This window comes from Mustela lutreola, chromosome 18, assembly GCF_030435805.1.
Source record: "Mustela lutreola isolate mMusLut2 chromosome 18, mMusLut2.pri, whole genome shotgun sequence".
NCBI classification, from domain to species: Eukaryota; Metazoa; Chordata; class Mammalia; order Carnivora; family Mustelidae; genus Mustela; species Mustela lutreola.
In genome coordinates, this window is record NC_081307.1 from 8,070,055 (window position 1) to 8,311,935 (window position 241,881).

At 41.8% G+C, this 241,881-nt stretch overlaps 5 protein-coding genes and 1 long non-coding RNA gene across 27 annotated transcripts; 3 read left to right on the plus strand and 3 right to left on the minus strand.

The window, feature by feature from the left end:
• The first annotated feature begins 3,584 nt into the window (after positions 1-3,584).
• On the plus strand, positions 3,585-49,963 carry FGFR1 (fibroblast growth factor receptor 1). Of its 10 annotated transcripts, none has more exons than XM_059156341.1 (18): positions 3,585-3,713; positions 11,244-11,422; positions 34,445-34,711; positions 36,099-36,188; positions 36,459-36,631; positions 38,710-38,833; positions 39,788-39,978; positions 41,920-42,064; positions 43,987-44,189; positions 45,251-45,396; positions 45,592-45,713; positions 46,128-46,238; positions 46,741-46,931; positions 47,628-47,750; positions 48,008-48,078; positions 48,392-48,529; positions 48,658-48,763; positions 48,872-49,963. In XM_059156341.1, the coding sequence occupies exons 2-18, from the start codon at positions 11,332-11,334 to the stop codon at positions 49,046-49,048; spliced, it is 2,469 nt and encodes an 822-aa protein (XP_059012324.1). In that variant the 5' UTR covers positions 3,585-3,713; positions 11,244-11,331; the 3' UTR covers positions 49,049-49,963. The 10 variants fall into 10 exon arrangements, with proteins under 10 accessions (XP_059012324.1, XP_059012325.1, XP_059012326.1 ...); XM_059156342.1 differs by having other exon boundaries at positions 43,987-44,183; XM_059156343.1 differs by having other exon boundaries at positions 36,099-36,182.
• A 2,813-nt stretch (positions 49,964-52,776) lies between these two features.
• On the minus strand, positions 52,777-72,976 carry LETM2 (leucine zipper and EF-hand containing transmembrane protein 2). 7 transcript variants are annotated; one of them, XM_059156353.1, is made up of 12 exons: positions 72,436-72,976; positions 71,963-72,141; positions 71,058-71,138; positions 69,328-69,778; positions 68,551-68,694; positions 63,376-63,513; positions 62,530-62,730; positions 61,333-61,452; positions 57,450-57,563; positions 55,420-55,512; positions 54,834-54,935; positions 52,777-54,089 (listed from the first exon to the last, which is right to left on the minus strand). In XM_059156353.1, exons 3-12 carry the CDS (start codon positions 71,102-71,104, stop codon positions 54,027-54,029), a joined length of 1,473 nt encoding a protein of 490 aa, XP_059012336.1. In that variant the 5' UTR covers positions 71,105-71,138; positions 71,963-72,141; positions 72,436-72,976; the 3' UTR covers positions 52,777-54,026. The 7 variants fall into 7 exon arrangements, with proteins under 7 accessions (XP_059012336.1, XP_059012335.1, XP_059012338.1 ...); XM_059156352.1 differs by having other exon boundaries at positions 71,963-72,182; XM_059156355.1 differs by having other exon boundaries at positions 72,883-72,965.
• A 5,119-nt stretch (positions 72,977-78,095) lies between these two features.
• Positions 78,096-203,976, plus strand: NSD3 (nuclear receptor binding SET domain protein 3). 4 transcript variants are annotated; one of them, XM_059155982.1, is made up of 24 exons: positions 78,096-78,236; positions 127,806-128,524; positions 136,048-136,119; positions 136,941-137,103; positions 145,405-145,559; positions 147,322-147,837; positions 150,676-150,802; positions 154,698-154,798; positions 156,920-156,965; positions 159,871-160,001; positions 160,380-160,508; positions 161,409-161,535; positions 170,131-170,328; positions 170,799-170,972; positions 175,202-175,348; positions 178,768-178,924; positions 185,011-185,213; positions 185,934-186,046; positions 186,633-186,902; positions 194,067-194,183; positions 195,652-195,793; positions 196,822-196,928; positions 197,342-197,546; positions 197,975-203,976. In XM_059155982.1, the coding sequence occupies exons 2-24, from the start codon at positions 127,850-127,852 to the stop codon at positions 198,214-198,216; spliced, it is 4,317 nt and encodes a 1,438-aa protein (XP_059011965.1). In that variant the 5' UTR covers positions 78,096-78,236; positions 127,806-127,849; the 3' UTR covers positions 198,217-203,976. The 4 variants fall into 4 exon arrangements, with proteins under 4 accessions (XP_059011965.1, XP_059011966.1, XP_059011967.1 ...); XM_059155983.1 differs by having other exon boundaries at positions 194,067-194,150; XM_059155984.1 differs by lacking the exon at positions 175,202-175,348.
• On the minus strand, positions 194,889-203,982 carry LOC131820410 (uncharacterized). Of its 4 annotated transcripts, none has more exons than XR_009349626.1 (3): positions 201,900-203,982; positions 199,743-199,866; positions 194,889-198,516 (listed from the first exon to the last, which is right to left on the minus strand). It is a non-coding gene; the product is annotated as an uncharacterized LOC131820410 (long non-coding RNA). The 4 variants fall into 4 exon arrangements; XR_009349624.1 differs by having other exon boundaries at positions 200,680-203,982; XR_009349625.1 differs by having other exon boundaries at positions 194,889-199,866.
• Positions 203,983-204,524: 542 nt separating this feature from the next.
• PLPP5 (phospholipid phosphatase 5) lies at positions 204,525-210,634 on the plus strand. The gene is made up of 7 exons (XM_059155987.1): positions 204,525-204,653; positions 204,860-204,968; positions 205,460-205,550; positions 206,381-206,444; positions 206,935-207,059; positions 207,717-207,887; positions 209,535-210,634. The coding sequence occupies exons 1-7, from the start codon at positions 204,589-204,591 to the stop codon at positions 209,693-209,695; spliced, it is 786 nt and encodes a 261-aa protein (XP_059011970.1). The 5' UTR covers positions 204,525-204,588; the 3' UTR covers positions 209,696-210,634.
• A 336-nt stretch (positions 210,635-210,970) lies between these two features.
• On the minus strand, positions 210,971-234,994 carry DDHD2 (DDHD domain containing 2). The gene is made up of 18 exons (XM_059155986.1): positions 234,775-234,994; positions 233,083-233,310; positions 232,164-232,354; positions 231,488-231,577; positions 230,826-230,946; positions 229,062-229,151; positions 227,784-227,919; positions 224,739-224,947; positions 224,398-224,465; positions 223,209-223,331; positions 221,762-221,857; positions 220,611-220,739; positions 220,349-220,504; positions 219,977-220,079; positions 219,668-219,838; positions 218,847-219,009; positions 213,622-213,729; positions 210,971-213,163 (listed from the first exon to the last, which is right to left on the minus strand). The coding sequence occupies exons 2-17, from the start codon at positions 233,300-233,302 to the stop codon at positions 213,648-213,650; spliced, it is 2,148 nt and encodes a 715-aa protein (XP_059011969.1). The 5' UTR covers positions 233,303-233,310; positions 234,775-234,994; the 3' UTR covers positions 210,971-213,163; positions 213,622-213,647.
• Positions 234,995-241,881: the final 6,887 nt, after the last annotated feature.

The following is a 241,881-nucleotide window of genomic DNA, read 5'->3' on the forward strand; positions in this document are numbered from 1 at the left end:
GTCTTCAGAGCAGGACAGAGGCAGGCAGAGCTGCCGGCTGGCTGCCCCCCCCCCCCCCCCCCCCCCCCCGTTGCCTAGAGCCGCTCAGGGCTGCCCTGGGGATGCTCTCCCTCCAATGGCCCGGGGCCTGTCCTGATGTGGAGGGTCTGCTTTTCAGAAAGAGGAGGGGGGAAGAGCGGCACGGAAGGGGAGTTGGGCTGGAAGGATGAAAGCGACCAGCTCTCCGTTTTTCTGGAGCCATGTCTTTGGTCTGGATGGCCCAACCTTCTCCATTCTGCTGTCTTTAGCTGTTTCCTTGAGAAAGGAAGGAGAGCTATCAAGTTGGCTGCTGGCTTTCATTTTGGTGTCTTGCTAAATCTACAGAGAAATTTGTTCAGCAGCAGACAGGCATTTAGATCATTCTCTTTCTGTTTCCATCAAGGACACATCCTCTTTTGGGTTCAAGACACTTCTAAAATGGTTCCAAATCTAAAGAATAAAAGGGCTAGATTGAAAACCCCCTGTTTTACTCAGAGAAAGGAAAGGGATAGATTCCCTTTCAGTAATAGAGTGGGAAAATTAGTCATTAGATATTAACATAAACACTGGATTCTCCATGGCTTGACTTCCCAATTCTGTTCCCTTCAGTCAGATTTCCTCCTCTGCTAATCTGGATTTGCTACTCTCATCAAATCCAAATACATATGGAACACCTCCTGAAGAGTGTCCTCAGCTAGGCAGATATAGAGATGAGTTCCTTGCCTTGGTACAGTCTGGAAACTAGTTAGAAAGAGAGAGTTTAAAAAAAAAAAAAAAAAGGCTAGCAAAGTTAAGTATCAGATCAATGGGTTAGACCAGAAAGTCAGGAGAGTTGCAGGGACTGTCAGGGCTGGGAGAGCCAGGAAAGGCCTCTATAAGGGGGAAGCACAGGAGTTTCACCTTCTTTATGAGTCTTTAAATGAGCCTTTAAAATGAGGAAGGCCTGGGTGCCTTGGTGGCTTGATTGGTTAAGCATCAGACTTGATCTCAGCTCAGGTCTTAATCTCAGGGTTGTGAGGTCAAGCCCCCCCCCCCCAAGCCATACCCCCTCATTGAGCTCCACACTGGCAGTGGAACCTACTTTAAAGAAAAATGAGGAAAGGGGCCCCTGGGCAGCTCAGTGGGTTAAGCCTCTGCCTTCAGCTCAGGTCATGATCTCAGGGGCCTGGGATCGAGCCCCGCATCATGCTCTCTGTTCAGCAGGGAGCCTGCTTCCCCCTCTCTCTCTCTGCCTACTTGTGATCTTCTTCTCTGTCAAATAAATAAATAAAATTTAAAAAAAAAAAGAAAAATGAGAAAGGCCCAATGGGTGAGCAACTTATATGGGAGGATAAACATATCCTGATCAGGAGCTATAAGGCTTAAAAATTAGGGGAATAGGCTTGCAGGGAGAATAACCCTATAAGCCTGCTGAAGTTCCTTGATTCTACAAATATATGACTTCCTGCTCTTTCTTTAGTTTTTATTTACTCAACCATTCAACAAATATTTATTAAATATTTACTCCAGTCAGTCAATAAATAGCTATTGAACTCCTACTATGTGAATGACACTGTGATGGTCACTATTCTTTTGCTTGCTGGTCAAATAAATAACTTAGACCATTGCCTTAAATTTGAGGGGCAGAAGATTATCTCATTCAATATTCCAGCTTCTATCAGTTTGAGGGGTTGGTGGGGTGGCAATGAGGTAGAGGCCCTAAGTTCACTTACATAGTGACTTTTTAAAAAAACATTTATTTATTTATTTATTTGGGAGAGACAGAGAGCACAAGTGGGGGTTTGCAGAGGGAGATGGAGAGAATCCCAAGCAGACTCACCACTGACCACAGAGCCTGTTGTGGGACTTGAACACAGGACCCTGAAATCATGACCCTGAGCCGGAAGTCAGATGCTTAACCAACTAAGCCACCCAGGGGCCCCTCTAGAGTGACTTCTATTTGTGCAATACTTCAGTGCACTGATATCCATTATTTTATTTGATTCTCTGGATAACCTTTTGAGGGAGTCTCAGCCCACTGGTGTGTGTGTGTATGGGGGGTGTGCGGGAATAGGTGAACAAGTCTTATTTTTTTTTTCAGATGTAGGACTTGTCCAAAATCAAACAGTTCATAAGCAGGAGACTGGAATGGAGGTGTCTTTCATACCCTACCAATGGCTCCAACCTGGCACCCTGGGAACCTCAGAGAAAATACAGACTCTTGGCTCCTTCCTGGCACAGCCTGATTCCTTAGGTCTGAGCAGGTTCAAGAATTTGTATTTTTTTACAAGTTTCCCAGAGGACTCATTAGGGAGCCACTAGATTATAGTGGAAGGACCCAGAGAAAAGGGCATTTTAGCCACTTTTCCTCGGGTTCTTCAGAACCTTTTCCTAGGGTTCTGATTAAGTTCCAGACCAACAGCATGCCCAACTCCCACCATTCACTCTTTGCTTCTAAAATTCACTGCAGGCTGAAGACTTCTGGAGGCCCAGAATGGTGCTGCAGAATTCACAGGGTCCTGCTTCCCATAGATCACGAAACCTGAACTCTGTGGCTGGGGAACCGTGGGGTGGAAGAGTCTGAAGAGGGGGTAAACCTTCTCATGAATAAAAACAGCTTGTATTCATTGAGTGTTAACTATGTGGCAGGCCCTCCCTCCATCCTCAACTCTATATGAAAAGCACTATTATCCTCTTTTTCATAGACGAGCAAACTGAGATCTAGAGCGAAAAGAATCATTTCTCCAAGGCACAGTCAGTGCGACCCAAGGCCGGTGCTAGCACGTACAGCCTCGGGACCACAGCGTCACTCCACCTCACCCCCCAAATGGCTTGGGTGTCTACGGCCTGAAATTCGGGCGCCCTCCTGGCAGGGGCACGCGCTCGCAGGGAGACCAGGCTGCAGGAAAGGAGCGCCAGAGCACCGCGCCGCTCAGCCGGCTCCCCCTTCTCGGGGGCCGCGGCCGGGAACTACAAGGCCCAGCAGGCAGCAGCAGGGGGAGGAGGAGGGGGGTGGGACTAGCGCGGGTGGGAGTGAGAGAGCGAGCCCTCGCGCCTCGCCGGCGCACAGCGCTCGGAGCGCTCCTGCGGGCAGTGGTGCGGCGGCCTGGGCAGCGGGCGGCGGCGAGCGGGAGCCCGAACTGGTCCAGCCGCAGCGCGCGGAGGAACCCGGGCTGTGCCTGGAGCTGGGCGGCAACGTCCCGACTGGACCGAGACTCCGCTTAGCGCATTGCGGCGACCTCGCCTTCCCCGGCCGCGAGCGCGCGCCACCGCTGGAAAAGCCGCGGAGACCGAGGACTTTTGGCTGGTCCGAGGGGCGCCCACCAGGGCGCACCGTCCTAGTGCTGCAGTCGGGCACGCTACGGTGCCGGGGCCCCCGCAGGGCGATGGAGCCGGGTCTGCGAGAAGCGTGAGGCGCCGCCGCCCGGTTCCGGAGAGGGGAGCCACAGGGTCTGGAGACCCCGGGCGGCGGACGGGAGCCCTCCCCCCGCCCCGCCTCCGGGGCACCAGCTTCGGCTCCATTGTTCCCGCCCGGGCTGGAGGCGCTGAGCACCGAGCGCCACCGGGAGTCGAGCGCCGGCTGCGGGGCTCTCGCGGCCCCGCCAGGACCCGAGCGGAGCCCGGGCGCGGCGGGCCGGAGCTGGGGACGCGGGCGCTCGCCCGCCCGCACGAGCCACGGCGGACTGTCCAGAAGCGGAACCGCAGCGTCGAGTGAGGTAAGAGCCGCGGCGCCCGCAGATCCGGGGCGGGCTTGGCGTCCCGAGCGGCCCCCGGCGCCGGAGCCTCCCGGCTGCGTGCTTCCCCGCCGCAGCCCAGTCGGGTCCGGCGCCTCCCTCCACTCGTTACCCGCCCCCCTCCACCTCCCAATTCCTTCCCCAGCGCTTTGCGCCCCCCTTTTGTCTCCCCTCCCAGCTCCCCGCTCGCGTCGCCTTCTGCGCCCCCTCCCCGCGCTCGTCCCGCCGCTCCTCCTGCAGCCCAACTTTTCCGCCAACTCGCGCCGGGGAGCTGGCGAGGCGGCGGCGGCTCCGCGGTGAGTCCTGGGAGGGACAGGGCCGGGGCGAAGGCGGCGGCGGTCCTCGGTGTCCTCGGGCTGGGGAGGCTGGGCGGGAGTGGGCAGCGAGGTGGGGTGTGTGTGTGTGTGTGTGTGTGTGTTGCATTCCAGTCCATCTCTTTTTAGTCCACTACTGGGGACTCGCCCCAGTTCAGCAGGTAGCTTTGAGGACCCGGGGTATTTCTAAGTCCTTTCCACCTCGGGGAAAGTCTGGGGGCGAGATTGGGGGTGGGTGGATAGGGGCTTGAAGAGGGAAGGAAGTGGAGGGATAGGTTAGCTTCTCCTGGAATAGGTTTTAAGGAGGTGTCGTCACCAAATGGCCGAATCTGCTGTAGCGGAGAGCGAGAAAGGAATTCCCTTTTCCAGAGGGGGTTATCTTCTCCTTAGTCCATCTCCGAAAGGGTCGGAAGTTTGTGGAAGGGAGGGCGCCCAGCGGGTGATGTTAAGCCCCATTATGGGGTCGGGGGGAGGGGAACGTTCAGTTCCAATCCGGTTCTCGGAGATGGGGGAAGGGATGAGGCTTTTGCCCGGTGCCGTTCACTCGGCAGCGCTGGATGTTGCTTCTCTGGCTCAGACCGTCTGCCCACCCGCTCCCGCCTCCCGTTATGTTTGGGGCTGGGAAGAGAGGAACGAACCGTCGTGTGTAGAGGAATTCCTTGACGTTGTGGATGGAGTTCATTTAACACGTATCCTAAGAAGGCAGCCAGACAGCTTCGGGCGGGGGCGGGGGCGGGGGGTGGCGGTGGTGAGTCTTGCTTCTCCTTTCTGGGCCCAGAAGCTGTTGGCCCACCAAAAAAAAATGACTGCGGTGTCTTTCTCCCCCAACACTTTTTTTTCCCCCCATTTTCCAGATGTAGCAGCCGCATCTGGTTCCGTTTCACCCCACACCGCAGCCACATTAACATCCCATTCCCTCCCTTCCCCCTCACCCAAATTAAAACTGGGATTCTTCACCTTCCTCTCTAACATTTTCTGAGACTTGGAGATGAGGCATTGGGATTTGGGGAGAAAAGAAACTTACCCTGGATCCCAAGTTATTTAGGATCTGATGGTGGCGGTGCTTTCTAGATTGTGCCAGAAAAAGGCGTCGTAGGAGATGGGGCCAACCGTTTTTTTTTGGGGGGGGGGTGGCACTTGCGAAGGAGTCATCTGCTGGAGATGGCCTCTTTGGCCATGGGTTTGGCCCGGAACTGGCCCTGACGGGAAGTTTCTGGAACGAAAGCATTGCTTTCTCCATCCTTTCAGTGGTAGCTGGAGCAGCCGGAGCGTCTGACCCCGTCCCGGAGCCCGCCGTCGGGTGTCTGGCCGCCCGGTGGTGGCGTCACGCGTCCGTTTTCCACCCTCCCATGAGCGAGCCCCGGGAGCAGCTGCGGGGGGCATGTGAGGGGGACGGATGCTGTTGCTGCCAGGGGCTCTCCCTGTGCGTTTTAAAGGAGTTACGTGGGCTGCAGCCCTTGGAAACTAAAGTGGGACATTTTACCTCTTAGCGGCTATAGGTTTGAAAGCGGGTGTTGGATTGTTGAGGGTTTGGTGGGTTTGGGGTGTTTGTGTGTGTGTGTGTGTGTGTGTGTGTTGTTTTGTTTCTGGTAATGTTCTTTGAAGTAGGCAAGCACCCTATGGTCCAAAGTTGCAAGAGGGTGGGAGAGTCAGTTGCTCTCACCCTCTCTTTTCCAGTCTCTTTCAAATTGAAAACACTTCTCTGGTTTCCTCCTTTGGGCGGTAGTTTTGGAGGCTGAAATGAAATCGCACTTTCTCTAGACATGGTAATTAAGGTGACTGTTTCCTCCGCAGATGTGCCCTGCCCTTTGCACCTCCGGACCAGTGCTTTTTTTGGAATCCCGTCTAAACTGTAGAACCTTAGCCTTGAGACTGTTTAGCAGAAAGTGGCCATTTTCCCTGTTGGCCCAGGCTCCCGGTTTCCTCTCTGAGGCTTTAAAAGCTAAGTAGCAGGGCCCCGTGGGATGTGTCTCGGTCTGCCTAATTACCCCCAAGCCTGGGTCATCTCCCTTCCTTTCAGTGACCAAGGGAGAGCCATTGCCGACTGTCTGTCCTGACGGCCTGCCTCTCTGCTGACTTGTTTACATATTTCCCCCCAGTCTGTTGGGTGGGGCTCCAGGGCTGCCGCTGACCCCTAGAGGAGCCCAGGGTGTTTGGGGACAGGGAGGTTGCTGGGGCCTGGCTCCAGCTGCAATGGTTATGGACTGCATCAGTGACGAGCTCCTTGAAATATCTCTTGCGTTCAGTCTTAGTCATCACCAAGTGTCAGCTTTTTAATGAGGGCCATCCGGGTGGAGAGCATCTTGGACATGTGTTTCCACTGCGTGCTTTTACTACACCGGTCCAAATACCCATTTTGTAGGCATTTTCGCGAGTGGGATTTAGGCCAGAGTGGGCATCACTAATTTTGGTTCCAAAGTTAACAGTCTTGGGTGCTTCTTTTCCTTTGGCCTCTGGCCACGAAGGATGTTAGAAAGTTCAATAAAATAACAAATGAAGCAAAAGCACAGGAGGAAATGGAGTTAGGAGCATGGCAGATGCTGTTATTGTCCCACCTGTCCTGGAGATTAGAATCCATCCAGGCCTCCCTACGCCTCAGCTAGCTTTGGCCCTGTTGGACTCCAGATGGCAGGAAGAGCACGCTGACCATTGAGAGGCAGTCTTCAGCCATGGAGACCCAAGGAAAACCCACGGGTTTTTACAGTTGTGTGCTTTGTGTTTGGGGTGTTGCCCTGAAAAAAAAAAAAAAAAAGGCTCCTAAAACAGATTTGCTCCTGTTAGCATCCAGCTTCTCCGAACACACTCCTCTTTGCCTCCATTTTTAAATCTCTTTCATCAAAATGGCTGTTAGGGTAGAGCTTCCTGGAAAAGTTTGAGCCTGTTGCTGCTGGAGGCAAAGGAGGTAGAATTGATTCAAATGTCTTGTTCTGAAAAGGCCTCATCCCTTGAGATGAGTTTAATTTCCTCTTGGGAAATTTGTCTTGCATTTGCTTTCCCAAGAGCTTTGTCCAAGGGCTGAATGCACCAGGGGCTGGTGGGAGTCCAGATGTGGAGCTTTAGAGAAGATTCTGATGTTTCCAGAGAGGATTTAGTACCAGACTTGGGCTAGGATATTTGCTTTCCCCTCTAAGGTTGAGTCTGTCTGAAGCAGAGATTTCTCTCCTCACCACCACTCCTTCTTGCAATTAAAGAAGATATATTTGGTCCTCCCCACCCCGCCACCCAAGTAAATAGCTGTCGCCTGGGTGAACAACTCTGTGAAGAGGGTGATGGTCTACCAGTCCATTTTGTCTTCAAAAGCAGTTTTCCCAGAGTATGGTGGAGCAGTTAGTGTTTCACTTACTATTATTCATCTTTGGTACACCTCACCCCAGGACATTTGGACACCCCTTCCTTTTTTTTTTTTTTTTTTAACAAAGACTTAGAATTTAAACATTAGTCTTATTCCTGTCCAAAGAAATGAATGTGTTGGTATTGACTTCCTCAGTTCTGAAGAATCAAAATGTTTAGAAAATGTCTCATTTGCAAGAGTATCTGTATCAGTTTCTATTGAATCAGCCTTTCTTTCATTCACTTGTCCACCCAGTTAACAAATGTGTCAGCATCTGCTGTGTACGGCATGGGTGCTAAGTGTATTAGCAAAAGTTAGGCACCATCCCCACTTCTTAAGGAGCTTGTGATCCCATGGTGCTTTGGAAATTCAGAGGAATGAGATCCTCAGCAAGAAGGCTCAGACTTGTAGAAGAGATAGCTTTTTTTAAATTAAATGAAATGTATTTACTTACTTATTTGGCGTGGGATTTAGAGACTAAGAGAGTTTGGCCCACTGAGGATGAAGGAAAGACAAAGAAGAGGGCAGAACATGGAGATTGCCTAAAGTCATGCTGTCCCATAGAAATCGAACACGAGTCACATGTAATCTTAGATTTTATAGTAGCCACGTTTGGAATTAAGTAAAAAGCAGGTGGAATTCAGTTTTATTAATCGGTTGATATTTTACTTATTTTTTTATTTTTGAGATTTTATTTATTTATTTGACAGAGATCACAAGTAGTCAGAGAGGCAGGCAGAGAGAGGGGGGGGGGGCTCGAGCCCAGGACCCTGGGATCATGACCTGAGCCAAAGGCAGAGGCTTTAACCCACTGAGCCACCCAGGCCCCCCAGTCGGTTGATATTTTAATGATCTGTTTGATTTAGCCGCATATATCTGAAATGCTATCCCTTGAACATGTAACCAATATAAAAAATTATTGATGAGCTGCTTTACCTTCTTTGTTTCCACACCAAGTTTTCAAAGCCTGCAGTGTTATGTCCCATGTCTATCCCAGCCTGCTTTACATTAGCCACAATCTAGAGGCTCAGAATGGCTAGTGGCTACTGCCTGGGACCTCTAGAGTATAGGGTTTGAAGATGGGTAGTGAGAAATAACTTTGTAAAGATAGGAAGTTCGTGTCCTCCTGCCGCCCGTTACCAAAGCCTTCTGAGAGTGCTGTCAAGGAGTGACTCAAAGCACAATGTTTATAATTCTTACATGGATTAGCACTCAGAGAGGAGAGGGCAGGCACTTTCACCAGATGCTGCCCATTTGATCCTCATAACCACCTGTGTTGGTTCAGCAGCCATCCGCCTCCAACAAGGGGGAGAGCAGAGAGGTTGTGTGTCTGCACCAGCCCCCTCCCCCCCATCCTGAGGACCTCTGTACCCAGGTGGAGTGGGGCTTCAAGGCCCCAGAGACCTGCTGGGTATGGGAGAGGCTGAGCATGAAGCCAGCTGCTTGGTCTCAGAGGAAGCTTCTGTCCAGCAGTGAAGGAAGGAGACTGTCCCTCTGGGATTTTAAGAGTTTATTAATTAGTAGGAGGAGAAGAAGGTGTAGTGAAGGAGAGGGTGGCAGTTCCAAGGGTCCCAGATAGAATGTGGTTTGGTGTCACTGTTTTCTCTCTGCTTGTGGAGTGGGGCATCTGCCCACAGACCTTCTCTTCCAGGAGCCAGTGCTGGGAGGTTGGGCTTTCTTGAGATCCTTTGTTTTACAGATGCCAGCCTTGAGGCCCAGAGGGAAGGTGGGAAAGGGACTTCTGCACCCTTTTGGGGGGGTGGGATGGGAAATGAGCTGCAGAGAAGCAGTCCTGTTAGTTTGAAGTACAGTGCTCCAGAGCCCAGAGAGTTCTGCAGCCAGCCCACAGCTGTAAGGAAGTGGGAAGGCTTTTCTGGGGACAGAGTGGCTGAGTGGTGGTAGGGGGCTGTTGGGCTGCTACAGTGAAAGCAAGCTTCATCACCTCGGGATGCTACACCTTTTCCCACTGGATACAGAAGATTTGTTCATTACCCTGGTGGTTCCTGTGGGACTGGGGTTCTTAGCTAGGTGCACCTTTCTGGTGCATCTTTGTTCTGGTGTATTTGGGGGACATGGTGAGATGTGGAATGTGTCTTAGGGCTGTCCTCTATCAAGCATGGTGTCTATCCCAGGCCAGGGATCGTGCCGGCTCCTATGTCCTAGCTGGCACATCTGTGATTGACCTCCAAGAGTCTTCTCTCAACCAGAGGAGTGAGGGTGCTCCCATCTCAGAGTGATCTTGGATCTGCCTGTGTCTCCTTGGTTTCTTTGTGGCACAGGGATGTTCTTTGGAGAAAAGAGCTTGTACTGGACAGAGCTGGATCCCATCACCTCCATTTGCTTCCTGGTGCCCTGCCCTTCAATGCCGAAAAGGCGTGATGGGACTCCTGGTGCTTTTGCCTACCCGCTGCATGGCCTTGAGCAAAGTGTTTGACCTCTGGCAGTCTCAGTTTCTCCACTGCCTAAAGGGGAATAATTATTCCTATGCCCACAAGGCTAGAGCAAGGAAGAAATGAAATTTTATAGGTATAAATTTTACGAGTACCTGCTTGACGCATAGTAGGTATTCAGTAAATGCTCTGTCTCTTCGAGTCCTTCCCTAAATTTAGAAAATCGACAGAGAAATGCTTATTTCTCCTGTGATTTGAAATCATTAAAAAATGTTAGTAGAGCCTTGGGATGGAGCCCACGGGGCCACATGTGTACTCCTGCTGGCAAGTGCATATGAATGAAGCCAAGAATCTGGGGGGTTTTCTGCCAACCGGGGCTGACTCACTCTTGGGGACTGACCCACGAGGGGCCCTGTCTGGCTCCAGGAAGGCAGGGCCAAAGCACCACATTAGGGCATGTTCCGGGGAGGCAGAGTCTCTAAATATCGTGGACGGTTCCCTGGAGCATTTAGGACAAAAACCACCTGGAAGGAAGATGGAGATGTCACCCTACATAGCCCAAACAGGGCCCCAAAAGCTTTACCACTTAGTGCATAGCAGCAACGGTGTTGTTCCTTAAGACCCTTGGGGGTTATTTTAAATGTTCTTCCCACCCCAAACCTGAGAAGGGTAAAGGGCTGAAGTGGGTGCTTTTTTGGGTGGGCCCTGGCAAGGACCTTTGATTTTTCAGTATGACCTTTTTGGCCCTACTTCTAGATCCATTCCTGCTGGACATTAGCTGTCACCTTTCAGCGTTGGAGAGGAGGGCTGCGTCCATTTCATGGATGCATGTACCCTAAGGTCCTTTATAAGTTGGGGAGAGTTGTGTTCTGTCTGCATGGGAAGTTGATAGGACCAGAGGTCCCCATGATGCGTGTAGTTTTAGAGACCAAAAGAGAGAACCCAAGAGACCACTTACTTCAGCTTCCTGGCTGCATAGGTCTGGAGAGGGTCAGTCAGCAGGCTGCCTGGCTCCTGTTTCCCAGTCCTTGGTTTATTCCAGAATTCTTCACCTTCTCTACCTACCTCACTTGCTCTAGAGGAAGTGCAGTCTGTCCTGGGAGAGACACCAGCCCACTCAGGCCTCCTGCAGCACCCCCATGCTCTGGAGCACTTGCCCAGCGCACACACGATTGCAGGGCTTTTGCCTTGGAGGACTTCGTGATACTTTTCCCACCAAGGCTTGCTTGTTGCCCATGCTCAGGTAGTCGTTTTAGAGCTGAAGCACTGTTTTGTCTAATGAAGGCCTATAACCCCGAATACAGGATTGGGGCAGGACCACAGTTCTCTTCGTGGTGCCTTAAGAAGTAAGTTACTGCTTCGAGCGCCCTTCTGGACAAGGTGACTATGTGACATGCCTTCCTTCACTTCTTTTTCTCCTTGCCTTCCCACCTCCCATGGGAACCTTCCTAACCTGTTGGTGGTTTCTTTTCCCCAGAGTCAGCTTGAAAAGGAGGATCAAGCTCAAGACGGTGTCTCCATGGAGATGTGGAGCCTGGTCACCAACCTCTAACAGCAGCACTGGGATGTGGAGCTGGAAGTGCCTCCTCTTCTGGGCTGTGCTGGTCACAGCCACACTCTGCACTGCCAGGCCGGCCCCGACCTTGCCTGAACAAGGTAAGGCATGGGTGGAGGGGTCCCTCTGGACTCCGGGCCTCAGAAACACAGCCGGCTAGGACAGAGGTGATGTGTTGACGGGGGAGATTCCGGCCCAGGTAGAGCAAAGGGCTCCTTTTTGTAGGAGAGACTTCCACAGTTCCTGCCTAGAAACATACCCAGCTCCAGCAGGGGTTGGGGTCACAACGGCTAGTGACAGCCACTTGCCAGAGGTGACATGCTTAGGATGGGTTTATGCTTTTCTCTTCCTGAAAAAGAACTGATGGGGACCCAAGAGCTGGCTCTCTCAACTTGATGATCTATAAAATGGGGCACAAGGGACCTATGAGTTTGTTTAGAACCTGAATCAGAGGATATTGAAGGATGTGGGAGCTTGGTAAACACCTGTGGCTTCTAGAAAATTGTTCCAAAGATCCATCTTCTGTGAGGGCAGGCAGTCATGGCCGAGGGCCTGCCATTTTTCCTTCCTGGACCATATCCGACCACGTCTGTTTGGAGGCCTGTGGGGCAGTTTGCTTTGGAGATGCACCACTGGAGGGATGTTGAAGAGATGGTGAGCCAAGGAGCATTATGGTGCATGGACGCTGCTGGAGAGCCATGGCTTGTTGGAAATTCAGAGATGATTACTAATGGGAAGGACCTGCCTATGGGATTTACTGGAGTTGTGAAAATACTTCATGGAAATTACAGGTGCAACACACTTTCAGGGGTCTGTGAGAATGCTCTGTGAGAACTGACTGCTGCCAGAGGGTCTGTAGCTTGTGACTCAGCGGCTGATCACATCAGTCTAGAAGGTTGGCAGGCAGCGGGTGAGAGACAGGTGTGCACGTGATGTAGTCGCTGAGCTGAAAAGGCCATCGGTCTCAGCTGTCAGGGCCCGCTGGAGTAATAAATCATGAGTGAGCATATTTGTCCCCTCACAGAGTGGGTAGGGAGGGCACACGGGACTTTCTGGAAGGTGCACTTGACTGGAGCAAGCAGATTGCTAGTGCATTCAATAACAGAACTGAACGTTAGACCTGAGCTAGAACATGCCGGAGACCCAAAGTGGGAGAGATCATCTCTGCCCACAGGGAGTCTGTTGTCAGGGAGACAGATGCAGAGGGAACCAAGTGCAAGGTAGACCCTGTTTAAGCCTCACAGTGGAGTCGTAACACAATGGGAACACAGAGGAAAAGGTGATAACCGCTGACATGCGTCAAGAGGGGTAGGTGGGGGTTTGTTTGGAAGCAGGGAATGAAGTGCATTCCAAGTGGACTGACATGCATAAGGGGACTGAGGCTGCATGTATCAGGTGTGTACAGAACCGACTTGCCTGGTGAGCAGGTGGTGGTGGGAAGTAACACCTAGAGAAACTGGGCTTTTCGAGTATGGAGGGCCTTGACACCCTACTGAGGAAACTGCACTGGAATCTCAGAAGGTTCTGCGCAAGTAATGATGTGATCAAGCTTTCAGAGAATTAACCTGGCAGTTGAACTTGGATGAATGGGAGGAAGGCATCTGTGTTTGAATCCTGCTCAGCCATTTCATATCTGCATTACTTGCTTTGATGCATGACTCAAGCGCCTTGAGCCTTCACTTGCTCAGCTTTAAAATGGGTACAATAATAAAGCATGAAATGAGGTCATTCAGATAAAGCAGCTGCAGGTGAAGTTTAGGTAGTGAGGACGGCTGCTCCCACAGCTGCTGGATAGACTTTTTGTTTTGTTTTGTTTTTATTTGTTTGTTTTAAAGATTTTATTTACTTATTTGACATAGAAAGAGATCACAAGTAGGCAGAGAGGCAGTCAGAGAGAGAGGGGGAAGCAGGCTCCCCGCTGAGCAGAGAGCCCGATGCGGGACTCGATCCCAGGATTATGGGATCATGACCTGAGCCAAAGGCAGAGGCTTTAACCCACTGAGCCACCCAGGTGCCCCTCGACGTTTGTTTTGAATGTCCAGCTACTGGGGAGAACCAGGGCGTGTGGCGTGAGTTTGTGAAGGAAGGAAAAACTAGCAGACTCTATAGAAATAGAATCTATGCATTTCCGTAGGTTGGCTTTCAACTCCAGGAGACTCTAGCGACAGAATAACATGAGAGTCAAAGGGCAGGAGGTTTGTGAGGAATAGAGATTTGGATCAGCCACAGTGTAGAGGGTAACAAGGGAGTCCAGGAAGCCAGGAGGGCTTGGATGAAGTTTGAGAATATGAATTTCCAATGGGCTCTTCAAGTTGTTTTTTTTTTTTTTTTTTTTTTTAAACACTTTCTCTAAAAGGCCCTTTTGCGCCTGAGACCTGGAGGGTGGAGAAAGTGAATGGTGCGGGTCTCAGGCCTGGGCACCTGTACTCAGGAAGGGGATGGCCAGGGGTACAAGCATAGGAATTTTAGGGTGGGGTGAGTGAGGGTCCCAGAAGTTGCTGGTTGTGGATCCAGACTTAGAAAGGAAGGCCAGGCAGTGATGGAAGGTGGAACCAGGGGGCTGAAGGTCTTGAGGCGGAGGAGGCACAGGCCAGGAAGGGCAGGGAGGGGGCAGGGGAGGTGGAGGGGGCTGTTAGGAGGCTCTGCTGCAGTGAAGACTAAAGTTAGACCACTGTTTTTTTTTTTTTAAATCAACTTAACTGAGGTATAATTTACATTACAATTTTTAAGGGTACGGTTCAGTGTGTTCTGATGTCCTGTCAGTACTACCCCAGTCAAGACAGCGAACATTTTTGTCACCCCCCCACCCCCAGCACTTGACCGTGTCGAACGCGGTCTACTTTTGGTCACTATAGACCAGGTTTGCCTCTTCTAGAATTTCATATGATGGCATTACATGGCGAATGTGTAGCCATTCCCCTGTGGATGGCCATTTGGGTTAATGGTTTTGATTATTATTAATAAAACTCCTGTGAACATCTGTGTGTAAGTCTGGTGTGGGCCTAAGGTTTGCTTGATTGCCTTGGTTTTGATTTTGCCACCATTTCTCACTGTTGACTTGGGAAGGTTCCTCTGTGTAGAACATACACAAAATGACAGTAATGAGCTCTGCCCCCAGGATCCTTGTGACTGTCAAGTAAGAGTGTATGCAAGGCTCTTAGAACAGTGGCCGGCCCGTGGGCTGTGAGCAGTAAAGGGTGGTTGTGGGTCCTTTGTCCTGGGACCACACAGAAGACACCACATGGTGAGGGCCTTGCTGTTCCTGGGTGGCATGGGATGTCTTAGGACGCAGATGTGGAAATCTGCACAGTCCCCATCTTGGTGCCGGGCGGCCCTTCACGGGGTTTATCCCTCTGGAGCTTTGTGATGGCAAAACCCATGCCCCACAGTCTTCAGAGAACTGCTGGGAAGTCAGAAGGGAAAAATCTGCCTCCGTGCTTTATAAACCATAAGGTACCTTACAGATGTAAATTCTCACCATATAGTCTTGGCCCTGCTGATTATTAAATAATAATGCTGCTGCTGTCCTTAGAAAAGACTGTAATCTGTGTCTAAGGGGTATGTTCAAAAGTTTAAACCCAAAACTCGGCTCCCACAGAGAGCTTTTCCCCCTTTAGAAAGGCCTTGCTGTGGGAGAGAGAGAGAGAGAGAGAGAGTGTGTGTGTGTGTGTGTGTGTGTGTGTGTGTGTAGGGAGCCCCTCCCCCCAGTCTGCAAATGCTCCTGAGGGAGTGGGGAGGGCCTGGAGTTTCTGGCTGTCCTTGGAAAGTTGATTTAATAAGGGTTCCAGGAAAACCAGCCTCCTCTGTCCCGCCCTCTCCTTTCCTTTCTCTAGTTTGGGATCTTAAAGAGGCGAAGCTTGTTTCAGATCAAGTCTCCAGGGGAAGGGGAGGGAGTTGTATGGATGGACAGAACCTGGGTCACGGGTGGAGGGGCAGAAGATAAGCACTGGCTTGGAAGACCTTTTCCACTTGAGGAGGGTTGTGTCTGTATCTTTCTCTCCTTTAGAATAAGACTGGGAAAAGCGAGTGGGTGAGTCCAAAACTGGCTGTTAGGCTGCCTCTTGCAGTTGGGGGTGGGAGTCCTGAAACATGGGTTAAACACCGCAAACCCCCTTGGTCAAGGGGGGCAGTATGAGACTTGCAGTCTCAAAATACTTGCCTACATACTCGGAAACCTGCAACTAATAAGCGATTTAATGGGCTGGGGTTTTTACAGCTCCTCCCACCTACCCAGATTTGAAGGAGTCTGGTGGCTAGGCGAAGGGGGAGAGGTTAGACTTAATGGAAAAGCCGCACGTTTCCATTTCTGGCTGCAAGCCCCCTCGATGTTGATGCCGGGAGCCACAAAGCAAGGCTTTGTCTGTGTTCCACAGAGACCTGCGCCTGTGGGGGAGAAGCACTGCCAGAGACGTGGCCCTGGCTTCAGGTGGTAGGGCCCCGGCTGCCCCAGGCCACCCCCCATTGGGTCCCACAGCGGTGTTGGGCCCCAAGGGGTATGCATTTCAGCCTGGGTGCAGGGGCTACAAGTAGGCAGCAGAGGGTATCCCAGTACTGGCCTCAGGCTGCAGCGACCCATGTGGCCGGTGGCTGCCCCAGGACCCACATCCAGGGGCGTTCCTCCACGCCATCTGCCCCCAACATAATTTCTTCTTGTGAAAAGAACCTGTTTACGTCGAATGCACACTGGATGTTCAAGAGGAGTTTCTACGCGAGTGATGTCCAGTGACCCACTTGGGGAACTAGGGTGGAGGGTTGTAGGTCAGAGGAAGGCACCTTACCCACCAGGTCTCCCCAGAGGATCCGCTCTGCCCCACATTCTCTTCCCCAAGACTGGAGGCTAGAGTGCTTTTGGAAGGATGCGCTTGCCAGTGTTCCCAGAGCTGAGCTGAGCTGGGGTGGGGGTAGGGCGGACTCAGTGTTCCTGGGCTTATGGGAGAACTCGAAGGAGGAGTGCTCATGTGTCCCACTTGACCACGCTGGGCAAGTGCAGAGAAGCCACTCCAGGGCTGTGTTCTTGGCTCTGGCTTCGGCATTGCTACACTATTAGCTTCACTGATTTTCCACTCTGACTTTGCCAGCCAGCTCCCCTAAGTCAGGGAGGAGGAATTTCTCAGGGAAGAACAAATGGCTGTCCAGAGCCCTGCTGTGGGTGGGGGAGGGGAGGGAGCCCAGACAAAGAACCAGGCCCAGATTTTGTCACCTGGTTTCTGGGACTACCTGGAGGCCATGGGCAGGAACCGCAGAGAGAGTACTAGGGATTCCTCTGGAGTCTGTGGCCCCAGCCTGTGGGTGGGTCAGCAGGGCTCGGCCAGGGTGCTGGCTCCCAGGCAGGCAGAAGCAGTGAGTGATGGCTTGTGTCTGGGGCGGTGATGGATGGCCTCATGAGAAGTGAGTTCTGGGGAGTCATTATCCGGGAGGGTGAGGTCCAGGGTCAGAGAGCCTGACCAGCAGCTGCGCCCTGTTTTCACAGTGCCTTATTCCTCCGGGACCGCTGGGGGCTCCCAGCTCACCCTGTGGACACCACCTTTGCCTCTTGCTTCCTTCCCCAAAGCCTGGAAGTGAGACGGCTGTGTCCCTGCTGACTGGGGAAAGTCCAGCTGCTCTGGCGCTCCCGGTCTCCTGAGTTCAGCTGCCCAAGCCTCACTATTCACTCTGGAAAGATGGCTCATTTACAACTTACTGCAGACATTCTCCTCCCTCTGGCCACCCTGCCCCCCTACCTTAGGCCCCAAGTGGTTTAGCTGTAAGCTAAGTGCTCTACCTGGACTCTTAAGGGCCTGGAGTAAATCCCAAACTGTGTTTCCTCTCAGGAGAAGCCTTCTGGAGTCTGGGCTGCTCCTGAACTTGGAGGTTTGCTCTGATTTTCCAGCTGGCAGCAGCCAAGTAGGGGAGACCATTGCTGGAAGGTCCCCATGGTAGGCTTGTTTCCTCTTCATGGTAGCGCCTATCCTCAGAGCGCCCCTTCCTAGTTCTCGCTCTTCTTGGACTGTCGCCTTTCCCCTCGTCAAACGAAGTGCCCACCAGATGTGTGTTCCTTGCATAGTGTGCACAGTTGGGGTGAGACATCTGTCCAGTTAGTTCCAAGTCCTGAGAAGGATTGGCTCTGGCAGAGCTTGAAACTCACTGCTCCTTGCTTATCCCGCGTACTGTGCTGCAGCTCGAGCCTCCTGGGATGGGTTGTGTAAAAGGAAGTGAATGTTGGGGCAGCCGGCAGCGCCATTTGAGTGACTGTGGCTCTAATTTCCTGGCCTTGGAGGTGTAGGCACGCGGAGCCTCCAATGGGTGAGAGGGTCAAGAAGTTCCCTGAAGGTGGGCCTCGGGGGCTACAAGCTTGGACAGGGGGAGAGGTTAAAATCCACCAACACTGAACTTCCAGCTGTCTAATCAACGAAGGAAGTTGAGTTTAGAGCTTAGCCTTTCCCAGATTTTCTATAGGGTTGAAAATCAGCCTCTGGCTAATGGTCCCTTCAGTATTTGTTCACAGACTTCACAGATTTAACTCACCTTCTCCTCCTCCCCAGTCCCCTTCCCTTCCTTCCTTCTTCCTTCCTTCCTTCCTTCTCTCTTCTCTCCATCCATCCATCTGGCCAAACAAGACTCTTCTTTTTTCCATGTTTTATACAATGTATTCATTCATACCTAACCCTTGTTTATCTGGGTTGCTTCGTAGGAACTGTTCGTCACTATCTTTTTCTCCTCCTTTTTTGTAATTCCTACTCTTAGCTGAGGGTTTAGCTTAGATTTAGCCTAAGGCATAGCTTGAAGCCTTTTTTTGGCTCCAGATTAATGACTTTTTTTTTTTCCTGCCCCTTTCTCTGTAACTTTAACCTAGTACTTGGCTTTACATTATATGGAATTTTTAACACTTTGTTTTTTCCTCCCAGAGAGGAAAGTTCTGGGCATTCAGAAAGAATATTTTCATTGCTCTTTTATGATTTTTTTTTTAAAGATTTTATTTATTTATTTGACAGACAGAGATCACAAGTAGGCAGAGGCACAGAGAGGGGGAAGCAGGCTCCCCGCTCTGATGTGGGGCTTGATCCCAGGACCCTGGGATCATGACCTGAGCCGAAGGCAGAGGCTTTAACCCACTGAGCCACCCAGACGCCCCTGACTTTTTTTTTTTTTTTTTTTAAGATTTTATTGGCTTATTTGACAACAGAGATCACAAGTAGGCGGAGAGACAGGCAGAGAGAGAGAGGAGGAAGCAGGCTCCCTGCTGAGCAGAGAGCCCGATGCGGGACTCGATTCCAGGACCCTGAGATCATGACCTGAGCTGAAGGCAGAGGCTTTAACCCACTGAGCCACCCAGGTGCCCCTTCATTGCTCTTTTAAAACATGGATATTTAGGGTGCCTAGGTGGCTCAGTTGGCTTAAGCGTCTGCCTTCAGCTCAGGTCATGATCCCAGTGCCGAGACAGAGACCTGGCTGCTTCTCCCTCTTCCTTCTGCTCCGCCCCTCCCCCCTTGTGTACATGCTCTTCCTCTCAAATAAAATCTTCAAAAAAAAAAAAAAAAAAAAAAAACCTGATACTTGATATGTCATTGAGGTTCATCGTAGGAAATTTAGAAAATACAGACATAAGAAAAGAAAAAAAAACCTTAACACTCACATTACCTAAAAATAATCACTCTTGGGGCACATGGGTGGCTCAGTCAGGTAAGCATCTGACTCTTGATGTCAGCTTAGATCATGATCTCAGGGTTGTGAGATTGACCCCTTTGTGTGGGGCTTCGTGCTCAGCACAGAGTCTGCTTGGGATTCTCTCCTCCTCCCTTTGCCCCTCCGCCTGTTTGCAAACATACACCTCTGTACTCTGTCTCTGATAAACAAGTCCATAAATAAATAAAAATAATTATTGCTAACTGTGAATATATTTCTTTAGACTATTTTTTCTTGCATTTATACAAACATGACTTCTCAAAAATGGGATTTATATGGAATATGTGGTTTTTAACTTAAGCATATAGTAGGATTATTTATTTATTTATTTTTAAGTAAGCTCTGTGCCCAATGTAGGGCTTGAACTCATGACCCCGAGATCAAGAGTTTCATGTTCTACCAGCTGAGCCAGCCAGGTGCCCCAAGCATGTAGAATTTATTGTTCTGCAAAGAAAGTTTTTTCACTATGCTTAATAACTATATAGAATTCCATTGTATGGGTGTGCAAAATTTATTTATTTACCCAGTCCTCCACTGTTGAACATTTAGGTTATTTTCAGTAGTTTCCACTTAAATGAGCATACTTGACAAATAAAATTTGTCCATGTAGTCAAAGATATTTAAATTCTAGAAGTTTGAACACATACTGCCAGATTGCCCCAGAAAGGTTATGCCAGTAAAGATCTTTTAAAAATAATAATAAATACTATTTATTGTACCTTCACACTCTGCATGCTGTACATTTTTACATCTTTACTCCACTATCATGACTATAGGTTTTATTCCCATAATCAGATGAAGAAACTGGGATCCAGGGAGTTAATAAGTAAGTTGTCTGAGGTCATAGTTGGTGAGAAATGGAACTGGGATTCAGACTGAAGTCGATCTGACTTCAGTATTTTTTTCCATTATAGTAAACTGTGTCCCTGTGTCAAATCGGGTTTCCCTTCCAAAATTCAAGCTGACCAGCATTTGAATTTAAACATTTGAATTTGCTTGGTCAGCCCTTCTTTATCTCACAGGAATCAGGCTCTACCTCCCACGTTCCCTTGCTCCATTCCATCCTTCCTTCCATTCTTTTAAGATTTATTTGAGAGAGAGAGAAAAGGAGCATGAGCAGGGGGGAGGGGCAGAGAGAGAAGCAGACTCCCTGCTGAGCAGGGAGTCAGACTCTCTCCCAGGACCCTGATCATGACCTGAGCCAAAAGCAGATGCTCAACCAACTGAGCCACCCAAGCGCCCCTCTACCTCCCTTCCTGGCGTGGTATGAACATATGTGTGATTGGGCTAAGGGCAGCTGGACATGCTTGCCTTATGCCATTTCTTATGTGACATTCTGCTTTCTCCTCAGAGGTTATGTGTGGGTCATAGGTCTGTGAACTGCCCTAATGCAAGGGGTTCCCTAGCCTAGAATAATCAGTAGAACAAAAACCCCATTGAAGCTGCATTTTCCACTGCAGCCCAACCCTCCTGCTTGGAGGAGGTCTAGGATCAGAGGTTCTCAAAGTGTCAGATGCCACATGGGAATTTTCTTTGTAGGTCACACTTACTCTGGAATGTAATGGGGTTGTGCAGACACATAAACCACCTAGATTGCTTCCCAAGTGCTTGTGGTCCAACAATGTCTGATGGGTGGAAATAAACATGTCAGGCCAGAGTGCTGACATTGTTTTGAGGCTACCAGTATATATAACTGTAAGACATGAGGAAATACAGAGAGGAGGGAGAATCTTGAAAATTTTGGTTATCTTAGTGTTTACCTTCAACACATTAATGTTTTTTTAAAAGATTTTATTTATTTATTTGACAGACAGAATCACAAGTAGGCGGAGAGGGGGGTGTTGGGAGAAGCAGGCTCCCCGCTGAGCAGGAGCCAGCTGTGGGGCTCCATCCCAGGATCCTGAGATCATGACCTGAGCCCAAGGCAGAGGCTTAACCCACTGAGCCACCCAGGTGCCCCAACACATTAATGTTTTAAACAAAAATATATATTGTAATGTAGATGAACTCGTCACAAAATAATTTTAAAAATATTAATTTGTGGTCTGTTGTCTGAAGTATGCCTCCAGGAAAAGGGCATAGATTTATTAAAAGTTGTATGGTAAATATTTTCTTCCAGTTCTGTTGGTAACTCTGTGTAACCTTTTGGGGAAAAAGACACTGGAAGTCTTGGAAGGGCCTGTTATATGGGAGGCTGAATGCCTTTCCTGCCCCTAGCTTCACCGTGGGTGAGGCCCAGCCCTGACCAGTATTATTCTTACCAGACATTTGCAGACACAGTAAATGACCCATCTAAGAAATGTCATCAAAAGACTGTGTCAAGGGGTGCCTGGGTGGCTCAGTGGGTTGAAGCCTCTGCCTTTGGCTCAGGTCATGATCCCAGGGTCCTGGGATCGAGCCCCACATTGGGCTCTCTGCTCTGCGGGGAGCCTGCTTCCTCCTCTCTCTCTGCCTACTTGTGATCTCTGCCAAATAAATAAATAAAATATTTAAAAAAAAAAAAAAAGACTGTGTCAAGTAAAGACATAAAACCCAGGTTATGAGGACATTTGAAACCAGAGGACAGGGCCTTTCCCTAAAGCGAAGGGACAGATTGACCATCATTTGTGGGCGTGTATGTACATCACTAAGGCAGAGGCTTAATTTTGCCTTTTGTTCACATCAGCATCTTAGAACATCTCATTTACACATTAAGTGTACAATTAATACTTTCTGAACAATGAATCCATGCATGAACACGGGGAACCATCCATTTTTTTAAAAAGATACCTAAAATTTCTCTTTTTTTAAAAAAAAAGCATTTATTTGATAGACACAGCGAGAGAGGGAACACAAGCAGAGGAAGTAGGAGAGGGAGAAGCAGGCGCCCCACCAAACAGGGAGCCCCATGTGGAGCTTGATCCCAGGGCGCTGGCATCATGACCTGAACCGAAGGCAGATGCTTAACGACTGAGCCACCCAGCGCCGAAAGATCCCTAATATTTCTAGTTTGCAAAAGGAGATGGTGGGAATAAAACCCTTGTCAGTAGAAAGATAAGGAAAATACCGTGAGGAAGAGCTATTGCTGCCACATAGGGAGCACTTTATTTCAGCCTTTGGAGTGGTTCTTGGGTGTGTGAGGCTTGGCATCACCTGGCTGGCGTGTTTAAACCCAGAGCTCCTGGTTGTGAAGCTAGCTCTCACATGTTCCCTGCAGGTCCAGGAACCACACACTTTGAGAATCACTGGGGTCCGGTAATCTCCCAAAAAAGTCTATAAGGTGGGGGCGCCTGGGTGGCTCAGAGGGTTAAGCCTCTGGCTTCGGCTCAGGTCATGGTCTCAGGGTCTTGGGATTGAGTCCCGCATCGGGGGTCTCTTCTCAGCAGGGACTCTGCTTCCCCCCTCTCTCTGTCTGTCTCTTTGCCTACTTGTGATCTCTGTCAAATAAATAAATAAAATCTTAAAAAAAAAAAAAAAACAAGTCTGTAAGGTGGTGGTTGTTTCCATTTCACTGTTTAGGCATCTGACTCAGAGGTCAAACAAAAAGTTGCAGAGATTAAACGGTCCGGAAGTGGTGGGGTTGAGACTTGAGTCTTGGCTGGTACAGTGCCTACAGCCCTAACCCCTGGACTAGAAGGTGGGCTATCAGGGAGGCTGGACAGAGAAAGATTAAGATTGGCAAGGAGGCAGATGGGAGAGGGGAAAGGCCCTGAGTCAATGTGTGAGGGGGGGTACTGGGGGGGGGGAGTAGGTTGGTCTGAAAGCTTTCCTCCTGGGGAAGGAGGTTCTCTTCTCTCCTCCTCTGATGTGTGGGGCTTTAAGTCAATTATCACCGCCTTTGGAATGCTGATCTGCTCTCTAGCCCCCTAGAAGGGTCCTTTTGCATTCAGAAATCTCTGCTCCTTTATTGTCAGACTTTAGAATATAACCTTGGGAATTAAGGTTTATTTTCCTTTGGTTTTAGGAATTAGCTCTTGAACCTTAAAGGAGTCGGGTTCCTTAACTAACTACTGAATGAAGTTCTTCCTGTGGCATTCCAAACCTTTATCGATGTCATTTGAGCAGTCAGGACTGTATAAATGCCTGACGGGTACATCTGGAAGTGGCATTTCTTTTAGGATGTTAGCCCTTCTCCACTACCCTCTGGCTCCTGCTCCATTTTTAAAAAATTTATTTGCCTAGCTAGTTTTCCTGGGATAATATGTCATGAATCAAAAAAGTAAAATAAATTATTCTAGAAAACCTGGGCTTCCAATTTTTTTCTTTGCCAGTCACAGTTTCTTGGCAATTCTCTGTCTTCTATTCTAAGGCTTTTTCTGGTAACAACACGAGTCCCAGAGAAGACATGAAGAGAAGGTGCCAGTGGCTGGAGCTCTGGGACCAAAACCCAAGTCCCTTTTCTTAAGGCAAGTTATCTTGAGGTCTCTTGCTTTCCCTCACACCGGAGGAAGCTGTGTGCTCAGGGAGGCACCAGGGGGCGGCAGTGAGTGATGCCCACCTCCTAAGGCCCAGCTGAAAAGTAGAATGTTGGTTAGAGCCAGAGGGGGTTCAGATAGTCTCAGGTCAGTCAGCCTTCCCATTTCACAGGTGAAGAAGTGGAGGCCCAAGGCCAGGGTGGGGAGGGGGTTAGAGATGACTCCACCATCGGAGTCACGCCATAAGGGGTAGGGCTAGTCGTCTTTGTGATTTTCACTCAGGTATTCTTTCCGCTGTACTCAGCCATTACACCCATGGTTCAGGAAGAGTTGGGGACTGTGGTTTTACAAGGATTTCAGATCCGGGATGTTGACATTGCCCAGAGTAGTTCTCTTTCCCCCACAGGGTTCTGGTTGTTTAAGAGCCCCCAGATTGTCTGAGCAGAAGAGTCCTCAGTGTGGATATTGGTCCCTACCATCCCCCAAGCCTTTGGTCCTGTTTTTTTTTGACCGGCTCTCTACCCACATAGTATCTCTGGTAGAAAAATCCCTGGACCATGTTCTTTCAGTTTCTTTTTTTTTTTTTAAGATTTTATTTATTTATTTGACAGAGAGATATCACAAGCAGATGGAGAGGCAGGCAGAGAGAGAGAGAGAGAGGGAGGGAAGCAGGCTCCCTGCTCAGCAGAGAGCCCGATATGGGACTCGATCCCAGGACCCTGAGATCATGACCTGAGCCGAAGGCAGCGGCTTAACCCACTGAGCCACCCAGGCGCCCGTTCTTTCAGCTTCTTAAAGAGAACTAAATGCTCACCTTTCAGGGTGTGTGAGGGAGAGAGAGGAAAATGAAGATATGGTCCGTCCATGTGTCCCTCTGGGTCCTCACTGTCCTGGAGATCTGAAACAGACCAGTGGCCCCAGATTTTTAGATTTCATGGGTCAGTACAATCCTCCCCCCGCCCCCACCCCACCGACCCAGGTTTTGGGAACCTGCATAAGGGTAACAACATGTTTTACCATGTAAGAACATTTTTTTAAAATCCAGCACTGTTCACTGCTATTACTCTTGTTTTTTTCTTGTGATAAAAATATACATAACATAAAGTGGATCATTTTCACCAATTTTGAGCGTACGGTTCTATGGCATTAAGTACATTCATGTTGTCATGCCACTTTCACCACGATACGTCTCCAGAACTTTCTCACACCTTCTCCAGTTGAACCTCTTGTTCCCATTAGACATGAACTCCCCATTCTCCCCTCCCCCAGCTCCTGGCAACCACCTTTCTGCACCATTTCATTTTAAAAGGATGTTTATCACCTTTATTTTTATATTGTAAGATAAGAGGCATTTTTTTTTAAGATTTTATTTGAGAGAGAGAGAGCATGAGCGGCGTGGGGATGGGCAGAGGGAGAGGGAGAAGCAGACTCCCCACGGAGCAGGGAGTGGGGCTTGATTCCAGGACCCTGGGATCATGACCAGAGCCCAGCGCAGGTGCTTAACCGACTGAGCCACCCAGGCGCCCCAAAAGGCGTTTCTTTAACATCAAGAAAAAGTAACCTTATGAAGAGTCAATTCTTTGCCCCCCTGCAGCCGGTGGTGACCCCGGGATGCTGTATGACTCAGACCCTCCATGCCACGATCAGATTGGACTGGGAGGGAAGATCGCAGGTACCCTGGAGTGCTGAGAGCCTTGGTGAAGTGTGCTTTCAGTCATCCATTGAGGTTGGGGGTGCAGTGAAAAGACAAATTCTGGAACAGCTGAGTCTTCCACTAATTCATCAGCAAGTTTAGGGAGCTGCAACTTTTTCCTGCCCAGCTGCTGGTGCTTCCTTCCCCAAAGAAGCTCTGCTGAGCATGGGGGAGGGGAAGCCCTCCGAGGGGCCCTAGTAGGGGGCGGGGTGGGGGGGCGAGGGCAGTACATTCTTTAAGGAACCTGACCTGACTTTAAGGTCAGAGCCTAGCAGAGTGGGAGCTGCAGGGTTACCTCTTCCCTGTTGATTCATCTCACTCTCCTCCTCCCCCACCCTTAATGATCTTTCCATTACAGAGCCCAGACCAGGAAGTGCATGACAGGTCGCAGCTGCAGACACATGGCTGGGAGGCCTGGGCTTCGGGCCAGTGGTGGGAGGCTCTGAGCTCCCCTTCCAGCAGGGGGACTCTGCTTACGCATGCAAAGGCACAATCACACACACACACCAGCAAGTTCAGTGGAAGGTGTTCTGTGTTATAACCGTTAGTGCTGGTTGTACTTTTGCTTTGAGTTCAGGATGTGATTTTTTTTTAATGGATTTTATTTATTTATGTATTTGATACAGAGAGAGATCACAAGTAGGCAGAGGGGGGAAGCAGGCTCCCCACCAAGCAGAGAGCCCGATGTGGGGCTCAATCCCAGGACCCTGCTATCATGACCTGAGCCGAAGGTAGAGGCTTAACCCTCTGAGCCACCCAGGCACGCCCCAGGATGTGATTTTTAATAAAGGCAGGAGTAGATTTCCTCCTCTGTGTCCAGATCGCCTGGGCTTACAGCCCACATGAGTGGTCCTTACTGGGTTTGGGGTTCTTTGGGGGGGAGTTTTCCATCATTACACAGAGGCTCTTGAGCACCTATTCCTAAAATAGGACCCATGTAACATGGCTTTAGAAGCTTCCTGGGTGTTTAGGGGAGTTAGTAGGCACAGTTTTAATACCTCCGAAATGATCTGTTGTCCTCTGTGAGTCTATCAAAACGCAAGGTTCAGAACCTCCTTTGAGGGAAGGTGTAGTTGCGAGATCGCGAGCTTTGCAAACACGGCCTGGCTTCAAATCACAGCGAGTGAACAGAGCCCCCTTCATCTGACCGTCTTCATGGGGGATGGCTCCTTCCACTTACAAGTTTGCTCAGGAAATGTTAATTTATCCTAAACTGTGTCCTAGGGGGGCAGTTGTCACACAGGAGTTTCTGTCTCCACCGCCAGCTGTGTTGTTGGCTTTCTTCCCTGAATCTGCCAAGGCCGGATTCCTCTGGTGCCAAATGTGAAATGGTGACACAAATTTCTAGGAACTGGGAGCATAGACTGCCCTTCCCCACCGCTGCAGGGCGTCTCCCTTTGCTGGGGGGTGGGGGTGAATGGGTTCTAGGCTTCCTAGCACGACTTTGGTGAACTTTCCTCTTTCCTGAGCAACTCTTTTCTTCCTGGTAAGGTAGGCGGGAGGGAAGCAAAGCGTACCGAGAATTGCTTTGGGAAATGGATATAGGAAGAGATTTCTCCCCAGCTCCATCCGGAGCCTGTCAGTAAACACTTGGCATGAGAGCTTTAGCTGGGAGAGAGGAAGAAGGGAAATTTCTTTTAAAACAACTCTTTGGGCACATTCCTTTGTTAATCACTTAATTACAGTCCTTCTCCCCAACGGGAGAGCACCCTGCCTGTGGTGGGAGGTAGGGGGACATGGGGGATGCTGGTGCTGAGAGGGGCACATCCCCAGGAGGGAGGAAACCACAGGTAGGAGGAGGTATGGGATAGAAGCCTGCACACGGGGTCCAGCCCTGGGCTCCATCCTGATGCCGCTCACAACATCTGTCTGAAAGTTTGCATAGACCTCTCTGAGCCCAGGGCATTTTCGACCTGGGTCTCCCAAGTGGGGTTCTGTGTGCCTGGGCCTCCTCTGGCCCAGCTACTGGGGAGCTGTTTTGGGGGGTCTGTTTTGGGCGGGCGCAGGGCCCTGGCTGAGGCTTTGGCCAGTGCAGGCGGCTCTGCACTAAATTACAGTGATGAGGTGGGACACACAAAAGACCGAAATCTTTTTTTAATAAAAACAAAACAAAACTCCGGCCCCAAGCCCCTGGGCTGCTGAATGGCGATGGCTTCCTGTCAGGATTAGCCGGGCTGCCTGGGCTTGTGTGCACTGCCTTTCTCCTCAGGAAATACCTTTAGTAAGCCCCGGTGGGGTCCCCATGGCAACGCGCGAGGGGACCTGCTGACAGAGGCCATTCAGCCCGCCATTGTTCCTCGGCCCCTTTGTCGGGAGCTGTATTGCTGCCCCTCTGGCAAACACAGCAGTTTGCACCGTTTTGTCAGACTGAATGTGGAGTTTTTACATTTTAATGGGTTCTTCTGGCAGTGGTCCATTTGCATGCAAAATGTTCCCTCTTACTTCTTTCCCTTTTCCTATTTAAGGGGGAAAAAAAAAACTTACACTCCAAATCCCCTGGGTTGGGGGACTGGGGAGTGCTGCCCCATGAGGGTGTGGAACCCTGCTAATTGATTTGGTGTGTTCTTTCTCCTCTATCACACATGCCTCTGCTCCCCCATTTCTGCAGCTTTCCCCAGATGTTGGGAACATCGTGAGTTCAGGGAATCCCCGGTTTTTAGGGCTTCCTCTCTGCCCCAGCTCTTGTGGGAGGATAGTTGTTCCCCGGGATTTCGGTGAGATCCGTGCTCCGGCCCGGCTTTGCCAGAGGAAAGTAAGTTTTCAGTTCCATTTCAAAGCCAAAATAACGTAATAAAAAACCTCTGCAGAGGGTTCCCGGAGCCCTGCCGCGCTGTTCTGTGTTCCTTTTAAGTTGCCTTCAAAGCCACCCCGAGTTCCTCCCCCACCCACAATTGCCCCCTCATTTATCTCTGGGGAGTTTGTGCCAAGACTGTAAACATTGCTGGACCACCAGTTCCCCCCACGTTCCTGAAGAGAATGGCCATTCTCCCCTAATTTTCTTGACCCAGAAATCCAAAATCAAAAGGGTTTCATAGGGATGACAGAAAATGTGACCCCGAGACAACAAGCCCCGGCTTTGGTGGGGCGGGTTTTCCTCTGGAGTGCAGGATGTGGGTGACAGCACAGAGGCTAGAGAAGATGCGCATTTATGGACCAGCCCACAGCCAAGCAGCGTGAATAAGTGCAAGATAAAGGCCGGAGAATCTGTATGTCTTGGGAGGGCACATTAAGAATAGGGTTGGAGACTGCAGTTCGGGGAGTGAATTTTCACAACTGGAGGAGTGAGGGAGAGAGCAGAGGGAAAGGCACTTTAGGAGGAAGCAAAAGAAGAGGGGCAGGGTGGGCATTGGCTTGGCTGAGAGATTGGACTTCAGAGCTTGGGTGGGGGGTGGCTCCAGATTCTGGAGGAGGAAGAAATGCACCGAGGGCCTAGGAGGTGTGAGGGTATGGAATGCGGGTGCCTGTGCAGACAAGTCAGGGTTTGAGCGCTGCACCGTTCTGATGTATGAGCAGGAGAGCTGGCCCAAGGAGAGGGTTGGGGAGCCCCCTTTGCCTGATGTTCTTAATTTTCTCAGCGAGACAGGCAGGGGTCATCAGAGGTCATCAGCTCGGCTGTAAACTATTCAGCGGTGAGGGTCTCAGGAGCCAGAGAAGGTGTCTGGTGACTGATCCAGAATGGAGCCAGGGACACGGGGAGGGGAGGACGGTGCTGTCTACCTGTGGTGAAAGCCTCATGAAGTACCTCGAGTGGGTCACCTGTCGCTCTACCCGGTGCTGGGTGAAAATTGAGACACTGGAGGGGCCCAGGCTGGGCAGACCCAGCATCGAGAGCCAGTGCTGACCCCTGTTGTGTGACTTTGAGAGAAATCCCTGAATCTCCATTTTTCATACTTAAATGGATAAATGAATAAACGTGCCTCTTTTTTTAAAAGATTTATTTATTAATTAGAACGAGCAGTGGGGAGGGGCAGAGAGCAGGGAGCCTGATGGGGGGGTGCGGGTGGGTGGGGGAGGGGGGAATGCGGGGCTCCGTCCCAGGACTTGGAGACCATGATCTGAGCCGAAGGCAGATGCTTAACCAACTGAGCCACTGGGGAGCCCTAAACCTGCCTTTTGAAGTATCAAGTGCCATACCAAAGTCCCGAGCCTGTCACTATCATAGGAACTGTCTCCTAAGAATGACAATGTTCATGTATGGGTTTGGGCCTCAGCACAGGCCCCATTCCCCTACCTGGCACCATGCCCACGGCTGGCAGAAGACTCCATGATTTCGAATCCAGCACTTGGCTCTGATGGGATGTACCCAGGGCAGAACTGCCTGCTAGGGAACAGAGGTAAATTTCTGGCCAGTCGCGCCTTAGAAAATGCTACCTCCTGTTGGCTTGTTGGGGACCACAAAGCCCTGGTATTTTGGAGGAATATAGGAAGGGAAGAGGGACTCAGTCAGGCTCCATTAACAACATTCATCTTGTTCCTCTACTTGAGAGCTCGTGGGAAACACTGCCCCTCCCCCCTCCTCTTTTTCTGGCTGGTTCCCTGAGGATTACTAAAGTGTGGGTCCCTGATCTGCTCTTGGTTTTTCTTGGGGGATAGAGAGGCTCTGTTAGAGAAACAAGATGGGACTGGTGATTGGTCTTAGGAATCCCTTTTCCTCTTGTTAAAGGGGGTTCTGGATCCCGCCTACACAGCCTTCCACAGTGGTCTCATTCATGCAGCGAAGCAGGAGTTTTTGTTCACTCCCCGTTTCTGGAGAATTGACCAAGGTGTCAGCAGTCTTAACCTCTAGGGATATTCAGGTCCATCTCTAACCCTAACCCCAACTTTCCCATGCCCGGTGATGAGAACAGGGACCCTCCTTGAGCATCAGAATGCAGAGCATCTTTTTCCACAATGTACTTTGAACACATGCACCTCAAACCTATAAGAGTGAATGTTGTGCGCTGACTCCTGGCCCAACACTTCCAGCCTCAGGCAAGGTCATCACCGAATCCAGATACCAAATGTCCTCCAGCCTCTTGTTTCCCACCTCATCTCTTGGGAAACAAGATGCTAAAGCAAGTAAGTGTTCTGGGTTGCTGCTTTCCTTATAGCAACGCCATTCCAGCTAATCAGGTTCTCCAAGATTGGAAGAACCAGGGCTTCAAGGGGCCAAGCGATAAACTGGCTTCCTTTCCTTCATCCATGACCAGCACAATAAAGTTGTCCACTCCTCTCTTGCTATCAGAAACCTAACAAGTGTAACCTTGGCCCATTGCTCTTGACCAGAGAAAGGCCAGCTCAGAGGAACTGGGGCCACAGATACAAGGGCCTTTCCCAGTGGGGACATAAATGGGGGACACTAGAAAGACCAAAAGGAGAATGGAGGGTAGGGACTGAATTGTTAGAGGCTTCCGGTGAGCAAGGACATCCTTGCATCAGCCACCATAAATAGGACTTCCCCAGGTCAAGACTGTTATTTGGCAGCGCTGCAGACAACCAGCAATTGCTTGGTTACCTTTCCATCGCCTCCTAGAAGAAAGTGGCATTGCCCCTGCTTTGTAAATAGAGATGTTGACACACAATCAAGAGCACTCCTAGCCATGAAAAGAATAATCCAGGAGCTGTGGGCTGATTTTTGGTTCCTCTTAAAATTAGCTTTTCCCAGGTGCTAAATTCAGTTGAAGATCTCATTGGGTGTTTTCTGTCTTTGGCATTGTTAGGCACTGTGGGAAAATGACAACAGGCACTTCTGCTCTGAGTTGGTTGCTGTTTCTTAGGAGAGGAAGACATGGGCACTTGGGACTGTTTAGAAAACAGTAGACCCAGATGTCCATCAACTGATACACAGGTTCATAAAATGTAGAACATCCATACAGTGGAATATTAGTTGGCCATGAAAAGGAGTGAAGTAGTGAGACGTGCCACAACATGGAAGAACCTTGAAAGTGTTATGCTAAACGAAAGAAGACGCTGGCAAAAGATCATCAGTGTGTGATTCCATTGATGCGAAATACCCAGGCCAGGCAGATATCTCAGGAACAAAGCAGCAGTGGCTGGCTGTGGGTGGGGGGTTTCTTTTGGAGGGTGATTAGAAAATGTTCTACAGTTAGATTGTGGTGATGGTTGCATAACTCTGTGACTAATAAAAATTGAACTTGTGTGCTCTAAATAGGTGACTTTTATAGTATGTGAATATATCTCAACAAAGATGTTTTTAAAAGAAACGATACAAGAGGGCGCCTGGGTGGCTCAGTGGGTTAAGCCGCTGCCTTCGGCTCAGGTCATGATCTCAGGATTCTGGGATCGAGTCCCGCATCGGGATCTCTGCTCAGCAGGGATCCTGTTTCCCTCTCTCTCTCTCTCTGTCTATTGTGAACTCTCTCTGTCAAATAAATAAATAAAATCTTTAAAAAAAAAAAGAAAAAAAAAAAGAAACGATACAAGATGGTATGTGATTGAGTGTGAATTTGTGTGGTTTGTGTAGAAATTGTGTTACAGTTAGGGTAGCAACACTGGGGCCAACAGCAGGCTTCCTGCCGGCTTTGATGGTGCACTTTGAGCCATGTCGGGCAGGGTGGAGTAGGGGAAGGACTAGAGCATCACAGAGCTGAAGGTCTTGAGCCAAAGTCAGTTTTGTTGTGAGGAGAGAGTGCAGTTGGTCTGGAGAACAGCCAGCCTTGAAGTGGAAGGTAGGGAGAAGAAGACTCTGTGGGGGAGAAGAGCCTTGAATGCCAAGCAGGGGCTTTGATTTTATGGTGCAGGATCTTGATCAGGAGAATTAAGGGGCAGAGCACACCAAGGCTTAGAGCCTCCGAGGGAGTTGGAACTCCAGTGGCAGGGAAAAGAAAGCTGGTCCTTGAGACTTTTCATACATCCCCGTAAGTTGTGTTGGGGATCCAAGCTAGAATCAGCCAGAGCTGGTCTCAGCCAGGCCAGTGTCCCTTTGCTGCTTTCTCTCAGGGAAGTGCCCATGTTGTCCTTACCACTTCTTTGTCCCCTGGGCCTGCCAAAAGAGGCTGTGATGCCAGAGGCTAAGAATTTGAGTTTACTGAGTTGACTGTTTGACCAACGGCTTGTACAGATTAGGAGCTGCAAAATATTTAATCAGTGAGGTCATTGGAGGGAGTGGAGATTTGATCAATAGGAGTGTCTCCTGTTTTCCTTAAGGGTCAAGTCTGAACTGCTTTTTTTCTCCCTTCTTTTGGCAAAACCACAAACCGTTAAAAATGGAAAGAATAACTTTTTTTTTAAGACCCACAAAAGCTTATTTTTAATCACTTATGTGGTCTGCTCACCTTTGTGGTGTTCCTCTTGACCTGATTCACAATAATATAAATGACTGTTAGCCTAGTGGCTTCCAAACCCTTTTGAAGCAGCGCCCCCACTTTTGATGACTCACATATACCCAGTATTTAAGACAGCCCTTGGGTTGAAGAGGGTCAGGGCCCACTGCCTTGGCCCCTCTGAGGAAAGCAGCTGTTAGTCCCTGGTGTTGGCTGACGCCGGAGGGGTTCATTTCCTTCATTTGTAAGGTTTCTGGCAAAAACCTGGATAAACTCCAGAGTTGGCTACAGTGAGAATTGGAGAAGGAGAAAAGAAGGTTTAGGAAGGAAGAGGAGGAGACAGTACCTGTGTCCTTTTATGCATTGTTCACAAGCATTTATTAAGCAACTCTTTGAGTGCCAGGCACTGTACTGGGTGTCATCCCCATCCTGGGGACTTTCCTTCAGTGTGCAGTGCAGTGGGAGAGCACCTGACCCAGACTGGGATCTAGAAGAGGCTTTGAGGCAGAATCCCCAGCCAGGCAGAGACCTGGAGGGCAGCTGAGAGCTGGCAGGACATGGGCCTCCAAGGGGTGTGGGGATGGGAGAAAGTGTGTGTTTCAGGGGCTCCTACTTGGGGGACCTGCAAGGAGTCCTGACCGGAGCCCGCTGGTGGTTACCTGGGGTGTGGGGGGCTGAGAATGAAAGAAGGCTCCCTGGAGACATAAGTCAGGTGGTGGATAGGAGCCAAAACAAGTGCACTTTTTTTTTTTTTTTTTTAATCTGACTGAGATCACAAGTAGGCAGAGAGGCAGGCAGAGAGAGAGGAGGAAGCAGGCTTCCCGCTGAGCAGAGAGCCGGATTCGGGGCTCCATCCCAGGACTCTGGGATCATGACTTGAGCGGAAGTCAGAGGCTTTAACACACTGAGCCACCCAGGCGCCCCCAGGTGCACTTTTTTTGTGGTCAGAGGGCTTCAGTGGGCAGGGATGTGGGGAGGGAGCGCGCCTGAGCATCCTGAATGGAAATAGAAGCCGCATTTTCCCCTGGCTAGTAAAGAGGGGGTGCCCAGGAGCAGGGGGTAACGGTGCGGGACAGTGGCCTCCAGGGTGTGCCTGGCCGCAGGCCTTCTTTGTCAGTGCCCAGTGCCCAGTTGCTGGTCGTGAGAGGGATGGATGGGTGGCTGAGTCGCATCAGATCTGTGAGCCGTGGAGCACCCGGCATCCAGGGCAGGAGAGGTGAGGGGGAGCGAATGTGTGTGACAGTGTGTTGGGGGCGGGGAAGGCGGGGGCTTGAGGGGGGAGCCCAGCAGTGGGACGAGGAGAAAGGAGCTTTGTGTGCAAGGGCTGCTGTAGCCAGAGCAAGTGTGGGCTTGGTGGCAGCTGCAGGCGTCCGCTCCTAATAGACTCAAAAGCTCTGAATCCTCTGGCCTGACACCTGTTAGCCAGAGGTTCCCCTGAGCTGACCTCTCCTTGGGCTGGCTCTTCCACTTTCGCGTCTTACACATCGGACTCACTGAGGGCCCAGACCCCTCCCTGCCAGATCATTGGACCCGAGAACCCCTGTTGACAAATTACCTTCTCTCTCCTTTAGGTGGGGGCTGCTGGATTTTTGAGGGACTGGGTTTGCTCAGCTGTTACTAGGGAAAGCGCTGAGGCTGGCCTAGCCCAAAGGAATGGGGTGTTCTCCTGGGAAGTGACCACTCTTGGCAAAGAACCGAGTGTGCAGGGAGGGGCATTCTGGACACAAAGAAGCCCTGGTGTGGGGAGGTTGCAGCGGCGGGTGTGGGGGGGGTGCAGACTGGCCTTCCTCCCCTTCCCCACCCCCCCTTGAATGGAGGGAAATGAAAGTCAACTGCTTAATGCTGCTGTGGCTGCTTCCTGGCTTTGCCTCTTTCTTCTTTTGCCCTTTGTGGGGGAATCGGGTAGAGAAGAAGAGGTGGGGTTCCAGGGGCCAGCTGTCCCCCACTGACCCCTACCCCCCCGTTCCCTCCTCCAAGCTCTGTAGCCCCCAGGATGTCGCAGCTCCATGCGGCTCGCCTAGCCTAACTCCCTTTGTCTCTCTCCCTCTTCCCTCTCCCCCTCTTCCTGCCCCATCCTCGGTTCCTCTTCCCGGCCCCCGTGGGTGGCTGCAGCCCAGCCCTGGGGAGCCCCCGTGGAAGTGGAGTCCTTCCTGGTCCACCCTGGTGACCCGCTGCAGCTTCGCTGTCGGCTGCGGGACGATGTCCAGAGCATCAACTGGCTGCGGGACGGGGTGCAGCTGGTGGAAAGCAACCGTACCCGCATCACAGGGGAGGAGGTGGAGGTGCGGGACTCCGTGCCTGCCGACTCCGGCCTCTACGCTTGTGTGACCAGCAGCCCCTCGGGCAGTGACACCACCTACTTCTCCGTCAATGTCTCAGGTTGGTAGCAAAGCCTGCCCTCCGCCTCTCCCCAGATCCATCCCTCCCACCCTCTCTGCTGGTTTCAGGGGGAGGCCAACCTCCGCCCCTTCAAGATCTGCCCCCACTCTGCTTCAGAAACTGCTGCCCACTAACACTGCTCCCTGCCCGCCGCGTGGCTTAGCTCTCAGGGGTGACCGGCTGGTGTAGGCCTCAGGTCAGCAATCTGGCCTTCCAGGATCCGCCTTAGAAGTGACTGCTGATACACTTGGGTCAATAAGACACTGATTTTTTTCCACCATCGCTTGCCCAGATCTCCAGGTGCTACCTGGGACTCGGCCAGCTTCCATTCTGTCATTCCCTTGCCATTTGGACTTGGTACTTGGCTCAGGGGTTAGAGCCCCGGACTGTGTGGTGAGGTGGGTCCCTACTGTGATGGGAAGGATCCAGGTGCACCACCATACTCCCAGGCTTCATGGAAAACATCTGTCCTCCAGCTTCTGGAGCTGTATTAAGGGCAGCCAGGGAACCCCAGAGCTCTGTGACTTTGGGAATCTGCCACTTCTAGAACACGACTTTGATACAACTCTAGGGTTAAACAAAGAAGAGCTTGAATTTTTCTTTACACCATGTGTGCAAATCCAGGGTGAGGGCTGGGCATCACCTCTCCTCCAGGCATCATTTAGAACCTGCCCCCAGTTGAAGGACTTGCCTCCTTTATTTCCCTCCAGACCCCCAAAAGCATTAGGAGGGACTGGAAAAAGATCTGGCATGAACGCTATTTGGTGACCACACGTGTGTCAAGCCTTTTAAAAGGAGTGGATCCTTGCGGAGAAGTGTTGGCAGCTGCGAACTGTGGTGGGCTCCCTCTCTGCTCTGGTTATGAAGGGCAGCCCCAAACATTAGCACACGTGTGGTGGAAAGATCCCAACTAGAAATTATTTGGGCCGTGGCTGTAGAAATGGCTTCTGACCGTGGCGTGCCTAGACCTGTCTGGGTTTCTCAAGAAGGAGACACATAGTTTCCCTGGCTGCTCGTCCTGAGACCCAGCACATGTGGGTGGTGCTGAGTTTCGAGAACCTCTGAATGCTGGTTGGGATGGAATTCGAGAGGACCGGCTGCCCCTGATGGAACTGGCCAGTCTCGAGACTTCTGGACAGAGGGGCACTGTGCTGGGATGGGGAAGGTGGGGGACAGGCATAGAGCTTGCAGTTCTATGACGTTTCCATCCTGCAGAGCCACTGTCACTGAGGCAGGATGGGACTGGGGTCCATTATGGGGACGGGCACCTGCAATCGTCTGTAACCGGACTGGCCTTCATGTCCATGGCCGGCTGTTGATATGGATGGAAACCTAGTGAGGCCTTTTCCTTCGAAGGGACCTCAGTGCCCCCTTCTGCTTCCCGTAGATGCTCTCCCCTCCTCGGAGGATGACGACGATGATGATGACTCCTCTTCAGAGGAGAAAGAGACAGATAACACCAAACCAAACCGTATGCGTGAGACACTGTTTCCTACCTTACTGCCCTTTGGGCCGGGCGTTGGGTTTGAGTAGGAAGGGTGAGGCTTGGATGATTGTTGGGAGAATGGGAGGAGAGGACACATGGGGTCATGATGCTTCGCCCTGGGGTCCCTGGGGTGCCCTGGTTAGAGCAGGCACTGTTCACAAGTGTTGGGCAGATAGGCAGGACACCTCCGGGTCCTGACCAAGGCTCCTGCTCCTGAGCCTGACTGGCCCCTGCCTGTCTCTCTTGGCTTCTCCTGGGCAGCCGTGGCTCCATACTGGACATCCCCAGAAAAGATGGAAAAGAAATTGCATGCGGTGCCGGCTGCCAAGACTGTGAAGTTCAAATGCCCTTCCAGTGGGACTCCCAACCCCACACTGCGCTGGTTGAAAAATGGCAAAGAATTCAAACCTGACCACAGGATTGGAGGCTACAAGGTACGTGTGTATATATGAAAGTTGGTGTTAAGAGGAACAGGAGAAGCTCCTTGGAAAATCCCTATTATATGTCATTAATTGTTTAATGATTTCTAACTATAAAAGCAGGGCACTTTAGAAAAATTTCAGGTACAAGAAACTGCAAATGAAGCTTTAAAATCTTTTCAGTCTTGGAGCACCTGGGTAGCTCAGTGTTAACCGTCCAACTCTGCTCAGCTCATGATCTCAGAGTTGTGAGATCAAGCCCCTCATTGGGCTCTACACTAGGCGTGGAGCCTGCTCGAGATTCTCTCTCCCTCTGCCCTGCCCCCACCTTGTGTGCTTGCTCTCACAAAACAAAAACCTTTTCAGTCTTTTTTTCTATGTATATGGTTTTTATATAATCACACTGTGTATATAATTTCTTGCCGCTTGTTAACATTATAACATGAGTCTTTCACCATGTGGTTGAGAGATAACTTTTCATGGCTGCATAATATTTCATTATTAAAATGTCTCATAATATAACGACCTGTTTTGTGGTATTTGTCATTTTCTGGTTTTTCACTAATGTAAATCACATTATGGTAAATATCTTTGTACATAAATCTTCGTGTTTTTAAAGATTGCTTAGGAGTGAAGTTACTAGACCAAGTATAAGAGTTTTTTTTGAGCCCTTCATGCATATTTTGCATCACCTTTTTCTCCTCCAGTAATTAGGTAATTTTACTCATTCATTTATTTCATTTTACATGAACATTTCCTGAACACATGTCTTTCCAGAGAGTGTACTGGGCAGTAGAGTTCCAAGTACTTCAGGAAGATTTGATATTTTATTTATTGTGATATTTGCTTTAATGGAGGATGATGTAATGAGCAGGAATGTAATTTTATTTTTAAATTTTATTTTATTATGGTAAGAATTACTTTCCCAAAAGAAAAAATTAGTTCAATGGGAATGGCAAGTTCCCCATACCTGAACCAACAACTTTGATGAGAAAAGTACTTCACTCTTCTCTTATGTATTGTTCTGCTTGTTAGCAGACTTAAGATTTTCATGTATTAATGAGCGATTTTTGTTTCCTGCTGTGTGAATGGTCTGTCTGCATCCTTTGCCCATCTACGTCTCTAGGAAGAACTTCTTCTTCCTTAATCACTTCTTTAGACTCTGATCATCCTTCTGCCCCATCTCACCTCGCTGCTTTTTTGCCATTAATCTTGTACAAGGAAAGCAGATTGGCTCAGTTGGTGGTGTGCGATTCCTGATCCCAGGGTTGTAAGTTCGAGCCCCACGTTGGGTGTAGAAGTTGCTTTATTTATTTATTTAAGATTTTTATTTATTTATTTGACAGATCACAAGTAGGCAAAGAGGAAGGGAAGGAGCCTCCCTGCTGAGCAGAGAGTCCAGTGCGGGGTTGGATCCCAGGCCCCTGGCATCATCCCCTGAGCCGAAGGCAGAGGCTTTAACCCAATGAGCCACCCAGGCACCCTGGGATTGCTTTTTAAAAAAAAAAAAAAAAAACTTCAAAAAGAAAAGGAAAGCAGAGATCAGGAAAAATAGGGAAACATTTTAAAGTAATTTATGCAACACTTGCTGTGTGCAAGGCAGTGTTCCTGACCACAGAGAATTTCTAGTCTTAACAGGAGGGCATGCATCCTTGAACACTTGTCACAAAAAGTGGGCTGTGATCAGGGGCCCAGAGGGATAGTGAGAACCATTCTGACCCAAGGTTGGGCAGGAGGAGAGGGTTCTTGGAAGAAGAGGGCAGAGGCATACTGGGCTGAACTCCGGGAGGGGCAGAGTGGGAGGAGCCTGGGGCATTTGGGAGAAGGCAGGAAACACGTAGGTCAGAGGGCAGGTGGCCCTGGCTGTTGCAGGCGGATGTCCAGAGTTCCTTATACCCGCCTGCCCATGCACCTGATGGGTTCTTTCAGTACACGTGGACCAGGGGCGGGGTAGAGGGGCAGTCTCTGCCCTGTCCTGGCCCACATGCCGCAGGGGGCCCCAGGCTGGGACTGGAGGGTAAGTGCCACCAGGCGCTTCTGCCTCCGTTCTCCTCCAGACCCGCAGTGGAGCGCTCTGGCATGTCTCCCCTCAGGTCCGTTACGCCACCTGGAGCATCATAATGGACTCCGTGGTGCCTTCGGATAAGGGCAACTACACGTGCATCGTGGAGAATGAATACGGCAGCATTAACCACACCTACCAGCTCGACGTCGTGGGTAAGAAGGCCCCGGCAACAGGGTGAAAGGAGCTGCGAGGAAACCGAGCAGGGCTTGGAGAGCATGGCCGGAGTGTCCAGGCTGGCACAGACATCGGTCAGCTCTGTCACCAGAAGCCGGTTTTGTGCCTGGTTTGTGCATTTAGTTGAGAGGCTTGGATGCTGCTCTGGCTCCTGAAAGGTGAAAGGTGTTGTGGCTGGTGTCCCGTGAGGGGTGACCAGAGTGGGGGTCACACGGCATTCCGGTGGCTGCTGCTTCGTGGACAGTCTGCTGAAGGGTGGGGGCTTGGGCCCTGGCAGTTCTCACGGGCCCTGCGAGGTCGGCATGATGCTTCCTGCTCCACAGAAGAGCAGACGGAGGCTCCGTAGTGCCGGACCCCAGCCCCGTGCCGACTGTGGGGTGTTGCAGGAAACTCGAGGAGGCCCAGCACGGCTCTCGGTGGTCTGCTGTGGCAGACCCTCATTCTCTAGAGATCTTAGGGTAAAGAGCTGCCCCACCAGCATTCTGTCTTGGCTTTGAGGATATGGCATGAAGAGAATCTTCTGGTCCAGCCGGAAAGGACCAGAGATTCGGCACTGCTGGTGAACTCTGAGTGCTGCTAGTGTGCTGTTCTTGGGCCACACTTGCAGGAGCAAGTCTAAACTCCTCTCTGTAATTTTTGTTAGGGAGGACTGGGGGTGTGACCAAAGTGATAGGGTCTCCATTTAAGGCAGGAGAGACTTCTGGTGTCTGTGAAAATGGATGCATGGCTGTGCGGAGGAAGAGCTTCTTCCCTCTCCCGGCTCAGAGTTATGGGGCTAAGGCTTGACAGAGACTGGAAACGCTCTGCTCACTGGAAAAGCCAAGGGGAGCTCACTTCTCTTTGGCGGTCTTGAGGACGCCCTCTGTCAGCATCCCAGCCAGAAGCGGGCCAAGGCAGGGCCTTATGAGTCTCTCCTGTCTCTTCCTCCACAGAGCGGTCCCCTCACCGGCCCATCCTGCAGGCAGGGTTGCCTGCCAACAAGACGGTGGCCCTGGGCAGCAATGTGGAGTTCATGTGTAAGGTGTACAGTGACCCACAGCCCCATATCCAGTGGCTAAAGCACATCGAGGTGAATGGGAGTAAGATTGGTCCAGACAACCTGCCTTATGTCCAGATCTTGAAGGTAATCTAGACCCCGGTCCCTGTGGGCTGGGTGCTGGGAAGGAGACCTGTATCTCCCTGGTCCCCAGTGGCTATGGTTAGTCTTAGTACCAGTGACTGGGATGCATCACTTACCCTTCAGGCACATGCTCCGTTTTAAATAGGGACCTAGCCACATTCCCCAGAGCTAGTGACAGGTCACAGAGTGGCCGTGCAGTGGGAACTGAGGGATGGGGAGGCCACTGCTGGTTTCTGGGGAGCCATGAGAGTGACTTTGCTCAGGCTTTTGGCTCAGCTATTTTCAGGGAAGGCATTGGGATTCCTGATCTTCCATTGCCCAGGACCAAAGCCTTTCCAGCAAGCGTTTCCCAGCTTCCACCCTATCGCCCAAGTCACATCCTTTCTGGCGAGTGCGTGAACGATAAGGGCACGACTCTTAAGTAGTGTTGGAAAAGCAAGGGCTGCAGGTAGATTATAAACAGCATCAGGAGTAATGGCCTTCTCTTCCTTTTCCTCACTCCCAGACTGTCATTGTCCCCGAATGCTCCTCTAATCCAGGGAAGGTAATTGCCTAATTCCCCCAGTGGATCTCGCAACAAGACGTAACCGGGGGCTGGCTAACTCTGGTCCTAGAGTTAGACCTCCTCCTCCCCCGGCTCGGCCCTCCCCGAGTTTTACGGCCATCCCTTCTCTTCACTACCGGTGCTGAAACCGCTGTGTCAGAGAACAAGGCCGTGGCCTTGGCCCTTGGCTTTTGGCTCCCTTCAGAGTCCCTGCCCTAGACCCGGACAAGTGGGCCTGACACAGATACAACGTGAGACTAGGGGCAGCCATTTTCTTTTTAAGTTTATTTTTTCAGTCAGATGCTTTGGGCCTTCGAAGTCCAGTTTTGTCCTACTGAGAAGGGAAAGATGGTAAATCTCACTACCGTCTCCCTTGCCTCAGCTCCCTGGGCCTGCCTTAACCTTACATGGGAGCGAAGTCTGGCCACGTCTCAGTGTGTGTCCCACTGACTGGCTTGTCGTTGGTTTGTTCTAGCATTCGGGGATTAATAGCTCGGATGCGGAGGTGCTGACCCTGTTCAATGTGACAGAGGCCCAGAGCGGGGAGTATGTGTGTAAGGTTTCCAATTATATTGGTGAAGCTAGCCAGTCTGCGTGGCTCACTGTCACCAGACCTGTGGCAAAAGGTAATGGGGAGCTGGATGGGGCCCTGTGCTGGGAGTGTGGTTCAGGCCCCACGCTGCTGGGGCAGATGGGGAAGCCAGCACCCGACTCTCCCTGTCACCCTGCTGTACTTCTAGAGCCCAGAGCCATGGAAAAATACTCGGCCTGGGAGGCTGCTTTGGTTCGGTCCTGTGTTGGTGTCTGTTCCCTCTGTGCCTTGTGTGTGCTCCTCAGCTGTGTGTGCATTTGTGGGCTCAGTCTGGCCGTGTGCTGAACAGCAGTGCAGACAGAGGTTTGAGTGGTGGAGAAGAGAAGGGGCTGGGCGTCCCCTTGCAAACCAGCAGGCTGCTGTGCTTGCGTTTGCGTGTGTGTGTGCACGCGCGCGTGTGTGTGCGCATGTGTGACCGCAGCACCCATCCATCCCTCCTGTGTGTGCCTTCTGACTTTCTCTACCTGAAACCAAACAGCCCCCGCCGCCGGGCCCCATTTCTCCATGCTGCCCGCCGCCCGCCCGCATGCTTGGACGGGCCAGGGGCTGCCAGCATCTGGTGAAGGGTCGTAACCAGCCAGCGGCGTCTCAAGTCTGCGGAGCACCCCCCTCAGGGTCTCACTGTCTTCCTCTAACAGGTCTCGCTGCCTGGTGGTTTTTGTTTGTTCCTTGTTGCAAAGGAGACGCTGGGGAGCATTTCTTCCTCCGGTTTCCCCCCCGCCTTCTCTTCCTCCCTCCCTTTCTCTGTGTGTCTCTGAGAGGTCTCATGTCCTGTGCTTGTCCATTTTGCTTCCGTTGTCTCTTCTAGACTGCCGGAGTTAATACCACCGACAAAGAGATGGAAGTGCTCCACTTAAGGAATGTCTCCTTTGAGGACGCGGGGGAGTATACGTGCTTGGCGGGTAACTCTATCGGACTGTCCCATCACTCTGCATGGTTGACCGTTCTGGAAGGTATACACTGTACTTCTCCTCTCGATGTCCTGCCCTCGCCATGGGCACGGGGGGAGCATGCATTGTGGGGCTGGGGGAGACACAGAGCCGGGAGAGGTAGAGGGGTGGGCTCCTGGGGCCAGCAGGTGGCCCTGGCAATTTGTCTGAAAGCTTGAGGGTCGAATCCCCTCGGCTCTCCCAGGAGCTGTCCTCGTTTTGCAGGAACACAGAGGCCTCCCACCTGCATACCCGCATCTGGCTCTCCCCCTTGGCCAATGCAATGCATGCGTGGACTCTGGAGCTAACCTGGGCTCTCATGCAGGGTAGGCTCCTTCCCTCCTTGGGCCCAGCAGCCTTCCCTAACTAGTCTGATCCTTTTTTGCTGGCTCCAGAGGTCTCAAGAGAGGCCTGGGCCTCCTCCTCTAACCAGATGTAGGCATTCTGAAAGAGAGGCTTGTTGCTTATCAGGAAGAGGGCCAGCACCCCCGCCGTCCTCTGATCTCGGGAGGAGAGGCTCCATCCACCCAGATGCGGGAAGTGGAGCTTTAAGTGAGGCCTGACTCTGGAGGCCATAGGGGACTCGGTGCTGCCCATGTATCCTCTTGGGCTCCCGGAAGGGAGGTGTGTGTGCTGGGCTGGGAAGGAAGGAGCCTACAGCCTGCTCAGGTGGTGGGGCTGGTGATCACTGCCTCCAGAGTGTCCTGCACGTGGGTCTGGGCACAGTGCTGACACTTCCTCCTCTCCGTCCCTCTCTCTTCCTCTGCCCTGCCTGGCCAGCAGGGTCTGACCCCTGCTTGAGGCAGAGAAGTGTTCTGTTTTTATCCCGTCGCTGTCTTTGTCCCGTATGTGCTCCCACTTGGTTGTCTTCGTTTGTCCATACTGGGGAGAGAGAAAAACAGAAACACTTCCTCCTATTACCAGCTCTGCTGCCTCCTTGTTGGGCTTCCGGGGTTCCTTCGGGCTCCATCTGGGGTCACACTGGTGCCTCTCTGGGGAGGTTCCTGGAGTGCCTGCCTCTGTGGCTGGCTGGTTTCTTTAGAAGAAAGCCATGCAAGGAAGAGAGGATTCAAGCTGGTGGGGGAGGGGTGTCCGGGAAGCCTCCTTGTCCCCCGTGCACAAGGAAACAGCGGTTTCAGCTGGATGGGCTTTTGTGGGAGCAGGCTGAATTCTAAATGGAAGGTGGGAGAAGAGAAGAAAACAGTGCCTCCTCTCCAATTTCCTGCTTCAGTTTTAGGAGTTGGGGCCTGAGTAGAATCCTTAAGCACAGCAAAGTGGACATGCTCATCTCCAGCAGTCCAGACATGGTGGGAAATGAAGTTAGTTTTGCCTGTGTTTTAGCTAGGTACAAATATTTATGTGTCTGACCTGACCCAGGAGGCACAGGCAGAAGACAAGGACCCAGGACACAGACTGGATCCCTCCCTCTTCTCTCTCCTTGAACTCACAATGTGTTGCTGTATGTCAGGTGCTGTGGCACATGGAAATGGAGAAGATGCCCCTGGGCTGTCAGGGACAACAGACTCCTAAGTGGTTCCTCTGTCCCATGTACCAGGGGTTACACGTAGTGCTGGGGCCCTGCGGAGAAGGACCGGGTTTCCAGGAAGAGACTGAGAGAGTCCTTGTGGGGTCCCTGGTCCCCGGCAATCTCAGCAGTCCAGCTGAGCAAGGCGGGCTCCTGAATGAATGAGGATGGGCCTTAAGTGGCAAGATAGTTCTAGTCCATCCCCCTTGGGGGATTCAAGCAGGATCAGGAAGACTCAGAGATCACAAGCTGATTGATCTGCTCAGTGCCAGACCTCAGTCCTAGCTGGGACCTGGCTTGGTTCTTTTCTGCCCTGAAAATTCTCAGACGAAAGGAGGTGGGGGTGGTCTTTCTTACGAAGCTGGGACCCTGGTGATCCGGGCCTCCAGAGCCTGCTAATACCCTGTTCACACTGACTCAGCCCTGGAAGAGAGGCCCGCGGTGATGACCTCGCCCTTATACCTGGAGATCATCATCTACTGCACAGGGGCCTTCCTCATCTCCTGCATGGTGGGCTCTGTCATCATCTACAAGATGAAAAGTGGCACCAAGAAGAGCGACTTCCACAGCCAGATGGCCGTGCACAAGCTGGCCAAGAGCATCCCTCTGCGCAGACAGGTAACAGAAAGTAGATAGGGGATTTGCACACTCTGCATCACCTTCTATTCTTTCGCGCCCCAGGAGCTCCTCCAGGACCTTCGGATGCCCTGCCCTCTCTTCTATCCTCAACCTGCCACTTCTAGCTTTGCTTCCTAGCTTCTGGACCAGGGGCAGGGGACTGTCCCAAGTGCTCCAGGGTTGGGTTCCAAGCAGCTCTAGCCCATGAATTCGGGGCCCACCATACCCCAGCTGCAAGCCCACTGCTCACCTGACACATGGATGGGGAGAAGGTCCTACCTGGGCTGAATGTGCAACTCTGGTTGCACTTCTCAAGGGTCCCTAAGGGCCAGTTAGAGGTACAGAGATAGAGAGGACAGGACCTGAGGCAGGTGCCTGGATGCCACCTTCCTCTTGTCCAAGGAAATGGAACAGAGAGGGTAAAGGCGTGTGAAAGGAGGGAACATTCCTTTGGAGCTGGGCTGATTCTGGAGGGTACTTTGGGAGTTAGGAATCCATAGTCTTGGATAACTGGGTGGCTCAGTAGGTTAGGTATCTGCCTTCTGCTCAGGTCCTGATCCCAGGGTCCTAGGATCAAGCTCCATATTGGGCTCCTGCTCAGTAGGGAGCCTGCTTCTCTCTATGCCTCTGCCCGCGCTCCCTGCTGCTCCTGCTCTCTTTTGCTGTCTCTCTCTGAAATAAATAAGTAAAATCTTTAGAAATGGGGGAAGGATGCATCATCTGAGGTGGGGCTTTCACAAAGAATGGGGTCAAGAGTAGAGTTGTGATTGCAATGATAGGTTACAAAATGTCAGTCTGGAAGAGATAGATTTGGTCTGCTCCTGTTAGAGGTGAGTGGAAAGGGTAGCTGGTGGCAAAAATAAATCTGTTTTTGAACTTAGATCTTCAGAACTCTTGTGGTCTTTCTGCCACTCTGTGTTGGAGAAAGAATATCAAATAACAGACACATACTCCTGCCACTGATGGAAAGCCCTGACGGGGAGTTGTGGAAATCGGCTGCAGCTCAATACCCCCACTCCCCTCCCACCCCATTCTCGCTAGAAGGGTGACCCCACGCTTCTCTGTAGGTGTCTGCGGATTCCAGTGCATCCATGAACTCTGGGGTTCTGCTGGTTCGGCCTTCACGGCTCTCCTCTAGTGGAACCCCCATGCTGGCCGGGGTCTCTGAATACGAGCTTCCCGAAGACCCTCGCTGGGAGCTGCCACGAGATAGGTAATACTTTAACTCTCAGCTTCAGAGGAAGCACCCCCCAGCTCAGAGTGAAGATGTACCAGATGCATCCAGAAAGAGTAGTTGACGCTTTCTGCTCTCAGTTGGGTGGAATTTGGAGATTTGGAGATGGGATGTCCCTCCAAGGCAGAAATTTTATCAGCCCCATCTCACATCACCCTTTGTTTGTTCCAAAAGGCTGGTTTTAGGCAAACCCCTGGGAGAGGGCTGCTTTGGGCAGGTGGTGTTGGCGGAGGCCATTGGACTGGACAAGGACAAACCCAACCGTGTGACCAAAGTGGCTGTGAAGATGTTGAAGGGTAAGTGATGTCTCTGTCCTTGCAAAAACAAGCCCTTCCTTGTCCAGGCAAACTGTGGGCCTTGGGCCACCATTCTGTGCAGCGCCCTGTCACGGTCCACACCTGCCACATGGCCACATTCTCACTTTGTTCTGGACGTCAGTCTGGGCTGCGGTCAGGGGTTTCTTCTAGATACCATAGGTAGCTGGTTTTTCTTACCCGTCCTCCGCCCCACACCCTAGCACGTGTTGCCAACAGCTCTCGTAAGAGAGAAGGGAAAATCGATTGGGGTGTGAAATGGGGAGGAAAAAGAAGCAAGTCCCTGAGATCAGGGCCTCCTCAGGCATCCACCCCGTACCCCCGCCCTTCGCTTTTCTCCTCTTGTCCTCCCTTCCAAATAACTGAGTCTCGTGCCCTCCTGGTTTGTGTGTAAAGCCGATGCAACAGAGAAAGACCTGTCAGACCTAATCTCGGAAATGGAGATGATGAAGATGATCGGGAAGCACAAGAACATCATCAACCTGCTGGGTGCCTGCACGCAAGACGGTAGGTGCCAAGCTAGCCCCAGTCAGCGCAGGGGCTCTGCTGAGAACCTGGGCCTCCCCGTCGAATAACAGCGTGTTTCGGGGAGATCATAATCAGTGACCAGGCATTTCAGCGAAGCTTAGGGAAGGGGGTTAAGAGGGGAGACCAGTTCAGCGGTCGCTGGAGTTACCGCTCAGGGTCTGGGCTGATGCCCTCTGGCATTCGTCTGAGAAGTCAGGTATCTAGACTCATACACATGGTGTGTGGGCAGAACCAGGTGAGTCACTATGGCTTAAATTAGCCCCAGCCCCACTCCCAGCTTTGCTCAGGAGCTTCCTGGAGTACACTGGGAAGAATCATTTCCCTAGCTTTCTTGGGGTAGTGGAATGAATTTCCCAGGCTCCCTAAAGGTGCAGGGAACAAACATGTGGTATGCAATTGACGGTGGGGCTTCCTAGGGGTGAACCTGAGCCCAAGCACCTGCCTGCCCTCCCTGATGGCAAGTCCTTGCCTGCGCTCCCAGGTCCTTTGTACGTCATCGTGGAGTATGCCTCCAAAGGCAACCTACGAGAGTACCTGCAGGCCCGGAGGCCCCCCGGGCTGGAGTACTGTTACAACCCCAGCCACAACCCAGAGGAGCAGCTCTCCTCCAAGGACCTGGTATCCTGCGCCTATCAGGTGGCCCGAGGCATGGAGTATCTCGCCTCCAAGAAGGTATGGCATCTGAGGGTTCCCCTGGGTGAGGCAGGAGTGGGAACAGAGCCTTCCACGTACTCCAGTTTATGACTTTGCGTCCTCTGGTGGGGTTGGAGGTGTCTGGAATCGTGCCTGCCAGTGCTCTCTTAGGCTCTCAGGGACGTCAGGTTCTGGAGAGCCAGTGTAGGGCATGGCATTCGGGTCAGACTGGATATGGTTCAGATCTGTGTGTTGCCACTGGTATAGGCCCAGGCAGCTACTTCTAGATCTCCAAACACAAAGAAAGAATGATGTATGCCGTTTGCTGTGGGATGGAGTCTTGTGTGATGGTGTGAAGCACAGTGTGGGTACTCAGTAAACGGAGGCTTTGTCTGAGCCCCAGCACAGTGCAGATGTCCTGCCCCTGGGGGCCAGGGCTCGAGAGCACACTCCTACGCTGGCTGGCCCGAAGCATCCAGGTTCAGCCTTCCTGGTTGCGAATCCAGAGCTATGAGTTGGGAGGAGTGGCAGGAGAGCCCCATAGAGGGCTTGCTCCAGTAATTCAGGGTCCTGGAGCTGGAGGTGCTCGATGGCTTCCTTTAAAGTGGAAGCGAGGGACCTCCCAACTGCGGCCTAGAAAGATCCAGGGGTCGTGGTGTGGCGAGAGGAGGAGGCCCCCAGGCAGGCTGGCGGCTGGCGGCCCCTCACCCACACCCCGGCCTCTGCTCCCCACAGTGCATACACCGAGACCTGGCTGCCAGGAATGTGCTGGTGACCGAGGACAACGTGATGAAGATCGCAGACTTCGGCCTCGCGCGGGACATCCACCACATCGACTACTATAAAAAGACAACCAACGTAAGTGCTGAGGACAGAATGGCCATGGGTCCTCTGCCCAGGACTCCATTGGGCTTTCTCCTACTTCATCTCTGGGCTGGGGCCCAGCACAGGTGGCCTTACTTGAGAGGCGGTGGGGTGGGACGAACCAAGCACATGTCCTCCTTCCCACATCTGGTCCCGTGTGTGCGCCCCCCAACCACACCCCCCTGCCGACCCCGCTTGTCCCCGCATCACCGGGGCTTGGGCTACCCGCAGTCTCCCTATGTCACTTACAGGGCCGGCTGCCTGTGAAGTGGATGGCCCCCGAGGCTTTGTTTGACCGGATCTACACCCACCAGAGTGACGTGTGAGTTTCAAAGTGGCAGTTGCCAGGGATACATGGATAGAACATTGCAGCATAGTAAAGTCCTGGGTGTCCCTCTGGATTGACAGGGGTCTGCTTCCCCCCGGAGAGAGCAAAACAAAACACTGGATATGTCCACCTACCTTGTTCTCTTGGTAGAGGTTGGAAGGCCGGTGTGAGCTCCAGCGCTGGCCCTCGCGTTCCCCGTAAGCGTCTGTGCTCGGGGAGGGTGGGGTCAGGGTGACGCGCCACCAGGAAGACTGGGCTGGCCTCGTCCTGTGCCCCTAAGACATGCTGGCTCTGTGTTCCTCCACAGCTGGTCTTTTGGGGTGCTCCTGTGGGAGATCTTCACTCTGGGAGGCTCCCCGTATCCTGGCGTGCCTGTGGAGGAGCTTTTCAAGCTGCTGAAGGAGGGTCATCGGATGGACAAGCCCAGTAACTGCACCAATGAGCTGTAAGCGTGGAAGGATGCCTGAGGTCCTGGGCCAGGCCCTGGGGGAAGAACAGAGGGAGAGAGGGGCCTAGCTAGATAAAGCGGCCCTGCCTGGGTCCTCCCTTCCTGACTCGACAGTCCTCTCCTAGGTACATGATGATGCGGGATTGCTGGCATGCGGTACCCTCTCAGAGACCTACCTTCAAGCAGCTGGTGGAAGACCTGGACCGCATTGTGGCCTTGACCTCCAACCAGGTGAGGCTGTCCTATCCTAGCTTCGGCCACCGTCCCCCAGGTACGCCTCTGTGAGTGCGCACTGCCGTGGGGAGGAGAGTGCCAGATCTTCTGTCTCTCCTTGCACAGGAGTACCTGGACCTGTCTGTGCCCCTGGACCAGTACTCTCCCAGCTTTCCCGACACCCGAAGCTCTACCTGCTCCTCAGGGGAGGATTCTGTCTTCTCTCATGAGCCGTTGCCGGAGGAACCCTGTCTGCCCCGACACCCAGCCCAGCTTGCCAATGGTGGACTCAAACGACGCTGACTAGCACCCCCATCCCCCCTGCCCAGACTCCATCGGCCGCTGTAACCCTCACCTCCTGACCCCTCCCTGTGGGACTCACTGCCTTCCCCTTTGCCCCTTTCCTGCTGGCAGGAGCCAGCTGCCTACTGGAGGCCTTCACCCCCCCCCCACCCCCCAGAGTTGGCCTCTCTTCCTCCTCCTCCTCCTCCTCACAACCTGCTTGTGAGAGAGAGGAGCAGAGCGGCAGGGCCTTGTTCCCGGCCAGTTCGTGCCCTCCCACATGTTGGACCAAGACCCCTCCCCGCCACCTTGGTGCAGTGCCTGGAGGCTGGGGAGTGGGAGGTGAGCAGACATGCCAGCAAGAGCGGACCAAGCTTTCCTGTGTTGGTTTTGTCTGCTTCCTGTGACCTGTAAGCTTGAGTTCTGGTGGCGGGGGCCTGGTCCTCAGGGCTACAGCAGTAGCAAGGGGAGGTCAGGCGCTCCAGGCCTCGGCTGAAGGTGGCCTCTGCTCCAGAGAGATGGTGCCAGGGGCTTATTAATTCTAATACTAGTTTGCTTTGCTGACCAAATACCTGGTACCAGAGGATGGGGAGGCGAAGGCTGGGAGCAGAGTCGTGGCCCTGGGGCCCAGCCCCACGCTTGGGGGCTTTGTATATAGCTATGAAGAAAACACAAAGTGTATAAATCTGAGTATATATTTACATGTCTTTTTAAAAGGGTCGTTACCAGAGATTTGCCCTTTGGGTAAGATGCTCCTGGTGGCTGGGAGGCATCAGTTGCTATATATTAAAAAACGAAAAAGAAAAAAAAAAGGAAAATGTTTTTAAAAAGGTCATATATTTTTTGCTACTTTTGCTGTTTTATTTTTTTAAATTATGTTCTAAACCTATTTTCAGTTTAGGTCCCTCAATAAAAATTGCTGCTGCTTCATTTTTATATGGGCTGTGTGACAAGGGAGAGGATGTCAGCTGGAAAGAAGCGAACCTCCTGGGCCCTGGGGCTGTGTCTGTGCCAAGGGCACCCAAGCTCCCTGCAGTGCGTCCTCACCACTTCCCCTCAGGTCCTGCACCAAGACCTCCGGGACAAACCTCCTACCTCTCCAATGCTTTTCGGAAAGGCAGGAAGAGACGACGTCGTCTGTGTAGTGGGCAGGAACCTCAGGGCACCCGAGGCGCTGGGCCCTGAGCCAAGGCCCTACTGCCGCCCTCAACCACAGATTGTTTCCTTAAAGGAAACTGGTGGGGTTGGGTGGGGTTGGAGGTCAGAAGGGGAGCTGGGGACCTACCTGGGAATAGCCAAGGGGTGGAGCTAGAGGGATTTAGCAGGAAAGCTACGGATGACAGGACATAGGGCCTGCAGAAACTCAAACCCAGATATGCGTCTCCCCCTTTATGTGGGTGTGGCTTTGTCTGTACTTATGTGTGAGGGAAAACTTGTCACCTAAGATCAGTTTGACATTCGAATCCCTTGTTTTCATGTCTCCCAGCTTCCTCTGGCTATGCTTCTCTCACCCGCGCCACCCCCCCCAATTCTTCCTGTGTCTATGACTAGACTTGTGTGTTGAAACTATCGCAGATTTTGGCTTCCTATAGTTCTTCCTGTATAAACTCCACCCCATCCCCCAGGAAAGGGGAAAAATTCTCTGAATGTTTGGTGTTTGGCTGCTTGGAAATTTTCTTTCTCTGCCACCTGCTGGTGATTGCTGCACTCAGCATGTGGGTCGCTGCTCCTCACAACCTCAGCCCGGAACCTGCAGGCACTCCGCCCCCACCCCCCCACCCCCCAGGCTTACTCTCTGCGCAATTACCACGAAATACAGAAGAAAGTTCAATTCGCTTTCATTTCTGCAGGGCAAACGGGATTGCTGCTTTAAGTTTGCTTTCTGAGAGCTAGCTCGTTAGGGGGCAGCTGAGGTGTTGGCCACTGTTGTAAAGTTCTCTCCTACCCTCATGTCTCTGTAAATACGCGTCTTGTCAACATATTACAGTTTGTGTTTGTGTTTAAAGAAGGCGTAATTTGGTGAACAGAGCCAGGAAATGAATTTCTGCTCTTAAAATCATTTGCTTGGAGACCTTAGAGTGGTGTCTTTCCTTCTAAAATACTGACGATCATCTCGCCTCAGCCCTCCCTTGAAGCAGTGTTGTGTGAGTGGATGGAGGATTTCCATGCCTTAGGGAAGGTGCTGGAGAACATACAGCGCTGTTACTAAGACCGTAGCGTCCTTGCTGTTACCACTCCAATCACCCACAAATTCCCCCAGAGACGGAGCTGGCTGTCTAAAATAAAAGATAGTAAAATCGACCTGAGAGAAAATGAAATGGCCATTTTACTTAGATAACCAGACGGGGTCTCCTGAGGAAAGGAGTCCAGTCTATCTAATGAAGACGTCGTGCCGTCAGAGGCACTGAACCTGTCTGGTTTCCATAGGGTTCAAAGATTAGGGCCTGGGATCATCATGCCATTAATCAATACTGCCTTTCCACCATTTATAATTGCCGTAGACTGGAGAGCGTCAGTCCCTAGGCACCACTAATGTACTCTATTGATCCTCAAGTGAGAAAGATTGACCTTCAGATGAAGCAAGAAATCTGTTTCCATGACCGTGAAGCCGCCATGCCCGGCAGTCTCCACTGGGAGGAGCCAGCAGGCCAAGATCTCAGTCAACGTAGCGGGGGGCTGTGCCACTCAGCTTCCAAGTTCCCTAGGTCTGACCTGACCTCCAGGGAGCTAACTGGTAGTGACTGGGAAATCTTCAGCCTAGGTTTGACAGCACGACAGTGTATTTGATGTCACCATTGTGACTGGTGCTGTAACAACTGAAGGACAGAATTACATGTGGCACAGGTGTGGGTCTGTAAATGTCAGGTGCCACCAACACCTCCGTGTTGGGGCAAAATGCTCTCTGAATGGGATGCCGACCAAATCGGACAGCACCACTGAGGTCTGGTCTTATAAACTGCCTGCAGTCCCACCCAGTGGGATGATTCGCAGATGGCACAGCAAAGCCTAGGCATCTGCAGGGAAGGAGCAAGCTTTGTAGCATGCTGGCATAGCCTCCCACCCCTCTCTCTCAGCTGAGGAGAGCCAAGGGGATGGAAGATCAGCAAGAACCCAGCTGTTGAGGAAGATTCAGCCTGGGGCAAGGTCCCTCCAGGTTGGCACCTAAAACCCTTCAGGGCCACATACAGGACACTGCCTCCCAGATGCTTGTGTTGGAGCAGAGAAGTGACCCATTTAATGACTGTGCTGGTGCTAATGGGGCACCCCTCTTCCTGACTCCCTCAGTGACCTCTCGATGGCAGCCTGAAGGCAAATGCTATAAGCCAGGACTGTGCCCCAACCAGAGTTGGTTGGTAACTATTTACCAGAACTGCTAGTTCGGTTTCAGCAGGGGCTAGATGTAAAAATCCCATACAGCCCAACAGCCAAGGGCTCTAGGTGATGAGACCAAAGAAACATCCTGACTTCTTTGACCTATGATCCAAAGAATGGGAAGAGGAGTGTGTTCAGTGTCTCAGTGCCTCTATGTAGAAAAAGGGTGAAGGCCAGCCAGCTGGAGCCAGAACTGACCAGGGGCCCCTTGCCGTAACCATTCCCACTCTGCCTTGTAGGAAAAGCCAGAAAGAACTGCACAACAGCCTAGCAGTCCTTATAAATCATTCAGCTAAGACAGGATTGAACAAGTTAAGTAACTAATCCCTTCTCCACATTCAACACTTGAAATGTGAGCTAATTAAAATAAACACCCATGGTTTTAAAAATGGGAGAATTTATTGTGAATCACCTTGCGAGGCCAATGGGGAGACCCAGCGAATGCTGTGTAGTAGGGATTCATCATTCTTGAGGAACTGGAGTGCATTAGCAGGCCAGGGTGGGGCTTTCCCTCTGGTGGAGAGGAGCTTAGAAAGCATTGTAAAGTACAGATCTTTGCTGGGAAGCACTGATGACAGTCCTCACGTAGGTGATCCCAGACAGGAAGATTGGAGTTGCACTTGGTTTCAATGACTCCCATCTAACCGCTTTCAGTTTCACCGAGAGTGAAGAAAACCAATCTCATCCCCCACAAACCGAAAACACCTCTTTCTTTCTAAGCACTCCCCAAGGGAAGAAAGCTCTTGGGTCAGCTGCACGGCAAGGTATTGAGTTTTATCAGAACTGACCATCCCGAAAACCCCAAACATAAGTATCTGAACATAATACTCGTTACTGGGTAGCTCAGGGATTGTGTCAGACTCTTAACCACCCCGATGACTAACAAATGGTCTTGTTTGTGAAAGACACACACACCAGAAAAGCATACACCCAGCACAGACAAATGGTTACGTCTTAAACCCGTAATTATGTTTCCTGGCAAAATGGTGGCTAATGAAAGCCACGTGTGCTGGAATAGTGGCGGCCTCCCAGATTCCTGCAGGCTCCGAGGGCCCCAGAGGGGGAGCCTCTGAGCAGCCGAGCAGCAGCCAGGCCTTGTGGATCGCCAGTCTGTTGAACTCCTGTTTTCTTCTCCAGAAAGCTTTTTCTTCTTCATATCCGGAAAGGCCTTACTGGGGAATAAGCCCATTCCATCCCATTAAGGTGCTTTGTTTCCAGGGCACTATTTTTACTGATGGATCCCTGGTTTTGGAGTTTCCAAGTTCTTACTTGAATCTAAGGTGCCAAGCTGATTCCATTATGCAAAAAAAGTCCTCCCTTAAAGGACATGCACACGAATATGAAGCTGTTCAAAAATAACACGGGGAGGGGGCTTCACATAGTTTAGTGGGATGACGTCATGGTACAGAGGAAGGTGGCTTTGAGATTATATTTCTAAATGGTCTGAAGTTGGTCTCACTGCTGGCGTCATCTGGAAGGGTTACAAGGCCTCAAAGGACTGCCCCAAGGACGACACGGCTGATCTCTGCTTAAACCAGACACAGCATCTGTCTGAGCTGGATGGTCCTGCATGGATGCCACCGCTGCGGGCAGGAAGCTGACGACTGAGCTTCATCTCCCATGGTCCTTATGCACCTTTAGAACTTGCCTTGCTGTTCTGCGTTGCCTTTTGTGATTCGGCCTGGAGGGTCTAGGTACAAAACATAAGGACTTTAGGCACTGCTCACAGCGAGATGTGGAAGTTCCTCAAGAGCCCCTTTTCTGTTTTCTTAATCAAATGACAGAGCACAAAGTCAACTCCAAGTTTGCAACTTACCTTAATTATAAAATTTAAAAAGACTTGCAAGCAAGGACCCAGGGTGTCCGGCCCTGGGTGTCTATGTGTTGGCTGGCTCTCTTCTTTGGCCTTTGGGGGCCAGTTGAGCCAGTCAACCTCTCCCAGGACGCCCCTGCCACATCCTTGTGTCAGGCTTTTGCCCTGTCGCAGATTCTTTGACCCAAAGGGGAAAAGTGGATAAATAAGTAATTTCTTATTTACATACATTTCTCCTAGGATTTAAATTGCTTTCCTGCTAGTATTTCCTGACATTTAAAGCCTGTGCAAAATACACAACATATGGGAACTATTTCCATCTGGCACAAAAGAAAATAAGAGTCTGCCTATATTATAATGAGCTTCTAGACTTAATGTGTTGAGGCCTCATCCATGACTGCACTGGTTGGTAAGCTGGGGTTTTTGGGGGGGTTTTTGGGGGGGCTTTTTGATAACTGAATTTTAAAAACGTAGTGGTTACGACACGATGAAAGTTCAGCCTACAACTTCCTGTTTGGATGACAGGAAGAAGCATGTGGTGTTTTGCAATAGTAACAATTCTAGATCCTCACTGCCCTTAAAAATAACTAGACCAAAGGTGTTCTTTTTTCAGATACTCACAGCTTCTTTAGCAGAAGTGATGGGTCCCTCAGGTAACGGGATAGGTGTCGATGGTGTTATGGGGGATGACGGAACCGGCGGCAGCTGTATAAATTCTTCATCCTTTAAGAGCAGAACTGAGAGTTGGGTTACTGATTTAAAACAGAATGGGTCTTAGATCTATAGTCACACTGCTGAGACCCCCAGGAACGTGTAACTACCACCTCTTCCACGACAGGATTCAAAAGGCTAAATTTGGAACCTAATTACATAGAGCCAAATGTTGACCTAATAGTACAATAGTACAATAAATAGTCCTGATTAAAGAACACCATGGTATTGAAATTCAGTTTCACTGAGAGTTAAAAATGGATAAATTGGGGCACCTGGGTGGCTCAGTGGGTTAAAGCCTCTGCCTTCAGCTCAGGTCACGTTCCCAGGGTCCTGGGATCGAGCCCCACATCGGGCTTTCCGCTCAGCAAGGAGCCTGCTCCCCTCCCCCAGGTCTGTCAAATAAATAAATAAAATCTTAAAATTTAAAAAAAGGATAAATTAACTTATTTTCATGTTGAAACCTAATTAATCAAATGAAAAGTAATAGTCTAACCTTAGTTCCCTTCAGTGGAGGTGCTAAATCCACCAGTGTCTCCTTAGATCCAAGAGAAGTAGGTGATTCCACAAGAATATCTGTTTTGGAAGACTAGGAAGAGAAGTATTTTATACGAACATCAGCTTTCTGCTCTTCCTACAACTCAACTTTTACAGTAGTTAATGCTTTCTAGCGCAACTTGCTTTCCACTCACTGAATCCCTAACTTCTTCAACTCTGCCCTTTAGGAGAATGTAGGAAGCAGGCCCCTGAAGCAGCAACTTAGTATCACTGAGTGGTGTACATGCAAAGTGGCCCTTGAATGAGATTCTAGAATTAAAACTCCTTGGTCGGGGTGATTGGCTGGCTCTGTCAGTGAAGCATGCAACTCTTGGTCTCAGGGTTGTGAGTTTGAGCCCCATGTTGGGTGTAGAGATTACTTAAAAAATAAATTAAAAAAAAAAAAAGTCTGCGGTCATTAAGCTACTGATTTGCCAATTCTGGTCCGGTTTTCAGTCTGGCAAAAAAAAAGTTGCCTTTTCTCAGTTACTCATCAGTTTCTAATAGTATTAATACAACTTAGTCAAAATTATTATCTTTATCATTTTTGGTGTCTAATAATGGTAAGTTTGTCCGATTTATTATTAAAATGGTAGGTGCTGCTTAACAGAAGCTCCTGCAACATGAGGAAAATGGAAGACATGGTATTTTGAGAACAGCTAGCTAACCTATCTTCAAGAATTACAATTAGATTTGAAAAGTAAATATGTCACTGCTCTTTGGAAATATGTAATTGTTTTGTGTACTTGGGAGGGAAAAGAGCTACATATATCCTAAATTATAGTATATTTAACTTGATGTCCCTAAATTCTGTATAGAACCTAGCATGCTACTTATTCTCATTCTGTATATATGGAAAACAAGTTTAAAAGCATGGATTAAAAAAAGAAAAGAGCAACAAATAAAATGCCTAGGAACTTGTCATTTTGTCCTTAATTTCTAGGTCTTTCTCAAACATTCCAGAAAGTGGCATCTGGCTAAAGTGTTTATGCCCCACTAGAATAATTCTGAGAACATAGATTAAGCTCTGAGATATTGTACTATCCCAAGATTTCCTTGCACCTGAGAGCAGTCTAAGAATGACAAATTTGGTCAGTCTTAAAGACCAAATACAGAGTAAGAACCAGGTAGGCTGCCTTTTAAAAGATGGTATAGGTTCCAGAATTGCTCCCATTCTCCCTAGAATCCTTCCTGAACAAAGCCCAAATCTGATTAGTCTCTGGAAATATGGAAAGGCAAAGCAAGAGGGTGTTCCCCAAAGTGTAATTTTCATGCTGGACTTCATATCATTTCCCTTGGCTTGTCCAAGGAGTCACTAGCATAACTAAATTAAAACGGATGGGTCCCCACTCCAGAGAACTTGGATTCATCTGCTACACCACACATGCAGCATGTTCCACAATGGTCTCTCTTTCTCACTTGTGCAGATTCTGACTTAGACATGAAGCCACAAAGCAGAGAAGTGAGAGGCCCCTTCTGACCAGAGCAAGATGCTCTAGTGATCGGGCCAATCCTGGGTTTTACAGTAAAACGCTGGGGGTGGTGAGGGGGTGGCGGGGAGCTACTGAATTAAAGGCAACAAAAAATGACTAAGAAAATGAGTGGAAGGAAGACAAAAAGTTTACATTCTAGACTGGCCTTTCGTCACTTCAAAATTAATAGGAATCTCGACAAATGAAATGGACATGAAAGACGAGGAACCATTCAGTCTCAGAAGAGCAAGAGGCCACTAACGAAGACTCTAGATGGTTCAGGAGAAGGAATAAACTGGATTCCTAAATCAAGCTGAGACAAAGACAGTAAGAGCCCTATAGCTAGAGTTAGCTTTAGCAATTTTAATTTTCTTAAGGAATTTAAAAAAAGATTTTAAAGCCCACTGGACCAAGTGCCAAAAGACACTCAAAAAGAAATGTCCTCCCTAACTGCAAGAGGAAATAAGACATTTGTAGAGAGGCCCCAGTTACGGAAATCCACATCCTGGGTACTCACCTCCCCACTTAGAGGTATCTCGATTGGCTTTGGCTTCACATCGATCAGGTAGAAGGTTCGTGACAGAAGCAACAGAGAAGGAGGGACATTCTCCTTCAGGTGGAGGTCCTGCCACTGGAAATGGGAAGAGAATAACACAGGACAGAATTCCAGCATGTTCAAACTGGGCGTGACTCACCATCACCAACCGCTTCCCTAGTTTCATCAGCTTCCCCAGGCACATGCTGGGGAGCAGTGGCAGGACAAGGGTGAGAACACTAGTCTCCTGGCTTCGGCACCAGTGGCTGGAGTCTGTTACCCGCCTCGCAACAGTGGGAGCCTCTCTTAGAGAGGGAGCGTTCCAGTCACCTCTCAAATCCACTGCGGATTGAAGGAGCGGGGGATCTTCTCTTAGACACAGAGCAAGTGAGGGGAAAGAATAAATAAGCCTCACTCATAACCAAAGAAATTAAAATGAGAATGAGATGTGATTTTCAAGTACCAAATGGCCAACCTTTAAAAAAAAATAGACACATAGCTATATACATATATACTTAGGTAGATAATACATGTACGAGACAAAACTCAGAAAGCAAATAAAATATGATCAATACCAATAAACCTGCCTTCTACTCCCATCCTTTAACCACCCTGTTTCCCTCCCTAGAAGCAACCACTGTCACCAGGTCCTTACGTACTCTCCCAAAGTATCCTGTGGATAAACAAACACACATTTGTACACTTTTCATCTCCACAAAAAAGGCAATATATACACATTGTTCTATCCTTTGCTTTTTTTCACTGAAATATCTTGGAGATCGATCCATATGCGTGGCTGTGGAGATGCCTCCTTTTTAACCATCCGTAAAGGATCCCACTGTTGCATGAAAAGGCCATAATTTGATTATTCTCCTATTTATGAACTTGAGCCTATTTCCAGTCTTTTGTTATTATATATGGTGTTGCAGTGGATAATTTTATAGATATGTCATACTGCACAAGTGAAATTTCTAGGTCAAAGTGAATGCATTTTTAAATTTTGAAAGATTCCGTGGAGGTTTTCAGTAGCAATGCATGAGTGCCCCTCTCCCTAACCCTCAACAACACGGTGTGTTATCAAACTGATCTATGCCAACTTAACAGGTGAATGTGGTATCTGTTTTATCTTCTTATGAAGTTAAGGTGTTTCATATGATTATCATCTTAGAGTTTCCCTTCTGTGAAATGCCTGCCTGTATCCTAACACAAGAATTTCTGAGTAATACAGTGTTGACTATCATACGTTGTTGGATCGGTATCCTCACTCCTTTGTGGGAAAAATGTACACTTTCAAGAAAGCTATTTGACAGTATGAATCCATTTAATACTCTATGTTCAAGAAATAAATGATTTTAGGGCACCTGGGTGGCTCAGTGAGTTGAGCCTCTGCCATTGGCTCAGATCACAGCCTCGGAGTCCTGGGACCAAGCTCTGCATCCGGCTCTCTGCTCAGAGGGGAGCCTGCTTCCCCCTGTCTCTCTGCCTGCCTCTTTGACTACTTATGATCTCTCTCTCTGTCAAATAAATAAATAAAATCTTTAAAAAATTATTAAAAAAAAGAAATAAGTTATTTTAAGAAACTTTCCCTACAATATGTTCATCTTCCAGCCAGAGCAGGTCCAACATGTAAAAGGAAATAGCTACCTGACGTGGTTTCAAAGTCACAACAATTGCTCCTATTCCAAAATAATTTGTGTATGCTTTATAGCATTTATTATAGTTACAAGAATGAGAGTTCCATTTTTTAAACTTACTTTTATTTTCTTAAAAAAGATTTTATTTATTTATGACAGAGAGAGATAGTGAGAGAGGGAACACAAGCAAGGGAGGAGCTGGAGAGCGAGATGCAGGCTCCCCTACCGATATGGGGCTCCATTCCAGGACCCCAGGATCATGACCTCAGCCAAAGGCAGATGCTTAACTAACTGAGCCACCCAGGGGCCCCAAGAATGAGAATATTAATAGGAGTTACTGCTTTGATTAAAAACATTGATGCTCTGGGATACCTATGCTCAGTCGGTAAAGCATCTGACTCTTGGTTTTGGCTCAGGTCATGATCTCATGGGTCATGGGATCAAACCCCACCTTAGCCCCACATCTAGCTCCGTGGTCAGCGGGGACTCAAGCATGCTTAAGATTCTCTCCCTCTGTCCCTCCCCCAACTCATGTGTGCAGGTGTTCTCACTCTAAAATAAATAAGTCATAAAACAAAAAAACACTGATGCTCTTAGTTAAAATATGTTGTCAGTGGGAAAATATTAAACATCTGTTGCCAAAGCTAACACTTTATATTGGCTTGGGGTACTAACTGGAAAGTAGTCCCAGGTAAAGCCCTCAGGCAAGGCTTAGACCTCCAGATGGATTCACACACAACAGGCCCTGGATTCAAGAATTTTGCCCAGGCCCTTAAAATACCCTGAGTATGTAAAATTCTAAGGTGGCCCCAAGATTCCTAGTCCCTAGTGTACCCACACCTTCTCCCAGTTATTCAAACATGAATCTAGGTGCTGCTGTGAGGGGTTTTGCAGAAATAATTAGGACCCCAAGTCAGCAGAACTGAAAGCAGGAAGTTATTTGAGGAGGTCTCACCTAATCACGTGAGGCCTTTAAATCTGGAGCTAGAGTTCAAAAAGGGGAAGTCTGAGATGTGAGGCCTATGGGGGGCTAGAGTGTGAGAAGCTCTCCTTTCCTGGCTTTGCAGAGGGATGGGACCTAGAGGTAAGGAATGCAGGGGGCCTGCAGGGCTGAGGAGCCTGGGGCTGACAGCCAGTGAGGAAATGGGACCTCAGTCCTCCAGCTGCAAAAGACTAAATTCAGCCAACACACTGAATGAGCCTGGAAGTGGAATCTTCCCCCAGAGCCTCCAGAAAAAACACAGCCTGCACTTCTGATAGAACTTGTAAGCTGGGGTGCCTGGGTGACTCAGTCGTTTATCAGTTGCCCTCAGCTCAGGTCGTGATCCTGGGGTCCTGGGATCAAGCCCCGCATCAGGCTCCCTGCTCAGCAGGAAGCCTGCTTCTCCCTCTCTAACCCTCCCTGCTTGCGCTCCCTCTCTTGCTGTGTCTCTGTCAAATAAATAAATAAAATCTTAAAAAAAAAAAAAAAAGAACTTGTAAGCTAATAAATGGGGTGCTGTTTTCAGCCACTAAGTTTGTGATTGTTGTTTATGCAGCAACAGATCCAAAGGCATATGTCACCTGATGTTTATAGCGGCGTTATCAACAATAGCCAAGTCATGGGAAGAGCCCAGTGTCCATGGACTGATGATTAGATAAAGAAGGAATAGAATACTACTTAGCTGTCAAAAGGAATGCAATCTTGCCATTTGCAATGACACGGATGGAGCTAGAGTGTATTAAGCTACGTGAAATAAGTCAGAGAAAGACAAATACCTTATGATCTCACTCATATGCGCAATTTAACAAAGAAAACAGATGAACGTATGGGGAAGGGGGGAAGGAGAGGGGGAAACAAACCGGAGGAGACTCTTAAGGATAGAGAACAAACTGAGAGTTGATGGAGGGAGGGGGGACGGGGGATGGGCTCGATGGGTGATGGGTATGAGGAGGGCACTTGTTGTGCCAAGCACTGGGTATTGTACGTGAATGGTGACTCACTGAATTCTACTCCAGAAACCAATATTGCAGTGTATGTCAATTAAGTGAAACTTAAAAAAAAGAAAGAAAACTGACAGAGTACCCTGTCTCCATCAAAAATAAATCTAGCTTCTTCAGCGTCCCACTGCTCAATTAAAGAAGGCACATTAGGTGGGACGGCTCGCCTGAAAAACAGAAATCAGAGTGAGGTCTACAAAGCGCAGGGGACAGAGTTCTAGTGGAAAGGGCCCCGGAGAGCTGCGACTTGCCTCTGTGAGCTGCTGTCTCAGTTGTTCCTCAGTGAGACCCAGGGATCTCATCCCCCGGGCCCTGCAGGCTGCTTGTAGTTCCGACACGCTCAGAGCGCTCACCCCTTCTTTGGCAATTACCTGAAAGTAACATAAAGAATGGTACTGGCCCTTTTGGTTCCAGTTTTACCGAATCCCAAATTCCAACAAATCAGGGGCCACACCTGTCCTCTCGCTGGCTAAAGGTGCAGCAGCTGAAAATGAAGGGAATTCTGCAAACTGGTATTAACACTATCAGAAATAGTCCCAGGACTCCTCTCCAACACTTTTTCACCAAAGTAATCCTCTCCCCTCTCGATGTGCGTTTCCCCTTCATGGCAGCTTTAGGATTCATTAGAAAATATTCCGCGTGACAAGCTCTCAGTGCACCATTTGCTGGTGTCCCAGTGTCGCCCTTCCCCTTACCATCCTCCTACCTCCATCCGGGAACGGCCGTAACTCGGGTCCACAAAACTCGCTCGATACACAATACGGTTTCTGCTTGGTGTGACCCAAAACTAGGGTACTTCTGGGACCAGTACTGTTTATTCCAAAATTCTGAAAGCAACAGCTGAAATCTAAATGAGGCCACCGGGATCATGCTTTCTCAGTTCTGGGAATCTTGCTCCCTCAGGCAGAATGCTTGAAAGCAGCTGATTCTGATTCAAAAAACATTCTTTCCATTTTTTAAGAGTCTAATTAGCAGTTAACGATGCCTTTCCCCCATCAGATGTCTAAGCTGGGCTCTCCCTCCCTGCGTTATGCCTTGCCACTCCTTCTTATCAGACTAACTCACCCAGCAGAATATTTACGTCGGTGCCAGCTCTGAGGAAGGGGAGCTGAGGTGTGAGGGCAGAGCCCTGTCCTTAGTAATGGAAGACTCAGGAGCCTCCTGGGCTGCTGTTCCTTCTAGCGGGTCCTAACTGATGTAGATTACTAAATCACTAACTGCTTATGAGGGCATTCTCCAGAAAAGTGCGTCAGAGTATGACAAACAACTCCTGAAGTGAGTAATGAGGGTTCAGATTGTCATGGTAATGATTGTTTAAACTGCTCAGTGGTTTGCCAGAACCCGTCCAGGGGCAGATCTAAGAGAAGATACAGCTCTTTATCACGAAGTCACCCTAAAGGATCTCCCAAGCCGGGCTAATCCCCTGACAACTACAGTTCAGCTCTTACTTCATCATCTGCTTTTATAGACTTTAGTTTCATCAGAAGTTGAAAGCGGAGCAAATTGTTGGTTCCAAAGGCCTGCAACTCTAGAAGCTTGCAGAGGGCAATCAGCTGAGGTCGATCTAGGCTCTCCAGGGTGAGCTGATCTTCAAACAGTTTGGAAAATCGAACTATCTCCTTTGTGCTGGGCTTGTGGCCTGTCTGGACCTAGGCAGTGGGACAAAGAGGTTCATTAAAATGTGTTTTGTAGGGCTCCTGCGTGGTTCAGTCGGTTGAGCATTAGGCTCAGGTCATGATCTCATGGGCCATGGAATGGAGCACCATGTTAGGCTCTGAGCTCAGACGGGAGTCTGCTTGAGATCATTTCTCTCCCTCTGCCCCTCCCCCCACTCATGTACACTCTCCCTCTCTAAAATAAGTGAATAAATCTTTTTTTAAAAATTATCAACTATAAAATGTATTTCTTAATTTAACCTTCTCTGCATACTATTTGAAATACACACCAAAGCACATTCATAGACTCTGTCTTACATCTGGAAATGGGCCCTGTGGGACCAAGAAGCATAAGGAAGTCTCCAAGTCAGCCTAAGTCAGCTGAAAAATCAGGAGTAGTTCAGAAGTTTAACTCTACATCTACGGTTCTTTCCAATACATGACTGCTGTAAGGTAGGTTTTGTACACTCTACTGTAAATGTTTGCAATATTGTATGTGTATAACTTAGATATTTGCCAGAGACTGTGAACAATCTGGACAATCCACAATGACATGAAACTTTCATATAACCGCCAGCCTAGAAGTTGCTTCCACAACCTCGGTGTGTACCTAGAAGTGTAACCACAAGAGACTGACACCTGTTTGACATAGGAGGAGAACTGAATGGAGTCCTCTCCCAGCTTGGCCCTGTTCCTCCTGGCCATTTCTGTAATCGTTTCTTGAAGAAATTTTGCTAGTTCCAACTTCGCAGCCATTTTCTTTTTCTGTTTTTCCTCCTTAATAACGGAAGAGGAGAAAGTTAATCGATCCTTCAGGTTTACAAGTTCTTAGATAAAGATGAGAGGAAAAGAATTGTTACCCTTGTTATCATTCATCCCTCTTTTGCAACTTAAAACGATTTTCAAACCTAGTTAAATGGGTTTTGTGAGAACCAAAAAAAAGTAGTCTCTATCTGCAACTTGCCACCTTAATCTTACCCTTTATCTCTTACTAATACGATGGCCATAAATATTTGATAGATCCAAAATATCCCCTCAATGGAAGGCTTTGTCATTATTTAGAATGAGATATTAGGGGCACCTGGGTGGCTCAGTGGGTTAAAGCCTCTGCCTTCGGCTCAGGTCATGATCCCATAATCCTGGGATCGAGCCCTGCATTGGGCTCTCTGGTCGGCGGGGAGCCTGCTTCCCCCTCTCTCTCTGCCTGCCTCTATGCCTACTTGTGATCTCTGTGTGTCAAATAAATAAATAAAAACTTAAAAAAAAAAAAAAAAAGCTTTAGAATGAGATATTATCTCTTAGTCTGGTATAAACCATCCTGGCTGCTAGCTGAGCCAGCCCCCGATCCCAGAGTGGGCCCAGATTTTGTGTGGGCCACAAACAAAGAAAACTAGGAAATTAACTCTATGCTAGAGTATCATATAACTTCAGTACAAAACAGATACAATTAGGGCGCCTGGGTGGCTCAGTGGGTTAAGCCGCTGCTTTTGGCTCAGGTCATGATCTTAGGGTCCTGGGATAGAGTCCCGCATCGGGCTCTCTGCTCAACGGGGAGCCTGCTTCCCTCTCTCTCTGCCTGCCTCTCTGTCTACTTGTGATCTCTCTCTGTCAAATAAATAAATAAAATCTTTAAAAAAAAAAAGATACAATTAATTATAATACACTGACTTAAGTGTTATGACAGATATAAACAAAGTACTACACAAAAGAGAATTAAATGTACATTCCTTTTATTATTATTGTTTTTAAAGCAATCTCTACTCCACAGGTGGGGCTTGAACTCACAGCCCTGAGATCAGGAGTTGTATGTTCTACTGACTGAGTCAGCCAGGTGCCCCTAAATGTATACTCTTAAGACATGATGTTAATGCGTACTTCTAAAACCTCATTTATTATCAGAAATGCAGTGTGGTAGCATTGTTGAAATAACCATAGTCAGGGGCATCTGGGTTGCACAGTCAGTTAAGCATCCAACTCTTGGTCTTGGCTTGGGTTCGTGATCTCATGGTCATGAGACTGAGCCTTGCGTCAGGCTCCATGCTCAGCGCAGAGTCTGCTTGGGATTCTCTCTTCCCTTTCCCATTGCCACTCCCACTCATGTGCTTGCTCATTCTCTCTCTAAACTAGATAAACAAATCTTTAAAAAAAATAATAACCATGGTCAGGACTCGGGGATGGAGAGGAATAAGATTTTCTATGTTTGTTTTTTTTTTTGAAGTTGCCCAAGAGATTCTAATGATTAACCAATCATAGCAATCATGAATTTTTAGAAAAATCTTAAAAGACTCAACCAAGGGGTGCCTGGGTGGCTCAGTGGGTTAAAGCCTCTGGCTCTGGCTCAGGTCATGATCCCAGAGTCCTGGGATTGAGCCCTGAATTGGGCTCTCTGCTCAGCAGGGAGCCTGCTTCCTCCTCTCTCTCTCTGCCTGTTTCTCTGCCTACTTGTGATCTCTGTCTGTTAAAAAAAAAAAAAAAAAGACTCAACCAAAAAAAAAAAAATCACACAACGCCAGTGGCAATGCCATCATTAGAACCCATTTAGTTATCCATTTCCTATATCCATATCCAACCACCTATTCATTTATTTATTGAGCATCTACCTTGCACTAGGTACTGGGGATAAATTGAGCAAAAACAGATAAGAATTCCTGCCCTCATGGGACTTTAGTCTAATGGGAAAGACAAACATTAGTGACTAATGATCATCCAGTAATTCTACAAATTAAAGTATAATAAATAAGTACTACGGGGGCGCCTGGGTGGCTCAGTGGGTTGAGCCGCTGCCTTCGGCTCAGGTCATGATCTCAGAGTCCTGGGATCGAGTCCCGCATCGGGCTCTCTGCTCAGCAGGGAGCCTGCTTCCTTCTCTCTCTCTGCCTGCCTCTCCGTCTACTTGTGATTTCTCTCTGTCAAATAAATAAATAAAAAAAAAATCTTAAAAAAAAAATTAAAAATAAATAAATAAATAAATAAGTACTACGAAAGAGAAATGCATGGGTTCTCTGATCTGACATAAATAGAAAGTTTTGCTTCTTCCCATCGCCCACCCCCACAACTTCCTCCCCCCACCACACCACCTCTCTCTCTCATTTTCTCATTTGCTTTAGTCCATGGAAAGAAAAGAAAGAGAACGTATCTTCTAAAACTGTAGCCATGGGGTGTATGGATGTGTATCTGGGGAATGAGCAGCATTGAGGAATGAGGAATCTAGATAAATCACTTCCTTTCTCCCCCACCTTCCTGAATTCATGAACACATTCCCTGGAATCCCACAGTATTTATTCTAGGTCCTGATTATCTTAAAGGTAAGTAAACTAAACCATAGCCAGTCAAATATGCCAATTTGATTCTACCCCTTACGTGTACCTCTAACGTATCTTCAAGTTTTTCTTTTTTTTTTAAAGATTTTATTTATTTATTTGACAGACAGAGATCACAAGTAGGCTGAGAGGCAGGCAGAGAGAGAGAGAGAGAGAGGAGGAAGCAGGCTCTCTGCTGAACAGAGAGCCCAATGTGGGACTCAATCCTGGGACGCCGAGATCATGACCTGAGCCGAAGGCAGCAGCTTAACCCACTGAACCACCCAGGCGCCCCTTCAAGTTTTTATTCTTAATGCCACTTTCATAATTTAATCTCTCCTGCGCTACTGTAATAGCATGCCAGCCGGAAATCGGGAAATCCCTCCTTTGGCCCTGCCCTCTTCCATCCTTTTAGCCAGCAAAATCGTTTTTTCTAAAATACAGATCTAACTGTGTTACCCACCCTCTGCTTAAATTTACCTTCCATTATTCACCATGGTCAAAAGCAAAGTCTACATCTCTTAGGGTGGTAGACGCTTTCCAACCTGACCCCAACACATCACTCTGTCTCTTCCCTGCTCCACCCACAAAGCAGCACTCAGTGTCTCAGATTATGTCCAATTCTTTCACACAAGTAAGCCATTTTAGGTGCTACTCTTTCTATCCAGAAAGCCTTTCAAATGTTGCGGCAAAATTCTACCATCCTTCTAGTCTAGGTTGCATAGTTATCTCTTCTAGAAAACATTTCCTGATCCGATTTAAAAGTTGTCCTGTTCATCCTCTCATCATGTGGTTGTGCCTTCAGAGCTTGGTCCAGTAGAGTGGCACAGAAGGGAAAGAACAAAGGGGCTCCCTAGTTTTCCTAGTCTGTCACCATCACAGTGACCATCCAACGAGGACCCATCTTCTCTAGGACTATTCTCAAGAAAGAAAGGGTCTGCCTGGCTAAATCATGCCCACTGTTCAACTAGTCACTGCAATAACAGCTGATTTTTGTTCCCTTTATTTTTTTAATGGTGAAAAACAAGATAAATTCAATGGAAAGGGAATCATTTTTTTTAAACAAATGATGCTAGAAAAACCTGGTATCCACACATAAATAAGAAAATAATGAATCTTAATCCTGATGTTCCACCTCTTACCAAAATTAACTCAAAATGGATCAGAGACTTAAATGTAAAACTCAGAACTTTAAAACTTTTAGAAGAAAATGTAGGAGGGACGCCTGGCTGGCTCAGTCAGTAGAGCATGGGACTCTTGACCTCAGGGTCATGAGTTCAAGCCTCACATTGGGTATGGAGCCTACTTAAAATTAAAAAAAGAAAAAGAAAATGTAGGAGAAAACCTAAGTGACCTTGAATTTGGCAATGAGTTTTTAGATATAACACCAAAAGCATGATCTGGAAAAAAAAAAATACTGATAACTTATATTTAATTACAAAACCAAAAACATTAGCTCTGTGAAAGACAGTTAAGAAAATGGACAAGCCACAAGCTGGGAGAAAATATCTGCAAGATATCTGTTAAAGGACTTGTATCCAAATGTATTAAGAACTCCTAAAAGACAACAATTAGAAAATGAATACCTCCATTAAAAAGTGGGCAAAAGACAGATACATCCCCAAAGAAGACATACAGATGGCAAACAAGCATATGAAAAGATGCCCAGTATCATATGTCATCAGAGAATTGCAAACTAAAATAACAATGAGAAGTCACTTCACATCTATTAGAATGGCTGATATTCAAAGCACTGACAACATTGAAGGCTGATGAAGATACAGAGCTATGGGCACTCTCATTGCTGGTGGGAATGAAAAATGATACAGGGACTTCAGAAGACAGTTATTTTTTTTTAATGAAACTAAACATAGTCTTACCATACAATCCAGTAATTGCTTTCCTGTGTATTTAGGAATCCAAATGAGTTGAAAGCTTATGATCATAAAAAACAAACAAACCCCTGCACACAGATATTTATAGCAGCTTTATTCATAATTGCCAAAAACTGGAATCAAACACAATACCCTTCAACAGGTCAACAGAGAAACACCCCCTGGCACATCCATACAGTGAAATATTATGCAGTGATAGAAAGAAATGATCCATGACAGGACTATATACTGTATGATTCCAATTCTATGACATTCCGGAAAAGGCAAATCTACGGAGACAGTGCTTGCCATTGGTTGGGGGAGGTAGGAGGAACAACAGATGATGCACAGAGCATTTTTAGGGCAGTGGGTGATGGTAGATACCATGACATCATGCATTTTTCAAAACCCATAGAACAGTACAACACAAAGAGTGAAGCCAATGTAAAGTAGGATATTTAATATTATCTAGATATTGGTTCTTCAATTGTAACAAACAGATCACACAAATGCAAGACATTAACAACCAGGGAAATGGGGGGAGTATCCAAGATCCTCTGTACTTTCTACTCAATTTTTCTGTAAACTTAAAACTAAAGAATAGAGTCCATTTTTTTTTTAAGTTAAAAAGTCCTACATACCTTTTTGGATTCACTTTCAAAAGTTGATGGCAACATCTCTGGGAAGAATTTTAGAAATGCTGGTAATAAGAATTCCATGAAGGGTACAATTATGAAAACCATAAATGGAACCAGGCGGAAGAAATCAGCACAAGTCCTCAAGAGCTAAAGAATTAAATGCATACGCAATATTCATTATTTTAGGACATGCCCCAAACAAATATACAAAACCAAAAAAGCCTGCGTTGGTCCTTGAAGTGTTAAAAACCCTAGACAGATTTTCTGCAGCTGTGTATAAAATGGACCAGTAGGGTTTTCCTTTTTACTACTGCTCTGAAGTAACATCTATGAGATACCTTCAAGGAAATCTATGACAATCAAAACATATTGCTGGCATCATCTATTGTTAGCTTTCATCTATGTTAGCAGTCTGTACTTTAATAGTACAGTATCTGTCAAAAACTGATTTTTCAAAAGCATATACTTAATATATTAACACTACTTCCTATTTCAGGTGCACAGATCAAACCTGAAGCTTCTCAACCCCTTGGGGGAGATCAGAACGCCATTATAACCACTTTGTAGGCAAATATGCACAAATCTCAAGAATCTTGCCTAAGGTTGTACAGTATTTGTACAGACAAATAAGAAACTCCGGAAGAAACTGTGGTTCTCACTATCAGTTACTATTCCTACTTTGGGATTTTTGGGATCAGTTCTCAAGTGAGTTTAAAACTTGGTTCCCGAATCATTCAATTTAACTTTACATTTTCTGTCTCAAATATGATTCGTGCCTACCCTTCGTCTCTCTCGTCTGGTCAGCACCTGTCCGTGCAACAACCTCCAAACCATTCTGGCAGCAACTTTGGTGTCAATCCACAGCAAGTAGAATCCATTGTAATAATATTTAAGTTCATCCATAATTCTTTGTCTATAAGATCGCTTTTCTTCCTTAATCTTCGTGCCAGTTCCTTCTGCGGGCTGAGGGCTTGTCGCCTGAGGCTTTTTTGGGGTTTGCTGCAGTTGAGGTTTACCAGGGACCTCTTGTAACCAGCATGTTGATGTGTGCAGCTTCTGTATTATTCTAGCTCGTAGGTGAAGTACTTTATTGCCTGACTGATTAGGATAGGAGTACTTCTTGCTTACACAGTTTTTGATGTATGTTCTATTTAAATGGGAATCTGGCAAGTGAAGAAATGCAAATGATGGGGAATAAGAGCTGGTAGGATGGACAAAATAGCTAGGGAATCTGGAATAAAGAGCGACATCCTCTGAGTTGAGCACATACTGTTACCAACTTACAAACTAAAGAAATCAATATTTATATGGTTAAAATAAAGCAGCGGCTTTTAAGCCATATTTTAAAAGCAGATGATATTCACAAATGAAGGAAATATAACTTTTTACCCCAGTTGAAGAACAGTGTCACTTTATGTTTGAGTGATAGACTCTATGAGAAATATTAATAAGTTAATTCCTAAAAATAATTGCTATGTTACAAGTTAGAAACTCTGGAATTATTCCTGTGCCAGGGGCCATGCTAATCTCTGAACTGTTCCAATTTTAGTATATGCAGTGCTGACATGAGCGCAAAACTCTGCAACTATTAATTTAAAAATCTAACAGCAAACATTTTTCCACCAGGGGTTGTGTTTAAAGGTGTCGTCTTTATCTACTATCATAAAACAGGTGGAACACTTGCATCTTTGGTTACTCCGCTGACAATAGGAATATTGCTTGAACAAAACACTTCACAGCCTCTGTGGAAATTAACCAAACACATAATACTGGTTTGTCTGTGTGGTGCCTGTGGACTCCCTCAAATGAGAGGCATTTGTGTCCCAAATGCCCTTCACCTACAATTCCTTAAGAATGTTAGGAATAAGAACTAAAATTGGGCACCCCAGCTGGGGATCTCTATATTCTAGTTTTGCAACAGCTCACAATCTTCAGTTAAATTAGCACATCAGATTGTTTGAAAATAAAAATAAGACCCATCTAGGCAAAGAAAGTTCCTGGCAAAGACATTTCTTCTGGCAAAGAGATGGTTTTCCCATTCTTTCAGACTGTTTTTGAAGCATGCCAAGATAAAACACTTTTTGAAGGGCCAAAAGGGAAAATGTACAATGTATCTGGCACATAGTAAGTTCTCAGTGAATATTCTTTAGAATAAATAAGTGATAACAGGCCTACGAGCGCAGGTATATGCCCAGGCCTGGCTTGTTTGACAGCCATTTTGCTCATTTTTCTATCTAAGGGCCCATGCAACATTCATCAGTTACAGAGGTGTCACTCTAAAACCATTACATCTTCTCTCTTCCCTGTGCCATACATCTAAAGATTACTCAGCCCGAGTTCTAAGGCACATAGAAAAGCTAGGGTAAGTTTAAATACAATAAAATATCAGCTTCCTAAAAAGCAGTAGAGTTAAAGTCAACAAAGCTTTCATTTGTTGTGGAACAAGCCTATCTTTTTACATATATCTTTCTGGTCTAGAAAAAAGTTTATATAAATATTCCATGGCTTACCTTGTCCGGGCAATAGCTAAGACTGTTTTATAATTGTAGAAGGCCATACTTATATTTGTCTCAACTAGTCAACATAGGAACCTAGACAGAAGGATTAAGTAAACAATTCAGTATTTTAAGAACACATCAATTATAAAGATACCAGGATTTCAGTGTTTACTACTACAGAAATATAACTTTTTAGAAAATTTCCATATTCCGTTCAAGGTGTAAAATCTCTTCTCAAGATCATTTCCAACAATCATGAATGTTTTCTCAGCTTGGATTTGAGAATTGTACTTTTGATTTCCCAACAAATAGACATGATCTCTAACATCATGGTGCTCATGATGGTGATATGGTCTTTAAAGACTTTTTAATTTCTGGTCAATAACACCCAGTAACCTACTTGAATGGTTGCCAGGTATTTTTTTTTTTTTAAGATTTTTATTTGTTTATTTGACAGAGATCACGAGTAGGCAGAGAGGCAGGCAGAGAGAGAGAGAGAGAGAGGGAAGTAGGCTCCCCGCTGAGCAAAGAGCCCGATGTGGGGCTCTATCCCAGGACCCTGAGACCATGACCCTAGCCAAAGGCAGAGGCTTAACCCACTGAGCCTCCAAGGTGCCCCCGCTGCCAGGTATTTAAGAAGTTAAGCAATACACACTTATTTGTAGCCTAAAAATACAGGTAGGATAAAATATCCTGGATTTGTTTCAGTTAGCTTTTTCCCATACTTGGCCAAGTTGCCCCAAACTTTTAAAGATGAAAAGCAGGGGTGCCTGGCTGGCTAAGTTGGTAGAGCAGGCAAGTCTTGATCTCAGGGTCATGAGTTCAAGCCCCATGTTGGGCACAGAGCCTACTAAACAAACAAAAAATTATTCACTGACCACATTTATGTAGCAGTGAAGATAATACATGGTACCTACTAATCGTTCAAGTGGAGGTAAATTGGTTTCCTGTACTGATGATTCTCCAAAGAGTCCAAACTGAGCTATCCTTAAACAAGCTTTTTCAAAACCTTTCTCCATCCTGTAGTCCTTTTCAGCCAAGGGCAGCAAGGTGTTTTTTGGTAGTATCTCTTAGCGTCAACTTTGCTTTCCTCCAGCTGGAAAAGGCGCAGACCAGGGTGCTCTCCTGGATGGAAACCTCAACCACAGAGCTGACATTTTTAACGGGAGTTCAGAGAATACTTCGGACCGTCTAAACCCAAGCTAAGGGAGGGTGGTCTCCTGCTGGAGGCAAGCCACACCCGATCAGGCGGTTAACCTGCTCTCCGGCCCCTGGGCACTCCCGCCCGGAGCGGTGGGTAACCACTTCCTAGGCGGGGCCGGCCAGGAGCCCCGCCTGCGCCTTCGCACCGCCCACGCCCACACGCGGGGCCCCAGGCTCCCCGGGTTACCTTGCTTCTGGCCCTTGACGACACAGGGGGCAAAACGCGCCGTCGGCTTTTGTGCACGTAGTGTGTTGGTGGACTGTGTCTGCTGCGGCGGGGTGGGGGTGGGGGAGCGGTTCTTTGTGTTTGGGTGCGGGGATGGTGCAGGCACGGGGAGGACAACCTTGTTGGCGATCCAGGTTTATGGAAGGAGAAGCCCGGCGCCGGGTACGGAAGAGAGAGGACGAAGCGAAGCACGGAAGGAGGGGAAATGGAGGTTGAGCTCCAAAGCTGGGGGGCGGGCAGGGGCACGAGGTCATGGGCTTGAGGCGAGTGCGGTGGGGAACTGGAAGCTATCGGGAAACCTGGGCCCTGATGGGAAGAGCAGGATGCGGAGGGAGCGGGCTCCGGAGTAAAAAAGGCAGGCGAGGTCCACCAAGTAACAGCCTAAGGACTTGGCCAGCCCACCCCTACCTCCTCGGGCCGGCTCCCCGGAACGGCTGCCTCAGTCCTCCAGCCCCTTCCCAAACCTCCCTCGCCCAGGTCCCCAGCTAGAGGGGCCCCAGAAGTCTCTATGGCTCCACCTCTTTCCTATCCCGTTACGTCATTCTGAGTGACGACACCACCCACCAATGAGCTCTCAGATTATGGGGCGGGAGGGCGTCCTTCGGTGCGGCAGCCCTGGAAGTAGCCAAGGTCCAGTTCCCACCGGCAAAATGAATTCTCTGTTGGGTTTAGTTTAAGCAGAGTCTGTCCTGCGGCAGGGGGCAAGACTGACGCTTTTCCGCCTGTCTCTACTCTCTGGCGTGTAGGCTAACGTCCCCGAAAATGCTCGTTGAAGGCTAGATTAAAGAACCTCTCACCCTACCGATAGCGTAATATGCCTGATAGTCGCCATGGTAACCATCTTAAAGTCACGAATTACATCACTTAGATGTACTCTCCCCACCCCCAACCCCTACAAATCAACAACTGCCGCGGTTGGGATGGCGCGGAGAGCTCTACGGAGAGGCAGTGGCAGAAAGGGCGGGAATGGTTAGGAAAACCTCGCTTTCCCTTCTCCGGGGCCTAAGAGTGGAATGCTGTGAAATCCTCATATGGAAATCTGAATTCCACTAATTTGCTTTATAAATGCTCGCTTAGGGGCGCCTGGGTGGCTCAGTGGGTTACGCCGCTGCCTTCGGCTCAGGTCATGATCTCAGGGTTCTGGAATCGAGTTCCGCATCGGGCTCTCTGCTCAGCAGGGAGCCTGCTTCCCTTCCTCTCTCTCTGCCTGCCTCTCTGCCTACTTGTGATCTCTCTCTGTTAAATAAATAAAATCTTAAAAAAACAAATGCTCGCTTAAGAGGTATGATTTGTGATCAGTAGTTTGTGGAGAAATCTCAAATAACATTTAAGATATATATTCTAGTAACTGTGCAGTGACATAGGTACTGCAGGTTGGGGCACTTCAGTTCCTAGGTTGGGTAACTGAGCCGTCTTGGAAAAGTGATAGATATAGAAATGCTCTCGCTCTCCTGTTATCTCTACCCGTCCGTTTCATCTGGCTCTAGAAGGAAAACAAAATGTTTAGTGGATCCGCTTGGACTACCAGACAACAAGGAATCGTTTTCACAGGGAGAGTACTTAACACGTGAGCTGACCACAGAACTCACTCATCTGGGCTGCACATTTGTAAGAATGAAAGATGGCGGGTATTCAATTTCAGGTTTTGTGTTGTTGTTGTTTATGTAGACAGCTTTTAATCTACAAAGCATTTTTCGGCTTAAAACCAAATGGATCAACCGTGTTAAATAGGCAGAATTTTTCAGTTTGGCCACTAGAGGGCCCTTTGGGCATGTTGGATGCCCGAGTTTCCACATAAAGGTTTCACTTCACGTTCTATGTTTACTAGAATTAACAAAATCTACAAAGCCTTGGTCTCTCTCCCTTTCCTTTCCTGAAAATTTCCGAAGGGAAATTTTGAGCTTTAAGAGTCTAGATGGTTATAATTTTCACATTAATTCCACAGATTAATCACCGCACAAACATGAACATGTACTTTTCTGGAAAAGATCATAAAGATGCAAAAATATGCCTTTCAGTTCCCTGGGAGACATTTTATACCAGGAAATATTCTTATTCATGCATTGTATTCATTTACAAACAGGCACAGTAAAATCATTAAGTATTCATAAACCAGATGAATGATTCCAAGTTCAGTATTGGAAAAATGAGCTAGATTTTCTACTACGGTCACGTGTCAGCAGCAATCCTAATATAAAAAGGAAAGGGTTAAGAACCTTCCTGTTGAGGGACGCCTGGGTGGCTCAGTTGGTTAAGCGGCTGCCTTCGGCTCAGGTCATGATCCCGGCGTCCTGGGATCGAGTCCCGCATCGGGCTCCTTGCTCCGCAGAGAGCCTGCTTCTCCCTCTCCCTCTGACTCTGCCTTCCACTCTGTCTGCCTGTGCTCGGCCTCGCTCTCTCTCTGACAAATAAATAAATAAAATCTTAAAAAAAAAAAAAAAACCTTCCTGTTGAAATCTATTCGTTCAAAGCAATGTTTGCTTTCTGCTATCAGGTATGGCAATTTTTTGACTTTTAAGATTAAGTGATTTATCATGTAAGGAGTTTTTAGATATAATCTTTGGAAGAGAAACAAAAAATTCCTTTCTCTTTAACTCTGGCTCTGGGAATTGTGTTAGATTGTTGTCTTAATTGTTTGCTCATTTTGTATGTAGAAGACAAAGTGTGATCTGAACCTCAGAAGATGTTAGATGCTAAAAACGTACATTATTAATTTTAATGGTCATTTCCCTAAATATAGTTCAAGATCAAATGTTATTAACAGTATATTTTCTTATGTTTCACAGGAAGAGATTATATATCTACCTCCCAGAACTTTAATTTTAAACTCTTGTCAGTATAGAAACAGATTAAAATAAAATGCCTGCGGACAACTTACCAAATTCTCCTCAAGAAAAAGTCCAGATATCTGGTCAAGGTAACAATTTATCAACAAAACAAGGGATATACAGGAAGATGGAGAGGCAGGATGAAGGTGGAAAAGATCATTAAAAAAAAAAAAAAGATCAATTTAACCTGTCTTTCCAGGAGACACAATCAAACTGAAATAAGCTCAGGGGGCCCCCTTTAAGAGATATGTGTTCCAGGAACACTTGGATGGTTCAGTCCTTAAGCATTTGCTTTTCGCTTAGGTCATGATCCTGGGGTCCTGGGATGGAGCCCTGCATCAGGCTTCCTGCTGGATGGGAAGCCTGCTTCTCCCTCTCCCACTCCTCCTGCTTGTGTTCCCTCTCTTCCTGTGTCTCATCAAATAAACCAATACAATTTTAAAAGAGGTCTGTTTCTAAAAAGACATTTAAAACAAACAAAAATGTGCTTTTTACTGATTCCTTTAACTCCTGGTACTGCACAAAACAGGTACTACATAAGCATACATTTAAAAATAGTTAATGAATAGGGCACCTGGGTGGCTTAGTTGGTTAAGCATCTGCCTTCAGCTCAGGTCATGATCCCATGATCCCAGGATCCCATGATCCTCAGGACATGATCCCAGGATCAGCAAGAGGCCTGCTTCTCTTGCTCCCTCTGCCTCTCCTCTTGCTTCTGCACCCTTTCTCTGTCAAATAAATACATAAATCTTTAGGGGAAAAAAGGAAATATTTAATGATTAACAGTAATGGGAATGCTTAATTCTCAATATCATCTATAGTATAATTAAAAGGTTTATGTTTTTAAAAACCTGAAACCTAAGTAGTAGTCATTAAAATAATTGATCTGTAGGAATCTTTAAATTTGTTGTTTAAATGATATTTAAAGACAAAGATACCAGAAATTTCTTGCGGTCGTGCCAAACAGATCCAGAACTACAATGTCAGTGCAGAGTATAACATCTAGTAGTGACATAGCTTTATTATTCTCAGAACAGAGCACAGAGGATAGGTTTCCTCATCTGATTGCTGTTGCCTGTATTTCCTTCTTACGTTTAAGTCTCTGTGCCACAACGTTTTTCTTTTTTTAAGTTTTTTTTTTTTTTTTTTTTTTTGTTTTTATTCCTTTGACAGAGATCACAAGTAGATGGAGAGGCAGGCAGAGGGAGAGGGGGGGAAGCAGACTCCCTGCTGAGCAGAGAGACGGAACCCCGGGGACTTCATCCCAGGACTCTGAGATCATGACCTGAGCCACCCAGGCGGCCCTCTGTGCCGTAACGTTCTAAGTCATCACCACCAGGCCCCAGGAAATATCACAAAATTTTGCACACTCCCGACAAGGCAGTATACTTTACTGTGTCACACACCTTCTATTGTTTAACATAAATTTCCTAGGATGGGGAGATCTCAGAGGGTTACAGAGAATTTTGACTCTTGTTTCCTCCGCTCATTCTTGCGTGAGCTCTCTCGAGGGCAAATGCCTTCCCATCCCTCGAAGGGAAGGCCTGGCAGTGAGCAGCAGACGGCCCCGGCACGTGACGGGCACGGAGCCCTCTCGGTCCCTAGGGGTCCGGGCTGCAGTCGGCGCTGACGTTCTCCTCCTTACCCACAAGCCTCCGGGCCCGCAGCGCGAGCAGGAAGAAGGCGTGTGGGGCCCGGTGCCCGCCAGGGAGGTCAGCGCTTCCTCACAGCGACTGAGATGCCGCCACGGCTTGCGATTGTGGGGCGGGACGGGGGTGGGGGCGTATCCGGGACACACACCCGAGGCTGAGAGAGACGCTGTCTCCCACGGCTTGGGTCTGAAATTGCTGCCACGGTTTCAGACCCAGACCCATGTGAGATAGGAAGCTCTGACTCTTGACAGCTGTCGGACAGAAGGCAGCCGAGGAGACATACAAAGTGTTCTTCTCTTTCCCGGTCATCTTAGCCCGGCCCTCGTTTGTAGGCTTTTTCTGACGTCTAGGGAGTGTGCAGCAGGGTTACTGTGAGGAGGACCATATGGTGTTTAATATATGTTGTTAACTGAATAAGTCTCAACACGCACGGACGCAGTTTTGCCTCACAGGCCCAACCTTTAACCTGTCTTTTGGTTGTGTGTGTGTGTGTGTGTGTGTGTGTGTGTGTGTGTGTGTGTGAACTTTCCTTCGTATCATTTCTTCCTGCCTCTGCCTTTATTGCCTGCGGTCTCACTTCTTGTCTAGACTCTCTCGGGCCCCTCCTCTCCGCCCGGCTGACTACCCTCTTCCTCCTTTCGCTCCCCCAACCCCGCCCGCGCCGCAAACCCAGGACTGCATTTCCCAGCAGGCGCCGCGGCTAGCGGCCAATGAGGGACTGAGGATTTGGCGGCGGCGGCGACGGCGGTGGCGGCGGCACTCCGAGAGCCGGGTGGGGGGGCTTTGTGCGCGGCGGCGGCGACGGCGGCGGGAGCGGGCGGCGGCGGCAGCAGCGGCGGTAGCGGCGGTCAGGACGGAGGCGGAGGCCGAAGGGGACTGTCCGCTGGTTGCTGCGGAGAGGCGTGCGAAGGCCAAGTCGAGCCCCGAGGACCTTGCTGCCCCAGCCCGGCCGCCAGCCACAGCCTTCTCTCTAGCGACAGAAGCTGCGCGGCGACCCCCCATCCTTCCACCGCCCCTGACCACCCCACCTCCCGCAGCCTTCCTCCTCTCAGCTTCACGCCCGGCCCGGCCCGGCCGCGGCCCTTCTCGGTGCCGGCAGCCATGGCAGAGGCGTCCGGCGCGAGGGAAATCTAGCCCGGGGATTTCATGCGGCCTAGCTCGGTTCCGTGTCCTCCCCCCGCGGCCCCGGCGGCTGCCCGCACCTCAGCCCCACTCAGGGCCTCCGTGTCTCTCCTGTGATCGTACTGACACGGCCGGGGGGTTAGAATGGAACAAACTGAAGGTAAAGTGAGTGAGTGAGTGTGTGTGTGTGTGTGTGTGTGTGTGTGTTGGAAGGAAGAGCTGAGGAGGGAACGACGAGGAGGGGGCGACCTAGGGATGGGTCCCGGGTAGAGAGACCCCAACAGGGATGGGAGGACCAGCGGGTGGTCGGAAAGGCTTCAGGGGGAGCCTAGGAGGTAAAGCAGAGGGCCAGGTAGGGGTTGTGGAGGAGATAGGGAGGTGGGGCTGGGAAGGTAGGATTGGGGTAAGAGATGGAGTGGCGCTGAGCTGGGAATTGGGAGTAGAGGTGGGATGGGGGCGGGGATAGAGATGGAACGGGGGAGGGGCAGGGGAAGAGAAAAAGAGTTAGGTTTGGAGAAGATTAGAGACCTGGGTGGACTGAGAAATAGGTTTGGGGGTGCACTGTGGCAATTAGAAGAGTCTGGGGGAAGGGGGTAGAATTTGATGGAGAAATGGGGCATCAAGAGATAAACGAGGGAATGGAAGTGGAGGAAAAGGTGGATTTGGAAAAGGGATAAGAAATTGTTGAGACAGGATGCATAGGAAGATCGGAAATGGACTCAGGAAACTGGAAGACCTAGGTTTGGTATAGGGAAGGAAATTAGCTGAATGTTGAGAAGGATGAGAACTATCCACCAGGCATCACAGAGTGGGTGGAAAAGAAGGGGAAGGGGGTTGTTAAAGGAAGAGAAAGCCTTTTGTTCCAGTATTTCTGTGTATTCTGGGCCTTTTCTTTCAAGGCTAGTGAATATAGAAGCTAGTGGTTATGGTGTTGTGATTGTTGTGAAATGGGGAGGTGTGGGTTTTACTGCTTTGAGGGAGGAGGAGATGTGTTAGTGTTATGGTAGCAAGACAGTAGAGACATGGCCATAATTTGCTGGTTTTGCTAAGGGAGTGAAGACTGTTCAGATTTAAAGGGGGTAGGGGCAGCCATGTTTGCTGCCAGGCACTGCAGTGTAAATAAATTCCTTCTTTCCGACATCAGTGTGAATCTGGAAGGGGCCAGTTCATATTGTTAACCCCCTTTCTTTCTATTCATGAAACCCTACCCATACATCTTGTGGTAATTTAATATTATTCATAACCACCAAAGGAGGTAGTGATGTTTTCCATCTTGTGTGTTTTGCTGCTCCCCCCACCCCCTTTCCCTTTTCCTCTGGTTGCAAACAAGGCATGCTAATGAGCTGCGGTGTAATATTAACCCTTTTTATAAAGTGGAAACTATATTTTTACTAGCTGAAGGAATCATTACCAACATATTTCAAATGTGATAATGAAAAGCCTTAACTATTGAAAATTCATTTGTTTTAGAAGCTTCAGAAGCAGTCAACATGTTTTCTGAAATTCTTTACATAAACAAGGAAATTGCATTGGTTATTTTTCTTGGGCTTGTGCTCTTGGCAAAGCATCGTGTGGGGGTGAGAAGGGGTAGAAAGATCTGCTCGTGGTAGATTATGTGCTTGCTGTATTTTGAATGTTGGAAAATCAGAAATATATGTATTTTAAAATACTGTTTTTGGTAGTTCACGCTTATAGGTGATGGGTGTGTTAAGAAGTGTTTTCTTTTTTTATGCACTCTCTGTCCTCCATCCCTTCTTTTGCTTTCATGTGTCTAGCTCTCAGTACAGTCTCCAAATGCTAGTTCAGCACAGTGGAGTGATCTATGAAGTAGGCATGCAGTTCTTAGAGCCTCAGTGAGGTGCCAGTTTTTGGTTTTTTGGTTTCTTTGTTTTTGGTGGGAACTTCAGGTTACTCTGAGGAAAGCTACAGTAACTCTTTAATGTATCAAAATGTAACTCTTAGGTAATTTGAAATGGTTACTGTTCTAAAGGCTTAAATCCTGACAAACTTAACAGTAGATAAATTAAGTGTAGCCTATTTTCTTTTCATATTGAAAGAGATTAAATGTGTGTGTGTGTGTGTGTGTGACCTTTTGTTTTTGTTTTATACTTGTAATTGGGGTGATCCAAACTTTAACCCGTCATGTTGATTTTGAAACTGTTGTCTAATACCAGAAAGTCCTGTTAAAATTGTGCTATGATGGACTCAAACCAGTTGTACTACATATTGATTTAACCTGTCCCTGTAACATCCTTTCAGTTGTTATAAAGAAGTTTAGGATGTGTTCTTGGTGTGTTAGAAAAATGAAATTGAATATTGTTAGAGTAGTACTTTGTGAGGGTATTTGCTAATTTGAAGGCTAGGTTTACAACTTGGAGTATTTTGGTTTGATGATACTCAGTCTGCATCTTTAAGAATTTGGTGAGGAGAAGTTTCACTCAAAAATGCCTTTCAATATGCTTTTTGGCATTTATAGAGATTTTTCATGTTTATGTCTTCCACTCAATTGACATGTTATTTATAATTAATTGGCAAATTGTGTGCATGAACTATCAGTGCCATAAATTTTTAGGAAAATAAGAAATTATGGTATATTAAAATAAGAAAAAGCTCATGTTGGAAGCTTCAATTACTTAAGAAAAAAAGTGTATTCCTGTGTAATCAGTGGTCAAGATCAGGGTCTCCTGCCTTGCTATAACTATTCTGGCTCCTTGAATGGGTATCTATATAATGAAGAAGGCTATTCTAGTTAGATGATAATTATTAAAACCCAGACTTTGCTCCTATTACTGTGTCCATCAGCACACCTGCTACCTGCGATAGCTTTAAAAAAAAATTTTTTTTTAATAAATACGCTCTCTCTTATTGTAATCAGATTGATTGAATTTTGGGTAAAGGAAATTGGTTGCCTTTGAGATTGGTCATCATCGAGTGGAATGTCAAGTCTATTCTGTTTCTGGAGTTTATAGTATTTATAATAATCATAGCAAAGCTGCTAATAGTCATCTTCTTACAGTGTGCTATGCTGAGTGTTTCACGTGTATGATTTCCTTTTTATCCTTCCATTGTAGTTGTATGAGGTTACTACTATTAACTCCCTTTATAGGTGGAGAAATTGAGGTTGAGTAACTCAACACTACACAGATGGTAACTAGCCAAGTCAGTATTTGAACCCAGGTCTTTCTATTTATAGAACCTGGCTCTGCAGAACTTTTCATTTCTTTAAAAAAAATGTGTGAAGATAATATATGTTCATTATTTAATTTTTTTTCAAATATTATAAAAGGCTAAGAGGTAGAGGGGAAAATAGTTAACATCCTGTTTCCCCCTGATAACCATTTTGAAGTTTCTTCTGAGTTTTCCTAAAAAATATCTATACATACATATGCAGATCTGTCTTCAAATGCATACAAATTGGGTCATACAGTCTGCATATTGCTTTTGTGATTTAAAGGCTACCTGGGACAGCCTTTTAAATGAGCACATATTGATCTACAACATTTTTTTTTAAAGAGTCATATAGTGTTCCTTTGTTTGGAATATTGATTAACATCAGGATGTTAACAGATTTTTTGCTGTTTTGATTAATATAGCGGGTCTTGAATTAAGTCTCTAACAGCCCATTTAAATGGAGGAGATACCGTCCAACTACTTGATTTTATAAGAGAGAAAACAGAGGCCTAAGGAAGTTAAGTTGTTTAAGGCTTTGGTAACAGACCTGTTACCTGGGTCTTTATAACACATTACATTATTTCATCATTATGAAGGTATTTGAGCTTTCTGTAGAAGCTCAAGGTGAGGGAGAATATTCAAGGTTAGGCACGTTTAGCATAATGAGTGCAAGGGGATTAAGTTTCAGTGAGGCACAGGATCTTGTTTGGCGTTTTTCATACTTGTTCACCATATTGTACATATAGTATATGCGCAGAATATTTTTGCATACGTAAATGAACCTTATACAAGTATCTTATACAAGTATTTATACAAGTATAAAGTTTGTGCTTTGGATAATGAAATGGTTTTGGCAGAATTTTTTTCTGTTTTAATAAAATTATCAATGAAATAAGGTAACAATGAAATGAAAAAAATAAGAGGTCCATCATGGTCGTGGAAAGAAACTTGGAAAGAAAATTGAGGCACTGTTAAGTTTTTTAAAATGAGCTAAAAAATAGCTCATTGAAAGCAAGTTTTAAAAGATCTTAGCAGGCACCACCGATTATTTTTAATTATTTTTGTCTATCAGGAAGAAAACAAGTTACCATGGATACTTATTCATTGGGTTCTTTTGAAACAAAGTCTGTTTTAGACACTTAAAAAATTAAAGTCATAAAAGCCTTAAGAAGATTTAGAATTTGGTATCTATAAAATCTGTTTCCTGGTGCAGTGGTGTTTTTAGTTTTACTTAAAAAAAAAAAGAGTCTGTTATTTTTTGAAAGAACAACTGAAATGATTTATTGCTTTGTTAATAAACATGCCCAGCTTTTGAGTTTTTAAATGAATGGTGACCTTCTTTCTGAAGACTAATGTTTTTATAAATGTTAATAAAGGTAAATTTAGGAAATTGATTATACTACAACTACCTATACTACAACTACCTAACACATTTTTAAAAAGCTTACAGGGTTTTCATTTTGGTTTTTATTGTTGACTTTACTGAGTACTTAATAAGTACTTTCAAACACTTCTGTATTATGTTGTACCTGCACGGTGTGGCATAAAAAGTAAAAGGCATATTTAAAATTTTGTGAATTTAGAGAATGTTCAGTTTTTACTAGATGGATATGTGTTGTTACTCCTAAAGTACATCAGCCCATCGATGAGATTTGAATTTGAAAAGCTCTTTGAAAAATGATTCTTGGCTGTTAAATTTTTTAAGATGTGGATCTGTGTCATCATTGACTGATCTACAATGATAGCTCTTATTTCTTACCAGGTTCCCTTTTTTCCATGTAGATTTAGAGCTATATTGAGAAAGTGAATAGGACAATGAAAACTTTTTATATAAGAATATGAATTCTGTATAGATGATATATAAATATAAATAAATAGATACATTTATCTAATAATACCTTGCACTTACTACATTTTCTGAGATGTTTGATTGCATTCTTACACAGTAACTTGACTTTGTTTTAAAATGTGAAATTGGAAAGCACAAGAATTATTTAACCCAAATTTAAAGATGGAGAAATTGAGATTTCAGGAAATCCTCAGGCCAAATAGATTGACATGTTAAGTAGAATAAGGTTTTCAGATTTTTGTCTGATTACTTAAAAAAAACTTTTTCAGGGGTGCCTGGCAGGTGGTCAGTAGAGCACGTGACTCTTAATCTTGGGGTTGTGAGTTCAAACCCCACATTAAGGTTGGAGCTTATTTAAAAACTTTTTTTTTAGAAATATGTATGTTTTTTTACTTTTTTTTCCATAGCCTGCATTATCCTTCTTTTAATAAACATTAAATAACAATAAAGTATTTTTCTACCATAGAGCATACTTTTTAAATTTTGGTATAATGTGTGAACATCTTAAAATATAGAAGTAGATATTTTAAATTTAAGAAATATGTACCCTTCTGATTTTGTAAGTAAAACTAAACTTAGTTTATTAAATTAATTTGAAGTTAAGAAGTCTTATATGGAGGCTTGCTTTTACTTAATGGCATTTTAGCTGTGGTAAAGATAGTATTGTATCTGTTGAGTCTTGTATTACTAGTACCTCTTAACTGTAGAGTCTTAAGAATAACTGCATTTAAAAACACACCCAAAACACCTTAAAAAAGAAACATTTTGAAACTTTTAAGTTGTGAAATATTCCATATAAAGAAAAAAAAGCATAAAACTAAGTGTACAGTATAAGCAAATAATTAGAAAGTAAACAGGGGCGCCTGGGTCACTCAGTGGGTTAAATCCTCTGCCTTCAGCTCCTGGGATCAAGCCCTGAGTCTCAGGCTCTCTGCTCCACAGGGAGCCTGCTTCCTCCCCCCTCTCTCTCTGCCTGCCTCTCTGCCTACTTGTGATCTCTCTCTCTCTTTCAAATAAATAAAATCTTTAAAAAAAAAAAATTAGGAAGTAAACATCATATAGTCACCGCCTAGGTAATAAATCCTTTAAGGAAAGCTACAGAAACCACCTCATTGCTTTAGCTGGTATTACCTTGGTGGTAGTCAGGGTTTCAGGGTACCAATATGCTGAAAGTAACCTGAAAAATTAACCCATGAGGGGTCAGGAAATGTAAAAACTGAATCATCAGTTTTTGTTATTATCAAAAGTGTTATCTAGATAATTTAAAAAACTGTTTCCTAGCAGTGTAGTCATTTAGTGATTTGAAATCTTAGTGCTATATTAATGAATGTGAAACAAAAAATAACACTAAATTCTGTAAGAATCATTCCATTTTATACAAAGTGTTGTTTTTTCAGAGTTCATCTCTGTTGCAGTTTTTGGTAGAATTTAATGACTAGTTTTAGATTGACACGCAGATTCTAGCAATGACTTTTGCCTAGAAAATATCCAATTTGCCTATATATTAATATTCAAACTTAAGTTATCTTATTTTATAAAAACTGCTTTGACTCTCTTGCTTTCACATTAATGTAACCATTCAAGAAGTATTAACCTGAGAAGTAATCAGTAGTGACAATCTATTTTGACACTTCATCCTTGATGCCTCTTGCTTCTTACCCTTTCTGTATTTTGTCTAGGTGAATCAAGTTTTTTTTTTTTAACTGGAGAAACTTAACTTTATTTTGCTTCCGTCTTACTAGACTGTTTTCTTATATGTTCAGTAGGGTTAAATGTTCGTTTTTGAGGAATTTGATAGCAGAAAAATTTGAATTTTTTTCCTTTCTACCTGACAAATACAGTCTATTTGCATAACATTCTGCAGTGTGGTTTTGAAAAAGACATTTTTACAACTCATTTATGTACATAAATTAAAGCCTTTATTTGGTTATTGTAATCTTGTCACTTTAAGCTCTTTGTTTCTTTTATGATTTCTGCAGGATCCAAATACATTGGAACATAGTATTTCATATTGATTGTAATGAGAAACTCCTTTTTTTTTTTTTTAAAGATTTTATTTATTTATTGGAGAGACAGAGATCACAACTAGGCAGAGAGAGAGGAGGAAGCAGGCTCCCTGCTGAGCAGAGAGCTCAGATTCGATCCTAGGATCCTGGGATCATGACCTCAGCCAAAGGCAAAGGCTTTAACCCACTGAGCCACCCAGGCGCCCTGATGGGAAACTTCTCGCTTTGCTTTACCATGCCCTTGAATTCCTTTCTATAATGCAGTAGAATGTTGTTCTTTTTTATTCTAGCTCATTTTTCCCCTAGCAAAGATGAAAAATATTTTAGATTTTGAAATGAACATACATGTTGCATTTTCCTAGAGGTGGAAGCAAACATGATTTAAAATACTTTTTTTTTAAAAAAGATTTTATTTATTTATTTGACAGACAGAGATCACAAATAGGCAGAGAGGCAGGCAGAGAGAGAGAGAGAGGAAGAAGCAGGCTCCCTGCGGAGCAGAGAACCTCATGTGGGGCTCCATCCCAGGACCCTGGGATCATGACCTGAGCTTCCGAAGGCAGAGGCTTTAACCCACTGAGCCACCCAGGTGCCCCTTAAAATACTTTTTTAAACCTAACTTAGGTAATTTGGCTTTGTGTATGAAGTAGAATTGATATGCTTTTGGCCAACTCATGGTTTTTGTGTTATCATCTGTAAAATTAAACATGGATCATTAGGGGTGCCTGGGTGGCTCAGTCGTTAAGCATCTGCCTTTGGCTCAGGTCATGATCCCGGGGTCCTGGGATCGAGCCCCGCATTGGGCTCTCTGCTCCTCGGGAAGCCTGCTTCTCCCTCTCCTACTCTCCCTGCTTGTGTTCTCTCTGTCGCTGTGTCTCTCTCTGTCAAATAAATAAACTCTTAAAAAAAAAAATGGATCATTAGAATTTGTTTATTGGGGATAGAAGTAGATACAGTTTTAAGGTATTGAGGTTAATGTATTAATTAAAGCATTGCGCACATATACATACATGCACACACACATAATATTCCTAAGAAATGCTGATGGCCCTTTTAGTTTTTACTTTTTAATGGAAAATTTGTACTTTTCAAAGTGGCTACTAGTTTAAAAATAACATTTATTGTGCTTAATTTATGAAAGGATTGTTTATTATAGAGAAATTGAAAACCAGTAAATAGAGAAAAGATTAAGATCACTTGAAAGCCTGCCAACTGGAAGTAGGTATTAAGATTTCTATATGTTTCCAGTGTTTTTTTCTTACACATCTATGTATTTTTTAACAAACTGGAATTATACATTAATATTATTTTGTAACATTCTTTATTGTGAAAGTAATTTTTTTGAGAACGTGACTTTTTAAAAAGATTTATTTATTTGATAGAGACACAGAAAGGTAACACAGCAGGGGGAGTGGGCAAGGGAGAAGCAGGCTTCCTACTGAGCAGGGAGCCGGGTGTGAGGCTTGATCCCAGGACCCTGGGCTCATGACCTGGCTGAAAGCAGACACTTAATGAATGAGCCACCCAGGCACCCTCTAACTAAGAATGTGTTTTTTAAAAAATTCACATATAATTTTGTTGTATGGGTGTGCCATATCTGTTTACCATTTTTCTGTTGATGGTATTTTAGGCACTTAGCAAGTTTTGGATATTATGATTTGATGAACATCCTTATACATTAAAAAAATAAAAAACTGTATGACTATCATTATTTCATTACAATAAATTCCTAGAAGTAGAATTACATAACAGATACGAACGTTTCAGAGGTTCTTAAAAAAATTTATTTTGAGAGAGAAAGCACGCATGTTTGTGAACACACACCTGTGGGTGAGAACGGGGGGAGGGGCAGAGGGAGAGAGTTTCAACTAGACTGTGAGCACAGAGCCCATGTGAGCTTGCTCTGACAACCCTGAGATTATGATCTGAACCCAAACCAAGAGTCTTTGACGCTTAACTGCCTGAGCCACCCAGGTATTTTTTAAAATATATATATATATATATATATATATATATTTAACATTTATTTATTTAATTTTTATCTATTTATTTTTATTAACATATAATGTATCATTTGTTTCAGGGGTACGGGTCTGTGATTCATCATCAGTCTTACACAATTCATAGCACTCACCATAGCACATACCCTCCCCAATGTCCATAACCCAGCCCCCCATCCCTACCCCTGCACTCCCCAGCAACCTTCAGTTTGTTTCCTGAGATTAAGAATCTCTTATGGTTTGTCTCCCTCCCCAGTCCAATCTTTTTTTTTTTTTTTTAAAGATTTTTTATTTATTATTTATTTGACAGAGAGAGAGAAATCACAAGTAGGCGGAGAGTCAGGCAGAGAGAGAGAGAAGCAGGCTCCCGCTGAGCAAAGAGCCCGATGTGGGGCTCAATCCCAGGACACTGAGATCATGACCTGAGCCGAAGGCAGTGGCTTAATCCACTGAGCCACCCAGGCGCCCCACCCCAGTCCAATCTTATTTCATTTTTTCCCTCCCTACCCCACCACGATCCCCCACATATGATAATTGTGTTTCTCTGATTGACTTATTTTGCTTAGCATAACAACCTCTAGTTCCATCCACGACATTGCAAATGGCAAGTTTTTTTTTTTTAATGGTTGCATTGTATATTCCATTGTATATCTATATCACATCTTCTTTATCCATTCATCTGTCCATGGACATCTAGGGTCTTTCCATAGTTGAGCTATTGTGGACATTGCTGCTATAAACATTTGGGTGCACGTTCCTCTTCGGATTACTACATTTGTATCTTTAGGGTAAATACCCAGTAGTGTGATTGCTGGGTCATAGGGTAGGTCTATTTTCAACTTTTTGAGGAGTTTCCATACTGTTTTACAGAGTGGCTGCACCAGCTTGCATTCCTACCAACAGTGTAGGAGGGTTCCCCTTTCTCTGCATCCTCACCATCATTTGTCATTTCCTGACTTGTTAATTTTAGGCATTCTGACTGTTGTGAGGTGGTATCTCACTGTGGTTTTGATTTGTATTTCCCTGATGCCGAGTGATGTTGAGCACTTTTTCTGTGTCTGTTGGCCATTTGGATGTCTTTGCAGAAGTGTCTGTTCATGTCTTCTGCCCATTTCTTGATTGGATTATTTGTTCTTTGGGTGTTGAGTTTGATAAGTTCTTTATAGATTTTGGATATTAGCCCTTTATCTCATATGTCATTTGCAAATATCTTCTCCCATTCTGTTGGTTGTCTTTTGGTTTTGTTGACTGTGCAAAAGCTTTTGATCTTGATCAAGTCCCAATAGTTCACTTTTGCCCTTACTTCCCTTGTCTTTGGCAATGTTTCTAGGAAGAAGTTGCTGTGGCTGAGGTCGAAGAGGTTGCTGTCTGTGTTTTCCTCGAGGATTTTGATGGATTCCTGTCTCACATTGAGGTCTTTCATCCAATTAGAGTCTATTTTTGTGTGTGGTGTAAGGAGATAGTCCAGTTCCATTCTTCTGCACGTGGCTGTCCAATTTTCCCAACACCATTTGTTGAAGAGACTGTCTTTTTTCCATTGGACATTCTTTCCTGCTTTGTCAAAGATTAGTTAACCATAGAGTGGAGGGTCCATTTCTTAGTTCCCTATTCTGTGTCATTGACCTGTGTATCTGTTTTTCTGCCAGTACCGTACTATCTTTTTTATTACAGCTTTGTAATAGAGCTTGAAGTCTGGAATTGTGATGCTGCCAACTGTGGTTTTCTTTTTCAACATTCCTCTGGCTATTCAGGGTCTTTTCTGGTTCCATATAAATTTTAGGATTATTTGTTCCACTTCTTTAAAAAATATTGATGGTATTTTGATAGGGATTGTGTTAAAAGTGTAGATTGCTTTAGGTAGCATAGACATTTTCATATTCTTCCAATCCATGAGCATGGAATATTTTTCCATTTCTTTGTGTCTTCCTCAATTTCTTTCATGAGTACTTTATAGTTTTCTGAGTACAGATTCTTTGCCTCTTTGGTTAGGTTTATTCCTAGGTATTGTATGGTTTTGGGTGCAATTATAAATGGGATTGACTCCTTAATTTCTCTTTCTTTTGTCTTGTTGTTGGTATATAGAAATGCAACTGATTTGTGTGCATTGATTTTATATCCTGATACTTTACTGAATTCCTGGACAAGTTCTAGCAGTTTTGGAGTGGAGTCTTTCGGGTTTTCCACAAAAGTATCATATCATCTGCAAAGAGTGAGAGTGACTTCTGTGCTGATTCAGATGCTTTTGTTTCTTTTTGGTATCTGATTGCTGAGGTGAAGACCAAGTGGCATTTGTTACTGGGCTGCAAGGTTGGTTCAACATCCACAAATCAATCAGTGTGATACAATATATTAATAAAAGAAAGAACAAGAACCATAGGATACTTTCAATAGATACTAAAAAAAAAAAAGCATTTGACCAGTACAACATTTCTTGATCAAAACTCTTCACAGTGGGCCGCCTGGGTGGCTCAGTGGATTAAGCTGCTGCCTTCAGCTCAGGTCATGATCTCAGTGTCCTGGGATCGAGCCCCACATCGGGCTCTTTGCTCAGTGGGGACCCTGCTTCTCTCTCTCTCTCTCTGCCCGACTCTCTGCCTACTTGTGATTTTTCTCTGTCAAATAAATAAATAAAATCGTAAAAAAAAATAAAACTCTTCACAGCGTAGGGATAGAGGATATATACTTCAGTATCATAAAAGCCATATATGAAAAACCCACAGCAAATATCATTTTTAGTAGGGAAAAACTGAGAGCTTTTCCCCTAAGGTCAGGAACACAGCAGGGCTGTTCACTATCACCACTGCTATTCAACATAGTACTAAAATAAGTTTTGTTTAGAAATAATTCACATACCATGTAATTCACCCATTTAAAGTATACAGTGTACTGTTTTTTAGTATATTGGTAGAATTGTACAACCATCACCACAGTTAAAATTAAATTTTTTTTTTTTTTAAAGATTTATTTGAGAGGGAGAGAATCAGGGGAGGAGCAGAGGGAGAGAATCTCCAAGCAGACTCCCTGCTGAGCGCAGAGCCCCACACAGGGCTTGATCTCATGACTGTGATTATCATGACCTTAGCCAAAACCTAGAGTTCAGACACTCAGTGGACTGAGCTACCCAGACGCCCCTTACCACAATTAATTTTAGAATATTTCCAGAAAATTTTGAGTCAACTTAAACACGCAGCAGTGTCAGAAAACTTTGTTAAATATTTGATTTTTAAAGTGTAGTACAAATATACAATAACTCAGTTGCTTGTGTGATACAGTTTTTCTTTGTAATCATTAGCATTTATTTTTTAAATTTTATTTCCAGCTTTATTGAGATATAATTGAAATATGCTCCACATCCATTTATGAGTGAGTTTAGAAAGTCACTGATGAAAAGAAGATGCTCATATTTCCTTTGTTAAGAAAACCTGACATTGGGGCGCCTGGGTGGCTCAGTGGGTTAAGCCTCTGCCTTCGGCTCAGGTCATCGTCTCAGGGTCCTGGGATCAAGTTCCACATTGGGCTCTCTGCTCGGTGGGGAGCCTGCTTCTCCCTCTCTCTTTGCCTGCCTCTCTGCCTACTTGTGATCTCTGTTTGTCAAATAAATAAAATCTTAAAAAGAAAAAAAACCTGACATGCAAAGTTTCTTCATGTTTAAGAAACTAAGTATGTGGCAGATTTTTTTAAATTATAAAATCATTCTCCTGTCCAGTCAAGATGGCTTTATTGAAAGAGGTTTTATGTACTTTAAAATGTTTCTTTTCATTTATATTTTATTTAGAAGCATTTTATCTTTGAAAATGTCTATAGAAAGTGTGTTCTATACCTATGTATTTAATGGTAACAAACTTGTTATCTTATAGGAACTATTTTTTTCTTATTGAGAGGTTTGCTTTGCACTGACCTTCACCCTGAAAGTTGTTCTGTCATTCTGTTTGCTTTAAGCCATTTAACAAAACATCTTTTTTTTTTTTTTTTCCTCCCAGCTCAGTGGGCAGTGGAGTGTAGGGCAAGAATCAAGGAGACCTATTCCCATCCTAACAACAAAGGCTCAGTGTTATCATCTCTGGAGATGAAAATGACTGCTTTTTGGAATTACAGGGATGCAAAGCAGAATTGTTAGAATGTACCTGGAACTGTACTAGCATATAGGTGATAACTAATGACTTTTTTTAATATAAGAAAAATATTTGCAAAATGAACTAGCTGTTAGTCACATGTTTAATGGATGAAGACATTAACTTAGTTGGCCTACGTTTTTCTTTCACAGAAGTTAACAGTTGAATGGTGACTAATATTTGAACAGAATCTTTTCATGGGTTATATGAGTGTTTCCCAGTTGTAAGAATTCGTGCTGGTGCAAGTATGAACATGAAGTTAACTTTCCAGTCCAAATTTACTTACACTATTGTTATTACAACAGCATAATGGCTATAGCTTCACCAACGCTTAGTGTTCTGATTAAGCAAATAGGTGATAGTATAAAATTTGAGTGTATTCTATGAAGTGACTTATGTTCTTTTATTGCTTATTTTCAAGATGAAATGTTGAATACAGTTGGTCATTAGGTATTAAAGTGATAATCCTGATGAACCAAAAACTTGTCTTTAGAGGAAAGATAAACTTAGTAAATTCTGATTTTAGATATTACAATAAATCACTTAGAATTTTAAAAACTATGTATCATTTCTGTGATACATTCTTTTTTTGCCTTGCTGTGGGAAATGGAGAATACAGGGGTGCATGGTTGGCTCAGTGGGTTAAGCCACTGCCTTCGGCTCAGGTCATGATCCCAGGGTCCTGGGATCGAGTCCCACATCAGGCTCTCTGCTCAGCGGGGAGCCTGCTTCCTCCTCTCTCTCTCTGCCTGCCTCTGTGCCTACTTGTGATCTCTCTCTCTGTCAAATAAATAAATAAATTCTTAAAAAAAAAAAAAAGAAATGGAGAATACAAGGTAAAAGAAAGTAAAGTTTGAACATTTGCACAATTTTAAGAACTAACCTCAAGAAACTACTGTACCATAACTTAGAAGTTTGTTGGTGAAAGAGGTAGGAAGATACATGGATCAGCTTGTTAGTTTACTAGATTTCATGGTGAATGGAACAAAATGATTGATAGGAGTTAATTAGTTTGAGTAATTTTCACTGTGAGCCAGTACCCTTGATGTAAGGTATAGAAAAATAATTTAAATTTTCTTCAAGTGGTAATTACCGTGTCTGTTTTTGCGGGGTGTGGTCAAGAACAAAGTGAAGACAGTTGAGGTTAAACCAAGTAGATAAGGGAAACAGGGTATATTACTAGTAAGTTTTGTATTGATACAAGGCAGTTCAGTAGTACTGTGGTTTAGTCAGGAAAAAATAAGAACTACAAAGCAACCTAAAACATCCTATAATAAATCATAGTCAAATGAAATTTGTATAGTTGTATTTAGTGATACACTGTCTAGTTCACTGAAATATAGGGTTGTGTGATTTGTTTGTATTTCATTCATTGTGTTCATTTCATGCAGGTCACTTCCTAATACAGGATATTTTAATATCCTTAACTGTCATCCACACAGTTTTCATGGAAAAAATTTTTTTTAAAAGATTTTATTATTTATTTGTCAGAGAGAGAGAGAGAGAGAGCGCGCGCGCGCACAAGCAGGCTCCCTGCTGAGCAAGGAGCGCAATATGGGCCTCAATCCCAGGACTCTGGGATCAGACCTGAGCCGAAGGCAGCAGCTTAACCAACTGAGCCACTCAGGCGTCCCTTTCATGGAAAATTTTTAAGTGAAAATTTCAAAAATATTTGGGGCAACACTAGAGTTAAACAGATTGTGAGGTAGTACAGTTATGCTTTTAAAAACAGTGTTGCTCTTTTATTAGTAGTATAGACTCAGAAATTTTATTTTTTTTATTATTTTTTTATTTGACAGACAGAGATCACAAGTAGGCAGAGAGGCAGGTAGAGAGAGAGAGAGGGAAGCAGGTTCCCTGCTGAGCAGAGAGCCCGATGCGGGGCTTGATCCTAGGACCTTGGGATCATGATCTGAGCCAAAGGCAGAGGCTTTAACCCACTGAGTCACCCAGGCGCCCCAGACTCAGAAAAATTAAAAAATAAAAGTGTGCCACTTGTCTAACACACCTTGATTACTTAGAGGATTTTGTAGAAGGAAATAGAGTGGTGCTGGTCTTACCCTCTACAATTTTATTTGTTTATGTAAATAAATATTGGTTGTGAATTTCATATAATTGTTTGCTCTTTCAGATAACATCTAGGGGTGCTCAGTTGGAAGAGCATGTGACTCTTGATCTCGGGTTGTGAGTTTGAGCCCCACATTGGGTGTAGAGATTATTTAAAAATTATTTAAATATAAATTATAAATTATAATTTATAATTTATAATATTTATAAATTATTTAAAAATAAAATCTACTTTAAAAAAGAAGATGGGAGAATGCAGGGTGGATCAGTCAGTTAACCATCTGACTCTTGGTCTCAGCTCAGGTCTTAGTCTCCGCGTTGTGAGTTCAAGCCCTGTGTTGCGTTCTGTGCTAGATGTGGAACCTACTTACAACAATAAAACAAAACAAATAACATCTTTATGTAATATTAATATGGTATATAAGACCTTAAAGTTAAGTTTTTTAAACCATATATATTTTTGTCAGAATGAAAATCCTAAACATACATCTATTTATTGATAAGTAGGAGGAATCACAGCCCAGTTTCCCATTGTTAAGGATCATGTCAGTTATCCAAATCACCTGATTTAACCTCTATTAATGAGCTATACACAGAAGTCTAAAGATGTTGTATATCCTTTCAGAGTTCAGCAGCTAAGTTAAAGGTAGAATCAGAACTAAAATTCAAGTCTCATTACTGAAAGACCAATGGAAGAATACATTTTTGTTCATCCCCAGATTTATCTGAGTCTTATTCTGGTATATAAATCTGATTACTAAACCTCCTGTGACTTCTTTCTGGCTTCACAGTACTATACACCCATTCCTTTAAAAAGTTTATGGTGAACCTTATTTTTTATAAGCTCTTTTGGAATGGTACTGTTTAGTTCAAATTTGAAAAATAATTTACATCAGCACTGCCCAATAGAATTTTTTGCAGTGATAAAAATGCTGTATCTGTGTGTTTAATATGGCAGCCACTAGCACATATTGAATTGGATACTTGGAATGTGGCTAGTGTATCTGAGCATAAAATTTTTAATTTTATTTAATTTTTACTTATTTAAAATTAAGTAGTCACATTTGGCCAGCACAGATTTAGATATATATTTTTAAGATTTATTTTTTTGTTTTAGAGACAGAGAGAGAGTGAGGGTAGAGGAGAGAATCTCAAGTAGACTCCCAGCTGAGCTCAGAGCCCAACACGGAGCCAGATCTCATGACCCTGAGATCATGACCTGAGCTGAAATCAAGAGTCTATGCTTGACTGAGTGAGCCACCCAACCATCCCGAGATTTGACTTTCTTTTCTTTTTTTTTTTTTTTTGAGCGGGCATGAGCTGGGAGTGGGGACGGTGTGCAGAGGGAGAGGGACAAACAAACTCCCTGCTGAGGGGAGCCCAATGTAGGGCTTGATCCAGGACCCTGAGAACATGACCTGAGCTGAATGAAGTCAGACACTTAATCAGCTAAGCCACCTAGGTGCCCCATTCCTAGGCAGTCCTAATAAAGGAAAGAATTAAGTAGATTTTTCACATTCTTATGATTACTGTATTTCTGTGTTTTTGTGGGGTTGGGTTTTAAAATCTCATTTTTCCAAAATACGGTCTTAGTGAAGAAATCCAGTCAGAGAAAACAACTTAGTAATAGCTATTTGAAAGCTATTTCGAAAAATTCAGAACCGAATAATTTCATTTCAGTAGTATTTTGGAATATTAAAGTTTAATAATATTTAAAGCTTAAACTTTTCATGTTACATGGAATACTTGACTAAACTATTATTTAAATCTTTTTACTATAGCCATAGCTCAGAAGCCTCTGAAACAAACAGAAATTGAAAGGAAATAAAAGATATACCTAATGATCACCTCTTTACTTACCCTCTTCAAATCTTTATATATGACTAATTCCCGGATTTGAATCTGTGAATCCTATTTATACCATCTAGCCCCCCAGTCATTGCATCCTATTACCCTACTTTATTACTTATATAGCTTATCACTATGTGAAATTTTCTTGCTTATTTAAGCTCCATGAGACCAGAATCTTACTTCCTTTGATTTCCCAGGACCTGGAACAGGGTCTGGCATATATTTGGTGTTCAGTAATGAACCATGTCACAAAAAGGATTCTGTGCAGAATGAGATATATATCTGGAATAACATGCCACGTGAAATGTGGAAATCAGCAAGGTGAGCCTTAGCTTTTGATTACCTTAGCGACATTGGTGTGGATAATTAAAGTGATTAGTTTAGAATGATTTTGTATAGAAATGTTTCTCTGGGGACTCTTATTTTAAAGCCAAACTTTAGTCCAGACATACATATATGTACTAAATAAATCCCATCCACATAAAGCATCAGAGGGTTGACAAAGTAGAGGGGAAAAGAGAAAAATTTCCATAGTCAGTTTTTGAATGTCGAGAATCATTTCCTAACCTTTTAGAGATTAAGGGGTTTACTGAAAGTCATTTGTATACCATTGGTTTGGAATGGTAGGAAAACCATTCCAGCAGAACCGCCTATTTCTGATTTTCCTATGTGTTGTTTTGACTTAGGGTCTATGAACAAACATTGCTGTGTAGCAGACATAGGCACTTTAACTGATGTAAACAGTATTTGGCTGATTACGATTTATCTGCAAGTAGTTGGAGCACCTGGGTGGCTCAGTTGGTTAAGTGTCAGCTTTCAACTTGGGTCATGATCCCGGGGTCCTGAGATGGAGCCCCTCATTAGGCTCCCTGTTCACTGCGGGGTATGCTTTTCCCTCTGCCTCTGCCATTCCCCCTGCTTGTGTTCTCTCTCTTGCTTACTCTCTCTCTCAAATAAATAAAATCTTAAAAAAAAAAGTAGTTGGAAATCAAATATTCTTTTATAATAACTTAGGTGATTTAATTTCTGATTTTTTTTTTAATTTTATTTATTTTATTTGACAGAGAGAGAGATCACAAGTAGGCAGAGAGGCAAGCAGAGACAGAGGGGGAAGCAGGCTCCCTGCTGAGCAGAAAGCCCGATGCGGGGCTCGATCCCAGGACCCTGAGATCATGACCTGAGCCGAAGGCAGCAGCTTAATCCACTGAGCCACCCAGGCGCCCCTAATTTCTGATTTTTAAATGCCAACATGGGAAGTGTGGGAAGGATTTTATTTTTACTTATATCTGTACATTTTCTTAAATAGTTAAACAGCATTTTAAGATGTAAATGAAAGCCTTTTTATTTAGGGAACTTATTGTTACTTGTCTTTACAAGATACATTTCCACCTAGAGGTTATTCATTAGAAAAATACTGGTGTAATACAGTTTTTTTGAACAGCTATGTGAGGCTTTTCTTTTTTAATTGGCTATCCTGTGTTTAAATTGAAAGATTTTTTAAAAATAGCTCTTACCATAGTGCTGTCTTTACTACTGCAAATTTTCTCCACGCCCCCCCCCCCCAATAGTTTTGTGAAAATTGTTCGCAATATCCAGTATGGTCCAGTGATTTTAGTTATCAGAAATTGCAAATCTTAAACACAGCATTTTAGGGGTATCTGAGTGGCTCAGTTAAGTGTCTGCCTTTGGTCCAGATCATAATCTCCGGGTCCTGGGATAGAGCCCCATGTGAGCGGGTTCCCTGCTCAGTGGGGAGTCTGCTTCTCCTTTTCTCTCTGCCACCCTCTTTCCCCCACTTGTATGCACTTACTCAAGAGCTCTCTGAAATAAATAAAATCTTTTATAAAATATATTTTAGTAATAAAAGGACTCATAATGTGTCATGTATGGAAATGGCTTTATGAATGAAATAAATAAAATCTTTTATAAAATATATTTTAGTAATAAAAGGACTCATAACATTGTGTCATGTATGGAAATGGCTTTATTGCCCTTTCATTATTTGCATCACATCTATGACTAGAATGAAAGTTAACTCAAGAGCATAGAAAGCAGCAGTGACTGTGCCTTCAGAATGGGAAGAAATAATTTCCTTTTCTTCTGCATATGTAAAAGGTAGCAACTAATGGCTTTTTCTGGCTGTGCAGGGACAAATTTTAGGTGACATTAGTATATTTATATCCATAGGTAGGAGTATTTATGTTGTGATAGGTAAGACTTTTTAAACTGATATTTGTTTCAGGTTCCCCAAATCTTAGGCTAATGAATCTATGGTAATTTCCCTTCTCCCTTTTATATGCTTTTTAGGGATGTTAGTGGAAGTAAGGACAACAAAGTGAGTGTTTGGAAATGCTTTCTGTAAAAACTCTAATATGTTGCCTCTGTAACAAATGATGTCAAACTTAGTGGCTTAAACACAACAAAATTTAAAACAACAGATTTACTGTCTCGGAGTTCTGGATGTCAGAAGTCTCACGGGGCTAAAATCAAGATAGGGTAGGGTTGCATTCCTTCTGGAGGCTCTAGGGAAGAATCTGTTTTCATGCCTTTTCCAGCTTCTAGAGGCTGCCTACATTCCTTGGGTTATGATCCCCCTCCTCTGTTTTCAAAGCCAGAAGTACAGTGTCTTCAGATGTCTGAATCTTCTCTCTCCCCTTTTCACTTATGAGGATCTTTGTGATTACATTGGTCCCACCTAGATTACCTAGGATATTCTCTCCATTGTAAGATCTTTAATTACATTTGCACATAAGGTAACATATTCACAGGTTCCAGGGGTTAGTGTGTGGGCATGTGGTAGGGGGACATTATTCTATCACAGCCTCTATCCAAGTTGAAGATCTTGTCTTTGTTAATTACAGTAATAAGGGATGTTTTCTGAAGCAATAAGCATTGCCTTTCTGAACTAATTTAGACATGAGAGAAAAGTGGCTTAATGGTCAGTTACAGTACAGCATGTGATAAAGAGTGCAGGTCATGAAGTAAGACTGTCTTAGTTTGACTCCTGGCTTTATCACTTAATATCTGTGTGACCTTGGACAAGCCACCTAACCTGTTTTTCAATTTCCTCTTCTGTAAAATGGAGATGCTAATATTCACTTTACAGAGTTTTTCTGAGGGCTTAATGTTGTAATTCTTATAAAGCACTTGGAACAAGACATAAGTGCTCAGTAAATGACACTGTTCTGCTTAAAGCATCTTTAAAGTATTCTTCATTTGAAGCTTCAAGAGAGTCTTCCTTTTTTTTTTTTTTTTAATAAAGATTCTGTGTATTTATTTGACACAGAGAAAGATCGATCACAAGTAGTCAGAGAGGCAGGCAGAGAGAGAGGGAGAAGCAGGCTCCCTGCTAAGCGGAGAGCCCAATGTGGGGCTTGATCCCGGACCCTGAGATCTTGACCTAAGCCGAAAGCAGAGGCTTAACCCACTGAGCCACCCAGGCGCCCCTCAAGAGATTCTTATATAGATAAAAATCTGGGTCTATTGAATTGCAGTTTTTTGTTTAACATTTTGATACTTATATCCAGATACTCCAAATACTTCATATTTGGAAAAACATCTGTGCCCATTAGTCTTTAAAAATTGGGTACAAGCTGAATAAATATGAATATTTTCTTGGTTTATAATTAGTGGATGGTATTTTTTCTTTTGAAAAATATATTAAAATTTTTATATGCTCATTATAGAATCTAGAGAGAAGCAAAAGGTAAAGCAAAAAAAGAAAAAAAACTCATCCAGAATTCCTTTCAGAGATAATAAGCATTTACATTTTAGGAAAGTGGTTCTCAATCCTGGGGGGATTTTGCCCCCCAAGGGAACATTTGGCAAGGTCTGGAGACATTTTTGGTTCTTAATACTGGCAGGTGGTACTACTGTCATCTAGTGGGTTGAGGTCAGGTTGTTACTATACATCTTACAATTCACATGACAGCCCCTCCACAATAAGTTATCTGGCCCAAAATGTTAGTAGTGCTCAGATTGGAAAAACCCCCTTTTAGAGTGTAAACTTGCTGGTAAATGTATTGCCTTCTTAGTCATGTATTTAAATTTTGGATCACTTCTTGATCAGTGAGTTACGTAAAGTCTAGATACAAAAGACCAAATTTGATTTGGTAAGTCATATTTGACTCTTGAGAAATGTTAGTAATTTTAGAGGTTAGCATAACACAGCAGTTCGATGAGGTTTCCAAAGAAGGTTACATACTGGAATTATCTGCATAATTTTAGATTATGAAGTTGAAGTCCTCTTATAGCAAACCACTAGTGCTATGATTTTGGGCTATGCTTTTGGCTCTATTTGATAGCCAAATGTATTTTCTTCTGCCTTCATTACTTGGTTGGAAATGAGTATTTAATAAAACAGCAGTTGTAATTTCCTTTGTTGTTTCACGCCATCTCTGTATTCATTTAGCAGCCTTCCTCATTCCCTTACTGTACCAGGGGATAGGGCACAGCAATGAACAAAACATCGTAAGTTCCTTGTACGTTTTCTAGAATTGAAGTACGGTTGACCGTTGACTGCTATGATTTGAACTGTGCAGGTTCACTTACATACAGATTTTTTTTAAATAAATACAGTACTGTAAGTGTATTTTTCTCTTCCTTGTGGTTTTCTTAATATTTTCTCTAGCTTACTTTATTGTAAGAATACAGTATGTAATATGTGTAACATGGAACATGTACTAAATGACTGTTTATGTTATCAGTAAGGTCAACAGTAGGCTATTAGTAATTAAATTTTGGGGAAGTCAGAAGTTATCTGCAGGTTTTTGACTGCACTTGGCGTTAGCCCCGAACCTCCGTGTTGTTCAGGGGTCAACTTAGATTGGTCTTAATGGTTGATTTTTCCATGATTAAAGATGGCACTGCTACCCTTTGCCTTGAAAATTAAAGATAAACATGAATTTCAGGTACCTGAACACATTTGGCAGTTCTCTGGATGCTAAAGTTACTCAAAGACACCTCAAATATAGCTTGTCATTCTCATATAAATTGATCTTGTGTTTAGTACAGGTTTTGTATTTGTCTATAAATAATTTGAAAAAAGGAAAGTCATTTTATTAGAGGTTCAGATTCTTATCATGTATTATGCTCAGTGGTGATGTGTTATGCTCGGTGGTGACAGTTTCTCTTGATATCATTAGTAGTGATTGCAGGGGTTTTGTTTTTGTTTTTGTTTTTGTTTTTTTTTTTTTAATTTTTTTTTTTTTATAAAGATTTTATTTATTTATTTGTCAGAGAGAGAGCGAGCGAGAGCAAGCACAGGCAGACAGAGTGGCAGGCAGAGTCAGAGGGAGAAGCAGGCTCCCCGCAGAGCAAGGAGCCAGATGTGGGACTCGATCCCAGGACGCTGGGATCATGACCTGAGCCGAAGGCAGCTGCCCAACCAACTGAGCCACCCAGGCGTCCCTTGTTTTTGTTTTTAAGATTTAGTTATTTATTTTAGAGAGAGAGCAAGCCAGGGGAGGGGCAGAGGGAGAAAGAGAGAGAGACAGAAAATCTCAAGCCAACTACAGAGTGAGCGTGGAGCACCACACAGAGCTTGACCTGACCACTCCAAGATCATGACCTGAGCCCAAACCAGGAGTCAGTCGGGCTCTCAATGGAATGAGCCACCCAGGTGTCCTGTGACTGCAATTTTTATACACTAAAACAAAAGACAGAAAAGATTCATTTTATTTTATATCTATTGTTTTAATAAACGTGGACCCTAATATGTTAATATTTTATATATGCCCATAGAATTATTTGATTCATGGTAGTGAGCTTTGTATTTAATGTGGTTATGTAAATGTTTAGTTTCCTGAGAGAAAAATCTCTTGTCTGTCAATGACTATCTTGTGTGATGTGTTTATACTCTGTGCTTCCAGCACGTAATAAAGTATCTTCTACTCTAGGGGAGCCTAGATGGCTTAGTCAAACATGCAGCACTTGGTTTCGGCTCAGGTTGTGATCTTGGAGTTCTGGGATTGAGCCCCGCATCAGGCTCCATGCTCAGCATGGAGTCTGCTTGTCTCTCTCCCTCTGTTCCTTCCCCTTCTCTCCCTCAAATAAATAGATAAAAATCTAAAAAAAAAAAACAAAAAAAAACCAACTATCTTCTCCAATTTCTAATGGAAGGACTACTTGATAATAATAAGTTTACATAATAACTTTTGAAAAAATTTAAAAATAATTGGGGCAAAAATTTTTTGTTGTGGTTTTCCTCTTAGCGACCTGAATTACCTACTGCTAGTTTGGTTTTGCGTTGGACATATTATCATAGTGTAGATACTTACTAGCTTTATTCATAACCTTTCTTAAGAATGGAAGAAGCAAATCTGTACAGTCAGTTCTAAATGCCTGCTGCTCATAAAGTGGCATTTCAGTAAAACTAGTTAATGGTTATAATTCATATTGAAATATTTGTATTGTTAAGCCAATCCTATGGGCCCTTATTGTGATGCCCCCTTTGGTTTATAATTGATTTGTTTATTGATAATGTGTCAGGCACAGTAGTTGGTCTAGGGATTCAAAGATGAAGTAGTCCCACATCCTTAACATAGAGTTCCAGTCTTTTCATATTGTCTGGTGTCTGGGTCATTTTTATTTACATGAATTATGTAGTGTGCTTTCATTAAATGCTTATGATTTAGTTTTGCAGCATATCAAGAAAGACCCTTCTAATAATCTAGATATTTGGAAATTGTGATATTAACAAGCCAAAGAAGTTCTTTTCTCTTTCTTTCTTTCTTTTTTTTTTTCTTGAAGATTTTATTTATTTGAGAGAGGGAGAGAGAGAGAACACACACAGGCATAGGGGGCAGAGGAAGAGGGAGAAACAGATTCCCTGCTGAACAGGGATTTCCGCTGTGGGGCTCCATTCCAGGACCCTGGAATTGTGACCTAAGCCAAAGGCAGATGCTTAACTGACTGAGCCACCCAGGTGCCCTGTATGTTGTTGTTGTTTTAAGTAAGCTGTATGCCCAGTGTTAGGTTTGAACTCACAACCCCAAGATCAAGAGTCCCATGCTCCACCAGCTGAACCAGCCAGGTACCCCAAGAAACCAATAAAGTTCTTAGCTGAAACCCTTTTAGGTAATTGTTAATGTAGGTTTTTGGAAAGGCACCTTCCTCCCTTTCCACAGGTTAAAACTTTTGTTTTCCGAAGTCTGGAAATGTCTGAGGTCCCCAGTATCCTCTCTCACCACATCCCACAGCTTCTTAACCCTGGATGTTTTCTCTTGCCATGCAGGCGTTTGTCCCTTTCTGTCACCAGGGACTCTGTTTTGCTCATCTTTTATCTCTAATACTCAAGACTAAACATAATACAATACTCGATATGAAATGAATAAATGAATCTTAACCAGGAGCAATTTCTGAGCCTCAGCTCTAGCAATTGCCTTTTACTGCTTTTCTCTCTTCAGTAATAATGTAACTGTATAATTTCAGGAGCCATGTCTGAAATTTCTTCCCTTTAACTTTAGTGCTTAGCCTAGTGTCTAGTAAATAGTAGATGGTCAGTAAATAATTGTGGGTTTTTTTGGTGGTTGTTGGTTTTTATTAGAAAAGCCTATATAGGTTGGGGTGGGGACAACCTGGCTGTAACTTTTGTTCTCCTTCCCACTGCAGTAGCACCAGAATGGAAAGAAGGAGGAGCTGGCAGGAACCTTGGCCCAACATTGTTTCAGCCCACAGAGGACAAGTAACAGCAGCTGGTATCCAGAGTTTCACAGATGCAGGCGTGCATGCACACACACTTCCTGTAGGTTAAGCTAGTTCCTTACAGTGTATTAAGTGCTGTGGTAAAGCATAGGTAGGATGTTGTGCCAGCAGAAGAGGGTACTCGACCTGGCTTCAGAGTGTGTATAATGTGTGAGAGGTGGTCTGGAAAAGCTTCTTGGAGTATTTCAGTACATCTGAATAGAATCTTAAAGCCATTGATGAGAGAGGAGGAGATGCCAGAAAGGTGGAGGGCAAGGTGGGAAAGCTGTAGCCCCAGAAGATGAGGCTGGACAGTAGGCAAATCAAGGAAGGTCTTCTGCTTTTTGGATTTTATCCTAAAGCCTGGAGAGCCATAAGAGATTATTAAAGGGCTTTTTTGCCTTTGTTTTGCCATACTGTCAGTGCTATAGGAGCAGAATTGGGGGTGGACAGCAAGGGAAGCAGGAAGAACAATTTGGAAATTGATGCTGTAATCCAGACGATAAATGATAAGCAGAGGCAGTGAACGTAGCAAGACTTAGAATTGGAAGAAAGTTTGAGGGTAGAATCCAGCTTCGCTTTATGCATTGAGATGATCTTCTTCCAGTCTGGGGGCTTGTTTTTTCACTTGTGTTGTAACTTTGGCATTTTTTTTTTTAAATTAAGATTGCTGATTTTATTAATCACATTTATACTCTATCATTTAAGAAGTCCTTCCACCTTACATTCATAAGGATCTTCTGTACTTTTGTTTTTTCATAAAAGTTTTTAAGTTTTACTTTTTATATTTGATCTTTATCCTACCTGGAGTTGGTATACTATATGGTGAGGATCTAATTTTTTTCCTACATGGATGAGCAGTTATCCATACCATTCTTTGAATCTTCTTTCCTTTCCTCATTAATCTGTAGTGCTGCTTCTCTTATATGCCAGATTCCCATATAGGCTTGGATCTGTGTCTAGGATCTTACTGTTTCATTGTCTGTTCCTTTGCCAGTACTTCACCTTTTAATTACTGTAGCTTAATAAGTGTAAAGCTTTTTATTTTAAGCACATTTAACATGTGTATGAATCAGTTATTCTTTGAATGGATATTATAGACTTTATTGTTCGGAAACATACACAGATGCTTTCTTGATTGCTTTCACAGCATTTTTTTCAAGATATTATTTACATACCATACAATTCTCCCTTTTAAAGTATACATTTCTGTGGTTTTTAGTATATCCGCAAGGTTGTGCAACCATCATCACTAATTCCAGAACATTATTATCACCTCAGAAAGAAATCCCATACCCATTAGCAGTCAGCCTCTGTTTTCTCCCTTCTTCCAGTCCCTCATCTGTCACTATGAATTTGCCTATTTTGGACATTTCATACAAATGGAATCATGCAATATGTAGCCTTTCATGACAGCTTTCTATTTAAATTGAGTACAATTGATAGATTAGCAGGGCATTCTCTAGGAATAATATTGTCTAAGAAAGTAGGACAAAAATACTGTACCGTGGGGGCCTGGGTGGCTCAGTGGGTTAAGCCGCTGCCTTCGGCTCGGGTCATGATCTCAGGGTCCTGGGATCGAGTCCCGCGTCGGGCTCTCTGCTCGGCGGGGAGCCTGCTTCCTCCTCTCTCTCTCTCTCTCTCTCTCTGCCTGAGTCTCTGCCTACTTGTGATCTCTCTCTGTCAAATAAATAAATAAAATCTTTAAAAAGATTTATTAAAAAAAAAAATACTGTACCGTAGTGGAGAGAAAGAAGAAATTTTACCAGTATTTGTTTGTTTTGTTTTTATTGTTTAAGCATTACATTCATATTTTATTTCTCCATTATTGAAGAATGTGGCTTATCTTATGCTTTTGCTTAGTTGGTAATGAATAAATGTCATGTAGCAAATTCTACAAGGATTTTGGTCTTTTGATATATCTTGAGTTTATTCAATTAGATGGAGTGAGACTATTTTGATTTGGCTATTGTCTGTAATTGTATACAAATGACACAATTTGCTTTATATCTTTGTGGATAAGTGAGTAAAATCCCATGAACGTATAAAGGGAATACATTCTCTCCTGAATTGTTTATTTTCTTTTTCTTTTTTTTTTAAAGATTTTATTTATTTATTTGACAGAGAGAAATCACAAGTAGATGGAGAGGCAGGCAGAAGAGAGAGAGGGAAGCAGGCTCCCTGCCGAGCAGAGAGCCCGATGGGGGACTCGATCCCAGGACCCTGAGATCATGACCTGAGCCGAAGGCAGTGGCTTAACCCACTGAGCCACCCAGGCTCCCCGTGAATTGTTTATTTTCTAACACAAGCAGATTTTCCACTTTAACCCAGAAATTAGTCAGCAGCTGAGAGTTCTTTTTAAAAGGCTACTGTGGAAAGTACCTTTTAAATCAAGATACCTAGATAAGGTTTACTAATATAGAACATTTATTTAACATCCTAAAATGTTGTAAGCCTTTTGTGTCATTTGGAGAATTGATGCTTTATTAGTATAATGACTGAAGAATAGTTCAGAAAAGAAGATGTTTTCCCCTGAGTCATAGCATTAAACTTTTCAGAGTTAGCCTCAACCAGAATGGTAGTAAATGTCTTTAAATGCTTCAGAAGTTTGACCAGCAGTCTTTCCAAACCTCATAATTTTGATATCCTCAAATTTTCATTAAAAATGTCATAGGGGCGCCTGGGTGGCTCAGTGGGTTAAAGCCTCTGCCTTTGGCTCAGGTCATGTATCAGGCCCTCCATCAGGCTCTCTACTCAGCTGGGAGCCTGCTTCCTCCTCTCTCTCTCTGCCTGCCTCTCTGCCTACTTGTGATCGCTCAAATAAATAAATAAAAAATCTTAAAAAAAAAAAAAGTCATAGGGAAACTAAAAATTTGTGAAGTATCTGAAGAGTTAGTATCATTATATATGGCCTCAAAGTCTCTGAAGTCCAACCATTTGCATTACTGTGGGAATTTAACAAATTGTTTGAGAGAAAATGCCCAAATTCCCATAGAAAATAGTGTGCTGCTATACCACTGTGGTTACAGCTGTGGTTGGCTGTGCCCAACAACTGTTTAACACTTAGGTACTAATAAAAGTGCTTTATATTGTTTGTAGATAACAGAGTAAATCTTACAATCTGATACAGTTTTTGTACCCTTAAAGGATAAGATCGTCTAAAGACAAACAGAACAACCACTTCCATTTGTAATTTTATTTGTATTTCCTTGCTAGGAATTTTCAAGCAGGATCCATTTTGTTTGAAAGATTGACATTGACTTCTGTAGTTACTGTACCAGATTTGGTTATTGTTTTTTTTTGTCTATAACAGAGCTAGATTAGATGTTATCAAGTCTGGCTGCTTTTAGTGAATAAAAGGTAAACATTGTTGTTCACTTCCTTTTTGGTGCTACAGAGGCGTGGTCAAGTTCTTAGAACCAAAAGGGTGATTTTGTTTTTGTTTTTGTTTTTGTTTTTTTGCCATAACTTCCACCCTCACCCTTGACCTTTTTTTTTTTTTTTTTTTTTTTTTAAGGATTTTATTTATTTGAGACAGAGACAGCAAGAGAGAGAGCACAAGAGGGGAGAAGACAGAGACAAGCAGGCTTCCCACTGAGCAGGGAGCCAGACCTGGCTTGATCCTAGAGTCCTGGGATCATGATCTGAGCCAAATGCAGACACTTAACTGAGCCACCCAGGTGCTCCTGATTTTTTTTTTTTTTTTTTTTTTAAGTTGAAATGTAGGAAGGCTTGTGAAGGAAGAATACTGATTTTTAGTGTAATTTGTATTCTATTCTTACTTAATAGTAGGAGTTTGTGTTTGCTGATTTTTAAAGGTGTGTGTTTGGCCTCCTAAAAATAATCTCCTACTTACTTCCAAAAAGGTCATATGGCTTATAGTTTTTTTTGGTGTGGTTGGTTTATTTTTCTTTAATTTATTTGAGAGAGCCCGAGAGATGGAGATTTCTAGAGAGAGCACGTGCAGGTGTGCGTGTGGGAGGGAGTAGAGGGAGAGACAGACTCATGCTTCTGCAGGGCTCACTCAGGCTCATTCCCAGGACTCTGGGATCGTGACCAGAGCCGAAGGCAGAGTCTTATAACCAACTGGGCCACCCAGGTACCTCTGAATAGCTTATCATCTTTTTTTTTTTTTTTTTTTAAAGATTTTATTTATTTATTTGACAGACAGAGATCACAAGTAGGCAGAGAGGCAGGCAGAGAGAGAGAGAGAGAGAGAGAGGGAAGCAGGCTTCCTGCGGAGCAGAGAGCCCGATGCGGGGCTCGATCCCAGGACCCTGAGATCATGACCTGAGCCGAAGGCAGCAGCCCAAACCACTGAGCCACCCAGGCGCCCCGGAATAGCTTATCATCTTAAAATAGACATAATAAAGCAAAATAACATACCTTTGTTGTTTTTTTTTAAAAATATTTTATTTATTTATTTGACAGACAGAGATCACAACTAGGCAGAGAGAGGAGGAAGCAGGCTCCCTGCTGAGCAGAGAGCCTGATGCTGCAGGGCTGGATCCCAGGGCTCTGGGATCCTGACCTGAGACAAAGTCAGAGGCTTTAATCCATTGAGCCACCCAGGAGCCCCACCTCTGTTGTTTTTAACAGTACACCTTCGTTATTACATTACTAACAAATAATTTTTATATTATGAAAACCAAAACGGGCAATGCAGGATTTAACTTCTAGTCAAAGGATCACTCTGATCATATCATTAAATTAAATTCTGACTAGAACACAGAACTAAAAAGAATGGCATCTCTTTTAAAACCTTGCATTAATGGATTTGGGCTCTTTTCTTAAAGATTAATAAGCATGTTTTTCAAGTTTTTAAAAAAGTATCAGGTTTCACCCATGCAAACCTATCTACAGAAAATTAATGTACCATATTTTTAAAAAATGAACTACCCTTTCCCATTTTTTTTTCTTTTGGTGTGAATTTGAGATTAAAAAGTGTGTAATGAGGGGCGCCTGGGTGGCTCAGTGGGTTAAGGCCTCTGCCTTCGGCTCAGGTCATGATCTCAGGGTCCTGGGATCGAGCCCCACATCGGGCTCTCTGCTCTGCGGGGAGCCTGCTTCCTCCTCTCTCTCTGCCTGCCTCTCTGCCTACTTGTGGTCTCTCTCTGTCAAATAAATAAATAAAATCTTAAAAAAAAAAAAAAGAGTGTAATGAAAATCTCCCTTGATGCTGTCATCTGGAAATCTTGCCCTATGAATCATAGTTGAAAGTTTTTTGGGGGGCAGAAATGGGTGTATGTATATGTATTAAATTGATTTCAGATACAAGGTCTGACTGTCAAACATGAGTGATTATTCAGTTAGAAATCAATATATGAGTGTAATTGGTAGCTTTCTCTTATTATACCTCAAAGAGTGTCTATTTAAGCTTGCCTTTATGTACTGCATTTCAAGTTTTTGCCCTAAGACAAAATTACCCTCTAATTTTTTAACATGTGTTTAAAATTTTTTTTTCTTAATAATGTTTTACTGCAGAAATCACCAAGCAATAAAAATGCCGGGTTTTCAAGAACCAGCAGAGCTGGTTCATTACTGTAGAGACTGCGTGCACTCCATTCCTGTTACTATAGAAACACCCATAAACTGTGGATTTATCATAAACCTTGAGAAATGTTCCTTGCAGCACTTCACATAAAAAAAAAAATCTGGGGCGCCTGGGTGGCTCAGTGGGTTAAGCCGCTGCCTTCGGCTCAGGTCATGATATCAGGGTCCTGGGATCGAGTCCCGCATCGGACTCTCTGCTCGGCAGGGAGCCTGCTTCCCTCTCTCTCTCTCTGCCTTCCTCTCCATCTACTTGTGATTTCTCTCTGTCAGATAAATAAATAAAATCTTAAAAAAAAAAAAAAATCTGGATCCCTTATTTACCTGGGGTAAAGGAAGACCATTCTCTTCCTCAGTGTTCTGGAAACCACATTTATTATATTCCACTGTTTTTCTTTAGCCCTAAAATTTCTAATGTTGATATATCAAGTAGACTTTGTATTCTACTATGATTGATAATTACTGGAATAGGTTTGGAAAATTAAGATTGATGTTCATGTCAATTCAGTTAACTATAACTGTGAAAATTGTTTTTTGAGAGCTTCTACATTCTGAATTTCAGTTTTGATAACTCTAGGGTTTTAAGTAGATATGCTTATTTGAAGTTTTTGATATCTTTTGGTCTTTTTTCAGTTAATAGACTCCAGAAATTCATTTCATTTCATGCCAGTCCCTTGGGGCTTTAAGCCTTGCAGGGAAGGTTAGCCCAGAAGTGAAATCTCAATAGTGGCTAGGTAAGCAATTATCAGTCAGATTTTGCCAAGGATGTTACCTGAAAAGGCTATAACTGCATTTATGTTCTCTTGTATTCTGCATGGAAAGATCCTCAACAACTGTTTAAAACATTTCATTTATATGTAATAACCCTCTTAAATTTACAGATTTCAGTTTAAAAGACTCATTAAGCCCCACCTCTTAGCCTTCACTTTGGGCTCTAGGAGCATATGGATGAATAAAATTACTTCCTACTTTGAGAAAATCACATAAACTGATTGTTTCCTGATTACTAAGAGGTATGCATAGTACTATCTAAGGAACATAGAGGAGAGTTACACAGACTAGCCTAGAGCTTAAGTGACTACTTCTTGAAAATTACTTTCTGAGCTCAGAAGATGGTTAAAAGTCAAGCAAAAAAGGGTATATAAAAGGGCATATTAGGTATTAAAGATCATTGTTAAAGGCACAGTGGTATGAAATAGTGTATACAGTAATTCCTAGTATTTTTTTTTTTTTTAAGATTTTACTTATTTGACAGAGAGAGATAGTGAGAGAGGGAACACAGCAGGGGAAGTGGGAGAGGGAGAAGCAGGGAGCCCATCAGGGTTCAATCCCAGGTCCCTGGGACCACAACCTGAAAGGAAGGCAGACCCTCCAACCAACTGAGCCATTCAGGCGCCCCTAATTCCCAGTAGTTTAACATTATTAGCATACCAAAATGACTAGAAGTTGGAGACCTAGGTAGAGACCTTGCTTTGAGGGCTTCGTGTGCTTCATTGGCCAGAGTGGTTGGACTTTTTCTAGGAATCATTGAAGGATTTTAATCAGGTAAATGATATGCTTAGATTTACAAATTAACTGACCCAGGAATGTATTTAAGGGGTAGTTGAATCTGAAAACAGATACAGGCGATATGATAACATCTTAGAACCACTTCTTTTTTTTAATAGATTTTATTTATTTGACAAAGAGTTACAAGGACTGGGAGCAGTAGAGGGAGTGGGAGGAGCAGGCTCCCCACTGAGCTGGAAGCTGATGTTGGGGTTCAGTCCAAGGACCCCGGGATCATGACCTGAGCCGAAGGCAAATGCTTAACCAACCAAGGTATCCAGGTGCCCGTTAGAACCACTTTTGCTTCCAAAAAGCTTGAATAATAATATCGCCATAAGGAGTTTTGACATACAATAAAATATAGTTGATTTTTGAGTAATATGTCTTTATACTACATGGGTTTTAGCAAACTAATTTCTAATACCTAAGTATATAAGGTAAGCAGCAACAACAACAGCAAAAATACTCGTGTCTGCAGGCTTCACTTACATGTAGATTTTTCTTGATAAGTACAGTGTGGTACTGTATATCTTCTGATTTTCTTAACATTATCTTTTATTTAGTTTATGGTGGAAAGTAACTTCAACTGTACATTAAACGCATCATGACAGATCATATAAATCTTTGACTTTTTACATTTAACACATCATGAATATTTAGTTGATGTTCCTAGCTTCATCCTGTTCATCTGAAACACATGGCACACTTCTTTTTTTAAGCTTTTATCTAAGATTTGACTTAAGGAGTCTGTAAACTTTTTATTATTCCTGTCCTGAATATGTTGGTAAATAAATACATAAGAGCTCTAAAGCTTTAGTTGACAATTTTCAACACTTTTCCTTTTAAAACTGTCAACAGCTTCAACCAAATTAAGAAAAAGGTATTCATTGACTGACTTATGTCATCTTAAAAAAATGGGTCAGAGGAAGAATTTATCATAAATTGTTTGCCTGTGGTGGTTTCATTTACTTGGAAGTACATATTAATGTGGGTAGAAGACTAGTACCATTATTTAGTCTCTCACCAAACTGTTAATTAACTCTGGGGAGTGGAATTGGGGAAGTGTGAAGTGTAAGATGTAAGCATTTCTGTTGTTGTTGCTACTTACTTTATATACTTAGGGAGTTTGAGAAATTAGTTTACATATTAAGAGTCATTGCTATGGAGGTGCCTGGGCGGCCCAGTCGTTGAGCATCTGCCTTTGGCTCAGGTTGTGATCCCAAGGTCCTGGGATCAAGTGCCGCATCGGGCTTCCTGCTCCTTGGGAAGCTTGCTTCTCCCTCTCCCACTCCCCCTGCTTGTGTTTCCTCTCTCACTGTCTCTCTCTGTCAAATAAATAAATAAAATCCTGTGTAAAAAAATTTTTTTAAAAGAGTCGTTGCTATGAAACAGCGTGGATTTATAGGATGTCTGATTATGAGCAAGTTACTTAATCATGCTGGTCTTCATATTTCATTTGTAAATTAAGCATTGTATTTCCTCAGAGGTTTGTTTTGAGGAATAAAAAAATAAACATGAAGCAGTTAGAATGGTTTGACATATAGTAAGCTCTCAAATGCTAGCTGTTATTATTATTATTTTAGTAATAAAAAAATTAAAACATACCATCTTTATCAGGGATTTATTAGGGACAAAGGTGTGAGAATTTTTGATGGCCTCTACTGAGGGTTTTTGAAATTAGAGGGTGTGAAACACCTAACTTCCAAATCCTCCCTGTCTTTCGCCTAAATGCCTTGTTTCCCAGTTAACAGGATCTCAGATGTCTATCATATTGTGATGGTAATACAGTTTAATTCTTAGTCACCTTCTGATTCGCATTGCTCCCATTATTTACTACTGTTTTATGACTCTTACCCATTAAATCTCATCTAGTATGCTAAAGACATTGTAAATGCCTTTAGGTTGGAGATCAAGTGTTTCACAATTTCTGTGTACCCAGCATCACACTCACTGATAATAGCCAAGTATTGAGTTCTAACTATACTCCAGGCAGTGTCCAAAGTACTGCTCACAGATTAACTATTCTTACAATTCTGTACAAAGTAGACTATTATAAATATCCGGTTTCTGGATAAGGATACTGAGATTTAGGGAGATTAAGTTGCCAAAGTCATGAAGCTAACAGCCTTAAATTTGGGTTTTGAACCTAGGAGTTTGATTCTGAGCCTATATTTTCAACCACAGTGCCCACTGGAGAGCCATCTAATTCTTTAAGGTCTTAAATATTTAGATCCATGTGTCTGCTGTTTACTCCCTAGCTGTCAGACTCCAGTACATGCAAAAATCACTATGTAGAGGAATTTAGTTATAGTCCTAAAATGTCTTTCTTTTAAAAATTACCAAAACTGCTTTCCTGACTGCATTGTGGTATCACTTGGATAATATCAAAAAAGCATGGCTCTATTTTCACACTTTGACTTTCTAGAAAAGATAATAATGTGGAATATTTGGCGTAGTTGGTCAGAATTTTGTGTCAAGTTTGTTTTGTTTTGTCTTGTTTTTAAGTAAACTCTGTGCGCAGTGCGGGGCTTGAACTCACAACCTAGAGACCAAGAGTTACATGCTCTACCAACTGAGCCAGCCAGGTGCCCCAGTGCCAAGTTTTAATTGAGGTTTTTACTACCTTAAGTAGTGGTAGCTTTTTCTTTTCAAAATTTCTTCCAAACCTTAGCCAAGTTATTTTGTTTTTTTCCCAGCTTTTCACTTTTAAGGTTTAGGGAAGTTAAAAGAATATTAGTCAACACCTAGATTAGCCAGTGGTTAACATTTTGCCTCCTTTTATATGTCATTTTTTAATCCCAGGACATTTGAAAGTGTGATCCCATGGCAATTTAAATATTTCAGCAATGGTTTTTCTAAGAACATGACATTCTTTTATATAAACCAAACACTTTTATCATACCCTGGAAAGTTAATAGCTCCATTTATTAAAGGCCAGTCCAAAAATATTTTTTAAAACCTATGTGTGTGTATTTAAATTTGTGATTTCGTCAAAGTTCATGCATTACATTGGTGGTTAAATCTTTTAAAATCTAGAAGAATCTGGGCACCTGGGTGTCTCAGTTGATTAAGGGTCTGCCTTTGGCTCAGGTCATGACCTAGGGTCCTAGGATTGAGCCCTACATCAGGCTCTCTGCTCAGTAGGGAGTCTGCTTATCCCTCTCACCCTCCCTCTGTGCCCCCCCAATAAATAAAATCTTTTTAAAAAATCTAGAAGAGGGGCACCTGGGTGGCTCAGTGGATTAAGCCTCTGCCTTCAGCTCAGGTCATGATCTCAGGGTCCTGGGATCGAGCCCCACATCGGGCTCTCTGCTCAGCAGGGAGCCTGCTTTCCCTCTCTCTCTGCCTCCCTGCCTACTTGTGGTCTCTGTCAAATAAATAAATAAAATAAAATAAAAATAAAAAATCTAGAATCTTTCCATTTTTTGTTTGTTTAAAACATTAGCTTTTTTGAAGAGCCTAGGCCAGTTGTCTGAGAGAATGTTCCACATTTTGTATTTGTTTCATTGTTTCCTCATTGTGAGATTCAATTTAAGCATTGGGAAGAATACTTAGGAGATGATGATGTGTTAATGAGGCCCATAATGCCAGGTTTTTCAGCTTTTGGTAAAGCCATGTTTAATCACTTGGTTAAAATGATGCCTGCCAGGTCTATTGTATCTATTTATGTTTGGAATTAATATGTAATCTATGGAGTAACAAATATTTAAACTATCATTCACTTTCCCCATTTTTGCCTGGGAAACCCTTTCCCCATTTTTACCCTGGGAAACCCTTAGTGGGTCTTTGCATTTTCCAGAATGTCAGAATAAAGGATGTTGTTTGTAAGATATGTGCCTTGTAAATATTTTCTCCCTGCCTATACTGTACCTTTTTGTTTTGTCTCTGTAATATTTTTTGGTTTTTCTATTTTTAAGATTTCATTTATTTATTTGAGAGAGAGAGAGACAGAGCATGAGCAGGGGAGAGGAGGCAGTGGGAGAGGGAGAAGCAGACTCCCTACTGAGCAGAGAGCCCATTGCAGGGTTGGATCACAGGTCCCCTGAGATCATGACCTGAGCCGAAGGCAGATGCTTAACCAACTGAGCTACCCAGGCACTCCTGTAAGTTTTTTTAAATTGAAATATAGTTGACATAAAATATTAGTTTCAGGTGTACAACATAGTGATTCAACAGTTATTTACATTACAAAATGCTCTTCACAGTGAGTATAGTTACCACTTGTCACCACACAAATTTATTACAATATTATTGACTATATTTCCTATGTTGTACTTTTTATCCCTATGACTTATTTTACAACTGGGATTTTGTACCTCTTAATCTTCTTCACCTATTTTGCCTATAATCCCACCCTCTTCCTCTCTGGTAACCAGCAGTTTGTGTATTTATGGGCAGTTTCTGTGTGTTTGTTTGCTTGGTTTTGGTTTGGTTTTGTTTGCTCTTTTTTTTTTTTTTTTTTTTTTTGTTCTTTGTTTTTTTAAATACAACATAGTGGAATCATATAGTATTTGTCTTTGACTTATTTCAACCTTAGCGTAATACCCTATCCAAATGGCAAGATTTCATTATTTTTTAGGGCTAATATCCTACTGTGTGTATATGTCACATCTTTCTTCATGTTATCAGTAGATAGTTAGGTTGCTTTCATATCCTGGCTGTTGTAAATAATATATAAATTTATGTATTGTATATACATATAATTTATGTATATATGTATATATTAATATATATGTTGTATATACACATATATATACTATATATATATATTGTAAATAGTATGCTGCAGTATACGTAGTGCTTATATCTTTTCAAGGTAGTATTTTTATTTTCTTTGGTCTAGAGTGGTGTTACTGGATTGTATTGTCTTTCTGTTTTTAATTTTTTGAACCTCCATACTGTTTTCCATAGTGATTGCGCGAATTTATATTCTCACCAACCAGTGCACATGTGTTTCCTTTTCTCTACATCATGGATAATTCTTTCTTTTTTCTTTCTTTCTTTACTTTTTTTAAGATTTTATTTATTTATTTGACAGAGATCACAAGTAGGCAGAAAGGCAGGCTGAGAGAGACAGAGAAGCAGGCTCCCTGCTGAGCAGAGAGCCCGATGTGGGACTTGATCCCAGGACCCTGGGATCATGACCTGAGCCAAAGGCAGAGGCTTTAACCCACTGAGCCATCCAGGCGCCCCAACTTTTTTTCTTTTTTTAAGATTTTTGAGAGAGTGCACTGAAAGCATGAGTGGGGAGAGGCAGAGAGATAGGGAAAGGGAGAGGTAGATTCTTTTTTTTTTTAAGATTTTATGTATTTATTTGACAGAGATAGATCACAAGTAGGCAGAGCGGCAGGCAGAGAGGGCGGGGGGGTGGGGTGGGTGGGCGGGGAAGCAGGCTCCCTGCTGAGCAGAGAGCCCGATGTAGGGCTTGATCCCAGGACCCTGGGGTCATGACCTGAGCTGAAGTTTCAGGCAGAGGCTTAACCCACTGAGCCACCCAGGTGCCCTGAGAAGCAGATTCTGTGTGGAGCAGGGAGCCCAACTCGAGCTTTGTCGCAGGACATTGGGGTCATGACCTGAGCCGAAGTCAGATGCCTAACAGACTAAGGCACCCAGACACTCAGGCACACTTACTGTTTCTTATCTTTCCATTCTGACTGGTGTGAGATGATATCTCATTGTAGTTTTGATTTGCATTTTCCTGATGATTAGAGTGATGTTGAGCATCTTTTCATATGTCTGTTGCCCATTTGTATGTCTGCTTTGGAAAAATGTCTATTTAGGTCCCCCCACCCATTTTAATCAGATTTTATGGGGTTTTTTGGCATTGATTGTATGAATTCTTTATATATTTTGGATATTAACCCATTATCAGATATATCATTTGCACATATCTTCTCCCACTTAGTAGGTTGCCTTTTTGTTGTGTTGATCGTTTCCTTTGCAGTGCAAAAGCTTTTTGGTTTAATATAATTCCAATTATCGGGGCACCTGGGTGGCTCAGTGGATTGAGCCTCTGCTGCCTTTTTGTTGTGTTGATCGTTTCCTTTGCAGTGCAAAAGCTTTTTGGTTTAATATAATTCCAATTATCGGGGCACCTGGGTGGCTCAGTGGATTGAGCCTCTGCCTTCAGCTCGGGCCATGATCTCAGGGTCCTGGGATTGAGCCCCACATCGGGCTCTCTGCTCAGCAGGGAGCCCGCTTCCTCCTCTCTATTTCTCTCTGCCTGCCTCTCTGCCTACTTGTGATCTCTGTCAAATAAATAAATAAAATCTTTTAAAAAATTTAAAAAAATATATAATTCCAATTATTTATTTTTTGCTTTGGTCCTTTGCCTAGGAGACAGATCTGGAAAAATATTCCTAAGACAGATGTATGAGTTTAGTGCCTATGTTGTCTTTTAGGAGTTCTTTGGCTTTAGGTCTTATATTTAAGTCTAATTCATTTTGAGTTTATTTTTTTGTATGGCATAAGAAAGTGACCCAGCTTCATTATTTTGTGTTAAACAGTCCAGTTTCCCCAACATCATTTGCTGGAAAGACCGTCTTTTCTCTCTTGTATATTCTTGCCTCCTTTGTCATAGATTAATTGACCATACACGTGTGGGTTTATTTCTGGGTTCTTTATTTTGTTCCATTGACCTATGTATCTCTTTTTGTGCCAGTACTATACTGTTTTAATTACTGTAGCTTTGTAATATAGTTTGAAATCGGGGATTGTGATAACAAGGATTATGATATGATGATTGTGTTCTTTCTCAAGATTGTCTTTACTTTGAAGTATGTGCTCTTGATACCCACTTTGAGAGTTTTTATCATGAATGAATGTCAAATTCTTTTCTGTACCTATTGAGAAGTTCATATGATTGTTATCCTTCATTTTGTTAATGTGGTGTATCCTTTTGATTGATTTGCTGATATTGAACCATCCTTGCAACCATGGAACAAATCCCACTTCATTGTGGTGCTTGATGCCCCCCCCCCCTTTTTAAGGTTTTATTCATTTATTCATCAGAAAGCACAAGCAGGGGGAGCAGTAGGCAGAGGGAGAAGCAGGCTCCTTGTTGAGCAAGGAGCCTAATGTGAAACTCGATCCCAGGACCCTGGGATCATGGCCTGAGCCAAAGGCAAATGCTTAACCAACTGAGCCACCCAGGTATCCCATGAATGATCCTTTTAATGAATTGTTGAATTTGATTTGCTAATGTTTTGTTGAGGATTTTGCATTTGTGATCATCAGGGATATTGTTCTGTCATTTTCTTCTTTTTCTTTTATAGTGTCTTTGTCTAGTTTTGATCTCAGGATAATACTGGCCTCATAGAATGAATTTGTAAGCATTCCTTCTTCTTCTTCTTTTAAAGATTTTATTTATTTATTTGACAGAGAAATCACAAGTAGGCAGAGAAGCAGGCAGAGAGAGAGGGGGAAGCAGGCTCCCTGCTGAGCAGAGAGCCCGATGCGGGCCTCGATCCTAGGACCCTGGAATCATGACCTGAGCCGAAGGCAGAGGCTTTAACCCACTGAGCCACCCAGGTGCCCCTCTTTTATTTTTTTTTTTGAAAGTTTGAGAACGATAGGTATTAACTCTTTTTTTAAATGTTTGGTGGAATTCACCTGTGAAGCCATCTCATCATGGACTTTTGTTGGAAGTTTTTAGATTACCAGCTCAATTTCATTACTTGTAATTGGTCTGTTCAGATTTTCTTTTCTTTCTGATTCAGTTTTAGAAGATTGTGTGTTCCTAGAAATTTATCCATTTCTTCTAGGTTACCCGATCTGTTGCCATATTTTTCTAGTAGTCTTTTATGATCCTTTGTGTTTCTTTGGTGTTGGTTATCTTTTCCTCTCTCATTTTTTATTTTATTTATTTGAGTTCTCTCTCTTCTGGGTGAAGGCTTATGAATCTGTTTATCTTTTCAAAGAACCAGATTTTAGTTTCATTGACCTTTTCTATTTTTTTTTTATTTCATTTATTTCTGCTCTGGTCTTTATTGTTTCTTTTTTTCTACTGAGTTTGACCCCCCCACCCCACCTCTTTTTCTAGTTCTATTAGGTGTAAGTTTAGATTATTTATTTGAGATTTTTGATTCTTCTGGTAAGCCTATCTTGCTGTAAATTTCCCTCTTTTTGAACCAGTGTAGTTCTTTTTTTTTTTTTTTTTTTTAAAGATTTTATTTATTTATTTGACAGAGCACAAGCAGAGGGAGTGGCAGGCAGAGGGAGAGTAAGAAGCAGGCTCCTGCTGAGCAGGGAACCTGATGCAGTACTCCATCCTGGAACCCTTGGATCATGACCTGAGCTGAAGTCAGACACTTAACTGACTGAGGCACCCACGCACTCTGCAACCTTTTGTATTTCCATTTTAATTTGTCTCCAGACATTTTTTATTTCCTCTTTGATTTCTTTTTGACCCATTGGTTGTTTAGTAGTATGTTGTTTAGCCCCTGTGTGTTTGTGTTTTTTGCAGTTGTTTTCTTGTAATTGATTTCTAGTTCTATACTGTTGTGGTCAGAAAAGATGTTTGATATAATTTCGGTCTTCTTAAATTTATTGAGACTGCTTTGTGACCTAACATGTTATCTCTCCTGGAGACTGTTCTGTGTACCCTTGAAAAGATGTGTATTCTGACATTTTTGGGTGTGATGTTCGGTGTGTATCTGTTAAGTCCATCTGGTTTGTTGTGTCACTCAAAGACACTGTTTCCTTATTGATTTTCTGTCTGGATGATATATCATTGATGTAAGTGGGGATGTTAAGGTCCCCTACTATTGTGTTACTGTCAAATTTCTCCTTTTATGTCTGTTAATATTTGCTTTATATATTTAGGTGCTTTTATGTTTAATACATTGAGTTTTTACAATTGTTATATCCTCTTCTTGGATTGACACCTTTATCATTATGTAATGCCATTCTTTGTCTCTTATTATAGTATTTGTTTTAAGGTTCCTTTTGTCTGATGGAAGTATTACTACTCCAGCTTTTTCTTTTTTTCCATTTGCATGGAATATCTTTTTCCATTTCTTCACTTTCACTCTGTATGTGTCTTTGGGTCTTAAGTGAGCCTCTTGTAGACAGCATATAGCTAGGTCTTCTTTTTTATCCATTCAGTCACCCTGTGTCATTTGGAGCATTTAGTCCGTTTGCATTTAAAGTAATTATTGACAGGTATGAACTTATTGCCATTTAGTTAATCATTTTCCAGTTGTTTTTGTAGTTCTCTGTTCCTTTCCTTTCTCCTCTTGCTTTTTTTCCCCATGTGATTTGATGACCTTCTTTAGTGTTTTGCTTGGATTTCTTTTTCTTTATTTTTTGTGTATTACAGGTTTTTGGTATGTGGCTACCATGAGTTTCATAAATAACATCCTATGTGTATGGTTGCTTAAGTTCAAACATATTCTGAGAGCACTCCATTTTTACTCTCTCTCCCATGTTGAATGTATAGGACATGATATTTTGCATCTTTTTATTTTGTGTATCCCTTAACTAATTTTTGTAGATATAGTTGACTTTACTACTTTTGTCTTTTAATCTGCATACTAGCTTTATAAATGATTGATTTACTACCTTTACTTATGTATTACTTTTATTAGTGAAGTTTTTTTTCCTTTCATAATTTTCTTCTCATTATACCTTTATTTTCTGCTGAAGGACGTCCCTTTAAAATCTCTTCCCCACTCCTAACCCCCTTTAACATTTCATGTAAGGCCAGTTTAGTGGTGATGAACTCCTTTAACTTTTGTTTCTCTGTGAAACTCTGTGTCTTCTTCAATTCTGAATGATAACCTTTCTAGGGAGAGTATTCTTAGATGTAGGTTTTTTCCTTTTAGCACTTTAAATACATCATGCCACTCTCTTCTGGCCTCTAAGGTTTCTGCTGAAAAATCAGTTGATAGCATTGTGGTGTTTTCTTGTCCATAACTATATCCTTTTCTCTTGCTTTTAAGATTCTCTATTTTTAACTTTTGGTTTTTAATAATAATGTGTGTTGGTGTGGATCTCTTTGGGTCCAGCTTCTTTGGGGCTCTCTCTGCTTCCTGGACCTGGATGTCTGTTTCATTCTACAGGTTAGGCGAGTTTTCAGGTATTATTTCTCAGATAAATTTTCTGCCCCTTTTTCTCTCCTTTCTTCTTAAGGGATCCCTCTAATGCAGATGTTAGTATGCTTGATGTTGATATATTGGTCCCATAACTGTCTTGTTTTTTTTTTTTTTTTAAACTTTATTTATTTAAGTAATCTCTACACCCAACATGGGGCTTGATCTTACAACCCCCAAATCAAGAGTTGCACACTTCCAACTGAGCTAGCCAGGTGCCCCGCCCATCCTCGTTTTAAAAAAATGCTTTTTTCTTTTTGCCGTTCAGTTTGGGTGCTGTCCAGTACCCTGTCTTCCAGATCTCTGATCCATTCTTCTGCTTCTTCTAATCTGTTGTTGATTCCCTCTAGAAGTTTTCATTTCAGTTAGTCTTCATATTCTCTTGGCTCTTTTTTAATATTTTCTATCTCTGTTGAAGTTCTCCTAGAATTCGTCCACTTTTCTCTCAAGTCTGGTTCGCATCTTTATGACCATTACTTTGAACTCTTTATCAGATAGACTGCTTATCTGTATTTTGTTTAGTTCATTTTTGGAGATTTTGTTTTATTCTTCCTTTTAGAATAGATTTCTGTCTTTTTGTTTTGTCTGGCTCTCTCTATTTGTTTCTGTGTATTAAGTAGGTCAGCTATATCTCCTGGTCTTAAAAGTAGTTGCCTTACCTGGAAGACATTCTGTAGTGCAGTCCCCCTTGTCACCAGAACCTGGTGCTCAGAGTTGTCCCCTGTGTGGGCTGCATTTGTCCTCCTATTGTGACTGGGCCCTGATTGCTGTGAGTGTGCTGCTGGTGGGTGGGGCTGTCCCTTAGCCCAGCTCTCAGCAGTAACCAGCCACAACTATTGCAGGTGTACTGGTGGGCAGGGCTGTCCCCCAAGTCTTCTTGGCTGCAGTGTATTCAGTCCCAGCACAGCTGACTGAGAAGTTTGACTGTAGCTGCTCAGGGCATGTGAGAGGTTGAGCTAGTCCCCTGCAAAGCTGGCTGAGAGACCTGACCACAACTGCAGTGGGCCTGCTGGTGGGCAAAGCTGGCTCTCCCCCTTCCCTCAGGCAGAAGTCACTTTGAAGGGGTGCTGGTCTGTAGGGTGTGGTGGGTGGTAGTCATTTTGGGAAGTATTACTCCTGATGGAGGTTGTCTGCTGGGTGTGGTGGGGTAAGAGCTGCTTTGGAGGGACCCTTGCTAGGATGGGTGGATTGGATGGGGCAGGTTCACAAGGGAAACTGCAGAGCCGGCAAGTGGAGTCAGCGGGGTAGATGGAGAGTTTCAGGCCTGGCTCCTGCAAGTGTCTAGCCGGCTAGGCTGAAAGAGGGCAAGAAAAATGACTCACCAGCAGTTCCATTCCCAGAGAAAGCTGTTACAGATCCCTGCCCCTCTGGCATTTGTCCTAAATGTCAATAAATCTCCTTCACTATAACCTAGGCACTTTTCAAACTGTTGCTTCTGCTGGGTCTCAGACCAGGTGACATAGTGCTGTCCCTTTAAGAGCAATGTCTTGACTTTCTGTAGCCCTCTGGATCTCCCAGAGTTAAGCTCAGGATTTTCTAGCCAGACATTATGGGGGTTTGTCTTCCTGGTGCAGGGACTTGGTCGCCTCCTCAAGGAGCATCTCTGTGCCTGTGATATCTCTGCCACTTGAAGGTTACTGCACCAGGGGTATTTTTGGTTTCTGACCAGTTGTCTGCCCCTCCTACCCTTCACATTGGGTCTTCTCTTTATGTCTTTAGCTGTGAATGATCTGCTCTGGTAATCAGCTTGTTTTCAGAGTGAGTTGCATGACATGTAGTTGTCATCCTGGTATGTCTGTGGGAGAAGGGGAACTTATGATCCTCCTACTCCCCCATCTTCCCCTGTTCTCATGGCTACCATTTTTATTTATTTATTAATTTATTTATTTAAAAGATTTTATTTATTTATTTGTCAGAGAGCACAAGCAGGGGGAGCAGCAGTCAGAGCAGGCAGAGGGAGAAGCAGGGTCCCTGCTGAGCAGGGAGCTCGATGTGGGACTCCATCCCAGGACCCTGGGATCATGACCCGAGCTGAAGGCAGACACTCAACCGACTGAGCCACTGAGGCATCCCTCATGGCTACCATTTTTAAATCACCTTTTTCTTTTTTTAACTGTGTCCTTTGAAAAACAAAAGTTTTAAATTTTTAAAGTCCACTTTGTCAGTCTTTTTCATTAATGGTATTTGTTTAAGAAAATCTTTGCCTAACCCAGTGGTATATTTTGTCCCATGTTTTTATTCTAGAAGTTTTATCATTCTGACTTTACTTTTAGGTTTACGAGCTAATTTTAGTTCTTTTCAGGTATAATGTAAAGTAAGGGTTAAGGGTCAGTTTTCCCATACTGATATCCAGTCAGTTGTTCTAGCTCCATTTATTGAAAGTACTCTCCTCTCCCTTTGAATAACCTTGACAACTTCGTGGTAGATTAGTTGACTGTGTAACTATGGGTATCAATATTTTAAATATGTATTTATTTATTTATTATTTTTTATAATGAGCATAACATATTTTACCAAGCAAGGAATTAGTGGGTGAGTAAAGTTATACTGTAGGGTGATATCTCCAGAAATCTGGCAGGTAAATGAGAATATACTAATTATAAGTCCTCAGAAGATAGGGACTGTTTCTGTCATTTATTAATTGAGCAACAATGAACAAGACATACATGGTCTCTTCCCATGTCTGCCTTTTTAGAGCATGCAGTTGAGTAAGGGAGACAGACAATAAGAAGGTAAACACAGGTTTGTATAACATAGATCATGGTAAATGCTATAAAGGAGAAAAATAGGCTTAGTCAGTAGAATGAGTGGGGGATCTCAGAAGGCCTCTCAGAGGGATTATGTGTGTTCAGGTAGCTGGAGTAGATTATGTGAAGATCCTGATTGCAAAGGTGAAGTTTGTGTATTTGAGAAACTGAACAGAAGCCCATGTGGCTGGAGTGCAGTCCTTACAGCACAGAGTATTGGTGAATGACTTTGGAAATGTGAACTGTGGTCTGACCATGCAGGGGCTTGCTGGCTGTGATAAATAGCCTCGATTTTATTTGAGTGCATTGGGAAGCCCCTAAAGGTTTGTTCTTTTGTTTTTGCTTAAGACTATGTAGCTACTATCTAGATCAATACGTTAAGTATAACTAGCAGCTCAGAAACCTCCCTTTTGGTCTTATCCAGTGTTTATAGCCCACTCTCTCTACCTCCCAGTAAGCAAGTACTATTTTGACAGATATCTCCATAGAGTTAGTCTATTTATTTATTTACTTGTTTGTTTGTTTGTTTATGAGAGAGAAAGAGTGAACTCGTACGAGTTGGGTGAGGGGCAGAAGGAGAGAGCAAATCCTCAGGCAAACTCCCCACCTAGCAGAGAGCCTGATGCATGGCTTGATCCCAGGACCCCGAGATCATGACCTGAGCCGAAGTCAGATGCTTATCTGACTGAGCCACCCAGGTGCCCTCCATAGAGTTAGTCTTAACTTTATCCTGTTTTGAACCTTATATAAATGAAATCACATTGTATACTATATCAATGGAATCACTGTGTCTGGCTTCTTTGACTCAAAATGACATTGTGAGAGTCATCCATGTTGTTGAGTATAGCAGTAGTTCCATTTTCTTGCTATATTTTGAGAGGTAGTCAAATGATTGGGTTCGTTTTTGAAAGGAGACTGGCTGTTATATGGAAGAATAGATCATAGGCAGGAGAAGAAGCATGAAGACTGAAAAAATAGCTATGGAATAGACTAAGTAAGGAGATTGGACTAGCGTGAAGAAGAAAATATATGGAATGAAATAGGCAGTTATGAGATGTATACTTTGAAGATGAAACTCCAGGAGTTTACTGATACATTGGGGAAGAGTAGAAGTGAGGGTATGGGATGTATTGCAGTCCCAGATATCTGGCTTGGGCAACTGATATGGAGGTTTCTTTTTTTCTCATAGGAAGACACATGGAAGTAGAATAAAAACTAAGTTGGTTATTGGGAATTTTAAGATACTTGTGAGATACAAGGGAAGCTGTCAGACATATATTTGGATGGCGGCTATAGAACTTATTGGAAAGAAGTGCAAAGTATGAATAATTTGTAGATGAGGTGGCGGCTGCCCTAGAGAGTACGGTATTGAATTAGAAGATTTGAGTTTCACCATTTTCTTTCAGCTTCTGTTGGATGTGTTATTAAGGACAAATCACTTGGTCTTTTTGAGTGCCCTTTCTTCACATCTATAAAATGGGAATAATATTTTGCTTCATAAGATTAAATAAAGTGTAATATGTGAGGAAGGCCACATTTTGTAGTTACTTGGGCCTGAGAATGCTCAGAAAAGTTTATTCATGCCTATACAGTTTGAGTTGGTAGGAAAGTCAGATTATGGAAGACCTTGAGAGGTATGGAAGGGACTTGGTATAATATGGGGCTTTAGAGTTTCTTAGAAAGGGAATAGACTTAAAGTTTGGTTTAAGGACACATCTTCTAACTGTTGTGCAGGGAGGAATTAAAGATGAGAAATATCTAGAAAATCAGTTGTCATAGTTCAGGATTAAGGTGCTGAGGGCTTGGCCTGACATGGATCAAAGAACAAATCAGAGATTTCAGTGGAAGAAACTACAAGATTTGTTCAGTGCCTCATTTTGTGGCTTCACTGAGAGGGGAGAATCAGCCACCCACATGACTAAGGCTTCTAGCCTGGGAAGCTAGAGAAATAGTGGAAGCAATGACAAATCTGGGGTAGTCTGAAAGGAAAAATGAATTAGGGAAAGGACAGTTCATTCAGTTTTGAACATCTGACTCCTATAGTGTGGTTGTCTTTGGGTAGCTGGATATTCTCTGGCAGTTAGATATTATGGTAAAGAGGGCAAGAGATTGATTCTTTTTCAGGTTTAATCACTAATGAGCTTTGTGATCTTGGAAAACTTAGCATCTCAAATATTAAATGTAGTCATCTAAAAAATGAAGCTAACACTTGTCCTGTCAGCTTTACAGGATTGTTTTGAGGATCAAATAAGAATGCATGTGAAAATACTGTGTAATGGTAAACTCCTATATAATTTTAAGATGGTAATGTTATTTCCTTTCTTAGTTCAAATTAAAATGAAATATTTGGTTCTATGGCTAGAGAAGAAAAGGGGGAAAATACCAAACTTCTTAAAAGTTTGTGTTTGGAACTAAATCAGAAACATTAGAAACCTTAGTTCTCTGAATACATATGCCTGAAAACCTCTGTAGATTATAATTTGGGAGACTAATCTGGAAGCTGATCTTGTTATGACAGTTATGAGAACCAAAAACACAGGTTGCATCTTGTCAAATGTCAGTATTTAATTTGCCTTCAAGTTGGAAGTTCAAAGAACTTCTGAATTCCACCTGTACAGTTGCCCCCTGTGGTTATAGAATTTTAGAACATACCATTCTTTGTCTCTGAACTACACATTTTTGCCAAGGGTCAGATTAGAGTAATGTTTCAATTCTTCAGCTATGCATAAAGAAGTGATTCCTAACATTTATCAGCGTTACCAGTATGTTACCACTGGTTAGCATTACTGATTCTGAAACCAAACTGCCTAGATGTAATACCAGCCCTGTCAATGAAAGACTAGCCTTGTGCACTTGAACAAGTCATTTAACCTCAGTATGCCTATATTTCCCAGTCTGTAATGAGAACTAAGGTTAACATCTACCTGAAGGTTGTTGGGAGGATTGCATGTACTATAAGTAAAGCACGGAGATTGGTTCCTGGTACATACTGAGCGCCATTTAAGAGTTAGTGGCAGTGATTGGGAATAAAGAACATGAATAGAAGAATCAGATCCTCTCAGAAGTTATGGCTGAGTGAAGTAGAAGTGATAGCACGGTAAAAATCATAGGGCTTAGTGTCAGATACACTTAGATACAAATAGTAATTCTGTCCTTTTTGCTTTATAGTTTAAAGCAAGGCACCTAACTACTCTCTGAAGCTCAGTTTCTTTTCCATATGAACCAAGAGTCACCATACCTATCCTACAGATTTGTTATGAGGATTAAATTAGAAAATGTACAAACTGCTTGGCCCAGAGTAGATGCTAAAAAATGAGAGTGCTGTCTAATACCCCCCTGCACCCCATTCCACTGTAGAGTGATAAGGGCAGTTTGATTTCCTGTATGCTCTTGTATTCATTTGTTTGCAATTTTAGAGCTTCTAAAATTCTTTCCATTTTAGCAGTGTAAACAGCAGCTGTTTAATTGGATCCGCCTTGAAAAGTGTATTGTCAGCTTTTCTTTGCTGTTTTGGGTTACGCGCTTTATCATTCTGGTAAATTCTACAACAATCAAGATAGTAGACATTATTAATTGGTCATAGAATCAAACTGGACTGTAACCTCACTGTCCTTCACAGTATTCCATGCAGCTAAAATCAGTTCATCAGACTCAATACAGTAGAGAATCCTCTCGGCCTTTAGGGCTTTCTAGAAGAAATGTTCATGAGATAATCAAAATAATACCTGAACTGTCCATTAATCCTGTCTCAAGATGTGGACTTGTCACTTTATGACTACACAGAGTGGTTTTAAAACATTTCCTAATAGATGCTTATCTGTATTACAACATTGTTACATAACGTTAACATCTTTAGGCACCTTCTAGAGGAGGTGCAATAATTATAAGAGTATAATGCAATAACTACAATGCAAAGATTGTAATGCAGTGACCCAACTAAGAGGGTGCATCAGAATCAGCTGGAATGTGATCTTAAAATATTCATACTCTAGGCCTCACCCCCAGATGTATCAGATTCATCAGTAGATAGATGTTGATTGACATGTACATTTTGTAACACTACCCCAGATGATCAGAGTTATGCCACTGGTTAAAAACAACTAATACTGTTAAGAGTATAGCAAATCAGGCACCCTCATACTGGTATGATGGTATACTGATACAGCAGAACCATTCTATAGGCTGTGCTGTATCTATTAAAATTTCAAATTTGTCTAATAAGAATACATACCTGCCCAAAGATGTAGTTTCAAGAAAGTTTCCTGTAGACCAGTTCATAATTTCAAACAATTGTGAGCAGCTAAATGATCGTCAGTACACAAATGGTTAAGTACATCGTGGTATAGATAGCACAGTTGTTTATTGTGTTACTATTTAATAAAGTATATATGAAAATTATACATGCTGACGTAGAAATATATCTAAGATATATTAAGTTGAACAAGAAAATCACAGAATCAAGTTTATTTTTAAAATTTTATGTGTAACTATATAAAAATTTGGAAGAATACTCATCAAAGTATTTACAGTGGTTATCCATGACAGAAGAATGGGAATGATCAAGAGGGAGGAATAGGCCTTTTTATGTTTGTATTTAAAATATTTGCAATAAGATTTTGTTATTTTTTGTAATAACAGAGAGAACCACTGGACAAAACACGAGTGATTTAAAGGAAGCTTGTATGGAACCTAATTTATATGTGTCAGAACACTGCTTACTTTGCAAATACCAGTTTTACCCTGAGACTTGTCGTTTCTAACTTTGGAAACAGAAAGGAATGCAAAACTATTTTGAACGTTTGCTAAGAGGATAATATTTTGTTACTAAAATTTTAGAAGTAATTGAGGGTTTCAAATAGATAAGTATTTAAGGTAAAAAGCATTTGACTTGTATCAGAATTATATTGGCTACCTGTTTTAAAAATATTTAGTGTTTGTGTATATCTGGATATGAAAACTAGGTACAGGATATTTTAGTGAATTCTTTTTCAGTTGAAAAGCCTCTAACCTGTGAGAATATTAACATTTTTTAATCTCCTCTTTTAAAACTTTAGGCCCGATGAGAGAAAGGGAAAGTTAAGGATGCTGGAGCAGAACAATGGATTTCTCTTTCTCTTTCATGCAAGGGATCATGGGAAACACAATTCAGCAACCACCTCAACTCATTGACTCCGCCAACATCCGTCAGGAGGATGCCTTTGATAACAACAGTGACATTGTTGAAGATGGTGGCCAGACACCATATGAAGCTACCTTGCAGCAAGGCTTTCAGTATCCACCCACAACAGAGGATCTTCCTCCACTCACAAATGGCTATCCCCCATCAATCAGCATGTATGAAACTCAAACCAAATACCAGTCATATAATCAGTATCCCAATGGGTCAGCCAATGGCTTTGGTGCAGTTAGAAACTTTAGCCCCACTGACTATTACCATTCAGAAATTCCAAACACAAGACCACATGAAATTCTGGAAAAACCTTCTCCTCCACAGCCACCACCTCCTCCTTCGGTACCACAAACTGTGATTCCAAAGAAGACTGGCTCACCTGAAATTAAACTAAAAATAACCAAAACTATCCAGAATGGCAGGGAATTGTTTGAGTCTTCCCTTTGTGGAGACCTTTTAAATGAAGTACAGGCAAGTGAGCACACAAAATCAAAGCATGAAAGCAGAAAAGAAAAGAGGAAAAAAAGCAACAAGCATGACTCATCCAGATCTGAAGAGCGCAAGTCACACAAAATCCCCAAATTAGAACCAGAGGAACAAAATGTAAGTTGAAACATATTTTTAAAAATTTTGTAATAATTCAGATTTACTGGAAGTCCAAGAGATATTTTCCCATTTTTATCCCTTCAAATTTAAATATTTCTGATAACTTTCTTTCTCCTAATCCGAAGCAAGGAGCTTGAGATAATCTAATGGGTGCTGAGTAAAATTTTTTGACTAAATGAATGTACATCATTAGAGTGAAGAAATATTTTTAAAACATGGGATACTAATAAGGCTGCTTATGTTTCTTTGTCTAATAGTTTCACTTATTTTTATTTGTTTATAATGAACTCCTGGTTTCTAAAGATGAAGAGGAAAGGCAAAGAGAAGATGGTTAATTATATTGTTTGTTTGTTTGTTTTTATTTAGGCCAACTTTTCCCAGTGTTAATGACTTAATACTCATTACTAGTGTGTTTGCTACAAAATAAACTGAAGTGGGGCACCTGGGTGGTTCAGTGGGTTAAAGCCTCTGCCTTCAGCTCAGATCATGATCCCAGGATCCTGGGATCGAGCCCCATATCAGGCTCTCTGCTCAGCAGGAGCCTGCTCCCTCCTCTCTCTCTCTGCCTGCCTCTCTGCCAACTTGTGATCGCTGTCTGTCAAATAAATTAAAATCTTTTAAAAAATAAATAAATAAACTGAAGTAATAGAGGGACTCTTTTTTTATTAAAACCACTTAGTATTCTATATATTAAAACTTCAGGTGGAATTCTTATGAGTCATCCTTCATAGGTATGATGCATGCTGCCAAATTTTTTTTAGTATATCTGCGGTTTAGTATGAATTTCCTTATTAACAGGTATGTAACAAAGCAAGTCTAGCTTGAGTGAAGTTTTTAGTTAGTATTCTAATACATGGTGTGCATTGAAGACATTTCCCAGACATTGATGAGGAAGAAATAAGTATTTTGGCAACATTAGTTTGCTTTTATATCTGGTATGCCTGAATAAGTTAATTTGGTATCTTCTGTTTAAAGAAGTGCTTATTTCATACCAACTCACCTTTTCCTTGGTAGCTGGGTTCAGGTACTTCATACAGCTCAAATGTAATCATTTTCTGGAGCAAAAGGCTATACTGATTCTAGACTCTCCCAAGTCTCAGTGTAATATTTCAAACATATTTCAAAATATTTTTCTCATTTTTCTATAGTTTTATTTATTCATTTATTCATTCGTTTATCAATTATTGATTAAGTACGTACTCTGTGCTAGACTCTTTGCTAAGAATAGGAATAAATGAAATTAAAAGTGTCTACTTTCAGTTTGCTTATATTCTAGTAAGAGGAACAAGATAATACACATTATGTACCAATGTATGAACAAAGTTGAGTTTTGGGGAAAAATCCAGGGTTTTTTGTATTGTTTTGTCTCTCTCCCCTTTGTTTCTCTCCCTCCCCCCGTAGCTTTTTCACCTTGCCCCCTTTCTCCCTCTCCCATCCTTCTTTCCCTTTTTCTCTTTGTTACTTTCTCCCTTCCCTCCTCTCTTTTTTTCCAAAGAGAAAAAAAGAGTTCTTGTTAATTGAATTCTGATTAATTAAAATCTATCACACATGGGGGATAGTTACAAATTTAAGCAATGAATCCTGTAACAGTTGTACTCCATTCTGATCCTGGAACTTTAAAGCTAGGGCCTCCAGCTTGTTGTTAGTACCATCCTTCAGTACTGTACTGTACTGTACAGAGGACCAGTGATGTTCACAAACTAATTGGTTTTGTAACCTTATGTTTTTTGTTGTTGTTTTAATTAGGTTTCTTCAACTTGAACAACATTTATTTTGTTTCCCTTAGGACAGTTTCTTGTAAGTGTTCAATTTTTGATACCCTTGTGCCTCCTGCTTGTTACTAAGGGTCCAAGCCCTTACTTGGTGTTAAGCATTGTAGAGGGCTTAGAAATGAAAGAGGAGCTCAAGTGAGAGTCTGCTGATGCCACTGGACAGCTCCCGCCCCAGATGCTTAAAGAAGCATAATGAGAACTGAATGCTTGGAGAAAAAGTTTGAAACATTTGTCCTTAAGCTGGATTTGCTTTTATATATAATTTTGTTCCTTCAAAGCCCACTCATAGGTTCTTTTTTGAACAAACAATCTCGTTCAAGGTAATAGTTTGTGATTTCTCACTACTTCTTTCTTTCCTTTTCCTTGGTGTTTGATCTTACAAGTATTTCCAATTCTGAGCTGTTTGGCCTTCTAGAGAGTGACTGTTATTTGGAACAACCTAAGTATATCTCTCAACAATAAAATGTGTCCAGACATCTCGGCAGCAAGAGATCTGAGATCATTACTGAAATTGTATATTTTGTAATGCTCGTTTAGCTGTTTTTCCTCCTATCAAATTAGAAACATGTGGAAGTGTTTCTGCATGTCTTCCTCCTTGGTAGGTATCATGCCTATGGCATGTGAGTGTAGGCCCTATTCAGACATTGGTCTTCCACCAGCACCTCAGTGGGCTTATTCACTAAGACTAGTCTCATTAACTCTTAGTTTGCCATTTTCACTTATAAAAAGCCGAATAGTGGCTTCTGTTCCATCAGCACTAAGTTAGAGCTTATGTTTGTTTCAGAGTATTAGGTCTTAAAATTCTTGGAAACTTTTGACATGCAAAATGTTCTTTTTGTACAGATAAACGTTTTAGTGTTTGAGATTATGCACTTAAGCTATGGAGAGTGCTGTGAATTGTATAAGACTGATGATTCATAGACCTGTACCCCTGAAACAAATTATATATTATATGTTAATTGAAAGAAAGGTTATGTACTTAAAGTCATTCAAAAAGTAAAAGAAAAATGCATGAATAATTTATTGCCTTTGAATTTTTTTTCCACCTTAAATGTTGATTTAAGATTTTTTTTTTTTGATTTAAGATTTTTTTAAATGTACGATTTTGCTTAATGTTTTGAAAATTTTTAGGGATTTGGAATTCTGCCAGGTTTGATGCATGTTATTCTAATAAATCTCTTGCTTTTTTTTTTTTTAAGATTTTATTAAAAAAAAAAAGATTTTATTTATTTGACAGAGAGAGAGATCACAAGCAGGCAGAGAGACAGGTAGAGAGAGGCGAGGAAGCAGGCTCCTTGCTGAGCAGGGCTCGATTCCAGGACCCTGGGATCATGACCTGAGCCGAAGGCAGAGGCTTAATCCACTGAGGAACCCAGGTGCCCCAGATCTCTTGCGTTTTAATAAAAGCATTAGGGCAAATTTTTTAAAAGGAATATTTTGGATAATGTTATTTCATTTTAGTTGCTGTCTTAAAGTATTTTTTCCTATTAAGAAACTTCTTGTTATTCTTTCTTGGGATATAGGTCTTTCCGTATGGAATCAGCTAAAAAAAGTAAAAAAAAATGCTATATACCCATAAAATCAAATATTTAAAACTGAGGAGAGCTAACTCATTGTCATCTTTTTCTCTGACACTCTCTTGCTAAAGCAACGCTGTTAATACCAGAAAAGGTATCTTTTGTCCTTACTTGATTTTAATCTCTTTAAGCTTATCTATCCTTCCAGCAACTAAAGGAAAATGGATGTTATACCCAGAAGTATTTTATCTGTTGGCATTTTCTGACTCATTTTTCTTGACTCCTCAGTATTTGACTTCCATTGACCATGTTGTCTTAAAAACTTCACCCCTTAATTGGTGTTTATGATACTATGTTATCTGTTGGTTTAATCTCCTTACTTTTCTGCTTTCTTTTGAGCTCAAGTCAGTGTCCACTAAATATTTTTCCCACCCAAGCCCCAACCCTGCTTAGCTTCTGAGATCAGATGAAATCAGGCACATTCAGGGTGGTATGGCTATAGACTAAATGCCTCCTAGATATTTCTGTTTTGTTCATGCATTAGCACACTTTACAAGGTGTATTTCCTTTCTATCACTGCATCATCCTTATTTGACTTAGAATAAATCTTAGGCTTATTTCTCTCCCTTGCCATTGTTTCCCTTTTAAGATGAATCTGTAAACAATTTTAACAGTGTTTTAAGCTAGCCTGAAGCAAAAGCTAGCATTCTGAAACAAACCATTAAAACAATAATAATACATTAAAAAAAGATAAGGTATTTGGGGTTTTTTTACATCTTTTTTTTTTCTTTTTTAAAGATTTTATTTATTTATTTGACAGAGAGATCACAAGTACGCAGAGAGAGAGGCAGGGAGAGAGGGAGAAGCAGGTCTCTGCTGAGCAGATAGCCGATGCAGGGCTCGATCCCAGGACCCTGAGATCATGACCTGAGCTGAAGGCAGAGGCCTAACCCACTGAGCCACCCACACGCCCAATTTACATCATTTTTTAAATCTTGAGGTATATTATATTCTAAGAACAACATTATTAATAAAATTATAGGTCTATTTCAAGATTTCTTACTATCTTCTGTAACATTCCACTTGGAAGGTAGAAAACCAGTAAGTTTTTCTCCAAGGAAGGGTGCAAATGGAATGCAGTATTGCATTACTGCATGTACCGAATGCAAACCAGGAGGAAAAGGAAACAATTTATAACCCCCCAACAAAATAAGACATTTGAATAATAAAAAGTTTTGAGGGAAATTCCATCTTTAATCCAGAAATGGATTAAATGGACTTCAGACCAGTTCTTAAAATAATAGTAGGATTCTATTGTTTGGCAAAGATGAGTCACTCCTTATCTATCTGCCCTCAAATGGAGTTTCGGAGATCCCTTACTCCCAGACATCATGAAGATTGACTGTGCAGAGGAGGATGACTCCCTTTCTTAGCGACGTATGTACTTCCTCAAGTGGCCTTGTCTTCTTGTTGGTAGCTTGAGAATGAGAAGTGGAGGTGAAGGCTTAAACTACTTCTGTAGATTGAAGTGAAGCTACCCAAAGGGCCTGTGCAAATGGGGACAGTATTTCCAGACTGCTTTATTCTTATACCAGCATTTTGGAAAACAGTTTTCATTTGAACTTAGATTTTTCTTTCCTTGCTCAACGAGTGTGTCCTATTAGATTACATAGTCATAATACCACCACAGACAAATCTGACAGTGAATTTTGTGCCCATCAGCAACTTGTCACTACTTTTTTTCCCAAAATACTCTCCATGTAATAGCTAACATGATTTTTAAAAAACATAAATTGGTGTATGCTACTTCTTTACCTCATCCTCTTTGGTGGCTTTTTATTGCCCTTAATATAAAACGCTTGACTATACTTGTAATATAGCCTGCCTCCCCTCTCTCATCTTATAACCTCTCTCTTTGGATAATTAAGTCAGTTGTAAAGGCCTTCCTGAAATTTCTACTTTTTAAGCCCCAGAAACTTCACACATGCCATGCCTTCTTTCTGGAATGTTCTGCCCATTTTTTAGTAGACTAACTACTCTTCCTCTGACTCTCAGATTATAATGGACTTTCTCAGAGAGGCCTTTTCTGACCTTCATATTTAAAGATACACACTCTGGAGCGCCTGGGTGGTTAGTGGTTAAGTGTCTGCTTTTGGCTTGGGTCAGGATCCCAGGGTCCTGGGATTGAGCCCCATATCGGACTCCCTGCTTGGTGGGAAGCCTGCTTCTCCCTCTCCCACTCCCCCTGCTTGTGTTCCCTTTCTCACTGTGTCTCTCTCTGTCAAATAAATAAATAAAATCTCAAAAAAAAGGGAAAAAATAATAAAGATACACACTCCCACATTATTTCTCTTCGTATATTTACATTGTATAAGTGTACGTTTTTAATTGTTTACTGTCTGTCTGTCCTACCCAACTGTAAACTTTCTGAGGTGAATGATCAAATTTATTCGTTTCATCATTGCATACCCACCTACTAGAATAGGGCCTGGAAAGTCATAGGCACTGCTGAATAAGTGATTGCTAATTGGTGTTTAGGTTGTTAGTCTGGCTTCTCATTTCCTAATAGTTACAAACCTTTCTACAATTTTTTATTTAATAAAACTTTGTTTTTGCTGTTTTTGTAACAGTGTCTTCAATTAATTGAAAATTTTAAGTAGCTTCTAGAATTACCCATATTTTAAAATTGGAATTAAGACTTAATTTGATGGGTATATCTCTCTTTATGCCATCTAAATTAAGTTCTGTTCTTTGACAAGTGAAAAGTCTTAAAAAAAATCTTTTAAATTACAAAAGTGATCTGCTTTTTACAGGAAATACATGTAATACAAAAATATAGATCCTTCACCATTTCCCTAACCTCATTCCCCAAAGATAACTACTTTTATCATTCTGGTATAAAATGTATCAAATACCTCTTAAGGCATGTATGGGCTATTTTAAAATAAAAAGTTGGAAGATGTTGATAGACATGTAGATTACTTAACCATCTTCTGCTTAGATGTTCTCTTTTTGTTTTCTGTAATTTCTTAAAATATAATTGCCTAATTGAAGAATGATATATTTTGAATTTTGATAGATACTTCTAAGTACCCTTCCCAAAGGGTTGTAGAAATTAATTTTTAAGTAATATATGTGTGGGTTTTATGATTGGAAAAGTAATGTTTATCATAGACAATTTGACAAATAACAGAAAGGCACATCAAAACAATCACTTTTCCATCACCTGGTAGTATTCTAATTTTTCTTTCTGTACACATTAAAAAAAAATTATTTTGGGGTGCCTAGATGGCTCAGTGGGTTAAGCATCTGCCTTCAACTCAGGTCATGATCCCAGGGTCTTGGGATTGAGCCCTACATTGGGCTCCCTGCTCAGCAGGGAGCCTCTTTCTCCTCTCTCTGTCAAATAAATAAATAAAATTTAAAAAATAAATTTAAAAAATTATTTTTCCAAGATTGGAATCATATTATACAAACTGCTTTGCAGTTTTTTCTTTTCAAATAACATTATATTGTTATTTTCCTATGTCATTTTATTTATTTATTTTTTTCAAAAGATTTTATTTTTCAGTTATCTTTGCACCCAGTGTGGCACTTAAACTCACAAACCTGAGATCAAGAGTTGCACGCTCTACCATTTAAGCCAGCCAGGCACCCCTCCCATGTCATTTTAAAATGTGTGTTATTTCACTGTCTTGTTATACTATAACTTATTAGGCTAATTTAAATTACTGGACATCTAGATTGTTTTCTAGTATTTGCTCTTATAAATAGGACTAGTGTGCATATCTTTTTGTGTATTTATACCTCTCAATGCTTTTCAGTATACATATACATTTAGAAGTGGATTTGCTGGATCAGAGTCTGTAAATTTAAGGTTTTTCATACATGCCATATTGCTCTCCTGAAAAATTCCAAGTTACATCTTACTAGCCGTCTGAGAGTGCTCATTTTTCTGCACCCTGTTAGGTTAAAAAACAATAGCAACAACAATCAACACATAAGTTTTAAAAAGTAATAAGAAATGAGAGATACAGCTATGGTGTGGAATGGAACATGAATTTAAGACATAGCATCATGTACTGCAGCAGTTGTGTTCTTATTACCTACGTTATTCAATTAATAAATGTCCTTTATTCTCTTTCCTATTTAGTTTTGATTCTTTTTGTGTATGTCACTGTTCTTTGGTTGGCTGCCATTTTCTTCTTTTTATCTATACCTTTTCACCTAGAGACCAAATGAGAGGGTTGACACTGTGTCCGAAAAACCAAGAGAAGAGCCAGTACTAAAAGAGGACCCCCCGGTGAGTTGCCATATTGAATACTGTCTAACCAGGGATGGGGTAAGGAGGTAAAGCAGAGGGGTTATATTGTAACACATACCATACGTATTATTACAGTTCCATACTTCTGGATTTCAGAAACTATACTGAAATAAATCTTGGAGCTGGTTTAAGAGGTAGATACTTTCAGTGAATTATTTTTCTTTTCAAAACTATGACCACTTTTTCTTATTGAAATATAATTGACATATATCATTATATTAGTTTCGGGTGTACAAAATACCGATTTGATATGTATATGCATTGCAAAATGTCCGCTGAAGTAAGTGTAGTTACTGTCTGTCACCATACAAAATTACAAAAATATTTTTATGACCTTTTTTTTTTTTTAAGATTTTTTATTTATTTATTTGACAGAGAGAGATGACAAGCAGGCAGAGAGGCAGGCAGAGAGAGGGGAGGAAGCAGGCTCCCCGCTGAGCAGAGAGCCCGATGCGGGGCTCGATCCCAGGACCCTGGGATCATGACCCGAGCCGAAGGCAGCAGCTTAACCCACTGAGCCACCCAGGCGCCCAACCATTTTTTAATGGATTATGTGAATTCTCAAGATTCCTTATCAGTAATAAGACATCAGAAATATCAGTCCTATTTTCAGTATTTGGAGTGGGGCTTATTATTTTCTTCCTCTTCCTTTTTGCTAGTTATGGTTAAGTATTAGGGCAAGTATAATTGAAGATAAATTTTACACGGTGAGCATGTTTAATTTACTTTGTTCATAGTTTCTTTCTTTTCTTTTTTTTAAATTTTCTCTGCTGACGAAGTTTTATGACCTTTTCCTATAGGTTCAGCCAATATTATCTTCTGTTCCAACAACAGAAGCGTCGGCTGGTGTTAAGTTCCAGGTTGGCGATCTTGTTTGGTCTAAGGTGGGAACCTATCCTTGGTGGCCTTGCATGGTTTCAAGTGATCCCCAGCTTGAGGTTCATACCAAAATTAACACAAGAGGTAAGTAAAGGCACAAATAGATATTAAAGGTTAGGGGAAAAATTGAATATTAAATGTTGTATATGACTGTAAGGATATGCACATAAGGGGCACGCTGTTAGCTCAACTAGTTATGCATGTAACTCTTCGTTTCAGCTCAGGGTCTCATGGGTCATGGGACTGAGGCTGCCTTAGGTGCGTGTTTAATGGGGAGTCTGCTTGAGGGTTCGCTCCCTCTGCCCTTCCCCCCACTCATGCTCCCTCTCTCTCTCTCTCTAAGGTAAATAAATAAATCTTAAAAAAAAAAAGAATATGCATATAATCTGACACCAGAAGATATCAGTTTTTAATAACCAGTGCTTTAGTCATGGTCATCTTAATGGGCAGAAAGTCTCTACAACTGATAATGGTCCTTGTTTTCCCTTATAACACCCTACATCTGTGGGGCGCCTGGGTGGCTCAGTGAGGTAAAGCCTCTGCCTTCGGCTCAGGTCATGATCTCAAGGTCTTGGGATCCAGCTCCACATCGGACTCTGCTCAGCAGGGAGCCTGCTTCCTCCGCTCTCTGCCTGCCTCTCTGCCTACTTGTGATCTCTGTCTGTCAAATAAATAAATAAAATCTTTAAAAAACCAATACCCTACATTTGTTTTATAGTTTCTTCTATACTTCTTTAAAAACCTTTATCTGACTGACATCTCATGTGAATTCCAAAAGAGAGAAAGCAGTTGGGTAAATAATAAGATGTCTTATAGAGCTTAGTAGGCATTTGGGCCATGCTTTTGTTTTACATGTTATTTCATCATTGACTCCTTTGAGTAGTAATTTTTTACCCACACAAGTGCTTTTCATCCTGATAAAATTTTCAAGACGCTTTTTCCCTCCACTCCGTTTTTGAATCTGCAAATTTGCTGAGACATCTTTATACATTCAATACGACATAGACGTACGACTTGAATCTATAGAATCCTACCTTAGGAATATTAATAAATGTTGAGGAAGGATGTTTTCTAACTATTCTCTATTCTTTTCCATGGGTTATCTAAAACATGTGTATTAGATTTCTAATATTCTAGCATTTGGAAAGGACTTGCTTAGTTAGGGGAAGGTTTGAGCTTGGAATTTATTTCTGGATATTTGCTTCATGAACTTACCTGTTATGTGTTTAATTTCTTCTTGTTTGTGACAACTTTGTGCCTATTTCTTTTTTCTTTTACTTTAAACTTTCTGTCTTGCTCCCTGTTCACTGTTAGGAAGAAAAAAAGTGTCTACATAAGTCTTGCAAGTCAGATTTGTGACAGAATCAGCCATATCTGTAACTTTTGTGCTTCATAGCCAGTAATATGCCCTGGTATAGAAAGCAATTATCTGTCATTATACCCTGCTGATTCAAGATTGGGTAACTGGAAACATCAGTGGGGCAGAAGTGAAAACAACAACAACAAAAACCCAGCATTGTTGAATATCAACTTTCGTGCAAGGCACTGTATTAAGCAATTCTCTTATATATTTTATCTTATATATCTGAATTAAGCAATTCTCTTATATATTTTATCTTATATATCTTATATATGCAGTCCACATAGCAGCAACACTACAAAGTAGGTAGTATTATTATCTTTATGTTTTGAATAAGTAAATAGTTTCAGAGAGACCTTATTCCATAACCCCCACTCTTAAACATACTATATATTAAAAAGAAAACAATGAATTCACCTAGTTATAATTTACCAAGGCTGGGGGAAGGCAGTCCTAGTTGTTTGATTTATTACTTATTATTAAGGGTGTTGGATTCAGTAACCTCTGAAGTATCTTGCAGGTTTAATAATCTATGATTCTATGAGTGGGAGATTTTCCAAAGGATCAAGCCTTATTTAATTTTAATTCCAGGTAACATACAGTGTTCTTTCAGTTTCAGCTGTATAATGTAGTAATTCAGCACTTCCATACATCACCCTGTGCTCATCACAAGGGCACTCCTTAATCCGCATCACCTATTTAACCCATTCCCCCACCTACCTCCCCTCTGGTAACCATTAGTCTGTTTTCTATAATTAAGAGTTTGTCTCTCTCTTATTTCTTCCCTTTGCTTGTTTTGTTTGTTAAATTCCATGTATGAGTGAAATCATATGATATCTAACTGACTTAGCATTATACTCTCTAGCTCTGTCCGTGTTGTTGCAAATGGCAAGATTTCATTCTTTTTATGGCTGAGTAATATTCCCTGTGTGTGTGCGTGTGTGCGTGTGTGCGTGTGTGTGTGTGTGTGTGTGTGTATCACATCTTCTTTATTTACTAGTTTGATAGGACACTTGGGCTGCTTCCGTATCTTGGCTATCGTAAACAATGCTGCTATAAACATAAGGGTACATGTATCCTTTTACATTAGTATTTTTGTATTCTTTGGGTAAATACCCAGTAGTGCATTTGCTGGATTGTAAGGTAGTTCTGTTTTTAACTTTTTGAGGATACTCCATACTGTTTTCCATAGTGGCTGCACCCGTTTGCATGCCCACCAGCAGTGTAATCCCACATCCTCGTCAACACCTATTGTTCCTATATTGTTAATTTTAGACATTCTGATAGGTGTTATAGTTTTGATTTGCATTTTCCTGGTGATCAGTGATGATGAGCATCTTTTCAGGTGTCTGTTAGGGCAAAGCCTTCTTTAATAAAATAATCCATGTACCTATCTGGGTCTCTACAGCAATCTGAGGTATTCTATCATGTGAGAGTTGTGGCTCTTCAATTCTCTCTCCTTAGAAAAGCGTGATTTTTAGATTATATAATTTCACATTTAATTACTACATGAAAACCTAATTACAGCTTTTTTGGGTGGAAGTGAGAGCACAATTTGTGCTGCATCTGTATTTCAAAGAAAGTATTTAAATTTAGGAATTAATCTAATCAAATCAAGTCATGATCTTAGGGTTGTGAGATTGAGCCCTGTGTCGGGCTCTGTGCTGGGGATGCAGTCTGGTTAAGATTCTCTCTCTGCTCTGTGCTCACACTTGCTCTCTCTTCCTCTAAAAAAGAAATATTTGAGAGTCATTATTTTTCTTCATGTATATTGTAATTAATAGATAGGATAGTAAAGATTTTTACTGAAAGTTTTAAATGATATCATTATACCTAATGAAATTTTTATTTTTTATTTATTTTATTTAAGCTCAATTGATTAAGATAGTGTATTACTAGTTTCAGAGGTTGAGTTCAGTGACTCGTCAGTTGCATATAACACCCAGTGTTCATTATACCCCTTGCTCTCCTTAATGTCTATCACCCAGTTACCCCATCTCCCTCCTCCCTCTCCTCTTGCAACCCTCAGTCTGTTTCTTATGGTTTTCTTAAAGTTTGGCTCCCTCTCTGATTTCATCTTGTTTTATTTTTCCCTCCCTTTCCTTATGCTCCCTGTTTTGTTTCTTAGATTCATATATGAGTTAAATCATACAATTGTCTTTCTCTGATTGACTTAATTTGCTTAGCTTAATACTCTCTAGTTCCATCCACATCATTACAAATGGCAAGACTTCATTTTTTGATGACTGAGTAATATTCCACTATGTGTGTATGTGTGTGTGCATGTGTATACCACATCTTCTTTACCTATTGTCACTTCTTTTTTTTTTTTTTTTTAAGATTTTATTTATTTGACAGAGAGCGATCACAGGTAGGCAGAGAGGCACTCAGAGAGAGAGGGGGGAAGCAGGCTCCTGCTGAGCAGAGAGCGTGGCGTGGACCTCAGTCCCAGGACCCTGGGATCACGACCCGAGCCGAAGGCAGAGGCTTAATCCACTGAGCCACTCAGGCGCCCCCTCTTGGAACTTCTATTCCTAACGTTTTTTTTTTTTTTTAAAGTTTGAAACTAGATGGTTTTACTTTCATATTATTTTTCTTAAATAAAAACATTTCTGGGGCACCCAGGTGGCTCAGTCATTTGAGCATCTGACTGGAGATTTCATAATCCTCAGGGTCATGGGATTAAGCCCCCTGGAGGGCTCCACACTCAGCTAGGCATCTGCTTGAGATTTTCTACCTCTGTCCCTCCCCCACTTATGTACATACATGTACGGGCTCTCTCTCCCTCTCTCTTTCTAAAATAAATAAATAAAAAAATTTATTTTTAAGATTTTATTTATTTGACAGAGAGAAATCACAAGTAAATGGATAGGCAGGCAGAGAGAGAGAGAGAGAGGGAAGCAGGCTCCCTGCCGAGCAGAGAGCCCGATGCGGGACTCGATCCCAGGACCCTGAGATCATGACCTGAGCCGAAGGCAGTGGCTTAACCACTGAGCCACCCAGGCACCCCTAAATAAATAAAATTTTAAAGAAAATATTTCCTCTGCATTTTTCTTTTGGAATTCAGCCTATTATTCAAAGACAGATTTGCCTACTTCTCATTTTTTCAGGTCTTTAGGTTTTTATTTGATTCATATTCTTTGGCCAGCAGGAAATAAAGTGATAATAACAAAGAGGCAGATTGTTTGATTTGTTTCATCTGTACTAATGATGTAATAGAGGAAGAAGTTGAAAATAAAGATTAAAATGAGATTGCATCATCTGTGTTTTTGTTTTCATGTTTTTAACTATAATTTTAACTCTGATTCTGAATAACTAACTGATTTTGAAAACAGATTATGCCCTATGTTCTTTTAACCTTGTTACCTGTAACCTGTACCCACTGCCCTGTTTTCCAAACTCACATATGCTATATATATATATATATATATATATATATATATATATATACTATATGTATGCTATATATAGAGAGAGAAAGAGATTTTATTTATTTACTTGACAGAAGGAGACACAGTGAGAGAGGAAACACAAGCAGGGGAAGTGGGAGAGGGAGAAGCAGGCTTCCCACCGAGCAGAGAGCCCAATGGGGGGCTCAATCCTGGGACCCTGGGATCATGACCTGAGCTGAAGGCAGACGCTTCAAGACTGAGCCACCTAGGCGCCCCTTCTTTTTTTGTCTCTAAAAACCCTTGGACTTTTGATAAACCTTCTTTGATTAATTATATTTAAATTTGTGCTTAGCTCTTCCTTCTCAGATTATATGGAAATTGAACTGTGAGTGTATTTCTCTCTTATAGGCTATTTTAATCTGGTTTCAAAATACTTCTTAGGTAATCTCCCATTAATGTCTAACAAAATTTTAAAAATTTCAAATGCAAGATACAGTCGATTTCAGATAACTGAGTTCAACTTAAGCTTATACCTGTATTTTTCTAGTCAAGATCTGCTTATTATTTTTCTCTGCCTACCTGAATTGGATTCACTAAGACCAGTTATACAGTACTCTATTAACCTGAGACATTTTCTGTAGAGTTATGTTTTTCAAACTTTGTATGGAAAAAACCAGTTTTTGTTTGTTTCTTAAAACAAATGGACCAATGCTTACGTAAAATACATTAAAAGTAATAACAAAAAGGAAAGGCCCCTACCCCCCAGCAAAAAAATATAGTATAAGATCCCTGGTCATGTGCCTAAATGTCATGACAACGTCAAATTATCATAGTTTCTAAATGCTTACTCTTCTGTGTTTATTTTGTCACAGACTGGCTTGTTCTGGGAACCACACTTGGAGAGTAGCACTGTTCTAGAACAGCAGTTCTCAGATTTTTTGGTCCCATCACCCCTTACACTCTTACAGTTTGATGACTCTAAAAATCTTTTGTTTACATGGGTTGTATCTATTACTATTTATTTTAATTTGGAAATTAAAGCTAAGAAAATTTAAAAATAAATTAGTAAATTAAAAATTTATTAATTCATTTAAAAATTATTATATGTTGTCATTGTATTTTTATGAAAAATACTTTCTCAAAAATATTGAGAGAGTAATATTTTACATCATTGCAAATCTCTTTAATGACTGGCTAGATACTAGATTCTTGTATCTGCTTCTACATTCAATCTGTTAAAATTTCTTATTTTGGTTTAACTATATGAAGATAATCTGACCTCAGACAGATGAGTAGTTGAAAAGGGATACTGTATTTTAATAAACTTTTTAGGTAATGTGTATATATTTCTTTGATATGTACACCAAAACTCAACAAGTGGTGGGTTAGTTGGAATATGGAATCTGAAATCATATCCATAACCTTTTTGTACTTTGTTACATTGGACTCCTTTGGTTCTGTCTTGCACTTTGAATGAATCTTTTACCTTTCATGATTTGATAACTTTACATATTGGCCATTTAAAAAATAGTGGTTTGGGGTACCTGGGTGGCTCAGTTGGTTAATTGTCTAACTTTCGCTCAGGTCATAATCTTGGGGTCCTGGGATTGACCCCTGCCTTCCCATGGGCTTCTGCACTAAGCACAGAGTATGTTTGTCTCCCCTCCCCCTCTACTCCCTCCCCCTGTGCAGTCCCACTCTCTTTTCTCTTTCCCTCTCTCAAATAAATAAATAAATAAATAAAACTTTAAAAATTTTTTTAAAAATAAAAAATACTGGCTTTAATAAATGAGATGTCATCTTCCAAATGTTGACACATTCTTCTATAGATCTTTTTTCTTTAGATTGAGAGTGTGCATAGGAGCCACGGGGAGGAGGAGAGGAAGAGATAATCTTAATCAAGGCTCTGATCTCACCATCCTGAGATCATGACATGACCTTAGCTGAAATCAAGAGTTGGGTACTTAATCGACTGGCCACCTGGGGGGGGCCCATCCCCCCCCGTTTATATTTATATATATATGTGTGTGTGTATATATACATATATATATATATATTTTTAGATTTTATTTATTTATTTGACAGAGATACAGTGAGAGAGAGAACATAAGCAGGGGGAGTGGGAGAGAGAGAAGCAGGCTTCCTGCCAAGCAGTGAGCCTGATGCAGGGCTCAATCCCAGAATCCTGGGATCATGACCTGAACCAAAGGCAGATGCTTGACGACTAAGCCACCCAGGCGCCCCTTTTATAGATATTTTTAAAATTACATTAGTTTGTATGACCAGTTATTTCATCAGAAAATTCTTTGATTATTGGGAAGTTGGAAGACCCAGGTTTTCCAAAATTCTAATATTTGCTTGAAAGATCAAATTTTGTCATTGGCAACAAATACTGTCAGTTGATTTCATTGAAATAGCAAACTTGCTTTGTTCGTTTTAAAGGAAATACCTGCCAAATGCTCAAGTTCAAGTAACCATAGTTTTTCTGTCAGTCGTTCTTTCCAGTAAAAATGATGAAAAAGTGACCAGTGATCTTGCAGCTCAATCAGTCATACAAGTACTTTTCCTCAAGATAACTGTCACCCTTCAGTAAACAAAAGTGCTTTATGCATACCTCCCATTTCAACATGCAGAATATTAAAAAGATAGTGTCCAGAGGTTGAAATTTAGTGAAATTAATCATTTTACCACTTCATCAAGGACATTAAATAAAAGCAGCTTTTTGTTTTAACTGCCAGTGTGTGGTTGTATAAGATCCCTGATCATGTGCCTAATGTCATGATAATGTCAAATTATCATAGTTTCTAAATGCTTACTCTTCTCTGTAACTAGAATGTGAGACTAGTATAGTTTGGTGTCGCTCACTGTCTTTATTTGTGCTAACATCCCAGCAGTCTTACCATTGTTCTTGCAGTATTAAGTGCAAATGCTACCACACTGAAAAGACAGTAGCATCTTGGTATTATTGTGAAGACAGTTTTGACCTCACAGGATCCCTGAAAGAGTCAATAGCCTCTTCTCCACCCTTGAGGCTGTATAGCCCACTTTTATACAGTCAGAAAAGCAATTTGACTAGCACGTTTAAAGTCCAAGAAAATATGTTATAAATATTTTTTAAAGATTATATTTGAGAGAGAGGGAGCACAGACACGAGCACCCATGAGCTAGGGAGCAGGGGTGAGGGGTGGGTGGGCAGAGAGAGAGAAGCAGACTCCTTGCTGAACAAGGGCTTGATCCCAGGACTCTGAGGCCAAAGGTAGACACTTAACCGATTAAGCCACCCAGACTCCCCTGTTACACACTTTTTGAAGAAAAAATTATTCCCAGATTTGTTTATAAAAAGGTTTGAGACAAGGAAAAATAAGTTGTGTAGCCAAGGTAACAAATCTGATAATTAGCAGAATTTCTGATTTTCTTTCTTGCTGGACAAATTTTAATCATTTGGGAGTGATTTTTTTTACAGTAACTATTAGTTGTGGAATTGGCAGGTGTTGGATTATGTCTTTGGACAATCCAAAGCGTACGAGTTTTAATAGGAGTGATGCCAGGGAAGCTGGCATAGGTTCATCTTTTTGGCAGAGTATATGTGAATGCTTATGTTCTGAAATGGTTAATAAGAATTTTTGCTTTCAGGTGCCCGGGAATACCACGTCCAGTTTTTTAGCAACCAGCCGGAGAGGGCATGGGTTCATGAAAAGCGAGTACGAGAGTACAAAGGTCATAAACAGTATGAAGAATTATTGGCTGAAGCAACCAAACAAGCCAGCAATCACTCTGAGAAACAAAAGGTATCTGACAGCATACTAACATTACCAATTGAATATGGTTTTTAGAGGACTTAATTTAGTACAAGTTTCCATACTTGAATTTAGAGAGTTGCTAGAATGATGTTATTTTAACCTAAGTTCAGCTGGTATGTATGTATGTATTTATTTATTTAAAAGATTTTATTTATTTATTTGACAGAAAGAGAGATCACAAGTAGGTAGAGAGGCAGACAGAGAGAGGGGGAAGCAGGGTCTCTGCTGAGCAGAAAGCCCGATGCGGGGCTCCATCCCAGGACCCTGGGATCATGACCTGAGCTGAAGGCAGAGTCTTTAAGCCACTGAGCCACCCAGACGCCCCCCTAAGTTAAGTTTTAATAATGTATTGTATGCCAGTAGGTCTTGTATTTCATATAAACAACATTAAAATACTATTAAAACTTGAACTCTGCTTAATACAGTATTGGATTCTATTTTTGAATTGAATTAGTGTTAGTATACATAAGACTAGTAGCTGCTAGTGAAACGCGGATTTTGCTAGGGAGTTCTATTCTTTCTCCTATTTCATTATCTTTATATGATTCCCTTTATTCTTATCTAGTAAAATTTGTTTTGTGAAAGTGAAGTTTCTAAAATATTTAATGAGCACCTAATATGAGACAGGCACTGTTTTAAGCATTTTGTGTATATTAATTCATTTAATCTTTATAACAACTTAAGTGGGATAGATGCCATTATTCCTATTTCTGCAGATGAAACAAGGCACAGACAGCTTAAGTAACTTGTTCAACCAAGGATACACTTAGTGATGGAACCAAGAAATATGTTTGTGGTGGGGGATATTTTAGAATTATGACAGCAACTCCTGATTACCTATCTGGTTGACATTTTTAAACTTAACTAATTTTAGGGTGGTCTCTTGTGATTCAGAAATTTGTCATATTTTTACTCTTTAAAAGCTAAATTTGATCACACAGGATTTTGATTAATTTTATCAGACAACATTTTACAGATTTATAAATCAGCATTTCACATATACCATCTCTTCTCATAGTTTCATTAGCTAATTTTGGGCTACCTCAGTCTAACGCCCTAGATAATTCCTGATGGCTTTGGTCATCTTGCATACTTTCATTCAAAGTTTTCTTACCTGTCTTGGCAACTCAAAGTCTTCTGAGCAACAGTGAAGGAGACCTATGGAAATTGGTTCGGGTTTATTTTTTCTCTCATATATTCTTTCTTTCCAGTGTCTTATCAACTTTCATTTGTTCCTCTGGGCTCTCTTCTTTCTCTGCATTCTGTTCCTCTTTGCATTATGGTACAAACTACCAGCACAACTTCAAATACTGACTTCGCCATTTGCTTTGTTATGATCTCTGTAGTACCCCAGAGTCTTAGGGTGTCATTTTTAATGTTAGTGTTTCATTGACCACTGAAAGTAATCGTTCTGCAATCTCTCCTCCCTTTCCCTCATTGCTAGCTTTTTATGAATGTAATGTGAGAAGGGACGGCTCCCTCTTTGAGGAACTTGTCCAGAAGAGTGGTCAACAGAAAAGGAAATATGAAAGAGAGTAGACCTGCATGTCATCTGATAGTAATACTGACTTATCAAAGTTAGGGAGTTAGAACATTTCATGTATTTGACTGAAGAACCTGAATATATTGATTTATGTTACCTGGAAAGATGTCAGGATCACGTGGGAAATACATATTGGTATAAATGTACCAATTAGATTGAAATGTATCCCATAATACCTGTCTTTTATCTGCCTGGGTCTTTTTTTAGATTCGGAAACCCCGACCTCAGAGAGAACGTGCTCAGTGGGACATTGGTATTGCCCATGCAGAGAAGGCACTAAAAATGACTCGAGAGGAAAGAATAGAACAGTATACTTTTATCTATATTGATAAACAGCCTGAGGAGGCTTTGTCCCAAACAAAGAAGAATGTTGCCTCCAAAGCTGAAGTTAAGAAAACCCGAAGACCAAGGTCAGTGCTGAATACTCAGCCGGAACACACCAATGCGGGTGAAGTGGCCTCCTCACTCTCGAGTACTGAAATTCGGAGACAGAGCCAGAGGCGGCACACTAGCGTGGAAGAGGAAGAACCACCTCCTGTTAAAATAGCCTGGAAAACGGCCGCCGCGAGGAAATCTTTACCAGCTTCCATTACAATGCACAAAGGGAGCCTGGATTTGCAGAAGTGTAACATGTCTCCAGTTGTGAAGATTGAACAAGTGTTTGCTCTTCAGAATGCTACAGGAGATGGGAAATTTATCGATCAGTTTGTTTATTCGACAAAGGTACCTCCTTTCTTCATGGGTGTTTTGGGGGAATATTAATAAGTCTTCAACCTTGGTATTTAAAAAGAAACCTCATAAACAACACAAGGTCATAATTTAAATGCCCTTTTACCGCTGCATTTGAAATGTACGGTTAGTTTACTGTGTCTAAGAGGGCAAAAAAGGTAGAAAGACTGTGTTTTCCTCCGTTTTCCCCCCTCTTTTGTAAGATCCCATCTGTACTAGATTAATCTTGAGCTGTGCAGCCAAAATTGAGCTTAGCTCCCTAAAGTTGTGCAAAAAAACTTGGCGCTTTGCCTATTTCTAGTTTGTATAGTTAGTTTTTCTTAGCCACAAAGTGTGCTGCTTATTACATTATTTTTCTCAGTTATCTGAATTTACCACTGTAATAATTATACCTGTTAATCTGTTTGGTTGCACCAGCAATTTTGTTAGGCTCATGTTGGCTTGGGAGAGCTAATGCATTTTAGAGAAATTCCAGAACTGTGTTTGTTCTGTAACAATTAACTGTGGTGATAGCGTAGGTAATGGGTAAAAATACCTCTTCAAATTGAATACCTCCATTAGCCAGCTCAGAACCTCCATTTAGGACACTTGTATTTTAGCTTTTAGACTTTAAAATTGTGTGATAACATTTGTAATGTTTATTCCGTATACCTCTTCACTATCCTCCAAACCCTTACCACAGTTGTAGGCTTGTGAATTCAATTTAGTGGCACCTCATGGGTGTGTCCTTTTTTCCTCTGCTTATGCACCTGAAAATAATTAAATATAAGTATGCCTCATCAGTGCTATATTTTTCCAAGTTTTTATCTAAATTCCAGGTATGTAACATATAGTGTAATATTAGTTTCAGATGTAGAATTTAGTGATTGAACACTGACATATGATACCCGGTGCTCAAGTGATAATATTTTACTAGAGAGAACTATAAGGATTCTCTGTTAATTTGTTTCTGACTGTAGGTTCAACTAATTTCAGTAAGACTAAACTACTTGGAAAGACTTAAGTTACAGTCTCCACTTGGTTCTGTTGACAGCTTGGAATAGCAAAGGAATACCTTGCTACTTATTTATTTTTTTGTTTTTTAAAGATTTTACTTATTTATTTGACAGACAGAGATCACAAGTAGGCAGAGAGGCAGGCAGAGAGGGAGGAGGAAGCAGGCTCCCTGCTGAGCAGAGAGCCCGATGTGGGGGCTCGATCCCAGGACCCTGAGATCATGACCCGAGCCGAAGGCAGCAGCTTAACCCACTGAGCCACCCAGGCGCCCCCTTGCTACTTATTTTTAATGCAAATTGGCTTCATTCTCGAAGCTAGTTTTTATCTGCATTTGGATATACAAATCAAACTTTGTCACCGTGCTCCAAAGAGTGCTATTTAAATGAAATTGGGGATAAAGTTGTCTTTTTATTTATTTATTTATTTATCCATTCATTTATTTAAGTTTCTAAAAAAGAGTTATTTATTAGAGAGAGAGCACTCCCCACACATGAGGGGTCCCCAGGCAGGGGCAGAGGAGAGGGAGAATCTCAGGCAGACTCTCCACCTAGTGTGGGGGGACGGTAGGGGACTCAGTCTCATGACCCTGAGAACATGACCTGAGCCAAAATCAAGAGTTGGAGGCTTAACTGCCTGAGCCACCCATGCATCCCCAAACTGATCTTTTTAAAATGAAGACCTTAAAAATGCATATATTTGCAAACCACTCCTTTATTTCATTGTGTTAAAATACCTAAAATGAGACAGAGCTGTAATTATAGCTGCCTTCTATCTGCTCCAAATTGCTTATTGGGTACACATTTTGGTCATCATGAATGTCAGATTTCTGTATCTAAGGATATTCTTGTCTTTTTTTTTTTTTTTTTTTTTGAGATTTTATTTCTTTATTTGACAGCTATAGAGAGAGCACAAGTAGGCAGAGTAGCAGCCAGAGCACAAGTAGACAGAGAAGCAGGCTCTCCGCTGAGCAGGGAGTCTGATGCGGGGCTCAGTTCTAGGACCCCAGGATCATGACTTGAGCCAAAGGCAGCTGCTTTAACTGACTGAGCTGCCCAGGCGCCCCTATATTCTTGTCTTTTGAGACATGTTGACATTTTCAATTGGAGAAAGACAACTATCATATGATCTCCCTGATATGAGGAAGTGGAGATGCAACGTGGGGAATTTGGGGGTGGGGGGTAGGAAAAGAATAAATGAAACAACATGGGATCGGGAGGGAGACAAACCATAAGAGACTCTTAATCTCACAAAACAAACTGAGGGTTGCAGGGGGGGTGGGGGTGTAGGGAGAGGATGGTGGGGTTATGAACACTGAGGAGGGCATGTGCTATGATGAGTGCTGTGAAGTGTGTAAACCTGGTGATTCACAGACTTGTACCCCTGGGGCTAATAATACATTATATGTTTATAAAAAAATTATTTTAAAAAATCTTAAAAAAAAAATAAAAGACATGCTGACATTTTGATCTGTGTAGTAAGGTACTTAACCAAATGAAAATGACTCAAGTTATTTTCCTGTGATGAGGTAAAGGGAAAGACTATTCAGACAAGAAAACATTTTGGTTTTGACAGAAAACTAGGTGATACAGGTTCAGTTTTTAGTGATATGCCTCATGTGGAATCATTTTTTTTTCCTCACATAATCTCATTATACATTTTAGAATACATCCTGATGATTTAATAAAATTGCTCTGGTAATGGCAAAGATGATAAATTAACTACAGTCAAAGAGTGTGTAAAATTCAAGCAAGTCATGACCATCTTGGGCTGTCTTTGTAAGCCAATTAATGCCATTTGCCTGGTGATCACCTATTTTTAATTTGCCTTATTTTAAAGGGAATTGGTAACAAAACGGAAATAAGTGTCAGGGGACAGGAAAGACTTATAATTTCTACACCAAACCAGAGAAATGAAAAGGCGACTCAGAATATATCATCTCCTGAAGCAACATCTGGTCCTACAGGTGGGTAAGGAATGAAAAGTATATAGATCCATTTTAAGAGGTCATAGTTCTGTTTTGCTATAACATGGTAGCTGCGTTCCTAAGAAACTTTTAGTTATCAAAATCAGATTATATTTAAAAAAAATTAAGTTATGAAAGCATTTATTTCAATAGGGAAGAATAGGGGCTAGGGAGTTTTATTCATAGTAAGTTATTTTTCCTACAGGAGTTTAAGTTAATAAGAAGGTTCTGTAATTAAAAGAGTATAGTTAAGAAATCTGTACACAGCTGAGTAAATGCACCATCTGGTTATCTCTCTTTGCATGAAAATGACAGCTTTACTTTTCTAGCACTATTAACACCTTCTTACCATTTCATTCTTAATCTTTAATTAGAAACTAATTGACAGATGCCCATGCTTTTTTTTATTATTTTTAGGTGTAGTAGATGTTAGTAAGTAGGGGACTAGGGCCTAACTCTCCTATTATAATTCTGTTCTCTGATTAACAGATACCACGAATAGAAAATCAAACCGTATTATTCTTGTTTAAAAGAGAAATGCCTAGATTTAGTAAGGTTGTACCTTTGGAATGGTCAAAGTAATTTTTTTTAAGGGACTGACATACTAAGTATCTTATTTTTAACTGAGTTTCTGGTTGGTTTGTTTTATATAACAGTATTACTGCTTCCTACAGCCATCAAGAAAAGAGTTAGATTGTCAACTGGTTTGGTCATTTAGAATCTTGGTTTAGGAGAAAGGACTTTGTTTCACCTTATTCTTTTAAAAAAAAATCTGGAATCAAATCAAAGGACCAAATAATTTTCTAGAAGGAATAAAATCTTGAGAATTGAGGTAGTAGCCTTGAATCAGTACTAACTCAGGCACAATCATGACTGAGTGGCACAAAGGGGCAAATAGTTTCGTAAGGGAAACTTTGAGTAAGATTCTTACCATTTTAAGAGCTAAAATAAAAGCAGTCATTGTTCAGGAAAGACTTTGGGCTAGCTTTTCTTTAGAAAAAAAAAAGGTGAAGAGGTGCTACAAGATAGGGAGAGGTGATAGAAGGGGAGATGGGGGCATATATTGGATGGGACATGCAAAACATTATGCCTTTATCCAAATTTGAACTGGGAAGGGAAGCTGCGTTAAAGTAAGGAGAGAGTAGCAAAGTCCAGAACCAGATTTGCAACTTGTATCATTTCACAATACTGTATAAAAAAATGAAATTATGATGTTAAAGAAATGAGTAAGTGGACTTAAAAGATTTTGCATTAATTAACCATAATTGAAAACATCTGTTCCTTCTTTGAAGATTTAAAGAATTTTTTGTTCTCATCTCTCCATAGTCAGGTACATCAATTTTGTTATCTTTCTTTACACTAAACTGTTGTAATTTGTCTGGTTTAAGTGTTATACTTAGCCTAGGGGGATCTCTATTTAAATATCTACATTCTCCTATTTAGGGAGAAAGTAAACTCTCCATATTAGATTGATCTTAAATATTACACTTTTGGGGGCACCTGGGTGGCTCAGTGGGTTAAGCCTCTGCCTTCGGCTCAGGTCGTGATCCCGGGATCCTGGGATCGAGCCCCACATCGGGCTCTCTGCTCAGCAGGGAGCCTGCTTCCCCCTCTCTTTGTCTGTTGCTCTGCCTACTTGTGGTCTCTCTCTGTCAAATGAATAAATAAAATCTTTTTTAAAAAAGTGTAATTACACTTTTTAAAAAAAGATTTTATTTATTTATTTGACAGCGAGAGAGAGATCACAAGCAGGCAGAGAGGCAGACAGACAGAAAGGGAAGCAGGCTCCCTGCCGAGCAGAGAGCCCGATGTGGGGCTCGATCCCAGGACCCTGAGGATCATGACCCGAGCCGAAGGCAGAGACTTTAACCCACTGAGCCACCCAGGCGCCCCAGAACATTTTCTTTTCGTGTAGTCTTTTTGCTGTAAGATTAAAGTTTTGCTATAAATTTATTTTTTTTAAGTGAAAGGTAAGTGGGAAGTTCTAATTCTTTATATCTGGAATAAGCGCAGTTCCTTCTTTAGGTAGGTGCTGTATTTAGGTTGTAAATTAATGAGTGCTCTAAAGCTTTGACATTGGTTTAAATTTGGTTGCCAGCTGTGGTTGATGAGCATATTTTGCCTTTTTAAATGACCATTTTGCTTCTTGTAGAAATAACTTCAATAGTTGAAAAGTGAGAGAAAAGACTTGATCTCCCTTCAGAAACCAGTTGTATCATCATCTCAGTTGGTGTCAACTACTAGGCAGAATTCTCGAGCCTTTTCTAATAAATTTAGGGGGCGCATAGAGTGTGTGGCACTGCTAATTTCTGTGATTTGAAGAATTGTATTTGCCTTTATAATAGATTTCTAAACTATTATCCAGATATGGTCCCCTCCTCTCTCTCAGGACACAAATGCAGTACTTTTTAGTGGTTTTAATATGGTAAATTTTGTGTTCTTTCGGTAGCTTTCAGAACAATTTTTTTTTTTTTTTTAAAGATTTTATTTATTTATTTGACAGAGAGAAATTACAAGTACACTGAGAGGCAGGCAGAGAGAGAGAGAGAGAGAGAGAAGGAAGCAGGCTCCCTGCTGAGCAGAGAGCCCGATGCGGGACTCGATCCCAGGACCCTGAGATCATGACCTGAGCCGAAGGCAGCGGCTTAACCCACTGAGCCACCCAGGCGCCCCGCTTTCAGAACAATTAAAAGAAATAGTGTTGCTTTATTTTCTATAAGATAGTAGATCAAATAACCATCTCTACTTAATGGAACAGTTATGTTGTCATCCTCAAAACAAATGAAGCTATTTTGTTTTAAGCATTTCTATTTTCATTTTCCTCTTTCCTGATAGGTACTTGAATATTGATGATTATACTAAAGTCTGGATTTCTGGGATACTCAGGTGTCTGTGAGGGTAGGATATCTGTTGTCTTAGTGAATGTTTCCATCAGTGTAAGCAGCAAAGTGAGGATGAAGGAAGGAGCCAACACCTTCATTTGTGACTTTTCTGCTAGAAATTAACACAGCTCAGGAACAATACATTAGTATCAGACTACCTCCTTCTTCCCCAAAACAGACATAGTTGGATCCTTCTTTGTTTTGGCTTTGAACTAAGGTGAACGAAACCATTTACACATAGACAAGAACAATGAAACCACAAAATATAAAGATAATGGGGAAGGTTTTACTGAAGTAGCTTCTGCCTGCTTTGATAAGAGCTTTCTCCCCTGGCAAGGTGTAGAAGGGTGATTATTATGTAGGAAGGACCATGCAGGTGGTCCGAGCACTGAAAAGATGGAGAACAGCTGCACCGCAGGCATCACTCCTTCTCAGGATTCCAGAATGAATCATTCCTGACTTAGCATTCTTTCCAGTTGTGGTCTTCATTCTAAGTTTTATCCTGTCCAGAGTGGGGTCCATGTGAGGTTATTTTCCTTTTTCTGTTTACTTCCAAAAAATTTTACTGTTTAAAAAATACTATTAGTTTCTGTTTTACTATTTAACATGAAAAACCTTGCTAACTTGTTCCGGAAATTTTTTGATGACTCATTATTTCTAAAGCTTAACAAGCCCCTTGGCATCCAAATTAATGATTTGGTTTTGGCCACATCTTTGTGCCCTTTTCCCCTGTTGTTGTTAATAATATACAGTAGCAAAAATTCATATAGGTACACCAAACACCATTAAACATTTTACATAGAGGGTTAATTTAATTCATTTGTTAAAATGAAAAATATATAGTACAGATTGAATTTTTAGTGACTTACAGTTGAAAGACCAAAAGTAAAACAAAACAATTACAAAACAAAGTAATGGATAAGAAAAGCAGGGAATTGGATCAAATCTTAACTAAATGAATGTCAAGTCATCCTTAAATGAGTTTTTGTTTGTTCCTTTAAATCACCTCTTAGGCTCAGTAGAGAAGAAGCAACAGAGAAGATCGATTAGAACTCGTTCTGAATCAGAGAAATCTACCGAGGTTGTGCCAAAGAAGAAGATCAAAAAGGAGCAGGTTGGCTTCCTACATGTAGAGAGTTAAAACATTGTATTTGTAAATGTTGTGGCTTATATGGTATCTTAAAAGAAAGAGAAACTTTCCCCAAACTGGGTTTCCTTTTTCTGGACTATCTTATGCTTCTGTCCTAGTGAGTTCCAGTGCCCATTTCTAATACAGCCATCCCTATGATTCTGCTTCAAGCATTTTCACAGAAAGTAGTCAGGCTTCAGGGGATGGGAAGCCAGTGATTTAAGATTCTTAAAGAATTCCTCACATTTATTTTGAAATTTCTGTTATGAACAAAATGATTTCATGTTTTCATGATTTTTAGTACCCCCCCGTCCTTTAAATTTTGATTTTTTGTTTAAGCTGCTGGTATGTATTGTTTTTATTTTTTAAACAAATCAGATTAATTTAACTATGAGAGTTATATTTAAGACACAGATAATCATAGATGATCTGGTTTTTCTGTTGGTATCACAGATTTTTTGGAATGTTATTTTCCCAGTGGAATGGCACTCACCTGTGATTGAGTTATCAGAAACACCATTTAATAAGTAAAAACCAAAAAAGGAGGGACATTTGACTCAAGGGTATTAAACCAGTGTAATCAATGTAGTAATATGCATATTAAATTACCTTTTCAAAGAAAGTTTTAGAAACCATTATTCCTTGAAATTAAACTCACAATAAGAATTTTTCCTAACTTTATAAAGTGGAAGAATATCCATTTTTTATAGACCAGACAGCTGCTATTAAACAAAAAGAATTCTGAATAGTATTAGTTCCAGTAAGCTTTATATTTTTAAAACCACTTAATATGGAAGTGTGGACTTTTCTATTCAAATTATTCCCTTCACAATTTAAACTTCCAAACTTAAAAGGTGATTTTGTGGGTGCTCGATTGTATCTCCAAGCATGTAAAACAAATTTCCCAGGATCATTTAACTAAAATTTAAATAATATACTAATTTGTCATTCATTTACCATAATTAGCTTTCGTACTTAGGAAATTATATTCCAAAAAATCTTTCTAAGCTCTTGCAAATCTATAGCATTCATTACCAAAATGAGGTTGTGATTTTTCCAGCTGGTTCCCAAATTCAGTCTGTGACCAGTCAGTTTAAAATTAATTAGCAGAATGAATATAAAAAGTGGGACAAATTGTTAATGCCACTATGTTATAGTTAGTAGTAGAACAATATCAGTGACTGTTTAGAAGATTTTATATTTGTATTACTAATTGTATCTTATAAAAGCGCTTCTGTTGTATGTTTTTTTTACCTGTTGTAAAAAAAATAAAAAATTTTTTAAAAAGCTTAGAACAATCCTTAAATATTTACAAAATGTGTTTCAACATGCATATCTCACCACATCTTAAAGAAACCTAAAATTCAATTCATAGCTAAAACAGGAATTCCTCCAAACAGCATCCTTTCTTTAATTCCAATGGTTCAAGCCTCAAATTACCACGTGTTTTACATATACATTGGCAGAATAACTTCTGATCTCGCTCTCCTAATGTAGGATCAAGACACTGTTCATAAGACACTCAAGAAAGTGCTTTTGCAATATCACAAACTTATTTTCTTAAGTTTGTACTAGCAGCAAAAGTATTGAGCTTCCAGCTGTATGGAGCCCTGTAGCACTCTCTACAGAGAGGGTCCTGATTCCCAGCAACTTAGCTGTGAGTGCAGGCGCGGAAGGGTCTTAAAGTGGCGTGAGTTACATTAACCTGAGTATCATAGTAAGTAAAAATTTATCCTAACGTCTTTGGGGTGGGAGGGGTTTATAGCAGCATCGGGGCTGGTTGCAGAAACAACCCCTCTCCTGCCTCCCAGACACTGAGGAAAGGATTCCTGTTTTCTTCATATACCAAGGGAATGGTGGGAAAAGTCTTTGCTAGAGAGCATGTGGCTGTATGTTGTCACTTGGAATTCAGCATAGGCAACTAGGATTTAAACCCTCCCTGACCTTGAAACAGAGAAACTTTACCCAGAAGATGGGACGGAGTACAGATTTCAGATACATTAATCATTCATCATTACTTAGATTGATGGAAGTATTGTTTTTTTCCCTCTGTTAATTAAAAGTGAAAAAATTCCTCGTTAATGGTATATTTTTCTATCCAAACAGGTTGAAACGGTTCCTCAGGCTACAGTGAAGACTGGATTACAGAAAGGTGAGTTATTATAATGTTGCCTTGCATTTCCTTGATTAAAACCAATTTTTAAGAATTACTTATTTGTACTTCATGTATTTTTGTTTGTCTCTGTAAATCACTGTTGTTGCTCTTCAGTCAAAAATTTGTGTGAAATTGAAGTATTTCCTGGTGTGTGTGTATGTGTGTGTGTGTGTGTTTTAGAGTTGATCTTACTCTGTACCTCCATGTGTAAAGTCTTACTTGTTTTGGTAAATTGGAGAACACCATGTAGACTTGATACTGTTTCTAACTTTTCTCCATAAGATTCTGGGGTTTCACTGGTTTATAAACTAGGGATGTGACGAATCCATTTTTTTTGGTATTCGACTGAATACCGAATAGTAGCTATTAATGTTTGTCAAACATGGACTATGACAAATCAGACAAGACAACCCGATTGAAAAAAATCTTGCCACGTTTATTTTGACAGTGCTGTAAAATCTTTTTTTTTTTTTAATTAAAATGATTTGTAGCATATTTATGGCCATTATTAGATGACCTTATGCAAATCTTATTTGAGATATGCACAAAGTTTAAGAAACCTTAAACTTATATCCGTATTTTCTGTGTGCAATTTGACTACAGTACAAACTCCATAGCATGATTCGTGCGTTTTTGGTGAGATCATTCAAACTGTATTTGATACCTGTAGTTTACTCTGGGCAAATTGCATTATTTAAAAAAAAAAAAAAAACACCAGCCTCTCTGCATTCTCGGGGAGAAGTCTGCAGCGATGGTCTCCGTGGAGATCCTCAGCAGAACTGAACAGCCTCTCGGAGGGAACACTGCTTGGCGGAGCTCCAAGAAAAGACATCGCGATCGCTGCGAGATTAGGAGGCCTGATTGCGTTGTGTTTCCACCATTCCACAGGGTCGGCGGACCGGGGAGTGCAGGGCTCTGTCAGATTCAGTGACAGCTCCGTCTCCGCAGCGATTGAGGAAACTGTGGACTGAGATTCCTGTACAATTTCATCCCAGAAACTCCAGACTTGGAGTCTCCATGCAAGATTTCTTTGTCGGCGGCTCGATAAACAGTTTCTTTGTTTTCAATTTTGATTTCGCCAATCATCATTATTGGCCTTTTCCTGCCTGGTTTCTTCTTCAAGACTCTGAACAATTGCTTTAACATTCAGATGATTTTTTTTTTTTTGGTCTGAGCTGGATGGGTACAGCTTAAATCATGGGTCCAGCCTAAAAACCACCGTTTAACTTACACTGATCAATTTCAACATGGACTGTTTTTGTTTTTTTGTTTTTTGTTTTTAAATAAAGCATCATTAATGCACATCTGCAGGGTTTTGCCAAACAGCCCAAACTGTATACATTACAATCATTAAAGGCTCTTATTTTTTTTAATATTAGTGCCGTTATCATGGAGAACAGCATGGCAGCTGTCTTTGGCAGTCTGTCATTTTTCTAGCATTTTCAGAAACTCATCGGAAATGGCGGTACCTGTGTTTTCCCTTCGAAAGCCTCTCAGTACAGCACTCCTGTTCCTCTGTTAAAACTCCTTGTTAATCCAGTGATCTTTTAGGCCAAGGAAATACTTTGTGGTGGTGTTCTGGGTCCACACACCAGCAATGAAGGAGATAGATTTGTGTACTTGTGTTTTTTAATCAGCGTTAACATGGGCAGGCACCCTCATTTATAGATGTAAGGAAACATTCAGTGAAAAAACTTGTAGAATGGGATGTGATAACAAGGTTCCAGTAATCTGAGCAGTCTAAAGAGGCCCACATCCTCCACCACAGAACATGGCTATATTCCAAGTGCTACTCTCACTCAGCCTGTTGCGGATCTTCATGGCCTCAGGAGACTTGTTTCTCCATGGTCTCTTCTGGACTGCACACTTCCACCATAGCTTGCTGGGCTGATCTAGATGTCTGTTTGTTGTATGGAAATTTTGGGGGAAAAAAAATCCAAAACACAAACTGTGGGTTAAAATATTAACCGTCTCCTTGGTTCCCTGGTATTCACCGTGCCTGATCTGCACATTTCATCGTGGCTGTTTCTGTATAGCCTATACTGCATTAGCCCAAGAGATTGTTGCTTTGTAACTTTTTGCACTATTGTTTTGGCTGGATTTGTATTACACACAGTTTTAAAAAAATTCCACACTATTCTCTGCCTTTTTTTTTTTTTTCTTCATATTTATTCCTTCCCGCACAAATTCCACATAGAGGCCTCTCATCCAGCTCTTCGTGATTTGGCTGCACTTGAACATTGATTGTCCATTACAACCCTCAGCAATGTGCCTCCTAGATGGCATGACATATGTAGATGTGCTGCAGCACTTGTTAATGGTGACAATAAATGCCACTTCACCAAGGAAGTCTCAGATGAACAATTATGAACATCCAAAATTTATTCGGGGGGCAATAATCAACTGAATTGCAAAATTCGGGGGAAAATGGCACTATCCGTGTACGAATCGAATACAAATCAAAGATTTGTCACATCCCTAATAAAAACAAGATGGAGATGTCTCTGCGACCATATTTGTAAGCTACACAGTGTGTTGGGTTTTATGTCTTCCCCCTCCAAATTGAATGGTTCCTTGGATTGCTCCAAATCAATCGGCTGTCCTGTAGCTTTGAAAGAATTGGTTTTTAGCTTGGAACTTAGGCTCTGTTGACTGAAAATAGCTTTAGAGCAGGAGCACTGAATTAAATGTTTTAATAGAGCGGTTGTAAATTAAATCACTCACTATCAGGAAGGTCAGAAGCTTCTGAAGTTTTGACTCGTGACTTCAGCGTTACAAAGAGAGCTGTGCTTTTTCCACACTACAGATGAGTTTGGGGAAAGAAATAATCTCCCACAAACAAAAATGAAAACAACAAACCTTAAGCACTATTTTAGGATTAATTTCGGTATGTTGTATTAAGGTGCCAGCGAGATTTCAGATTCCTGTAAACCTCTAAAGAAAAGGAGTCGCGCCTCAACTGATGTAGAAATGACTAGCTCAGCGTACAGAGACACCTCTGACTCCGATTCCAGAGGACTGAGTGACCTGCAGGTAAGTATTTTCAAGGCTTGGGGCACCTTGCTCTCTTTTGCTTTGCAAGATGTACAAAATGCTTTGCCTGACTTATTTGGGGAGACTGTGGAATTTTTAAATACTCAGTGAATGAATCAGTTTGGTTATCTTGTAATTTACAAGTGTCTTAATTTTGCTGATCTCTTATGTAACAAACATAGTTTCTGTGTTTTTAAATTTCAACTACTGTTTCTCTCAAAACATTAGGCAAATGGTATCCAGGGGTTTTAGAAAGAAAGGGAAAATAAAGAGGTGTCAAGGTTTATTTGAGCAAATCTTGGTAGGATTTTCATAGCACCTCACTTGAAGGAAATTTTTCTTTCATTTTTCTTACAAAGTGTTATGTTTTCCATGTAGGTAGGCTTTGGAAAGCAAGTAGATAGCCCTTCCGCTACTGCAGATGCAGATGTTTCTGATGTGCAGTCCGTGGATTCAAGTTTGTCAAGAAGAGGCGTTGGAGTCAGTAGGAAGGACACTGTGTGTCAGGTAGGCCAGCGACGGATAGCTTGAAATAATTGCTGTTAACAGTCCGCCAGTAATATACTTATCCTTCAGCTGGAGAAAGTAATATCTTTCTACATTATATTACTTTAAAGCTATAGGTAAAAGCCATGTCTGGCTCTTTTCTGCCCACACAAGTGCCGGTCTTCATTGTGATACTCAGTTATCAATTAGAGGTACATGGGGGATATCTGGCTGACTCAGTCGGTAGCACATGGAACTCTTGATCCTTGGGTTTGTGAGTTCGAGCCCCATGTTGGGCCTAGAGCTTACTTACCAAAAAAGTAAATGGCAGATGATTTATTTTAAAAAACATTTTCCTAAATTTAAGTTGGTATTACCTCTTGTGATGTATATTTACCCTTTTTGAAAAACACTGCTTTGCACTGTGAAGAAAGGTTCAAGTAGTGCAGATTCCAAAGAAGGAATCATGAAAGAAGTATGCCTTTTAAACTTTATACCATATTGGGTCTGGAAATAGTTATCTAATTCAATGGTTCTTTTTTTTTTTTTTTAATGTATTAAATATAGGAGTCTCCCTATATTTTTATTATTTTGTCATGATGAGCAGTGGATGGTGTATGGGATTGTTGAATCACTCTATTATACACCTGAAACCAATGTAGGACTGTGTTAACTAAGTGGAATTAAAATTAAAACTTTAAAAAAAAATAAAAAATTAACTTTAACGGTTCTTAAAGTGAGGACCAAGGACGAGCAGCATCAGCATTGTCAGAATACTTGATAGAAATGCAAATTCAGCACCCTAGATCTGCTGAATCAGAAACTGGGAGAGGGACCCAGTAGTCTGAGTCTTAACAGACCCCACAAGTGATTCTGATGGCTGCTAAAGTTTGAGAACTACTGCTTTTTGCCATATTGCAGATCTGTGAAAACTCTGGTGACTCTCTGATCCCCTGTGAGGGAGAGTGCTGCAAACACTTTCACCTGGAGTGCCTGGGATTGGCATCACTCCCTGATGGAAAGTTTATCTGTGTGGAATGTAAAACCGGTAAGTTTACTTAGTTTGATCAATACGAAAAGACAGGTAGGAAGGAATGCGCCATGCCAGCATCCCCCATGACATCTAGTTCTTTTACCACTGTTACGTAGCTCTCATCCCCCACTCCCATAGATATTTCAGCAAATTAAGACCATTCAGAGATTGGGATTCCTAAAATCCAAAGAGTGGTTAGCAGTATTACTTTCAAATTCCCTCTTACCTGTGCTTTTATCGTGAAATCTATCAAATCATTGAGATGGATTTGTATCAAAACAACTATGCAAAATATGTAGATTGAATTATTTTTTAGATGGGTTTGTGAGTTTTGTGTTAAATAGATTGGGTTAAGGTCCCTTGACTTTAATATTAAAGACTGGAATAAGCATCAATCACAATCTATAACCAGGGTTCCTATATTTTTATTGGAAAGGTGGAACTACTGGAAGTTGTTTTTTGGATACTGGGGGTTTTGGATTCACCATTTTTTCTTACTCCTACCTCATACAGACTACTGCTGATCAAAATAATTTGTGGAGGAAGTTTAACACTTTACCCAAAGTCAAAAGGCAACATATAATGAAACTGAGATTTAAGCCCGGGAAGTAGCTTAACCCCAGATTCTTTACACTTTATTATTGCCTTCTACTGACTTGACTAAGTAGGGTGAAGGTTGTATTTCCTATGTCATATATCCTAACACAGATACATACATACATACACATGGAAAAATTAAGCTATAAAAGCTGTTTTGAACCTGTAACTTGTATTTTCCCCTATATAAAATATTATTTATTACATTTAGACTCTGCAGTAAAATTTTTGAACAGTTTGCCACTGGCAGCCTCAGGGTCAGATTAGCTGCACATTCTTTTATTCGTCTCTCAAAATGTGTTTTCAGTGTGTGAACAAGAATCAGGCACATATTCCTGGTTCCCCACATTCTCTATCATCTTTCTCTAAAATCCTATCACTCCAGTCACTTAGGTAATCTGCCTGGCCCCTTTAAGCACTTAAGTTGCAATCTCTGTTATAAACTACTGATAGGAAGGACCATATTTTGTGGTATTAGAATACTCTGAGGGCTTCTCTCCTAACTCTAGAACTCAGCAGAGCAGAATTGTGCCAACAAACTCGAGATATAATCTACTTTGGCCCACATCTATTAGAAAATTTAAAAGAGAAATTTTCTTTAAAAACAATACATAGAGCAAAGTTGGAAGACTTACTTCCTGATTTAAAAATTTGCTACAAAGCAAAAATAATGATAATAATAATTTTTTTTAGCTTGAAAAATAAAAATTTACTACAATGCTACAGTAATTAAAACAATGTGGTATTGGCATGAAGGTGGAATTATAAACCAGTGGAATAGAATAAGGAGCCCAGAAATAAACATTCACACATTTGGTCAAATGATTTTTTGACAAGGATGCAAAGACTATTCAATGGGAAAGGACAGTCTTTTCAACAAATGGTGCTGGGAAAACTGGATATCTACATGCAAAAGAATGAAGTTGAAACTTTACCTAACAACAGTGTATAAAAACTAATTCAAATGGATCAAAGACCAAAACATATGAGCTAAAACTATAAAAATCTTAGAAGAAAACATAGGGGGAAAACTTCGTAACATTGGTTTTGACATTGATTTTCTAGATACAACACCAAAGGCATGGGTGACAAAAGAAAAAATAAACAAATTGAGCTTTATCAAAATTAAAAACTTTGAACACCATGAACAAACTGAAAAAGCAACCCATAAAATGGGAGAAAGTATTGACAAATTCCATGTCTGAAAAGGGATTAATGTCCGGAATGTGTAAGGAACTAACAATTCAGCAACAAAAACCCAAACAACCCAATTGGACAAAGGAATTGGATAGGCATTCCTTCAAGGAAGATCTACAAATTGGTCAATAAACACATGAAAAAATGTTCAACACCATTAGTAATCAGGGAGATAAAAATTAAAATCACCTGAGATGCCACTGCAATGGCTATTATTTAAAAAAGAAGAAGAAGAAGTAGTAGTGTTGGTCAGGATATGGAGAAATTGGAATTTTTGTATGCTGTCAGCAGGAAAGCAACATGGTACAGCCTCTGTGGAAAAGAGTTTGGCAGTTCCTCAAAAAATTAAAACATAGATTTACGGTATGAGTCAACAATTCCCCTTCTGGGTGTATACCCAAAAGAACAGAAAGTAGAGACTCAAACATATTTGTACACCCATATTCACTGCAGCATTATTCATAATAGCCAAATGGTGGAAATGATCCAAGTGTCCACTGATGAGTGAATGGATAGATAAAATGTGGTATGTACATGCCGTAGGATGTTTTTTTAAAATGAAATTCTAATACATGCTATAACATGGATGAGCCTCGAGGAGATGACTGTACATAAAATAAGATAGTCACAAAGGACAAATATTATTTGATTGCACTTCTATGAGTTACCTAGAGTAGTAAAATTTATAGAGACAGAAAGTAGAGCAGTTTTTACCAAGGTGCTGTTTTTGTTATTGTTTTGTTTTGTTTGTTTGGAGTGGTTTTTTTGTTTGTTTGTTTGTTTAGTTTTTACCAGAGAGTAATGGGGAGTTATTGTTTAAATGGGTATAGAAATTCAGGATGGAATGATGAAAAAATCCTGGAGAGAGATAGTGGTGACGGTTGCAAAATAGTGAGTATTTAATTCATGGAACTGTACATTCAGAAATGGTTAAAATGTTAAATTCTATATTGTACATTTTAAACAACAATTTGAAAGACAATTTTTTAATTTTTAAAAAATTGCTTTTGGGGATGCTTGGGTGGCTCAGTCAGTTGAGCATCCCACTCTTGATTTTGGCTCAGGTCATGATCTCAGTGTTGTGGGATTGAGCCCCACGTAGGGCTTCATACTCAGCTCAAAGTCTGCTTGAGATTCTTTCACTTTCCTTCCTTCCTGCCCTTCCCCCTACACGCTCTCTCTCTCATACACACACACACACACACTTTCTCTGAAATAAATAAGTAAATAAATAAATAATCTTTTAAAGATTGCTTTCGATTTATTTATTATTACATGAAAATGAAAATTACTTTGATACTAATTTGTTATCTTTCTAACAGATTAGGAGTAAAAGTTTCAAACTATCGTTTACGATCATTTAGAAAGTTTTCTTTTGTTTATCAAAAGACAGATACTTTGCGTGTAGAAAATATAAATACATGCCTAGTAAGTTCTTATACTATCACTCTTTTTAAAAAACAAAATTATTTATTTATTTATTTGACAGACAGAGATCACAAGTAGGCAGAGAGGCAGGCAGGGGAGGGGGAAGCAGGCTCCCTGCTGAGCAGAGAGCCTGATGCGGGGCTCTGTCCCAGGTTCCTGAGATTTTGACCTGAGCCCTAGGCAGAGGCTTTAACCCACTGAACCACCCAGGTGCCCCTTATATATTACATATAAGTAATAAGTATGTTATTTTCATACTTATAAGACAAATGTGATTTCTGGAAAGAGAGCACTTTCATTTGACCTTGTGAATAAATGTATAATTATCAAGTTTACTTATTATTATAAATGAAGACCCTGTCCTACTGAGAAGGGAGGATATTAGAAGCACTCATATCCTAGGGCTCTAAACTTAAGTCTTTATTAAAGGGGTTTGATAGTTCAGCTATTAGTATAACAGTGTCACTGGTTATAACATTTTTTGTTTATATTAGACCTATTTTGATCATTATGCAAATAAAAGCCCCCTTCCCTTTTTTTTACATAGGGCAATTTAATCATTTTGGCAAAGTTTAACCTTTAAAATTTTTTAAATTTCTCAAAGTTATTTTTAAAATAATAATATTACTTTCATATATACATACATGTTGATGTATAATTTGAAATTATAGATTTGTAACAAGACAACAACCAAAAAAACCTTATCATACTTTATTTATAACCAAGCCAGTTTAAAAGATACATATTTGAACATCAAAGTTGTAAGTACTAACTTTAAAGAATTTTTTTTTTTTTTAAAGATTTTATTTATTTATTTGTTAGAGCACAAGAGCAGGGTGAGGAGCAGAGGGAGAAGCAGACTCCCGATAAGGAGCTCTATCCAGAGACTCCAGGATCATTACCGGAGCCAAAGGCAGATTCTTAACTGTCTGAGTCACCCAGGTGCCCCTTTAAAGAATTTTTATAATTCAGCCAATTTGTAAAGGTCAGGTACTTCCAAAATAAAATCTTTCTGTAAAAAATCAAAACAAAAAACTATTTCATTAACAGAAACTATTCCATTTTTTTTCAGATTTTTTATAGCATTATAAGAAAAATGGGCAAAAGACTTGAACACTTTCCAAAAGATGATATCCAAAGCCAGTAAATAATAAATTTTAATCACTTAAAATTCTGTACGTAAAATGGACACACAGTGAAAACGCCTATCCTAATAAAAGAGGCAGGAAATTAGCCACAGAAAAGACAATTACCTTCAAAGAATAACAAAAGAAATAACAAAAATGTTATAATTTGAAGTTCTTTGTTTACAACTAAACATTTTTTTCTGTCTTTATTGAGTCTCTAGTGAATGATCAGTTCATGGTTTGTCTATTTGTGTATTGTGGTAGTAAAGATGTTCCTTGCATTTGTTAGTATTTTAAATTTATTTCTAATTAGACAAATAGTATATAAATACCATCTTAAGAAAATGTTATAGTTCAAGCAGGTGTATGTACACCCACATACACCTACACACACTTAATGTAACATTTTTGTGTGTATGGTAACAAAAATGTATTAATTGTTCTGCAGCTTGCTTTTTTCACTATCTTGGAGCTCTTTTTATGTCAATACAAATATGTTCTATTTAATTTACTACATAGTGTTCCATAGTATGCATATATTACAGTTCTATGCATATATTACTGTTCTCCTATTGAAGGACATTCGAGTTGCTTTTAGTTCTTTGCACTTACAAACAGTGCTTCAGTCAACATGCTTTTACATGTACAAGTCTTCCCCGACATAGACAGCAAAAACAGAACTTCTAGGTCACAGAAAGTGAATGTACAATTGATGGATACTGCCCTGTAGCCTTCTAAGGTAGTTCCTTCCAACCTGAACTCCTACTAGCAATATATCAGAGCACCTGTTTCCTCTTACTTCATCTACAGTTTGTATCATCAAACACTTTTTTCTTGTTTGATGAATTTTTAAAATGTTACTTGGGTTTAATTAGCACTTATCTGATTACTAGTGAAGTTGAGGGTTTTTTTCCCACATGTTTATTGGTTGTTTGTCTTTCTGCTTTCTGTAAACTGCCTCTTCATATTCTGCCCACTTTATTTATTTATATATTTATTCATTCATTCAGTCAGTCATTTTTAAGTAAGCCCTCTGGCTCAATGTGGGGCTTGAACTCACCACCCACGATCAAGAGTCACATGCTGTACTGTCTGAGCCAGCGAGGCACTCCTGCCCACTTTTTTATTAGGCTGTTCTGTTTCTTTATTGATTCATAATTCTGTTTAAATCTTGTTCAGTTACCTTTGCTTATTTGTTGCATATATTTTCTCCGTATGTGATGTATTTTTCCACATCTGCCCTGTTCCTTCTTTTTTACCTGTTCTATTCTAATTGACATTATTTCTAGCTTTAAATGTTTGGCAGATTGTAGAACCTTCTGAGCTTAAAGTTTTCTTTGTAGGAAGGCTTTTAATTATAGGTTCAATTTTTAAATAATTTATGGAACTATTCATGGGTGTTGGTAATTATGCATTTTTAAGAATTTGTCCGTTCATGTAAATTTTCAAATTTATTGATAAAAATGTAGTGATATCCTTTTGTTTTTTTAATAGTTGTAGTGATGTACCATTTCTCATATTGTTAATATTGGTGCCTTTTCTCCCTTTATTAGTCACTCTTGCCAGAGATATCAGTTTTATTAATCTTTTTCTTTTTTTTTTTTTAAGATTTTATTTATTTATTTGACAGAGAGAAATCACAAGTAGATGGAGAGGCAGGCAGAGAGAGAGAGAGAGAGGGAAGCAGGCTCCCTGCTGAGCAGAGAGCCCAATGCGGGACTGGATCTCAGGACCCTGAGATCATAACCTGAGCCGAAGGCAGCGGCTTAACCCACTGAGCCACCCAGGCGCCCTATTAATCTTTTTCAAAAAAACAACTGTTGGATTTTTTAATCCTTCCCAGTGTATATTAATTTCACTTCATTCATGAAGAGTGCCTTTACTGGATATAAAATGGTGGCTTAGTAACAGTTTTCTTTCAGCCCTTTAGAGATAATGTCTCATTGTTTTCTGACTTCCATTTTTCCCTTGCTGTCAGCTCTCAGTCTTACTGTTGCTTCTTAGAAGGTCATTCATTGTCTTTTCTGTGGGTATTATTAGTATTTGTTTTAATAAATAAATTTTATTTTTCTTTGTTCTCTTTGTTCTTGATTTACTACAGTTTGAATAAGATGTACAGTTGTGATTTTGTTTTACATTAGGATTATGAGTTTTCGTTTTATGTCTGTTTTAGGAAATTGTAAGTGACTAATGGAATCTGTCTTGTCTTTGGTAATTTCTTTTACTTATTCTTGATTGGGAAGACCTTCCCACTCTCACCTCCCATATGTTGAAAAATTCTGTTCTGGGTTTTCTATGGATTAATTTTATTATCGAGTGAGAAGTGAAGATCTAAATTTTTTTTTAGTGCCTTATCTCCAGATTGATCAATTATTCTAGCAAATCAATTATTCTAGCCAAATTTATTAAATAACCCTTGAAGCATTCCATGCTCATGGATTGGAAGAAAAAACATTGTTAAAATTTCTGTACCACCGAAAACAATCTACACATTTAATGCAATGCCTGTCAAAATACCACCAGAATTTTTCACAGTGCTGGAACAAGCAGTCCTAAAATTTGTATGGAACCACAAAAGACCCAAATAGCCAAAGCAATTCTGAAAGCCTCACAATTCTGGACTTCAAGCTATATTACAAAGCTGTGGTCATCAGAACAGTATGGTACTGGCACAAAAAACAGACACATAGATCAGTGGAACAGAACAGAGAGCCCAGACATGGACCCACAAACTGTATGGTCAACTAATCTTCAACAAAGCAGTTAAGAGTATACAATAGAAAAAAGACAGTCTCTTCAACAAATGGTGTTGGGCAGACCGGACAGCCACATGCAAAAGAATGAAACTGGACCGTTTCATACATCATACACAAAAATACATTCAAAATAGATGAAAGACTTATGTGTGAGACAGGAAACCATAAAAATCCTAAAGGAAAACACAGGTAGAAACCTCTTTGAACACAGCCTTAGAGACTTCTTATTGGACATGTTGCCATAGGCAAGGGAAACAAAAGCAAAAATGAGCTATTGGGACTTTATCAAGATAAAGATCTTTTGCACAGTAAAGGAAACAATGAACAAAACTAAAAAGCAGCCTATTAAATAGGAGAAGATATTTTCAAATGATATAGCTGATAGAATGTTAGTATCCAAAATCTATAAAGAACTTATCAAACTCACACCCAAAACAAATAATCCGTTTAATAAATGGGTAGAAGACATGAATAGACACTTTTCCAACGAATACATCCAGATGGCGAACAGACACATGAAAGGATGTTCAACATCACTCATCATCAGGGAAATACAAATCAAAACCACTATGAGATACCACCTGGCTGAAATTAATAACACAAGACACAACAGATGTTGTCAAGGATGCAGAGAAAGGGTAACCCTCTTGTTAGGATGCAAACTGGTGCAGCCACTCTGGAGATCAGTTTGGAGGTTCCTAACAAAGTTAAAACTAGAACCACCCTATGATCCAGCAATTGTACTACTAGGTATTTACCAAAGGATACAAAAATACGGATTGGAAGGGATACGTGTACCCGATGTGTATAGCAGCATTTTCAACAATAGCCCAACTATGGAGAGAGCCCAAATGTCTATCAACTGATGAATGGATAAAGAACGTGTGTGTGTGTGTGTGTGTGTGTGTGTGTGTGTGTGTGTGTGTGTGTGTGTAATGGAATATTATTCAGCCATCAAAAAGAATGAAATCTGGCCATTTGCAATGATGTGGATGGAGGTAGAGTGCATTATGGTACGTGACGTAAGTCAGAGAAAGACAAATACCATATGCTGTCACTCGTGAGGAATTTAAGTAAGAAAACAGATAAACATGGGAAGGGGGAAAACTAAAAAGAGAGAGGGAAACAAGCCATAAATGACTCTTAACTATAGAGAATAAACTGCTGGGTGATGGAGAGAGGGGGTGGGGAATAGGCTAGATGGGTGATGGGTATTAAAGAGGGCACTTTTTTTAATGAGCACTGGGTGTTGCATGTAAGTGATGAGTCACTGAATTCTCCAGAAACCAGTGTTGCACTGTAAATTAACTAAAATTAAAATAAAAAATGAATTAAAATAAATAAGCTTTTAATTTAATGACTTATTTTTCAATACCTTTTTTGTATGAAATTCTTACACATAATACTACTGTCTTTTTGGGGAGTAGCTCTTTGATGTCATTTTCTGCTTCTATTTAAAAAGAATATGCTTTATTTAATCTGTGTTTTCTCAACCAATTTTTCAGGACAGCACCCTTGTTTTTCATGTAAAGTGTCTGGTACAGATGTGAAGCGTTGTTCTGTTGGCGCTTGTGGGAAATTTTATCATGAAGCCTGTGTCCGCAAATTCCCCACTGCCATCTTTGAATCAAAAGGATTCCGCTGTCCTCAGCACTGTTGCTCTGCCTGTTCCATGGAGAAAGATATCTACAAAGCAAGTAAAGGTAAAACAGAGTTAAAAAGGGGGACTAAGGTTTTTTTCTTTTTAAGTGCAGTAGCTAATAATAAGCACATCATTTTGAGGAGTATTAGGTAATTATCCATCTCTGCATCTGTAGATACAACCGCTCAGCCACAATAGCAACGGTAAGTAGAGATTAGGTTCTAATTCAGATCATGAGAAGAAAATTCCATACATTCAAAGTTACCCTTGAAAATTTCTTTCACAGGTGGTTTTGAGACCGTCATCTCTCCAGCACTGGAGCAAACAAGTTTTTCTTTGAGTGATCTCTCAATGGGTCCTGCGTTTAGGGTCCTGCATAGGAATAATAGAGCCACATGTATGGAGAAAAATATTATCTTACCATAACAGCATCACATGGAACCCAAAAGAGCCCAAATCCAAAAAGCTCATTTATAGCCAGCTGATTCCTAATTATGTAGATTTTGTTTTTTCTGGTTTGTCTTTAAACAGGTCGCATGATGCGATGTTTGAGATGTCCAGTAGCCTATCACTCTGGAGATGCTTGCATTGCTGCCGGCAGCATATTTGTATCCTCCTACATGCTCATCTGTAGTAATCATTCCAAACGGAGCAGCAGTTCTTCCTCTGCCATAAATGTAGGCTTTTGTTTCGTTTGTGCGAGAGGTGAGTGTCAGTCCTTTCCCTTTCTTTCTTTGAGTTCATTGGCATATTTCTCCATCAAACTAGAGTTTCAGTAATATCCCTGAGAGAGTAACACTTTTCAGTAGTCCCTTTGTAACATTAAACTTTCAAATTGTTAGAACATTAATTCTTCTCTAATGTCTGCATTTTTTGAATAATTTAGAATTACAGATAAGTTCTTAGTGTTTCTGTATGGAGCATCAAAAGATTAATCTATTCCCTTCTGTAAACAATTCTATTCAAAGTAGACTCTTCCCATGTCATATTCTTTAATCCAGAGTTTTTGCCTGATTGAGATTTCACTTGGAAGGCAAGAGGAGCACATTTATTTTTTAATTGTTTATGTTGTATTTTATCATATTTTGGTCTGGCATTGAAGAAGGCCTGATGGGATACAGCCAAGACAACATATTTGGTGGTGGTAGCTAAGAGCCAGCAATACAAGCTTTCTTACTTGCCACCTGTTGATATTTAAGTATGCCAAGAGATTGATCAAGTAAGAGCAATATTGTGTCCCTGAGGGGGTCAGTGAACTTGAGTTTGTAATAAATATAAAATAGAATTTCTTTAGTTGAATATATTACAGAATATTCAGTTTTACAGAGTGTCTCAGCTATATTATAATAAAACAACCTCTAGTATTTATTAAACATTTTAGAAATTAATGAATATCCCCTAATGCAATTTGGTTTGTTTTTGGTTTTGGTTGTTTATTTTTTTAAGTACAAGTGCCAAGTTTTCTGAACTTACCCTAGTGGTGAAATAATTGAAAGGACTCCAAGGTGTATCAAACTTACTAAATTATATTTAGACTAAACTGAAGATGAGGTGTTTGGTTTGGTTTTGGTTTTATTTGGTTTTTTGTTTTTTGCTTTAGGAGATAGTTCTTTTAATTTAGTGAAAGTACTATAAAGTATTTTAAAATAGAATTTAGGTAGTGTGACAGATCTTGAGTTGTTTTGGTTTTGTGTCTTTTGTTTAAAAAAAAAAAAATAGCCAGAGGAGGTTGGTAGTAAAAGATCAAGTAAGTGGCAGCCCTTCTGGCAGCCAGCTGAGTCCATTGTATGTACAGCCTTCAGTTTGCCAGAGTTTGTGGTGAGCACTTGGGGCTGTCTCCCATTAAGAGAGGGAACATTGTGTCTTTCTCTAGCAGAGTAAGAACAGCTGTATTCTGCTCTGAAACCTGGCTGTTACCTGGAGGAGTAGGTCTGAAATGTTTTGTGCCACATTATAATAGGTGGCAGAAAGGATTCAAAATCATCCAAAGAAATAAAAAGTCACCCCTGATGTCTTTACGGTCTCCCCATGCCCAAGAAAGTAATGGTAGTTTAGAAATAGTGAGTTATCAACTGACTGGCTAGCTTTAGAGACTTCACACAGATGAGTGTCAGTGATAACATGAAGTCTGTTATCACCTTGTAAATGTTTTATTCTGTGTTGCTGGGCACTTAATATTACTTGCTTTTACTAGGACTCATGCTAGAGAGTGTGTAACTGAGCCAACATTTTATTTTATTAAATTTATATATTTGAGATAGAGCAACAGCAAGAGAGTGAGGGGGGGTGCGCATGAGCAGAGGGGTGGGGAGGCAGAGGGAGAAGCAGGCTCTCCAAGCAAGGAGCCAGATGCGGGGCTCAATCCCAGGGCAACCACTTAACTGACTGGGCTACCTAGGCACCCCTGAGCCAACATTTTAAGTGTCAACTTTATAATTATCATGTTGGCTTACTTGGAGTACATTCTGAATCAAGTACCATCAGTACATTAACCCCTTCTTTCTTTTCATTCAACAATTGAGAAACATTTAAAACTGGCATTTTCAATAGGCAGAAAAATGGCCCTTTGTCAAGGAGCCTAGTTTTATAGAGACTAACCATTATAAGTTTAACTTAAATGCCATGAGTAAAAGCTTGAAGTAATGCAAATTAGGGGAAAACTCATGTTTTACAGGATCTGTATCTGTATCTTATCAGTTTGACAGATATCTGAAAGATAAACTATATTTAAATGCCTTTGTAATCAGGATTATTTAATTCTCAAATATTTTAACTATGAAACTTTGTAAAGAGAAACTTTCATTTTCCTTTCCAGCAGTTTATAGAAATTTATTCTAAATAGATCAGATATTGGGATTTGAGAAGGCTAAGTCCAACAGTTTTTACAAGTAAATAATATGTCTTCTCTCATCAGTTTTTACAGAGGTCTCCTTAAAAAAAAAAGAGAGAGAGAGACCTGATTGTACTAATCCACACATGAAAAAGGAGGCTTTAATTGTGTATGTTTTGGTATTAGAAAACTTTGTTTTGCTTTTGTTTCTTGCCTTATATGGAGTTTTGCCCTCCTTTCAAAGGATTTTTCTTAGTTCATGGTTATTGGTTGTTTAAAATCATTCACCTAATTCTTTTTTTTTTTTTAAGATTTTATTTATTTTATTTATTTATTTGACAGAGAGAGATCACAAGCAGGCAGAGAGGCAGGCAGAGAGAGAGAGAAGGAAGCAGGCTCCCCGCTGAGCAGAGAGCCGATCCCAGGACCCTGAGATCATGACCCCAGCTGAAGGCAGTGGCTTAACCCACTGAGCCACCCAGGCGCCCCCATTCACCTAATTCTTAAGGACTGAATAAATATCCAGAAATGTTTTTAGAAATGTTTCAAGGTTCAGAGGAACATTACTCCTCCCCTGACCCTCATGGTGCCATAGAACATTCTATGTTCAGTCATATTTCAGTGTAGTGTACATACATCCTTTAGGGATTCCTTCCAATCTGGACAGGGATGGTGGCGGTGGTGGGTGTTGTAAAATCAAGTTACTAACATTCTCTCCCTTTCTTTGTAATGGTAATTTATAATGGAGAAGGTAGATTAAGGCTTTCTTTTCATTTTAATAAATACTAACAATTTTTTGGTATCTGTAAATCAAACTCTACTGGATATGCAATATGAATGAACTGTCACAGTTGCCTTAAGGAGTTATTTCCCCATTTTATGTGGATTAGAACACTGAAGCACAGATTACATAATTTACCTAAAGGTCGCAGAAGTTTAAATAGAGGGACTAACATTTGCACCCTGTCTTTCTCATTTCAGTCCCACTGTTTTTTACACTACACTGCTTCTCTCTATTAAATGCATAAAATTCATTTGACATTATATAACCTTTTTTAGAAGACTTTTATGCTATTACCAGTTAGCAATTTTAAGTTCCATTCTGTCCTCCAGTTCAGAGATGTTTCTTAAATCTTCTCAGTGTAGGGTAGCACCCATGGCAAAAAGAAATGGTAACCCCTTGAAAAACAAAACTCTTACCTCTTCTCAAAATGATCTCTATAAAACTTCTGTCATGATCTGTATTGTGAAGTCCAGATCACTGTAAACTGTCTAATCACGAAACAGAAATGTTCCCTGGTCTCACTTCCCTAGGTTTAGGAGTGGCCTGTAATGAACTCAGCAAAGGGTAAGTGGATGGGAGGGAGAGGAGAAGTGGGTGTCACAAGTGGGTTAGAGCAGATCTTCTGTTTCCCTCCAAATAGGATAGCTGGATTGGTACGTCAGAAGAACTGTCTTAATAAACCCTTGGGTTGGTTATCACTTTATATCATGGCAGGGAGAAGTGTAAATGGTTTGCGTTACCTTAGTGAAGTTCAACAAATTATGGCTCCTTTAGAATCACGTATCATGCTAATAGAGAACACCTTCATTATCTGGTGGAGAAAGCTAGAATTAATTTGAGATTATCTCAAGATATGACTAGAGACCAGGAGAGACTCAACTCTGCCTTTCGGTATTACTTGATACGTTGAAGGTGGATCAGTGTCTCTACCATGTTATGTAAATAACTTATTTGCTATTAGGTGACATTTCATTTTATTTCTTTGGATTGTCATCATAGTACTTGTAAATATTAAGGAATGTAGCTTTGTCTTCCATAGGGGGTTTTAAGTATGATGTCAAATGCAGTTTATATCTCCAAATTAACTTGCAGTTTTCTTCTGGGTGTGTAGGGATAAGGGATAAGGTACTGAGTAGCTCAAACTCCCTTAAACAATTCTGGCAACACTCTTCCATCAGATCTTTCTTTTTCTTCATATTCTCTTTCCCCCACCCCCAACTTTTAGCACAGCTGCATAATAGGTGTTGGTTTATTTTTTTTCCCTCATGGAATCATGGGTAGTTTCATTGCAGCTCATCTCTTTCTGTTTGTTTCGTATAGGGCTGATAGTTCAGGATCATTCAGACCCCATGTTCAGTTCATATGCCTATAAGTCCCACTACCTACTGAATGAATCAAATCGTGCAGAGTTGATGAAATTACCTATGATTCCTTCTTCGTCAGCTTCCAAAAAGAAATGTGAGAAAGGTAATAATCAAAATAGTTTATCTCTTTTATTTTTGCATTTCCTTTTTTTTTTTTTTCTCTCTTTAAATGAAGGGGGGAAATGTATGCCTGTCAAGCACCATCTGTTGCTTTTGGTAAATTCTACCTTGGTGGTTGTGACTGTGTCTTCATATGGCTGCAACATTATTAAAAAGGGCTTAAAATAATTCCATTATTACAAATTCTTACCTACTTATACTCTTCTCCTTGAATAAATTCTCACACATTCCATGTATCTGTGGGTTATTAAAATTGAAAGGCTAGGATTTTGCTTTATATATAGAAAGATATTCCAAAGGCTCTTTCTCTTCTGCCTGATGTAGAACTACCATTCATGTTAGAAAAGAATAGACGTGACGTAAATTATTCTGAACTTTCAGCTAAAAAATGAGGGTAGGTTATTAAAAGAGGGAGACCAAGAGATTTATACTTAAAATTTTGATTTTAGGGTCTATGCTGTCCTTTTGTTTCTTAAATGTTTTTATTAAGATGCTATGAAAACTAGTTGCCCTTCTCTTAGGAGACTGGGGAGATTGACCCAAATGGGTATTGAAAGGCGACCCAGCTCAACTGAAGAATTGCTTATGGGTAATTTATCTACAGGGAACCAAGAGCTAAATGTATATTTCTATTCTCCCAGTTAATTTAACCTGTAGAAGAAACCCATTCCTTGTATTTAGCCTTACATAGCCTACTTGTAACACAGGGAAAAAGTAATTTAACAGTACTGTATTACTTAGGGAGTTATTATTCTCAGAGGGTAAAATGAATTATCAGGAAGGTGAAGGCCTTTTCCTGTATACATTCCCTTTATGATCTGGGGTCCAGGTTCAGAATCTTTAAAGAAAAATTAATACATACCTAATAGACTGGGTATATTTGAAATAAGTTTTTTTTTTTTTCATTCATTGTGTTGCCTGCTTGATGTATCTTTTTTCTTTGTCAGACATCTGAAATGGCAACCCATGACTAAAGAAAATACAACTAACTAAACAGGGTGACTAGAACCTGTGGAGAAGTAGCTCGGAGAGAGTATTGGCTTGCTTGCTTGCTTGTTTGTTTCTTTTCCGTTGAAGTCAGAGGATGTCACCTGACTGGTGATACCACCTACTTCTAAAACAAAGATGGACAGAGCAGTCTGACTAACTGCATAATGCAATAAAATTAGACTACCCGAGGCATTCATTTTGGGAAATGCCTTGTTTCCTACTGGCGCCTTTATAAAATTAGATTAATTCAATTGTTTCTTATGTTGTTTTCAGTACTCAGTATTGACCTTGACATGAATTGAAATTATTTTGAGCCCTCTCTTTGCTTAGCTTGAGCCATGTCTTACTTCTTGCATCCTAAAGCAGTTTTCTTGCATAGCACCAAGGTGGATTGTTCATATTTTCATTTTTCTTGTGTATTTTTTGTCAAAAAATCACGGTGATTTTCATTGACAATTCTGGGTCTGTATTTCCTCTGAAATAAGTCTTTTAAGTTTTAATTTTAATTAAGGTCTATTCCATTATGTTAAAAAATGGCCAGGCTGACTTTTCCACATCAGCTCTAATAATCACATGTACTTTAAAGCAGTTTGCTAAGACTCCTTTCCCTACTGGTCATTCCTTTCTGATGGAGAAGTCAGTTATCTCATTTTTACTTGAAATTTAACCGAATTCCCTACCTAGGCTAAGAGCATTCAGGTAGCTAATCTGTAGCTTGGAGAATTGGAACAATGAATCCATATTGAAACTGTGAAGGGAAAAAATCTCAATGATTAAAGCAAAATCTTTTAAGCAGAGGAAATATAGTAATTTATTTCATCCCTGATTGTAATATAGATTTTCTTTTTGTTTTTTGTTAATCAGTTAGACGTTTGAAAGTCTACAGGAAGAAAAGATTTTCTGGAAAATTGATAGCAAACCCTCAAAAGGTTGGAGCTGTGATTTCATAAAGTTGTGTAGAGGGCTCTTAACCTTTTGCTTATGAGATTTTAAATCTCCGTATATTCATGGGTTACGGACCTGATTTTCTAATAGAATTAATTTTTTTCTTTTTCCGTAAATGTCTGTGTTATATTTTATCTTCAGTGGTTAACATCCTTCTCTGTCACTTGTTGAAATACCTGTTAGAAATAGCTAACCTGCCCCCAAATCTCTTTTATTTCTTTGCACTTAAAAATATTCTTTTGTTTTGTTTGCTGCACTTGTTTTGGTCTTAATCCAGAGATCATTTTGTGTATTTCAAAGGAGAGGATTTTGCTAGGAGAGGGATCTCCTTGAGTGTGGTACTTCATTCTACAGTGACATTTACTTAGTTTTATGCTATAAAGCAGTGGTTCTCAATATGAAGTCAGAAAAAGTTATGTAAACAATTTTTGAACTATGTTTAATATTTCAGAAAATCTAACAGAATCACACATTTGTGCAAAATAAGGCTGCATAAGATTCTTTATATTTGGCTATGATTTGAACAACTTAATGTGATAAGACTAATTTTACTATTGGGATCAGAACCTCTGATTGGCAGTTATATATTTCTTTGGTTAATAAAAACAGGAGAAATTGTTACCTTTAACAGGGGTTTTGATTTCTGTTTTTTGTTTGTTTGTTTGTTTGTTTAGGCTGGCTTTTTGTTTTTTGGGTTTTGTGTTTTTTTTTACTTTTTGCTGCTGTTGTTTTTTGTTTGTTTTTTTGATAAAATATTAAAAAAAAAAAAATGAGTCCCTGAAGAAGGGAAAGGGGATTCTTGGTGATGAAAAGTTGCAAACCACTGCTGTATAGCTTGTTTGACTTTATTTTTACTGGAAAGGCAAATGATAATGTTTTATCACAAATTTGAGAAAGTACAATCCTTTGCTTTTTTGCATTCTTTTATGGGGAAATAAAAAAGTACCGGTCAACCTATTGGCTATCTTCATTCTTGCTAATTTTATTATAAAGGGATTCAGTTAACTGTGGTACTGGATTAAAATATGAAGATGACCACTGCTTGCTTTCTTAGCTCCCAAGGAGAAAAGAAAGTAAGTTGCTACATATTTCTTTGAAAATCTGCTCTCAAATCTATTCAGTCTAAAGATTGTAAGCATCTGTTATGTCATCTGTTAAAGAGTTTTAGCTGCCTGCAAAACTGATACCTCAACTGCCCACCTTTCTGAGGGGTAAAGACCTCAGTAATGTTTTTCATCCTCCTCAAAAGCTTTGAGTCTCTGGTCATGCAGCCCTGAAAAGGACTGGAAATAGCTAAATCTGTTCATTTGCTTTCTATTTTAATCCATCACTATAGACCTGACTCAGTCCCTTTATTTTCCCCCAATTTGAATCAAAGTTAATGCACTTAAAAGATAACTTTCTCTTTCCTCTTTCTTGTTTTCTTTCCTCTTTTCTCAGTTATTAAGACTGTTTATTTGTTTCAAGGTGGAAGATTGCTCTGCTGTGAATCGTGTCCAGCTTCCTTCCACCCGGAATGCCTGAGCATAGACATGCCAGAAGGCTGCTGGAACTGTAATGACTGTAAAGCTGGCAAGAAGCTCCATTACAAGCAGATTGTTTGGGTCAAATTGGGAAATTACAGGCAAGTTTTTCCAAGGACAAAGAGGAAGTATTCAATCATTGTTCAGACACAGGTGTTCATAATCTGTATACAAACTGGCAAGGAGATAGGTAGAACAGCACAGAGCCACTTCCTTGAAAAAAAAAAAAGAAAGAAAGAAAGAAACAGAAGAGAAACCTGTTTTGAGTTAGTTTTTAGAGGACTGGGAGGTTAGTTGTTGTTGGATTTTTTTTTTTTTTTATTGGTTGGTTGGCTTGTTTTTATGTTCTGAAAGTTATTTTATACTAATGAACTGTGTACTACTAGATTTTGGAATAAAATGTCTTATGTATGGGCGCCTGGGTGGCTCAGTGGGTTGAGCCGCTGCCTTCGGCTCGGGTCATGATCTCAGGGTCCTGGGATCGAGTCCCGCGTCGGGCTCTCTGCTCAGCAGGGAGCCTGCTTCCCTCTCTCTCTCTCTGCCTGCCTCTCTGCCTACTTGTGATTTCTCTCTGTCAAATAAATTAAAAAATAAATGAAATCTTTAAAAAAAAAAAAAAAATGTCTTATGTAGGTAGTAGGGAAGATGTTTTCTTTGTGTCCTAATACATTCATATTGGTTTCTCATAAAATGAAGACTATATCCTGGCCAAAATAGCTCTCTTTTCCCATTTTAGTTCCTGCTAGAAGCTTTAAACTGTGTACAAGGAGAGAGTTTTTTAGAATTTAAAGAGAAATTATTTCATTAAGAGCGTTTAGTTCTTAAGACTAAGAATGTGTGATTGTCATTATTTTCAAAAAACTTTCTCCTTTTAAGAACGCTCTCCTTAGCAAGCCTCCACTGAACAGGAATAGCGATTTATTTTATTTTATTTTTTAAAGATTTTATTTATTTATCAGAGAGAGGGGGGGGGAGAGAGCGAGCACAGGCAGACAGAATGGCAGGCAGAGGCAGAGGGAGAAGCAGGCTCCCCGCCGAGCAAGGAGCCCGATGTGGGACTCGATTCCAGGACGCTGGGATCACAACCTGAGCCGAAGGCAGCTGCTTAACCAACTGAGCCACCCAGGCGTCCCGCGATTTATTTTTTTAAAAACTCCACATTTTACATTTTGAGGCACATTTATCATTTTACTAATAGATACTATTCAAGAGAGCACAAATGAGAATCTGCTATTCAATTAGAATACTAAGTAAAATATATTTCTGTAGAAATGGATTTTAGATATTTCTATATATGTATATTATATATATAACAAACATACTGTACTATTTTAGCAATGGCTATGTCATTTTCTCTGTTTTAAATACTGCTGCTTGCTTACCTATTTAACTTCAAAAATTTTGTGTTTAGCTGAGATAAGGGGCCTTGAGGTTGAGAAGCAATCCCTCATACATACTATTTTTTTTTTTAACATATGACAGAAAACCTCAAAGTTCCTCCCACCCAAAAAAAATTGGCAGTTAAATACATAAACAATTTTATACTTCTGGCAAAAGATAGGAAGTTTTGAAAAGCAAATGTTAAGCCAAAGTAAAAAGTTTGCACTTATACTTTAATAAGAAAAGACAAATACCTTAACAAGAACAGAGACAAAGAAGGGAAAGAGTCAGTTTGCCAAAGAATAGCAAAGAGAAAATAAACGTGAAAATTGCTGACCCTCAGGGCACATGGGTGGTTCACTCAGTTAAGCGGCTGCCTTCGTCTCAAGTCCCACAGGAGTCCCGCATTGACCCCCACATTGGTCTCCCTGCTCAGGCATCACATTAAAACTGTAACTGTCTGTGCTTTGACTTAGCACTTCCCCTTCAAGGAATTTAAGGGGAAAAAATTGGACAAGGAGGCAAAAATGTATTTATAGGAGTGTTCATTGCAGTATTCTTTTTTAAAAATTTTATTTATTTATTTGACAGAGAGAGAGATCACAAGTAGGCCGAGAGGCAGGCAGAGAGAGAGAGAAGGAAACAGGCTCCCTGCTGAGCAGAGAGCCTGATGTGAGATTCGATCCCAGGACCCTGAGATCATGACCTGGGATTTGTCAAATAAATTACAACATATCCATAACCATAAGAGGATAATGCTGGTCTCTGTAGTAACATAGATGATATCCACAATATATAGTTGAATTTAGAGAGGATGTTAAACAGCGTATGCATTATCTTTCCATGTGTTTACATGTTTTTTAAAAATTGTAGATGTAGATAAGGGTTTTTTTTTTCGACCCAGAAAGAAATACATCTAATGTTAAAGTATGAGGCATAAGATTAAAGGGGAGGCATTTTCAAATTTTCTATTATACATTTCTGCATTGTTTTAATTTTTAATCACAACTGCTTTTATAATTAAAAATATATCTTTCCAGGGTGGGAATGGGTGTGAGTTTGACAATTGATAAAACATTTCTATATAAGAAATATCTAAAACAGTGTAAGAAGCCTTCAGATCCTCACATAAATTTCAGAATGTCTACTTTTTTAAATTCCTTTTTTCAGTTTGGGTTTTTTTGTTTTTTTGTTTTTTTTGAGATATAACTGACATAACATATTAGTTTCAGGTTGATTCAGTATTTGCATATGTTGTGAAATCATCACCACAACAAGTCTAGTTAAGCAACACACATAGTTACAGAATTTTTTTTGCTTGTAATAAGAACTTTTTGTTGTTATTGAACAATTCCATTTATATGAAATGACCAAATTAGGCAAATCATTAGGGACAGAAAGCAGATTAGTGGTTGCCAAGGGCCAAGGTAGGTGGGAGTAGGGAGGGAATGCTCGTGGGTTGCACAGCATTGCAAATGTACTAACAACTATAGTATATACAACTTAAAATGCTTAAAATGGTGAATTTTGCCTCAAAAAAAGTAAAAGTAAAACAAAACAAAAAAAAAAACCAGGTGGCTCTAATAACTTCAAGATGCCTTTGAAATGATATCTCCATGGCAACAGTCTCTGAAGAGATAGGATAAGAACTTTTAAGGTCTACTCACTTAGCAACTTTCATGTATATAATCCAGTATTATGAACTATAATGTCACCATGGTGTACATTACAAATTTCCTTTATAAAAAGTTATGAATATGAAAGTATCTGCAATTAATTTTCTTACTTACATTTTAATCACATTACATTTTTAAAAAGCCCAAGTAGTGCTCTCATTGGGGTTCATAGCTCAATGAGATTTTATATCAGGTCAGGTCATTTTCACATGCTTTGCAAAGACTCCCATCCATGAACTAATTCTTTTTTTTTTTTTTTTTAATTTCTTTTCAGGGTAACAGTATTCATTGTTTTTGCACCATATCCAGTGCTCCATACAATACGTGCCCTCCCTAATACCCACCACCTGGTTCCCCAACCTCCCTCCCCCCACCCCTTCAAAACCCTCAGGTTGTTTTTCAGAGTCCGTAATCTCTCATGGTTCACCTCCCCATGAACTAATTCTTTTTTTTTTTTTTTAAAGATTTTATTTATTTATTTGACAGAGAGAGATCACAAGTAGGCAGAGATGCAGGCAGAGAGAGAGAGAGAGGAGGAAGCAGGCTCCCTGCTGAGCAGAGAGCCCGATGCGGGACTCGATCCCAGGACCCTGAGATCATGACCTGAGCCGAAGGCAGCGGCTTAACCCACTGAGCCACCCAGGCGCCCGCCCATGAACTAATTCTTAATGTATTTTTTTTTCCAGTCAGGCCCAGCTGGGTCACATGAAGCTGTTTCTTTTCAATAACTGGTTACCCCAATGCAAAGCCTCCTGGGGGAAGTGAGGAGGACCCAGAACAACCCCTGGCAGAAAGTGTGCCCCTTCCTAATTGTCCTAGTGAATTGTAGTTATTGTGTACACACTTACTACCTTAAAATGAGTTAGAAATAACCATTTCCTGGGGCACCTGGGCGGCTCAGTCAGTTAAGTGTCTGCCTTTGGCTCAGGTCATGATCCCAGGCTGTATGGGGCTCTCTGCTTAGTGGGGAGTCTGCTTTTCCCTCTCCCTCTGCTGCTCCCCCCATTCCCTCTCTCTCAAATAAATAAAATCCTAAGAAAGAAAGAAAGAACCATTTCCTGAAATACTGATTATACAAAATAGTGTTTTAATAATTTGAGCACAGACTCTTGCCTACTTTTTTTTTCCTCTCTCACTTTTTTTTTTAAGAGAGAAAAAGTGAGCACGTGACCTGGAGGTGGGGGCAGCAGGGGCAAAGCTCAAAGCCTGACTTGGGACTTGATCTTGTGAGCCTGTGATCATGACCTGAGCTGAAATCAAGAATCAGTTGCTTAACTGACGAAGCCACCCAACTAAACCTCTCTTGCCTACATTTTAAATTAATTCTTAGGGCTGCCTGGGTGGCTCAGTCAGTTAAGTATCTGCTGTCAGCTCAGGTCATGATCCCTGAGTTCTGGGATCAAGCCCTCTTGGGCTCCTTGCTCAGCAGGGAGCCTGTTTCTCCCTCTCCCTCTGCCTACAGAGCTCTGCCTGCACATGCACTCTCTCTCTTTGTCAAATAAATAAATAAAATCTTTTTAAAAATTCATTCTTAGGTGACTATAGGGTACTTTTTAGATGAAACATGTTCAAGTTCTGCACTATAAATCTGGGAGTGTAATTATGTTTTATCTTCTAAATAATATAATTACTCATTAAGTGAATGGTTTTATCAGACATCTGTAAAGTAAAAGATGGAAAAAATTTAAGTTTTTGTGTATTTACTGTTCATACTGATTATTTTACGTACTACCAAAACTTAACCCTTCACTGGCCCAATTGTTGGAAATTGTCAACTGTAACTCACAAAGATTTCATTTAGTGATTGTTGTGTAGTCAGTCATTGCATGAAACCATTGTTTTCATCCTGCCCCAAATCTCACATTATGATGTGAGATGAATTAGATTCTGAAATACATACTTACATAAACCTCATACATATGACCAAAAATTATTTACCCTGGTTGATTAGAGAGAAGAAAATGCTTGTTTGAATGGAAGTGGTCATTCTTTACTATAACATCTGTTTATTCTCAGATGATTCCCTTGACTACTAGAAATAAACATTTATACCTTGAAAGATAATCTTGGAATTAAGAATGCCAAATTTGGAGGAACACATGACGTTTTTAGGATTGAAGTTGGGTTTGGAATAGTAAAAAAAAAGTAAATAGTAAAAATGGTAAATTCTGATTCTTAAACTGGGTAGTGAGTTCATTGTTATTCTGTTTTTATGCTTTATAACTTGTATGTTCATGATACATATTTCTTTATATCAAGTATTTTTTAATTTTTTTAAAGATTTTTTTATTTACTTGAGATCAAGAAAGAGCAGGAGCAGGGGAGCAGAAGAAGAGGAAGAAACAGGCTTCCCACTTAGCAGGGAACCTGACATGGGGCTCGATCCCAGGATCCTGGGATCACAACCTGAACCAAAGGCAGACGCTTAACCATTTGAACCACCCAGGCGCCCAACATCAAGTATTAATTTTTAAAGAAAAAACTAGATTGGGTGTTTAGGGTATAGTTTATTTAGTCTGTGTTCACTAATTCACTAATACGTATGGGTTTTTTATTTTTTTTTTATTTTTTTTTTTTTTTAAAGATTTTTATTTATTTATTTAACAGAGAGAAATCACAAGTAGATGGAGAGGCAGGCAGAGAGAGAGAGAGAGGGAAGCAGGCTCCCTGCTGAGCAGAGAGCCCGATGCGGGGCTCGATCCCAGGACCCTGAGATCAGACCTGAGCCGAAGGCAGCGGCTTAACCCACTGAGCCACCCAGGCGTCCCCGTATGGGTTTTTTAAAAAGATTTTATTTATTTATTTATTTGAGAGAGAGAACAGCAGTGGGGAGGGGCAGACAGAGGGAAGGAGAGAGAGAAGTAGACTCCCCACTTAGCAGGGAGCCTGATGTGGGGCTCAATTCCTGAGCCGAAGGCAGATGCTTAACCAACTGAACCACCCAGAAGCCCCTCAATATGTTTTTAAATGATGTGTGGTTTGGTAGGGTTAAAGATAAACAAGGAATTTTTTGTCCTTAGAAACTGAATGAAAATCACAGGTACAAAACCTCCCCCTTGCCTCAGGCCAGCCATGTAAAAGAATGGTATGGTTTGTTCATTCTCTTGATCTGAAATTGCTTTTGTTTTCAGATGGTGGCCAGCAGAAATCTGCAATCCCAGGTCTGTGCCACTGAACATCCAGGGCCTTAAGCATGACTTGGGGGACTTCCCTGTGTTCTTCTTTGGTTCTCATGACTACTATTGGGTACACCAGGGCAGAGTGTTCCCTTATGTTGAAGGAGATAAAAGCTTTGCTGAGGGACAGACTAGTATTAACAAGACCTTCAAGAAAGGTAAGTTGAATGATGTTTATAGGGGCTCAAAACTAAGGGGCTCAACTCCACGGTTGATTTCTCGCCATGTCCTGACTTGCGTAGAGAACTTTCACCAGGTGTTAGGATCCAGCGCCCCTACGTATCCAGTCACATTAGAGCCACATCTTATCCAGTCAGTTAGAGAAATACATTTCATTATAGTAGACTCTGCCATCTGTGTGAAAGGAGTTTCTTCTGCGATCTTTCTACAAACATGAGAGATTATTTTGGAAATAATCTTCTTAATCAAGTGAAGCTCCCTTGCCACAGAAGAGCAGTAAAATCTTCTCACGAAGAGCCTTACAACTGTTTTGCAACAAGTTTCCAGGAAGGTTGGCTTTCTGTAAGAGTAAAATAAATTTAAATCTGGTACAATTTAAAAAGCTGTGGAGATTTTCGGTTGGTTGGGGGTATTTTGTTTTTTGTATTTTTCTTTTTGCTTTACTTGGAAGGGTCTGATTATTGAAGTAGGACCTCTTCCTTGAGGCAGCAGCTTGCACAGAGCCCAGCTTTAACCCTAAATGAGTTATATCCTATTTCAGTGTCTTGGTGGAAAATGGTCATTTCCTGAATAATTTTAAAAAGAAAGCCTCAGGCCAGATCCAGGGCATTGAGAAGGCAACGGTAAAGCTGCTCTCCTAGAAGTTTTTTGGGTTTTCTTTTTGGTGTTTATATACTTTGTTTGGTCTTTATTGGCAGCACTGGAAGAAGCTGCAAAACGTTTCCAGGAATTGAAAGCACAAAGAGAAAGCAGAGAAGCGCTAGAGACTGAAAAAAACTCAAGAAAACCTCCTCCTTACAAACACATCAAAGTGAGTCTCTGCCCATGAAAACATTAGTATTTGACAGGCAACAGGAAACGCATTACTGTCTTAGTCATTAGAAGGCACTTTCTGACTTATGAAAACTTTTGCCACTTACCACCCCAGTCTTCAGTTGAACAGACCGGGAGCTTTGGTTGGAAGCATAAAATGGGAGCTGGGGCTGCTGGGGTGTGAGGAGGCCGTTGATAAGCCCTCTTATGACTGGGAGCAACGTGTTCCATGTGGAATCCTGTCCTTGCCCAACCAGGTTGTCCTGCAACCAAATGAGAATGTAGGTGTTTAGCTCCTCCAGAAAAGCTCATGGTTGTCTTCAGTTAGGAAATTTCCGTCAACTGGTAGAAGAAATACACAGGATAAATTCGGGAGAGTTTACGTCAGACTTTGGTATTTCTTTCCACTCGGGAGAGGCCATTTTGTTCTTAGCTTCTTCAGGGGAAATTAAGGTTAAGATAGAAAGAGCCTTTCTCAGAGTCATGCCGTGGATGTGTCTGGAAATCGCCAAGCCAGAAATCGCCTGGATGTGTCTGATGTTTCCACTGAAATTCTTGATCTTCTTTGTGCCTTTTTCTTCTAGGCTAACAAAGTGATCGGAAAGGTACAGATCCACGTTGCAGACCTGTCCGAGATTCCCCGCTGCAACTGCAAGCCAGCCGATGAGAACCCGTGCGGCCTGGAGTCAGAGTGCCTGAACCGCATGCTGCAGTACGAGTGCCACCCGCAGGTGTGCCCGGCCGGTGAGCGCTGCCAGAACCAGTGCTTCACCAAGAGGCTCTACCCTGATGCCGAGGTCATCAAAACAGAGCGAAGGGGCTGGGGCCTCAGGACCAAGAGGAGCATTAAGAAGGTAGCGTGCGACAGGGGCTGGGCGGACAGACGAGGGCCTGTGCCTTTCAGAAGATGCTTCATCCTCTCCTGGGGATGGAATACATAAGAATTTAGGGCAAAATTTTGAAACTTTCCAAGGTGAGGGTTGGGCACTTCTTGAGAAAAGCAGAAGCAGTAGGAAGAGGCAGTAATAAAATACACATAAACTTTGGGTGTCCTATGATTAAGCATAAAAAGGAGAAGGGACAGTGGTCATTTTCACTGTGAAATATTGTTTGTTAAGCAAAAGAGCTATAAAAGGCTCCGCAGAGTCAAAAAGTGCAATGGTTAGAACATACTGGGATGAAAGCTAGCAAACCCAGGACTCCGTGCCTTTGTCACCATTCCTTGGCCCTGAGGCCAGGCAGGGCCAAGTCACAACTCCCTGAGCCTCAATTTCCTCCCCTCTCCAATGGACATGGTAATCCCTGCCCGCATATTTGAAAGGGTTGCTACCAGTCTCAGATTAGATTATGTATGTAAAAGCAACTGGCAAAAGTTGAGATCTTTGACCCTTATAAATTATCTTTATTCTTATACTTAGAGGTGGTTCTTCAGAGCAGTGTCTTTGTAGAAAAATTTTTAAATGCAAATAACTCAAAGAAAAATGAAAATCTGCAGCAAATCCTACTGTTTGAACAGTGACTGTCAAACTTCAGAAATCCTGGGAATCTCCTGGGATCTTACCAAGAATAATGTCTTACTGAAATATCTGGGACAGGCCTGAACAGTGTGCATTTTAAAACCAGGCCCCCAGCCCACCTCCACCTTCATACCTCCATCATGCTCCCCCTCCCCCTACTTGCCTAGTGCCCACAGAGAGAGAATGCAGAGAGGCTTCCACTGAGAGAAAGCAGGTCTGGTAGGCATTTAAAGCTACTCTTGACATTTTTGTACCTGTAAAAAAAAAAAAAAATCACCTCTGTAATTAAGAAGTACCATATAATATAGGAAAGAGAAACAATACAAAAAAGATAATAAAGAGTGAAATTCCTCCATCCCTTCCACCTCCTCACCAGACATGACCATTGTTAAGAGGCTATCATGTAGCCTTTTATAACCTTTTCTACACAGTTGTAAATATAAATGTATATACAAATACATATTCTGATATTCTATACTTAAAGGGTTTTTAAAAACATAAATATGATACATAGTATTTTATTCCACTTCATATATCATAAATACACCTTCATGACAGTACATACAGATTGCTCCTCATTCTTTGTAACAGTCCCATTGTATTCTATAGTAAAATGTACCATAACTTATTTCACCTATTTTCTAATTAATTTATATATATACATTTCATTCTGTAATGACCATTCTTGATCATCTATCTCTATGCACCCAGGGTTTTTTTTGAAGATTTTATTTATTTATTAGAAAGAGCAAGCACAAGCAGGGGGAGGGGCATGAGAGGAGGGAAAAGCAGAGGGAGAGGGAGAAGCAGACTCCCCGAGGAGCAGGGAGCCCGATCCCAGGACCCTGAGATCATGACTTGAGCCAAAGGTAGATGCTTAACTGACTGAGCCACGTAGGCACCCCTTCAGGCACCCGTTTCTCTAGATTAGATTGCTTGAGGTGAGACTCACGCAGTAAGCACGTGTTTGTGCAGCTGCTTCAATGTGCCAGTGATTCCTCTGGGTATTTGGAAAAACAGTAGTGCACAAGACACCTTTGTGGGTCTGCTGGAGACAGGTAATAAACAGATATATGATGTTGAGTACCGCTAAAATGCTGCAGAGAAATACAGTGCAGTCAAAGGGGAAGGCTGGTGACGGGGATTGTTTTTTCAGACTGCTTGGGTAAGGAGGGCTGAGGAGGTGCCGTTTGACGTGAACATGAGGGAGAAAGCCGTACAAGCACATAAGGGAAGAGAGCATTCCAGACTGAAGAAAAAGCAAGGACAGAGGCCTTAGCATGCTCCAGAAACAGCAGGAGAGCCAGTGCATCTGGCAAAGGAAGAGGAAAGGGGGTAGTTGGTAGGTAGGAGATACGAGAGAGGGTGGCCTGGGGCTAGATCCTGTGCAGCCTTAGAGGCCAGAGGTGGGAGGCTTCTGGAAGATTTTAGTGGGAAGTGACTTGATCTGACCTGATGTGTTCATTCTCTATTGCTGCATAACAATAATACTGCAAACTTGAGAACTTAAAATGTAACACATTTTATTTTCTCACAGTTTCTAGGGCTCAGGAGTAAGACAGTGCTTGGCTAGATTCTCTACTTAGGTCTCACAGGGTTTTAGTCAGGATGCTGTCAAGGACTAGATTCTCTGCCTCAACTGGAGAAAGGTCCACTTTCCTGCTTGCATGGCTATTGGTAGAATTCTGCTTTTTGCTCCTGTGGGTCTGAGAGCTTTGGGTGTTTTCTTGGTCTCAGTTTGTTGTTGTTTTCATTGTTTTGCTGCTATTAGCTTCTAGAGACTGCACATGATTCCTTGCCAGATAGGGTTCCCCAACATGGATTTTTGCTTCCTCATAGCCAGCGAGGGGGAGAGACACGCCACTCCAATTGGATGCTAACATCTTGATGTAACAAACTCACTTAATCACATACATCCTGTCACCTTTGCCATGGTCTATTGGTTAGAAGCACATCACAGGTCCGGTTCACTTAAGGACAGAGGATCACACCACAGTGTGAGCCCCAGGAGACAGGCATTCTGAGAGCCATCTTAAGTACCTGTGTGCCACCCTTGGGGTTCAGAAGAATAACTGGGTGTAGTCTAGGGCATTTATGGTCATGGGGAAGGAGTAGCAAAAAGGAAATCATTATTATCCGAGAGAGATGATGGTGGTGTGGACTGCTAGGGTTGTAGCAGAAGAGAAGTGGGTGGATTGCTGACATTTTGAAGGCCGAGCCAACAGGATTCGCCGATGCATTAGATATATGGATTGTATCCCTTGGCCAAAGGCCATTAGCATTTAAAATGTCATTGTAGGTAGGGTGCCTGGGTGGCTCAGTTGGTTGTGTCCAACTCTTGGCTCAGCTCAGGTCTTGATCCCAGGGTCATGAGTTCAAGCCCTGGACACAGCATGGAGCCTACTTAATGAAACCAAAGTCATTATAGAATGCAAAAAAAATTCTTTAAGTTTATTATTTTTTTAAATAATGTCTGCACTCAACATGGGGCTCGAACTCACAATCGTACTATCAAGAGGAGCACACTCTTCCAACTGAGCCAGCCAGGTGCCCCGAGAATGCAAAATTTTTGATGTTACTTTAATGCCATGCATATCACATATACAAATTTTTGCCTGTGACTTGGGGAGTTTTAGGGGTTATCCTAAAATTTATCCAGTTTAATATCGTGTTAACATCTTTTAAGAGTAATTGGATTTATTTTAAAATGTATTCTAATTTATTAAATTGATATAATCAAGAGAAAAGAAAAATACAGCTAGGATTATTCTGCCAGTTAGCTCTTGAGGAATTCCTAATGTAAGACAGTTGGTCTTCTACAAAAAACCTGGAAGTATACATTCCTGAAAAGCAAAATCATGAAGACTGAGTAGCAACATAGAAAAGATTTTTGGTAAATTGAGGGTACAGAAGCCAAATATGAAATTGATTGTACACAGCCAGTTCTCTCCTTTTTATATGTAACAGATTCCTGAAAATGTGTGCCAGAGCCAGTAAGAGACTTCCTGTTACAGAGTGATTTCTTTCTCAAAAATTAAAATATATATATATTAAATACTGAATTATACCCTATCTTTTTGCCATAGTCTTTAAGGACAGATTTCTAGCATTTTTAAAGTTCCTTATTTGTTCATTTTTGTTCACGGTTGAATTCACAGTTAATGGGTGTCTTTTGAGTTTGTCTTTTTATAAGATTTTTTTATTATTTTTTTTAATGTGGGGCTTGAACTCACAACCTCAATGGAACTCAAAAGTTCCATGCTCGGGGTGCCTGGGTGGCTCAGTGGGTTAAAGCCTCTGCCTTCGGCTCAGGTCATGATCCCAGGGTCCTGGGATCAAGCCCCACATCGGGCTGTCTGCTCCTCGGGAAGCCTGCTTCCTCCTCTCTCTGCCTGCCTCTCTGCCTGCTTGTGATCTTTGTCTGTCAAATAAATAAATAAAATCTTTAAAAAAAAAAAGTTCCATGCTCTGTCAACTGAGCCAGCCAGGTGCCCCACAGTTAATGGTTTTAAGTCCAGTAAGCAACTCTTTAGTTTTTTGTGTTTTTCTTTCAGATTTTATTTATTTGTTTGAGAGAGAGAGAGAGAGTGTGTGTGTGTGCACAAAGGGTGGAGGGGCAAAGGGATAGGGAGAAGCAGACTCCCTACGAGGACTCGATCCCAGGACCTGAGATCATGACCTGAGCCAAAGGCAGATGCTTAACCGACTGAGCCACCCAGGCACCCCGGTAAGCAACTCTTTGAGGCTAAGGTTTGTCTCTTTAGGACATCTGAAATATTTCTTTTACAAAATAGCTAGGAATATTTATTTACAGTGTTAGCAAATTGATATCAGCACTTTTAACTTTCCTGTATTCATTTTCATAAAACAGTAAATATAAACCATAATACATGATACTCAGGCTTTCATAGCCACAGAACCATTTCTTTAAATGAAACCTTACCTTGAATCCTAATATGTGGAAAAGATGATGTATAGCCAATTTGGTTGCAGTTCTGCTCTGTGGGTTTCAGTTAAAAATAAAAACCCTGCCATTAACCCAACGGCACCGGCACTGGGCTAATTCCAATATAAAGAGGAGTCCTCCCTTGTCTTAAGTAAATAAAGACTAGACTGACTTTTTATCGAGTCAGTTATTCTAAAAAACAGACAAACAAACCGACCATGCCATTAAATAAGTATAGTGTGGTGAGGAAATCTACCTGTGAGGGCGGTGGTCCCACGTCATGGTGTGAATTGCTCATCAGCTGTGTCACAGCCCGGGCTAGATGGAGGGAAAGCCTGGTAAGGTGACAGAGCATGGGGCTCAAATGTGCGTACCCTCCTCCGTCCTTCGTGAGAAAGGACTGGAAGGAAAACGTAGTTGCAGTTATCAATTAAATATATTTCTTTTTCTTTTTTTTTTTTTTTTGTATTTGTACATTTCTTTTTCTAACCTAATTCTTTGTCATAGCCCAGAGGTCAACTTTTGGGGCCACCATTCCCCACTGGAAGCAAGTATGTAGCTCCTTGAGGCTGACTCAGAGCCTCACTGACCCCACTAACAGCAGACCGCCAAGGGAAGGGACATGCACAGGACATTAGGTTGGTTTCTTCCAGTCTGACCCATTAACTTTTTCTCTTATTACAGAAGTGACAATCTTTTGTTTTTATCAGTAGAGAAGGATTAAATATTCGTAAGAATGTTAGCTTATGTTCTTAATGATTTGCCAAAATCAGAGAATATGGTACTTCTCTTTAGATTACTGAAATTTACTCTCAATTCAGAATACTGAAAAACTCTCAATTTACTCTCAAATACCGTGAATCTAAGTGATTAAACCATGAGTTCTAAGAACTAGTGAAAATTTGTAGAGGGGAGGAAGTCAGGGTGGGAAGAACGAGAAGTCTGGTGAAACAATAAGCAAATACATTGTTTCCTATGACATTTCTTTTTCTATATGACAAAAAGTTCTGTAGGTAATGCTCTTGTCCTGGATTGAATCAGCCATGCTTTGGGGGTGAAAGGGTTAATGACTGAATTTATAAACACAAGATGTTGAATTATATATTTACCTTATGTTAAAAGAAGCTAGTCATGGGGCGCCTGGATGGCACAATCAGTTAAGTGTCTGACTCCTGGTTTCTGCTTGGGTCCTGATCCCAGGATCCTCGGATTGAGCCCTGTGTTGGGCTCCCTGCTGAGAGCTTCTCCCTCTCCCTCTGCTCCTCCCCCTGCTTGTGCTCTCTCTCGTTCTCCCTCTCACGTAAGTAAAATCTTTAAAAAATAATAAAAGAATCTAATCACTGCACACCTGTGAGAACAGCAAAATGAAAACTAGTTGGCAGTGCTGGCAAGGATGTGGAGAACTTGGGTCTCTCCTGCAGTGGGAAAGTATGATGGGGATGTAAAATGGTGCAAACACTCCAGAAAATAGTTTCTTATAAAACTAAATGTAAACTCACCATTTGATCCAACCAGTTGTACTCCTGGCCATTTATCCCAGAGAAGTAAAAACCTATCTGTACACAAAAGCTTTTTACCAGAATGTTCACAACAGCTTTGTTTGTAATAGCCCAAATATGAAAACAGTTCAGACATGCCTCAGGAGACTGACCCAGTAAACAAACCGCAGTACGTCCACAGTGCGAAAGTGTGCTCAGCAGGAGAAAACAGACTGGACTGCGGACACACACAACAAATGGGTCAGGTCCCAAGAGAATTAAGAGTGAGGGGGTTTTTGCCAACCTCAAAAAATGACATACTGTGTGATTTCATTTACAGAACATTCTCCAAACGATGGCAATGGAGAACAGATTAGGCATGGGATGGGGTGGAGGAGGGAAGGAGGCTGGTGTCATTATGGACTGTACAAGGGGTCTTCGTGGAGATGGAACAGTTCTGTATCTGATTGTGGTGGCAACACGATTCTACACCACACACACACACAAACACACGCACATAGTGCATGTAAAATTAGTGCAGTCTGAATAAGATTTATAATTTGTACCAATGTCAGCTCTTTAGTTTTAATACAGTCCTATAGCTCTGTAAGATGTTGCCTTAAGGAAATACTAAGTGAGGGGTACACGGATCCTCTCCGTGCTATTTTTGCAACTGCCTGTGAATATCTAGATTTACTCCAAAATAAAAAAGTTTTTTAAAAAAAGAATTCATTTAACAGGCATTAACCCTAATGCTGTACACTTAGTAAACGTCGGCGTAATATACCCTCAAAGGCTTGAGTTAGCCTTATCGCCGGCTCCCACCATTATGTCACTCAGACATGTTGTCATAAATCATACTGTCGCAAGAAAAGACAGGTCATCACCTTTTGAGACACTGCTACAAGAAAAATAGTGCCACCTGCCTGCCAGGGAATGACAACTACTATTTGTTTGTAGCGTTCGATTTCCAGGATTCTTTTTGGTTAATGCTCTTGGATTACACATGGGTGTTAAGGAATGCTCTCAAAGGGAACACATTGGTTTTACATTTACAGAGTGCGTGCTTCTCTGCAGGGTGAATTTGTAAATGAATACGTTGGCGAATTAATTGATGAAGAAGAATGCAGATTGCGAATCAAGAGAGCCCACGAGAACAGTGTAACTAATTTTTATATGTTAACTGTTACCAAGGTAAAATTGCTTTTTTTTTTTGTAAGAAATAAAGGATTTTTGGTCTTTGTTTCATGGGCTTAGGTTGAACTCCATTTCCTCTAATTTGATTGTTTTTTTCTGGAGAATGAGGGTGCTTTGTCGTAGCCAGTACGCTAGCCACCATATTGTGCTAATTATAGCAGGCTATACAAAGGCTGATTGTTGAAGCCTTGCACTTGGCATGTGAGTGGACAGATGACCAGGACCAGCGTGGACATATGAGGCTTTTTGTCTCAGCCCTTCTTAGTCACTGAAGGACCTGGCCCTCAGTTTCTCTGTCACTGACAGAGACAGTCGGCTTTCTCATGCTAAGTTTTAAAGCCCCATTCAAGTTCTGATTGAGCAAAAAATTCTAACTCTGAATCATTCAGTGTACTGAAATTTTGTGTCTGAGTTAGGACAAATGGGTGCCATCATAAATGAAATGACAGTAAAGCTGCTAGATTAATCCATGTGCTCCTAAGTCCCATTTGCTGCACATTCGGGACAGCCGTTATCTTGTGTCATTTCTTCAGCAGCCCTCTGATTTGCGGAGGATGGGAAACTGAGGTCCAGCCCTGACAAGCGATCTGTTGGATAGCTTGTCACAGTTGAGTGAAGGGCTAAGACCAGTACCCATGTTTTGTATGTTCCAGGCTCTCCCTGAAACTGAGTTAGAATATCATTAAAAGTAAGAACTAGAAATCACAAGAACTCTATTTTAACTGATATGTCATGGTTTGACAGTTTTACCACTTTCAAGAACATAAATTTCATAAATATAAAATGCCATTTATTTCTGATGGCTGAGTGGCCCTCTAAGCCCGCTGCTCACTGTCGGAGGCCCTCCAGCCATCGTGATGACACTTGGGAGGCTCCGTCCTCCAGAACTCATCCAGATGATCAGAGTTTGAATTCAGGGCCAGAATGTTGAGCTTTTCACTGTGTTCTGAACGTCAGTGTAAGTGAAAATAGGAGGAGCAGGTAACCACTGCAGAGTATGTCTCACGTGATAGCCCTTCCGTTGATCAAACGTCCGGATCTTCATTCAGAGGAAAGTCTCCCATACTTCCTCTGTCCCTCTTTATGGTGTGCTGTCCTGTCCATGTAGCCCCGCACTGGTTTTGCAGGAAAGGAGGGCTGGCAGCCAGCAGCGTGGTTCCCACCCCAGGCGGCGGGCTGAACTCTGTGCTCTGGCATCCCCGCGGCCAGTGCATTTTCTAAGTAGCATTTTTCTATGATCTGTGTCTAGAAACAGTTTAAAAAAATAGAAACTGAATTCCACTTTATCTTCATTGTCTTGGCTTGAAGCTCATCAAATAAAGTAGACAACTTGGTCACCGGCCCTGAGAGCATGTGTTCGGGGAGTTGGCAGCTGCCATAGACTCGGGCTGGGGTTGCATGTTTCTGAGATAGGCTCCTACTTGATTTTATGTCAAAGCTACCTCCATTGCTTTTCTTTCTGAAGGACCGTATAATTGATGCTGGCCCCAAAGGAAATTATTCTCGCTTTATGAACCACAGTTGTAATCCAAACTGTGAAACACAGAAGTGGACAGTGAATGGAGATGTTCGAGTGGGGCTGTTCGCCCTTCGTGATATTCCTGCAGGTAACAAAGCTATTTGCTCCCCATGTGCCCCTCTCTGGGCAGAATATCCTTCCAGGTTTGATGCTCAAGTATTTATTCAGGTACGATGGGGTTACATTTGGAATTGTTATCTGCCACGAAGAAGTGAAAATCTGTGTCCTGCAAAAGGGAGTCGAGCAAGAGCCTTTCTGCCCAAGAGGATGTTACAGAATCCTGTGCGTCCACGACCCTCCTGAATGACTTCTCCCAATTATTGCTGTCTGCACAATACAACCAGATGTTTAAGCTTTTGTTCTCTTATTTAAAGCATTAACATACTGGGTTAACATCAGCTGCTTTCTTGGTTTGTGTCGGGGGGGGGGGTTGTTTGTTTGTTTTTTAGTTGAAAGATCAGTCTGTTTCAAATTAGACTCAAAAAGCTTCTGAAGGCAGTTACTGCTTCCCTGTTCCCTCAGCCGCCCAGCATCTTACCAGCAACACTTAGCTGCTTCTCTGCCAGGGTTTAGAGAAATGGGTGAACAGGGAAGAGCTGTAGCTGATCCCGGGGACTCTGTTCAGGACCAGCCCAGCAGCAAGCTTGGACGACCCGGTTCGAGTCCCTGGGTCTTTGGTGTGACTAGTAAATCCGCACTGTGAGCTCTTCTCCAAGCACACTCTAAAGCATTAATCACCAGGGACCGTGTGGTCGCTGCTACTCCACGGCCCTACTGTTCATTCAGAAAGCCATGTAAATTACTTTAGAAAAGCAAGCTAAAGCAGAGCCCTTTTCTCCCGAGCAGATTTCCAATTCTTAGTCTCAGTTACATAGTTTCTGACCACTTCAATGAGAAGGATATGACAGCTTTTATAGACTGTTTTTTCTGCAATATTTGGTGGATGGGGGTGTTTTTCTCTATTGTTTCTCCCCCATCGCTCTTCAGTGTGGAGCACGAGTGAGAGAAAAGCCTTCGGGTCAGAATTATGTCTGTCTTTTCATTATGAGAGTGCGTGTGTGACAGCATGTCTCTTCCCTTTGACTCGAGTATGAGTAATTATTTCTCTTACTTTAGGGATGGAGTTAACATTTAATTATAACCTGGATTGTCTGGGCAACGGCAGAACGGAATGCCACTGTGGGGCAGAAAACTGCAGCGGCTTCCTGGGAGTGCGGCCCAAGGTCAGTGGTGCAGGGAGCGAGTGCCCCAGGCCAGCGAATGGGTCCCCAGTTTAGTTCGCATCCATCAGGTTCTGAAGAGATGTTTGTATTTCTCATTGAATCTGGAGTTACCAACATCCTTTTCAAAAACTTCTTAAAAATTCACACTATACCCAAAACCACTGGATGAGCCACTTTGAAGTGGTGAGTTCTGTGGTATGTGAATCCTTGCTTTAAAAAAATAAAGCGCCGTATTAAAAAATCAGTGAAAATGAAGCCTTATTTTTATTACAATACTGTTATGGGCGAAGTCCTCCTGCTGGTTTTTAGGTAACTGAACTACAGAGCTTAAGAGAACTCAGATGAGTGTGAGGCTGCGGGAGCTCCCTTTCCATGTAGAGCTTCACACGCTGTGTTCTCCTTCTCCCTGCCAGTCGACATGTGCGTCAACAGCCGAAGAAAAAGCCAAAAATGCTAAGTTAAAGCAGAAGAGGCGAAAAATCAAAGCAGAACCAAAGCAGATGCATGAAGACTACTGTTTTCAATGTGGAGATGGTGGAGAGCTGGTCATGTGTGACAAAAAAGACTGTCCCAAAGCATACCACCTCTTATGCCTTAACCTGACTCAGCCACCATATGGTAAGCGAGCCTTTTGGGACCCTTTCCCTGTCTTGCGTCTTGGCCAGTGATGTGTCACCTAGAATGTACTTTGCTCCCCTTAGTGGAGCCATGGGATGGATAATGAACAGAACAACCAACACTAGAAACAAAGTATGCTAGTGAAAAGTCTGTCTGCAAATGTGGGATAGGTGCGGGCCAGGAGGATTGGTTTCTCAGACCTTGTTACCATGGGCGAGCAGTTGGCTCCTCTCTCTGGCGGTGAGTTTGGGATGCGCACTGCGTCCATTCTCAATAGTACACTCAGACGTAAGTTTGGGCAGAATTTGGAGTTGTGTTCTAATTGAATTCAGTCTCCAGTCTCAGCAGATGGTGCAAACTTGGGTTTTTCGTGGGTAATCAAGAGGGGCACTAATGGGGCTCTTTTCCCTGTTCGCACCCCTCCGTAGGAAAGTGGGAATGCCCGTGGCATCAGTGCGAGGAGTGCAGCCGCGCTGCCGTCTCCTTCTGCGAGTTCTGCCCACACTCATTTTGTAAAGATCATGAAGAGGGCGCTCTGGTCCCCTCTGCTCTGGAAGGCCGGCTCTGCTGCTCCGAGCATGACCCCGAGTCTCCTGTGTCCGCAGAATACTGGAGCAAGATCAAATGCAAATTGGAGTCACAAGATCATGGAGAAGAACTGAAAGAATAAATGGGTGGTGATTTTCTTTTTCTTTTTATCGAGATGGAAAAAAAAGGAAAAGAAACCAGTGACTCGGTGGCACGTGGGCAGGAGAAAGCGGCTGCCCTGCGCAAGCCCCTTCCCCGGGCGCCGCCTTGTGGCCCTGCGCCCTGGGGCCAGAAACTCGCGGGCAGAAGCAGGTGGCCTGGGCTGTTTTTCTGTTTTGTGGGTTGGGGATTCTTTCGTGGCCGGCCAAATTCCCTTGGTCTTCTCTTGCCTTCTATTATGCTTCATGCCTTTGCAGCGGGGGAAAAAAGAGATGTCTTCACTCTGAAAACAGCGAAGAGAAAAAGAAATTTTGTTAATGAGATAAATTTTAAGTCTAGGATGTGTTCCTTGGGTGTAAAAAGCAAAAAAGTAGCCCTCATTCCTTTATTTATTTTCATTTTTTAAAACTCTGGAGAAGTGTAGTTCAGGTAGTCTATTCAGTGTGCGTGTGCGTGTGTGTTTGAAGTAGCATTTGGAGCAGGCCCTCTAGAAAAGGCTCTGATGGCCTTTATATACCTCTCCGCTGAGCAGTAGGCAGGCTCACTTCTCTTTCCTCCGAGATGTCTTTTCTTGGCTCAGAGAAGGGCGCTGTGCGAGTCCTGAATCTGGCCTCTTGAAAACAAAATGCCTCAGTGGATTTTACCCTCAGTGGTTTGCACCTAGGCCAGCTTTGTGATGGGATACCTTTACCTAGAAAGGTAGATAATGTGGTTTTTGGTTCTGGGGGAAGACAGAAACAGGTGCCCTCACTGAGTTTGAAATGTTTTCCACTGTGGACATTTTTGATGAAGTGTGTTTATGTGGAGGTGAATGCAGCATTGGAGTGGTCGTGCCTGTTGCTCCAACATGTGGACAGAGGCAGCTGAAGGGAGATGGAAGGCCCAGACCCAGAGTTGGGTCATTCTGTGCAGTGTAACGGAGCTGCTAGTCTGACCTGGAGAGTATTATGGGCATTTCCTTTCCTGTCTCTGCTTCCCTCCCCAATCAAATATTCCCTGTCTGCTGGCCACCGGCTGGCCGTATTTCCTTGTGAAAACAACACAAGCGAGTCACAGTTGTATCTGAGTAGGTCTTTTTGGTTTAGTTCCTCATTTGGGGGGGTGGAAGGGGTAGGGACATCTCCCAGTTATATGTAAACAGTTCCTATTTAGTATTATCTACTAATTAAAATTGCCCCACTGAGGAAGGGGAAGTGCTTCTACAGGGTGTGTAAGAGCCACACAAACACACTCTGTCTTAGGAAGCACTTAGGGAAGCTCCCAAGAAAGCAGTGTTAGCAAAAATGGTTGGCTGTGACGCTTGGATCTCCTAGATGCCAATGTACCAAGATGTCTAACCACAAAGTTCACTTGCATTTAATGCTTTGGAATATGTATATTCCAGTAGTCCTTGTATGAACTAATTAGTAATGTCAGACGTTGTCACACTGTACTAAGTAGAATTCTAGGGCTAGCTTGAATGAACGTTAACCTTCTCTGTGAATTTTGACTGCTTACAATTGCTGGTACCTGGTGGCATTTATTTTCCCTCAAGAAGCACCTAGGAACCTTCGGAAGGGAGGGAGGGGAGATGCTCAGCCATGTTCCTTCAGTTCTGTGTGTTCCTTTTTTCTTATCAATTTAGAGTTCTTCTCTGGAAAAAAGAAAAAAAATAGCTGTTTTGTGCCTCTCTCTCTCTCTTTTTTTTTTTTAAATGTAAATGTGCAATTGAACTGGATTTTCTCTTGTTAAAAAAAAAAACATAAAACAAAAAAAAAAAAATATATCACACTACAATTCCTTTACTTAAGCTCCTAAACTGCCATTTGCCTGATTCCAGCAATTAATTCTGAGGTAACTTATAGAGCCTCCAGGAATTCTCTTGATTAGATATGGTCCCAGGAGAAAGAGCAAAATGGAAAATGCTGTGCATGTTACCAGATCGAATCGCTACCAGTAACGTGCAGCACAGCGCACCAAAACACTAAACTTTGCTCTTGAGCAACTATATAGTTTGATATCCTTTTAAAAAATAATTTAAGAAAATCTAGGTTTTATCATACTAAAACTTTATTTTATATATATATATGTGTGTGTATATATATATATATATATATGAGATAAATGTTTGCTTTTTTAAACTTACTAATATGAAGGATTTCTTTTAACATTCAAAATATAACTCTTGTTGAAACCGTATCCCACATGAACTCTTCTCTTCTTGCTTTGTTTTGGACTTAGTGCTATTTAATATCTGATGACTTTTATATGGTAAGCCAGGGTCCATCCATATACTTACAAATACCTTAGGTTTCAATATTTTCATGCAGCTTCCTCATCATGTCACATTTTGTCATAATGGCTCTGCTGAGATTTTTAAATCTTTTGGGGGGGGGGGTGGGAGGGTACCTAACAGGATCATTCTGCCATTTCAGAAATTAGGGTAAAAAACAAAATAGCTACTAACTACAGCTCTGGAGGCTTCATCCAGGAGTGCTCTTTAGTGGTCCAGAAAGAGGCTTTCGTCCCGCCAGTGGCCCAGAGCTCTCCTCACACCTCCGTGGCGTCACGACCGACTTGTTGTACGTATCTTTGTATCTTCACGTTGCAGGCTGTGGAAGTGGAAAGCCAGGGGAGAAAGCTGTGCTTCCCGTGCGCAGCGTGTGCACGCACCGTGCTTGCCTGCGCCTCACCAACCCGGTGGGCCAGAGGACATGTTGCTCTCTTGTGGTCTGTAGTTGGTTTTGTTAACTTTCAAATCCGTGGTCAGAGCAGAAATGGTTTGGGTTTTATTCTTGTCCAAAAATGAGATAAAGCATCATGGGATAATGGTGGTTTTTCTTTGTTTGTTTTTTAGCCTCATATTACTTCTTTGGAAAAAGTGAATGTAAAGTTTTTGATAATCAGCATAAAGCTTCAGAAATCTGTTGGGTTACAGCTGTAGAGGAAATGGGCCCTCCCGGCATGCACGGTGCAGACAGGGGCTGGCCCGTGGCCAGTAGCAGGGTCAGGAGGGTTGCGGTCACCTGCCCCTCATTTCTGGAAGGCCAGCACGGCTGGAGGAAGTGATTCTCTTCTTTAATATCTAATCAGGGTTAGAGTCAGGAGGGAGGTGGGTTTTATTTTCATTTTTATCTTAACAAATTCCTACTCTACCTTAATTCTCTGAAATGATCTGGCCTGAGCTATAGAATAGGCCGACTTCTTGAATCACTGAAACTTGGAGCTCTCTGTGTGTTCAAGTCAGGAACAAATGTAAAAACGAAAATAATAATAATAATAATAATAATGGGGGTGTGGCTCTGAGCTCCCTTCTGCTATTTCCACACAATACTTGGAAACATGCTTGTAAATAATGTTTTGAAATTCTGAGATAACCATGTAAAAGACTCTCAGAGCAGGCAGGCTGTTGGACAGGTTTCTCTCCTGGCTCATAAAGTAGCTTCCTTTTGGCCTCGCTGCGCAGTCTGTGTTCTAATCGGGGTCAGAGCCGGCCTGGACGGCAGAGGGCAGCCCTACAGAGCGTCGTCACTGGACCCCCCAGGTTCATGGCTGGTCCTTCATTTCATTGTTAGGTACAAAGCTTCCTTTAGCATCCACCTGGAAATCAGGGAGCTGCCACACGCCATGTCCCGAGAGGATAAGGACACAGGTTGTGGTAGAGCCCTTTGGGCTTGGGAAGCTCACCCGGGAGGAGGTGCGATGCCGCTGGCAAGAGGCTTTACTGCCAGGTGGAGCAGATTCGACTTCCGGAGTCGGCCAGGTTGCTGCACACACAAAGTGATCATTTGGAACGATTTCCGTTGGCCTAGACCACTTGCAGTTGCTCCCTGGTTGTCTGTAAACCGAGAGGAGAGCTCGCCTCCATTTTCAGCGAAGCTAGGGAGAGATCTGATTAGACGGCTTTGCCGTGTACTAACGAATATTGAAAAGTTGGAAATGTGTACATACTGAAATCTACCAACTTTTCCCCGGGGCGGGGTACAGGAAGAAAAGGGGGTTAGAACAGGGTGAGGGAGGGGGAATGACAACGTTTACCACAGGTACGAAGTAGTCACTTTAACATTGAGACCTCTGCCTCATTGAATTCAGGTTTTTTAAGTACTTGAAACTCTTCAGATTCCCCTTATTTTACAGTTATTTTTAAATTTATGAAGTAGAAAGCATTGTTTTGTATACTGTTTTGAAAACAAATAGCCTAGTCTCTTGTCCTCTTCAACTTGCATTAAAGGCAAAGTTCTGCGAGTGGGATGGAGTGTCCACAGCAGATAGCTCAGATTTCATGTATACATTCGAGGAAGAGACTCTTGCATGAAATACCAGCATTTTTATGAGTATTTGCCATGTGTGTTCTTTCTCTTGTATTTTGGTCAACCCCATCCGTGTGCAGCTCTTCTTTTCTTTTAATACATACGCCTGTGTAGGGGAAAAAACAAAAATTTGCACTTACGTTATACTCCTGAAACGCAGGCTGTCGTCTGTGTGTGTTTCAGAAACCATTTCCGTTCTTTTCTCCGTCAGTCCATTGCTTAAGTGACAAGTTCAGGTGCTTGTGGCACAGATGTGTGTATGGTGGGGAGGAGGAGAGCAGCCTGCCCTTCTGTAGCCTGTGAAAGTCAGTTACATGTAAGAAAAAGTGAAAAAGATGAACAGTTGCCAAAGTCATTTATTCAGTCCTTAGTTTTCTTATGTGACCCTCCGGATCTGCGAGTTGGCAGGCAAGCCCCCTCAGGTGCCGCCCCCGCCCACCTGCCACAGACCTTGACGTATGCACGCGGGGCGCGCAATGTCCATCAGATCACCGAGACGAGGTATGTATGAGGTGTTCTTGTCAGGTTAGGAGTGGACTGGATACAATTTACTTTTTACTCTGTTGTTATTAATACTGCTCTTTATCTCATTTGTGCTGTCACATACCCTCTGTTAAAAAAGAAAATCACATTGCCTCCGATGACCAAGATGCTAAATGATGATTGATACTAAATGATGCTTACAACTGGCTAAATAAGATCCTTTTTCTATACAAGGGTGTGTGCATAATTGGAATTGATAGGAGAAATTCATTTGTAACCACTTGTGATATTGCACAGCAAACACAGATACCTACAGATTGTTTTCTTTTTCTTGTGATCTTTATCTATGATAATGACCTTTGTAGATTGGTTATTTCTGTACTTTGTTTATCTGTAATAAATTTGTAGATCCTGTGAAATGTTATTTTGCCTAAATCACTTGAGACTTGAGTCTTTAATAACAAAGGATCAATATTCACTAAAGTCAATCTCTTTTGAGTTTCTGTGAGTTGGCTAGAAGCTCTTGACACTAAGGGATTAGTGTTCATTTTCCCTGGGGGGCGTTCCACTAGGGCATTACTGTATAATGACTTGATGTTGCCACATAGACTTCAAGATATATGATATTTTGGGGGTTTTGTTGAATGGCCTATGTTTTACTGCATAGTGTGAAACGTGTAAAGCTTGGTTAACCTGTATATAGATAGCTTATTGTTGACTAGTTATAGTATATTTAGGATTGCCTGGAATTTTAAGCTTCTTACTACTGTGTGTGCTGGTAGGAACATAAATTTTTGTACATTATATTTACTGAGATGTTGCCTTTTTTTATTTTACAAATACTTTGGAATTCAGATGTGTTTTTTGCTTCCATGAGGATTAATTTGGAAAGGTTCTTAATGACATTCCACTGACTTCAGATTTTGCTTGAGATTGACTTCAATAAATTGTCCTGTATGTTCCAAATCAAACTGTGGACTTACTTGTTCATTGCCTGTAGTTTCTTGCCACAACTGCTGGGCGAGAGGTCATAGTGGGGAGAGCAGGCACCCGGTGCCGGCCAGTGACTCGAGGTCCTTCAAAATGCTGTCGCAAATGAGCTTGGAGCCCATAACGTGGGGTTTGGTCGTGTTTTCACGGAGGGAAAGTCCTTGGAGAATGTTGCTTCTTGCTCAGTGTGGTGGGAGACTACGGAGCGAACGGCGGGAAGGGGAGATGTGCGTCACTCTCATCCCGGCGACTTGGCCGACTCCGCCGGGGCCTGCGGTGGAATGGCGGTCGGTGTCCCCTGGAATGGCGGGAATGGCTCTGCGGGCGCCTCCTTCCTGCCGCCAGCTGGGGCTCTCAGAGCGGCGCCGAGGGATAACCCGCCAGGGCAGGGAAGTGGCTGCAACGCCTTCCTCCGGTGCAGTTCGCCCAGCGTCCGCCAGCCCGCGCCCCCGCGCCGCCGAGGCCCGGCCCCCCACTGCCGCCGGGACGGCCCTCCCCGGGGCGGCCTCGCCTCCCGCCTCCCGCCTCCCGCCGCCGCCGCCGCCGCCGCCGCAAGAGCTGCCACGTCAGCGCGGCGTTTGGCTGACGGCAGGATGGGGAAGGTGGCGGCCCTCGGTGCCGAGCTGGGCGTGCGGCTCGCCCTGTTCACAGCCTTCCTGTAAGCGTCCTGCCGCTCGAACCCCGCGGCCCGCACCCTTGGGCCGCCCCCCCCCCCAAGGCGGCAGGAGGCCGGCAGCCCCTGCCTCGGCCCGGGGCTCCCAGTGCGGGGGCGGGGGGGGGGGGGGCAGCGGTGGGAAGTCCCGACGAGCGGCTGGAGGCCGGAAGCAAACCAACGTGCTCTGCACATTTTTGTTTCCCCTCTAGGGTAACGGAGCTCCTCCCTCCCTTCCAGAGGCTGATCCAGCCGGAGGAGATGTGGCTTTACCGGAATCCGTATGTGGAAGCCGAGTATTTCCCCACCAAGCCCATGTTTGTGCGTAGAGAACTAGCCTTCCTTCTGACCCTTAATGTTTAGGACGAGCTCGATGCTAGGGAGCAGGGGGTGGTCCGTCTGGCTCCAGGGTGATCTGGAGAGCGTCTTTTGTGGGGAGCGTCTTGCTCCCTTAGATGAGGGGCTCAACTTCTTGTTTCCTTATGATCACGACCCAAATTGAGAGCGCAAGATGCCAATTTTGGCCCAAAAGACAGGTACTGTGAGCTCTGCTCCTTAGGATGGATTGAGGTACTGGTCACTTAAGAGCAATGGCTGATGGCCGTGGCGTTCCTGGTGGAGCAGGTGCTGCCCCGTCAACCCCCAGACGCTGCCACTGCGCACACTGACAGGGCCCCGCTAGGTCTGACCTGTGACGACTTCTGTTCCCTCCATTCCTCCTCCCTGTTGGCACTGCTTGAACCACTAGCCATGTGGTTTCACTGGGGGTTTGGTTTGGGTTTTTTTTTAATCTCTACTATCTTCTGTTTCAGGTCATTGCATTTCTTTCCCCACTGTCCCTGATCCTCTTGGCCCGATGTCTCAAGAAGGCTGGTGCGACCGACAGCAAACAAGCCTGCCTGGGTAAGAACGAGCCCTCCCTGACTGGGCTGGTCTCTGTCTCCTCAGTGCTGGCATCTCAGCCACTGGAGGTGTGACCTCTGCCTGTGGAGGCCACGGAGTTCTATGTTCCTACAGCTATCCTGTCTCCCCTGTACCCGCGTTGTCACCCGTGAGAAAGCTGGCACTCTGAGAACACAGTTGACCTCCGAGGTGAACAATGTGCTGAATGACTGGTACCCCAAAAATGGATTCGGCCTAGTCCAGAAGCGCTCTCTGTACTCCACCACGTTCAGGCCTAGAATGACTTTTCTGCTCAGCTCTGGCTAGAGCCTGACCGTTCCTATCTCAAAAAGACCATGGCTGGTGCGCTGGCGTGGCTCAGTCGTTAAGCGGCTGCCTTTGGCTCAGGTCATGATCCCAGTGTCCTGGGATTCATCCCTGCATCGGGCTCCCTGCTCTACGGGAAGCCTGCTTCTCCGTCTCCTACTCCCCTGCCTCTGTTCCCTCTCACTGTGTCTCTCTCTGTCAAATAAATAAAAATAAATTTTATTTTTAAAAAAATTTTATTTATTTGACAGACAAGAGCAGGAACACGAGCAGTGGGAGTGGGAGAGAGAGAGGGGGAAGCAGGCTCCCTGCTGAACAGGGAGCCCGATGTGGGACTCGACCCCAGGACATTGGGATCATGACCTGAGCAGAAGGCAGCCGCTTAATGACTGAGCCACCCAGGTGTCCAATAAATAAAATCTTTAAAGAAAAAAAAAAGACCACAGCTGCTCTCTTGATGAGACCATGATCATGCAAGTCCTCCTAGGCAAAACCCACTAACAGTAAGTTTCTTTATTTTCCAGCTGCCAGCCTTGCCCTGGCTCTGAACGGTGTCTTTACGAACACAATAAAACTGATCGTGGGCAGGTGAGTGACCAGAGTCTGCGCCCCGGTGCCTGCCTCGGGCCTCCCATCTGCAGGAGGTAGTTACTGGCGTGGCACCACCCACCGTCTTCCTCCCCGTCTCGGCAGCCTCAGTCTGACCTTGTTCTCTTCACCTAACATGGCCTCCCTCCCCTATAGCTGTCCTGTGGGTGACCCTTGTGGACTCTTTCCTGGCCTGAACAGTGTTTCCCACTGACCAGCACAGCAGGGTCATTGTCCACTAGAATACCCCGAAACTGCAGTGTGACTTGCTCTTTGCCCTAAAAAATAATCGTGTGCTGGACTGCCCCCCACCCACCCACCCAAATGTAGACCCTGGAAATAAAGCTTTTCTTTCTACCCTAATCCAGTTTCATCATTTTACCTGGGACACTATTTGACCAACTGTGAACAGGATTACAGTATCTGATACAACCAAAAAATAATTTCTGAAGTTAAGGGATCTGTGTTGAGGCCGTGTTGATTTTTTCAGGCCACGCCCAGACTTCTTCTACCGCTGCTTCCCCGACGGGCAAGCCCACTCCGACTTGACGTGCACGGGAGAGAAGGACGTGGTGAACGAGGGCCGCAAGAGCTTCCCTAGTGGACATTCTTCCTGTATGACTGCCGCACGGGCTCAGCATCTGTGCTTTCTTGGGGTCACTGAGTTTAGCTTAGGAAGCTTATGAGGATGGGGCCACCTCACTACTCTTGTTCTCGTATCTGAAAACTAGAGAATCCCCTCCTTTAGTAACCCCAAGATTCCATAGCCTGATCCTCAAATATTAGGACAGATGTTCAAGGATAGAGGAAGTCGTTTACCTTCATGAGATATGAACATTTTAGGAGTCTTGTATTATTTATCTAGGTCCCACAATCTGGTACTAGTTAGAAAAATATTAACTAACCTTTATTGAAGGTGCTTTGGAAAGCAATTTTTATTCTCTCTTTTGGTATCATAGTAGCCCAAAGAAATGGATACTATTATTTTTATGATTCCTATTTATACATCAGGAAACTAAGGCATCAAGAAGTAACCCTACTCAAAGTCCTACTGCTAGTATTCCAAACACTATTCCCAAGGGTAAATATTATTAACTTTGGGACACACAATGAAGTTCTTCATTTTTCCTTCTGTTTCCTCCTCATCGATGATCTGTACCACAAGTGTACCCAAAAAGGATAAAGCACGTCCATGCCCCCAGCCACCTGTCTGCAAATGAGCAAGGGAGCTTCCTTTAAAAGACATCTGCTTACTGGTCTTCCCTCTTCTAGTTGCCTTTGCTGGTCTGGCCTTCGCTTCCTTCTACCTGGCAGGGAAGTTACATTGCTTCACACCACAAGGCCGTGGGAAGTCTTGGAGGTTCTGTGCCTTTCTGTCACCTCTCCTCCTTGCATCTGTGATTGCGCTGTCCCGCACATGTGACTATAAGCATCACTGGCAAGGTAAGCAGGGTATTCCTGCCATGTAAGTCTGCGTGTCTCACCTGCCGCTGTAGCCCTAGCATTTGGCACGGAGACGCTAACTCTGTTAAATGAATCAACAGTTGAGTATGGGATAGTCTGGGTTTCTGAACCAAGTTTCCTTTTAAAGAGATTACCAAGGAGAAATGTCCCAATTTTTCTGTTATTTTGAAGCATCATAGGTTCAGAATAAACTAAGAATTTTTTTCCCTCTAAGAAATTTTTTACAACAAACCTCAAAGGTCAATTTATTTACTGTCTTAAAATAAAAATCAAGTTTATAAAAAAAAAAAAAGTTCATCATCATGAGATTTTTGTTCAGAAACTAAAATTCAAGAAAATATAAAATTGTAGTTAAACCAAAGAAATTTGTTCAATGATATAATAAAACATCCAGATTACAGAGTATCTTCACATAAAACCCATAATTAAAAACAAAAGCTGATAATATTGCCCAGAAGTCCTTAGGAGCCCTGTTTTAAAGAATAAGCTGATTTTCTTTAAAGGGCAGCTCCTGTACAGTTTATTACTTCCTCTAGAACTCTTTAAATGGTGAAAAAGGGGTTAATAGCAGTAAGTGAAACTTTTGTTATTTTGAATATTTAAAAAATTCAATCTAGTGGGAGGTGGGGGGGTGGGGTAACTGGGGGATGGGCATTAAGGAGGGCACGTGATGTGATGAGCTCCGGGAATTATATGCAACTGATGAGTCACTGAATTCTACCCCAGAAACTAATGATATTCTATATGTTGGCTAGTTGAATTAAAAAATTTTAGTCTATCCTTGGAAAAAGATTTAGACTTATTAAAGATGTGGATTTTTAAAATTTTATTTATTTTAAGAGACAGTGGGGAGAGGCACAAAGGGCAGAGGGAGAAGCAGGCTCCCTGCTGAGCAAGGAGCCCAATTTGGGGGGGTGGGGGGTGGATCCCAGGGTCATGACCTGAGCCACCCTAGCGCCCGCAAGTATGTGTTTTGACTTGGTGTTTAGGAAAGAACCTGAAGATAATCCTGTTAACTATATGATAAAATTGAGAAAGCCTAAAGAAACCATAAACCTGAAATTGAGGTTTTTTTGCACCCAAACAAGTAGAGTTAACCTGGAGGGCCAACTTCTCTATATCGGTGTCCCCCACTGTACTGCACTTCACAGAGAATTGTGTTTTACTAATGGAAGGTTCTAGCACCCTACACTGAGCAGGTCTGTCAGTGCCATTTTTCCAACAGCATTTGCTCACCTCATGTTTCCATCGTATTTTGCTAATTCTTATAGTTTTAAATATTTTTATTATGTTTATTATGGTGATCTGTGATCAGTGATTATGACTTGCTGAAAGCTCAGATGATGGTTAGCATTTTTTAGCAATTAAATATTTTTTAATTAGGTATATAACTTTTGTTTAGATCTAGCGCTATTGTACGCTTTAGTAAACTACAGGATAGTGTTAACATAACTTTTATATGCACTGGGAAACCAAAAATTCATCCTACTTGCTTTACTGAGGTACTCGTTTATTGCAGTGATTTGGAATCAAACCCTCAATATCGGTGTGCCAGTACTGCGTGGTGTTTTAACATGATTTGAGATCCAGTATGATTAAGAAAGTACCTTATTTCCTCTCTTTTAGATGTACTAGTTGGATCCATGATTGGCCTGACATTGGCCTATGTCTGCTACAGGCAGTATTATCCTCCTCTGACGGACGCAGAATGTCATAAACCATTTCAGGACAGACTTGGACTGCCCACGGCACAGAAGCCTGGTGACCCTTATCATTTTAGTATTTAGAAATTAGAACTACCTCAATGGAGATTAGGTGCGGCAGCCCCTCTAAACTGCCCAAGACAAGAATGTCTGACCTGTTAACTCTTAAGAGATACAGGTGAGGACACAGCACTTCATTCTGTCTCCATATGGTTATGCAGTTTTGCTCACATGGATTTGTCATGAGTCCAGGTTCAAGGTTCATTTTCACGACTCTGTGCCACACATTCTGATAAAAAGATCTTCCAGTAGTCTGGTAGATCGGTATCCCAGGATCTACAGTGTTTCACATTTAACTTAAATACCATTCTTGAAGGATCTTTCACAAAGAAGCCTTTACATACCCTAGAACCCACAGTTAAATTTCTATTTTCCATAGCTCAAACTCTTCAAACCCAGGGCACGACCAACTAAATTATTTTTGGTTCTGTTTACTTTCTCTAGTGACAATTCCGTCAAGCTTTAAATAGGAAAATGTCCAGTTCTGGCTTCTTTACCGCCTTACACATGTGTCTTATCTAAGTCTAACCAACACACTGCTGTCCATTTTGAATCCTGTGGGCATAAATTATTTACTGAACCTGTGAATAATTTTTTAAAATGGTAAAGACAAATGAGGTGGAAATCATTAGTTGCTAGTATTGAAACCACACTCCTGAACTGTGTTCATGAGCCACTTTCCATCCGTGTATGACTGAAGATCTGCCCAAATGCATCAATTCTACAACTGGCTAAGGCAGGAAAGAATGTTCTTGTCTGGAGAACAAATGAACTTTTTCTGTCCCTTCTTCATAATGGGATATAAGGAACAATTACAGGACATCACCAGAACTGATGCTATTGGACCAACAACTGCCCTTCTCTTTGTGATTATACTTTAAATATGACCTTGTCTGATGTGTTTCTTTCTATATTTTCAGTGTATTTTTTTCCTTCAATAAATGTGACAAAGAAAATGGTGAACGTGGATGTTTTTGGTACGTAAAGTATCATTCAAGCGCTGGAAAATTTCCGAAGTAAAACACTGGATTCCCCATCTGACATAAGTGATACAACTAAGCCATAGTAGAGGCTGATATCTGTAAATATTGAATAGTCTCAGTGCTGACTTTGTAATTGCTATGCTTTAAATTCTGAACTACATCTGCCTATGATCATGAAAATACCAGTCAAGGGAAAAGAACTTAAATATTAGTTCTTCACCCCAAACTTCCCTTTTTAATGAGCTTTAATAACATAAAGGGGAAGAAAATGATTACTGTATTCATTTTCTGTATAATGGATCGAACCAGGTAAAAGTAGGCAACTGGCCAATATGGTTTTATTTCAGTATTTCATAAACTTTTAAATAGAATCATGTAAAAAACAAACATTTCAAAAAGTGCAAAATATTAGAAAGCTAATCAGTGCTTTTAATCTTTCCGTGCACACAATCTCTTGCTGAGATAAGCAATACAAATTCTGTAGCGGGGACTATGTATAAAATGATACCCTACAGAGTTTAAAAGTAGGCTTGGTCAAGAGATTGCACATGATACAACCGAAATAGTGCAAATAACACAGCTAAATAAAGAATTTAAATCAAGCTTATTAACCTGTGTACTACACAACCACAATGATACCGTAGGTGGAGAGACGAGATAGGAACTCCTTTATAGTCGCCTGCCCCTCACCATCAGAAAACTTTTCTTAGTACCAACAGTGGTTTATCTAGCTATCCAGGGTTATGCTGTTCATCTTTGGTTATAGGGACTCATTCTTTCTTGCTTATCCTTTGGTTTACTCTTAAGCTATTCTGCTAATATGAAGAATAAATTTAAATTTGAAGACAACAACTTGACAAAAGCTTCTCCTTTAAAATATAATTGAATGCTACTTAATTCTCAGTAACCCTTACTTCAAACTCAGCTTATATAGTAAAGAAAATAAAAGTATTCCATATATCTGACACTTCTTAGTGGCTCAGCATTAGTCTATAAGCAGATGGACAAGTAAAGGCCAGGAATGGATCCTGTACCCAGCCCAGCCCTACCTCTGCCATCTCTAAGGTGACAGTGATTAACCTTCCCTTTCCGTTTCTCTGGAAAGGGATAGAGATCACGGCTGTCACATGGATGGCTTAAGTAAATGTTAAATGCCAATGCACTGGATAACCATGATACATTTACAAAAAAAACCCTTTTTTATAAAAAACAAAACACAGTTTGCCTGCCTATTCCACTTTATAAACAGAGAGGCCTATAGAGTTGGAGGAGAGGGTAAAGGACTATCACAGAGAGAGAACTGCAAGGTCAGTGACAAACTCTGACCAATGAAAAAGAATATACTGCACAGTGGTGAGCAGATGCCCTGGAAAATATCAGTCTATATGCACCCGTCATCTGCAAGGTACATACATCTCACTTCGCATGTTCTGACACGGACTCTGCACTGGCTGCACAGATTTTTCTTTCAGAATAAGAAATATTTCTCCCAGCCGAAGCTACCTGCCCAGCCAACACTACCTGTGCCATGAGGCTATTAAATAAGCTCTCTGGATTATGGGTACCTAAGCAGGCAATGGTGTTTACAAAATGTCTTCAAAGAGGACACACAATACTGCCTTCACTCAAGTGAATATCGTGGTTGACTTGCACAAATTCTATTTCACCTTAAATGTACTACTGTCAAGGCTATGGGATTTCAGGTTTTGTCAGCCCTTATGACTTTGCCCTCAACTTAAGAACAGAAGTTACTATCAAATAACTAAGATGTCATCTAGAGTCTCCCCATTTGAAGCATAATATAAAAGGACAGGTCTAGAATATATAACATCTTTGCTTTATAAAGATGCACCTAATAGGAACTAAACTATCCACTGAAGACTCTGAGAGCAGCTCGAACAGCTGGGAAAACAATGAATAGCATCAGCGAATCCTTGCGGTCAGCTGTCCGCTGCAGAGAGTAAACAATACTGTGTGTGAGCTACACTTCAGGCCTTCACACAGTACTTGTAGGAAACAAACGCTGCTCGAAGGAAGCTGCCCAACTCCACCCCCACTTAGCCTCCAAATGCAGAGAACAGCAATGAGAGATGAGCGCACCCCAAAATGCCTTCTAATCTCCAGAGCCTGCTTACAAACTGAAACATTTTCTAAAGATAAGTAATAATTTCCTAGAAAAATTTCTACCAAGCCAAAATAAATAAAACTCAAAAAAGACTTCATACTATCTCAAATAATAAGCAATAGAGGATGGCCCTTCTCATCCAGAATTAAAGATGCAAACAAACCCCACTATGAAGAGTGGCAAGTGCTTCTATGAAGCCAGTGGTAAAAAGTAATAGGGTCTTCCCTTTGCTTTTTCTCTCACTTCTGAGATAACAAGATTATCTTCCAAAGACCCCAGTGGTAAGTAAGTGACAGGCAACATGCAGGAATGACACGGCTGAGGAGAGGGAAACTGCAGCAACAAGCAGGCGGATTTTCTGGGGGAGGATCCTTCAGTGTCCGTCTAGGGAAGAGTGGAACAGAGGTCACGATGCAGTCACAACTGGAAGGCGACCAGGCAGAATTCGGGAGTCTAATGCATGAACTTTCTATTAAACATCTAAGAAGCTGAGGAACTTATATCTCAGGATGGGCTCTTCGTCATTAAAATTGTAACTGTTGCCGTGGTAACTTAAATGATAAGAACTATTTAGATTCTGAGTTTAGATCCTAAAAAAGTGACAGGTGTTACTGGACTAAGTCACCAGCAAACACACACACACACACACTCTTCGTCTAAATGGGCTATTGCACTTATTCCTCAGCAATTTTAACCAGAGTCCCTCTAAAAATGAACAATAACCTAGATCTTGGTGACAGGCAACAGAAAAGTACGTTTATAAAGAGCTCAAGCCTACACTGTTCCTCATAACATGTCAGTATGTAGGAACTATGCTGCATACATGACATTTAAAAACTTACATTAAGCAGCCATATATGGTTCATTTTTACTGTAAAGGCTGATCAAGGAAGATGCCCTGGGTTTGGTAGATTTCTTTGAGGACCAGCAATACCGTATCTTCAGACTCCCTGTAAAGAGAAAAACTTAAGTTGTAAGAAGAAACTAACGTTTATACTAGATGCTTTACATATATTCTCTCATGTAATCTACACAACCACCTTACAAGTTCATTTTTCTCAAAAGTTCATTTTACAGTGGAGTATTACTTAGCCATAAAGAACAATGAAATCTTGCCATTTGCCATAGTGTGGATCGACCTAGAGGATGCTAAGTGAAGTAAGAGACAAAAGCCGTAAGATTTCACGTATATGTGGAAGTTAAAAAACAAAACAAATGAACAAAAACCAGACTCATATACATACAAAGAACAACGTGGTTGCCAGAAGGGAGAGGGGTGGGGGGATGGATGAAATAGATGAAGGGGATTAAGGGGTACAAATTTCAAGTTATAAAATGAGTAAGTCATGGAGATGAAAAGTATACCACAGGGAATATAGTTGATAATATTGTAATAATGTATGGCGGCTACCCTTATGGTGAGCACTGAATTGTCCAATTCACTAGCAGTAATTCACCTGAAACTAATATAAAATTGTATATCAACCACAATTTTTTTTAAAAAGTCTAGCATCATGTCTGGTAATACAAAAAAAGCTAGTAGTAAATAACCAGCCAAGAACTGTTCCCTTTCCACAGAACGTCTTCTTGGAATAATATGGAAGAGCCATCCAGCTGGTCACCTTAATTTTTTAAGGTGACCAACTGGACCAATTTACCTTTTTAAAAATATATAGGGGCACCTGGGTGGCTCAGTGGGTTAAGCCTCTGCCTTCAGCTCAGGTCATGATCTCAGGGTCCTGGGATCGAGCTCTGCATCTGGTTCTCTGCTCAACGGGAAGCCTGCTTCACCCCCACTCTCTGTCTGCCTCTCTGCCTACTTGTGATCTCTCTCTGTCAAATAAATAAATAAAATCTTAAAAAAAAAAAGTATAATCGTATAGTTCATAATCAAGATCTAAAAGAGTGTTATAATGAAGTTTCACTACCACCTCTGTTAACCACTAGTTCCCATCTTCTGACAATCAAGTTACCAGTTCCTTATGTATCTTCCAGATACCATTCTGTGTGTGCCCAAGCAATTACTTATATCTAGTTCATAAAGAAATTTGATTAACATCATGAAGGACTGCCTTAAGGATATATAGCAAACATTTCTCTAGATCTGTGGTTTAACATTTTTTGAATCATGTATCTACTTGAGAATCTAATGAAACCAATGGATTTCTCCCCAGAAAAGACTATATATACATATATATATATATATATATATATATATATATATGTATATATATTTTTTTTTTTTGGGGGGGATATATTTTTCCAAAATATAAGTAAAGTTTCATTGGATTCATATGCTTTTTCTATCCCCCAGAAATCCCATACACAGACTTAAGGTTAAATTCCTATGCCAGTCAAGGGGTATTAGCTAAACAAGATATTCAAATGGTGTGATCCTGGTGCATAAATAAATGGATCAAGAGAAAAGAAGTTCAGAAATAGTCCTAAATCTATATAGGAATTTAATAAAGTGAGACTCTCAAATCCACTAACGGTGTTGTGACAAATGGAGAGGCATCTGGAAAATGACCTGAGCTGATCTATACCTGTCCCTGGAATAAATCCAAAGTGAATCAAACATTCACATGTAAAAATGAAACCATAAAATATCATAATAAACTGTGGTAAGGCATTCTTCAGAGGATAAGGAAGATCTAAGTATGACACATTCTAGAAGCCAGAAAGGAAAAATCAATATGACCACATAAAAATCAATCTTTTCAATTGTCAAAGACAAACTGGGGAAAAGGCATTTGCAACTCGTCACAGACTGATCAACAATAAAAAAACATTTCAATATAAAAGAGAATAAAGAATATAGAAAACTCCCAGAAAAGGAAACAAAAATGGTCCTGAAATATATGTCAAGATGCTCAATCTTATTCATAACTGGAGGAATGCAATTTCTTTTTTTTTTAAGTAAAAGGCAAAAGATTGATCTGATCTGAAGAGAGAAAGGAGCATACAAGGCGTGCAACTTAAAAACTATAGTGTGGGGTGCCTAGATGGCTTAGTAGGTTGGCCATCTGCCTTCAGCTTAGGTCATGATTCAGGGTCCTCGGATTGAGCCCCACATCGGGCTCCCTGCTTGGTGGGGAGCCTGCTTCTTCCTCTCTTCCTTCTCCTTCCCCTTGCTCACATGCTCATGTGGTCTCTCATGAATAAATAAGCAGAATTCAAAAAAACCCTATAGTACGCAAAATACATACACTGAAAACTACAAAACATTGCTAAGGGAAATTAAAGACCAAAATACAGAGAGATACTGTGTTTGTGGATCAGAAGACTCAGCATTATTCAGATGTCAATTCTCCCCAAATTCATCTGTAGACAAAATATCTGCAATCACAACCAGAATCTCAGAAACCCACTAGTTCAAAGGGATTCATGTATCCCGATTTTTTTTTTTTAAGATTTTATTTACTTATTTGACAGAGACCAAAACCGGGGGTGGGGGGCAGAGAGAAGGAAAGGGGAAAGCAGACTCCCTGCTGAGCAAGGGACCAAGGACTCCCTGCTGACCAAGCCCAATGCTAGGCTCAATCCCAGGACCCAGAGATCATGACCTGAGCTAGAGGGAGAGGCTCAACCAACAAAGCCACGAAGGTGCCCCCCAATTTTTTTAAAGATTGATTTATTTGAAGGTTGCCTGGGTGGCTCAGTCGGTTTAAGCCTTTGCCTTCGGCTCAGGTCATGATCGCAGGGTCCTGGGATCAAGCCCAAATTAGGTTCTCTGCTCAGCAGGGAGCCTGTTTCCTTCTCCCTCTCTCTCTCTCTGCCTGCCTCTCTGCCTACTTGTGATCTCTCTGTCAAATAAATAAATAAAATCTTTAAAAAAAAAAAGATTTATTTACTTGAGAGAGCAAGGAAGTATAGGGAGGAGGGGCTTAGGGAGAGAGAGGGTGAGTCTCCAGAAGACTTTGCACTGTGCACAGAACCCAACATGGGGCTTAATCCCACCACCCCGAGATCACAACCCAAGCCAAAACCAAGAACTGGGCACTCAACTAACTGTGCCACTGAGGACCCCAATGTTTATAGCAGCATTATCAACAGCAGCCAAATTATGAAAACAGCCCAAGTGTCCATCGATAGATGAATGGATAGAGATAGGTGGTATATACACACAGCGTGATACCAGTCAGCCACAAATAAGAATGAAGTCTTGCCACTTGCAATGACAAGGATGGAGCTAGAGAGTATTATGCCAAGTGAAATAAGTCAGAGAAAGACAAATACTATATGATTTCACTCCTATGTGGAATTTAAGAAATCAAATAAATGAGCAAAGAAAAAAAAAAGACATAAACCAAGAAATAGACTCTTAACTATAGAGAACAAACTGATGGTTACCAGAGGGTTGGTACATAAGGGGAAGAGTTAAATAGGTGATGCGGATTACGGAGTGCACTTGTGATGAGCACCAGCTATCTGGAAGTACTGAAGCACTAAATTGTACATATGAAACTAATATTACACTATATATTAACTAACTGAAATTTAAATAAAAACTTAAAAAAACAAGGCACCTGGGTGGTTCAGTTGGTTAGGCATCTGCCTTTGGCTGAGGTCATCATCTCAGGGTCCTAGGATTGAGCCCAGACCTGGAATTGTCCTGGGATCCAGCCCCATGTAGGGTTTCCTGCTTAGCAAGGAGTCTGCTTCTCCTTCTCCCTCCCTCCCTCTTTTTCTCTCCTCCCCTCTCCCCTGCTCACGCTCTCATGGTCTCTTTCTCAAATGAATGAATTTAAAAAACATTTAGAAAGTAAAATATAATAAAAACTTTTTAAAAATTAAATAAAGAATCACAATTTAAGTGGCTCAGTCAGTTAAGCATCTGCGTTCAGCTCAGATCATGATCCCAGGATCCTGGGATCAAGTCCCACATCGGGCTCCTTGCTCAGCAAGGAGTTGTCTTCTTCCTCTGCCTCCTGCTCTCTCTGCTTGTTCTCTAACAAATAAATAAATAAAATCTTAAAAGAAAACCTAAAAGCATGCATTTCTGAAGCCTTATTACCCATCCATCTTATTTTCCTAGCTATCTTTTTCTTTAGTTTCAATTTATTTGCTGATTATGTTCTTTTCTGTTATAATGTATGAATTTCAATAAGCATTAGTAATCCATTCTATAACCCATCAGATCATTATATTTAATAATGATTAATTCTGTTGAATAAGTTGTGGGGATTTTTTTTTTTTTTAAGATTTTATTTATTTATTTGACAGAGAAATCACAAGTAGATGGAGAGGCAGGCAGAGAGAGAGAGAGAAGGAAGCAGGCTCCCTGCTGAGCAGAGAGCCCGATGTGGGACTCAATCCCAGGACCCTGAGATCATGACCTGAGCCGAAGGCAGCGGCTTAACCCACTGAGCCACCCAAGTGTCCAGTTGTGGGGATTTAATGTACAACATGGTACTAGAATTAATAATACCGTATCATATACTTGGAAGTTGCTAAGAGAGTAATTCTTAAATGTTCTCATCACACACAGTGTGTGTGTACACAGAGTAATTATGTAAAGTGATGGAGGTGTTAATCATTTCACAATATATACATGTATCAAATCATGTTGAACATCTTATACAATGTGTAAATTATATCAATAAATCTGGAAGAAACATTTAAATATTAAAAGTATAAACTTAAAATGAAAATAATAAATTCTGATCTAGCTATTGTAAATACTTTCAAATGAGTTTACAATACTTTTAGCAACAGTAATGTATTTGTTCCAGTTCAATAATATGTACCCTTCCTTTCCCCCACCAATGACCAAAAGACACCACTTTTAAAACTAAACTAGCTGAACTCATGGTTGCTGACATCATCAGCCCATGCTCTACCCAACTGCAAAGTAAAAAAACAATGTGTTTAAATCAGATTTATTTAAATGATATAATTGTGTTATTTTATAACTGTCTAAAAGTGAAATCACTCTAATCCCAAATGTACACTAGCCTACCCTTCCTTTCCTATATCTATCAAACAGCTTTGAAACAATTAGACCCCTCCCCAAAAAAAGAAAGAAAAGAAACAACACCCAGAAACAAAAACAAACTTCACTTACCAATAGCATAGATGGCTTTGTAAAGCAAATAAATATTCATTAAAACTTTCAATGGGCTTCTCTTGTAGCACATAGTCAATGCGCTGGCCTCCATTCAGCATTCCCACATTGATGGGTGGGACTTCTTCTTTAACTGTCACAGGGGTCTCTTCTGTGTTAACATCTGGACATAGAAGACCCATAATAACAATCTAAAAGCTTCTGGCCATCCAAGGTTGTCCGTACTTCCCTTCAGACTACCAAGGTTATAGCAGGGTGAGGTATTCTCTGCTCAGAAAGCACCTTCCTCCTCAGAAGCCCCTTAAAGCTTCTCCTCAAGGCATACTGACTTGTTCAATCCCATTTCTTTCCCGTACCTCTGACAGCTAATTCATTTGCCTCTGGTTTATAAACTAAATAGAAGGATAGAAATCTTTAATATTTGAAAATTAAAGCAAAAAGAATGCAACATTAACTGTGAAATTAAGAGGAGAGCATACTAGCTAGTGCCGAGCCAGGAAAATAAAACCGACCAATGAATACAGGACATTGCCCTATGAAAGCAAGGTGCTTCACAGAGGAGGCTCCTAACCTCACTTCCAAAGTTCCCAAGTAAGGGATGTCTTTTAAAGCCTCTGTACCAGATATTCAGCTACTCTTGACATTTTTCCTCACAAATAATGTTTTTCCATAATTTGTGGCTCTTAGATCATAGAAAAGACTAGCCGAGGGGAAGGCTCACTAGGGCTCATAGTATTGGTTCTATACCATGAGTAAGAAATACACACTATGGACTCTTATCAGACCTAATGAAGGAAATCAAAGTGTACAGTATCACTGACCACTCAGCTTCTCTGAACTTGATTCAGATTCTGCTTCAGTTTCTTCTGTAGTTTCTGAAGCCTGTAAGGCAGGGTATGGAGCTCTGGTGAAAGACTTCCAGGCCATCCGCAGTGAACCTAGCAAGTTGTTCTTAAGGTCCATACTCATCCTGGTCAAACCCTCTCTCAATTCTGAAACATATTTGAATAAAGAACATTAAATGGTTTACAAACAGTTCAGCGTCCAACACAGTTAAACAAAGTGAATGAGGTCCAGTCAGTCTGCACTGACCAGACATCTAGAATTAAAAGTTCTGCACTCAGACTTACCCAAGTGCATTCGCTTCCTGCCCTTATGATGTGGGATTAGCATTGGCTCAAATTCCACTCCTGGAACCACCATCGGTTCAATCCTATAGGCCACGGGATCAAACTACATAGGAAAAATAATAACTACAGATACCTCTGCTGAAGAAAGACCGCCTTAGGAACTGTGTATCAGGCAAGAATAATCATAAACTCATAAAAAAACAAAAACTTCAGTAGTTTTGCCCCATCACTTTCAGATTCACACTATTGTAAATTGTCTCATTACCATAAAATAGTATAGAAAAAAGCAAATCAACACAACAGGAAAGTATATGTTCTTTATCAATAAGCTCTAATATTCAGGTGAAAAGACAAGAGCTGTCCAATGCTTACAGGGTGATAGATATTGAAAAAACCTTTGCATGTTGGAAATTTATAGTTGGGATCGATTCTTTTTAGTCCTCGGACAGTAAGGAACATTCCAATGGGAGATCCAAAGGCAAAGAATATTTCTGGTTTGTAGATGAGCCGGGGGTATTTTACAGACACCTGGAAAAAAAGATAAAAAAGTATCTCTCACTGATAACAAGTGACCTCTGTTCCTACCATACCAATGGCACGCAATGAAATGACTCAAGATAATTAGTATTGTTACCTGCCCAATGCCAACATCCAGATAGTCACCATTTCCAGTAGCGTTGGTTTTACTGCAGAAGCCTGGTTCTTTGAGGATGTCAGATATGGTCACCCCTGAAGCTGGCTGCAGGGTTGGTCTATTAATACCCTAAAGAATAAAATAATTCTATGGAGCTGTTATGTTGTAAAAATATCCAAAGAAATACACAGTCTGAAAGGATACTTAGGAAAGTTTTGAATAATTCTAGGAAGAGTCTCAGAAAACAGATAAAGCTGATGAAAACAAAAGTTGTCCTAAGTGATGAACGGACATCCTTACATGCTCTAAATCAGTGAACAAAGCTATCTGGGCAGCAGCTGAAACTTTAGGCATCCATTATGAGAGAAACAACAGCAGAGCATGATAAAAGAGGAACACCGAGGGCCGCTAAGGGTTTCAATGAAGCACAACTCCCTTTTAAGTAGAATGTCTCTATGGGTATACAAAATGATAGAGATACTGGGCCACGAACTCGGCCTTAAATAAGAACTAAGCAATCTGCTACAAAGTTGAAAAATAACTGCTAAGATATGGAAAGGAATTTAGTGGGTGAAAAAACTAAATGTAAAAGTACTATTACAACATGGATAAACCTCAAATTCATTATTCTAAAGCAAAAGAAGCCAGTCACAAAAAGCCACACACTGTATAATTCCATTTAGATGAAATATCCAGAACAACAAAATCCACCATGACAGAAAATAGACCAGTGGTTCACAGGAGAGGGGAATGGGGAGTGACTGCTAATGAGTATGGGGTTTCTTTTTAGGGTGATGTAAAAGTTCTCAAATTAGATAGTGGTAATCATGACACACCTCTGCAAATACACTAAAAATAACTGAATTGTATACTTTAAAAGGGTCAATTTTATGGTATGTGATATGAATTATATTTCAATAAAGTGATTATGGAATTTTTAAAAATGGAATGGTGGGAAGACTCCAAGGGAGACAAGACTTCTGAAGCTAGTAACATTTTTTAAGGATATCAATTAAGAAAATGTGTTTAATTTCTAAGGAGAGCCAAAGATCAGTTAACAAAGTTGCTTAGCTGCCTAACCACATCACAAAGCACGAGGATATAAGGATGTCAAAAACCATTTAATCCTACAAGCTATATTAAACACATACCATTAAATTTTTTCTGGTCCTAAAGTAGTGTAATATCTTCTTTCTTGGTCCTAAGGGAATTCCCATTTCTTGAAGATCTTTGTCAGTACATAAAGCCTAGGTACAGAAAATCAAATATCCTTATTTCTAGGCAAAATAAAAAAGAATTAAATATCCTGTTCTCTGAGAGGAATGAGACCCAAGCACTACTATTCTTTTTTATATTAATAGGGGTCCCTATTGGTACACCATTAATAATTTTGAGGGGAAAAAAGTACTTTATTCATAAAAGCCTAAAGAAGAATAAAAGGTATCAGTACTATAGTATCAATACTACAGTAATACAGATTACATTGTATTATTATACATATACACGTATTTAAAACACCCTACAGAAGTGGGTATCTACCTACATGACAAAAGAACATTCCTTGATTTCCACGCGTAGATGTCATAGTCCTGAGAAAGATTCTGTCCCTATTCATGGACATAAGCAGTAAGAACATACAGCAAACACTGAGCATGAAACAAACTAAACAATCAAGATCTCAGCTTAGGTGCTACTCACCTGATAAGGTTAAGTCTTCCTTCACCCTTCCAGACTACTAGTCTTATTATATATTCTTAATACTACTATGTACTTTTCCAACTTAGAACTTACCACTATTGTAATTAATTATGTTTATTTAATATGTGTCTTCCCCACTAAGCCATAAACACAATGTTTATGTTTATATAAGATGTTTATGGTTTACCTAATACCTTACTGACCACTCTATCTCTAGTCAAGTATATGGTAGAGCATGCCTGCTCATATTAAGCATTCACTAAATACCTATTAAATGAATGAATGTATTGCAAGCCTGAAAAAAAAGAAAAAAAAAAGTGGCAGAAAACCAAAAACAAATAAGCAAATAGCCACAGTACGGCTCTTGAAGTATTAGAGAAAATAAGCTGGAATGATAAGTGGTCATTCATTCTTACTCTGTTTTCTGAGCTATGTTATTTTTTAGTCTTTGCTCTATCACTGTATGTTTGTCAATATGGCTCCTCTGAACTTTGGTCTCCAACAAAGCAAAGATCACTTTATAAGATAAAAAACACATAAATAATGCTAAAGGACATTACTAATGATAACAGAGTTTTTATGACTAAAATGCTTCTGAAGGGCAGGCTCTTAGTCAGCACTAAGATGAAGATAAACCTAAAAATATTAAAAATGGTATAAGCATGAAGTTTTTTTGTTTGTTTTTTTAAATATTTTATTTATTTATTTGACAGAGAGAGAACACAAGTAGGCAGAGAGGCAGGCAGAGAGAGAGGAGGAAGCAGACTCCCCGCTGAGTAGAGAGACCGATGCAGAACTCGATCCCAGGACCCTGAGATCATGACCTGAGCCAAAGGCAGCGGCTTAACCCACTGAGCCACCCAGGCGCCCCTAGCATGAAGTTTTAAAAGATTATTTTACCAGCGCTTCCTTATCTACTTTCTCCTTCTCAAAGAGATTATAGAATTCAGAGAGTTGAAGTTTCTTCAAATCTTCCTCTAGCGTCAGTGTGTCTCCTTCATCCATGACAATATTTGGTGCATCCTAAAAATTAAATTATAAAGCTCATATTCTCTAAATTCATTTAGACGGTCCTTTATTAGTACTACTAGCAATAAAAATAATGTACTATATAAGAGTTCTATATAAAGATATACATAATTTTAAATAAATTGTAATTTGTACAAAATATAAATTAAGTAATCTCTAAGTATGCAACTTTGGTTGAAACAATGTTTTTAAATGAATGCATGAATGATTATCAAAGTGTTCTTCATTACCAAAACATTCATTGAGTTCTTATTACAGAAAGAGCATTTAAGACATAAAACAATCTAAAATAAAGCCCGTCTTGGAAGAACTCACAGTCCAACAACAGAAATAAGACACTTATATAAAAAGAGAAAACATACAAGATGGTATATGCTAAATACTAATTCAAAACTATAATGTGTCACAGGACTTTGTTTTACAGATGCTTTGTTTTAAAGATTTTATTTTATTTATTTATTTATGTGAGAGAGTGAAAGAGCACAAGCAGGGCGAGTGGAGGAGGGAGACAGAAGCAGACTCCCCGCTGAGCAGAGAACCAGACTCAGGGCTTGATCCCAAGACCCTGGGATCATGACGGGAGCCAAAGGCAGGCATTTAACTGACTGAGCCACCCAGGCACCCTACAAAAGATGTTTAAACACCAAGTCCCCCCACTGCTTTCAAAGGGAATTTCTACAAATTATATCATTTTGTGTCCAATTCATTCTTCATTTCCTTATATGTAAACTCCCTTTCAGTTCAATGATTCTATAATTGAACTGATTATAGATGATTCTATAATTCTAATAACAGAAGAGAAGTACATATTTATAATGGAAAATAAGATATCTATAGTTATTTTAGAATGTGGAAAATATTTGTGGAAGCTTATGACTATCTTGCTTCTGTCATCCAAGAAGATACCAAGAGATAAGTCTATTAAAATTAAAATAAATGTAAAATTAATGTGTTATGGTATGGGACTAAACTAAGCAAAAAGACAAAAAAGTACGTCTAAAATCTAAAAATCCGCCCAAAGAAATGGTATAAGAGAAGTATATCTGTATATCTAAATTACCTTTTCACTGTCCATATCCCCCAAAGAATCTTTCTGATTTGTTAGTATATCAAATAGTATAAGTGAACCTAAAACAGAAGAAAGAAGGGACAATTTCTAAGTATTGGCACTACACAGCTTTTATACAAGAAGTATTAAGCCAATTACCCATGTAGCAAAATCTATGAAGCAGAAAGTTTTTCTTTCCAATCCACCACCACCCCCTTCCAACCCCTTCCAAATTCTTCATCACAGACCAGTTCTAGACCTCTAAATGTGATATAGGTAAGACACTGTACTTCAAAAACAGGTGTCCTTAATATGTGATAGTCCTCTCTGATCACAGAGAATTCATTTGTTACCTAAACTATGACCAGCAATGGATACACCCCCTTTGAAATCAGGGTTCCTCTGAAGAAAAAGTGTATATATTCGGTTCATTTCAGAAGCAACTGTGTCCACGATAGTCTGACAGTAGGTGGGGCTATTATAGAAGAAGACATCCAGAATTGTGTCATTGGTGAAGTGCCTTAGGCGGTTAATGCTGGGCAGAGTTATTCGCTGCAGATCTCTGGGGGGGGGGGGGGGGGGGGAGAAAAAAAAATATATATATGTATACACACACACACACACACATATATATTTTAAGCAGAAAAACCTAATACATTCTATAACGTCCTCTAAGTTATTATCCAGCTTAGCCTTCAAGCTTAGACTTAGATATTTAAAGATACAAGAGATAATATCTATTAATAGGAAACACAAAGGACTCAGAGACATGTTTAATTAAGTCAAAACGATGTGATCAGCAAAAGTCAGTAAGAATCTCTACAAGACAACTTCTTTAATACACAAATTACAAGGAGATAAGAGATGGAAAGGTAATCAAGAGATTAAAAGAGACTTAAAAAAGACAAATCAACAACGGGCTCCCAGGTGGCTCAGTCAGTTTAGCTTCGCCTTCGGCTCAGGTCATGATCCCAGGGCCCTAGGATCAAGGCCCAAGTCGGGCTCCTTGCTCAGTAGGGAGTCTGCTTCTTCCTCTACCTCCCTGTCTCCCTGCTTGTGTTTGATCTCTCTCTCTCTCTGTGTCAAATAAATAAATAAAATCTTTAGCCAAAATAAATAAATTGTGTATGTATAAAATCACATTTACTAGACAACTGGAAACTTAAACACTGTATATGTGCTGATATTAAGAACTTTTTAGGGGTACCTGGGTGCTCAGCAGGCAGTCTGCTTGTCTCTCCAACCTTCTGTCCCTCCCCCTGCTCATGCATGCTCTCTCAAATAAATAAATAAGTAAATAAATCTTTTAAAAAAATAATTTTTTTAGGTCTGTAATGGTGTTATGGTTAATATATTTTTAAAGGTCCTTTCCGCCATCAACAGATGAATGGATAAAGATGTGGTATAGATATACACGTGGTATAGATATACATGTGGTATAGATATAGGAATACTATGCAGCCATCAACCCCCCCCCCCAAATCTTGCCATTTGCAATGATGTGGATGGAACTAGAGGATATTATGCTAAGTGAAATAAGTCAATCAGAGAAAAACAATTATCATATGATCTCTCTGATATAATTAATTTGAGAGGCAGGGCGGGGGTCATGGGAGGAAGGGAGGGAAAAACGAAACAAGATGGGACCCAGCAGGGAGACAAACCATAAGAGACTCTTAATCTCAGGAAACAAATTGAGGGTTGCTGGGGCGGAGGGAGGTGGGAGGGATAGAGTGGCTGGGTGATGGTCACTGGGGAGGGTATGTGCTATGATGAGTGCTGTGAGCTGTGTAAGACTGATGATTCACAGACCTGTACCCCTGAATAAAAACAATACATTAGGGCGCCTGGGTGGCTCAGTGGGTTAAGCCGCTGTCTTCGGCTCAGGTCATGATCTCAGGGTCCTGGGATCGAGTCCCGCATCGGGCTCTCTGCTCGGCAGGGAGCCTGCTTCCTCCTCTCTCTCTCTCTGCCTGCCTCTCTGCCTACTTGTGATGTCTCTCTGTCAAATAAATAAAATAAAAAATCTTTAAAAAAATACATTATATGTTAATTAAAAAATAAATAAAAGTCCTTTCCAATATACAAACATACATTTACAGATGAAATGATATAATAAAATTTGGTTCAAAAATGATATGGTGGAGGGATGGGCAGTAGACAGAGGTTGAAAAATAATGGATAGAGCAGAACTGGCCATGTGTTGAGGTTTGTTTGCCCTGGGTAATCATAATCTGTATATGAAGATTCATTATATAAGCTATTTTTGTATACAAAATTCTCTGTAATAAAGAATTTTTAAAGACAGAAAATACAAGATGATTTTTCTAGAATTCTCAGCATTAAGGTTTTTTGATCACAAGTCAAATGATAAATGGATCAGCTCCCTTTCTCAATGCGGAATTTCTGAAAGCTGAAAGAGAGACTACCAGATGCCAAAGGCAAACAGAATATCTCAAAAAGAAAAACCATGCTGATATTATCCAAATCAACTTCCAATTAAAGCTTTCTCAAAATACCCAGAAAGAGTCCTCAAAGATTCAACAGCTTCTGTAGTTTAGGGAGCAATTTGCCCTTAGGAACCTCTTAGCATCAGCTCAAACCTGAAGAATGTGAACTCTATCTAGTAAAAGCAACACCATACTACAACATCTGGCATATGGAATATGCTCAAATCATACGGTATTAAGAACTGAGAGACACAGAATCAGAAAAGCCATTTCCAAGACCAACATGGAAATAATACTGACTACTTCCTTTATCTTCCAGAAAAGCATTTGCCATTCTATCCTACAACTATATTATGAACACACTTCTTTCTGGAGAGCCTACAGCTCTCTGAAATATCCTTAATATAAGGCAAACTTCTCTGACATTACCATAAAATGAACAAACAAAACAGGGTTTGTGATTTAAGAAAGCCATCACTTAAAAGTTGTATGAATTATAACTTGGATTATAAATGCTAATAACTTAATGTTCAGGAATTTCCTTTTTTTCCCCCAACATGGAAATATTATCTAAATATGATCACAAAAGGAATGACAAAATACTCTGTACATCTGGAGGTAGGCTGGCTTTGACATCTAAAGATGAAAATGCTTATACACTATAGGAATAAAGCAATGTTTGGTCTTAATGCTAAAGAAATAATAATAGCTATAATAGAAATACTAATAAGCTAGTAAGACATACTGTAAAATACACACAGTTCTTTACTCCTAACCAGGTCAGCATTTAATAATGTATCTCTAAGAAAAGACACAGAAGTACAAAAAACTTCTCATTGAACAAATTTTTATATAATTAGCTATAGCAGAAATATCCCAACCATATCAATGATCAGAAAATGCATTACAATCTTAGTTAACAACTCAAAGACATAAGATGTTACTCACACATCCACACCAGTAGAATGCAAAGGACTATGCCAGTTGACTGGAAGAAATTCTACCCTTCCAATCTGCTGATTTTCTTGGGCTTTCTTAAAATGTGTCTGCAGCAGGTTCAAGGAAACACTGCGAAAATCGTTAACTGGAAAAGACATTAACATATGCATACCAGGGAAGCAATGAATTCAGAGAATAAGGATGTAATAGATCACATAACTATGCTCTCTCTGTTTGCTTAGAACACGTATTTACTTGAGTGAAAAACAGCAAAGTGGTATTCAGGAAATATCAGTGCACAAAAGCTATTCCCTTAACACAGAACATTATTTTACTATACAAAACACTTTATCTAAAGAAAAGTTAACTTCAAAACTTCTGTGTCATGGGAACTATTTCAATTTTTAAAAAAACAAAAAAATCACATGACTCTGTCAATGGCCTTACAGTTAGATTCCTAACTAACTTTCTGATTCTTATAAACAACCTCTAACCAATATTTTAGATTTTAAAAAAACCAAAAAACTGCTATTTGAAATTCATACTACAACAGTCTTAACCTTCCAGAAGGTTTCTGCTTAGAAGCATTAACCAGTAGAAGATTCCCAAGTTGGGAGACTCTGAATATGTACTATTAAGTTTTAGAAGACACTACCTTTTAAAATCAACTTATACTAATGACCTAAATATTCTAAGTAGAATATCAAGAGCTTTATCATACTATGGATTACAAAAATGACTTAAGTTTCTGTTATTCATTTAAACTGTATCATCGAGGCACCTAGGCAGCACAGCCATTAAGTGTTTGCCTTCAGCTCAGGTCAAGATCCCAGGGTCCTGGGATCAGGCCCCACATCAGGCTCCCTGCTCAGCGGGAAGCCTGCTTCTCCCTCTTCCATCCCCACCTGTTTTCCCTCTCCTGCTCACGGTCTGTCAAATAAATAAATATTTTAAAAAATTTAAAAAAAAAACTATATCATCTTTTTGGTTCCCTTTAAATTTGGAGTGGTTAGAAAGAGGACCATCACATTCATAAAACAATTTTATAAGGATTAAGGGCTTGTTCATTCAAGAATTATTAGTTAAGATTATAAACTATTAGCCTAAGGAATTCACTAGTACTTTAGGTCTAAGTTAAGAAGCTTTACTACCTTGCCACCTGTCTTTAGCTCTCCAAATCTTATTATGCAGATAAAAGACTAAAAGCAACACTTTATCTCAGCTCACAGGAGCACTGACTAATATTCCCCCTTAAATGATTTAATCTTACATGCTTTGCAAACCTACCACACTGTACAATGCTTCGAAAGCGGAGATCACAAGCTGGTCCAATCCCATGGACTACAAAAACCAAGTGATCTATTTGTAAAGGTTCTCCTGTAAATGATAGTAAAAAGAAAAAACATTTCATATAAATAGTCTTAAACTCTGTTTATAGTCAAATATTCACAAAGAATAAGTTACAAAAATGGGCAAATTAAAATACAAAATCATTTTTTTAAAAGAAGTTATTTATTCATTTGAGAAGTGGGGAGAGGAACAGAGAGAGACAGATAAGCTCAGCAGAGGCTCAATCCTGTAACCCTGAGATCATTACCTAAGCCAAAATCAAGTCAGTCCCTTAACCGACTGAGCCACTCAGGCATCCCAAGCAGATCATTTAAAGGACACAAACAGTCCTATAATTTACTTAGTAAAATAATGATTTTACCATGTTTCTAATTTATCTTGACATAAATCTATAAAAAAATTTTTCAGACTTTAAACTTCTCATTTTGAAATAACTGCAAGCTTACAGAAAACATGAAAGAATTGTATCGACACTCGGGGCACCTGGGTGGCTCAGTGGGTTAAAGCCGCTGCCTTCAGCTCAGGTCATGGTCCCAGGGTCCTGGGATCGAGCCCCGCATTGGGCTTCCTGCTTGGCGGGGAGCCTGCTTCCTCCTCTCTCTCTATCTGCCTGCCTCTCTGCCTACTTGTAATCTGTCTGTCAAACAAATAAATAAAAATTAAAAAAAAAAAAAAAGAATTGTATCGACACTCTCATACACTTTTTATAAATTTGACACTTCAACATTTACATTTGCTTTATTATTTTCTATGTGTGTTTACACACACATTCATTTTCTTGAACCACCTGGAAGCAGGTTGCATCTATTATTAGACTGCATATATCATACCTCTTTAAATACTTAACCCTTTAAATACTTTAATACGTATTTCCTAAGAATATTTTTTTAAATAACCACAGTAATCAAATTCAGGCAACATAACGCTGGTAGAATGCTTTTATCTAATAGTCCATTTTTATCAATTATACCAATAATGTCTGGTGTATATATAAACCTTAAAATTTTAAACTCGTCTTTTAATTTTTTTAAAGTTTTTATTTAAGTGATCTCTCTACCCAATATGGGGCTTGAACTTACAACCCTGAGATCAGGATTCATACAGTCCCCTGACTGAGTCAGACAGGTGCCCCTAAACTCATCTTTTTAAATTATAGTAAGACTAAAACAAGCCATCTCCTCTCAGAGATAAAAAGGAATTTTGTAATCCAGTTAAATATATTGTGAAACCAACCATAAATGGCCCCAGCTAGATAGCAATGGATAACCACTAAAGTTCACTGAAAACATTTTCCTTAGTTCACAATCTTCAACAATAGGAGTTACCAGAATTAATTTTTGACTAATTAATTTTACCAGAATTAATAATTGATTAATTTTAATCAAATAGGCAGAATCACACTTCTTAAAATTAGGACTAAATCAGTTTATTTGTACCAAGTGACTTCTTGATTAGTACTGCCAAATTTTACCCATCCCACAATATATATACTTAGCAACTTTAAAATAGATTTTTACATCTATTAAGATTCTCAGTGACTAAGTTTCAGCTCAGGTTGTGATCTCAGGGTCATGAGCTGGAGCCCCACCTCCAGCTCCACACTCAGTGCAGAATCTCCATGAGATTCTCTCTCCTTCTCCCTCTGCCCCACCTAAGTCATAAACAAGTCCATCAGAAGAAAAAATAAACAATTAACATTACCACAATGAATGTCAACAGAAATGTTCTCAACCCCTCTCTTCACTGTCCTTGGTCGACCCTGTTCAGTGGGTGTTGAACCCCATTCATCGGACCCTGCAACTGGCTGGTAATGCACCATAAGCTTAAATAAAAAAGATCAAAGCAATAAATATATTCTGCATTATAGACATCTCTATTTATACATTCTCAGGGATAGGAACAGGTTTTTCAAGACAGAATACATAGTCAAATCTCAACTAGAGTTTTGATACCCAACTCTGATGGCCTGAAATGAGAACCCTGAAAATACAGTAGGCCAATGTTGTACATATTAAATACCTTATGCCTTTGTCAATTATACCTCAATAAAGCCAAAAAGAAAAAAAATCAGGCTAACAGATCTTTCAATAATACCCTACACATGTAAAATATGCCCACATAATGTGTCAGTGATATTCTTAATTTATAGTGTTGTAATTTTCCCTAAGAAAACTGTTTTGTATAAGGTGAAGAAGGTAAAAAAATGGTGGCACTGGCTACAAGTTTCATAATTGTGAATGCAATGTAAAAATTTCCAAAGGGTATCCTAAATAGAATCGCTATGAAAAAGAAACCAATTAAGCTCTCCGTAGTAATGCAATTAACCTTTAATCCCACATGAAAGAAAGCTTAATTTGCTTTACCTTTGGATTGTGTAATATAATAATTTCTCTGTTAGGAGACTCCAGTTTCTTTTTCCACTCATCCAGAGTTACAGCAAGCATGTATGTCTCCTTAACAGAAAATACATTTCATTAGATTTCTCTAATAGCTTTTCTATTAAAACTGAACTTTTTTTTTACAAGAATACTGCTAGATAAACAATTAGGTAAAAATATCCAACTCTAATGTATCAAATATTTGAAAATTCTTTTAAAATTACAACAGATAATAGTATACAGCAAAAAAATTCCCTCTTATTTTCATCATCTAGACTACAGAAAATCACTATTCATATTCTGATATACTTCTTTCAATAATATTAATGTCTACTCCAATTTAAAGAAAGCAAATTTCAGACTGTTTCCAGCTAGAAAAATAAAAGGCTAAAAGACCAATCCTGTGGTCATAATTTAAATATTATTAACAATGATCACCATTAGGGAAAAATTTTTAACTTAAAGGCATAACACTCTACATAGTATCTTAAAATCTGAAAATAAAAACTACTTTATCTTGAAACTAACAAAAGATATGCTATAAATGGATCCAGATACAACAAACTCTTTCTAGAAATTTCACAAAAACAAGTCACAAGAAAAGACTACTAAATAGAAGAAGAAAAAAATGAAAATAAGTCAAAAGGGCTCAAAGGAATACCTCTAATACTTGGCTGAAGCTCTCTGAGTAGGGAACATACTTATTATCTTTGTCTCCTTTGTAAAACCAGGTACATCGTCTCACTTCTGACGCTAGCTCATCCCAGTATACAGCATACCGCATCCTCTCCCCCAAATGCACATCATATCTGCCCCCATCAGTGGGGACAACTCTCCCATTACAATCTTTTCCTATCAAGGATTGCAAAGGGGGAAAGAAGTACATATATCAAAATAAACCTCCCAAAATACAATTCTGAGTTATACTCTAAATAATGTAACGAGACTTAAGAATGAACATATTCTACTTGCCTAAACATTAAACAAAATGGAATTGATATTTTTTAACTAATTCACAAACCATCAAAACCATTCTTGGCTTTAATGAAACATGAAAAAAATAATACCCAAATACTGTTTTGTTCTTTTTCTGAGACAGTAGTGTCCCATTAAACAAAGTATATAAGGCTTTCTGAATTTTTCCTTGAGGCCAAAAAGTAAATTAACAACCATGACCATCATAATGATAAAAGTTACCAGCATCATTCTTGTTTCATAAAGGAAGAAAAAACAAGTAACAAGTTAGAATTCATTCTTTTGCAATGTGACATGTCTCCATTCTTCATAAAGAAAAACTGAAACATGTTAGAATATAAGAAATAGAATTAGATAACTATGCAGAAATTATATTAAGTACTGTTTTCAAATATAAACCAAATTCTTAAATATTATAATGTGACTGGTTAGTAATATAAAACTTCTATTTCTATATAAATATGCTACAGAAGAGAATGGCCCAAAAAAATGCTACAGAGAAAACTAGAAAAAAATCTAATATTTTTAACAGCACTCAATATAAGAACTATTACAGTAGACTGAGAGAAATAGTCTTAATCTATCAGAAGTCATTTCCATCTTACCAGATCCATATGCCTCTTCCAGCTGCTGTGAATCCTCAGAGTTGAAAGGAATCCATGTCTCCTTAGAATCTATTATTTTACAATAAAACCAATGAGGAGAAACTGGCTCATACAAACTGCCAGTGTCCATGTCTAGCAGCTCAAAGGAACTACATGAGTTTGGTGACGGGGATGGATCTGACTGGGACAATTGTTCCTGGTGTGATTCCACTGATGACATTTCGCTCTCTAAAAGACAAGACACAAGAAAACTATTGGGAAAAATCATTTTTCTTCTATTAAAAGTGAAATTTCTCTCTCTCACACACACACAACTGGTCATTTTAAGGTGTCATTTCTGGAAAAGAAAATCTCAAGGGGCCACATAACTCAATACAGAAATAACATGCAAATTAACAGCTGAATTTGAGGGGAGGTTTAAACAAAATGCTTTTTATAGTCAGTCCAACCACCTTACACTGATTTCCCAATTCTCTTAGAAAACTGCGTGGCTTTAATATAGACAAACCAGGGGGGGCCCTGGATGATTCTGCCAATTAAGCACCTGCGTTTGGCTCAGGTCATGATCTCAAGGCCCTTGGCTCTGGAGCCCTGCACGACACTGGGCTCCCTGCTCAGCGGGGAGTATCCTTCTCCCTCTGCTCCTTCCCCTGCTCCTGCTCTTGCTCACTCTCTCTCTGTATTTCGAATAAATACAAATTTTTAAAAATAAAATTAAAATGACTTAAAAAAAAAAAAAAAAGACAAACCCAGAATCAGAAGAAACACATGGTCAAAAACTTGATTGCAACAAAACATCTTACCCCAATTTCAATCTAAATCTATTACTAAAGGCAAAAAATTTACTCCACCTGTCTTAATAACACCTAGATGTTAGGCTCCAGGCCCCTATCATTACACACTTAAATGCTTATCGGAATCTTAAAATACTGAAAGTAAAACTATTCACTTAAGACCCTGTCACCTTCTATTGATCCTTGAAGTGTACTTAATTAGTGACTAGGGCACAAATTCTGAAAACACGAACCCTAGTTTGAGCCACTGTGCGCACGCGCGCACCCACTCCCACCGTCCAAGTCTCAGGAGAAAAGTAACAAGTGACCTCAAATGCCTCCTTCTCTCAAACACGACTGTGACCTGTGTGGTCCTACCCCTTCAACACTCAGACCACGAGGCAAGGAACACTTCACACACGCGAGTGTACTCAGTTTGAGGGGAATGAGCATTATTGGTATCTCAGCACCGAGAGCAGCGGGATGGCAAACTCCTGGCCTCCTCTGGGCCAACGCTCTCCAGCCTTTCGGCCGCTTCACCTTTCTTCCTGACACCAATTTACCTCCGCCACCTTGGCGCATCCCTCTCCCCCCACAACCCTGGGCCTCCTGCAGCCCAGATATGGGACCTCAGAGCTCGGGGACTTGCCTCCTCCCGCCTGCAGCCCTGCAGAGAGGAGCGGAGCCACCGATGGAACAAGCGCAGTCCGTACTAAGGCAAGCCTGGCCCCTTCACCCGGACCGAGGTCACTTCCCCGCTCCCCGCCACCGTGGTGGTCCACACAGCACCTCTCTTCTCTGCCTCGGGCATCGCGTCCTCCTCCGCCACCGGCATCCCCATCCCGCAATGCCTCCAACCCGCAGCCCAGTGGCCTCCCTCCGCCCAGCCGCCCACCCCAACACGCCGTCGCGGGCTCACCTGACGGCCCCGCTGCCTTTCACACACTCCTGCCCTCGCTGAGGGGGGCACGACATGTCCCCGCGGCGGCCTTTCCCCCGAGCCCAGGCGGGGCGGAGCGCAGCAGGGCGGAGCCTGCGGCCCCGCCAGGCTCGGACCCAACACTGGGCTCCACTGCGCTCCCAGCGGGCGAGCAGCTAGTCGGGCTACGGAGAGCAGAGGTGAGGTGGTGCGGGCCGCGGCGTGGAAACGATGGGTGGGGCAAGGAGGGCCGCAGGAGACTGGCCGGAAGTGTCGCGAGAGGTAGAAGGAATCGCGCGAGATGTGGCTCCTTCCTGCGGGCAGGGAGCCGAAGCGCTGGGCGCGCGGGCGGTGCGTGGGGCGTGCCCTCCGCTCCCGGATGACGCGCGGGATCTCCGTCTGAGGTCGGAGGTCTTTGAAAGGCGGGGATGGGGGATAAGACGTTGTAGGTGTATGGGAGCATTTTGAGTTTCAGTGAAAGAAAGCTTCTTCAGAATTAACCAGCCCAGCCCCCTCACTTGGTAGACTAGAAAACTAGATGGGAAGAGACGCGCTGACGCTGGTACTACTCTGGCTAACTGTACTAAGGGGCCAGGAGAGATGCCGAGAACCCGAAAGAGACGCAGATGCCACGCCCCTAGCGAGCGATTGGACAATAGGGCGCAAGCCGCAGTTTCCATTTCTGGGTGTAGAGAATGGATACCGTTGGCATTTGAAGAAAAAACAAAACAACAACAACAAAATAAAAAATAAAAAACTTTATCTATGGGGCTTTGCCCCCTCCCGCTTACGTTTCTTAGGATTTCGAGGCTGCCAAAACATACGTCTAAAAAAAATGTAGAGGTGGGCGCCTGGGTGGCTCAGTGGGTTAAGCCGCTGCCTTCAGCTCAGGTCATGATCTCAGAGTCCTGGGATCGAGTCCCGCATCGGGCTCTCTGCTCAGCAGAGAGCCAGCTTCCCTCTCTCTCTGCCTGCCTCTCCATCTACTTGTGATTTCTCTCTGTCAAATAAATAAATAAAATGTTTAAAAAAAAAAAAAAAACCTATCTCCTTTAAAAAAAAAATAAATAAATAAAATAAAATAAATGTAGAGGTGAGCTTCACCAGATTTAAAAGCTGCACGACAGGCTGGAAACGAGCTATTTATGTCCAAACACGATGACATAGTGTAATTCCATTTAGTCCTCACCTTAACTTTAAGTACAGACTATAGTTCTCCCTATTTACAGAGGTAAAATGACTTACCAAAATCATACTATCGGTACATGATGGAGCCAAAATAGCAAACATAGTGTTTGTCTTCAGAGGCTGGACCTAAGTAATTACCTAAACTCGTTTAAGTGACATAATCAGACCTTGAATTTAGGTCCTCTGTCTCCAAGTCTCTGTATCCTCGATATCAGTGGTTTTTCCTTTGTTGAGGACCCTAAAGTGTACTGTTATTTAGGTTGTATCTATCACTGTTTAGTAGAAATTAAAACAAATTTAAATGTTTACTAATTCATTTAAAATAACATTAAAAACCCATTTCTTGTAAATGAATTTTTTAATGGAAAAGTAATTTTCCAAAATGAAAAAAATCAGGGGAAAGCAGGACATTGATTTACATTTTTATAAATTTCCTTAACGTCTGGTTTAATAGAAAATTGTTAGATTCTCATATTTTCTTTTGCATTCAAATTACAACTTTAGTTTTGGTTGAAGTATATGAAGAAAACCCAGCCTCCTTCAACTATGTAGTTGGAGAAGGAAGAAGTATTTTAATAGCTTCTTCAGACAATTATGGCTGTTCTTTTTAATGCTACACTAAAGTTCAACAAATGGTGGCTTCTTAAAGGTTAGTTGCAATATGGAATCTGAAACCCTATCAGTGAATATTTTGTACTCCAAAACATTAAAATCCATTGGTCTATCTTGCACTTTGAATGGATCTTTTACCTATACATGATTTCGGACATCAAGCATTGGTTATTTGGAAAATATCAGTTCACTATTCTATTCAGTCCCCCAAATATTAACACATTTGATTATATAATATATATATATATATATATATATATATATATATATATTTTTTTTTTTTTTTAAATTTTCACCAGTCTCATTAGAAGAGCCTTTAAGTATTGGGAAGCTGTCAAGCTCTAAGCAAATGAAAGTTCTCTAAAGTCTGCTTTGTCTTGAAAGGTCATATTTTATCATTGGCAACAAATATTATCAGTTGTTTTCCTTGAAGTAACAAGCTCACTTTATTTTCAAGAGATGCTCTGTTAAATAGCTAAATCTGACTAGCCCTAATTCTCCATTGTATTTTTTTTAAAGATTTTATTTATTAATTTGACAGAGAAAGAGAGCACAAGTAGTAGAAGAGCAAGCAGAGGGAGAAGGAGAAACTGTTTCCTCACTGAGCAGGGAGCCTGATGTGGGCTTGATCCCAGGATCCCAGGATCACGACCTGAGCTGAAGGCAGATGCTTAACCAACTGAGCCACGAAGGCGCCCCCTTTTTTGTACTTTTAAGTAAAAATGAAGATCCACGAAAAACAGAGTAGCTAGTTCAGTTACCAATTCAAATCACCTGTTAAGTGCTTTTTCCTCAACAGACCAGCATACTTCAGTATGCAGAACTGTTTTATGCATACTATTTTGTCACACAGAATATGGTAAAGGTGTGAATGCGAGGGTTAATTTTTTTTTTAAGATTTTATTTATTTATTTGAGAGAGAGAACAAGCAAGAGAGAGCATGAACCGGGGAAGGGAGAGGGAGAAACAGACTTCCCGCAGGGAGCCTGATGTGGGGCTCAATCCCAGGACCCTGGGATCATGACCAGAGCCAAAAGCAGACACTTAACCAACTGAGCCACCCAGGTGCCCCAAGGGTTAATATTTAATAAAATTAGTAATTTTTATTTCATGAACAGTATTCTTAAGTGAAATGGGCACTATTTTTATTATGAACGCATGGCAGCGCACAATACAATGACTGACAGTACAATTTATTTCCACTGCCTTAATTCTTGCTAAGCTGCCAGCAGTTTTACCCACGATTGCTTTTGCATCAACAGTGCAAATGTCAGAAACACAGCAAAAAAAGCAAATCATGTCTTAATAGTTTTGATCTCATGATCCCTGAAAGGAGCCCCAGCATGCGTGGACTACCTTTTGAGAACTATAGCAATTAAATGTGCCCAGCCTGCAGCCCCGAATATAAAAGTAATAACACAATACCTACCCTGAAGGAGTTCACAGTCCTGAGACAAGCAGGTAAACAAATAAATATATCTTGAGTGTCATGACAGAGACAGGAGCCAGATACATTGATAGCTACAAAAGAAGGAGTTATCAAAAGTCCAGGTATACCCCCCAGCAATTCTCACATACTAGGTCTTTGGTGGGATTCAGGAATCTGCATTTTAAATAAGCACTCCAGATGATTTAGAGGCAGAGAGTATGGGATCTACTTGAGATCTTCGAGAAACACTCCCTTACCTAGTACAAACTTTAGGTTCCCAAGAAGGCTCAGTAGGTAGATAGGTTCAGAAAAAGAGAATATTTTATGGTAAAGTGCTCAAAAAAATCCCAGTTAATTTTCACTGGCTGTTGTTGGCAGTTGTACATCAGATCTTTTACCAGGGGAGGGAAAAAAAAAACCTTAAAAAGGCAAAATCTAAAACAAATTCCTTTTTTCTTTTTTTCCCTCTAGTGGAGGGAGGCAGCAAACTTTTTTTTGTAAAGGGCCGGATAACGGTTTCAGCTCTGTGGGGCATAAGGTTTCTGTCAAACTGAACAGGTCTCCCACTGTAGCACAAAGCAGCCAGAGACAATAGGTAAAGCGATGAGTGTGGCTGTGTCTTTGTTTACAGAAGCAGGCAATAGGTTACATTTGGTCTCTCGTGCTAGGCAGTTTGCTGACTCCATGCTCTAATACAAAAGATAATGCTAATTGCCTAAAGAACAAAAGCAGGAGTCTGATGAGGTCATAAAACAACCAGATTTCATATCCAAAGTAGGAGATATTGTGAGGCCTCGATTTTGAATTCCCATTTCTTTCCAAAATAAACCATATTTCAGTATTCAAATTATATGTGTTGAGTGCCTATCAAGGCATTAAGTATAAGGATAAGGTAGTTTTTAGAGGCAGAAGTCCTCAATCCCTGGTGGACAGCTAGGCATCCCGAGTTTGAGAACACGCCACAGTTGTCTTGGATACTATGACTATAAAAGAACAACAGGACTTCAGGCTGTGACAGTGATTCTCAAACTTCAATGAATGGAAGAATATGATAAGTAGATTATTTTTATTTTATTTATTTATTTACCAGAGAAAAAGAGCACAAGCCGGGGGAGCGGTAGGCAGAGGGAGAAGCAGGTTCCCCAGCAGAGCAAGGAGCCCAATGAGGCACTCCATCCCAGGACCCCGGGATCAGATGCTTAACCAACTGAGCCACCCAGGTGCCTCGCTAAGTAGATTCTTTTAAAATGTAGATTTTTAGATCCAACAGCCAAAGATTCTGATTGACTAGAAGAGTTTAATCAGAGGGGTCATGAATCTACATTTTAATGGAGAATATACAGGCTATGAGGCAAGGTGTTTAAATCAAGAAACACAAGACCCGAGCTATAATTTTGGCTATACCACTTTGTTTATAAAATAAGAATGTTAGGGCGCCTGGGTGGCTCAGTGGGTTAAGCCGCTGCCTTCCACTCAGGTCATGATCTCAGGGTCCTGGGATCGAGTCCTGCATCAGGCTCTCTGCTCAGCAGGGAGCCTGCTTCCTCTTCTCTCTCTCTGCCTCTCTGCCTACTTGTGATCTCTCTCTGTCAAATAAATAAAATCTTTGAAAAAAAAAATAAGAATGTTAGAAGTAGAAGAAACCTTAGTGATTAATAGTGTGATGTTCTCCTCCAACCCAAAGTTGGTGATTTTTGTTAAGTCCACATATCACTCATGAAAATGCATTGTATTACTTTATAGCCATAACTGAATAGTTCCTGCCCTCAGTTTTAATAATCTTATAATGTTTTTACTTTGAGGAAAGTGATTTATGCATCCCTTATGGCTTTTCTGTCTTCTTGCAAGGAGGGCTGTTTTGGGGGCTGATAACCTAAGAACTTCACGTTAAGCTGTATGCCAGGCTGGCTCTCCTCTAGCTCTTGGAGGTCTCTATCAAGCCAAAAAGCTTCCTGTTGGCTGCAGAGGCCAAAAGCAGGCAGCCCTACCATAGGCCATGTTGGCATACTGATTATTTAAAAATAAAAGTTACTTAAGGGGGCCTGGGTGGCTCAGTTGGTTAAGTGGCTGCCTTCCGCTCAGGTCTTCATCCCTTGGGATCAAGCCCTGCATTGGGCTCCCTTTCTTTCTGCCTCTCTCTCTGCCCCTCTGCCTGCTTGTGCTCTCAAATAAAATCTTTAAAATAAAAGTTACTTAAGAGACAGGCTGTGCAAGGACGTTCAGACCTTCCTCTGCCCCCTGAAAGCAGGAAATAAGTCTTCCAGGTGAAAGGGAACCCCCTGGCACCAGGAGGTACAAGACATCCCAAATCATGGGAAATTTATAGCCAAGAAGGCTGTGTAAACAACCCTTGTTACTTTTTACTAATTGACTACCACAGCCCAAATTCTGTTCAGAATTCCTGACTAACTGAACCTCCTAAAGTTAAATTTTCTTTGTCCTGTCAGATCCTCACAAATTTGTGTCTGTCTAAAAAGTATAAATACTGCCTGCCTTGGTCACTTCTTGAGGTCTCAATTTCATTATGGGGCCTCCATGCACACTTGTAATAATACTTTGGTGTTTTTCTCCTATTAATCTGTCCCATGTAAATTTAATTCTTAGTCCAGCTGGAAGACCTTGAGAGTTGAGGAAGACTTTTTCCTACCCTTTAGAGCCAATGTAAATGTAGCAAACGTAAATGTAAGATTTACCACTTTTAGAAAAAAACAGAACATCTTCAGGAACTATGGTTAAATAAACCAGGAGTTCTTAAGAGACCCAACACCAAAAGTTCACTCCTTAAAAGGAAAAAAAATGATAAACAGGATTGTTTCAAAATTAAAAAGTTTTGTTCTGGAAAAGACTCTGGTTAAGAGGATGAACAGTCACGTTGCAGACCAGGATAAGATATCTGCAAACCACACATCCGACAAGGGACTTGTCTCTAGCCAAAAAAAAAGAATTCTGAAAACTCAGCAGTGAAGATGATGGAGCCCAAGTTTGGTTTCAATACCATTTTTCAGTAATAGGAACCAGGGTTTTTTGGAGAAATAACTGATTCTAAGATTAGAACAGGAAATATACAAGATGAGCCTGGAGATTCTTCAGAAAGGGAAGGGGGTTAAAAAAAAAAAAAAAAGTGGGGCGCCTGGGTGGCTCAGTGGGTTAAGCCTCTGCCTTCGGCTCAGGTCATGATCTCAGGGTCCTGGGATCGAGCCTCACATCGGGCTCTCTGCTCAGTAGGGAGCCTGCTCCCCCCCCCCCCCCGCTTGCTTCTCTGCCTACTCGTGATCTCTCTCTGTCAAATAAATAAATAAAAATTAAAAAAAAAAAAGTCACACACAATGATGGAGGGAATGTCAAAAGGACACAACGGAGAGAGCTCCCAAATGGCCAAAGCAAGACAATATGAGCAACAAAATAATTAAGGCAGTATTAGATCATAACACAAAGTATAAAATAAATATCTATAAATTCATACTGATATAAATTGATTAAACAAACAAATGGGAGAACAGACAAAATACCCCTTGCAAGGAAATTCCAAATAATTTATGTAGATAAATTGAGAATAGGTGGAGGGTAACTCCCTAGTCCTTAAGCATGGCGCTATGTATAATGACTTCCTTCCAAAAGAGAACAGTATGAAAAAGGGGAAAAGAATGTTAATTTTATGGTGGAGAAACCTAACAAACCCTACCTCAGCCAGGTGATTAAGGTTAACATCAACAGTATAAGTTATTTGATATATGATGAGATGGACACTTAACCTCTGCAGTCTTCCTCCCAAAGACCAACAGCCCCAATGTATATGAGAAAAACATGAGACAAATCCCAGTTGAGGGGCAGTCTACAAAATATCTGACAGTGCTCCTCAAGATGGTCATGGTCATCGA

What these genes read in the sequence shown, in the direction of transcription:
- FGFR1 (XM_059156341.1), top strand. Translation starts at nt 11,332, where the DNA reads ATGTGGAGCTGGAAGTGCCTCCTCTTCTGGGCTGTGCTGGTCACAGCC. An exon ending in CTTCTCCGTCAATGTCTCAG is followed by an intron (nt 34,712 to 36,098) that starts GTTGGTAGCAAA and finishes TGCTTCCCGTAG; the next exon opens with ATGCTCTCCCCTCCTCGGAG. An exon ending in CTCTGCGCAGACAGGTAACA is followed by an intron (nt 44,190 to 45,250) that starts GAAAGTAGATAG and finishes GCTTCTCTGTAG; the next exon opens with GTGTCTGCGGATTCCAGTGC.
- LETM2 (XM_059156357.1), bottom strand. Translation starts at nt 71,104, where the DNA reads ATGGCCTTCTACAATTATAAAACAGTCTTAGCTATTGCCCGGACAAG. An exon ending in TTGAAAGTGAATCCAAAAAG is followed by an intron (nt 63,514 to 68,550) that starts GTATGTAGGACT and finishes TCCGTTATTAAG; the next exon opens with GAGGAAAAACAGAAAAAGAA. An exon ending in CTATAAAAGCAGATGATGAA is followed by an intron (nt 61,453 to 62,529) that starts GTAAGAGCTGAA and finishes TGTTACTTTCAG; the next exon opens with GTAATTGCCAAAGAAGGGGT.
- NSD3 (XM_059155982.1), top strand. Translation starts at nt 127,850, where the DNA reads ATGGATTTCTCTTTCTCTTTCATGCAAGGGATCATGGGAAACACAATT. An exon ending in ATCACTCTGAGAAACAAAAG is followed by an intron (nt 145,560 to 147,321) that starts GTATCTGACAGC and finishes GTCTTTTTTTAG; the next exon opens with ATTCGGAAACCCCGACCTCA. An exon ending in TATCTACAAAGCAAGTAAAG is followed by an intron (nt 170,329 to 170,798) that starts GTAAAACAGAGT and finishes GTCTTTAAACAG; the next exon opens with GTCGCATGATGCGATGTTTG.
- PLPP5 (XM_059155987.1), top strand. Translation starts at nt 204,589, where the DNA reads ATGGGGAAGGTGGCGGCCCTCGGTGCCGAGCTGGGCGTGCGGCTCGCC. An exon ending in TCCCCACCAAGCCCATGTTT is followed by an intron (nt 204,969 to 205,459) that starts GTGCGTAGAGAA and finishes CTTCTGTTTCAG; the next exon opens with GTCATTGCATTTCTTTCCCC. An exon ending in ATAAAACTGATCGTGGGCAG is followed by an intron (nt 206,445 to 206,934) that starts GTGAGTGACCAG and finishes TGATTTTTTCAG; the next exon opens with GCCACGCCCAGACTTCTTCT.
- DDHD2 (XM_059155986.1), bottom strand. Translation starts at nt 233,302, where the DNA reads ATGTCATCAGTGGAATCACACCAGGAACAATTGTCCCAGTCAGATCCA. An exon ending in TTCTGTTGACATTCATTGTG is followed by an intron (nt 229,152 to 230,825) that starts GTAATGTTAATT and finishes TATCATTTACAG; the next exon opens with GAGAACCTTTACAAATAGAT. An exon ending in CAAAGCCATCTATGCTATTG is followed by an intron (nt 213,730 to 218,846) that starts GTAAGTGAAGTT and finishes TTCTCTTTACAG; the next exon opens with GGAGTCTGAAGATACGGTAT.